This window comes from Podarcis melisellensis (genome assembly GCF_964234715.1).
Source record: "Podarcis melisellensis genome assembly, chromosome: 7".
Taxonomy (NCBI): Eukaryota; Metazoa; Chordata; class Lepidosauria; order Squamata; family Lacertidae; genus Podarcis; species Podarcis melisellensis.
This window is the reverse complement of record NC_138539.1, coordinates 56,490,515-56,705,910: the sequence shown is the minus strand read 5'-3', so window position 1 is coordinate 56,705,910 and position 215,396 is coordinate 56,490,515. Positions and strand designations below refer to the sequence as shown.

Sequence of the window (215,396 nt, the reverse complement as noted above, 5' to 3'; positions counted from 1 at the left end):
AGCTTTGCATCTCATTGCATGAGGAAACCACTGAAGCCTCTGAGGGAAAGTGTTTCACAAGGTTCACACTTTTCAACAGCATATACACCTTGACATGCAAAAAAATGAGGAATACTCTTTCCTCAAGGAGTATTCCTCAAAGAGCAGGAAGAAGGATAAACTAGATTGTCTATCATAACTTCATAATAAGATTGTTCATGAGCCTTAGGAACCATTGTGAAATGTTAATGAGGACCACTATATGATAGATGGAACCACCAACCAATAAATGCAACTAGAGCAGAACACAGACCAATCCTTGTGGAGCATCTCAGCCTAGTTCTTACTAGGCAATTTAATATTTTATATCTTTCTTGGTACTGGGTCTTTTAAGGTCTTGGGTTTTCCCAATGTAGAGCTCCAACTTTCCTTCTTAGCCTAATGTGCTGATCTGTTGAAGAATTGCTAATCTAAGTGACAGCAACAAAATAGGACTTTCATGATTCTGTCTACCCAATGTGCAGGAAAACTTTTTGGGGGGTGACTGTATAATACATATTTGAAATATGGTGTCAGTATTGTGATAATACAATGGCAAGAGGTAAGCAAGTTCCATTGTAATTAAACATATTATGGGGCTCTCCATGTGGTGTTGGGCTCCCATCAATCTCAGCCAAGGATGGTCATGGATGATGGTCAACAATATCACTTTGACTATACCTTGGCAATAGTACACTTGGTGCTGTTTGGAACATGGAACACTGAACTACCTGTATAGGTTACTTCCCAAGAAACTCCTGTTATTTCCCATTCATGTGCTATTGTTTACACACGTTGTTAAAGAGATGCAGGATCAGCCCATGCAGAAACAGATTCTACGCTTCAAAGAGATCATTTGGAACAGACTGAGACACTACCTGCCTGTGCAGTGTCTCGCCAGGGTGGTACATGCTCTGGTTATCTCCCACTTGACTTCTGCAATGTACTCAACGTGGGGCTACCTTTGAAAGTGACTTGGAAACTACAACTTATCCAGAATGTGGGAGCTAGACTGGTGACTGGGAGCAGCCACCAAGACCATATAGCACTGGTCCTAATGGATCTACACTGACTCCCAGTACATTTCCAAACACAATTCAAAGTGTTGGTGCTGACATTTACAGCCCTAAAAAGCCTCGGCCCAGTATACCTGAAGGAGCGTCTCCACCCACATCATACAGCCTAGACACTGAGGTCCAGCTCCAAGGGCTTTTTGACAGTTTATTCACTGCGAGAAGTGAAGTTACGGGGAACCAAGGCAGAAGGCCTTCTGAGTAGTGGCGTCTACCCTGTGGAATGCCCTCCCCTCAGATGTCAAAGAGATAAATAACTACAGTATACAACTTTTAGGAGACATATGAAGGCAGCCCTGTATAGGGATGTTTTATTATGCTTTTATATTTGTTGGAAGCCACAGAGAGTGGCTGGGGCAACCCAGTCAGATGGGCAGGGTATTACTACTACAATAACAACAACAACAATAATTTTATTATTTATACCCCGCCCATCTGGCTGGGTTTCCCCAGCCACTCTGGGCGGCTTCCAACAAAACACTAAAATATAATAACCTATTAAACATTAAAAGCTTCCCTAAACTACTACTACAGTCATACCTCAGGTTACAGACACTTCAGGTTGTGAGTTTTCGGGATACGGACATGCCGAAACCCGGAAGTACTGGAACAGGTTACTTCGGGTTTCGGCGCTTGTGCAGAAGCACTAAATCACACTTTGTGCATGCGCAGAAGTGCCAAATCGCAACCCGCGCATGCGCAGATGTGGCGCTGTGGGTTGCGAACATGCCTCCCGCACAGATCACGTTCGCAACCCGAGCATCAACTATACTACTACAATAATAATATAGACTGTAGTTGGGGATGAGAACTGGACAGCTTTAAATAAGGACTAAACACCTGAGCTTGATTCAGAGAGTGGAAAGAACCTTTTCAAACACTTGAAAACAAAACATGACGACAGTAGGAAAGGATTGTATTTCAGACTGAGATTGCCTTGCTTGTCTGGATTGATGACCTTTGTCAGCAGAAAAACAGGAGAATGACCCTACTAATTCTCCTGGACCTCTTAGATGGTTTTGATACCACTGATGATGGTATTCTTCTGTCTGACATGTTTTGGGCATTGGAGGGCACTATTTTGCAGTCATGCAGCTCCTACCTGATCAGAAGATTCCAGAAAACGATGATGGGAAGACATTCTTTCCCAATGAACCTTGTTCACGTTGTCCTACAGGGATCTACTCTGCCTCCCATGCTTATATGTTCATGAAACTACTAGCAGAGGCAATCTGGAGTGGGTTGTCCTTGTAATGCTAGCAACACCAAGCTCTTTCTCCTTTCCATCTGAACCAGATGTCTTCCTTGAACATCTGGTTGGTGTCAGAAGCAGACTAGACCAAAGTAAACACAGTGAAATGTACTCCAGAGAAGTTGCAGATGCTAACAATGGATGGCTCTAAAGTCAAAGAAGTGGTAGAATGGTCTGTCCTGTATGGAATCACACTCCCACTGAAAGAACAAGTTCACAGGTTGGAAGGAAGCCTTGAATACAGGGTTCCTGCTTTCTCAGGTGAAGGCTGTGGCTAAGCTTGCATCTATCAGTTCTATGCTTTTCTGGAAAAGAGAGACCTTGCAGCTGCATGCCCTGGTGACCTCTTGATTGGACTATGCTACTGTGCTCCACGGAGGACACCCCATGAAAGCACTTCTAAAAGTTCAGTTCGGCAAAAATGTGTCAACAAGTCTGGTGAAGAGTGGTACCACCAGGAGCATTAATACTGCACGTGTTCCACTGGTTTCCAATCTGTTTGGGGCTACTTTCACAGCACCAGTAGTTCTTACATTTGAAGAGTGTAATTTCTGTTTGCTTGATGGCATGCCTACTTCCATATGTATCTCCATGATCAAGGTCCAGTAATTAATCTCTGCTGAAGGTGCTGCTGCTTTGAGAAACTAGGTTGTCCTTGACAACTAAAAGAATGTTCTCTCTTGCTGCCCCATGTTTATGGAATTTGTTACGACTGAAGATTCATCAGATATGAGAACTTAGCCCATTCATATGGACAATTAAGGATAACTGAGCTGTAGTTCATTGTATTATTCTCCTTGCTGGTAACATAATAATGCCGATTTATTTTTGTATTTTTCTTTGGATGTTTTTTGCTTTGAGAATTCATCGGCGCAAAAAGTGCATTTTAAATACTTAACATAAATCATAGTATCATAGAATTGTAGAGTTGGAAGAGACCCCAGGGGTCATCTAGTCCAATACCCTGCAATGCAGTAATCTCAACTAGATCATACAAGGCAGATAGCCATCCAACCTCTGCTTAAAAACCTCCAAGGAAGGAGTCTGCCACCTCTCATGGGAGTCTGTTCCACTGTCGAACAGCTCTTACTCTCAGAAAGTTCTTGATGTTTAATCGGAATCTCCTTTCTTGTAACTTGAATCCATCAGTTCAGGTCCTACCCTCCAGAGCAGAAGAAAACAAGCTTGCTTTATCTTACATGGTAGCCCTTTAGATATTTGAAGATGGCTATCATCTCTCCTCTCAATCTCCTCTTTACCAGGCGAAACGTACCCAGTTCCCTCAACTGTTCCTCATATGGCTTGGTTTCCAGACCCTTGATCTTGGTCACCCTCCTCTGCACACATTCCAGCTTGTCAATATCCTTAAATTGTGGCACCCAGAACTGGACACAGTACTCCAGGTGAGGTAGGACTCCAGACTTATGTTGATGCTGCCTAGAATAGCATTCAATTTTTTTGCTCCTGCATCATACTGTAGATGCACGCTAAGCTTGTGGTCTACTAAGACCTCTCAATCAATCCTTTTCACATACCGTACGGTGGACGCTCGGGTTGCGAACGTGATCCATGCGGGAGGTACGTTCACAACCTGCAGCGACCGCAACCCGCAGCGCCGCGTCTGCGCATGCACGGGTTGTGATTCGGCACTTCTGCGCATGCGCGAGCACCAAAACCCAGAAGTAACTCGTTCCAGTACTTCCGGGTTTTGGCAGGTCCATATCCCGAAAACGTGCAACCTGAAGCGCCTGTAACCCGAGGTATGCCTATACTTTCAAAAGGTGGCACTTAATAGTCTCCCTTATACAGAGTCAGTCATCTAGCTACTTCTGTTGACTCGAAATACCTCTTCAGGGTTTCAGACAGGAGTCTGTCCATCCCTTCATGGAGATTTCAGGACTGGAACTTTGGTGTGCAAAGCAGTTGCTCTACCATTAAGCTTGAAAGAACATAAAAAGAAACTACTGGGCCAGGACAAAGACCCATATAGTCCAGCTCTCTGTTAGGCAGGTGCTCAAGGGAAGCTTGCAAGCAGAACCTGGGCACAGCAGAGCTCTCCTGCGATTCTCAACAGCTGGTATTCAGAGACCTACTGCATCCTGACAACAAAGACAGGGCATAAACATCATAGCTAGCAGCCCTTGATAGCTTTATGACTCTTTAGTAAATGAAGAGTTCACTATCTAAACTCGATATTGTAAAACGTTATAGGCAACCTGCTGGCCTTGGCCCAATGTTGTGTGGATGGAAGGAAGGAAAAAATGGGAGACAGCTGACTTCGGCATTTGGGTCAGTCTGCTGCCAGCAAACAGTCAGCGACAGTGTGATCCCCATTCCCTGGGTCAGGCAGCCCTTGACAGAAGGTTCCTCCTGCCCCCCCTTGGTAGAAGCACATCACACAGACTTTCACCACATCAAACGCGAAACCTGATGAGTCTGTCTTTGCACATTACAAGCGACAGCCAGCATAAAAATTCAACACCAAAATATCCATCACTGATAAAGCTCCCATCTCAGAGCGACGGCTAGATTAGGAATTACCTTTAGGGGGGGGGGGAGTATGGGCTGCTGCTCCTTTAATTGCACTCTGTGTCTCCCAGGAACAATGTTGCAGCAAGACCAGCCTGGCTTCATCCATTAGCCAGGGATACAGCAGTTGCAGAGAGCTTGCATCCTCAGTCCCTGCCAGAAAGAATCTTTACCACTGCCAGTTGTACTGGGGCTTCAGAGCTGAAGGGAAACATCCTCTAGTCTCCTCCATTAGCTAAGGCAGGGATCGGGGACCTGATCTGGCTGGTGGGGCCAGTTGCTCCTTAGCTCCTCTACCCCATGTGGACCAAGTTTGACACATGGGCAGTGCAACCAACCTGCCAATCACCTGAGACCACAGAGATGCTGGGACTTCAACGCACCACTGAAGGACTACGAACAGTCCTGCATGGTGCTTTGAAGCGCTGCTGATCCGTAGGCTTGGTCACTGCCCATCATCTGATAGGGGGGGTGACTTCAACCCTGCTTTTTTCAGGCAGGAACTGGCAGCACAAGCAATCAAGTTCCTCATGGGGGACTCGGCTGCACAGCTCATCGAGTGACATCTCTACCAGCCTCATATTCATCTTATTATATTGTTTCTTTATTAGATTCCCTCCCTTCATCTGAGGATCACAGGATGGTTCACAATATAAAAACACAAAAATACTTACCACAGTAACAAACAAAAACAATAAACCCCCCCATCTCAGTTTCAAAGGTAATAGACTATTTAATTTGTCAAAGGCCTGGGAGAAGAGGAATCTTTTTGCCTGCTGCCTAAAGATAGGTAATGAATGTGCCAGGAGCCTCCCTGGGAAGCCACCATAGAAAAGGCCTGTTCTCAGGTTACTGCCCTTTGGACCTCTTGTGATGATCACCTCATATGATGATCCAAGGGCCCAGTTTTGTTGATATGGGGAGAGGCAGTCACATATACCATCAGGAGTGGGGCAAGTGGGTGTGGTTGGAGGAAAAGAGCTTTGCGAATGAAGTTGGGACCTATGCCAGGTCAAATTTAGCCTGCAGACTGGAGGTTCCCTAACCACGAACTATTGGACCGTGTGTATATGTGTGTCTACTATTACAATCTATGGTGAGCTGCCTTGATCATGTGATTGAAAAGTGGGGTAGAAATTTTATACAAAAATCAAAATGAAAAGTGGCAAAACCTATCTTCTTCCCCCGGCACACTTTGCAGCATTCTATTGCTTTTAAGCTCTTTCTGCACGCGCTGGTTCCAATTCCACAAATAAACTGGACAGGGAACCAACTGCTTAAGTTTATGGAGTTGCGGCAAATAAGAGCAAAGTGTTGTCCTGAACATCTAGATTGGCCTGAAGAATTAGTGCAGGTATGTGTCTGCCAAGCTGAGAATCATGCCAGTGTTTCCAATTCATAATTGTCCATATGAATGGGCAAATTCTCATATCTGATAAATCTTTAGCCGTAACAAATTCCATAAACACGGGGCAGCACAATTGTACATACATGGGGCTAGTCTTGCCATGATAATGAATGGCTCCAGCCACCTCAGACTTCATGCAAACAATATATTCAAAATGCAAACTTAGCACTGCAAATTCATCCAGAGTTCATGCCAACATATCAACAAATAACATGAGGATATGAAATATGTAGTCATGTAGAAGAAATGCATTTAAGAAAAATGGCTATTCCCTCATGTCCACTAACAGGACTTCTTGTGGTTAGTTCAGAGCTAAATTTCAGAGCAATTTTAAAAGTGATCCTTTATGCAAGTTTCAACATGTTTAATGCAATTAAAATAGACAAGCAGAGCATTCTTACAGTACTTTATATACACAATGTTTTATGTGACAGATGTGCAGGAGCGAAGTACAGGTATATTAGAGGAAGTGATCATGCTAATGAGATTGCTTAACATTTAAAACAGAATATACATGTTCTTTCAATCACCAAGCAAAAGAATGAAGAAGAATACAAGCAATTTTAAAACCAATTTTTGTTTACAATCTTTTTTTTGAGATGAACTATCTCAAAGGCATGCTTGAGAACAGAGATTTCAAGCAAAGTTGTACAGAGCCAACCTAAATATGTCATTGGAACAGATCCATTTGTCGTTAATGTTCTTGAGAACAAACAACTGGTGAAATCCCATCACTGGATCATCATCCACCTACATTAAGAGAAGATGACATTTTAGATTCTGTATAAATATGGCCATCATGTAAACAGAAGCTCCATAGTAGTCTTAAACATAATAAAGCAAAATCCAACCAGATTTAAGCCCTTTTACGCCTCGCTGATTTCGGTGAAAAGATAAATCAGTGAAAACTTACAGTATGTCATTTTGATTACATTGTACCTTCTGTTTCATTTTCTGTGGCAGATGTATTGTATAGCATCTAACACACACACTTTCCATTTTTATTGCTCGGTTTATGATATTTTAAATAAATAAAATTCTGTTCGGACGCTTTGATGTTTCAGCTTTAACAATGAGGCAGCCAAAGATTTAAATGCTTTGCACATGCCAAAGATGCAATTAATTTTCAAACTTACCTTCAGCTGACCAACAACCATACTAAGGATACAGTTGTCAGGAGCTGGCTGGTGATCTTGGGATGTTATGTTGTGCTGAATTTTTTGGAAAGGGAGTCTCTAGTACCATAAAGAGAACAAGTGTTAGACCTGCCAAGCTTACTAGATAGAATACTAGCAACATGCAAAAACATGAGAAACAGAGCAAGTCAATCAGTGCTCTCCTTTCAGTTCCTCGGTTAAACTATTGGATTTAATTATTTTAAAACACACAACAGGCAGCAAGCTAGCCTTGCAGGGGGTTGGACTAGACGACCCTTGGATCCCTCCCAACTCTACGATTCTATGAACTACTGATTTTAAGTAGGAACATACCAGCAATTTTTCCATGATTGATGCTTTTCCTTGGTATTGCTGCCCTTCCCATGATAAACAAGAAGCATCTGTCTGCAAAAAGGTATACATTACTAAAACCTATACATTAAAAAGACCAAAGTAAAGCAAAGTACACAGGTTCAACCCCTTCAGGGAGCTCCACTCCTCATCCTACCCAGCTTCCCACAATTGTTTGCACACCCCCCCCCCCAAAGTTTGGCAAATCCTATGGCAGTATTTTCTGGGTCCTTGGCTCAAACTGCAAGCACTTCACATTGGAAGGGGGCAACACTGTGACCGATAAGAAAACACACTATTATGCCTAAAATATTTGGAAAACTTCAATCACAAGACTCTACCTTCAACTACCGATAGGCATAAAAGGAAGCTGCCTGGGATCTAAAATTTACAGTATTTTGTTATTAACAGACACAAACAACAGCATCAACAGACCCAAGTTTTGGTTAGGCAGCTCAACCACATCTTAACTTTTCCTGCTTTAGCAAAGATGCCAAGTCAATAACCCAGGACCAATGAGAAAACAGTCTAAACAAAGGTAAGTTGGTACATACATAAAGTGAAGCTAGTTGTTCCCTGTTGGTATCAAACTGCTGGTAATACAGTTGTATAAAACTTGTTCCAATTTGCTCCCAAATAGGTCTTTCTGCCATTTTGCACGCCTACAAAGGGAAAACGAACGTCAGGCATGTTTAATTAACAAAACCTAGACAGTCACAAGCCCACCCACAATGGAACTATGTCTGGAGGTATAAATGTACAACATAAGGTCACATTTAAGCTTAGTAGGAGTGAAAGAGTGAACATTAAAGTTGCACAATAACTCAGATATGAAATTTTACATTTATTATTTTCCTTTTGCTTATCATTTGGGTAAGACAGGACAGCAGGACCTACTGCTGATAAACATGTTTAGGCTTGCCCTTGATCTTCTGGACAAACTCAGAATTTACTTGGAAACTGGTTGAACTTACTTCTAAGTAAACACGTATAGGATTTGGCTACATAAGCCAATGAAACGTTTCTTGGAGTAAGCCCAGCTGAATTCAGTGGGACGCCCACGTAAACACGCCTAGGATCAAGAAGTAAAACTGCAGTCCATTGTGCTACGCAGGTAAAAGTAAATCCCATGGGATGCAGTGGGAACAGGCATGCATAGAACGGCACTCTGATGCTGCAGCCCTAAACAGGCTTACTTGGAGAATCTCACTGAACTGAAGAGGACTTGCTGCTCCGGCAAACGCTGGAAGAGCACTGGGGAAAGCGAGGATAAGGGAGCAAAAGCGAGAAACTCGTGTACATCTAGGGAAAGGATCGGTGCAGGAGAACAGCTCCTAACGTGCAGCGCCAGATCAGACCGCTCTCTTCTTTTAAAAGCAGTTATGCGTTCAAAAGCTGCACCCACTTCCAAACTACGCAGCGCCCAGCCATTCCAAACCAAGCTCCCCATCGCCAGGGCGTTGCACGCTCAACAAAGCCCGCCGTTTGCTCCCCAGGCTTGGATCTTGGCGCCCAAGCGGCCGACTCACCCGGCAGCTTGCCCGCCCGTTGTGGTTGCCTGCGCGCTACCTCCTTCCCAGCTCGACTCCAACCCTCTGCTTATCTCCAGCCTATCGCCAGCAGCCTCCAAAAGAAGTCGGTTGGAAACCGATTCGGATTTTAAGCGAAAGCATTCAGCCACCGCGCCGGATGCACGGGACCAGGGAGCAACCTGGAGGAGTGCTTCTGGAAGCCGAACACCTAGGGTTTGAAACGCACGTGGGGATGGCTCCCCCCACCGCGTCCCGGTTGGGAGAATGAATATCTGGAATCCGCCCGCATTTTGGGAATCACAACACACACACAGTAACTCTCTGGAAATTTGGCGCCATTAGAAGTCTTCCCGCCCCCACAAAATAAAGAAACTTTCCCGTATCCCCACCTCCTTAGCAGCCGCTTCTGTCCTAACAAACACGTGGGTCACCAATGCAAACTCGTTAGAACCATCAGATGGCGCGCCGACCCCGGCGATTTAGAATACGTCACACCCTCTTCGGCCAATGGCAGCCTGAGCGCCGCCACCTCAAAGGCATTTGGAATACTGGGCTGGCTTTGATGTTCGCTCCTAAAGCGGCATGTTAGAGACACTTCCTTGTTCTACTCGTCGCAGTGCTGCTCGGTTAGTGGGTAAAAAATTAGCCATGCAGAATCTTTGGCATGAGATAAAACTGGCAGAGCATGCATTAAAATCCGTAGGCGAAAACACGAATTTCTGGCTCAACTTCTGCTTTATACGTGTTCGCTCTTTCAAAGCTTTTGAGGGAGAAAGGTCATTGGATAAGAATTCACAGCACAACGAAAAGTATTTGCCTGTAAGGTGCCATGGACTCCTGACAGGAGGTCAGTAGGGCTAAAGCACAATCCTGTGGGTGCCTATTCAGAAATAAGTCAATTTAGTTCATTGGGACTTAATCCCAAGTAAGTGGTTGTAAGAGAACGCTGCTGTTCCTCTGGTTGCTGGCAACCAATGTTAATGCTAATGTTCCTAAGTGGGCTTTAAAAAAACCTAAAAACCATATATCTGAAGCACATTTCCCCCTCAAAAGAAGCCTAGGAACTGTATAGTTTTATCAAGAAAACTGGGAATTGTAGCTCTGATGGGGGAAGCTACCTTTCCCAGGATTCTTGGGGGCAGTGCTTTAAATGTACGATGTGTGCAGTGCCTACGAAATAAGAAAAGCCAAGCTAGATCAGACTAGTCCCATTCTAACTACGGTAGTTTCCTAGTGGCCAGCCACCAAGAAGCCTATGGAAAGCTTGCAGGCAGGGCATGAGCCCAAATATCCTCTCCCTACCCACCCTGGCATTCAATGGCATTACAGCCTCTGATACCTGAAGTGCTACACAGCTATCACCAACAGTAGTTATTGATAGCCTTATTAGCCATGATTTTTTCTAGTCCTCCTTTAAAGCCATTTAAGGTGGCAGCCGTCACATCTTGCAGTAACAAATTCCATAGTTTCAACTCTGGGAAAACAGCAGGCCGTTATTCAGAGCCAGTGGGGGACGATTAGAGCAGGTGTTGCCAATGGACACACGTGTGCCCAGAGATCTTACCTGATGCTCACAGGTTCCTTTCCCCCCTTCTAAAATTAGGCTTGGAAGATGCATTCTGCTGTAGTCGACATGTTATGGTGTGTGTGGTGCCCATGAGTTTCTCTGGTTTACAAATGGGGCCTCAAGGGGGCTGGCAATCTTTGTTGAGACTAGGGTCTGGGAGACCCGTGTTCAAACATTCACTTAAGCCATGAAACTTGGTGGGTGACCATGGGCCATTCACCATCTCACTCCCTCCCCTCACAAGGCCATGAGAAGGATAAAATGGGAAGAGAAAGAAGCTAGTATACCACCTTGAAGTCCTTGATGGCAAGGTGGAATAGAAGTAATAGTAGTAGTATTACTAGTAGTAGTAACTTTGCCAGCTCTATCCCTTCTCCTCCAGCCTAAACACAGCTGCATGGGTTACCTGCCAACTTGCTGGATAACAAGGTTACTGTCTTTATCTTGGGGCCACTTCTGATATGGCTGCTTTGGGGAAGAGAATTATGGAAGGAGCCACAGTTATTTAATCCATCAATCCATTGTCACAGTTATCCCGCAGACCACTTTCTTAGTAAAATTATTGGAGGCACTGTTCTGTCTCTCACTGGAGATACTGCCAGCATTGCAGAATCTCATGTCTCATGTCTACCGGTCGTAGTATTTGGACTTAGTATAGGAAAACAGTTAAGAGCATTAGCCACGTATTTATTTCCAATCTCAACACATCTCAGTGGGTGGCTGTAAGAAAACTACTAACATTAAGTGTCATCTTGTCTTATAATGGGGGGGTACTCTTACTAGCTGACCTCATAGTGCTGTTGTAAAGATTGCTGGAAAAAATGTGATAGAAGACTGACCCTGTCAATAGTAAACATGGTTATTACTCGGATACCAATTAAGTTCCAGTGATACAAGTTATAATGAAGATAGTTTGGTACTGTCACTGTTGTTCAAATGTAAGTTATTGTGTAGATTAAATTGAACAGCTGAGAAGAATTGTCCAATTGTTTAATAAAAACAGTTTGAAACAAGGTTTTTAAAAAATATTCTATGAAAACTTATGGTTTTCCTCCGCTATACAGTATACTGTTTTAATGGTGAAAAGCAAAATCCTTATTTTAAACACCTCGTGTATATACCTACTTAGAAATAAATTTGACTGAGGTTAATGGGGTTTGCTCCCAGGTAAGCCATAGTTTTGTTTTACAAGTTTACTTGTGCTCAGTGGTACTGTTATCTACTTCCAGTCTATCTTCCATTTCCTGCAATTCATCCTCCAGTTCATTTTCCAGTTCATGTGAGGACGCAGTGTCATTGTCCCAATCATCTTCACTGTATTTGTCCATTAGGTATTTCTGAGGTGTAATTCCATCATCAAAAGGTTTCTTGGCTTTCTTCCACCTCACTTTCTTGCGCTTTTGTATCTCAGCCAGCTGTTGCTTCTGCTGCTCTGACAATCCAACTCCTTCTATTTCCTTGTCCTTAGTCATTTTTTTGTATTCCATTATTTGCTTATTTAATGCATCATGATCAATTCCAAACAGATTATCACGCATGCAGGAAAGGGACGAGTCCGGGTATGTGGTGGCTTTGGTGTATCGTCGTTCACTGCAAGAAAGGGATAAAAAAGTAAGAACTGTAGCCCTAACTGTATGTGATACTTGTCCCTAATTTTTGCCAATTTCCCCCCTCCCACTGCAGCCCACAATGTTCTGGAGGGTCCCTCAATTAGAGAGACAAATACTGCATTTTAGGAAGGGAACACTGAGACTACAGTAGGAAGGAGGAGTGGAAAAGTCTTTCACCTACCACAGGCACACAACTCTTAACCAAACCAACAGTAGCTTAAAACACATCTTAAAATATTTTAACTAGTTTTTCCAAAGCGTTACATTTGCGTTTATAATTTTATACCTGAAATCATTTTGAACTGATTCCTTTCCTTCTTCTTCTTCAGGCCCAAAATCAGCAGTTGCCAATAACTTCTCAATCTGCAGGAAAATAAATTCACACGCATTTAAGATATCCAGAAATAGGGCCGTTTCTTTGCACAATCAAGAAGTTAAATAAGTTGAAAGCCCTCATTACCGTGCATCATGGTAAATCAATCTAGGGTTTACTGTATGGATCAGGCTTCCTCAACCTCAACCTGTTTTGAGACTACAATTCCCATCATCCCTGACCACTGGTCCTGCTAGCTAGGGATCATGAGAGTTGTAGGCCGAAAACATCTGGAGGGCCAAGGTTGAGGAAGCCTGGTGTGGATTCTGAAAAAGGAACAAACCTTGCCTACAGCTAGTGGTTAGTGAGACAGTTTAATCACAGGCCTGGGTCTGAATGACGGTATGGGAGCAAAAAAGGACCAAGGAGGAGCAAAATGGCTGCAAGCTCATCTCCAGGAGCTTGCATGTTTGTGGACTTCCAGTAAGCCATAGCTTGGTTTAATGTGTTGTGCAAACAATATGCCCCTGAAATGTGATAACGCTTTTCAGTTGCTTGGATGGATGGATGCATGTGTAGAAAATTCTGACATACACAATTGGAATGTAGCATATTGCACACAGGTAAGTGTCGTACCCATTGATTTTACCATTTTTGCCACTGGCCACAACCCTTCGCCCTGCTCACTGCTGGCATGTGACCCCTGTCCACCCAGCAAGTTGCTCATGAGGAATGTGGCCTTTGGACTGAAAAGTGGACCCCACCCTGGATCAGCCTAGTGCAATAGTATATTTCTGTTAACAAGTTGCTATGAATGCATCCCAAAATGGCTTTCCCTGGTTTTCTGTGGCAGTGGGATGGGGGAGGGGTGGGAGCAGTATCCCATCTCCATGCTGCAATTACCCTGACAATGCATATTAACAATACAGTTATACCATTTCTTCATTACCTCTCTTATAGCAGCATCTTCTTTGTCTCTGACAAACACTAATGAAGGAACGGTTCCTAGGACCTGATGTGAAATCAGAAGGTGTCTGTAAAAAAAAAAAAAGGAAGGAAGGAAGGAAGGAAGGAGAAACATCTAATATTAAAATCAGCTACAACATTTGTTAAGTGTTTGAAGAAAATCAGAATCAAAAAACAAAGATAGAATGAAAAAAATGAAGCACTGTAACAACTTCTAATTACTCTATCGGAAAATTATCCAGTTTTCAAAGAGTAAAGTAGGCCCACCCCACTTTTGTGGCAAACCCCATTCCACAGGGCCATGTCCGCTAACAGTACCCTTGCGGGGATTTCTTGCAAAGTGAGAGTGATGCACAGGAAACAAGCCACTCTTTCCTGTTTATTCAGCAGTGCAGCTTCCTCTTCTAGAGCAGATTCTTGCAGATCCCAGTCAAGTAGGTTCCAATGAACGGAAGCAGAAACGTATTTTGTATGTGTGTTTTTGAAAACTAACATGGACTGCTCTGTGTATACACAAAAATGCTATTTTGAACACTTGCATGGAAGTGTATTTGTTTGTGTGCACATGAGCAAGCATGCATATCTGCCTGTGCATGTTGCATAAGAATGTAACTGAAGGAAAACAGTACATACATGTTTCCACATGTGCTGAAGGTGCTTGCGAGCCTAACAGTGTAACATAAGCAAGCTAAACTTGGGCATTTGAGTAACAAAAACACCATTTGACCAGTTAGACCAGGAATGGCCAAACTTGGCCCTCCAACTGTTTTGGGACTACAACTCCCATCATCCCTAGCTAACAGGACCAGTGGTCAGGGATTATGAGAATTGTAGTCCCAAAGCAGATGGAGGGCCAAGTTTGGCCATGCCTGAGTTAGACAATCATATATTGGCAAACTATTTTTAATGTGTTAGTTAAAGAGATGCTTGAATTGTGAACAGGTTTAATATTTATGCTAATCACAGAAGCACTTTTTAAAGATGAATCACCATCTTTACAGTGTTAGACAAAGTTTTTATATCACCTACATAGTGGCATTTTAGACTTTGGAAATTTGACCACAGCCAAATAATAAACCAGTCAATTGACCACATATTCTTAAGTCCAGCACTCAACGTACCCTTTTAAAGTTGCCAATATGGCCTCTAGACAAGGACATTCACCCTCCTCTGGATACAACACTGTAGTACCTTATACGTGGACCACTCTTCTGTAGAACCTTCTCAATGTAGTCATCATGTTCCACACTGCCAGTAGTCTTCCAGTAGATACGACATACTGAAAAATCTGCTGTGAGGGACGCCTATGGAGTTCAAAATGCCAATTGTAAGGGCACATTTTACATGGTGAAGAACTCTAAGCTTGGAAGAGGGCAGTGACAATAATCCCATTACATACAAGAGGTTCAAGAAGAGGATTAGTATTACCTAAGCAAAGCAAATCCTGACAACAATACGTGTGTATCTAGCTGTTCACTTCCCATATCCAACTTTTTCTACTTATGCCCGACTTTTGACAGGGAGTGATGAATATCCTGCATTAACCAAGGGTTGGACTACAGGCCCTTTTCCAATTCTGTTACAGTTCTTGCAGTCAGACTGCAACAAACCATCGTGAAATATGTAGAACAGGTTTCATGACTGGGCTTTGACTGTCCTATTACATTTCTGATCTCACAACTTTATATTAGGGACTTTGCTGGATTGACTCCTTTTGTACTTGCCTTAGACAATTCCACGTTGAGGTCATAAACTTCTTGGCCAGCCTCAAAGGTACTCAGGACATCTCTCACAGCTTTGAACAGCGGAACATTTAGGGCTCTTTTACGTATGCTGTCTTCTGTCTTCACTTTTGGTGGACGAAGCTTTAAAATACTTGCCAAGTTGGATGGCTTGTGTGCCTTTAAAACAAACAAACAAAAAGATTGCTGAGAGGAATATCTTGTGCATCAACCATGACCTACTTTTCCATTGTAGTTGTATTTCCGATTTAAAAATCTGTCTGTGCTTACCAGGGAAGAGCCCAGTGCAGGACTATCATACCAAAACTTCTTCCTTTCAAAAAAAGAGAGAGAGACTATATGAGTTTTATGGATTTAACATGAGCGATAATGTATCAAACATATGTCAAAATACAGCAGCACTATTCTAGGGAGAGGCAGATGCAGAGCCGTCTTTCCCATATGGCTGAGTGGTTCGTTGCGCCAGGGCACCAGCCTCTCAGGAGCACCCCATTGAGTGGAGGAGCTGCGCGGCTTTGTCGGCGGCCTCCCCTTTCCCTGCACACCCGCCAGCTGCGCCTCGCCAACCATATGGCTGGCGCATGCGCAGCTTGCCTCCCAAGCCTCTGTGGGGATTGCTCTCCCACAGCGGCATGGGGGAGAGTTACGCACGCACACACCCCATGGCTGGCAGTGCGCAGCTTCGCCCCCCCCATCTGTGGTAATTTGGGGGCGGTGAGTGGATATTTGCACCCCAGCGCTGCATCTGCTAAAGACGGCCCTGGGCAGATGCACTTGTCATCTGAGGCCCTTCTCTAGACAGGTTCAGAGAGTGGCAATAAGAGAAAGGGCCTTTTCCGTGGTGGCTCCCCATTTGTGAAATGCTCTCCCCAGAGAGGTTCAATTGGCGACCTCATTACATGTCTTTAGACGCCAGGCAAAAACATTCCTCTTTACCCAAGCCTATGGCTTTTAAATAATCTATGGCCTGCCCTGGAAAAGTGTGGGGGAGAGGACGGTTATTATGATGATGATTTTACTATCAGGCTGTCTGTCAGCATGCTTTTTACTATGTTTTTGATGTTTTGTAATGTATTTCTAATGCTGTACACCACCCTGAGATCTTTTGATAAAGGGCACTATATAAATTGAAACAGGAACAACAATAACAGCAACAATAGCCTGGATCCTTACTGCATCCGGGGGTTAGAAGGATCTCCCATACGTTCTACTTCCCTGCCGCCCCCCACCAACTCATAATAATAATAATCAGTAGAAAGTGCTAAAGGAGGGGCCCAATCCCCTCCTTAAGGGGGCTGGGTGGGATCAGAAAAACAATTCATTGCCGTTTATGAGCTTCCTGGGCAGCAAGTGTCACTGATACTCTGCACAGGGCCTAGTGAACAGCAGTGAGAGCTCAGCTGGTTCAGCACCAGGCTCTTAATCTAAGGGTTGTGGGTTCCAGCCCCTATTGAGCAAAAGTATTCCTACATTGCAGGGGGGGAGTTGCACCCTCGCGGTCCCTCCTGACTCTACAATTCTATGACTTTATCCTTTCCCAAAAGAAGTCTGCCTTACTCAGAGAGGTAAGGAAAGTATTGCAAATCTATGGCTGTCATACCATAATAATAATAATAATAATAATAATAATAATATTCGGGGTGGGGGGTGCGTTACTCACTTCTTTTTAGAGAGGAACTTCTTGAGCTGGTTCCTGGAGCCGCAGAGGGCGGCGGAGCAGCGCAGAGCCCGGCAGCCGGGGCAGCCCAGCCGAGGCAAGCCGAGGCCGCCGTCCTGAGGCCGCCACCACCAGGCTGCAGTCCCGGGAGGCGGAGTCGCTCGGCTGCTGGCAAAGGCTGCAGCGGCCGCGCTTCGAACGCCCCACATGGCGAGCCAGGGACCCTTCGCCGCGCAGGAGACCTCCCCGTCGGCTGGAAGCAGCTCCGCGGCTCCTCGTCGCACCGCAAGGCCCTGGCAAGGGCAAGGTCTGTCGCAGGAAGCTGCTGCCGCAGCGCCCCCAGCGGCCATGAAGCACTCTTTTCGCCACAAAGCATCCGTACTCGCAAGCCGTGAACACCTGGCGGCGCCCGGCGCCTCTGAGTCGGTCAGCGCAGCCCTTCGGCAGTCATGCTTCGCATTCCCATGAATGCCCACGCGGGTTGGCTTTGCGATCGCTCCTGTCGCGAGGTGGCCGGGCACATGCAGGGAATATTGCTGCTTTGTTATTACTACAGTAAATTATATGCTGATGGTGACAATACAAATTATTTGTGGGGGAGGGGGAACCATGTATGGTGTAGACTTGACCTTATGACTGATATCTCTTTTTTGGTGATATTTTTTAATTTTATTACACATTTTAACATATGTAAATCTCTATGTATATATATTTTCCTTATTCCTACCCCTGTGACTTCCCTCCATCACTTTACAGCTTCTTTTGTTTTTGTTCCTTATTCTATTCTGTTGTGTATTTTATTTGAATTTTCCCCATAAAAGTCTGTCAATATCTTAGCTTTACAAAATTTAGTCAATGCATATCAATAAATTTGTTTTAGAACTATGTTTTGTCATATATTCTTCCACGCATTCCCATTCTTTCCTTAGTTTCTGATTTGATCGATATCCGATAGCTGCTGTCATTCTATAAATTCACAGTTTATTTTGCCAACCCATTATTGATGGGACAATGTCCGCTTTCCAATTTTTGGCTGTTAGTATTCTGGCAGCAGCTGTAGCATATAAAAACACGTTTTTCTTGTTGTTGGGGATGTCTCTTGATACAATGCCTAACAGGAGCACTTCTGGTTTTTCCTCAAATGATGTTTTAAACATCTTTTTCAGTTCCTCATGAATACTACTCCAGAATTTTTTGATTTTCCCACATCCTCACCATACGTGGTACATCGTTCCTTCTACCATATTGCATCTCCAACAAGTGTTAGTTTTTAATTTGTAGATGTCGCCAGTTTAGAGGGAGTCATATACCACCTGTACATCATCTTCATAAGATTTTCTCTTATTGTGTAACAAGCAATAAATCTTTTATCTTGCTTCCACAATTTTCTCCATTGCTGCATCTGGATGGTATGTCCGGTATCTTGGGTAACAATACAAATTATTATTACCGTAATAATAATAATAATAATGTTCGTTCCACCAAATTCCATGCAATTCATTGCCAATTAAGGTTGAAATGTGTACTCATTCATTATACATTTGAGTGCTTTCTTTTTTTCTCAGTAAGGCTACATATTTCAAACCCCAAATAGTGCAAGAGTGGGACTGTTTACAGCCGCTCCAAAATATGTATTTTTGAGGAAGAGATGAGCTGGCGATCAGTAACCTCTGTATCAATCTCATTTTAATGCTGGAGTGTGCTGTTCAGTGCTGACGTGTTTGGTGTGCGGAGACAGATAACCATTGTGGAGGAATGCTGTGCATATGTGGCTGTATGTTTTGTGCTTTGAAGATGTATGTAACCTCTATTGACTATTTTTATTTGGCTTTTAATGGTTGAGTATTTACTGAGGCTGAATTCTGTGCTCCTTTGCTAGGGAATAACAAAGCATACCTACGCGGAAGAAAATCCTGTTGAATTTATTCCCAGGCAAGTAGGATTAAGACGGCAGCCCAAATCCCATTAAATTTGGTGGTACTTACCGCTGAATTTATTTAGGATCATCTGGCAACATACCATTTTTTCTTCTGAACTTTTGTTTACTGTGCTCTTGTGATTCTCTTTCTTAAACTTGAACACCATTATTATAACCTTTCCTGCTTCCAAACCCTTGATGAGATGGAGATGTCAACTCTTGTTTTAGGGACGTACAACTATGGCTATCATATTTACAAAGAAAATATAGGCACCTAAATGTAATCCAATAAAATAAATCAACATCAATTGCTTCTCTTATGAGTGTATCTCATTTCATAATTCTCAAAACAGAAACTTTAATATATGAGAAACCACAGCATGTCACACAGATTGTACCCTGGATAATATAGCAGTGAACTGTAAGGGAAACACAGAGATCTAAACAGAGACTATGTAGTGCAACACCCTTCTCGCTTGTATTTATTTTTGATTCAGATTTGTCATGGCCAATGGCTAGTACAATAAAGTTATTTGGATTGGACTGATACAAATGTCATGGACATTTTAAAATAATTCTTGTGATGTTTTACAGCACACTCATTTAATATCCCAGTGCTAAAGATCTCATCCAGCAATATTTTTTTAAAAACAGAAAAAAGGACATACTACAACTTTTTATTTTTTTAATTTGCGTTTCCATTCCATTTAGCAAAGCCCTGTGAAACAAATTGAACAATACAATAAAGGAAACACATCAAATAGCATATTCATTCATTTTTCTCTTTCATATCTGAATATAAGTACAAACTTCTTTCCATACTGAAAATAAAAATTGAATACGCAATTTTCATACGAGAACATTGAGACAGATACAGTGAAATGTACACAGAATTAACATTTCATCTGTATCATATGGAGAATGTTATACATGCACTTCGTTAGGGACTGGGAGACCACTGACACCAGCCAAGATACTTTCAACCATGTTTTCCATCATCAGACGGCGAGCTTTTGAAGTTGCACTTCCAAGGTGAGGAGTTATAATGACATTCTTTAAATGTAATAAAGCATGATCTCTGAAGGAAGAAAGAAAATAAATCAGAAATTTAATTAAAATCTTAGTAAACTATGCCACTATTTTTACCACAAAAAGTTTGTGAAAATGAACAGATTATTAATTTAGGCTTGGTTCCTAACAAGGCAGTTGCTGGCAGAAACATTCCTACACAGAGTTCTGTTCACAGGATGCTTCTGCCAGGAGAAGGGGAAGACGTGACTGATTCCTTGTTCTCCCTGAAATGTCTCATGACCATGAAAATCTGCTCTGTACAGCATGAGGGATAGAGAGGGTGACTTCAAGGGAAATCAGTGAAAATTACCGTATTTTTTGCACCACAACACTCACTTTTTTCCTCCTAGAAAGTAAGGGGAAATGTCTGTGCGTGTTATGGAGGGAATGTCTACGGGTGGCATGCCTACGGATTTTCCTCCTCTAAAAACTATGTTTGTGTTATGGTCGGGTGCATGCTATAGAGCGAAAAATACGGTACCTCCCTTCATCTGCTGACAGAACCCTCCACTGCTCTCAGTCCTTTCTATAATTGGAAGGAAATTAACTAAAACATGCCATCACAGGCACAATCAAATCCCAGTCTTAAAATCAGTTCAGGGTCACAAAAGCAGTGGTTTTTTCTTTAAAAAAATGTTTAGAGCTACTGTCATTTTGACTCAAGAAAACCACCATTTTATAGTTCAAATTGGGGGAAATAAATACAGTAAATGGACAAAAGTACAAAGATTCACAAAATGTTTAGGGGTATGTGTCCCCCCAGAAAAAAGCACTGCAAAAAGGTATCTAAATGACAGGTATGTTCTGTGTGTCTGCTAGTCACACATCACATTTTAATCTATTTGTAAACATTTGTATCCTCTCCTTCATTTGAGGCATTCCAGATAGTGTACATAGAGATGGAACTGAATAAGAAACCTTCAGATTGTTTTCTGCATACACAAAATACAAGTAAGATTCACATCCGCATTATACAATGAAATAGTAAAAAATAGGTTGCTTGCGTCCATTAATTTGCCTGCTAACAGGTTCAAGGTTTAAGGGGTCTGAATGACTGATCTACTCTTATGCTGCCATGGCAGCCATTTGCATAGGTGCTGCAATTTCACAGTTCACTTAATTCAGGGGTCAGCAAACTTTTTCAGCAGGGGACCAGTCCACTGTCCCTCAGACCTTGTGGGGGACCAGACTATATTTTGAAGGGGAAAAAAGATGAACGAATTCCTATGCCCCACAAATAACCCAGAGATGCATTTTAAATAAAAGGACACATTCTATTCATGTAAAAAAACGCTGATTCCTGGGCCGGATTTAGAAGGTGATTGGGCCAGATCCGGCCCCTGGGCCTTAGTTTGCCTACCCATGACTTAAGGAGATTTGCACAGATGAGGTCAAAGGAGGCCTTGGAATCTGAATTCCAAGGTCCATGAGCAACTGTTATTAAACTGATTGCATAAGTATTGTCTGTGGATCATGGAGTTTAAAATTATACCACCTTGCCTATGCAAACCAGTTAACATTTCACAGCCATTACAATGTAAAGTTTGCATTAACACACCATGAGTGATACCCAACTAAGTCATATTCCAACTTAAATTTATTGAATTTAATGGATCCACCCTGATTAACACTAGATAACAACCCTATATCACATCTGCAGTAACCTGAAGAATTAACAATTGCCATGGTTTGGAGTAAACGTCTAGCTGCTTCATCTTAAATTGCCCTTAGTGATGGCGCCCTCCAAATGTTTCTTTTTTTTTTTAATGTATTAGATTTCTAACTGGCCCTTTAACATGAAGTGCCAGGGTGCGTTACAACAATGAAATATACAATTACAAAATACACATAAAAACAAACAGAAGAGTTGCAGCCATAAAGGGGGGGAAATGTAAAAAACAATTACAAACATTTTTAAATATAAAAATGTGGTTTTAAGGAGAAATTTGTACAAAAATGCTGGTGAATTTCCATGAAGATTTTTTCTTTAAATCAGCACATTTGCTGTGGAAATGTGGAGAAATGAATTTAAGATTAGAAAAATAAGAAACTTAGAAGACCAAAACTTATTCATCCATCCTTAGACAAATCAGAAATGAGTCAGAATAGATTTTGGGACATTGATTATGCCAATGATGTGGCAATCGATGGCAAACCAAATAGTTTATGGACAAACATTGGTTCTGATTTCTGCTTAAGCATTTTCATGTGAAACCATTCTTACCTTGGCAATGGCTCAGGATATGTCACATCCAAAGCTGCGGCCTTAATAACTCCATTTTTCAGTGCGTTCACCAATGCATCTTGATCAACCACTTGACCTAAATAAAAAATCGTACTGTTTTATTTGAACCAAAACATAGACTGCAATATAGACAGCAATATAGAAATGCCATCGGCTGAGATTTCTGCAGAACTATAGTGTGAGTCCAATATCTGTTCCAATCTAGCTCAGCATTTCCCAATTTGGTGCCCTCCAGGTTTGGGCTAGAACTCCCATAATCCCCTACCATGGACCATTCTATGCTGCCTGCTGGAATGGATGAGATTTGTGCTCCAAAACATTTTAAGGACACCGGGTTGGGAGAGGCTTATCTAGCTCAACAGTGCCTAAAAAGTAGGAGACTAATCTCCTGAAACAAGTTGCTGGAGATGACATGATTTCCCCCAACATTTCTCATTCTTGTGTGTTGACTCCACAAAGTAATGGAGCATCGTCAGTCTAGAGCCTCTCTCCAGGAAAATGCGGTTTACTGCCCAAACGTGATTCGGTATCCTACCTCTTGAGATGTTGATAAGAGTAGCAGTGGGTTTCATGAGCTCCAGCTCCTTTTTTCCAATCAGTTTTTGTGTTTGAGGTGTCAGGTTCACAGACAGTATGACAAAGTCAGAACGTTGGAGTAAGTCTTCCAACTTTGAGCAATAAACAGCACCAACAGCCCGTTCATCAGCCTCATTCCTGGAGGAAACAAACATTTAGCTGTAGTTAAGCATTTAACAAAAATAACATCCAGGTTGTCGTTAAACATTTTCATGAAACCACCAGGAGAGGTTGTCCTGTGTTTTAGTGTCAGCAATATACAGATGATACCTAGTTCTTTCTTTCCTTTCCCAACAAAATCCTGGACCTTTTGTCAAGGATCAGTGAAGGACTAATAATAAACTGAAACTTCTTCTTTTTTAAATGAAGATACAAACTAGGAGTGGAAGTACTAATCCAGGAACAAACTTTCAGGCTCTTCTGAATGGAACTGTACATTGTTTGGGCCTTCTCCTGGAACCAGCATTACCTGTGGATATACAGGTGACAAGAGTTGCCATACGTCTGGAATTTCCCGGACATAGCTGGGATTCAGCTACAGGAAACAGGTCCGGGAACATCCGGACATATGGCAACCCACATCGGAAGTGTAAATTTTGGTTAATTTCCTTTATAATAGCTCAAAACATCTTCTTCTTTTTTTGAGACTTGGGGGGGGGGCGGGGAGCTGGCCAAAAAAATTCCCAAAACCATCTCAACAACTTTGGGGAAAAAAAGCTGTCCGGATTTTCACTTTTTGAAAGATGGCAACCCTACCTAGAAGTGCTTTTGCCAAATTAAAGCTAGTGTACCAACTATATACATCCTTTTTGGGAGAAGGAAGGTCGCAAGACTGTCTCCGAGTCACAACCAGCATTCAGGGCTACAAAACAGAAATTTATGAGGAATGTGAAATCCATCAGAGCCGGGGGGGGCCAGGGGGGGGGTAAGTGCTATTTCTTCTTCCTCCTCCCAGCTAAGGTGTGTGTAAAAAGGCAGGAATTTGGAGGCAGGGGTGGGGAGACAGTAAAACAGCCGAGCTGCAAGTAAAAAAAGCATTTGGGAATACTTATTCCCTATGGAGGTTAGATGGGGCAGCAGTGGATTTTCTGCTTGTAGGAATCCTGTGCTATCTGCTTCCACCTACGATCACATTTTATATTTGTAAACAAACCCAGATATTACCAAAACACCTTAAGTCCCCAGTGACCTCTCCTTCCAAAAGAAATCAAACCTAAGTAAGACCAGCCCAGTGACTAGACAAGGAGATATTAGAAAGGATTGGTGAAATGAAAATGCAGCTATCCTTGGGAATTTGTACTTGTCTGAATTGTGCAATGCACAAACAATGTTAGCAAAACTGAATGTATTAGGAGAAAGTGTGAATAAAACTGAATGTATTAGTTAAACTAACATTAAAAATGCATTGTGTTAGGAAAAATTGCTTGCAAAAATGTGTACTTTAATCCAAAATGTCTTCACCTGGGAAAATTTGCATTATAATACTGATGAATTCTCATGAGGAAAATTAAAAAATAATAATTCCCCAATTGTTGCAGAGATATAGAGAACCAAATGTAAGATTGAAAAACTGAAAGAATGGAAATTGACAGATCTTTCTATTCCTACTCATGACCTTATCACTTCTCAGAGAAGTAGGCCTTGTTTAATAGGTACTCTATTAACATTCACAGTAAATGTTTAGGCAGTCCAGGGAAACTCAGTTAAAGCACAATGGATTTATACAGACAGTGACAAAATAAATGCTGAAATTATCAGGTGGGTAAAATCAGATTAAAACACCGAGATCAGGCAGAGGTTTACCTCCGGTTCCTATTATGATAAAGAATGTTCATTTCAAAAGCTCTGGCTCTCTGGGCCACTTTGTACCCAATAGCGCCCATTCCAATGATCCCCAGCGTTGCACCGTTGATTTCTTCTCCTAACCAGTCAGCCATAAAACATTTAGTGTCAGGAGAAACTGCAATCTGATGACCTAGAAATTCAGACAGACAAAGGAAAATGAGGGTTTGCAGTGTTTTAGGAGATCAGCTAACAAACATACGGTGTGATGCCCATCCCAACTTGGAAAATTGTTCTGGTTTTAAGAGCTCTGAGCTGTATTTGAACAACAACTGCTTTGATTTCTAAAATACTACATACCAGGTCCCAAATCTTCCTTGAAGGCACACACCTTTTTTGCCCAAATATACAGTTATACTCATCCGAGGAGTGATTGGTGGGGATGTTTGGGGTAGGGCCTTTTCATTGACAGAACCCCAATTATGGAAATCTCTCCCTAGGGCTGTTTATCTGTCCCCCTCCTCTTTTTGACAATTAAGACATTTTTATTATGTCATGATACCAGTGTGTTTTAATCTTGCTAGCTATTATTTTTGTTTTAAACATTTTACTTTGTCTTTCACTGCTCTCTGATTTTGCAAACTAAGACATGGACTGTTGTGAACTTGCCTGTGGGAGTTCTTAATCTGAGCTGGAACGTAGTATAAATATATAAAATTAACAGATATGAAGATATAGTTCTACCAACAGCAGGATGTCATCACATCCTTCAAAAGATACCTGTGCGAGTGGATCAAAATCAAACATCTGTGGGAGTGCAATTATCTGTGACCCACTTTCAGTATTCACCAGCTAGGCAATATATTTTATGTATATTGGAAATGATGTAGAACAGGTTTATCCATGTGTTTGCTAGTTCAACAAGGCATTCTCCAACCTATACAGACATTCTGCTGACTATATAGACATTTTACAGATAGACCTCTCTGCACATGCCTAATTCTGTTTATAGGCCTATATAATCAAGTGCTTGTAGAACATAAGAAAAAAACTTCCTCGTCCAAGAAATAGTTTGCAAAATCCAATAGACTGTAATTACAGGTCAGGTGTTTTGTAAGACCAAATATGTTTTCTAGGGTGAATTTGTTTGGAAATGTTTTTTATCAACAAACGACATTTAATAATTTCCTTTATCTGATCACTCTATGACTATTAAGCACAGAAACCTGCACACAATCAGTTGCATTCACACCATGTTTTAAAGCAAGTTAATTGGAAAGCTAAAATGTACCTTCCACAATCCTCCTGGCAGAAGCCAGCATCAAAGCCATCCCCAAGTCTGCTGTAGGATTGGAAACTGCGAATGGGGTGTTTGCTACTTTCACGCCAAAGCTGGAGATCAGTTTTAGGTCCAAGTGATCCACTCCTACTCCACAGTTTGCAATCACCTTTAAATTAGGCAAGCTTTGCAGGAGATCCCTGTCAACCACTGGTTTGTGAAACCACATAAAAATTGCTTTGATTTTATGACTAAGATCTTGCTTGTTTTCAGTAAATTCCTTCATGGTAATGAGCTTAAAATGTTTCTCCAGAAACTCCACATGGTCTTCATATACTCCATTTGGGCCTCCTATAACATTTATCAGTGTATATGGATGCTCGTTCTCTTCCATGGTCTGTATACAGTATAGAAAAAAGAATTTATATATCAAAACTCAATTTTTTAAACTAATGTGAAGACAGCGGTGTTTCTCTTCAGATTATTGTTTTTATCTAGTTCATTGTGATTATACATCCTTTATACAATAAGGGCGGGGATATCCAAGACTGCTAATTAGCATTCCAAAGCATTCAGTCCAAAATTGTGTAATCTATGCAGATTTAATTTGGGAGTAAACCCAACTGAATTTAGCAGGGCTTAATTCTGAGTAAACACGAATAAGATCAAGGTGGAAGTGCCCAACAAGGTTCAAGGCTTTCACCATTATTATTATTATTATTATTATTATTATTCCCTTCCTCCCAAGGGAGTCCAGGTAATCTATACAAGAATGGAGTGTTCTTAGTATAAATTCTGTTGAGAAACAGATTAGTGACTTACATAAAGGAGAAAAACTAAATAGCATCATGAAACATACTAGACGTTTTGTAATCTAATCCTCAAATCATCAAAAGATGACCATTTGGACCCTGCTGTAAATATTATTGCACACAATGCTTCTGAATGCTGTATTTCTCCTCCTCCGCCACTGCAGTGCACACAACTCTTTCCCCTAATTTAATAGATATCTGGATTTTAAGAAGAAATTCAACGAGCTAAATACAAAACCAACTTCATAAACAAGTGTTACAAGACGTGAGTCACTATCACCTCGTGAAATGACGTCTCCAGTTGCTATTCAGCGATAACAAATGCAAACGAAGGAACAAAAGGATTCACTTCGCCCAAGTGTATTTTTTCCGAAAAAGTGCGCCCCAATTTAAAACAAAATCTGACTATTACAACTCCTTCCCTCCCCCGGTGAGAATGGAATTGCCTACTGTCACAAAGCTTGAGCTGCAGAGACAACGTGATCCGTGCCCCCTCCCCGGAAAAAGCTCAGATAACGACACCCCCTATTAATTTGCATATACAGTACCTCTCTTATTGGCTGGAATTAAACAACACCCAAGCAAATGACAATTAGGGATGGGACATTTCTGGAGAGCCATAAGCCCCATGGAATTTAGGAACTTCCGCTTAGGGCAGGGGCTGGTTTGCTTGCTAGTTTTGTGAGAATGTTTGCCTTTAGCAAATTCCTACACAGACAAGCAGCCCCTTAGAAAATGCAAAAGGGGGGAAAGGCGTCAGTAAAAGGATAATAAAGATTTGTTGTTGTTTAGTCGTTTAGTCGTGTCCGACTCTTCGTGACTCCATAGACCAGAGCACGCCAGGCACTCCTGTCTTCAATAAAAATTAGCAACCTTGAGAGAGAGAGAGAGAGAGAGAGAGAGAGAGAGAGAGAGAGAGATGCTACCAAGTACTATGGCGCCTTCGCTTGCCTCCAAAAGAAATACAAATTACCTTGTGGAAAGAAACGTCTTTCAGCTCCTTCAGAAAAGTTGCTCTTGAATTGGTACCTGCTGATTCGGAGCAGAGCTGCGGGACGTGGAAATCACCCGGGAATAAACCCCGGAGTGTTGTGAGTCCCCAGCTAAGGAGTCGGCAAGGAAGGACTTTGTTCCCTGGGCTGGGAAACCGCGAAGCTGCAGTGGAGCCTAGTTCAGCTAGGAGGACTTGCAGGCGGAAATCTTCTGTACAGATAAAAGAGTAACTAGAGGTAATCACAGCCTTCTTGCTGTCGGTTATTTCACCCAAAGGGGGAAATATTGGCAGCCAGTAGCAATGGAAGAGAAATAAGTTTATCAGTTGAAGAAAAAGAGGTCAGAATAACAAGTATTTTACAATTTGGCATTATCTGGATACGCTGACATTTATTTACGTTTACTTCTCAAGATGCTCAGGATGGTGAACGGCAGTTCTCCCCATCTATTTTATCCTCCCATCAACCCTTTGATGTAGGTTGGGCTGAGGCTACCCAATGAGCTTGATAGGTATTGGAAATCTTAAATACAGGCTTCTCCACTCCTAGTCCAGCTACTAGCCTGCGCCAGCTCTCCCAAGTTCAGTACTTGCCTCCACACATAAACAGAACTTGCCACCTGTTCACTTTGAATGAATTGTTTGTATTTTGGGAGCCCAGTCCTTAATGAATAGTATCTGTGAGCAGTGCTGGATTTATGTATAATCTAAACAAGCTATAGCTTAGGACCCCACTCTCTTGCCCCCCCATATACTTCTTTTTAATTGTATTTCACTGTTAATATACTTCTTGTCTTTCGGTTCAACAATTACTTTGATAAAATACATATTTTGTTATGTGCAAATGGCTTTAGATGTCTATTAGGTCCATAAATTACCATATAGCATATATTCAACACACAAAAACAGTGATGGTTTGTTGTTGACAAAGGACAACTGGACATGTAAAGGGCCCCATTACCTTCAGTAGCTTAGGGCCTCATCAAACCTAAATCTGGCCCTGTCTGTGAAGGTATGCAAAGACTAAATGGGGTGTGCAAACATCAAACTGCTCCTTCTGGTTTTGAAATTGTGTGTTGAAGATGGGCATGTGAAAAAGGTTCAGGAGCAACATAGAGCAACACCAAACAATTCTTCCTACAGTTCTGAAACCACAACTGGGTCATTTGAAGACTTACTCATTTGCCCTCCACTGAAAAAATGAACATGGGACTAACCATAGTGTAACAAACTATGGAGTAACATGAGCAGAGCCCTGCTCAGTGCCTATGGGAAACAAACAGCAGAGCATGAATGTGTTGGTCTTCTCCTGTTTATGCACCCCAACCGTAATTCCATGAAAATGTCAACCTACAAACCCATTTTTTAATTTTCATATATCATTTTAAAGATAATTTCCCAAAGTTTCAGGTTCTGCCAACAGTTTTTCAAAATGCTATTTCACATGTGAGTAAAACAACCAGAAGCATGACATGCAACACAACTCAGAATATCTCTGTTTCTCTCTCTCTAAAGTTCATGGTTTCTTGGATAAGACTCATACAATAAAACAGACAATAGGTTGATTAGCCTTTATTGTATTGATAGTTTTAGTTTCTCATTGGTGAACTGGCAATAAATTTTATGTTAGGAACAAAATCACATGAGTTAAAGGCAATAAAACTTAGGTTGCTTGAGCATGTTGATGTTGGTCACAAAAACACCTACTCTTCCCTGCCCCCCAACAAATGAAAAGAAAAATCTATGTTTCAACTTTATTATTTTCTTTGGGGTTCTTAGCATTAAAAAAATGTTACCTGAAATGTGCTTTACATGCAGGGACTGAAGGCTGCCTATAGCCTATAGCAGCCATTGGTAAACCTATTCTCAACAGAGGTCACATGTTCAGTCTTTCAAATATTCCCTGTTTTGCATGGTTTGCTGCTCCCACTGGCTAGGGTAGAGAAATGAAGTGTGAACATTTCCAATTACCGTGTAGGAGGCTTAGTTAGGGTAGCATGGAACAAGCGAGTTGTGCCAAAGCCCTCACAGAAAACTTAGTTTTTGAGGGGCGATTTGACAAAATAAAAGGGCTGGAAGAACTGTCACCAAGATATTAAATTATCCAATTTATAACTTTTAAAGTCGTGGTGGTGGTACTTCATTTTAAACCTTTTAGAAGAAGTTTATTTTGAAATGGCAATCAGGCAGAGTTTCCAATTTTTTCATTGATTACCAGGTAGCAAAGCTCGGTTTGGCTACAAATTATTGTGAAAGTAGTAACTCACTTGCAAATTTCAAAGCACATTTATTATTTTTATTTCTTTGTTATAAATATTGTATATAATATTTAAAATGCAAGCATAGAAATTTTCACAACAGTTTTTCATATTAACGAGCAAGCACTGTTTGAAATTTAATTGTGTGAAATGGTAACAAAGGACATTATCTGCCATAACTATGATGAGGAGTTAACAAAATATGAAATCTCCTGTTGGCTTGTTTTGTGTCTTCAGTCCAGAACAAACACAGCTGCATGAGGCATGAGATTCAGATTGAATTTATACATCTGTCAATATGTTTCTTGCACTGGAGAAAAATGTAGAATAGTTCCATGTTGCTAAATTAGATGACAGCCCGCAAGTTTAGTCAGGAAACACTTCACTGGGCATTGGGAGACCATTAAGAGCTGCCAATACATTGCTTACTGCTTCCTTTGTTATCATAAAAATAGTTTTGTGTGTTTTAATACCAACATGTGGTGTTATGATAACATTTTTTAATTTTAGTAATGGATGATCTCTGAAAAGAAGAAGATAAAAAAGACTGGTTATGAATATAGGAAGTGGCATTCATTCAAACAAATGAAGGAAAAGTACTTAGAGCTATCCATCATTTGAAGGGTTTTAGTTATCTGACTTGGCAAGCATCCATATTCTAGCAATGTACCAAAGTCAAATGATTTGAAAATAAGCAAGTGTTCCCTTCAGTTTCAGCCCCTGTGGTTAATATTTACTCCCTCTGATTATAAAGGTGCTTTAGTAGAGTATAATAGTTAATGTGTAGTTATATATAAAGAAATCACTATAGATCTATGTAACTCATATTTCTAAACTAAAAGATTAACAGAGCAATCCTACCCACGACTTACACTCGCCGTTAGAGAGTGGGTCACCCCTGAGCCCACCTACATGTTAGAAGCTCAAAAGCATGCGAGTGTTGTAGATTACATCGGTGTTCGACCACTGTTGCATTGGTGCTGCTTAATGCATGTTTAACTGATTCAACAACATGAACTGAGGAAGTTTGGGCATTAGGTAGAAGGAGAGAGAACCTCAGGTGCTGGTAGCGTCCATGGCACCAGCACACAATTATAACTGCAGAACAGGTAATGCAAAATGAAAACACTCACATTGGAGTCAGTGGGGAGCCCCAGACGACGCAAAACCCCACCCTCTGTCTCCCATTGCGTTGCTCATTCTCACTTAACTTCTGGATATCTCCTTGTACATTAAGAACTCATGGCTGAAGTGCCTCCTCTTCTTGGACTATATGGCCCACTTTTTCACAAAATGCTCCAATCACAATGATGTCATACGTTCATGTGTGGAGTATTCTGTCAGCTATCTATGCGGTCAGACAACTGACCATAAGCCCATGTCTTTGGAAGGAAGTGGGTGTAGGTGAGCAATGTATGTTGCACTGAGAAATAGGGTTGGCTGTTTGTTATGAATGGAATAACGCTCCTCCCTTTCCTGTCTTATCTGCGTGATAAAAGGTGCATGGGATCTCAACTATAATGCACTGGCATAATGCTTGTATAACTGTGGTGCAGGGATAATCACTACAATTATAGGACTGCCTTCGAACTTCAGGGTGCCCAACTATTTTTGGTCTGGAGGAACATACGGAAATCTACAAACTCCCAGGAACAGCATAAAATTCCCATTTTATAGACAAAAAACTGGCCATGCTCAGAACTGCACGTCCAAAAATAGGCTCCACCCCAATCCCCAAATAAAACAAAGATTAAAAGCAGACTATACTCCCCTCCACAAAAAAGCAAGTAATCCTCCCAAACAAACAGTAACAAAAAAGCCAAAGACACTTTTTAAACAAATTGGGAGGGACAGGGGCCTTGGTGGGCGGCAAGGGATGTTTTAAGATGCAGTTAGGAATCCCAGCTGCAGAAGAAAGTTTCAGCACTAACTCAAACATTTACAATGGTACCTCGGGTTAAGTACTTAATTCGTTCCGGAGGTCCATTCTTAACCTGAAACTGTTCTTAACCTGAAGCACCACTTTAGCTAATGGGGCCTCCTGCTGCTGCTGCACCGCCGGAGCACGATTTCTGTTCTCATCCTGAAGCAAAATTCTTAACCCGAGGTACTATTTCTGGGTTAGCAGAGTCTGTAACCTGAAGCGTATGTAACCCGAGGTACCACTGTACTTAACACCTGCTCACACTGTCCTTCCATTGCCTCATGGCTTCAATTTGGAAAGGAAGCATGTTGTGTACTATATAGGTTCTCCTGCTACTTCCCAGAGTATACAGTGGAAGAAGGCAGAGATGTCAGTCTGAACTTTAGCACTGGTTACGCCTATGCTTCCCTGCAGTCTTTACAATGTGCTTATAGTCATTCATTTTTTAAAATAGATAAATACATAGTTGTTTACCTGGGCAGTGGTTCAGGATGAGTGACATCCATAGCGGCACTTTTAATAACACCAGTCTGAAGAGCTTCCACAAGCATATCTTGGTCTACAACTTGCCCTGTGTGGAAATCATGTTCTTATGATAACCGCTGGGTAGCGGCGCATTGCATGGTTTCATCGAATCATAGAGTTGGAAGGCACCCGAGGGTCCTCTAGTCTAATTCTCTTCAATGCAGGAATCCCAACTAAAGCATCCATGACAGACGGCCATCCAGCCTCTGTTAAAAAAGCTCCAATGAAGGAGAGACCACCACCTTCCGAGTTAAGGAGAACATAAGTACTGTACATGCTGCTGAACTGATCTCATTACACACCTCCATTCATCAAGCTGGGAGCAACAGACCATGAGCCTTGGTATAACACAATTTGTGAGCCAACACTCGTAGTTTGTTTCTCTCAAAACAAACTACGATGTTAAGCTGAGCACAGATTCACATGTTGTGATAAAGAATGCAGGGCTTCTTCAGAAAGCAACTGCTCAAAAGGGGAACACTGGGCTGTTTGAAAGCCTTTTTGCAAAGCAACTTTCAGACAGTGCTGTGCTTTGAAGTCCTAACACTCAATATTTTTCTTCAAGCAGCTCTTTATGACCTACCTCTAGAGATATTTATAAGACTAGCTGTGGGTTTCATCAGCTGCAACTCTTTTTCCCCAATCAGTTTGTACGTCCGAGGTGTCAGATTTACAACCAGCATCACAAAATCTGACTGCTGGAGCAAGTCTTCTATTGCCCCACAATAGCAGGCACCCACAGCCTGTTCTTCATCTTCTTTCCTGACAGAAAAAAAAACACCAAGGATGATCTGTTTAACAAGTGCTGGTTCTTGGGAGGGGGGGTGGAATTCACAAATGTGCAGATCCCTTGTAGAACAAGGGGTGCACCATACCACTAAGTTTAAGGCTACACAGTAGATCAGAATAATGTTCCAATCTCCCCTGTATATTATATTGATATTTATCTTTCTAGCAAAGAAATTAAGAAGGTTTAAATACTTTTTTTCAAAGCTGAAAAACCTATATATTGCAATCAAGCCACTGAGATTTAATAAAACCATCTAAATTAGCATAAAAATGAGCTGAGCTGTGTACTTTTTCCTAGCAAACTCTGACATTATTTAAACACACACCAAAAATGGCAACCGCATGTAGTAGAGCTTCTCCCTCCCTCCATCATGATGAGGTTAAGTTCTTTTAATATCCTGATTTGAAGTACAGGAGAACTACAGGTAAGTTCCACAATGAGTTACGGAAGGGAAGAAGAGAGCTTTGCCTCTGGCTCTTTTCAGCAGTCCTTGTGGTTTTTGTAGTATCTAGTTTCCTCCCTAGCAAAGCAACAGCTTCAAAAACCAGAGTGAGGATGAAACGGAACACAGCAAAAGCCAAATTCAGACATCACTCAGGATGAATATCAACCTTAAATCATGGCTCTCTTGTAGAAAAAAGTGGGAGGGTTGGAAGACTAGCAGGAAGACTTCACATATGGTCATAGGATTTGGGTGAATGCTGGAACAAGCTACTTAGCTAGTTTTCTCATTTACTAAGAATTGAAATTTTATTGTGTGAAATGGCCCTTATTTATCCTTATCTTTTTCTCACCGGATGGCTCACCTTTTCTAAGCACGATAGACTAGCCTCTCTTCATCACATTAAGCAGAAATATGGGTTGAAAAGTTCAGCTGTGTTTGTTCACGTCTGAAGACCAGCTGATCTTTCTCTATACCCATGCACAAAGATTTGGGGGTAAAACAGCTTTAGAGGTGAAGATACGTTCTATTTTGTATAGGATCAAACTGTGTATTTTTACCTTCTGTTCCTGTTATGATAAAGAATTTTCATCTCAAAAGCTCTGGCTCTCTGAGCAATTTTATACCCAATGCTTCCCATTCCAATGATACCAAGAGTTGCCCCAGTGACTTCCTCTCCTAACCAGTTATTAGAGAAATAGTCTGTGTCAGGGGAAACAGCAATCTGGCAACCTGCAAAATGACAAAATAAGGGGTGGCGGGTGGAGAAGAGGTGTTCATTAAAAACAGAATTCTAGGGGGGAAAGTGATTTTTGTAAGAAATCTGAGTTATTCAGTTGAGGCTGTAAATAGGTGATTTTTCATTATACATCAGTGTTAAATTATTTGTTTAGATTGTAACAAAAGTCATATTGCATACAAAATTTCATATACACAAACAGGTAGGATACAGGGCAACCTGACACAATACTAGGTAGAAAAGGGTTCAGGTTGAAGGCAGAGGCTCAGGCTGTACTCTTTGAACAGAAAGCTCCTACTGTATGTTGTTTCAGCAAAGAACAAAGCGAGCTTCTTTCCTGTATATCAGCAGCATTGATACCTCCCCATTGTGAGCCTCACCCATACTGCAAGGTGCTACTTTGGTTAAAGAGGCCTAGCTCTCAGCATTAATCTCTTCCTGCAACAGAACGTGGGAGACTCTGGTTGCACGTCACTTTCCATGGAGTCTTCCAAGTCAGAGGATGACAGCGCCACTTCCTCTGGCCAGGCTTATGTTGACTCCACGAGCTCACTGGGTAGCAGCACTTCTGGGTCTAGCCATACATGTCCTCTGTTTTGGAGTCCTCCGCTCCATCACCTGAATAATAATCTGACTCCTCATCCCTGACACCAGCCTCTATTTACCTCCTTCCAAAGGGAATCAAATCTGGATAAGTGCTCCGCCCTGGAACCTCTCACTGCTCGGGGAAATGAGACAAGGGTAACTGTAAAGAACCGTGTACAGTTTTGTCAGTGTTACCTTCTACGAGTCTTCGGGCAGCTGCCAGCAGCAGGGCCATGCCAATGTCTGCTGTAGTGCTGTGGACAGCATGAGGAGTGTTGGCGATTCTAACTCCAAACCCAGAGATCAGCTTCAAATCCAGGTGATCGGTACCCACTCCTGCACTTGAAATCACTTTTAAGTTAGGCAGACTTTTCAACAGCTCACTGTCGATGACTGGCTTATGCCACCACGAGTAAATAGCTTGGACTTGAGCACGATAGTATTCTTTGCTTTCGAGGAATTCCTTCATGGTGATAAGTTGAAAGTGTTTCTTCAGAAATGGCACGTGCGCTTCTAAGATTCCCAGGGTGCCACCTACTTCATTGATCAGTAAGAGAGGCAACTTGGAATCTTGCATGATCTTCGAGAGGATGGGAGACTAGTTTTCTGAAAAGCATAGAGAACAATCGAACCACGCCACAAAATACTGGATTATTTTCCTTCATTGTGATACAATATGCAAGACATACAATATACAAAGAATTGGTGGAAGACCAACATGGTCAGAAAGATGTAAACCTGTCTCTTCTGAATCTCTTAAAATCAAACTTCACAAAGCCTGATCCTTAAATTTCCAGACTTGTACGATAGCACTAATAAACTCATTCCTGTTTATTTTATTTATTTAACAAAATGTATATACCACTTGATTGCAAGAAAACCTCTGTGTGGTTGATTATCTGTGAAGCAATTATTTCAAGAGAAAAGGAAACTTCAAAAATTAACACAATACCGCTTGTGAAGCTGTGCTCATCGAAAGGATGTCTCGAAATAGTAGCATGCAAATCTCAGCACTGCTGAACTTTGAACACTGGAATTTATCAAGTTACTTTGTAAGCCATTTTGCTTGCCAAGAATGGGTATAATCCAAACTAATTTAAACATATTTAATTATCCAACAAAGTTCAATCCATGAGCATTAAAGATATGCATAATTCTCTACTAGTAAATCAACAGAGAGAACTTTGGCATATTGTTTCTTTAAAAAACCCCACTCCAAATACATTGTTTGCTAAATCTGACTCAACCACAATGCACTTCTTTATTTGATTATAACCTCAACATTGTCTTAATAATATAAAGAAATGTTTTCAAATGCAAACAACAGGTTGCATCCAGCACCACTGTTCCACTTGCACAGCAGACTTCCACTTGCACAAAACTTCCCACTCCTCTCCCCTGCGGCACCCCTAACTCAAAATCTGCTCCATAGCATTGAGGGACCCCCCAGAGCAGAGTCTGGGGACACATGAGGGGGCTGCAAGGGAGAGGTAGGGAATGTGGTGTTGCTCAAGTTGAAGTCTTCTTATATAGCATTGGGTACAATCCAATCACTTTGCTTTAGTATGTAAAAAAACCCCAACAACCACTTTTTTTGCACTCTTCTCAGTTATGCCATGAATGGATTCCACTTTTGCTTGACGCGAGACATTCAAAAGCAGGGGTAGCCAACAGTGGTCAGTAGTTCTCTTGGGAAACCAAAAATGCAAGGGGAAACAAGATGGCTACTGCAGCATATTGGGGAGTGTCATCTTCCTCATGCAAATGGCACGTGTAGGACAAGATATAACAGTGCTGTTTGGGACAGTTCACATTTTTAAGGGTACAGAAGCTGAACCTGTACATGGTATGTCCAACAGAACACCAAGCAGCCTCTTATTCAGTTACAGTTGTATTTGGTATTGCAACTCCACTGGGTATTATGTATTATTTTACTTTTGAAAGTGACTGAAGCTGCATGCACATCCCTATTTTCTATGGCTCCAGGATGCTCCCCACTGTTGGTTTTTGGAATACAGTACACATGACAGTCACAATTCGTATCTATTTTTGTAGGATTGGGAGGTTGGTTTGGATTACACCTTTGGGTCTCCACCAAGCCTGTAGTTTTGTATCTATAAGATGGGGCATGTAGTAGAAGAAACTGCTGGATTGTTCAAACCAGTTTCTTTGTTAAGCTGATGACCTAGCTGGCCCTCTTAAGCACCCTCCTTCTGCATGGTGGAAGTTTGTCATGTTGCCAGAGACAACTGGGTGTGGATACTCTTCCTAATGGGGAAGCAAGATGTGCTGGAATGTGAGCCCCTCCTTCTTATACTCAAGTTTTATATATGTGTAACTAAAACCTTATATCCTAAAGACACCGGTCTCCACTGGGTAAACAAATGGCACCTGTGAAATCTCTCACGTGACAGAGATGTTTTCAACACTATCCTAAAGCTACTTGAAGAATCCGAGTGCTTTCCCTCAAACCAGTTTCCATTTGATTTGAAAATGTAGGCTGCAGTGAATATCTGTTTGTACAAATAAAGGGCTGGAAGAATCAGAAAGCCAGCTGTTGTGCTCGAAAGCCTTGGAGCAACATTTATTAGTTCTTTTACTTAAGAATATAATTACAGAAAATAGTTACAGTATGGGAGGCCATAAATGAAAACTACGTGGCATGAGTTTTGATTTTCATTCTCCATTGTTACTTAGCGGTTAATGTCCTTTTGCTGACCAGCCATTGATTATTAATGTTCTCCATCAAACTATTGGGGGATCACTTCACTAGGAATGGGGAGGTCATTGAGAACAGCCTGTATATTTTCCAGTGCTTCTTCTGTCATCATAAGCAGAGCTTGCACAGTTGCAGTTCCAATGTGAGGAGTTATAATAACATTCTTCAGTTGCAATAATGGGTGATCCCTGCAAAGAAGCCATAACAGAAAAATCAGAAGTCATCTGGCACAGGCAGATCAAAGTAACTATATTGCTATATGACTGCACTGAAAAAGACTCCAAATGGGGGGAAATGGTAAGTTAGCTTCCACTGAGTTGTCTTCTATACACTGTGTAGGACACAATCATTAAGTGTGATCTACTAAATCATTATAGGAGTTAGCCCTATGAAGGTCTGCTTTTGAGTGACTGGCACTGTGTATCAAATTTCTCATCACCCATAAACTTGTTTGTATGGCAGTACTGTTAGATAGAAAGCTTAGAACGATGCAGCCTATGTTATAGGCTTAGAACAAGAACTCCCCCTTACAATTCTGCAAAATTTTTGCATTTCAAATGCACGGTATAGGTTTGAGTGAAAATTAATTAAAGCAGCAAAACAAATTTTGCCGTCTACTATACAATCTGAAGGTTGTTTTGTTTCAAAGTGTTAGATGGCAAAGGAAATGCATTTGGGACCTCGGGACAAGGGACAGATTGCTATCTCAGCCCTGAATGCAAGTGCTATTGTGTTGTTGCACTACAGAGCTTGGAATGGGTTATATTTAATACCTCTACCATCATGATTTCTTGTGTTACTTTAGTTTGTTTAAATCCCAATACTCTGAGACTCTGGTCAGTCAGAAGAAATGGCAAAATGACTTCAGAAGAAGGCATATTTATGACTATCCATGCACACAGGTTTCTGAACACATCAAGCATTAAGGAGGCGGCAACAGAGGCAAACCATGATCATCTATGCCTTAATGTTGAAGTTTTGGACCAATGAATAATAATTATTCCATGTCAGGACTAAAACAACAACAGCAAAGGTGTGTTTCTTTTTTGGTAATATTTTACCTTGGCAATGGTTCAGGGTGAGTCACATCTAAAGCTGCAGCCTTAATAACTCCATTTTTGAGCGCTTCTACCAAGGCATCTTGATCAACTACTGCACCTGATGCGGACAGAAAGTCATAAAGTAGTTCATGATAAAGACTGAAAGCTGGTTTCTTGCATTGTTCACTTGAAAAGCACAACCTTGTGTCCAGGGGAGTTAATGCCTAGGTAAGTGTGCTTAGGATTGCAGCCAAAGAACACATTTTAAGGTGCTAAGGGACTCTCCACATTATCTCCCCAAACACGTTTTGATTGACCCAAAATAGTAAAAAGGCTTATGAATCCAGTCCTTAATCCATTTCCTTTGCAGCAAACCTGTTAAAGTTCACCAATAAAGCCACTTCATGTGATATTGCTCTTCCATCCTTCCTTCCTTCTACATCTGGATTAGGGTGTAATGAAACCCACAGCTGTGCTAAATCCAATGTACCCAATGTATGTTTCTTTACCACTGAATTTTCCCCTTCTTTTTCTTGTATACCATACTCCTGATCCCACTCCCAATACTACTGGTTTCAAAATAATCCATATTGATTCTTGACACTGAAAATTGGTTGCTGGCCTCACCGTTTGTTAGTGCTGGTGAAATGTATCAGCTTTCACACAAAAGAATACAGAGAAAAGGATAGAATATATGCAAAAATAGGTATTTGAAGAATGTACATAGCTGAAGTTTACATTTAGGTAGTCACACATCCCCTACCTCTGCAGATGTTGATGAGAGTAGCCGTGGGTTTCATCAGCTGCAGCTCTCTTTTCCCAATGAGCTTGTGTGTCTCAGGTGTCAGATTCACAACCAGCATCACAAAGTCAGACTCTTGGAGCAAGTCTTCTATGTTTCTGCAATAAGTGGCACCAACTGCCTGTTCTTCTTCCTCTTTCCTGGAAGGAAATAAACATGACAATTGTCACTTATACAGTGGTACCTCAGATTAAGTACTTAATTCATTCTGGAGGTCCATACTTAACCTGAAACTGTTCTTAACCTGAAGCACCACTTTAGCTAACGGGGCCTCCCGCTGCTGTTGCGCCGCCGGAGCACGATTTCAGTTCTCATCCTGAAGCAAAGTTCTTAACCTGAAGCACTATTTCTGGGTTAGCGGAGTCTGTAACTTGAAGCGTATGTAACCTGAAGCGTATGTAACCTGAGGTACCATTGTATTAGTAACTCTCGTCCCTGGAGCTGCCCGGGAGGAACAAATACTTGACAGGGGCTGGGAGCTCATTGTGGATTCTTTCCTATGGGTAGCTAAATTTTAGGTCAAAAGGCAACATTTAAAGTCCACTGCATCCCTCCCTATTCAATGCAGCATCCGTGTGAACATCAGTTTTTGCTCCTTGCATGGTGCTACACGCTTGCCTTTCAAGGCAGCCCAAGGGCATTGCTAAAGGATGCTGGCTGATCATGAGAATCTGAAAACTTGAGGAACATGGGAGCCTGCATGTGTTTCTGGCTAGCAGTGGTTTTCTTAAAAAATGATTACTATCCTTTGAAAATATCTTCTAGTCTTCAAGTGCACCTCCTTGTGTGCCCTGCTTTAGGTGTTGATTGCCAATACTGGAGATAAGCAGAATTACCCTTATTTTGTATGTGTCGCGCTGTGCATGCTGCAAAAAGAGATTCAAGACAAAAATCTAATAAACCCTGATTTATATATTAATTCTGAACAGGCAGGTGTGGGTGTGGGTGTGTGGTCGTTTTATCATATTGTAAGTCTGAAAATCACCATGTCTTTAAAAATCACTTGCTTTCCACTTCAGTGTTCAAATATTAACAAGAAGAATCACCATACATGTAGGTTTACCATACGTCCAGAAATTCCCAGACATGTCCTCTTTTTAGATAAGATAAGATGATAAGATAAGATAAGATAAATTTATTGTCATTGTCCGTATATACACAGTATACACAACAACGAAAATCAAACACCCAAAGACCGGGTTCACATACACATTTGCACGTATCTCCAACACTCTCATCCTATTCAGACATAATCTATAAAATGGGGTCCTACATGCCCATTCGGGGGTTTGTGTGTGTGTGATTTTACATTTTAAAGCAAATGTCCTGGATTTTGGTAAAGGTTCTTTTGTGTGGGGGTGGCTCTGGCAACCTGGGCTCTGGTGTGGCCAGCTCAGGCTCAACAGTGGCAGAGGGGCTGTTGGGTGATTGCCCTAAGGAAGCCCAACAACTTTTTGTGCCCAGACTTCTACCTCTTGAAATATGGCAACCCCACCATACAGCGACTTTTTCACCTTAATGGTAGAGATGAAAATAGTCTCAAGTGATGGAGGAATTGTTTTTGTCTCTCTCAGCCCCTTAGCCTCCATGACTACACACAGACTGACACTGTAACATGGTGCAGAGATTGGTAGTTTCGAGCAACTGCTTCCAACAGACATAGAAACCTAGATTACCAATACACTGCAAGTTAAATAACTAAGGCTGAGGTCCTGTACATGTCTACTCAGGAGTAAGCCCCACTGAGATCCATGAGACTTACTCCCATGTTAATTTTGCATGGGCTGCACTGTACAACACCTTCATCAAAGATATACCTACGGTTCCTGTTGTGATAAAGGATGTTCATGTCAAAAGCTTTTGCTCTCTTGGCTACTTTATACCCAATGCTGCCCATCCCAATGATACCAAGAGTGGCCCGGGTAACTTCTACTCCCAGCCAGTCAACCGCAAAATGTGTGGTATCTGGAGATGTTGCAATATGACAACCTAAAAAACAAAAGCAGAAGCCATGCAGCAGCGAATGAGAAAGAGTGTTAGTACTTACAACAGCTTTATTTCAGAAATTAGAAAACGCACCTGCACCATTTACAATAGTTACTGAAAATCAGAAGACAGCTCTAAATGGGAGTCCCTGTAAGGCATATTTCTACTTAGAATTTGTATAATAAACAGCACATAAAAATATAGGTGGGAATAAATTTAAGGAAGAAGGTAGCAGAATCCATCACTGTTAAATCTAGTTAAGGGATCCTGTATGGAAGGATTAGAGAAACATCTGCTCAAGAGTTTGAAGAGCTTCAACCCATCAAGGTTTAAAATGTGGAGCTAAATGGATACTGGCTCTGACTCAATTTCAGTTACAAACTAGAAGCAAGCCAAAATTTGGAGTACAGTACTCCATAATTTTCAGTTTAAAAGTTAATTTCTACTTGGTACCTGAATAGCTGGGAAAGGGAGCAAATACCTGTATTATTATTTATCACTATATCATGGGCATTATCATATAACTATTGATCAGCTGATCTAAGGACTGATTGATGCTGGGAGTGGTAAACTCAAAATCTTAACATATTAGTGCAAGTTATGTCCCACAAAATCTGAAATGTGTCCACAGCAACTTACACAAACTGCAAAAGAAAATGACTTTACCTTCCACTAGTCTTCTTGCAGATGCCAGCATTAAGGCCATGCCTATGTCTGCTGTGGAGTCAGAAACAGCATGTGGGGTGTTGGTGACTTTTACTCCAAAGCTCGAAATCAGTTTCAAGTCCAAATGATTCACTCCTACCCCTGAGTTCGCTACCACCTTTAGGCTGGGCAAGCTTTCAAGAAGTTCCCGGTCAATGAGAGGTCTGCACTCAAATACAAAAATGGACTTGATCTTTTCACGAAGTTCGTCCTTGTTTCTGTGAAACTCTCTCAGGGTGATGAGATTGAAGTGTTTCTTAAGGAACTCCACATGGCTCTCCAGCACACCAAATGCACCTCCTATGTCACAGATCAAAACACCAGGCAGTTCTTTTTCTCCCATACCCTGAAAAAAAGGGATGATGAGAAATGTTAAACAGGAAACAGGAAAACTAGGCTTTCATAAAGCCACCGGGAAATATCCAAGGATGTAAACTGGAGTCTCAGTATTCTGCATTATTATTTATTAACAGTTAGATAGTCTCTGACAATAATTACATTTTGCTGGGTGCTCAAAACATCTATTTCTAAAAGCGTTCCCAGGAGGATGAGCTGACTCACAGGCAGTATCGGATTTCTCTTTAGAGATCTGATTTGTTTCTATTTCCTTTGTTTTAATTTTGTTGTATACTACTATGGCATTTTGTGGTGTTTAGGCATTTATAAAGATTTTATACATAAGAAAAAGAATATACCCAGGAGGATTTAATGTACAACAGGATTTAATTGCAACAGATGATGACTTTCTACATGCCTATTTTCTTGCCCAGTTGTGGCAATAAGACACTACAATGTAATGATAAAGCTATATTCAACATGTAAGATGCAGAGGAAATGCTTAGTTGCTGGAGCGGAATGGGATCCTCTCTAAAAATGTCTGAGAATGCTTCATGCTGATCAAATTAGCCTTTTATCAGTTATGATTCTGACTGTGTCAGCTTCTGTACAAAGACATGAACTGCAGCCAGTTATAGGACAAAAAAAACTTCACAAGATTTAGCTGCTTATCTTTTAATAGAAACACCAACATCAACTATTTTTGTTCATCCTAAGAGAAGGACAGCATACATTACTTTGGATGATTTATTAGGAAAAATACCTAGTAAATTGTTTCCTATACAGTATTTAAATATTGCTTAAATATTAAGGCAGTAACCTTGTGGTCTTGAAAATAATAACTACAATATGCATATAAAAGAAACAATGAATATGAAAAACTACAAAATGTAATATAATCGAACATAAAACAATAAAATCCTAAAGCCCTCAAAACATAGCAGCACATTAAAAAAAACTTCTTAAAGAGTCAAGGAACCCTTCAATCTTCAGCCTCCCTCTTGGCAAGGCACAACTTGGGTCACAATATACAACTCTCACCCCACTAAAACATACAGATCACACCCAAATTCTGCCCTATATGTATGCTTCAACCCACATAAGAAGGACCCCATTAGTTACTGCCTTCTATGATATGCTTACTAACTTCTGTCTGATATGAATAATACATTTAAGTGAAAAGGCATCATGTAACACTATGGACCCTTCCATATAATTATCAGCTGTGGTGTGTGAAGCAATGTGTTCAAATGGAAGGCTGTGGGCAGTGCTATTTTTCTAGAAAAAGAGGTGCCACAACTCACCATGAAGACTTCCCTCGTTCTCTTAGAATAGCAATGGAGCCCACCTGAGAGGTGGCGGAACAGCTGTCTTGCAGCACTGGAACAGTTTACATCTCTCTGTCCCCATATTTCACCACAGATTTTGTCAGCAGGGACTTTTGCCAAAAGGCCACTTTCATTGGCAGCAACCCCATTCTGTTCCCAGGATGCAATTAAATATAGGTGGCTATAAATTGGTCCAGGGGCTACTAATGGCCGCCTAGTACAAGTACCCTCAGCTGATTCCTGCTAAGGAATAAACACTCTCTTTTTCAGCAAGCTAGAGATAAGAATAGTAATTCCCTCACTCAAAGCCTTAACATGCAATATAGCCACATGGGTTTATATACATTATGTGATTAGCATAAATAATCACAATAAATATATATTATGTGATTAGCATAAAAAATCACAATAAGCACTTTAATCATCAACAGGAATATGTCTACAAGGCAATGTGCTTCCTCCTGGTACTAACCTTGGCCTGGTAAGCTGCTCCCCCAGTGCTGTTTTGCTCAGTTCTGTAGCTTTGCACACAGGTAATGTTTGTCTTTGCCCACTGAGACCAATGCGTGCTGGGGACTTTCACCCAGGCGGCAGCCAGCTCAACAGACTGTGCCAAGCAGAAGGCTTTAACTCTGAGCATAATCCTACATTAAATGCAGTGTTTTGGGAACACCTGTCCAAGAAACAACAATTTAAATCTAAGCTAGTGTTGTGAAAATTTAGCTGATACTAAAGCAAACATTTCTGAATTAAAAAAAAGTAACAGTGCAATTATATTCTAAAAACCCTTTGTGGAGACAGCAAAATAAATCACTCAAAATAAATGATGTTTAAAACTTTTAACAAAGATTACACCAAGATTAACAACAGTTTCTGCTGTAACTAACTTACCAGTTTTAGTAGGGGAATGGATTAAACAATGTCTGTATTTCTTGATTCCTACAGCACACACTGCGTTTAGCACCGAGTACAGTCAGTTCTTTAACTTTGCTTTTAAGGCCCCTTAGCTGGCTTGGTTCTGCCTGAATGTGAGCTATACACACAGCACATATGTTTCTTAGTACGTACACATTTCTAACAAGGATGTATCCCAGTCTTACACTTGGTTTCCAGACATTTATTAACAGCATTTACAAGCTTCTCAATTAAAAATAAATGCTCAATGTATTATCCGTTAGGAGCCAAGGAAAAATTCATTACAGTATCAAACCTGGATAAAATACGCTATGTTTATTTTGCCCTGTCTACAGAGCATAAATATGGCAGGAGCAAGCCATTATCAGCCCATGTTTTCATAGTTTACACATGGTGCTAAAATAAATGCATATTTTGTAAAAAAAACAATATGTATTACAGCTGTCTAGGAGAAATATACTTCCAAAAGGATCACGTGGTCTGAAGCTGGCAAGAGTCTTAATTGCAAGTCTCTGCCCGCAGGAGGGGGCAATGGCAAGTACTGCGGCCAGACCCGAGCAATCAATCCTAGCTCTCGATTCGCTTTTCCTTACGGGTTGGAAGAAACCATCAAAACCAAGAACTCCGCTAGACAAGCTTTCGGCGAGCAACCTTTCCCAAACGGTTGACGTCATCCCAAGGTCTATGGTAGCCGCCTACTCGGGCTTCATAGCTGTCAGAACCACTCTCTTCTACGCAACCGGTACCCGTTTTACCAGAACGGTCCCCCCTTACCTCTTTTTCTTTTTGCAATGGACTCGTCCCCATCGCTCAGGCGTCGATTGAAGAGCAGCCGTTCCACTTCCGTCGCGAAATGAACCTCTCCGGAAGTGGCGAAACAAAAGGCGGGCAAACGGCTTCATTTGCCCTCGCGGGGCTAAGCGTAGCGCTGCATTAGGCGGCGCTTACCCGCCCCCACCCCCCACCCCGCCCGGCCTCTGAGTTCGGCGGCCGCCGGGCGTCGCGAGCGCGCACGTGTCCTTCGAGGCGACTGGGGGGAGCCGTTGCAGCCGTTATTCCTTTGCGTTCGGTGAGTGGCTGTTATCTGGCGGGCTGGAGTCCGCGGGCGGGTGAACGGTCGGGAGACGGAGGAGTGCAGCAGCGTTAGGAGGGCCGCAAGCTCCCCATCCCTTGGGGTTTGCAGAATCCCACGGAACCTTAAACCGGCCTCGGCTTTCCTTACCCCACTCTTATCTCACAGCCCTTGCCATAGCCCTGGTCAAGACGACGCTACCCTATTTGGCCGCGTTTATATGTTGCTCTGCGGCTTGAAAACGTGCAGAACGGCTCTTGGAAGTGTCAGAACAATCATTGTATATATAACAAAACCTGAACAGACAGGAGAGCAGCTGGAACATGAGGGAAGAGGACTTGACTAAGAGGATGTAAGATAAAATGGTTTCAAAAGGCCTGGGCATATGATATTCACTTCACCTAGAAGGAGATCAGGCTCGATGTCAGGGGAAGGTGTTACAGATCCAGGGCGCAAAACACGAAAATGCCCTTATCCTAGGGTAAATGAAGGTTTAGCCTTCAATTTAAGGGACTCTTAAAAATGATATTGATATTTGGGGTGTATCATACAGTCCTGTCTATTTTTTTGGTTCCAGGTCATTTAGAGCAGGCACGTCCAACTCTCAAGAGACTGTGATCTACTGACAGTATTTAAAAAACAACAACAACACAACTGGCAGTGATCTACCCTTTTTTAAAAAATAGAGATCGCTAGGGGTCCAAAGATCGACTAGGATCAGGATTGACCAGGAACACCCAGTGATCAACCAGTAGATTGCATTCGACCTGTTGGACATGCCTGATTTAGAAATTCACATTAACCTTTAATGCCCTTTTGTTTTGGCTGATCCCAGCCAGACCCCAAAGACACCTGTAAGTTCTTCTGTTCCTTCCTTTTGGAGAGAACAATCTGAACTTATAACCAACTGTCATGGACCAGAATAATTGACCTCCCCCATCAACACATCCCTAATTATGTCGCACCACTGACTATGCAGTCTGCTATGGTAGCTTAACCTTGGCTGGAATAACAGGGTAAACTAAATATATAACAATTTGCTTGCCTTACACAAGAACTCACTTCATGAATTTACCAGTCAAAATCTAAGAAATTGCTTTGTGTTGAATCAAACCTTTTCCTGTAACTTTGAGCACAGTGAACCTGAACTGTAAATTATTGTCTTGTTCTGTTTTCTCCCACAGGTCTTACACATATTTTGAAAATGTCGTATATGCTTCCACATTTACACAATGGCTGGCAAGTAGACCAGGCCATTCTTTCAGAAGAAGACCGTGTGGTGGTCATTCGTTTTGGGCATGACTGGGATCCAACATGTATGAAAATGGATGAAGTTTTATATAGTATTGCTGAGAAGGTATTTCATTTTTATTAATAATGTATTGTATCCATTTAATTCATATTTATATATTAAACCAAGAACATAAGCTTATGAGAAAACATGCCAATTATTTCATTTACATTTTTATCTCAGAAGGAACAACTGTACTGCATGGTTTTTATGTAAAATATTTTTTTCAGTAAAGGTTGCAAACATCCAGAGTCATGTGAGTAGACTCTTGTATCACAAGACTTCCTCTCTGCCCTCTGTAGCACTCCTGAAACCTGTCTGAGGGTCTTCCAACCCCCTGGAGCACCATTTTGTGGGAGTGGCACAAGGGAGGGGAGCAAAGGAAAGTTTATATTATGCTACAATAAAAAATTATATTGGTTCTTGCCAGAATACAAAAGTTACTGATTTTCCTAAACTTGTAATCTTTCTGGTTGCAATGAATGAAATTGAATTGGAATCACAAAAGGAGGCAGAACAAGGCAAAGTTCTTGTATTTCTTCAATGTTATATTGCCATTCGTTTGATTGTTTTATGCAGCTGTGGTCCTTTAATTTTGTTTGTTAACTGTTTTTTACTGTGGAGTAATTGTTTCTAAATCAGCTTTTCTACTAAAAAACTCTTTACCAGGCTTCCTCAACCTCAGCCCTTCAGATGTTTTTTTGAGACTACAATTCCCATCATCCCTGACTACTGGTCCTGCTAACTAGGGATCATGGGAGTTGTAGGCCTAAAAAACATCTGGAGGGCCGAGTTTGAGGAAGCTTGCTCTTTACCTATCTGCTGCAGCACCTGCATTATTGAAGAAAGTTCTAGGGGTTTAACTACCTCATGTAAAGGCCTGGATTAGCCTTTCAGATCTGATTACTGCATCATGTTAATTGAAATTATATCATAGAATGGAACCCTAATTTTCCCACAGCTTTATATCAGAGAGGAAGATTGATAGGGATTTGCAAGCCATAGTTTAGGGTAGACCTAATGCTGATCTTGATATTCTGTTCTAACCTGTTTATCATTAAAAATGATTCCAGAATGGTTTACAATATACAAAATAAACACACCACTCACAATGAAATCATTTTCATAAAACAAATAAAATGCTAAAAATTCTTAATCACAACAGATTGATAAGTCACTGAGAGCAGGCTACACAACTGTATACCAGTTTAGCAAAAAACCTGGGCGAATAGGTATGTTTTTAACTGATGCTGAAAATCTATCAGTTTCAGCACCAGTTGGATCTGGGAAAGAAGGGCATTCCACAGTTTGGGTGCTGATATTAAGAATGCCTTCAAGCCCCCAATAAGCTTCCAGGAACCTCTGCATTATTGGAGCATAGTTTGAAAAACAGTGTTCTATACCATTGTAAAGAATTTACTGGTACTTGGATAGGTGGTAGATGAGGGAGGTTTGGCATATATTTTAAAGCAGCAAATATGCTAAAGGTAGTTGCAGAAGTTTTGGGGGCTGAATTAAAATAGGACTCTTTCTGTCACATGAAGGGCACCTTTGGATCTAACCTTATATAAAATTGCATTGCAGAAGTTTTTGCGAAAATGAAAATAATAAAATTTATACATATGCTATTAATAACAGCATAGAATTCAAACTGTTATGAAAACAACCCTAAAGGCAATCCAATTGCTTGTATTACTGCTTCTGAGCAATAAAAGACAAATTGACTTTAAACTTCAGGGCAAATATAGTAAGTTCATGTATCAAAATTGAGATAACTATTTAGTATTTTGACATTTTAAAGGAAAATATAGCTAGAAATATTAATAGGTGGGAGAAACATTGTCAGTGAAGGAAATGTCAAGGAAAAGGACATAATATTCTTTGGAATACTTTTATAGATAGTAATATAGTCCTACCTCGGGTTACAGACACTTCAGGTTGCATTTTTTCAGTTTGTGGACCGCTGAAACCCGGAAGTACTAGAACGGGTTACTTCTGGGTTTTTGCAGTCGGGCATGCGCAGAAGTGTTAAATCACGCTTTGCGCATGCACAGAAGTTCTGAACTTCTGCAGACACGCTGCTGCGGGTTGCAAATGTGCATCCCGCACGGATCACATTCGCAACCCGAGCGTCTACAGTAGTTGAAAAACTAGTAACTTGGCAAGCATATCGGCACTTAAATTTTACTTGGGGAAAAAGAACAATGTAACTTTGTATTTGAACATCTCCCTCTGCAGAAATAGCAGATTAAAGAGGGTGATCCTTCCTCATCTTCTTGCTTACAAGTCCTGTTCGGATATCACTGCTGTACAAAGAGTGAGTAATCAGTTGTACTGCATATTTAAACTAGAACCATCATGCAAACCTATTGTTATGCTACAGTAATATTCTGCACTGGGAGAAAATTTAGTTGACAGTGAGCACTGAAGTTTCCAGTTTCCATGCTGGTCACTATCTTAGATAGAATTTCCAGTAAGTGCAGCTTGTTCTTCCACTGTTTATGCTCCTTCTCTGATACACTATGCATAATTTCCAATATAACCATGCAGTTCTGGGTGTAAAAGTTAACATACGTGTTTTGGACAACAGTGACTTCCTGTCAGGTCCAGCAAAACAAAAAGTTTGCCAATATGTGCCGCTAAAGAAAAAGGCTTTTAAGAATATTTATCTACTTCCGTTCTTATGAGCTGCATATCTGACCCCATCATCACTAAACATTTAAAGCGGTGTCATGCCATTTTAAACAGTCATAGATCCCCCCAAAGGACCCTTAGAACTAGTTTGTCAAAGGAGCTGAGAGCTGCTAGACCCCTATTCCCTTACACAGCTACAATTCCCATAGTCCCTGGGAGATGGATTGATTGTAAAACCATTTTGGAAATTACTGTTTTGTAAGCGGAATGGGGTCTCTCTGTCTCTAGCATTCAAAATCAAATATGAACTCCTTGGCATAATGAGACTTTTTATTTCCTGGTCTTTGAGCATTGAGGGTTTGGCATCATGTTTTAGGGTTTTAATACTAACACAAGGGTCAAATATTTTTAATTCTCTAAGTCTTGCAGTAGGGTTCTAAGTGCCTTAAGAAACATATATTCCACTGTATTAAAAATAGATACTTATGCATAGGTTCTTACAGGTTTATGTGTATATTAGTGTGTTGCAAAGGTTGTCAACCATTTTGGGTCCACGGCTCCCTTTACCAACTACATTATTTCTGTGGCCCCCCGTGAGGCTCAGGAGCCCAGTTATGTCACCCATTTCCTGCAGAGCTGGCAGCCCCTCACCCTTTTTTGAACCTTTTTGTATCCAGTCCTGGCATCCAATGACAGGTGTTTACAGGTGCGTGTCTAATATAGGAGAGGTAAACAGGAACTGAGCAGAAAAAGCAAAAATTCTTGTATTATGAATTTTTGAAGGGATATTTACTGAGACTTTTTGGGGGTCTTATAGGAGATACTATTGGGTGCACTGTGGCCCACAGGCACCACACTGGCAACCCTGATCTTCCTGTTTTTCCTCCTTCCCAAAGCTCTTATATGCTAGTAAAATATATCTGAAGTGTTAAACTCATTGGCAATTGCAGAACAGTGTATTTTTTAAAATTAAGCTGTTTCAATCATCACTGCCACAGTATCAGTATGACCTATTGCATTGGGTGGGAGCTGTAAACTAATGAAGATTATGTGCAAAATTAATACTGAACAACTTGAGATTTCCTAAAGCTTGCAGAAGAACAAACGTTGAATTCTGGCCGCTACTGGGTATAGTGCAAATGAATCGGACCTGAACATATCTAAAATATAATACCGTATTCTGTGTTTCAGTTCTTGTTATGTGTGTCTTTCGTTTTGAAACAAAATTGGAAACACTTGTATCCTTTGGGAAGCAAATCCCAGTGAGCATGTTTCTCTGTAAACTTCAATACAGTGGAACCTCGGGTTGCGAACATGATCCGTGCGGGAGGCACATTCGCAACCCGCAGCGCCACTACTGCACACGCATGGGTTGTGATTTGGTGCTTCTGCACATGCACAAAGCGTGATTTAGCGCTTCGCATGCGCGACTGCCAAAACCCAGAAGTAACCCGTTCCAGGACTTCCGGGTCCGGCACGGTGCGCAACCCGAAATCACATAACCTGAAGCGTCTGTAACCCGAGGTAACACTGTATTGTGAAGCTATTTTGCTTACAATTAATGTTTTAGAACATAGTATGTTCTAAACACCCATTCCTCTCCCATAGGTGAAAAATTTTGCTGTTATTTATCTTGTGGATATCACTGAAGTGCCAGACTTCAACAAGATGTATGAACTGTACGATCCCTGTACGGTCATGTTTTTCTTCAGGTATACTATAACTTGTATATTTTCAGCTGATAAGTGTTTTCCAGGCTTTCTCTAATTTTTGACTGAATCTGTTTATTTGTGTCATGTAGTGCAACTAAATAAGCTGCAGAATAGAGTAACTTTATTGATGTCTGTAATACTACAAATTTCTGTTGAATACCACTGGTACAGCACTGGATACAACCCCATTAATCTAATCTAGTTTTAGTATAAAGGAAATATATATTAAAGTAAATCACTCCATCCTGCCCAAATGTAGATGGAGATAGGGAGGAGTATATTTTGCAGAACATGGGGGCTACATGAAATACTATGTAACTATAATATATTAATAATATCCTTCCCCATTTTTCTTTCCTTTCTTAAAGAAACAAGCATATAATGATTGATTTAGGCACTGGTAACAACAACAAAATTAACTGGGCAATGGAGGACAAACAAGAGATGATTGACATCATAGAAACAGTTTATAGAGGAGCGCGTAAAGGTAGAGGTCTTGTTGTATCACCCAAGGACTACTCAACCAAATACAGATATTGATCATTTGATCATTTTACTACAAGTCTACTTCTGGGGCTTCGTAAACTCAAAACTTTGTATAAAGTGTTCCTTCTTTCTTTCGTCTCCATTGTGAATATATATTTGAATTTATGTAAATATGTTACCTTATTTTTTATGCAAAAAAAAACCTTACTTGATTTTAGAAATAAAGTATGTCTTTTACACATAAAGTGTTTTGAATCTTACATTTTTCAGAATATTATTTTTATAAAACTATTATTTTCTATACAACAAATGCCTCTAGACAACATAAACCATATTTCATCAGAATATAAAAATACAAAAATACAGTACAGTGGTACCTTGGTACTTGAAGGGCTTGGCTCCCGAACGCCGCAAACCCAGAAATAAGTGTTCCGATTTGTGGAAGCCTAACATCCAACGTGGCTTCCGATTGAGTGCAGGAAGCTCCTGCAGCTAATTGGAAACCGCGCCTTGGTTTCTGAACCGTTTTGGGAGTCAAACAGACTCCCAGAACAAATTAAGTTCGAGAACCAAGGTACCACTGTATAAGTCCCACAAGGCACATTTTTTGTGATTGGCTTGGATCCAAATACTGTTCTCCTATCACCAGTTGGCTAGGGATGGTGGACAGGCTGTGTTGAGGTCTGTAGATAAGAGGGATAGGAATGAATTATCTGTCTTGTGTGAGCAAGTAGAAAGTGCCTTGCAGAGCAGGAATTTTGGATTCAAGCAATTGTTTAAGGCTCACCTTTAGAATCTGGGAATCTAAAGTGCCATGGATACCAGAAAACATACACAGCACCAACTGATACTAATCACTGTAATATTAAGTAATCGTTGTAATAAGGGAATTCAGTCAGTGTTTTATGTGTTCCACTTTCAGAGCCTAAAGCAGTTCCAGTATAGATTTTTCAAGAAAGTTGGAAGGCAGACAGTATCCATTGCTGGCCAAAAAGAAATACATGTCCCAGGATGTCTTTGAAGAAAAAAGGCAACTTTCCTCCCTTCTTTTATTTCCTCCCCTCTTAGCATAATTATGCTATGTTTTTTAAAAAGGTAAAGGGACGCGGGTGATGCTGTGGTCTAAACCACTGAGCCTCTTCGGCTTGCTTATTATGAAGTCGGCAGTGCGATGGGGTGAGCTCCCGTTGCTCTGTCCCAGCTTTACCAAACTAGCAGCTCGAAAGCATACCAGTGGAAATAAATAGGTACCGCTGTGACGGGAAACTAAACGACATTTGCATGCGCTCTGGCTTCCGTCAGTGTTCTGCTGCACCAGAGGTGGTTTAGTCATACTGGCCACATGACCCAGAAAGCTGTCTGGACAAACACCAGCTCTCTCGGCCTGAAGCGAGATGAGCACCACACCCCATAGTCAGGTTTGACTGGACTTAACTGTCCAGGAGTCCTTTACCTTTACTTACTACAGTTTTTACTGAAAGGAAATATATAGGAATTTCCTTCGAAAAGAAATATTTTGTTTGGCCTCTACACACAAATATCATTTTGTAGAAACAAAACTAAAACACTATAATTCATCAATGACAATTCCTTATTTGTTTCAAAAGTATCCTCTCAGTTAAAAAATTATATTAATAATTTTGGGGCTGCTCAGCCTCAGGGGGCCCTAATTCCGTGCGTATCTATAAACCTGCCACTGGTTCCTAGGTTTATTTGTGTAATTCACATAATTAATGGTGTTACAAGTTGACATGGGCTTGTGTGCTTCTGGGTTATGGTTCTTACATAATTAAGACACCTAATATCTTGAATTTATCCTGAGAATTAAAATCAATTTAGTTCTGGCTGGTCTGTGCTCCAGTGGCATGCAGTGGTCAGAGTTCAAAACATGCAACTCATACAGGTACTAGTCAGCCAATGAGGTGGGGGGAGGGAACATAGGAGAATGCAAACTTCTGAACTTTTTCCCAGTTGTGTTAGTCTTAGTATGGTCTCTTCTCATCTGGTGCTCGTAACATTTATCCCTGTATGATCTACCAAGAGGAAAAGTAGGGTTGTTGAGCTTTATTTAGTTTTGCCCAAAGTTGTTGAGCAACAAAACTGGCACAGCGGACAACCCTAGGGAAAGATAAGAACCCATGGGCAAAAATACAATGGAAACTTACATGAACATAATCTGTGTTTGTTTATATTATGCTGATAAAAATATGAATCACCATGGTCTTCACTGTTACAGTAAACTAGGTTTCAGTGTTCGTTGGGGTGATTCCAGTGTTAGACACACAGGTAAACTTAAGTAGTCCACCGATCTCAAGGATGAATAATGACTTTGACTCATGCAAAAGTGTTTAAAAGCAAATGATACCTTCATTAGAGAAATAATGAATGCAAGTGACTTTACATGTTCTGCTTGATTTTTCTTCCGCTATAGCCATACAGTTATTCAGTTCCAAGCGTAGGTTTTTTGTCGTTTTCATGTCTCCCTCTTCAGTGCTGCACAAAATTAATATTAGCACAAGGCTTGAGTTAAAATTAGGAAAATGAAACCATCAGGCCTGAATTTGGCCTCTAAATAGACTTTCATTATCACATTACACATTTACATATTCTTCTAATTTATAATGAGAAGAATGCCATTGAATGAGTAGACACATTTTTCTGGTGAATTTTTTTGTACTAAAACAATATAATGTCAGAATATTCTTCTATGCTAAAGCTATGCTATGTGTCAGGGAACTGCCATCTAAAGCGCCGGGGGCGCAAAGGCTCACTGAGGTTGAGAGAGGAGTAGCAGCGGAAGAGGGAACCAGTAGAGGGCGAGCAAGAACTCCAAGGGAAAGTGAGTCGGAGGGATGGCTCAGAGACGCTTCCAGCGAAAACAGTGGGGAGGTCTCAGGACCTCCTATAGGGACACCCACACCTCGCCGGAAACTGTCACGCCGAGAGGCCAGACGACGTGTTTCTGTTAAAGAGCTTTTATGTTGGAAACGATTCCGAAAGCAGCCACTTTCGGATTCTACTAGTGATTGACGCAGCCATGCTGGAGGGGCTCCGTCACAGGCAGAGGTTTGAAAACCTGATCAAACTCTGAGGGACTTGCATTTTACGCACAAGCAGCTCATCGTCCCATCACAGCAATCCGAAAGTCACCGAAAGCCAGCTTGTGCAGGGAGAAGCATCATGAGCAACCCAGCCGGAACCGGAGGAGCAGGAGCAGCTGGAGGGGGTCCAAGCCTGGAAGAAAGGTACAGGGCGTTGGAGATCCAGTTGGCGCTGCAAACGGCGAGGCTTGAGGAGAGGAGGGCTCAGGATGCAGAAAAGGGAAAGGAGAAAACCACCCCGCTCGCCAGAAAGGTGCCAGGATTGGTGCAGAAATTCGGGGGGGATCCCAGGAACTATCATGCCTTTAGAACAGAGATGCAATACGCTCTAAACTTGCAGTTTGATGACTTCCCCGACGAGGAATCGCGAGTGGCTTTTGTGATTGGCCATCTCGAATCCGGGACGAAAGATTGGGTTAGACCCCTGATGGCAGCGAATAATGAGATCCTAAAGGACACGAGGAAGTTTTTTCGTGCCATGGACCTGATGTTTTCCAGCGATATTGAGCAGGGGGTGGTGCGAAGGCAGTTAATGGCTTGCCAGCAAGGAAGCAGATCTGTCCGTGAGTACTGGACTGAGTTTACTATGCTGATTCATAAATTGGGGTGGGACCTATCGGCGGAGCCCATCCAAATGCTTTTCGAAGAGGGGCTTTCTTCAACCGTCAAAGATGAGCTTTCCCGGGGGCCCAGGGCGGAGTCTATGGATCAGTTAACCAAATCTGCGCTGTGCATAGGAGCGCGCCAGGAGGCGAGGGCTTTGGAAAAGCGGGAAGGGAAAGGAGACCGTTGGAGGGAGTTCCGCATTCCAGACATTCCAGAGCCACCTTTCCCGCCGGCAGAGCCGATGGAAGTTGGAACAGCGCGGGCGCGCGCAGTTTCAAATCCCAGTGAAGGGCGGAAGAAGGAGGGAAGGAGCGCCAAGAGATGTTATCTCTGCCAACAGCCAGGGCACTTTGCCAGAGTCTGCCCACAAAGAAAGGAATGGCAAGGGATGGCAGGAGCTGTTGGGGGAAAGGAAGAGGAAGGCAAGGAGCAAGTAAAAGCCAACGCCTGGCTGCCACCGTCGGGGCACAGCAGCCAGGCCAAAGAGCAGTGAAAGTGCCCATGCCGGAACCTCCCAGACCCGCTTTAGTGATAGAGGTGTTACTAGAACTGCCAAACGGACACCCACTAAAGATCAAGGCGCTTTTGGATTCAGGCAGCTCCTGTAATTTCATGAGTAAGGAGTTTGCAGCTGAGCACCAGATACAGACCATCCCTTTAAGTAACCCCTTGCAGGTGACTACGATTGACGGCAGAGAGCTGTTGGGGGGAGAAGTTAGCCAACAGACTGTCCCGATGATAATGAGGGTGGCAAGGCACACCGAACAGATAGCGTTTAATGTGGCCATCCTGGGAGGAGCGCCCATCATTTTGGGGATGAGCTGGCTGGCGCTACACGATCCGCTAGTGGGCTGGCATCAGAGGGTGGTCTCCTTTGGGTCAGCGCATTGCCTAGAACACTGCAAGGAGGGGAAGGTTTCGGGAGGAGACAGAGTCACCCTAGCCGGGATGGAAGTAATGGACAAAGGGAAGGTGCCCCCGCAATACGCAGATCTGAGCAACGTATTCAGCGAAAGGGAAGCAGACAAACTGCCACCGCATAGACCCTTTGACTGTCAAATCAACCTACTCCCTGGGGCCCAACTCCCAGTAGGCAAGCTGTACGCCATGTCAGACAGGGAGATGCAGGAGCTGAGGGAGTTCGTTGACAAAAACCTGAAGCGAGGTTTCATCAGAGAGTCCCGAGCGGTGGGGGGCAGCCCAGTGTTTTTTGTGGACAAAAAGAACACAGACAAACCGAGACTGGTGTGTGACTTTAGGGCCCTCAATGCAGTGTCGGAGCCCCTGGCTTTCCCTATGCCCCGAATTGATGACATTTTGACCAGAGTAAGGAAGGGAAAGATTTTTACAAAGCTGGACCTGCGGGGGGCGTACAATCTGATACGCATAAGGAAGGGAGATGAATGGAAGACCACCATGTTTACCCCTTTGGGAGCCTTTGAATACCTCGTTATGCCCTTCGGTCTACAAGGGGGCTCCGCGTGTTTTCAAGCTTTTATAAACCACGTTCTGGGACCTTTGCTCTACAAGAATTGTGTGGCCTTTTTAGACGACGTGTTGGTGTATTCGGAAGATGAGGAACAGCATGTGAGGGACGTTCGAGAAGTGTTGGGCAGGCTGCAAGCCAACCAGCTGTGGGTGAAACTGGAGAAGTGCCAGTTTCATACCAAGGAGGTGGAATTCCTGGGGTACCGCTTGTCAGACAAGGGATTGGCCATGGATCCAGGCAAGGTCCAAGCGGTACTGGAATGGAAGACACCGAAGACCAAGAAGGACGTGCAAAGATTCTTGGGGTTTGGGAACTTTTATCGGAAGTTCATCAAGAACTTTGCCCACTTGACGGCGCCCATCACCGACTGCCTCAGCAGCAAGAAGAAATTTGTTTGGACGGTAGAGGCGGATCGAGCCTTTGAAGAACTGAAAAGGGCTTTCGCCTCGGAAGAACAACTTCTGCATGTGGATTTACGAAAACCCATGAGAGTGGAAACCGATGCATCCGACCGGGCGGTAGGGGCGGTCCTTCTTCAACCGGGGAGGAGTGCGTCGGAGTGGAGACCGTGTGCCTTCTTCTCGCGGAAGCTGAATAAATCCGAGAGGAATTACACGGTGTATGACAGGGAACTACTTGCCATTCACGAAGCATTCCGGAGGTGGAGACATTTATTAATTGGGGCACAACACAAGGTGCAAGTGTGCACCGACCACAAGAATTTAGAGTATTGGAGAACAGCTCGAGTGCTCAACCAACGACAAGTGAGATGGGCACAGGAATTCTCCAAATTCAACTTTGAAATTTGTTATGTGCGAGGCCCAGAAGATTGGGACCCTTTGAGGTCATTCAGCAGGTCAACCCGGTAGCTTTCAAACTCCGATTACCCAACCACATGAAATTGCACCCAGTGTTCCACAGGTCGTTACTGTCACCATACAGGGGGGGACGTGAAGGGGAGTACGTCAGGGGACCAGCCTTGGAAGAGAGGGAACGCCGCAACCATGTAGCGGAAATCCTCAATTCCAGGTGGAAGGGAAATCAGGTGGAGTATTTGGTGGCGTGGGAAGGGGAACCGGAGTCAGAAAACACCTGGGTGAATGCAGAGGAAGTCAATGACGAGGTTTTAACAGAAACGTTCCACCAAAGGTTCCCGAGGAAACCTCAGCCGATAGCAAGGTTTAGGAGGGAGTATTTCGGCACCACCGATGAGGAAGAGGAAATGGAAGGGTTCGCGGAGTCGGAGTTGGAAGAGGGAGTGGACTCCGATGACGAAGATTACCGAGAGAGTAGGAACAGCAACAAGTGGAGGGAAGTGTTCGCGACGTCGGAAGACGAAGGAGGTTCTTTCAGGGGTTTTACCTCCTCACCGCCAGTAGGGGAGGAGACGGGAGGGGGTGAAGGGGGCCCTGGAGGGGAGGTGGATGTCAGGGAACTGCCATCTAAAGCGCCGGGGGCGCAAAGGCTCACTGAGGTTGAGAGAGGAGTAGCAGCGGAAGAGGGAACCAGTAGAGGGCGAGCAAGAACTCCAAGGGAAAGTGAGTCGGAGGGATGGCTCAGAGACGCTTCCAGCGAAAACAGTGGGGAGGTCTCAGGACCTCCTATAGGGACACCCACACCTCGCCGGAAACTGTCACGCCGAGAGGCCAGACGACGTGTTTCCGTTAAAGAGCTTTTATGTTGGAAACGATTCCGAAAGCAGCCACTTTCGGATTCTACTAGTGATTGACGCAGCCATGCTGGAGGGGCTCCGTCACAGGCAGAGGTTTGAAAACCTGATCAAACTCTGAGGGACTTGCATTTTACGCACAAGCAGCTCATCGTCCCATCACACTATGCTAAAGCTAAGCTATGCTAAACAGGCATCTGCTATACCATTCTTCTGCAACATGCTGCATCTACTAAATTTTAGTTTCCCTGAACTATCTGTAACTGCATGTCTTCCCTGCACTCAGTTGAGTGTTATCTGTCTTGCAGAAACTCACCTACATTTTCATTGTAATTAAACTACTATGCATTCATACCTTCTTTTCCACACCCAAGCACTTTTGAGTACTCAGTTGTTGAATACAATCTTAAAATAACTGCTTCTCTCATTGGCTTGAGTTAACTTCTACCACTATTAGCCTGTCCATGCTTTAATATTAGCAGAGGGGCATTTCCCTCACTTTCCATTGTTAGGAGATGCTAATTTGGTAATGACATGGAAGAGCCTTCTCTGTGAAGCGCAGTCCTACACTCAGGATTTTTGACATGTACGAGCTAAATAAAATGTATTAGTTTGCTCAGGTACTTTAAATTTTATTTGTAAAAAATGTATTCCTGACTTTAAATTTTTTTAATGAACCATTGATTTAGCCTTCTCTGTTGAGCTATTTGCTGGTCTTTTTAAGAAAGAAAAAGGTTTTGTTTTGAAAAGGATTTTATCAATAAATCTGTATCATTGAAGGGTGGCTATTAATCTTCAGCCAATCAGTCAGTCAGTCAGTCAGTCAATCAATCAATCAATCAATCAATCAATGTAATGCAGCCCAAACAAAAAGAACACTGAGAGTGTTTTCATCTGAACTGGTGTTTCAAAAATATTATACTCACAGATAGATGACTATCAATACCACCTTATTTAACAAAACCAGAATCTTACCGTTAGTTCTTCACTGGTGTTTTCTATCCCAGCTTGTGCCATTAGTCCAGTAACATGCTTCTCTAAATCATCTATGCGCTCGCCCATTTCATCTGGTAATAAAAGGTTAAAGAGCATTGTGGTTGTTTTCTTTGTCTTTAGTAATCAAGCAGTGGAAAGACAGATTGCCCTTTCACCAGGTATAGTCTAATGCTCAAAGTGACATGAAACTGAAGGACATGCCAGTCAAGAGTGGTTTTGAATGAGAAAACAGGCTGCAATCCTATATGCATGCTTGGTGAATTCAATGGAACTTACTTCTGTGTAGGCATAAGATTTTTGTTTTAAAGGCATTGGTCAGTATAAATGACTGGTATAACTTCTCTATGGCCCTTTAATGGCCCTTGGTGGACTGAAGTAATAAATGAGAGCTACTGGGCTCCCTTATGTATTTGCATAAGATTTATTGGATTCCCATCACTGATTACTGTTCCAGGCAATTTGTACAATTTCTTTTTAGCAATTCTTATTACAATATATTTGAATGTATTTTTATCCAACTTTTAGAATCATAAGCAGTATTTTGAAAAAAAATTGGTAATTATAAATCAAGCAGGTTACATAAAGGGCTTCAAAAGTGTGATCAATCGGCAGAATTTGTGAGTAGTTTTAGAAAATAAACTGAAAAGGATATTTCTTAGAAGTAATTTGTCCGTCAGTGCTTGAAAGTTTTCCTGTAACTGTTGTAGTAGATTTTCTGCCTGGAAAAAAAGATACGGTTAGCAAAATGTGTTTATGCTGTTGGAAAATGAGTCCATCAATTTGCTGTAATAAAATGGCATAAAAATAGTCGGCTTGGATTTGTACACTGGGATAGGAAATGCTAGCTACATATTAAGGCTGACTAAAGGAAGGTATTGTAAAATGCAAGGAAGAAACAAAGGAGAACAGCAATTTTGAACATTGGCAGAGGTTTGCGTAAAGTACCTTCATACAATGGAATATTTTAGGGCTCCACATCCTTTATCTCTCTCACATGAGTCAGATGAGGAATGGAAGAGGGAAAAGGTTGAGTACAGTGAGAAGGAAAGAATCCTGAAAGAAAAAATGGGTGTTTTAAACAAGTGCAGATATCTAGTAAAGTAGGAATGGAGGGACCCATGGGTGTAGCCAGGGGGAACAGCTGCCCCCCTAAATCAAGTAAATAAATAAAAATACTTAACTGACCAATTGCATCACAGATAACTCGGTTCTGCCCCCCAACATGCCTGCCCCCTCCCTAAATTAACCCTGGCTATGCCCATGGCTCAGGGACCAAGGAAAATTGTGGTTTAAAACAACAGTACAGTAGATGTCTAGATATAAGGATAGAGGGACCCAGAGGAAAAGTAAGATTATGAATGGAAGAGCACAGTCCTATGGTCACTGAGAAGCTTTCTTAAGGGCAAAGGATATTGTAGATGCCTCACTATGAATGTGGAGAGAGAATTTCATTCTTGGAGACCTCTTTGTTGTGGCCACAGAGGTTTCAGCTCTGCAGCACCAGTGCTCTGATGCAAGATGGTTCATTCTCTGGGGGAGGGCAGATTGAATGAGGCATTGAATCCAAAGTTTCCATTTCCTGGATAGACCATCCAAATTAGAAAAAAACTACAGCAGCCCTGGAGCTGGTGTAGGGAATTTGTCCCATGGGACTCAATAGGAGCAAAACTGAAAACCAAATAAACAAAAAAACAAGAACACTGGAAATGTTGGGAAAGAAAACTGAATGACAAGCCCAGTGGGACTCAGATACAGTGCTTCTTCCACCATTAAATCTGCCCACCCATCACAATGAGATTGCTCTGCCAATCTGTTTCAACAACATATTTTTTCTGTGTAACATTTCTGTTTATGTGTGAATGTTACTAATATGCTCAGGGGTGGGGGCAGAAATGATTGCATAAGTGCTTGGCACACCAAGAATTTATATTTGACATGGAAGCTGTAATTATCAATGTGTAATTAAAAAAGAACAATGAAGCTCAAGGATGAATCCATTATGTAACATGCTATTGGGAAATGAGAATTTTGTAAGCAGAGTGTGCAACAACCGTGTACTGTAAAGTTAGTATCTCTGTACTTCTTTTACAAGTATGATATTCTTGTAAAGAAGCTGGTAAAATGCGGTCTTGACTATGCTACCACTCAGTGGATTTGTAACTGGCTGACTGAACCCAAAGGGTCCTCATCAATGGTTCCTCTTCATCCTGGAGAAGAGTGACTAGTGGGGTGCCACAGGGTTCTGTCTTGGGCCCGGTCTTATTCAACATCTTTATCAACAACTTGGATGATGGACTCAAGGGCATCCTGATCAAATTTGCAGATGACACCAAACTGGGAGGGGTGGCTAACACCCAGAGGACAGGATCACACTTCAAAACGACCTTGACAGATTAGAGAACTGGGCCAAAACAAACAAGATGAATTTTAACAGGGAGAAATGTAAAGTATTGCACTTGGGCAAAAAAAATGAGAGGCACAAATACAAGATGGGTGACACCTGGCTTGAGAGCAGTACATGTGAAAAGGATCTAGGAGTCTTCGTTGACCACAAACTTGACATGAGCCAACAGTGTGACGCGGCAGCTAAAAAAGCCAATGCAATTCTGGGCTGCATCAATAGGAGTAGAGCATCTAGATCAAGGGAAGTAATAGTGCCACTGTATTCTGCTCTGGTCAGACCTCACCTGGAGTACTGTGTCCAGTTCTGGGCACCACAGTTCAAGAAGGACACTGACAAACTGGAACGTGTCCAGAGGAGGGCAACCAGAATGGTCAAAGGCCTGGAAACAATGCCTTATGAGGAACGGCTAAGGGAGCTGGGCATGTTTAGCCTGGAGAAGAGGAGGTTAAGGGGTGATATGATAGCCATGTTCAAATATATAAAAGGATGTCACATAGAGGAGGGAGAAAGGTTGTTTTCTGCTGCTCCACAGAAGCGGACACGAAGCAATGGATCCAAACTACAAGAAAGAAGATTCCACCTAAACATTAGGAAGAACTTCCTGACAGTAAGAGCTGTTCGACAGTGGAATTTGCTGCCAAGGAGTGTGGTGGAGTCTCCTTCTTTGGAGGTCTTTAAGCAGAGGCTTGACAACCATATGTCAGGAGTGCTCTGATGGTGTTTCCTGCTTGGCAGGGGGTTGGATTCGATGGCCCTTGTGGTCTCTTCCAACTCTATGATTCTATGACTCTACCTGTCAGCATCCTAAAAATAGAAAACATGCCCATATCCAGCTGAGAGAAGATGATTGTATTGTATATACTTTAAAAGTTACATTTACTCTACCAGTTGTGATTAAGATATATAGAATTCAAGTAGGAACACTTCCCCTTGCGGCTTTTGTTACCTATAACAAATATGAATTTCTGTGTATGAACAGTGAAACAATCGGTTGGTGGCTATTAGTACAACAACCTTTTGTTGATTAATTAGTTAATGCAATATAGCAATCTCATCAACTAAAAAGCTGCAATGATAAGATTATTGCACTGTTAATAATTTTGAAATGCAATACAAGTCCTCATTCCCTCTGCAGCTCATGTGTACATCATCTAAGTCTAAGATGAGAACAAACTGTTTCTCCCTTTAAAACCGCTTTGTCTTGTATGCTGACTTGGGCAGACAGACCGGAACCGATTTGACTAAAACTCATTATTAATCGGCTAATATTTCTTTGTGTGGCACAAACTATATGAGACGCCTGTGAAGTACGAAAATGAAACAGGGGCAAGGATTAATTACTAAAATGAAAGTATCGTTTTAAGACTCCTGCACTTATCTGCATACTTCATATTTATTATCTCCTGGTTAGGACTGTGATGCGAATTAGAAGTATATAGCCTCATTTCCTGGAGGAAAGGCAAAGTTGAAAGTGGTATTAACTACCAAAGTGGCAACATAGGACGTGAAATCTTCAGTTAAGAGGAATAACCGTGTCGTCGTTGTCCCTTTTAAAAGCCTTTCCGTATTTCTGCCCTCTCTGCCTTCAGCTACCTTTTTCTGAGAGGCAAAAACTCCCCCCCCCCCTTAATGGACCGCCTTCCCTGCGGCTCCAAGTTGGCGAAATCTTCGACGGCTGGATTTCTCCCTGACCCGCTAGAAGTAGTACCCCATTTTCCCCACGCCCCATTTATTGCCAGAGCAGCGACGAGACCCGCCCCCTGTCTCCACGCAGCGACACATTTCGTGAGGGAGGCGCAGCCTTCGAGCTAAAACCCACGCAGCCCCGAGAGGCGCTGCCAAATGCGAGGCAGCGTCCAGCACTCACGAACTGAGAGAGCTCCTTGGCGCTCTGAGGGTCGTTGTCCGCCATCCTGTCCTCCCTCGCTGTGGTGGCGCCGCCGCCGCCTCGTCCCTCGCCTTCCCGCTCTTCCCTCCTCAAACGGCAGGCCAGTTTGGCAGGCCAGTGGGAGAAGCGGGAGCCGGCGGCGCGCGCCCTCAGCCCCGCGCCTGCGCGGTGACGGGGTAGTGGTGGCCGTTGAGCCTGCTCGCCTCCGCCCCCGTAGCGACCCGCCCGCGTGCCTTGTCGCCAGGCGGCAGCCGTTGGAGGAAGGCCGCGCTTAGTTCCCCCGCCAACTGCCAACTTCCAACGTTCAAGGCACAGCTTGGATGTTTCAATGAATAGTACAAGTTGAGGGATGTATTCATGAAGTGTTTTTCCCCTCTCTTTAAAAATGTTTAGGGGTACTCTCATTTTTCTGCTCATATTGAAATACTGCCCCTCAATGAGGCCAAACTTCGATTCACACAATGTTTAGGGGTATGCGTCCCCCCAGAAAAAAATCACTGTATATAGTATATATATATAGCATTCCCTTTCTCATGTGGCTCTGAACATAAACCCCCTCCCCCCATCAAATATAGTAAAAACAACAAGAAGAGAGAACTTTCCTATAAAAAAGAGAAAATACTTTTTAATTAATAAGAAAGTGCATAACATCAGGAAAACAAGGGAGAGGAGACATAACCCTGGTAAGTATGGTCATTTCATCATTATTTAAGTGTTATGTCCCACTGTAGATGTGCACTACGCATGTCCCAGGCGAAACAAGGCTTTATTTCACCCTGGTCAAAGACCCAGTTGGCACCCATTTGCGCGCGCCCACACACAAAGGCTGGGAGCCTCAATGGCACCCCTCAGTTTCAATAGCTAGCTGTCATCTGGCAGGGAAAGGAGACTATGGTGCTAGAGAAAACAAGTCAAAAGCCCTGCTGGACTGGCAGAAGTGGTTTCACAGTTCTTGAGATCCTGACCATAATATTTGGAAGGAAACACAGGCCACATATCTCCGTGGAGTTGTCAATGAGGAATTCTTTAAAGAAGGAGTGTCTGGCAACCATAATTAAGGTTGAGACATACTCTCAAATGTTCCTGCTCACTCTTAAGTACACAGATGGCTTGCATTTGCTGAGAAAATATGTGTGAGAAACTGGCAGAACAAGTTATACTAGTACTGTAGATTGTGACTGCTTTTCTTTGAGCTTTCTGGGAGTCATCCAAAAAAACGATAAACGGATACCTGACCGAATATATCCGTATTTACAAAGACAACAAAGATTATTATTAAAAAGATTATTATTGATGATTACATGCGTATGTGTTGTTTAAACTTTATCATATTAATCTCAACTGCATTTCTAGATTCAGTATGAACTGTAAATGTTTCCATGTCATAAATGGCAACTGTGGGGAGGAAAAATTACTTGTCCAGTGCCACACAGAACACCATAGCTCAGCTAGGGAGTCCCATACATTGCTGAGCCGCAGACCAAAGACTGCCATTTTCTTCTTAATATGATTTGTGTTTTATTTTGGTCAGGAGTATGCTGGGCAGTATAATTATAAAGTCCCCTGTCCATGTTGGTTAGACATGACAAAAGATAAGGGGGAAAATTGAGGATTGGCAATTGAGATTTGAGAACTGAAGATGGCATCCAATAGTAATGGAAGGATAGGTGAGATGGGAATGTGATTGAAGATGGAATGGTATTTCTCTTCCCACAGTTTCTTCGTGGTGGGGCAGGGACTGCAGCTTTCCAAAAGCCTTTGGCCCCTTGGCTAGTGTCAGAGGCCACCGTGTGCTTCCTCCAGCACAGTGGCGTAGCGTGGGGGGTGCAGGGGGGCCCGGCCACACCGGGCGCAACATCTGGGGGTTAGGGTTAGGGGGCGCAAATCCACGGGTTAAAGGTAAAGGTAAAGGTACCCCTGCCCATACGGGCCAGTCTTGACAGACTCTGGGGTTGTGCACCCATCTCACTCAAGAGGCCGGGGGCCAGCGCTGTCCGAAGACACTTCCGGGTCACGTGGCCAGCGTGACATTGCTGCTCTGGCAAGCCAGAGCCGCACATGGAAACACCGTTTACCTTCCCGCTGGTAAGCGGTCCCTATTTATCTACTTGCACCCGGGGGTGCTTTCGAACTGCTAGGTTGGCAGGCGCTGGGACCGAACAATGGGAGCGCACCCCGCCACGGGGATTCAAACCGCCAACCTTTTGATCGGCAAGCCCTAGGCGCTGAGGCTTTTACCCACAGCGCCACCCGCGTCCCTCTAATCCACGGGTTGGGGGCGCAAATTACTTGCCTTGCCCCGGGTGCTGACAACCCATGCTACGCCACTGCTCCAGCTCTACAGATTGTATCAATCTGCAAAAATAATTGTATGTGAAAGGCTGGCAGGAATACTTGTGGTTAAATTAGGCTTGATGGGAAATGCTGGATGTGTGCCATTTGATAATGAAGAGGGTGGGATATCTTAGTAAAAAAGAAAAGAAAAGAAATTTAGGGATGAAGCCTGCTTGTTAGGCTGCTGCATTGCCAAAGGTTAATTTCTTCATAATAATAATAAGAAGAAGGATTTATTATTTATACCCCGCCCATCTGGCTGAGTTTCCTCAGCCACTCTAGGCGGCTCCCAATCGAGTGTTAAAAACAATACAACGTTAAATATTAAAAACTTCCCTAAACAAGGCTGCCTTCAGGTGTCTTTTAACAATAAGATAGCTGCTTATTTCCTTGATATCTGATGGGAGGGTGTTCCACAGGGCGGGCACCACTACCAAGAAGGCCCTCTGCCTGGCTCCCTGTAACCTCACTTCTCACAATGAGGGAACCGCCAGAAGGCCCTCGGTGCTGGATCTCAGTGGGGGTTCATCTCCTGCCTTCCTCTCCTGCAGATAATCAGTTCCAGCAGGACATTGTTTCCTTGTTCATGCACGGTTTGATAAAAGAAAATAAAGGGAGGTAGACGGTTCTGTGTGACTGGTTGAAGCTAGCTTCCATCATAGCCATTAAGAAGAACTGCATGGGATTCATTATAGTCAGGCTGTGATATGAGCAAGTGTGTGCTAGAACAAGATGCATGATGACTGCCACATGAGATGTGTGACCTCTAGCAACTGTGAAGTATATGCTGTTACTTAAGCTGACATAGAAAAGCTATTTATGGAACAAAGGTTTCTCTGACTCCTTGACGGTAATTTAGCTTATAACCGAGATGCATGAAATATCACAGATCACTTCAAAATAAAATACAAGGCACATTCTAGATCATTTTCAGGTGTCTGGTATTACTTTGCTATCAATATATCAGTAACCTATTTCTTATATATATTTACTGAGTTGCATGAGAGTCCCTCATGGTCTGTTCCAACTCTACAATTCAATTATGTTATGTTTTGCTGCACCGGCTCAAGGCTGATGTAGCAGAGGAGCTTGTCTCAAGCCTCTAATCTTTAAATGGAGCAGTTTAGGATTCAGCTGATCCATGGATGGTCCTGCTCCACTATCTGCAACACTCCAGTTTTGTGGTCTTACACTGGCTATCATTAGCAGGACTTCCACCACCAGTAACTTCCTAGCCATCCATACTTTTACTAAGTGCTTAAGGAGCCTCCACAGTAGCAAAGGTTTTTGGAGGAGTGCCTCTGCACAGCCATATTACTACTATTAACATAAAGGTTGTTATCCCGTTGACCTCGGTTCTTCTTCTGAATAAATGTACTTGGGATTGTACTGTAGCCTGGATTTTCTTTGGGAGCTGGAACCTCCTTTTTAGATATGATCATTTCAGCAACCATGTGAGAATAGAGTATACACGCACACAAAACAGTAACTGTGAAGTAATCTCTGAGGAATATCAGTAGCACTCCAGAGCTTTACATTTCCTACAAGGATTTAGAACAACACCTGGGGGACCACTAGTTTCCTAATCCCCAGCCCTGTTTTAGAGAGCTGGTTTTATTGATGTTTTGGCATTTATAACTCTGAATTCTGCTTTGGTTAAAAGCAACATTGAATATAAAGAAGGGAATAAATACTACTACTAATAACGGAAGTCAATTATCCATCGGTTCACTGCTTCAAAGGTCATCACAAGTCCTGTTCGAGGCAAGAATTTACATACAGTGCATAAAAAATTGATAATTAATTGGGGGAACGGACCAGCAATTACTTTTTACCAATAGTTAAAAATAGCAAGTTCTCTGCTGTTGCTTTGGCGAGGATGACGTCATTTGAAAAGCCTTTTAGAAACACCTTCCTTGATGCTGCTCTGCGAATAAACACTTTTTTCCTCTCCCCATATCTTGAGGAAAGCAATCCCACCAAGCACACTCCAGTACTCGCATGGCAGAGAGACTGGGGCAAAAAAAAAAAAAGTACCCGTTCTTAAAAAGACAAATAAACTGGGACGTCGCCAGTGGCGTAGCGTGGGTTGTCAGCACCCGGGGTAAGGCAAGTAATTTGCGCCCCCTAACCCGTGGATTTTAGCACTCGAGTGCGAGCGCGCCCCCACCTCCAGATGTTGCGCCCGGTGCGGCCGGGCCCGCCCATGCACCCCCCACGCTACGCCACTGGACGTCGCTTCCTATTGCCCGCTTCTCCAAATCGTCGCGGACGCGTCTCTCGCTAGGACCCAGGAGTCGCGGGGCCGGGAGCGCGGGGCGGTTCCTTCCATTGACGGAGGCGCCGCTGGCTGTCGTGACGTCACATAGGCAGGGCCGATTCCCTCGCTGCCGAGCGCTCCTGCTTATTGTCGCCAACCGCTCAGAAAGAGCAGCGGCAAAAAAGAAGCTGCACGGCGGAGGCGCGAGCTGCTGCATCTGGGGAGGCGTCGCGGGCCGGGGGCCGGAAGAGGGGCGCGGGGCGGGGGGAAGGAGGAAGGTCGGTCGCCGGCGGCGCTGCTCCCTCAGGCACCCGCAGGAAGAGGAGGAGATGCGCGGGTTTCGGTGTAAGGGGCCCTCGGTGGCGTAAATGTTCCTGATAAGGCGAGGTGAGATGGAGGCTGCGAGAGGTCACGTCCCAGAGCACTTTATGGCGGTTGGGCATTTTGCTTTTTGAGGCGGGGGCGGGGAGAGTTTGGTAGAGTTGCTAGGATGAGTATGAGGGAAGTCGAAGGTGGAACGGTTGCTTTGTGCTAGAGCAGGAGGCTGCCATTCAAAAGGCAGGCATCAGTCACTTCGGGATAAGCAAATTATGTCTCTCTCCAAAAAGTTCCCCTTCCTTTCCCGAACTGTTTGAAGGCTCTTCCTGGGAAGGCTGCGGCCAGTTCCCCCCAACCCTGCCTGTCCTTTGGAGGCTGAGATGGCTCAGCTGTGCGGGAGTCTCAGTCATTTAATTTCCCAGCAATTCACAGTTGATCATGTAGGCTCAGTAGGATGCGTATATGGGAAGTCTGCAAAGTTTCCTCAAAAAATAGAATGTAGAAGAGCTGCCACAGCTATTCCTGTGCAGTCTAGCCATACTCGGCAGCACTTGACATAACTTTTTCATTTCCTTCATCTGGTTTCTCTTTTTACTATAACTTCTTTGGGATCCCCTCTTCTCTCTCTCTTTTTGGGTTTTTTGTTAGAGCCGTCACTTCCCTTTCCTTTCTCTATAGTCTTTACACCATACAAGCAGTTAGTGGGGTAATAAGATTTCAAAGAGATATATTTCACTGATTAATTGGTTAGATATTTGATTTCATGTGACTTTTCAGAAAGTGCTCTCAGTTGATTGGGCAGCAGATTTTAATTGATTTAAAATAAAAAATTCAACTAGTTATAAAAGTGCAGCTGTCGAGTGTTGTCTTCTAACAGAAATACCCTCTTCTCACACACACAGGAGGAAATGCCTCTGCAAAGATTATAGCAGCAGTGATATGTATATATAGTCTAAAAACATTTTCCAATTAAGCTGATTTTACTCATGGTTGAATAGTGCCGGTCATAACAATAATTTATGGCAAAAATCCAGTGAAATGACCTGACAAGCATTCTCTTACAACCTGAAAACATATTGAGCCATTCACAAGATGCTTTCCACATAGGTTGTGTCATGTTATCTTCAGTTGGGGTGGGGAAAACATGTGCAGATATGTGTTTGGTAATACCAAAAGAGATGGAACGTGAAGGCACAGTCATTCTTAACCACAGAGAAGCAACTCATTGAAGAACTCTCTGCTTTGCGTATGGTTTCTGCAGTACAGTGGTACCTCGGGTTACGGACTCCGCTAACCCATAAATGGTACCTCGGGTTAAGAACTTTGCTTCAGGATGAGAACAGAAATCGCGCACTGGCGGTAGTGGGAGGCCCCATTAGCTAAAGTACCTCAGGTTAAGAACAGTTTCAGGTTAAGAACGGACCTCCAGAACAAATTAAGTAATAAACCCAAGGTACCACTCTAGTTATCTTAAACAGTTATCCTAGCCCCTGAAAGTGGCTACATGTTATTCCTGTAAATAATAATGGAGCATGCCAAGTAACTTGCACAGTCATCTTGCCTGCTCTACTGTTGTGGAGTAACCTGAAGACCCCATAACTACATTACTTTGCTACATTTTGAGAGATGTGTTGGAACCAGTAGCATAATGAATGAGCGGTCTTTATTTTCTGAAAAGCCTATAGTGACTGTGTGTGCACCTTTATATACGTTCTTTCTGAGAGGATTTCATTTCTAGGGATACTAGACTTCCATAGTCCTGGCACTCAACCAATCCATTGTTGAACATGGTAGAAAAGGCACTGGTTGGGACTGGATTCAAGAAGGGTGACTTTCTGTGGTGCTTTGTGATTTGCCCAACTTGCTGTAACAGGAGATCATTTTCTACACAAGTACAAGTTTGAGATTTTATCTTTGATTTTTGTTTGTTTGTTTGTTTGTTAGGGCTGCATAAAGAAGGACACGTGGAATGACAGATTGCTTAGATATGAATAAAAGCCAATAAAGCCCGAGGAAGAAGTAAAAGGGGGATCCCTTTGCAGCAGCTGCCCTGATGCTAAGGGACTTCATTTTGCCCATCATGGAGGCGGATGGCTGGGAGTGGCTAGTGGCTCCGATTCATCAGCTGATATCCTGGGGTGCATCTGCAGCCATGGTGTTTGGAGGTGTGGTGCCATACATCCCACAATACCGAGATATTAAAAGGACACAGAATGCAGAGGGCTTTTCAACCTACGTGTGTTTAGTGTTATTAGTTGCAAACATTTTAAGGATACTCTTCTGGTAAGTTGACTCTTATACCACTTTGAATGTTTTCTCTATTCTTGAGTTTCTGGATGTTGATGTGAGAGATGCTGTGAGATTAAGTGCCTTTTGGACATCACAAAGAAATCTTCACAGGAGGAACATAAAATCTGCTTGAAGATCACAATTCTTTTACTCAGTGGTTGATTGTGAACAGCTTTGTGAATTATCATTCATAAATTCTACATTGGTCATACAAAACTGAAGTAGAAGAAGGATTCATCCTACCTGACATTCAGAAGACATCTGAAGGCAGCCCTGTTTAGGGAAGTTTTTAATATGTGACATTTTAGTGTATCTTTCATCTTTGTTGGAAGCCGCTCAGAGTGGCTTGGGAAACCCAGCCAGATGGGCGGGGTACAAATAATAAATTATTATTATAAATTATTACTAGATTTGATTCTTGGTCCCAATCCCAATCCACTCTGAGCTGCAACACATTGGCTATCAGTAATACAACAGCAGAGAGAGTAAAATATTATGGAAAAGTCTATTTTGATTCTGAATCTGAAAAGTTTAATTTCACACACAAACAATATTTTTAAGAAAAACTTAAAATGGGAGAATAAAATAAACAGAATATTGAGTTAAAAATAGTTTCACAGATTTCTTGCTATCTATGTGAGTCACAGCATGCTTTGTTGCCCAGGTATACCCTCTTTTTGTTTTGTTATCCATTTGGCTGCAAACACATAGGGTTAGATCCAGACTTAATCATGCTTACTGATTTCAGTGGATTTACTGTAGGCATGGCTAAAAGCTCAACTATGTTTTAATATGAATTAAATAGGGCTTAGTCCAATTTACTCTAAGTATAGATTACAGCCCTGGTATGGATCTAACCCATAGGATTCTTTATGTAAGTGGTTGAGGGTCTGGAGCTGAAGAGATTTGTCTTCCTAATTTTTAGTTTTGTGTTGCTTTGCACTGTGTTCCCAAAAACAATCTCTTGCTTTGCTTTCTACTGTTCCAGTTATGGCTGGAGTCCACAGAATGTGAATTTTTTGGCACATCTATTAGAAGGTTATGCTTATAAGTAACTCAGTAAATCTTGAGGCTGTCCTCTAACAGTTGATCTGTGTAGTCATTTATTGTAGAAATCTTCTGGGCTACAATATTCCTGTGTGCAATCTGTGGCCCTCCTACTGTTCTTAAAATATTTCCCACTTTTCTGCTATTATTATACAGGTGTCAAAATGGGCTCCAGCATTAAAGCTAGCATAACCAATCCTTTATATGGTGAACTTTGCTTCATAATAAAATACAATTAACTTTGTACACTATCCCTAACCAACAACTCAATTTATGAGAAGTTCAGTCTGAGGAAGAGACAAAGGGTAGTGGACTGATGCCCCACCCACCAACCTCAAAGAAGATTGTTCCACATAGCTTTCTTGCATCAAGATCCTAAAACTTCCTAATTTCTAAATAATAGAGGTCAGTTGTGGAAGTCGGCCTTTCCCATCCCTATACCCTCCAGATATTTAGATTACAACTCCCATTGGCCCCAGCCAGCTCGACCCAGGAGTGAGGGTTGATGGGAGTTGTAGTCCAACAACACCTGGAGGGCAGCAAGTTGAAGAAGGCTAGCATAGTTAATTGGAGCAATGAGTGCAACTGGCAAATCTGGTGTTGTTGCTGCCTTTCCCCCCCAATGGTTATAGTTTACTAACTGAAGTGAAAAGTGCATAGGGTAGCTTGATTATCATCATTCAGCTTCATGGTTTTGTAACAGTATTTGATTATTTGTTTATATAAAATGTTTATCCTGCCCATGCACCACTTGGGATTAGGCACTTGAGATAGTTACAGTAACTTGTTGGATAGAGATAGAGAGATACACAAACAAACCCACCGTGTTTGATTGACTCTTTGCAAGACTCTTTTGGATTATTTCCTATGTCTGCAAACTTTTGCTTGAAAAGCCATAGCTAGCTAGATGTGTAGTGCATGTCACCCTGATATGTCTCAAATAGCTATTGCAAGTTAACCAATTTTACAGTATAGTGAAAGAGTATTTTGCCATTGCTTTGGCAATGTCCAACCATTGCTTTGACATGCTGCTTAGTTCTATTGTTACCCTTGTAGGGTAACACTATAACACATGCCATTATGTTTCTTTACTGCTTTGGTCTATTTGTATAGTTACGCTTTTATTTGGAACATTGATTCCTTTCCCTTCATAAAATGTGAACATCATAAACCAGGAAAGTTCCTACGACAAAGGAAACATAAGAAGAAGAATCTGAATACGTGGGCTTTAGTTCACAAAAGCTTGTGTCATTATAAATTTGGTAATCTTTAAGGCTTCACAAAATGTTTTTGTTTTTGCTACAGCAAATTAACACAGCCACCTCTCTTGGAAAATAATGTTATGATTTAATAGTTCTGTCACAAATCTAATATTTACAAATTACTTCTAACTCCAGTTTTTCTGGGATAGTAGTATGTGGTTCAGCTGTCTGCAAGAGATACAAAAACAAGTAGTTTTAACTTCCAGTCCTCTAAACATTTTTTCACAGACCTCTGAATTCCCATCATTATTTTTCTAGCAATGTGATTCCTAGCAGGTAACGTTCTATGTTAGAGATAGGTGCTTCAAGGTGACAGTCAGCAGTGTATTAAATAAATACTGTACAAGAAGCACATTCTGGGGACCTTTTTTTGAGCCCTTATACTGCTCTTGTCGCCCTCACACAAGGTCAGACAACTAATCATACTCTTCTGATGCAGTGTTGGAAAATGCATCTGTATTTTTTAAATGTCCCTGCTGCTCCCTGCCCTTGCCCCCTATCACAGGACAGCCATGGTGTTTGTTCTAAGTTCTGGGAAACATGAGAAAAGACACAGGAAATAAACAGGCCCATTTCATTTTGATAAGCCATACTTGTCTGTGGCAAACACAGTAAAGTGGATAGGCATTTGTGTGTAGAGTGGTAACAATTTAGTGCTGGGTTTGGTAACTGGGTTTGCCCTAGGATTATTGTAATGTACAATTTCAATACTTGATCTTAATGTCAAATGAACACTGGGCTTAGGGAGTTTGGGACTTTAAGTCAGTGAATGAATAACTCAGTTTTACCTTTATGCCAGTATTTCTCTACCGTCACTCTGGTCCTGTTCAGTGCACTCTCATCATCTTATTATTGATCTTAAGGGGTGTTTTCCCCATGTCGATGTCTTATTTTTATCACTGCAACCAAGCTATTTATTTATTGATCCATGAATCTTGGGGAAATAACCCATCCCCCGATTTTAATTTGTTTATGGATGGCCATTTAGGTCGGATTGCTATAGCTCTCATGGATGTAATGTGAAACCAGGAATTTGGACACAAGCCAAATCTTACTGAAGAGCATTCTTCTCTGTTGATTGCATTGGATTGCACTGTAAATCCTGCATCCGACCTTCAGAGGATTGGCCACTGTCCAAATTCATCTTGTGTCGCCTGAAGGAGAATAAGATGGGTGCTGTTAGCTTTTTAGTGGTGTGTGTTGTAGGTCAAAAATGTTAACTCATTAGTCACTTTTTAAACATGCGGAATTGTAACTGGATTTTCATTTATACCTTTCCCTGTTTAAAAGTTGTTGAGCGTTCAGTGACGACAGAGAAAGCTTTGCTACTTGAATCAGCATAAACTGGCTTTTAATCAGCACAATAGTCAGTTGTAATCCGTTATGTGCTTCTGCTTCTGCTATGCTTCTACTAATGGTCAAAATTTCATAGATGTATTTATTTCTGTTTCATAGAATCATAGAGTTGGAAGGGACCACAAGGGTAATCTAGTCCAACCTCCTGCAACGCAAGAATCTTTTGCCCGACGTGGGGCTTGAACCCATAAACCTGAGATTAAAAGTCTTGCACTCTGCTCTGTCTGAACCAAGTCTATGATGTTCATGCTTAAATTATAGAACTTCTGATGCTGATGGAAATTGCATCTTAATTGATTAGCAGTAATGCTATGAACCAGACTCTGTAAACTCAATCTAAAAACTGTTTCACGAAGTTTATTTGAAAGACTTGTGTCTCAGCTAAAAATTTGTCATACAGTATTGACCTAACTTTCCCTCCACAAATTAACTGGTTTGGCATAATGGTGGTAAGGGGAAACTTTGGGGAAGTCTAAAAAAGTCTCAAGCTGTAGAGAGGACAATGCAAACTTTGCTCCCCAGGAACTTGTTGGAGAGGCAAAAAAAGAGAAAAAGGTCTGGGATGCTTGCTGTAACGACAGCAGCATTTGTTGCTGCAGGACCTGAGGTGGATTAAGTTTTGATTGCAGAGATTTAATGAAACTAGGGCAGATAGGCTGGAAGGAAACAAACAGGACTGGGAAGAAATTTAGGGTGGAATTTATTCAGGAAAAGGCTTACAGGAAAAAGAAGGCAAAGAGCCATAATGAATTAAAAACACACCCACACACCCAAGTTTGGGGAAGTGAGGTTTGGTAAGACATGGAGGCAGACTTCAGGCTAGAGGTATTGTCTGGCCTGTCAGAAGCATCTTCCAGCATCCCTCTACAGCAGTGACTGGGAGACAGGCAATGCAATATGAGCAGCCATACTACACCCAGTTATGCTTATTTTAAAAGTCAGTGGGGCAAGGTTGATTTATGACAGGTCTTCAGGAAAAAATAATATGAGTGAGCAAAGAAGAAGCTAAGTAGAGTCAGTTTGGTAGTGGTAGGGAGCAGATATTACTCCAGGCATAGGCAAACTCGGTCCTACAGATGTTTTGAGACTACAGTTCCCACCATCACTGACCACCGGTCCTGTTAGCTAGGGATGATGGGAGTTGTAGTCCAACATCTGGGAGTGCCAAGTTTGCCTTTGCCTGTATTACTTATACCGTATATCCCATTTTTCTTGGGGAAAGAGACCTCTCAGTTTCACATTCCATATTTATAACTTATTCATGGGTGGGCAGGACAGATTTGCCAAAGGATGGAAAAACTCATGTTGCTTCTCAGCAGTATGTATGTGAGAGAGGTGGGGGGGGGAGAGAGAAAGAGAGAAAGATCTAGGTCACATACTGACATCTGGGAAATTGCAAAAAATTGACTGAGGCCACCCAAGGGTAATGAAATGTCTTGGTTATTAAGAATTGCTGGGTCAAAGTTAAAAATAATATTTTTTTTATTAATATAAATAATATTTTTATTAATAGTGAAATGTCTCAGCATTAGGTGCCCCAGTGTAAATTAGGCTTAAAAGAACAAAGCATAGAAATAGAAGCTTGCAATCTTTAAAGACATCTCAGGAATATTGAGTGGGATGGAAGGGACACAAGGAAGGGTTAGGAGAAGCAGCAGAGATCCAAGGTTAACTCTCTGCCACTTTTTTATTTTAACAGTATCCATCTGCTCTGGGGTTCACTGGACCGTCTAAATTATAGCTGGAAAGAAAGACCACAGTTGGCTTCAGGGTTTTTTTTTTAAAAACAGAAAAATATTGTTTAACAGCAAAACTGTTGAGATACATTTGACACCATAATTTTAACTGGGAAAGTGTTAAAACTCTTGTGTTGAAGAGAGCACCTAGCTCAATAAACTACTACTATAATGTTTCTGAAGTTTTGCAGCAGCATAAAAATTGAATTTATAATGGAGATAAAATTCTAAGGTTTTCCCACCATTCATTCATTTATTTATTTACGAAGTTTATACACTTGTAAACTGCTTAGTGGTTTTATAATCAAGCAGTATATAAACTTTGCTAAATAAATAAAATAGTATTTACTAGACTTCTAAGTGGTATAATTTTGAGAAAATTGGTGGAGATAAGAGTGGACTCCAGTTATACTCTGAAAGCCAACAGGGATCAGAACTGATGGCTTTCTAGATGATTTGGGACTCCACATCCAATCACTGTTGGCTATGCAGACATGGGCTGATGATACTTTTAGTCCACTATCCATAGGGCCAAAGTAGTGTCACTTTCCCTTCCATTTCAGTAGCATAATAAGTTAATAAAATGGATTTAAACTTCTTCTTTTTTTAAGGAATTAAGGAGGGGGGAAGCTGAAATACCATGGGAAAACTGATCCCAGAACTGTTGGAGAGATGTGGAAGAATTCAGTGTAATGCTAAGCAGATTGCTTCATCGCTGCAAACACTTCTGCTTTTCTGATAGAATGGTCTGCACTCTTCTCCCCCATGTGCTGTTCTGAGGGTTCTCCAAGCCAATTTGGGGAGAGTGAGGGGAGCTGGGGGCAAGCCTCTATGCTAGTGGAAGTCCTTGTTTGTGGCCGTGCTTATTATTTGAATGAATCCCATCCATGGAGTATGAAGTTGTTCAGGTTTGCTATTTTTAAAAATTGATATTTCAAACAGCTGCTGGGGTCCACAGCAATATCACTTGCTGTTTCTTAAAGGGAGGCTTACTATTCTGCCATGCTTTGTGAAAACTGGACCCATTTGTTTGTTAGGTTTTAATATGTGCTTCTTTATCTTTGCAAACGAGCAAATGACATTGCATGACAAACCTGTTGTAATTTATAGCTGTTTAGGAACCTCAGTGCTAGTTGAACTGGATTTAATGATATCCATGTCTGAGTGGAAGCAATTCTCCTCACACAGTTGTCCCACCCACTACAACACCACATAACACATTTCCCAGAATTTATTTGGTCACGGTTCCATAACATACCTTCAGAGACGCTGAGAGTGAATCGACTTACTTTATCTGTGCCTATAGTTTTTGCATCTTCTGGAGTGGATCTCAAGCTGCTGTCAGAATTGAAATGAGGGAATAAAATTTGGTTTACGTCTCAAGTCCAGATTTTCAGCAAACCTAACTAAACGGCAACACATTTTCTTACAGTTAGCATCTTACCTGCTTACAGTAGATAAGATAAGGGCAAGTGTTTGCATTAGATTTCAGTGTGTGGAAAGCTGCATACTACTTCCAGACTTCCTGGTGACTAAAGGATAACAAGACTCCCCCCCCCAAAGTTATGTAAAAGATTGACTGACCAATGTGACAGTAGTACTTCCTGGTTTTAAACAGTTCAAGAAATGACAAACCAACTTAGCAAGCACCAAATCGACATCTGTTGCCAATTTGATAAGAGCAATATACCTGGCAGTTTCTCTCCAGAAATTATATGATTGGTGTTGGAACTGAAAATAGGAAGTGGAGTACTAGATTAGTGTTCATTGTTTTAACCCTTCCTTGGAACACCAGTATTGTCTACTCAGAAAGAGGGGATACTGGTCTTGACGGACCATTGATCTACTCAGGGAGTTTGTACTATGCTAGTGGAGGAGTGGGGAATTGGCTTTAATCAGCAGGCTAGATTGTAGGCTCCTCTACCTTCAGGCCAGTTTGAGAGGTCAGAAGTACCTGCTCACCAGTCAAATCAGCTGACATCACTATGATGTCAGTTGACCCATTTTCCCTTTGTATTGCAACAAGCTGCACTATAGAAATGAGCACCTGAACCCAGCCAAGCAGGGCTTTAAGTGACTGCCAATTACCGTATTTTTTGCTCTATAAGACTCACTTTTTCCCTCCTAAAAAGTAATGGGAAATGTGTGTGTGTCTTATGTAGCGAATGCAGGCTGTGCAGCTATCCCAGAAGCCAGAACAGCAAGAGGGATTGCTGCTTTCACTGCGCAGTGATCCCTCTTGCTGTTCTGGCTTCTGAGATTCAGAATATTTTTTTTCTTGTTTTCCTCCTCCAAAAACTAGGTGCGTCTTGTGGTCTGGTGTGTCTTATAGCGCGAAAAATACAGTAGCTGTTTGATGCTGACTTCAAGCTCTACTTTTCTGTTGGGATCTGCTCACCACGGAGTTCCCCATGGAGACTTCAGGTAGCTCAGCCAACCTCAGCAGGCTTGAAGTCTGCATCTATCAGCTGATTTGTGATGGCAGCAAAGCTGCCTTGCTAGTTCACGATCAGGAGCAAGTGTGGTGTAGGAAACTGTCTGTTGGGTCAAATGGGGACCTGTGCTGTCTCTAATTAGGCCTGTGAACTGGAGGTTTCTCACCCCTGTGCTAGTGCCTGCTACATGTCTACATAATGGAGGGTGTGATAATGACAGAAAGTAAATGGAATTAGCATAGGATAACAGAGGCTTTTAATGGAAAAGGGTGATTGTTATGATTTAAGACTCCTTAAAAAAATTAAGTTGCAAGTGGGAGCCTCCAATTTTCAGGCATATGTTTCCTGCAGTTCATTTGCCTTTTGGCCATAGGCCATAACTGAATTTAGAATGATGAAATACATTAAACTGTCACTAACTGCAATATACGTAGAACTGCAAATATTGCAGATCCAATAGTCTTCGAAATAGTCAGCAAATGATACAGCTTTTTTTCCTTTATAACCCTTCAATTTTGCATGTGCTTACCCATGGGATTTATTAGGGGATTATGGAGGCTTCTATGCAATTCAGGAAGAAGAATTTGGATAGCAGCCAGTTCTTATTGAAGGTCATGCCCAGGTTTTATGATTAGGATTTAATGCAGTCATAAAAGGTAGACTATCCAGTAACATTTGGCTGATACCCAAATCCTGATCCACAGGAAACATAGCTAAAAGACAGTAGTAAATTAATTTCTTTTGGATGGCTTGTTTCTTAATTTCACTCTTAGTTGATTTCCTATGCTTCCTAAATTAATTTTTGCTTGGCCCTCAATAATACTTATTGAAGATATTCAGCTGCCTATTTTTAGCCTACTGTTGCTATGGTTCTTTTATCAGCCACCCTAACTCTGGACCCCGTCCCTTACCTTTTTTAAAAAAAACATCCTAGGCCTTCTTACCAGTCTTCAGCCTCCTCATCTGCCACACAACCAGTTGCTCCTCCTACCATCTTCTAAAATTGCTTACAGAAGCGACACTGTTCATAAACATATCATTTCTAGCAAGTCCTCTCAAAGTACTAGAAGATTTGTGAACATCATGTGCTATAACTGTGGGAAGCTTGTTTCAATTTGGAAAGGAGGAGGACAGAACTAAAAGAATCTGCTATTTATGGTGTAGTGTTTTCAGTGAGGTTTATTGGTTAGTTTTCTTTCCCTCCCCACTCCACTTGGGACCCAGTTTAGAATTGGATTAAACTAAAGCTCAGCTTTGGAATATGAGAATAATAAAGAGTGATAGGCATCATGCAGAAATCTTTCCTTCACCACTGTAGGCTTGCTGAAACTCTCTCCTAATACACATGTTGTACATCAGAAAACAGCCCCCCCCCATTTCCAGTATGGTACATAGCATGTGACACAGGTTATATGTGCATATAGCATTATCTCTGTAACCATTTTTAAGGTGAGAGGTTTGCAGAGATAAGTGCAGCGTATATGTGATTTTTAGCATGTTGACTTGTCCCTTGGTAACTCCAGCAAATCCCCATTTGTCTGAAATCAGGGAAAGGATTGCACATATTGGACACATACACATGGTTGGGTTGCTAGTGTGCATGCATGTGCAATATATATTTAAGATAATATTTTGGAAGTTAGTTGTTCCTGCGAGTGTGTCTTTCAATTATTATTTTTAAAGCTTAGGAAGTGAAGAGATCTCCCTCTAGTGGTTTTAACGAGAGAGACTGAATTCTATACATCAGTTTAAATTTAGGGGAAAGCATTCTTCTTGTTAAAAGCAGTTCTTGAGAAGATGAAGTACTATCCCAACATAACTTCATTTGTATCACGTGACCCAAGAAGCACAGAAGAAAGGCAGTCATGTCCACATAATCTCAACCATTTCACTGTAAATATCCTCAAAATTTTCACTGATTTCACCATTACTCCAATGAATCAGTGTTAGAAGCTGACATAGGAAAGCTAGGAGCTAAATAGCACCTTAAATCTAGGTTATGGGCGCAACAATGGAATGTCCAGGCACACTTTTTTATAACAAGAATACAAAGCCAAAAATGAATGAACTGCAGCTAAAATATTATGTTCATTTTTCACATGGTTTCTAGTCCTTCACTTGCTCACCTCCCCCTAATATTCTTAAGAGGGTCTCTTCTCCAGTCTTCAGAAAGTAGCTGGAAGTGAGTAGGCAGGAAAAAGGTCCTCCTTTCCTTCCACTCTGCAGTTTTAATCTGAAATCTTAGGGACACTACAGTGTCCAGAGCTCAGAAACTGCTCGCGCTAATGAAATTCCTGGTCGCAAAATCCGCCTAGAACAATGGGAGTTTCAAATACTGCATTGAATCCTTTAGTTAACGCAAACGATCACCACCCAGCTAAGCAACTTCTGTGGGATTGTTTCCTGGGATTCTTTTTATGGGGTTGTTTAAACAAAACTTATATCCTCAAAATCCTTTTCTACTTTTACTCACTGTATTTTGCAAATTGCTTGTAAAAGTAAATGTAGGGTAGAACTGAAAAAAAACCTTTACATCTCCCCTGGGGGGAACCTATGCCCCTAGAAATAAGTGCACATCCACATTTGAAAAGGCCTGCTTTGAGGGATTTTTTATTTTTGAAAAAGTTGGCCATTGCTGCAATCCAGCCTGCATTTACCAGGAAGTGACCCCATAGACTCAGTAGGACTGACTTCTGGTTAGCATTGTGCTGCAATGTTTTGCTCTTGTCTGGTGCTGCAATAGCCCTGTCTTGGCTGCAGGGACATAGGAAGCTGTCTTGTCCTGGGTCAGACTCTTGTTTACATTGAGTAGCATTAGCTCTCCAGGGTTTCAGAGAGGTGTTTCTCCAGCCCTACCCAGATATGCTTGGAATTGAAGCTGGGACCTTCTGCATGCAAAGCAGTTGTTCTACCACTGAGCTTCGGCCAGCAGCTTGCCAGATGCATCCTAGGGTTAGGGCTGTTGAATAACACTTGGACTAGTATGGAGTATAAATGTATTAACATAGTCCAAGTGGAATTCTTTGATCCACGTGTGTGTGTGTGTGTGTGTGTGTGTGTGACTATTTCTGTTGAAGTTGGTAGAATGAATGTTCATGATTTGATTTGACTTGTCATCTTTTCTTCCAGGTTTGGGAGGCACTTTGAATCCCCTCTACTGTTGCAGAGCATCATTATGATAATTACAATGTTACTAATGCTGAAACTGTGCACTGAAGTACGTGTGACAAATGAGCTGAACATAAAACGGCGCTCCTTTTCAGGTGAGTTGAAGCCCTTGGCCAGTGATCCTATGTACTGCCCTTCCCTTCTGCATTTGCAGTTGGGGTTTTTTTTTGTTACTGAACTGTAATTTGGCACATGTTATATAAATCTGTCTTTAAAATAATAATAATAATCCTGTACTAAAAGAACATTCAGCCTGACTTGTGGTAAGGGGCTGTTTTTTTAGAAATTTGTTATTTGTTTTAAAAATGCTTTGTTATGAATATGTCAAATCCTATTCAGTAGCTGGCATCATGTTTTGTTGCAAAAGTTAATTCAATTGAGCTCTGGGTTAATTGCAGAACAAAATGGTATTTTGCCTGTAGGAGAAGGGTGGTCTCACTTTTTGATCTCCAATCCTAAGAGCAACCTGATACTTTCCAGGTTGTAGTTTTAATTTGTTTTGATTACGTCTTTGTTGGTTATCAGTTTGTTTTGATTCTTCAATATATGGTTACTTAAAAAAGAAAATGCAAGATAGCTGCCTTAATTTATGAATTGCTTGGCCTAGGGCATTTACATTTTCTAATGAAATATGCTATGAGATAATGTGAGAGAATGAAGCATATTGTAGCACAAAACTCACTCTGTGTGCTTGTATTTGGGTCAGATGGGGGGGGGGGATCCTTTAGAGTTTTTCCTCTGAATGCTGGCACCATGGAAATGATCAGCACAAGGTATTCCTTGATTGTATTCATTCATTTGCATACAATGGAGAAATACCCTTTTCCCCAGGAGGAATAAGGAAAGGTGGTAGGAAGAGATGCTTTTCTGTTAATTCCAATTAAGTACCTTTTAAGAAGATAACTTTGGGAAGCTGGAAATAAATGTTGAAATTGCGAGCAACTTCTGCTCTGCTTTTGTATGGACTTTTGGGGGTCATGGCTGAAATTCGATAAATAAAAGTTTCCCCCTCACATTTTCTCCATCACATTGATATAGTTATCAGGCCAACAGTGCTGGACTAGAAGAGCCATTCCTCCTGCTGGGTTCCTTTTAGCTCTGAAAATAATTCTCTTTACAAGTCCAGCCTAACCCCAAAAAAATCATAGGGCTCATACAAGTGTAACTTCCAGCTGCTTTAGAGCTAAATTAGATGTGGTGTTAATTGTGTGAATGCAAATAATGTGCATGCCTTTTGTTATGTAAATAGGAGCCACAGGAAAGCCTGAGCCATTTTGGGATCATGAAGGGTGAGGAGGAGGAGTTTAACTCTTTATTTCCCAGCCACAGTCCTAGTAAAAAGGCCTCTGTTTAATGCTGTTTGCAATTAAAGGAAAGCTTCCATTGGATTCTCACACTTTACTGTGATTGCTGTTTACACAACAAGAACCTGCACATTTAATTGTGTTTGCACAATTAATATCATGTCCTGTTTCACCTTTGTGGTAATACTTTACTTTCTGGAGCAATGTGTACAGAGAGCTCCCATTTCAAAACCCTGTTGGCGTCTGTTTCCTCAAAATTCAAGACTTTGAATCTTGGAATGTATCACAGTTGATCTGTGAGTTTCTGATATGCCTGCTATGTTGAAAAAGAAGAAGAAGAAGAAGAAGAAGAAGAAGAAGAAGAAGAAGAAGAAGAAGAAGAAAGAAAATGAACACCTGAAACACCCCTGTAGCAAACACTAAGGCTACAGTGCATATATTATTACCTTAGTATAAGTCCCACTGAACTCAATGAGGCTTGCTTCTAAGTAGACATATATGTAATTGTGATCTGTCTGTTTTTGCACTTAATTGACTAGCCTGTACTAGCTAGGTCACTATGTTCCAGTGTCGAAAAGCTGTACAATTGCTCAGATTTGGTATCCTGAGTGTGTGTGTGTGTGTGTGTGTGTGTTTGTAGCCCAGGTATTAGAATGCAAAGTTAGGCTAGCCAGTGTGCAGGTAGAATCAAGGTTAATTCAGCCATGGAGCTGACTAGAACATTGATTTTGTTGTTGCCTTAGAAGAAGCAAAATAAAGTAACAGAGCCTCTGCAAGCATATTAAATTCCTTGATTTGCAAAACTTATACAGAATTCATAATTTACAGAACGCAGAATTGAGGTAGCTGCCCATAATTTAATTGTGTTAAGCACAGAATATACGCAATCATGGCTATAGAGTTTAAATTAAGTAATTGTTGGTTTTGTAGCACTCTGAGGAAGTGTGTGCAACTGTTTATCTCAAGTGGAGTGAAATAACAAAGAATCCAATATTCTGTAACTCACTGAAGTTTGAACATGGAACATGCAATGTACATGGTCACTGATTTACAATCAAGCCATCTATCCCTAAGTAATGTTTATGAAAATGCTGAGGGTAAACTATTTCATGCTGTTTTAACTTCCGTAAGCCTTATAGTGAAACATTCTGTTAAATTTTCTTTAAGAGTAGTGTAAAAAGACAACATAATTCATGTTTGGTATTGATGTATATACTGCATTAAATACTTGCTCAAGCTGTGGATTCTCTTATGTTTATGTAAGTATATATTTCAGATTATTTCTCAGATGTTTTTTAAGCAGTGCGTTGTGACTCAATTATTACTGTATCTAGCTTCAAAATCCAGGGAAGAATGTCTTGTAGACAGCACAGGAACTAAAATAACCAAATCCTTCCAGCATGACTACCAGCAAAATATACTAACTCTGAACTAATTTATAGCAAATTAAGAGGCTGGCTATTATATGGAGTCAACTAGTCTGTTTTGTCTTTGCTTTCTCTTCAATGTTTTAATGTAGCTGCAGATAGTAAGGATGAAGAAATCAAAACACCTCCCAAGAGATCCTTTCTGGGTATGTACTTTACAAACCCAAGCTGCATGAGGTTGCCATCTGAACACCATCTGTTCTTCACTGCTTTTTATTTTTACTTTTTGCCCTTTTAATATTTTTGTCATGTTAGAAATGAATGCATGGTTATCATTTCTACGAAGACGATGCCTGTGCTACATTTTTCATAATAATAAAATCCCACTTCAGTTTTAACACTGACTGAGGAAAAAGATGCATTCAGGTTTGCTCCTCAAGCAAGTTTTTACTCCTTTCCACACAAAATATTATTCTGGCCAATTTTTAGGTCCCTTGATGTGTTCTTAATTGATCTTTATTCCCCTTTATTTCCCTTTTTTATGCACTCAGTAATAATGTATTCTTCTCATGCCTGAAGTTCAAGAGTAAGAGTTCCATAGCCAGGTTGTTTCAACTTCCCTTGCCAGCATCTGGTAAACTGTAGGAGATGGAAAATAAAATCCAGGTGATTTATGAGATATGGCACCTGCAGATGTTGCCATTGCATTTTAGAGCTGAACAGATGGGTTTCTGTGTGACAACTCTGCCACAGAGATTAAATATAATCTCTATAATAGGTTTGAATCTGTTGCAAGACTTGAAGCAGCCAGAAGAGAATGGATTGCAATAGGAAGCACTTTTTTAAGAGGCTGCAAAGTATTTTACATTCCTTACATTTTGGAATTGGAGGAAATAACATTTTCTCAGTGTGCAAGTTTAATTATTCTGTTGTTCAGAACATTTTCTGCTGCATCTTTTTCCAAAAAGGATTTTTCTTTTTTGCAAAACCTTTGCTGCATCTTTTTTGTTCTTTGATTTCCATCATTAGCTTGTAGTGATCTTTACCAGTGTGCTGTGCAAAGATCTACTAACTCACAGGATGTAAACTTGCTTGAAACTCCCTGTTTACATTTCTGCTTCCTGTCTTATTTGTGGTGCATGGTTGAAAACAATAATATGTTGAAGTTTAGAAGGTTAGAAATATTATTCATCTGTCTTTTTTCCTGTAGCACAGAAAAAGCTTACTAAGGTTCTTTTATTAGCAAGTGTTTCAAGTTAAAAAAATAAATAATACAGCCTGAGAAAGTTAAGTGTTGCATTAATGCATATTTATTTATCAATATTCAAATAGCAGGCTTGCCAGCTAATTTCACTATCAATCAGGGCATGTGCTGGGAGTCACACAAACCTGGTTCAAGGTTTAAATGAAAATGTGCACTCTGTGAATGTGTGGAAAAGTAAGTGTTTTAGCAAAACTTGCAGATTGTGGGGGCAAAAGGCCAAATATTTTCCCTCAGTGGCTCAAGTGTGCTAACAGGCCTGGCTCCAGCTCATTAAAATGGGTGTGCGAGTTCTCAACATGCCTACTTGAAATGGATATGTAGCCTTCAAAGGTGAAGAAGAGCTTTGCCAGTTATGCTTTCATGCCAGAATCGGTGACTAAGCACACTCTGTATAGTCGCTTGCAGTAGCGGACAACTGATAATGAAGAGTGGTGGCTTGAAGGAGATGGGTACTTGCATCCTATAAAAATGAGAATGATGCAGCCTGTGCACCAGAGGGTAGGGAAATGACTCTTACCTTTATACAATAGGTGACATTTCAGCTGCACAAAAATCAGAGGGTGATGTATGTGTGCATATTAAAATGTGGCATTTTAGATATGTGTGATATCTGTGTTTGTGTGTGTTGAGGAGGCCATGGAGCAGGCCCAGTGAGGGGTGTGATCTGGGATGGGGCATGATCTGGGCAGAGTCCTGAAGGTCAGGTGGTACTTGGGACTCAACCTCATGGACCAGTCCCTTAGAATGCCACTGGTGGGCATGGTGTTGTGATGTTGCCTACTGATGATATTGCCTGGGGTGGATGCAAAGGGAAGGAACCAAGTAATGGCCAGTGAGGTGAATGATTTGCATATTGCGGCCATGCCATTCGGATCAATGTTATATATTCTCCCACACTGTGCATGTTGCCAACCAGTTGGCAAGGATCATGTGACATTCCTCACTTTGCTGGCTGAGAAGCTGCTGTGCATAGATTTTCCTGAGACAATAACTTTTCTATAATGGGATTCCTGAATACAAGGAAGGACAATTAAGTTAAAGAGAACTATTAATCATATTCTGGGGTGGTTTGTTTCCTCTTTCTGTGAGCAACAATTTGCTTTTTCTCATATTTAAAGAATTTTTTATATCTAAATTGTGTGTGCTTCGATTGAATTATGAGAGTGGTTTATGCCTGCATATTTCAGAATGCACTTTAAAATGTATGTGTTAGTAAAATAAATACTTTCCATTTTTTATTCTTGAAATTGGTTAAACCAGAGTTTTTAGGTGATCAAACAGTTTTGTAAAGTGCTATTAGCTCAAAGAAGGATGTGTTCCACTTTATCTGAGTATCTGTTGTCCTTGGAAACTGTCACTACTATTTCACGCTATAGTATATTAGAGTGACAATGTTACCTAGGAGGTTTAGATGAATAGAAGTTCAGTAAACCTGATATATGATATTGGAGTTGTCATTTGGTATTACCTTCCAGTCACAAACTGAGCTACTTCCTTATGCTCTCTGAGGTCCCTCTTGAGCATATTTGTCAGCAGTCTAGCAAACCACTTAGTGCCATTGATTCTTCTACACCCAAAAAGAAAAATTAGGAGAACGATTTTAACTAGTACTTTATTCTGAAAGTAGACTCTTTATTTTCTTAAGCATATGGATAGCTTTCTGTTTTCGAATAGAAACAACTTAGGAAACAAATGAAGAGCAGAGATAATGAATAAAACATTTCAAGCAAATTTTAATATTCAAATTAAGCCTTTGGTCCTCTTAATAAATTAACAGAGTATTTTTTTTATTTTTTAAAAAACTTGATCCCCCCCTATTACATTGTTTAACTCATTAATGCTAGTGATATTTTGAAGGTGATTAATGTTTTCCTTTAAACAACAAGTTACACACTTGTAACATGTTTGGATTATCATCTTGGAAGAATCATTCTCTGAATCAAGAGAATGCTAGCTGTTTACAGCAATGCTCTGAACAAATTAGTCATTTGTTAATGCTGTTGCGGATTTAGTGTCACAGGTGAGGTGAAAAGTTTGCTTGACTGCTAACATTATAGTTCTCGTAGGCCTCCTGCCATCCCCAGCCAGCTGATTTGGTAATTACCAAGGAAATTGGAGAGCTAGAGTCTCTAGATTTTGAGAAGCTAAGTTCCTTGTATTATATGGATCTAGTAATGATATCTCATGGCAGTTCATGGATACCCTGCTGCAGTATCTAGCCATTCTTGGTTGCCATCAAAATTCCTCAGTTGTGTTTGCAATCTGCACATAGAGGATAATGCTAGACCTCTTCTCCCCCGTTCCACTAGTCATAAAGTGTGTTCAAATTACCATGCTCAAGATTATTGGCATCTCTGTGGCGCAATGGTTCAGTGCGTCTGGCTGTTAACCAGAAGGTCGGTGGTTCAAGCCCACCCAAGGGACAGCTGCAGGCAAGATTCCTGCATTGTAGCAGGTTGGACTAGATGACCCTTGGGGTCCCTCCCAACTCAATAGTCTATGCTTCAATGATTCTGTCTACACTTCCATGAATATATGATACTAGTGTGCTAATACTGCATGCAGTTTGGTTTTGGGGGGCGGGTTCAAACACTATTGTCTACATAAGGATCAATATTGTTGGGAAGGGCAACCAAACCAACTACCTCCAAACCAGTCCTCATGCTTTTATCATCAGTGAACCTTCCACTCCCTCGAGGAAATACCTGCCATATGTAATTTTATTGCTGGGGTAGCCAATGTGGTACCTTCTAGATGTTGTGGGTTTAAGTTTCTATCACCTCCAGCCACTATGGTCAATGGTCAATAATGATGGGAGTTGTAGTGCACAATATCTGGAATGCCCCACATTGGCTATTCCTGTTTTTAAAGTGTGATGTAATTATGAACATTTGTAATGGGACCATTTTCCATCTCCAGGACTGGAGTATTAGGGCGCTTGTTCGTACTGGCTGCTGCCAACTCAGCATGGGAGTGCTATATCTTTTAATCATAAAATTTCATTTATATAGTGCTTTAAAATAGTGCCATGGCTAAATCCATTATTTTAATTTTGGTGCTGTATTTCCTCCCTTTTTTGCCTTAATCCGTCTTCCTTGGTTGTTTTGTTTTTTACACGATTGCTATATATGTGGGGAGAGAAAATTACTGCTGCATTTATATGTTCCAAGTTAGACACGCGTACAAATTTAAAATGATAGGATGTACTGAGGAGCTGGGGGGGGGGGAGAGAGCTGTGCTGATTTAAAAACAACCAGGTGGCACCACTCACCTCTTCCTGTGTTTTTAAAATGATCTGTCCTCACTTCCTCCACCAATTTCCTTTCCTTTCTCGTCTCCATCTGCTGAAATGATCAGCCAGCTTCCAGTTATGAATGTTAATTTAGTTACCATTTCATAGAGATTAATAAGGGTCATAGCGTTTGTGTTGTTTGAGAGCCACTGCTTCAGGCTCCCTCAAGAAGATGATCCTCACTTAGATATATGGAATTAAATATGTGACTGCCTTAATTGGTTGATACCAGAACACATGAATATTTCAACAATGGATTATCTTGCTTCTGCTGTGTATTACAAGGTCCTACTTTAAGCAGTTACAGTTTTGGAGCTCAGCCTGTTGTTCCTGACTGCTTTCTTCTGTTACTAGAAGCCAAAATAGCGAACCAATTAACATATTACCCATCAAAGCAAACAAGAGAGAGAGAGGTGAACTCACTATTTGAGTTCAGCTGAGGTCCTTCTCTTGCTAGAATTCCTTTCCTTTTCCATAGCCAATGATGAGACTAAGCTGAGCATCCAGTTGTTTTGGAATTCAGTCTGATTCTTAATTTCAGGAATCTTCCATCCTGAAACTGGTCAAAATAAGGAGATGGAAAAGGAAGATGACTATGATTAATTCCAGACACAGATCATATAAGTGCTGATGATGTAAAGTCTTGCACTTTGAAAGAGAACTTAGTTTTGATTTCAAAAAAGAGCATTTGTGGGTAACAGGAAACATTCCCCCCCACCCCCGGCAAGAGTGAAATGAGGTCTTATTAGAAAAGAAAAGAAAATCCCAATTAAACTTCTAGAAAAGATGCAACTGCTGTATTTAACCACATGAGGGTGCTCTTAGATCTTGAAACTACTGTTTTCAGTTTGTATAAGTTAAACTAAAAGAAGCAATTTCAGCTCTTAAGGGAAAACAAGAACCAATATTCTCTGGTATTCAGGGTTCTGATAGTGGATGTAATTGGTAGATGTAGCTCGTCTGCAGCATTCAAATTTTAGGATTACAGAATAGGGGAGGGATGATGAAAGGAGGGAATTGATTTTATTTTTTATATTTGGAAAAAATGTACAAATGCAGCCATTAAATATGGAAAGCATTTATGTAAGCACGGTGAGTATACATTTAGGATAAAATTTATTGGAGCCAAAATGCTGTGATTTTTGGAGTAAAAACCCCCCACCACAAATGGCTAGAGATTAAACCTAGAGATTAAACCCTGAATTTTCTTCACTTTGCATTGCTTCAGTGGGCACAATAGGAAGAACAGGCTGTACAGTGGTTGTATTTCCATGCCTTGGAGAAATTCTCACTACCCCTTCCCACTTTCCAAGATAAAATATTCTCTGGAGGCTCAGCAATGTCAAATAGCAGGTACAGTGGTATCTGCTTCAGGTTACAGATGCTTCAGGTTACAGACTCTGCTAACCCAGAAATAGTACCTTGGGTTAAGAACTTTGCTTCAGGATGAGAACAGAAATTGCATGGCGGTGGCAGCAGGAGGCCCCATTAGCTAAAGTGGTACCTCAGGTTAAGAACAGTTTCATGTTAAGAATGGACCTCCGGAACGAATTAAGTTCTTAACCCGAGGTACCACTGTATTTTAGATGGCAAACAGCTTTCTGTTTATAAGAACATACGTACGACCTAATTCAGGTGGTGGCATTGCAAGATTAGTCACATTTCAAAATCATAGGCATATGTAGCTTGTATGTTATTACATATATGTTAAATATGCTAATGCTTTTGAAATATATCACCTCCTGCAAGTACTGTCACTGCTACCACCTGTAATATTGTCACATGCAAAAAAGCACCCAGAAAAGATGTGGACCAGGATGTGATCAATTCCCAGAGGGTGTGCCCCTATAGTACTCTCCAGCTATTTTGCTGTATTGTTAGTATTATGCTACCACAGTTCTGGATCTTACATTATAGCCCTGATATTCGAAAACCATTGCAAGGAAACAATTTGCTCATGAAATCCCTTGGAAGTGGAGCATGTTATAGGCCAAGTATAGAACAGGGAGAAATTATTTGAACATTGACTTATTTGGATCTATCCTAAGAAAAGATCAAAACAACCTGGTAGAAAGCAAAAACTGGTCTTGCTGAGACCTGGAATGCAGAAGAAACTGCTGCCGTTTTCAAATGTCTAGTCTCAATGTGGCATATTAGAGATGTGGTGCATCTTACTACAGCATCTGGGCCTTATGTAATCTTCCCAGCAGAGCAGAAAATGCTCCCTTGCATGTGAAATGCTTCAGTGGCTGTATTTTAGAGGGTTTTCTCATTCTTCAGGTATTTGAAACACCCCACATTACATGATAGACAATAAATGACTTAGGCTGTAATTCTAAAAGCACTAGCAAGGGGGTAAGCTCCATTTGGTATTGTGGGATATAACTCTGAGTAAACGTGCATCAGTTTGCACTGTTAGTATTTTATCTTGCTTTCTGTCCTCCCTCGCTGTTCATAGTTGTCTTGGATGGACAAGCTTCATGTATTTTCACAGTTGTTCCTCTTTATGCCTGTCTCTAAAGGATCATGCAATGATGCTGCATGTTGCTCAGTATGCAGTGAATTGAGCAAATGATACTTAACATTGAAATTAAATAGTATTTGCCTACAATGATTAAATTAAATAGCTGTGCCATATGTATGCATCTTCCTATATTAATACATTGGTGATGATTCCTTCTCTCTAGTCAGAAGCAAAGGCAAAATACAGTGGTACCTCAGGTTACATACACTTCAGGTTACATACGCTTCAGGTTACAGACTCAGAAATAATGCTTCAGGTTAAGAACTTTGCTTCAGGATGAGAACAGAAATCGTGCTCCGGCGGTGCAGTGGCAGCAGGAGGCCCCATTAGCTAAAGTGGTGCTTCAGGTTAAGAACAGTTTCAGGTTAAGAACTGACCTCCAGAACGAATTAAGTACTTAACCCCAAGGTACCACTGTATAGAAGACGCATAACAAATTGGAGCATTCATTAAAAAGGCAAGTTCTTGTTGAGTATATTTCTTTTTCCTTTATCTTTAACAGATAAAGCATCAAACAGCACTTCAGACATTTTTTTTTCTGGATCCTGGTACGATCCAGTTCTGAGAACCACAGCCTGTTAAATTGCTAAAGAGATGCCAACAGATCCAGCAATGTTAGCAAAAAGGGATGTACACAACTGGGTGCACACGGTGGACCCATTAGCACCACGTGACCTCAATCTAGATGATAGTACTAGCATCACGTGGCTTCAGCAAATGAGGGTCTTTCTAATAGCCCACCTTCAAAGCACCAGAACTGCCACCTTGGAAACAGCATCATTTTAATCAGAGCAAGGGATGAAGCAGAAGCTGAAATGGTTTGCTGTTAGGATTTAAAATTTGTTTTGTTAGTCACTGTAATATGTGTGTGGGTGTATGTATTTATTTTCCATTTGCACTTTTTACACCTAGTTTCTCAGAATGTTTCACTGGATTTCATTTCCGTAGGCTTTGTCCCAACAAAGCCTCTGGGTGTTCAGGTGGTTGTTAAAATGGACTCAGTATACACTAGGTCATGGGTAGACAAACTAAGACCCAGGGGCCGGATCCAGCCCAATTGCCTTCTAAATCCGGCCCAGGAATCAGCATGTTTTTACATGAGTAGAATGTGTGCTTTTAAAAAAATTGCATCTCTGGGTTATTTATGGGGCATAGGAATTCGTTCATTCCCCCCCCCCAAAAAAAATATAGTCCGGCCCCCCACAAGGTCTGAGGGACAGTGGACCGGCCCCTTGCTGAAAATGTTTGCTGACCCCTGCACTAGGTTGTTTTACTCCACTCTCTTCCCCACTCTTCCTTTCTCTGCAGTGATCTTCTTGACTCATATTTCAGGATGCTAACAGAGTAAGCGTCTTAAAGGTAGGTTCAGAGTTAGCATCTTGAACAGGGGTCAGCAACCCTTTTCAGCCGTGGGCCGGTCCACCATCCCTTAGGCAATGTGGTGGGCCAGACTGTATTTTTTTTGGGGGGGTGAACAAATTTCTATGCCCCACAAATAACTCAGAGATGCATTTTAAATAAAAGGACACGTTCTACTCATGTGAAAACACGCTGATTCCCGGACCGTCCGTGGGCTGGATTGAGAAGGCGATTGGGCCGCATCTGGCCCCCGGGCCTTAGGTTGCCTACCCCTGATCTTGAAGGTATGTTCAAGGCACAATCTTGGATTTATCCATTTTTTTTGTTGGCAGTGTATGCTAAGACTCATCTCTGGTCAGTATAAAATAGATGTTGAAAGCTAACTGGAGGATCAGGGAGCCATTCAGGATCGAGGAGGCAAGTCTTAAGGAAATGGCTTGGGATCCAATGGATATCTGCTGAGCTGGGACATTCCCAGTACAACTAGGCTATGCTGGTGTAAACTCCTCCCCCCACCCCCTTGGCTCAGCTTGGCATACATTGGCATATTCCCCCCCCCCCCTCCATTCGACTGAGCCAAGCCCAGTGAGTTTAAAGCCTTTACCTCCACAGCTACCGGAGTTCTGCTCTGGGTACCTCTGAATCCGACTCAGTGCCTTTACTGGGTCCCACAACCAGCTCCCACAGAGCTTGGGAACAGGGGTCAGAATTTCTAGTACAGTGGTACCTCGGTTTACGAACTTAATCTGTTCTGGAAGTCCATTCTTAAACCGAAACCATTCTTAAACCGAGGCAGGCTTTCCCTAATGAGGCCTCCCGCTGCCAGTGCCCTTCCACTGTTCGGATTCCATTCTTAGACCGAGGTAAAGTTTGCAAACAGGGACACTACTTCCGGTTTTGCAGAGTTTGTAAATAGAATCGTTCGTAAACAGGACCGTTCTTAAACCGAGATACCACTGTATAGGAAACAGTAGGTCCAGCCATCTCTGCTTTTCAGAGTCAAACACTGCCTGCTAATGTTTAGAAATATTATGACCATAGAACTTTTATCTGTTTCTGTGTCAAGTGAATGGATGAAACAGTTGATAAGCTGAAGAAAAGCCCCTTTTAAACCTGCCTGGCTTCTCTTCTAAACTCCCCCCCCCCCTGTTTCAAGCAAGCAAATAGATCAATAAAAGGGATCCGACAAATCTCTCCTGAATAAAAATTCTTATTCATTATGAGAAAGCACTTGAAAACACATTAGTTGAGAATGCTATCCATACAATTTCGGAACTTAACTCTACTTTGTGTGGAAGTTTGTGGGGTATTTATTTCTATTTAAAATTTACTGAGAAACATTAACTTTTTCTTTTGACAGTTTTAATTGAGCTCTCAACGGTCTTCTGCCCTCTCCTGCTGCCGAATCCTGTATTTTTAACACACTCTTTCTGCTACCCAATTATTTTTCCGCTGACAGTGATGAGTATGCATCTTTCTTATTTTGCCAGGACTTCTTAACCTTGAAATCTCTTTTGATAGCACAAACCTTCTCCCTCTCCGCCAACTGTTAGAGAAAAGGGATAAACACAAGTTCAATCCTGCTGTGAAGGCTTTCTGAGCTTGCTGACTCGCTGAGGCTTAACCTCCTTATGTTTGCACAGGGTTTTTCCAACTTCCAACTTCCTTCCTTTTGTCTAACTCATTACAGTTCAGGAGTCAATATTTTCTTTTCTATGTAGATTTTGCATCTGCATTTAATAACAGACTACAATAAAATATTTTACTAAGCACCTGGTACCACGTCTTCTAACAGAAAACTCAGGTGGTAAGTGCTGACAGGACTGTAGCTAAAACTGGACTAATCAGAAAATGAGGTTCTAGTATGTTTGGGAAAACCCAAAGTAATACTTAAGGGAGGGCAGCTCCTCCCCTGACAGTCCAATGGAGATGGTACATACTTAGTGCTTGCAGAATGCAGTGTGTTTTGGAAATAAAATTAGAAAACTGCATTTGGAACAGGAGAGTTCCTGTCCATTTAGGTCCCCCGCCCCAATTTTTTGTACAGCGGTACCTCTGGTTGTGAACACCTCTGGTTGTGCACGCTCTGGGTTATGAGCTCCCCTAACCCGGAAGTAGCTGCTCCTGGTTGCGAACTGTGCCCCAGGATGCGAGCGAAAATCGCGTACCAGAGGCACCATTAGCGAAAGCGTGCCTCATGTTACGAGCGGTTTCCAGTTATGAACAGACCTCCGGAATGGATTCCGTTTGTAACCAGAGGTACCGCTGTATTTGAAACAATAGCATAGGAAGCAAAGTGTCATATCCCTCAGCTGGGATTTCGAATCTTTGTTGGTGGGCCTACCATGGCTGCAGGATCTCGCAAACAGTTTATTCTTGCATGTCTCTACAAGGCCACAAAAACATTTTGCAGGTAGTTGACCTTGGGAAGTAAGATCAGTTTCGCATTTGAGGTCATATAACTTAGTCCTGCAGGCTGAAGCCTCACTGCATTTCTGTATGGGCTGGACAGTTCACGTCTGTGCTGTCACCCATATGACGTCCTATATTCAATGTAGTAATTTAGAACAGATAATGCTATCAATAAACAAGCAGTCATCTTTGTGCAGTATCAACCAGCTGAAGTAAAGCGCTAACTGACAGGCTAGTTTGTAAGATTGTCTTCAGCTTAAAGATATAGTAATGCATGTCATCACAACATTTATGAATCCTGCCCCAGTGTCCTCAGCTACAGTAAAGCCTGAATCTTGGGGATCATCTGCTCTTGATTTGATTTAATTGCCAGCATAATCGTTTACAGATCAGATTTAGCAACACTCTGGTCTAATTTTTTTTGAGATACAACAGCCATTTTGTTCTCAAGTCCCCTTGCTGGGGTAGAGGGAGATTTTTATTATTTTTACGTGGATTGAGATAAAGTTTTAGTTTTTTCTTTTTCCCAGATTTGAGTCCTTTTCTTATTTTTGACTGCTTTTCTTACTGCCTGATCTACCAATAAAAGTATCCCAATGAAGTGCAAAAGCAAAGTTAGATGGCAAATTACAGCACTCACAGGGAAGAGCTCAAGTCTCAGACAACCAGCCCAAGAGCTGACGTCCTCTCTCCCCCCACCCCCATTTATTGATTTATATTTGGCTGTTGGTGCTGCTGTGCCTTGTTGATGTACTACAAATGTTAAATGGTACTAGGTTCAGAATATAAATACATCATTTTGTTTCTAACATTTTTTTGCTGGTGATTTAGAAACTTGGGTGTAAGTGCCTTAACAAAAATACCCATTAAGCCATTTTGTGAGTGTAACTGGCTTTCAATGCCATACTGCTTGTGAATTCATATTTTGTTGTTTCATGCATGCCTGAATTACAAAGATTGGATTATACAATAATCCGTTGAAGCTGTAAAGAGTTTCCATACAGACATGTAGAAAAAAGGTGTTAAAACAGAGCTTTACTAGGTACTCTCTATACATTTTTGGTTTCAGCATTAAAAAAATAATAATACAGCTATGTACAGAGTGATCCCTAAGATGCTAATGCTGCTGCCTCAGAATTTGAAGTCTCTATAGCCCTGGTTTTAATTATTTGTATTCACTATTCCTATCTTCATAACTCTCCACCTTTAAGGCTTTCTAAGGCATGAGAGCTGACACTAAGTGGAGCTCTCCATTAAAATTTAGGGAGCAATACTAAGCATTGGAAGCCAGTGTAATTTACAGCGACTTACATTAAGCTGGCATAAAGTACACCAGAGCCAAAATCTGTTTGGTAGTGGGGCTACTGCTGGCTGAGACAACCGAAGCCTACGGGGAGGAAACAAGCCTTTAAAATAGAGTTTGACCTACACCATCCTTTGTGCTAGTGCACCTTCCTCAGGATTGCTGGGTCATGTGACCAAGCTGATCAATGTTAAGATCTAGAGTCAGTCTGCCCTGTCTTGTCCTTGTCCCTCCCCTTGAACACCCAATATTCAGGGCTCACAGTCCCACAACTTCTGCTGGTTTTGCCCTGGCTAAATCAGGATGGGGGAGTTATGCTGGCATATTTAAAATAACTATTTTAAAATTCAAATTTTGGGGTAGATTAAAACATTTGCAGATTGACATAGAAATAGAATGAAATGCACTTATGAGTGGAAACATGCAAAGTAGAATGACATAGAAATTCCTTTTTATCCATCTATACTTAGAAAATAATCAAGGTTAAAAAAAATAGCTGTTGAGCATTGTTCTTGTATTTTTGCTTGTGTGCCGTTATATTTTCCAGCCATATTTGCCCCATTACTGTAGACTTGAGCTCTACAATCACTGAGAGGAATAGCGTGTTCTTTTGAGGTAGCAGTTATCAACTGAGCAATTTCTTCACCTCTTTTGTTGCTACAATCTACAGACTTCCGAAATCTTACTGGAATCTCATGCTGCGTTTCTTTTAAACGTACATACCTCAAAAGAAATGTTGTTCAATGTGGGAAGAACCTGGTGTGGAATCTACCATTACTGCAAAGTACTCTGCAGATAGCCTCTCAAGGAAAATGTGTTGTTTCTCAAGATTCAAACTTGATTGCCACTGTCTTTTGGGAATGTTTTAGGCAGAGGAATGTGACTATTTGTAATATATTCTTTTAATTTCCTCGTGATGAGATGGGATCTCAGTGGTGATACACCCAATGTCAAGGCCTACATTGTGATTACTCCTCTCATCTTCCAAATTTACTTCCATATGTGTCTGTATGTCTGTTTCTTTCTGTCTTCCATTTCCATTTCCTGCATTTGCCCCTTCATCAAAATCCTGTACATGATTAACCAAATCAACTGCTCCTCATATGGTGATGAGATTTCCAACAGTTTCCTCTTCCTTCAATTCTATAGGTGAGTTCATTGAAAAAATGTTTTGATGCCACACTTAATCCACATGGAAAGAGTGTTGACCCCCCTCCCCTTTTTCATCTTTCTTGTATTTTCTTTGCTGGCCTCCTAATTCATGAGAATACATTTTGAAGAGATGATTTATAAATTAAAATTTTTATATCTTTAAAAAAGAGGGAAAGATAAAAAGACAAATATTATATACTAATAATTTAGTAGTAGTAGAAGTAATGGTAGCAGATTAGTAGTAATATTTCTGTACTTTAGTATTCAAAATTCTACTATATCTGGTACATTAGTACCAAATGTGACAATGCTGTGTTAGACTCTGTCATAAAATAGTACTGAAGTGGTTGCCATGGTGATATAGAATCAGAAAGTAGTGGGGTAAATATGACCCCACTTATTCATTTAAGGGTTAAATCACACTGATAAAGTGATGCTATTTTGAAAGTAAGTGATATTATTCATTATACCACTACATTTTTCAACACTACATAATATTATGGATCATAATTTTTATGAACTATGACATAAAGCTCACACAAAACTAGCATCTAAGACCTTAAGGCAAAAATGCAAAAATGCAGATGTGGAGTGTTGTGAGGGATTTCCTATGTAAATTCAAATACATTTAATACTTTGATTTTTAGAGGAGCCAACTACCTACCTAATGATTTGCTCCTAAACAGGAGTGGAAAATTCTGAGAGTTGTTTTGCCCACTGTTTCCAGTTTATTTATACGAGACAAAATTAAGGGGGACTTGGCTGGGATGTGACTAAAGTTGCCGCCTTCCTCTGTAGTAAAATATTACATGCTATAACTGATCTCCCTTTAATAAAAAAATTTAAAAAATTGTCCAGTAGCACCTTAGAGACCAACTAAGTATGTTCTGGGTATAAGTTTTCGTGTACATGCACACTTCTTCGTGTGTATCTGAAGAAGTGTGCATGCACGCGAAAGCTTATACCCAGAACAAACTTAGTTGGTCCCTAAGTTGCTACTGGACAATTTTATTTTTTTATTTTTTTATTTCGATTGCATCAGACCAACACGGCTACCTACCTGAATCTGATCTCCCTTTGTTCAACTGTAAAACTGTTCTCCGGGCTTCACCATTCTTTCTGTCAGTCTCAGCTTTATTTGTAAACAAAAATTTAAATATAAGTAAAAATTGCAGCACCTAGCTGTGCTCACTTGACCAAAACAACAACAATGCTGCAAGAGCTCCCTTCAAACTTTGCAGCTTGTTGCAAGTTGGCCAAAATAACTTGAGTTGCGCAACACTGTTTCTCAAGTTAACCAATAATTCCAATTTAACAACACTTTTTGTCAGAAAATGTACAAATCAAAATACACAGAGATGAAGAATAATCCAGTAAGTATAAATATCTTTGGTGGGGTTTTCTTTTGGTAGAGTGGGGTTTTTTGTTTTTGCTTTTATCAAGACCTTTACAAATATAATTTGAATCAGTGCAAATATCAACTATCTCCTGATTCTTAGGAGAGTTGTTTGGAAAAAATAATTCTGCCAGATGTAGTCTGCTCTTCATCTGTTCATGATACTAGGGGCAATGAGTTGCTTTGCCCTCCTTTCCTTGAAGGCGGGCTGATGTCAGTGCTGACTGACACACGCTCTGCTTCGCCAGCAGATGGCAGTCCCTTCAGTAGGTGGAGCACGTCACCCGCATGAGAGGCTAGGCAAGCCCGCCTTCTCAAATCTTTCGCTGGAACTTTAGTATTGCCTCTCTTGATTGGCTGAAAGAAGTGGGGCACTTGGCAGAAGAGAAAGCGGGGGGCGGGCTGGACGACGTGTCATGGCATTTAATGTAGGATTGCACAAAATGTAAATGCTAGTCTTCACACTACAGTGGTACCTCGGGTTAAGTACTTAATTCGTTCCGGAGGTCCGTTCTTAACCTGAAACTGTTCTTAACCTGAAGCACCACTTTAGCTAATGGGGCCTCCTGCTGCTGCTGCGCTGCTGCTGCACGATTTCTGTTCTCATCCTGAAGCAAAGTTCTTAACCTGAGGTAATATTTCTGGGTTAGCAGAGTCTGTAACCTGAAGCATATGTAACCCGAGGTACCACTGTATATGCAAACATTTTCTCAGGTCCCAGGGAATTTTTTGCTATCGGGCCCCCTTTTAGACCCTGTGCAAGGGTACAATGTACCCGTTGCACCTCCCTCTCCTGGGCCCTGGGCACTCTGCTCCTCTGCCACTCATGCTTCCACACTGTCAGGAACTAACCCATAGCCTGGTTTCGTGTGATGTCTAAATCTAGGTTGATGGTTTCCTTCTATGCAGTCAAGGCCTGAGCTTGTAACCAAGATTTATTCTTGTCATACCACTCATGCTTTATTTGTGGGGAGCAAACCATGAGTCCAGGATTAGACGTAAGGTTGAGCCAGACCAGCTGCAGGAGTGGGGAGGAATACCCACGATTTCAGTAGCTTGCAGCACCACGTTTAGTTTAACGTGGCATATGAACCAGGCCAATACGTGTGCTTTCAGTTGCTGCTTTTTGCAAGAAGGAAAGAGTGCTGTGGCAATTCTGTGCACGTGGCTGTGCAAAAAACATCATGAATACACATTGGGGGGGCTTATTTAACTTCACTGCAAACCAGTGTCATCTTGACTTCACTTCCGTCTGTGTGTGGTTCTTGGGAGGGCTTGTTGCCAGGTCATTTTGCACCACTCCCCCCTACCCCCCCTCTTCTTGCTGTATTGGAGATGTGACCCTGGATGGAACAGACAGAGCAGTTTGCAGCTTTCTCATGTTATAAAGCTCTGTGTTTTGGTGTGTGCGTGTGGTTTTCGGTTGAAGTGCCTAAAGCTCAAGAGCTTGCATGCTCTTAGCAACTAAAATTGGTGCAAAGTCTCTTTTGCCTTTTTCATTGCACTTTTGAAAGGCCAGCTCGCTGGTGAATTATATCAAACTTTCAGTAACATCAAACCATTTTACCAATATGGGTTGTTGTTGTTGTTTTGTGTGTGTGTTGGGGGGGGGGAGAAATCAGGTGTTCCTTTTCCTATCAGTGGAGAAAAAATACTATGATTTAGATTATTAATTCACCACACCTATATTACAATGTATAGTGTGGCCAGGGAAAGCAGCTCTTGCCAGCTCATATTGTGAATTAGCCCATAGACTCTACTTCACATCACAAGGTGTTGGAGTAGAAGTGGCCCATAGAGGCAGGAGTGGGGTAACTGAGGAAGACTGAAGCAGGAAAAGTTAATGGTATTATGACTAACCTCAGAGAGGATGTTTGGTATTCAATATACATTAATTTAGGCCTGGCAATTGCCTATTTATTGATAGAGGAAGACAAGCCAAACGTCAAGGTATGTAGAAGATTTGTGACTGAATCTCTTGACACTTTTCCAATGAAACACAGCCAAGGGAGGCTGCCAAGTGGACTGGTGCCGATGTATAGCTCAGACGATGAGGTTGGGCAAACTTCATGGTGCTTAGAAGCTGTGAATAACGAGGAAGCAAGCTTGCGCTTTTTCACTTTACCCATTGGATGTGCTTGTCCCGTGCTCTTGTCCTCACCCCCATTTGGGGCTGACTTTGGGCTTGAGGGGGTCTAGGGCAGTGGCTTTCCCTGTCAATGGTCCTAGCAGCCTTGTTTGGCTGGAATGGCAGTGCTCCAAGCTAGGGTTGAGCAATATATCAATATATTGTCCAAAACTGGTTTGAAGTCCATATTATGATATTGGTTTCACAATTATTTACCTGGTGATATAGCATAACTCATGATTTGTGTGTGTGTGTGTGCGCGCGCGTGCACACACACTATGCAAAAATCACAGTGCAGGAAAAGCTGTGAAGCCAGCCAATGCCTCTACATCTTCCTCAACCTCTTCCTCAACCTCGGCCCTCCAGATTTTTTTGAGACTACAATTCCCATCATCCCTGACCACTGGTCCTGCTAGCTAGGGATCATGGGAGTTGTAGGCCAAAAACATCTGGGGAGCTGAGGTTGAGGAAGCCTGTTTTACATAGTTCCATCCTTATTTCAGACATTGCGATATATCGGTATAATCGTTATGTTTAGTTGGTGATATATCACAATGTTGAAAAACAGATATCGCCCAGCCCTACTCCAAGCAAGAGTTGTTGGTTTCTCACAGTGTCCCAGAATAATGCAAAGCTGCAGGTATTGCTGGGAGTTAAAACAGAGCTTAGATATGGCTGTTCAGGGTTAGGAGGGCCAAGAGCAGGCATAGAAGTAGGCTTTGACAGGTGCTATGGCCCTGGCACCTGCTCAAGAGTACCAGGTGCTGGCCCTGCTGCCCCCCCATAAGTGTACAGGCTTTGAGCTTTGAGGGCTCCCTCGCCAATCTTCTTCTCAACCTGCAGATGCCAGGAGATGTTGCAGCGTGTAGATTAGGAGTAGAGCTGGCCAACATGATTCTGCTGCTCCCTCCACACATTGGCTAATATATGGCGGAGGCTTTTGCTCAAGCTCCCCATTGTGTAGAAGGAGTGAAGTTTTAATCGGCTTTTAAACTATTGATCACAAGCACTAACCCATGGGATAGGATTTCAGTGCCACTCTGCCTTTTATTCCTTTTTAAAAATGTAAAGCGGATTGCCTCCCTTGCTTCTTTCGTTAGCGCAGCTTCCCTTTTTGGAAGCCGAAGTGCATGGCTTGCCTCCGTGTTTGATGAGCCCTGCTATCACAGACCACTTGGCAACAATTAAACTAGTACTCACCAGACCCCTCAAGCCTGCTTTTCTGTTACAAGCACATGGAATCTGGCACACTGCTTTCTGAAATATTGTTAGAGCAGATAGCCAGCTGGTAACTGGACTGTAATAGGGTAGGGAGTTTCATTATAGCTACCCTCTGAAAGTTAATGCTCATCTGTGTAGAACTTGGAGGGAGGAAGAAGAAACTCCTTCCATTTTTAATGTTCCGAGCAAATACTCCTTTCAGTATTGTCCTGTTGTCTTTTATTTCCTCTTGTTTGTCTGTTCTTCTTAGGAGATAGTGTACATTCAGACCCGCTTTGGGTTGTTCTTTTTGGTAGTGTGTACACAACTGCTGCTTTTAACCTGGTTTCTATAGAAGACAAGATCTTTTTGTTCTTGTTTATTTTTATAGTATGCTTCAACACTCTTAAAATACTATCCATCAAAATTAGTGAAATTAAATGTTTGGAGAACAATCAAGTTATGTGTTAAAAGTTGTAACAGTGCAATTTATGGTCTTTGTCTACATTTTCTATATCTATATCATTAAAAAGTTGTTAGCCATCATAGATGTAGAACGGAAGGGTTAAATAAACTGCTGCTAAACAATCATCCCAAATCTAGACTGATGCAGTCATTTAAAATATATTTTAAAGCCACAAAGGTATTGGGTGAATTTTGGAAGCAATGTTTCACAGGTGTGTCATTTGCTATATCATTTTATTTATATTTCCCCAAGGCATTTAGAAGTAATTATTTTGCCATGTAACGTGACTTATTTAGAACAGCTTTGCAGAATATTCAAACCCTATTGTTTGTGATGATTTAAAATACTAGTTTAGTTATCTGAGGAAAGATTAGCAACATTAGGGAGTGGTGAAGGAAATTCTGGAAAGCAACATGACATTATTTACTTCTTCTTGGAAGAAAGGGCTGGTGATATCCGAAACGGAGCAAAAAAATTATTATGCACCAAAATAGACTTGCATTTTTTAAAAAATACATCTGTTTAATTGCACCCTTAAGAATGCATTTGACTGCTTTTAGCATAACTTTGATAACTGATTTCTCTCCAGTAAAGCACCCAGTAATATCTCCCTCTCATTCCAGTGTAACATGTGCACAAGCCCATCAGTGTGCACTAACTTTAGATACAATTCTGGACCAAAGAAAATGAGGGAATGATTAGCATCCGCTTTCCATGTCTTAGTAGCATGCAAATGTAAAACTTGCTCATATTTCCCCATACAGCAGGGATAGGAGAATCATTTCTGACCGTTGGGTATTTGGGGTGGGAGTGATGAGAGCTGGAGTCCAAAAACACCTGGAGGGCCACAGGTTCCCCATTCCTGATAAAGAGAGTTGTATGAGCTGTACCTTGAAAGGGGACATATGCTTGTGAGCTGTACCATCATTGGGAGTGCATGCATCTCTTTGCAAAGGTCGTTTGTACAATGCCCCAAACCGTGGCTCTGGAGATATTCTAAACAAGCTCTAAGACCAGATAAACCATACTGACTGAAAAGGGAATTTGTAAGTGAGACAATGTATGTGTGAGATTCTCAGACTTCTCTGTTGGTGGCCATTCGTTCTGTGGCATGATCGTGGTACTCTGTGGTAATATCTCAGTGCTTTATCAGCATGGCTTTTGTTTCAATCTCTTGTTGTTTTTCTTAAATCAGGGATGGGTAACTTTTCCTCCAGAACTTTTCCTTCCAGGTCTGTATACCAGTGGTAGATGGAGCTGGGGGGGGGGGGGACTGGCTGTAGCATGGGATGCAGTAGGTTACATTCCAGGTATGCAAAAATCAGAGATTTCTATACTTACACCTCTCCACCCACCCATCCATACAAGTGAGCAAGTCAGTAAATAAGCAAGCAAGCAAGCAAGCAAGCAAGCAAGCAAGCAAGCAAGCAAGCAAGCAAGCAAGCATTATTATCGCCATACAAAAACAGACAAAAACACTTGAAGGGGGCATGGAGCAGGACCATTCATGGATGTGGCCTGGAAATAGAAGGGAGGGGTCCCAGGGCAAGGTAGAGAGGCCTGGAGGGCTGCATTCTAGGTAGATTCTGGAATTGGGCTGAAATACTTTTCACAAATAACACAAAGTGTGTTTTGGCACTATGATCACCCTTTTCTGTTCTCTCATGTATACAGATGCAACCTTCTCATGGTTAGTGGCAAATCATAGCAGCATGTGTCTGAACCCTGTGTCATCTAAATATCCCTCATTCTGCTGCCCTGCAGTGTACCATGAACATATTCTAAGTTTTATCCATCACCACATGCTTGGTTTTTACCGCCTTCACCCTTCTTATCACTGCTCGTTACTAATGATTTTTTGTTAGTGTGTGTGTCAAATTCTCAAGTTTATCTCCCAGTTTAGTGTTTGTGCTGGTTTCTTTACATTGCTTGAGTATTCTAATATTACTTCCCCACCCCCTTATGTCCAAAGACTATTGATTGAATTGGTTATTTTTGAGCTTTTGTTTATTATTTATAAATATGAACATTGTCTTTCAGATTTTGACTTGAACTATTTCTGGCACTGGAACAAGTTTACAGATTATGTGCAATGTGTTCTGGCTTTCACTGGAGTCACAGGATACATCACTTACCTTTCTCTTGACTCAACTATCTTTGTTGAAACTCTGGGCTTCCTTGCCGTGTTCACTGAAGCCATGCTGGGCATCCCTCAGCTCTATCGTAACTATCAGAATAGGTCAACAGAAGGAATGAGGTAAGATGGTATGCATGTCTCTTAAAATACTTCAGTCACGTTTCTGGCTCTGTTCACACACGTAATTATTTCTCATTGCTTCGGCAGCCTTCCCAGAACTACTTTGATTAAAACAGGAAAATAACACAACAACTCTCTGGGGAGGCGAGGGGGGAAAGCTGCTTGGAAGGGTAATTTCAAGCTGGAAATGGCAAACAGGGAAAAGGGCTGCAGAACTTTTCTGCCTCCACTTTTCTTTCTCTTATTGCCCCCTTTCTCTGAAGCAGCCTTTTCCTTTTTTAAAAGGGCCACTGGGTTATGGTAATTTACCTATACCATCACCCTTCTCTCCACCCTGGGGTTTCACATGCAGGACATCCATTTGAAAATCTGTGAGTCCATCAGTGTCCAGATTCAACATTGCAATCAAACTTGCATTTGATGGCCCCTTCAGAAAAGGAAAAAAGCTGCTTCCAGGAGGGGAGGGTTGATAAGGAGAAGCAAAGTGGAGGCACAGGATATGTGTAGCTTTTCTCTTGTTAGCCATTTCCAGCTTGTTTTCCCAAGCAGTTTTAACCCCACCACCACCCTGGGGTTTCAAGTGTGTCTATGTACCCATGCAAACACACACATTTGAAAATCTGAGTGCACCAGAGTCCAGTCCACCTAGCTGTTTTCTTCTCTACAGCTTCTGGAGTTTCTCTGAAATTCATGAGAAGGACAGGAAGGGAAATAAGCCCAAAGTTTAAAATGTGTGAAGTGTATGAGGAATAGTAATTGTCCTGGCCACTGATACTTGTACTGTAGGCCTGAGAAGCTTGCCAAGTGAGCTCAGATGGAGTATCTTCCAGTAATTTAATATACTTTTGGAATATATGCTAAGGAAAGCCTGCATCACTTATAAACCAATTCCCCCGCCCCCACTTAGATCTGCATTGCAGTTGCTATTTAATAAGACTCTGGAGCTCATTTTGGGTGTAGTGTGTGTTGCAGAGCAGAGAATTTAGGCAGAGAAGTTATAATTCTATTAATGACCATTCTAATCTTGACGTCCAAGTACTAGAGCTCCCAGAATAGCACATTAGTAACATCTATCAAGTAAAGAATTGCTTAATTTCTATTCATCTCAGGACTTCAGTAAGTCTCCAGTCATTTCTTGTTATAAATGAGTATTTTAATGGAAGTTAATTGTTTTCTAAGAGAGGATTCAATTTATCACTGGTGGTTAGATTATGTTTAATTTCTTTGACATCATCTGATTAAAAGAACTAGGAAATAAATGCAGCATTTCAGAGTTCCCGGATGTTAACATATCACAAGAATGTGATGTCTGAGAAAAGGAAAGATGATAGTTCATAAAATGGCATTGGTGTCCGAAATTGGGTATCTACCTCTAAAACTTCCTTTTCTTACCAAGTCTTCTTCATCTTTAACTTCTACCACACCCCCTTTAACCGTTCCTCACTCTTCCTTCATAACCATCATATCCTCACCTGATGCCTTAGCCATTACTCTTTACCATACTCTTTGCCAGCTCTTCAGTTTTTTACTCTGCTGCAGAGATGGGAAATCTGTGGCCCTCCAAGATGTTGTTGGGCTTCCCATCAGCCCCAGCCAGCATGGCCAGTGGTCAGAGATGCTGGGAGCTGGAGTTCAACAGCATATGGACTGCAATAGGTTCCCCATCCTTGCCTAACCATTTTACTCTATCTTCCAAAGTTGCTTTGTTTTGTGCGTGTGCTAATCAGCTCACTCGTGGCCATGTAGACTATTTTCCGAAACTCTGGAGATCCACTTCTTATTTACACTTTGGGCAACTCTCTTATGGCCATTTGTCCGGTAGTTTTTGTTTTGTTTTGCTTTGTCTTTTAAAAAAGCTGATTAAGATTTGAGCTCTACAAAGGTTAATGCAAGGCGAGGGCCTTTTCTTTCTTTTTTAATCACTTCAGGAATGTTCTTTCAAAGAAGAATTGCAAAGAACCAGCCTCATTTAATCACTAAATGCCACATTGGTGTTGATGAATGGATTGCAGTTATGAATGAGGTGCACCAGCAGAAGCCGATGACTCATGGGTCTGAGAGGTTTTTTAATGGTTGTTGGCAGCACATGCAGGGAAATTTGGTGGCTGAAACTGTCTGCTTTTGTCTTTTGTTGCTTTTTTATTTCGTTTTGTTACATCAGCATGAAACAGGAGAACAATTTTGAAATATGAACAGTTTTCAGAGTTAGGATGGTTTCTTTCAAGTAGCTGTTTATGTTCAAAGGAGTGGTGAATGCAGTAAGCAGGAACCCCTTTTTTGTTTTCTATTTTTTGGAAGGAGATGGTGTTACTTTGTAGTTCAGTGGAAGAGCAATGGCTTTGCCTGCAGAAGGTCCTATGTTCAATCCTCAACATTTTCAGTTACAAAAGGGTAGCGGGTGATGGTAAAGCCCTCTGCCTGAGAATTGGAGAGACACTGTCAGCCAGAACAGATAATATTTGACTAGAGAGGTCAATGGTTTGACTTTATTCAATGTTAGCAGGAAATGGTGCTTGCTGTGTGAAATTTGAAGAGCATGGTAGCTAATGTGCTGTCCTCCAGATGTTGGACTCTACAACTTCCATCAGCACCAGCCAGCATGGCCAGTGCTCAAGGATGATGGGAATTGTACTCCTGTAACATTTGTACGATAGCATGTTGGTCATTCCTGCTCTAGACAGTGACTCATTTCCCAGTTTTTTTCATTAGAATATCTTTGGTTTTTTGATACCACCTCCCTATTAGAGTTCCATGATTGGGAGAAAGGTGAGATATAAACGTAAGAAAATAAATATTATTGCTTATATTTATTTGTTTGACCACATACACTTGCAGAATGCCCACCAATTTGAGGGGGGGTGGTATGTGTAATGAGGCAGGGCTTGCCAACCCCTTCCCCCCCTCCGCAACATCTTCACCACCCCTCTCCAGTTCTCCTCAGAGGCCAGGTCTGGCCCTGCTCTTGCATTTTCTCAGTAGCTGCAATTTCACTAGTTGTTAGATGGTCTCACCAGATGAAAGACTGGGCAGTGTGGGAGAAGGGAGGAAGGAGAGGTTGCTGTGCAACTTCACAGAGTTTGAGCTTCCCTTTCCCCACAGTTTCATGTGATGCTTTGGAACAGTGCACTTGTAAGAGAGCTTGTATATGTTCCTGCATGCTCCATCCAGGTGCAATTGTGGCTCCAGGGGACATCTCCCTGTGATTGTTCCTCTGTGTGTGGGAAGGCCAGACCAGAACCAAGAAGCTGGAGCTGGTGCTGCTTGGATAAACGATCCAGGCTGTGCTTTCACTTGCTGGTCCTCTAGCTCTTCAGCCAGCCAGCCAGCCAGCCAGCCAGGCAGCAGCAGCAGCAGCAGCAGCTTCAGGGACTGGTCCTTTGGAGTTTCACCACCCCATGGCAACGCAAAGAAACTCTTAAAAGTGGCCCTGTTGTTCCTCTACCCTTCAGTCATGTTGAACAATTTTGGTGTCAGTCAGCACACATTACAGTCTCTAAACAAATTACTGCTTGCAGCTTATTACCTTGTTGGTAACATTAAGCGGGATTTAGCACTACAAGGAGATTGATGAATTCGAGTGCATTGTGGGAAGCTCCTTATGTCTGATGATGGCCATGGGAGAAGAGATAAACAGTAGAGGAGAACACCATTTATGGAGTTTTATATGTCCCTGGTGTTAAATGTACCAAAGCTTTCTCTTGCTGAAGGGTGTGATTAAGACACAAAAATTAACTAAGGATATTTTCACTAGCTCTCGTGTGGAACACTTGTATTTTAAGACCATTGATTTAGGCTATGGGGAGTATTAAAGTTATAATAGGAAAACTTTAATATATATTTATATTTACAAGAGAGAGAGAGAGAGAGAGAGAGAGACTTCATATTCTACTGTAATTGAAAACCTCCTAATATTTAAATAGCATGGACAGACCGTGGAGAGAATATAATAAGACAAAGATATGAATCATTGGCATGGTACCAGCTAAATTGAACTTGGGGTTTAAATATTTTATTACCACTATAAATTCATATCTTCTTGAGGGGATTGCAAGAAGAAGGATTAAATAAATTTATATTTAATAATAGTGGGTTCTGCTGTGACCCTCAGCCTGCAAGAATTGTTCCCCAAAGCAATAATAATCTCTCATTAAATTGTTTGTAGAATTCATATTAGAAATAAATAGAGCGCTATTGCACTTGGTGTTCTCAATTGTCTCTATGAATAAAAAGGTAAATAACCCGCGCTTGTTTATGTGCACCATGGCCTGGAGTTTAGGGTGCCCAACTCATCCATTTTCAGGGCTCCTGTTTCCAAATGACGTTGCTCTCCTGCAGTCATAGGGAGATATAACTTAAGTGACTGCATATAGATGTTAAATAGCATTGGATGCAGTGCAGCGCCTTGCAGCACCCCACGGTTTGCCAGGGGGCTGTGGCACAGTCACACAGTGCTGTCTTCATGACAGGTCTTGTGCCTGTGTCATTGTTTGGAGCTCTCTGACGTACCAGGAAGCTTCACAGCATTGGAAATGGGAACTTGGGTGCAATTGTGTTGATGGCTTCATGTCTTGTGCTATTCCATGGGCAAGATTGCTGACTCTGCTACCAGATACCCCCCCCCTCCAAAAAAAGAGAGCACTGGGGTATCCATTAGATTCAGCATGTATCTGCTTGGGAGAACTGGTTGCATGAGATCAAAATTCACAATATATTGTTCTGATCATAACAACAGGGTAATATATATGTGTGTACGCTCACACCCAGAGAGAAGATCTAGAAGCCATCTGTGTTCATGAAGCAGCTGTTGGCTGTACGTCTGCTTTATGCACTATCCTTGGAATAAGGCTGCTTCTGGAATATAACCCTGTGGGGTGAGCTGCTAATGTGAATTTAGCAACACCAAGGAAATCTAATGTGAATCTAGCAACACCAAGGAAACCCACCGCAAATGAGAAAATACCCTGGAATCCTTAGAATCTGCGTGCCGCACATGTGCTACTTGATGCCAGTGTTTAAGCACCCAGAGAGATGTTGACGTGGGTAGGTTCTTGCTGACTTCTGCTTCTCTGTGATTGGTAGATGAATTTGACCTTAATTCCCACCCACTCTGAGGCAAGTCCATCAATGGTAAACACATTCCAAGTTGATGTAGTTCTTTCATGAGCGGGACACAGATTTCACTCTGGATCATCTTTCTCTGCTGCGAAACTTCTATCATATGTTCTTACTGAAGGGCTGCATAACGCCCCCCCCCCAAAAAAAAGTATGCTGTAACAAACCACTGATATTATGTTATGCACTCACTCAGGGATATGGTTTCTGCTTCATGCCAGTGTTCTAAAAATAACTGCCAGAGCTCTTCCTTCCCAATTCCGGTCAACTGGTTTTTGTGATAGACGAGGGCTGGACATACTGCTTCCTCTTGAGATTGTCAGTGTTGCTGTAATGCCAGAGAGATTGCTGCAAAGTGACATAAGAAATTCCTTCCTGAGGTTGTGCACATCGGCATGCCGGAATGAGTTTCAAATTTAGAACTCCTAATGGTTGACCAACTTTTGCATCCCGTCAGCCTTTAAAGAGGGACGATTACCTGCTCATTCAGGAATTCCATATTTTTAGGGTGCAATCTGATGTGAAATTGTCATAAGCTGCCAGTTCTTTTTAAAATGTCCCCATTAATAAAAGCACACTGTTTGGAAGCTTGGGGCATGGATTGCATTATTATTACCAATCTGGAATTTTGATTGCCATTAAGTTCCCAACAGCTTCTTTGATTTCATGGCTTGCATTTTCCTTTAACTAGCTTCCTTGCTGTCTCTTTTTAATTCATGTTGTGAGCCACCTTGGGGCCCTGCATTGGGAGAAAGCTGGGAGATAAATAAATCAAGCAAGTAAATAAAATAAATAAATAAATTTATGATGGCACATGTCATAGACTTTCTGCAATAAAGCCATACTAAGAATGCAATCATGTGCATAGTTTACTTACAGGCTGCAAGAGCCTTTTAAGATTCTGGGCATCTTAATTGTCCAATGAATAACACTTGCACTGATGTTCATGGCATATATATAGTTAGGGATTCATTACATTGAGGAAGAGACATGTAGCATTTTAAAATTTGTGTACTGACTTGATCGGTGAAAGCACTCTAGAATTTTAGAGAGGAAACTTTATCATTCTTGACCCTCTTTGCTTCTATTTTCTGGGCAGTATTTGCATATGTGAAGAAATGGTTGCACCGTGAGCGAAAATGTCAATGTACCTTGTGGTGTAAAGGATCAATTGTGTAGGGTAAAACTGACAGTTCACTTCTGACTGAAGCCAGAAAAGATACTAAGGCCTAGTTCACACTAAGTGATAATCCTTGGTTAAGCATGAACAAATTGAGCTTGTGCGTACTTACTGCAAAAATTGCAGCTGCTTTGCTCCTTCCTGATGAAGCACTAACCAGAACTAAGCCATGATTTGTCCATATCCAAGCTTGTGGTTTTTGTCTCCCAGACAGACCATGGGCAGTAAGCAAAGAGCAATCTTTGGCTACAGCTTAAGTTTTGTCTGTAGTGAGACAAACCTTGAACGTGGGTTCTTGTGTAACACTAAAGCAATCCACAGCAGGGCTGTGGCTGGCATATGATAGTGGCATGATAGTAGCAGGAGCAAACCAGACATGTTTTTTTTGTACCCACATATAGACTTGTTCATGCTTAGCCATAATTCAGCTTAGTTTTAACATGCAAACCAGGCCAATGTACATGTGGTAGTCTGCTGAGAAACGACTTAGGCTGGAACATTTTGCAAATAGGTGTATTGTCAACATGCAAGATTTTCTGTTGTGGCAGTTAATAGCAAATTCTAGCTTTTCTGTGGGTCAAGAGAATTGACAAGGGTTAAATTGTGATTGGCCCTTTAGTGGCTATTCTGTTCAGAATTTGTCCTTAGGTGTACACGAGTGAGGAGTCAGAATTCCAGGAAGGACCTGATGATTGGTAAAATTGGTTCTGGCTGGAGGCAGTATAAGGGTGGTCAAAATATTGTTTGGTCTGTCAGTCATGAAAGCTGCAGTTGGTTGCTCAGAGGGTGAAGATACTGAAAAGACTAAAGATGCAGAAAGTGAGCTCAGAATCCCTGATGGCAGAAGCTTAGGGAAGCCACCCAGGAAAGCGAAACCCCGGAGTCAGTTCTCCAGCTTAACTTCTGACTAGTCAGTAGCTGGCCACAGGAAGACACCTGTTAAGACCTTTGTGGTTAAGTCCTTCAGCAGAAAGAAGACTTCAGAGGAAAACTGATGTATGTCTGTCAGGTGGACAGCAGCAGTCTCAAGAGTCAAAGAATCATAGAAGTTTAGAGTTGGGAGGAACCACAAGGCTCATCTAGTCGAAGCCCAAGTAACAGTAGCAGATTTAAAACAACAGCAACTTATTTTTAACAGCTATTATACCACATACTATTAAATAACCAATCTGCAAGCAAACCATTTATTATTATTTTATATTATCTTTAATAAACTTGGCATATTTTCCAGTTCTGTTTGACTCATGTCTGTACTCTGCTACTATGTGTAGTAAAAGGCGGTTGAAGAAACAAGTTGGAATTAAAATGCTGCATTGATGATTTAAGAGGTTTTATTTAAATTGTATGAGGCAGGGATCTTAACAGAGTGTATAAATAGAAAACGGGATATTGTACCTACAGATATTAAACACCTAGCAACTAGAAATTGCTAAGCACCCAGAGATATGCAAACCAAATTCCTCCCTGTCCCTAGTTAACAGTAGGATTCCTCTACATAATAGGGGCTAGAGCTGGTGGTTCTCCACAAAGTGGTGGCAGCTGATGGAAAGACAAAAGCCTCTAGACCCAGTCTTTCATAATGCATTTCAAGTAGCAAGCAGAAAAGTGTAAGTAATGGTTAAGTGAAAGTTCAAAGAATTGACAGTAAAAATACTTGCTCAGGGCAGATGCAAGCTAGCATAAGCAGTCAGACCAGATAGATGACACTAATAATGGTGAGATTTCTACTGGGAGTCTTATAACTGAGACTAGTAAAACAAACATTTTGCACAGTGAGATGTACCACAGTGTAGTAATGACCCACCTGAGGTCTTTACCCAGAGAGAGAGAGAGAGAGAGAGAGAGAGAGAGAGAGAGAGAGAGAGAGAGAAGTGCTGGAAAGTCATGTATATTTTAGAAATCTAATTCTGTGGCTTGGATTTAAGAAACAATTTGCCATTATCCTGGCAGCAAGCATGTAGCTGAAGCAAGACCATTTGTCTGTGTTCACAAACTTGATCCAGAATAACTCCTTTGCCATTTTAGTAGCTGTATGCAGATTCAGTTTCTCTCGCAGCACAGAGTCACAAAAAGCCCCACTTGCAAGATTTCTCTTTGGTACATGTACTTAAGAGCTACCAAGTTGCTTAAATGAAAATAGTCTTTGGCAAATTGGTTGAGTGTAAGTCTGGCTTTCCTGAATGTAGTCATCATACGTTACAAGATGCCCTCTATGCCTTGGGGGGGGGGGGAAGACTGTGGAAATGTCTGAATTGGTAATCCATAGGGAGTTTCACATGGTCTCCAGTAAAAGAGGTTTTCTTCCATCTAACATAGAATGTGTCCTCAACAATAAACCATGCCCTGTGCTAGTTTTCATTTGGCTAAGTGTCATCCAGGCCTAAGCCAGGATGACGTCTCAGATGAAAACCCCAGTGACATGAAGACTGAAGACCTTATGGTATCTCCTGACTCCAGTGCTACCCCAGACACCCCCAACATCTCTGGAGAAGGGTCGCCAGGCCCATCAGCAGTAGAGAACCCAGAAAGACCCATGGAAGACGTTCCCAATTGACCTGCTGCTGCTCTTTCGGCTGTTGAATACTGGCATCAGAAGATGCAGGCACTGACATCCACTGTTCAACTGAGTGTACAGCTCAAGTCCAAAAGAACTAGACTTCTCAAGAGAAAAGGACCTACTTAGAAGCAGACAACCTTGAAGGCTGGGCTAACAGATGTCGGTGGGGACTGGGTGACCAGTCTACATAACTCCCCAATGAAGACTGTCGGTTGCTGGTCGTTGGCTCTGTGCACCCAACTTCCTGTTCCTACTTCCTGCTACCCTCATTGACCCTGGGCCTTGGACCTTTGCTATTACAGTGGTACCTCGGGCTAAGAACTTAATTTGTTCTGGAGGTCCGTTCTTAACCTGAAACTGTTCTTAACCTGAGGTACCACTTTAGCTAATGGGGCCTCCCACTGCCGCTGCGTGATTTCTGTTCTCAACCTGAAGCAAAGTTCTTTACCCAAGGTACTATGTCTGGGTTAGCAGAGTCTGTAACCTGAAGCGTCTGTAACCCGAGGTACCACTGTACTTTGCTCTTGGAAACGTGAACACTTTTGTGTTTGATTTCTGCTTTACCTCTAAACCATGCTATCTGATGGCACCCACTTTGGAACTGCTTCATTTTGATTGACCTCTGCTTCTCCTTAATAATTTGTGTTTCTGGATTGCACTGAAATCCAGCTGCTATCTTAATGTTTCAGAGTTTAGCCAGCACTGTCTTCTGGGGTTCTAGCTTCTACTTCTGCTTTGGCTCAGGATCAGAACCCGAACACTTAGAGACCACTGCAAAGGAGAGAAGCTGCAATGGTTTCCCATTCTCGTTAGTAGAAAGACACAGACAAGGGATTAAATAGAAATGGTTTAGGACACATCTTCATCTATTTTTGAAAGACACTTGATGCTTTTCCAGAGCAATGAAGATACATGCACCTTCTTGGCAGTCCACATTACAGAAGAGCTTCACTGTGGTCCGATTTGGGCAGTCTGCATAACTGGCTCTTCAATGCTTGAAGCTCAAAAATGGGTTAATTCTGTATTCAAAGATTGTTTCATAAGTGCTTCCCGAGTTTCAGGTTAAGTGCTAACCTGACAGTGTGCAAAGTGGAATGTAGGGAAATATACATTAAAATCTCAAGGAAAGAGTAGCAGGGCAATGGACTGCATTGCCTGGGGTAGCTTATAGAATAACCTTTTCTTAAATATTTCAATATGAACCCTGAATCCATGATGTGTTGCTTAGGTCTAGAAAAAGCTGGAGATGACTAGGTTTGAGCATGCTTTTTTAAACATTGCAGGTGTAAATATCAATCATACTAGGTTTGACCCAAAGCAGTGCTGTCAAAGGAGATTTAAAAAAAAATATATTAGATGACTTGCAGAACTTTATAATAATGTGTAACGTTTGACTTTTTGCATTTCTGAATATTTTCTATGTTTAACTTTCTCTTGGACTGTCTTGTTTGTTTTTGTGTATGTTAATTTTGTAATGGCCACTTGCTACATACAGTAGAAATCTGACTGACTGAAGTTTCTACTTTTAATGTGGCACATGGTATGCAAAATATAAAATAAAATGTATCTTTCCCATGGATAGCAGGGTGCTCCTTGCCAGTGCACACAAAGTAGTATCTTGACTAAGAAAGTGAGAGGGGGGTGCTGGGTGGTTTTTTCTGAGAATAAATTGCAGTCGCATAAATATCAATTCTGTCATATATTTTAAATTACATGCCTGTACTGCTGGAAAAAGGCCGGTGTATGGTAAATGCAGTTTTATGCGTTGCATAACTGGATTGTTGCATTTGCATACCGTTCTTTAAAGTAGTAATTTTGAAGAGCTCAGCTATAAGAAAAGCGCTTGTACTGGGGAGGTGTGTTGTCACTGGATACCATTGGAGTGCATTACATCGCTGGGAAGTGCTATTTTTGTTGCTTGAGCCTCTGGCAATAACATCTCTTTCAGAGCAGCTCCTGCTTCCTTCGCTCCCTCTGGCATATGTGTTGTTGCAAGACCCGATGTTACTCGTGCACCTCTTGCTAGTTAACCAGCCATGTTGCGGCTCAGTTCACCACATGCTTGATCTCCACCTGGCCCTGCTGCTTTGTTTTCCTGACAGCCATGGAGCTGTTAACATTTCCCTAACTGATGGGTCCTTTAGTGACAAATCACAGTAACTTAGAAGAGCAGCCCACTGGAGATCTGCAACAAAGTGTGTTTAATTCTGCAGTTGGAAAAACTAAATTCTGCGAGGAGAGCCTCCTGTGAGCAATACACAGTAACGGAGTTGAAGCTGTAAATGTACAGTGGTACCTCAGGTTACAGACGCTTCAGGTTACAGACTCCACTAACCCAGAAATAGTACCTCGGGTTAAGAGCTTTGCTTCAGGATGAGAACAGAAATCGCACAGCAGCGGCAGCGGGAGGCCTCATTAGCTAAAGTGGTGCTTCAGGTTAAGAACAGTTTCAGGTTAAGAACGGACCTCCAGAACGAATCAAGTTCTTAACCTGAGGTACCACTGTATTAGCTTTGTGGGTTCTGGCATATACTGCTTGTTTTCTGTTTTTCGGGAAATTTGGAGGCTGCAGCAGGACTTGCATTTTGCAGAGCTGTATAGTGTGAATGTTGGTTTTGTAGGGCCATTGACCAGTTGAACATGGTGGCAAACTCCAGGAGCTGGGGATTGTCCTTGAGTTGACCATGCAGTACTATAGTGGAAGCATTCATTTTCTGTCTTAAATCTTATACTTCTGAGATTGCCAAATTCTGCAACAAGTTTTCTTGTTTGTTTTTTTGTTTGTTTGTTGCTGTCTGTTTGAAGCTTCAGAATCCTGGGTCTATATTTTATTTTATAGTCCAATATGGAAATGTTAGTGTATTAGTAAAAACAGCATTTGGGTCAGACTAAATTCTCCCCTGCTGGAATTTTACCGTTAACACAGCCTTGTTACATGTTTGATATACATGGATCGGCACATTACATGGTTGCTAGACACTTGGTAAATAAAATTCGAGTTCTACACATTCTGGACCTTTTATTTTGAAGTCGGTGGGATTTCAAAGTCTCCTTAGCTTATTCCCAGCTTGTTAAAATGCCTTCTTGTATCTTTCATTAAATGATTGCATTGTTGCATATCTCTTCCCCCTTCTACTAATGGAGAGGAAAATTGTTCCATAGAACAGCCGCTCAAAATGGGGGAAATAACCTTTGTGAAATGAAATCCTCCTTATCTGTCCATGCACTTGGCTTCTTTCTTGCTTCCAGGCAGATTGTGTGCTACTTCTAGCTTCCTGCCTATCTGGGGTTTCTTTCTCCCCCCACCCCATCCTAAAAAAAAGAAAAAAAGAATTCTGAGCGGCTGTTGGACTTCACAGAAGGCAACGCTTTATTCAGCTTACAAAAGTCTCTTTCTCCCATATGAAATTCTGAAATGACTGAATAGGAAAAAGTGGTGTGTCTGCAAAGCTAGCCTGGTTTTCTTAGATATATGCCAAAAAAAAAAAGTCATTCCCTTATTCATCAGGGAAGCTGAGTTTGTGCAGTGAAGAGACAATAATATCATAAATGGGGGCACACATGAAGCAGAAATTTCCAGTGTCACTAATTGTACCAGATGAGTTCCTGAGTGGGCATGGAGTGGGGGCCACTTTCCCTTTTTTTCTCCCTGGCCCTCTGGCCAAACACACTTTTACTAAACTGGAGGGGGTTGTAACTGTGTTGCTTTATCTTTTCTTCCCTCTTAAGTGGGCTTGAAATACAAAGCATTGATAAATGAGTGACTGCGGCATATTGAAAAAATACGTGGCATTAACTAAAACATCTGAAAATGTTTTTCTTTTGTATTTATGTGCAAAAACTCAGGGCTGTAGGGTTGGGTGCACAATATTTTTTAAAGCAGCATTTAAAAAGCAGTCAAATAAGACGGTGTGTGTGTGTGTGTGTGTGTGTGTGTGTTATAAATTGCCTAGGTTTATTATTGTTCAGGGTTAAAAAGAAGTTTAGGATGTCCATGTATCCATTTCTAAGTTTTGTCTTGCCTCCACAGCGCTTCCCATGGGTTGGGATTGAAGATGCATAGTGAATATTACTGAAACGCTGTGTAGAATCATTCCTGTTCTTAGACTGCCCACAATACAGCATCAAAGGCTACCATAAACACTGTTGTCTCAATACTTTAATGAGAACGTCAAAGCATACATAAGGTTTAATGTTGGAGCTTATGGGTTACTAAAATGTTGAGTAATGCTCTGTGCAAGTACAATGGCAGTCTTCCTTAAGGCAGAAAGCAACCCCCCCCCCCGCTGCACTTTTGATTGCTGTCCTTGGTATCGATTCATGCAAGAGAGCTGTATCTGCATCCAGGGCTTTCAACAGTTTCCCAGTGCATGCCCCATGTTGTTTGTGACCATGTAGCTTGTTTTCTGCTAGTCCTAGCATGAGCAGAACGGACTGCAGTTACATTTGCAACAGTCACCACCAATGACAGTAGCTCCGGATCCTATGATAAGTTGCCTCTTCTTCTATGAAGTCCTTCCTGTTTTGCTTTTGGGTTTTCAGGCACCATCCCCAGGAAACTGAGATCTTAGGGCATCTTAAGTAGCATGTGAGAGGATTGCAACTCTCGTAGCATGAAGACCCTTCCTTCAGGATTGATCATTTTAAAGCATTAATTTATCTCTTGCATAAGCTTATTTTGTGATCTCTATAACTGGGCTTGTATGAAGTGTATGCACAGCTGTGATAGTTTTGCTTTCTTCAAAACACAAGTTGACTTGTGTTTAGGCTGTAATTCTGAGCCTTCTTAATACAGATTAAATACCATTGAATGCAGTGGAGCTTATTTCTTAGTTGCCACGTTGGGGACTGTTCTACACATCTCATATTTTATTTTACTTATGACTTGTATTGAACCATAAACAAATAACCGTATCCCTAACATGGATCTTCCCTTCTTTTTCTGGACTGCTGTCAACTAGAGTATAAACTTGTCTCATTTCACTTTTCTCTTTGCTTCCATTTTCTCTCTCACTGGTTAGAGAAATGCTGGACGTTTTCCCTATTTTGTCACACACATGGTTGCGTCTGATTACTTGTAAATAAGAGCTGCAGTGCTCATCGCTTTCAATTATATTTCATACACATTGCATAATATATTTTAGGTTATTATAACAATGAACTCCAAAGCTTTTACTGGGCCCTGCTTATAATTCCATTAAAAATATGTCCATTTATAATGCATTAAGACTGTTACAGGCACTTAAAAACTGGCAGTGGTTTTGACTTTCACTACTGAGAGTGTGTTAATGAAAATTTATTTTTTTAAATTATAAAAGCTATCTCTGACTTCCTTCACTTCAATATTATACCTGAATAGAAAGAAAAGTTTCAATAATATTGTGCTTTAGGACTCACAAGGGTAGTTTATACGAAGTAATGAGTGATGATTAAGGTACTCCTTTTAATTATTTATATACTTGGAGACACTGTCTTATTTCTTGGTATGTGTGCATAATCTGATTGTCTAGTGAGTTGGGATAAGCTATAAACCAATATAAATAAATGGAAGGGGGAGTGAACCTGGAAAGCTCGAGTTAAAATTCTATCTTATGCTCATCCAAAGCAAGCCTTTATGACTATCTTGCTGCTAAAAGTAGAAAGATGACTTTTCTCTTCACATAAGCCTCACTTAAACCAGGAAGGCTCTATTTAACCAAAGTTTTCCATTCCACCCAAGCTAGGAAACTGTGTTTGCCAGTTTTGGAACCAGACACAATCTTTAAAACCGTGGTTTGAAGTTGGGTTAAGAGTCTGGCTTTTTTGAAAATGGTAACCATAGTTATCTGCTTTGGGTCAAACAGGAAACTGTGGTTAATTGGATACTTTCTAGATTAATTATGATTTGAGCTGCTTGTGTGGGTAAAAAGTTCATGCATTAAGCCAAAATATGAGGATCCAAACCAGCTCATTCTCAATAACCTTGGGTTAGTCATAACTGGTTTCAAAAGCTAAATATCACGGCTTCTAATATAGGAACCTGTTTATGCATTTGAAAAATTAATAAAAGTGTGTGTGTGTTTGAAAGAGACATTTTGCTTTCTCTATTTTATGTACTGTGACATTCTTTTGATTTTTAGTATGAACTATATGGCTTATGACTGGTTACTCTGCAAAAGAGTAGACAAAAGCTCTATCCACATTCATGTTACATTTGCCATGCATTATAGCAGAAGATAATAAAGTCTGCTGATGATTGTGCTTTGCTTATCCTAACTGTCACTCATATTTAATCAGTTACAGTTACTGTAGCTGTGCTACGGTCATAATTCTTTGTTTCAGTTTTCCATTTTTCCTCTTCTTAAAAGTGCTTTCCCTTTCTCTCCCTGTTAAGTGTCAAGATGGTGCTGATGTGGACCAGTGGTGACACCTTCAAGACCATGTACTTCCTTGTGAACCAGGCTCCCTTCCAGTTCTCTATCTGCGGACTTCTACAGGTCTTTGTGGATATGGCCATCCTGTTGCAGGTTTACTTCTACAGCTGCTACCCACAAAAGCCAGCTTCACACGCAACACACCCAGCCAGTACGAAGGCACTTTAAAGCACAAAGTGGAGGCAGCTATCAGTCAAAATATTTGGAACCAGCCTTGCAGCTTCACTTTCAGTTGTAAATACTGTGTTTCTGATGGGCTGCAAATAGAAGCGTCAAACATGGAAACCTAGCCAGGTATCAGGCCTGGCATTGTTTTTAATTATTTGCTTTCCTTGTGTTCCAAATCCATTGGAATGGATTTTTCTTTTTGGGGCTCACATGAGGGTGCTTTATATATATATATATATATATATATATATATATATATATATATATATATATATATATATATATATATATATACGGACATATCTATAAGTCTTATTCACTCATCACGCTTCGTATATATGTGCTTGTGTGAGTGTGTGTATGTGTACCTACTCAAGGGCTGGATGTTTTTCAGTGCTATTTAAAAAAAATTCAATCACAAGAATCGGAGTATTTTGTCTGAAGCTTTTACCTATTTATATAAAATGTATAAGGGTCATACTTTTGGAATGTCTGTTATATTTCAGTTAGGACTCATGAAGGCAATGCAGTTATCGGCAGAAATGTTTTTTTCCAAATGGTGACGGAGGCTGCAGCTAGGAAGAAAGGGGTAAATGAATGATGTAAAGAAAATGTATTTTATTCAGTTTAAATGTGTTAAGCACACACTGCTGGACCAGTGTGTCCAATTAATAGATCAAAGTGTGAGGTGTGGTTGTGGAGTGGTTGATGCTATGGCCAGATGAAAAAAATAATGAATTGGCATTCAACTTGTTGCTGTGAAGAAAGAAGGGAAGGAAGGCGTCTAACACAACTCAGCCTTCTTTCTGAAGTGGCTACAGTCATAAGAGACCTGAGGAAAAATGCCGAGCAGGTTGAGAAACCCTGTAGAGGCATTGCCAAAAGACCCAATGAAGGATTTATGACAGTAGCCGTTTGGAAGCCAGAAAGAACCCAAATGTGTAGCCTAGGCCTTAATCTGAACTCTCTGTGCCCATATATGTCTGGCGGTGAAGCCAGCAGTGTTACATAGCTGAGACTTTCCAGTATGGGCACAGTGAAATGCCTTCCAACATACAGTCTTAAGCTGCACTGACAATGGGAGCACTGTCTATATAACTGCATCTTAATCTAAAATAAACTACCTGGGTGTGTGGTCTGCTTCAATAAATGAAAGGTAGACCAGGCTAGGCAAGAGCCACTCAGAGGAAGAAGAGCAATTGCCTAGTGATGAATAACGCAGCAGGCCTCTTTTTCAAAAAGAAAGCTGAAACTTGACACTTTCCTTAGTATTATTTAATGCCAAATGTCTTCTTTGCATTAGCCAAATATTGAGGAGGAGGAAGAATCCTAACAGTATTTCTAGCCCTTTAAGATCATGAAGATTGCTTCCTTTTTGCAAGTTCTATGGCCAGTAATTGAGATAGTATATGAAATACAGGTGGGAATTTGTGTTATCCACATGCAACGTAGATGAAGATTGGGGAAAATCTGTACCTAAAATATGTTTGCCAGTTTCAGACTTGCATACTTCCTTTACTGAAGACTTGATCTAGAATTCAGCAACTGCACAGCTTGAACTGTTCCACTTTTCAAACCACTCCTCTTTGCCAGGAGGAACCTGCTTTGACCCGGTAAGGAATATGCAGTCATGCTGTGCTTCAGGAACTGTTTTCTCCTCTCCGCAAGCCATGGTTGTCCAGAAACATATATTCTCCAATGCTAGATGAAACTGCTACGTGGATGATATTTTGGGTCGGCAATAGACACGTGTTAAAGTGGTTGCTTTCCTCCACTAAAACGTTTTCAAAAAATGGATGAACTTGATGCACTTGCACGTCTGATCTACGAAAGCTGTTTTTAGCTGGACATCTTCCTCGTTTAATACATTTGGCTGTGCCAAATCTTCTCTGTACTGAAAAGGCAGAAAAGTTTCATAATTGTTATCAGGTTTTTTTTTTAAAAAAAAGGAAAGGAAAGGAATTATTTGCCTTCTGTACTTGCACATTTGCTTCTAATTTCTTCGTCTGTTGAGTACGGAACAACCTCAAAACTGGCTGGACTTCCTCTTCTAACCAATTAGACACTCCATGTCTGAGGAGCAAATTGTCCTGGAGATCAAGACTGTTTTTTTAAAAGAAGAAAGAGGAGAGGCTACTACCACCCTGCAGTAGCTGTATGGATCTTTCCCTCCCTGGCTGGCATATAAACAGAACCTCAGGAAAACTGTTTTATTGAGAGCTTAGTGTGAAGCGCTATGGTTGACCTCAGACTTTGTGCTATTGATTGGTTACCATGCTTGTTCCCTAATGCCTGAAGTGACCTTACCTAGCTGATGTTATGTGGCATGGCAGAATATGAATGTTTAATTGCTCTCCTTTTCACAAATGTTCTGGCTGTGTTAGAACTTCTGGGCATTTGTCTTTTAAATTATAAATTTCCACCACAGTTCTATTTCCCTTGTATGCTGCTGTAATGAGGATTGTATTTCTACTTGTACAACAGGATTTAATAACAGTAACTTGCAACGCTGTGCTTTATTTTTGTATGGGGCAGTCCTTCCCTCCGCCCAATTGTTCTTTGAAAAGGGGCTTAAGACTCAGCTAGTGTGTGTTAGCTTAGTCTGTGCATATCCCCCATGCCTCTTTGTTTAACAAGTATTATTGATGGTAAAATTGGTAATATTTCCCAGGACGCTGTGCACAGATTCACAGTTAGATCTGTTAAACTGATAACCATTTCTTGTCAATATCCAAACAATTTCCTTCCTGCCAGGATTGCCAATGCCAGAAGAAAAGCCAATAGAGTTGTGTCTAAAAATGCTACATTCATCTGTGGCATCTAAACAGGAGCTGGGGAACCCATGAATCCCAGATTTCAAGGTATTTAGGGAAAGGCACAAGGGCTGTTTTCAGGCATGCCAGTTAACAACAATTCTAGTGGGACCACAGCTATCTCAGGTGTCTTTTAGACATTCTCCCAGGTGTGTAGGAATGCTAGTCTGTGATCAGCTTCTATGTACCTGGGAGAATGTTTAAATGACCCAGTGCAAGTTCTGCAGAAAAGACCCCGTCACTCTTGCTCCATGGTTGGATCATTGAAACATTTTCCCAGCCACAGGTCAACTAACTGCTTGCATACAAACAGATCCCACATATTCAGGAGACCATCTAAAGGGCACCTCAGTGGTCAATGAATCACTGGCTTTAAAAAAATGCAGTTCTTTTTACAGGTAAAGAAATCTGTGTAACCACGATCGCATCAGGGTTCAGAGATTAAGTAAATCTTAAATCCATCTTTCTGCTGAATGTATGGAATATCTCAATGGCACTAATGTTGATTTATCAGTTGCAATTTTTAAAAATAAACCAATCAGTTGTGCACAGAATTTGTTGTTCCTTTCAAATGTAAGATAGAGAAGTGCCTTTTGGCGGGGGTTCAGCATGTCAGTAGAAATCAGTTTGTCTCACCATCCTATAAATTGATGGGGTGTGAATGAGCGCCAGACACCATAAATTGGTTTCCTAAAATAACAGATCAGAATTATTATTTTATCATTTGTATAGCCCTTTTTGGTGTACATTATGCTGATGAAGTGGAGTGTCTTGTCTAGTGCTTCAGCTATCTAGTGGAACGTAGCTGACCAAGGCTTTCCCCCAAGATTGAAAATCCAATACATTATTCACACAGGCTCATACTAGGCACTGATCCCCTCTCTTGGCGAGTGTATTAGATGGATATGGTTTACCAGGTCTTATGTTTATTCCTTAAGTTCTCGCATATCAGCTGCAGCAAATTATTTTGCAATTAAGTTTATGGAGTAAACAGGGTTACACATTCGTACAATTAAATATAGGGTTGTATTCAACTTCTGCTAAGAGTAGTACCATTGAAATCAATGGTCATTGCTAACTTGGGTCAATTAATGTCAGTGGCTCTACTCTGTATAGAAGTTAGTTGGATACAGCCCATACTTTATAACTATGTTCAACAGTACATAACCATTTTGATCCAGAAAAAGTAATGGGGCCAGATGTAATCAATGAGTATTAGGTATAAGTAACTTTCTTGAGACTGGGGCACATGGAAAAGAAATAGTTGTCAAATTATTTCCACCAGTCAGTTCTGCAGGGAAAGACAGAAAATGTTTTAATTTTATTTCTTACAAAATCTCCACCAGCTTCTCAGAACAAATGTGTGAAAATACAGCTCAATAAAAACAAGGCAAACAGCTTCTGCGACACTGCACGGGGCATATCTCCAGTAGTTCTAAGCCTGGTTTAATCTGTTTAATCTTTCTTTGCAGCCCAGAACACTAGAATCCCTTTATAGCCCCTGGCAAATTTACTTGATCCTAGGGTCTGAAGTGCGGGCCAAACCTGCATCCTATGGTATGCTCTCCAAAAAAGTTTGCAGTCTGAGAAGCCAAGTGGCTCAGCACAATATCTTGAAAAGCGAGGTGGCTTGCTGTTTATTTTCCCTCTACATTCAACAAACAAGTGTATAGCTTTTAATTCGGCCAACATTTTTTTGGATATAAAACAGGGAAATGACATTTCTTTTATCAAGAGCACTGAATGGAATGGAGACAGTGCTGTTTTGTGCCACTTGCTATTATCAAAGGCTCCCTTTGGCGTAGTACTGTGTGGATTAAAGCGGCAGCTGCTGCTATTATGCAGCAAAAAATAAGTATTTTATTAAATTCCTGCAACAGTGAGAGCCTTGTGGAAGCAGGAAAACACGATGCCCAACATTACCAGAACAAAGGAAAGTGGGAAGTTACTCCCTCAATGTCTAAAAGCAAGGAAAACATAATGATCTGAGCCATTAATTGTAGCCTAAATGAATTTCAAGAAGGGGTTTCATGTTTGCAAATTAAGAAAAGCGACAAGGAACAGTTGGGACTGGAATGGGGAAAGATGTTAAGGTTGGAGGCTGAATTCAGGGGTAAAGGGGGCTGGAATTGCCGTTTCCACCTTCTTTCTCCCTCCCACAAAAAAATTGTTCAGCGTGGCAATCAAATAGGGTTGAGAGAAGGCTCCCATTGGTGTCTATTTGCTCTGTATAGGAGAGGCTGAGGGGCGCTAATAGAAATGTCAATCATTTTTTGGGGGGGGCACCCTTCAGACAGGCCTTTCTCAGGGACCAGATGAGCCACCGGAGTGCCCAAAATGGAGGGTGGGGCTGGGACTTACTATTAACATTGAGTTTAACACCAGGTGCAGTGACACTGTTCCCTTTTGCCTATACTGCCAGACTCTGTGTAGGCTGCTGATCACTTAGTACTCTGATTCAGACCCACAGAAATCATGATGTCTGGAGGTATCCTTACTGTTGAACATGGAGATGAGACCAGCTGGAGCAAGACTCTCATCTTTTATTATTATAGACACCATGGTATTTAGTAGAGCCCGATTGCATGGAACAACTTAGGCTGCATATAGGTGCATTTCACAAGATGTGGGATTTTCTATTACAGGGTGAAGCCTGCACCTCTAGTGTTTGCCTTTCTGCTATATATACCTGGTTCCAGCTCCAGCACTGATTCTTGTCACTCCTACACCCTCCATGTTTTGTACAGGCTTTTGGTTGATTCCCTCCCAACCCAGCTTAAACGTCTTTGGTTTGTTTAGAATTAACATATAGATTTGAACATTGTGAAGTGGCCCTTAAAGAAAATATACAGGACAAGGGTTGTACCAAGGACTAAACTGGCCAGTTAACTGGTTGCCTCCTTCACCGACAGCTGCAACCTTATGGATGCTGTTCCTCACAACTACAGGATGTGTGTAAATACAGCAGCCACATGGGATGAGCTGCTTGCCTTGTCTCTCTGCCTATGTTAGCATTCTGGTTTAGTGGGATTAAAAAAAAAACCACCCACCCAAAATTGTGCTAATCTCAAAACGGCAAAAGAAGCACCATATTGTTTATAAAACCATACACCAAAGAGAATTCCCTAAAGATTGGCTTTCACCCAGTACTTAGGATATGCAGAACTGTCTTACACATTAAATAAAAGCATCTAAAGTTCAGGACAAGAAACTGGGAGTTTGGTTTATGGACGATATAGATTGGCTTTCGTAAGTAAAAGAAGAAAGCACAATTAGATGGAGGTGCTTCAAGAGAATTTTATTTTCAAATATCTTGGAACAAGTGGTAATGAGAAACAGGAAATATTAATTCAAAGCTATGTTTAAAATGATTATTATTTACTAAGGACAGAAGCATTTTGAAAAACAGTAGCTATTTTGTTAGTAAAAAACCCCTGAAATCAATAGACTTCCATGGTCCTGAATATGATCTGGAATGTCATTTTTCTCACAACCTTGCTGACCACAAATTAACTCATCTGAAGAGAAGCTGAACATCTGCCTTACTAGTTACTACTTTCCTCCACTAGAAACTAAAAAAAAACAAACCCAAGGCTGATGATGCTCTTATTTTTTTGCTCAGATCTGAAGCACTTGCTTTTGTAGGGTGATGGGGTGAGGCTCATGGCAACTAAGATGTGTGCCAAACTGCTGCTTGACTGTAGTAGGAAAATAGCAGAGTGCCGACTCCTGTTGCTACTGCTCACTCTGTGTAGGACAGCCATGAAGAAATTGTTTGCATGCTCTACATGTAACCAAGTCTGTGGTGAGAAAGGAGTATTCTGTTGTTTTTGTGGTTGAGGGGGGGTGTGTGAGAGAGAGAGAGAAAGAAAGAGAGAGATTTCTCAATCCTACTAGAGCATAACTTTTTTCAGTCTTTGTTCTACATCATAACAGCAGCCGTTGCATATCACCGATACAGGAAGCAAAAAGCCTTGTGCTTCTTCTCTGTGCATCTTCACAACATTGAAAGTTCAGCTTTTTCATATGCTGTCCTCCGCACCATGAGAACTGTGTGCCCTTTTCAGTAGTGGCTCCTCGCTTGTGGAATGCTCTCCCCAGGAAGGCTCACCTGGGACCATCATTACATGTCTTTAGGCACCAGGCAAAAACAATCCTTTTTCATTACGCCTTTGGCTTTTAATTACCTACAGCTTTTATCTACTTTTTTAAAAAAATCAATCAGAAAGGTTTTTTAGATTTCTTTTATTAATTTAATGTAGGCATGTGTTCAGTTTTTGCTTAAAATTGTTGCTTTGAGTTGCCATGGCAAGAAAGCTACTAATAAATTTAATAAATAATAATAATACTGCACCACTTGTCTTTACTGTTCCTATTACATCAGGGATGGGGAACCTTTATTTCCCCAAGGGCTGAGCAGGCAACAGGAGGGCTTGGCTTTTCCTTTTGCATCCCTTGCCCTATCCCTCTATTCACATCCACATACCTAATCTCTCTTCCCTCCTGCCTCATCCTTCTCACGTTCTTTCACCAGGTGCTTCCCATCCTGGTGGGGCAATTAGGCATTGGAAAAACGACTCTCATACACACAAATGCGAGTTTTTGGCATGCCTACTTACCCTTGGCGGGAGGGGGGATGATTACAAACCACCCTGGCTATAAAGTATGTAGTATCATATCCCTGTTCTTTTTCCTACCTCCTCACCTATGTTCACAAACTCTATGTACTGGGGGGGGGGGACACCCTGCCTTTTAGTTATTCGTGGATGATGGGAGGGAACTAAATGTCCTCCAACCAGACACTGACCTTTCTTAGATATGTTTTCTTCAGTTTTGAAAATCTTGGCACCAATGGGCGCCACCTCCTGAGAAGTGCAATAAGATACCAAACATTGGAAGTAAAAAGCATCATTTTAAAACAATATACATTCAAATCTGAGCAAAAAGGAACATATTGTATACGTCTGCCATCCAAGCTAGGATGCAAAAGCTTACTGTGGTAAATCTGCATGTTTTATTAAATAATGCATAAAGAGCTAAAGCACACGTCAGACCTGTCAGCAGGCAGCCAGAATTGTGGTTATTGATTTTCGTTCTATTGAAGAAAAAATTAAACAGAGAGGTAAGCTAGGGGTAGCTTTTGTCAGAAATGGCCCTTTGTCCCCATACTTTCAAATTTACCTTTAACCCTTTCTGTGCAATACTCCATGACTTTTTACAAAACCATGAAACCACCTGTGGTACAGGCTTTAGGAAAAAAATGTTATTGTGCAATCTATTTCTTGCTCCCAGTCCTATGGCACATGTACTTTACCCTGAATTTGGGGCACTTATTTAAAAACATACACACTACTGTTTTTGCAGTGTTATTCCCCCCTATGTGCACAGTGGAAACCTGTCTTTTAAACTGCTGTTCCTTCAAGATCACTCTTGAGTGCTGAAAAGTATCTTGTGTTCTAAGGATGTTGCAGATGAATTGTCTTCAGTATTATTTTAAGAAACAGGATTGGTCACTTAAGCAATGCTTAAAAGGGCAGTCTTTCTCCAACACTGTGTTTGGCTGAGTACCCTGATATGGGCAGTTCAGGGGCTGTTTCAGATACGACAAATATCTACTTGCCCTCGTTCCCATGGAGTTCCTACAATACTTCAGTTTCACTAGAGTCAGCAACTTTTAGTTCCCTGTTCAGTCTCTGCGTGAGCCACCTCTGCATCAACCTCTTGTGAACATGTGGCATCTCCTTCATGGGAACTGTCCTCATTCAGAGTTCTGGTGCTTTCTTCCACATGATGGTACTGTCTGCTAGCAGCTCTCTGCTGTTGCTCTTTAAGCTCGATGTACGAGCGGGAAAAAGTGTGGAATATGGACGTGACAGGGAAAGCCATTAGCAAAATGCCACTCAAGATGCTGCTCAGGGCGACCACCTGGCCGGGAATGCTACGAGGTACCATGTCGCCATAGCCAACAGTTGTCATGGATATGACAGCCCACCAGTAACTGCTGGGGACACTGGTGAATTCATGCTTGGCTCCCATTTCACTCTCCGCCAGGAAAACCAGTGGGGAGAAGAGTGCCATAGCGACACAAAGGAAGAGGACCAGGAGCCCAAATTCCCGCGTGCAACGGCGTACAGTAAGCCCCAGGGTCTGCAGCCCCAGTGAATGCCTGGCCAAGCGCATGACATACAGGATACGGAGGGCTCGCAAGGTGCGGAGGACAAGGCCCACTCTCTCCAAGTACTTGTTTCCACCACCGCTGCCACCGCCACTACCCCCAGGTTTGTCAGTGTTTTTGGTAGAGGCTGTATCTATAATCAAAGAGATGTAGAAAGGCAAGATGGCCAAGATGTCTATAATGTTGAGTGGAGTCTTCAAGAAGGCGCATTTGCTCTCGGCCTGGATGGAGCGCAAGACAAACTCAAAGGAAAACCAAGCCACGCAGACCGTCTCCAGAACAAAGATGTCATGGCACTTCTGGGAACATTCACCCTGTGGAGAAGACAGAAAATGAAAGAGTCACGTAGCACAGCAGCAACATTTCCAATTCTATTTTATTAAGTTTCAATGTTTTTAACATATACATAACATAAATGGCCTTGGTCCAGTATATCTGAAGGAGCGTCTCCACCCCCATAGTTCTGCCCGGACACTGAGGTCCAGCTCCGAGGACCTTCTGGCGGTTCCCTCATTGCGAGAGGCCAAGTTACAGGGAACCAGGCAGAGGGCCGTCTCGGTAGTGGCGCCCGCCCTGTGGAACGCCCTCCCATCAGATGTCAAAGCGATAAACAACTACCTAACATTCAGAAGACATCTGAAGGCAGCCCTGTTCAGGGAAGTTTTTAATATGTGACATTTTAGTGTATTTTTCATCTTTGTTGGAAGCCGCCCAGAGTGGCTGGGGAAACCCAGCCAGATGGGCGGGGTACAAATAATATATTATTATTATTATTATTATTATTATTATTATTATTATTATTATTATTATTCAGTCAAAACATGATTTTGTCATTTTTGTCGACATCCCACCCCCATTTCCCATGGAGTTATTGTTTTTCCCTTCTGTTGCAGCCTATCTTCTATCTATCAAATCATAGCCACAATAATATAATCAAATTACTTCTGTTACTCATAGCTCAAATCCTGCTCACAAGTACATCATACTATAGTATTTATTTAAACAGTCCAATAAAGGCATCCATTCTTCCATAAAACACTCATCATTAGAGTCTGTTAATTTTGCCAGTTCTGCATAGTCCATTATTTATCCATTCTTCTTTGGTTGGAACCACTTCTTCCTTCCATTTCTGTGCATATAGAATCCTAGCTAGCAACATTATTTGTTGTCGGTTGCTACATTCACAGAGAAGCCCATGCTATGCCAGTGCATATGCATGTTTTTCGAATGTCATACTTAAGTAATTTCCTGTAGAATTAAAACTGTTATTATCTTGAATATGCAATGACCTCGTCCCTAAAGAGATGCTCCGCCTTCTTTATTGCAAGCCCTTATTGCAAGCCCTACATTTTCAGGATTTAGTCTTGGTGGCAATGCTTTATTTTTTAGAAAAGTTCTACCTGCCCCCATGGGGGGGGGAGCAGGTGGCGTTCTAACCCTTAGTGTTGATAAGACCCCCTGCTGAATCCTTACATATCTTTATAGCAGCTATTTCCCCAAGTCAAAATCCCACAGATGAGTGTTAAAGCACTGTCAAAGTAGCACACAGAAATAGTGTGTTTCATGTTCAGGCAAGAGACTGAGCGCAGTTCATGCATGAGTCCTGACCCTCTGCAAAAAAAGCTGAGAACAACTATCCTGTACTAAAAAGTGCTGCTGTACTAAAGAGTGCTTCTCTATGAGAACAGAACTCTATTAGTTCTGTTTTACAGAACAATTTCCCCTCCAATATATAAATTAAAACTAATCACTGCTATTTTATTTTATCTCTGGGGCAAAACCTTGCTTGAATGAGTGATTATCAGTTCCTTACTAGAAGACGAACAATGCCCTCGTTTGAAACGCAACAAACAAACTCACCTTCACAGCACTTAAGCACCAATGAAGAATAATAACGATGATTTTTTTTCTGTGATTGCTCTTCCACTTCCAAATATAGCTGCAATTCACTGTTAGCTTTTTTGCTATTAACTTCCCTAGGAGTGTTAATTACCTCCAGAAAGTAAATAGATTGTATGGCAGATAGTTTATTAGGATAATAAGCATGAGTTGTTTTCACTTACAATTTTCACATAAGCACCACTTTAGCTAATGGGACCTCTTGCTGCCGCCGCACGATTTCTGTTCTCATCCTGAAGCAAAGTTCTTAACCCAAGGTACTATTTCTGGGTTAGCGGAGTCTGTAACCTGAAGCGTATGTAACCAAAGGTACCACTGTATCTGTCCCCTCTACTGGACAGCTATACAGGTTTTTCCACTTGAGGGTGGAGAATTTAATCAATCCAGCCATCAAGATCTATGTGTCAAAGATCATCGCACAAATGCTTTGTGGGGCTGAGATGTGGGGAAGCAGTATCAAATCAGTAAAACCACACTCCTGCAATATCTCTCCCGTTAAAATCAAGTTTCCAGTTTCAAGATGGCAAAGTGTCCTGGATATTTGTGGTACCCTCTGTAGTTTAATTTGTATCCAGGAATGTTTGCTGAAGCCAGAAGGATGAGGCTCTAAGCCATGCTTCCTGCCAGTGAACTAGAAGCCTAACACTTCCTCTTAGATACAGTCTGTTTCAAGTGAGTCATCTGGCTCATGAGTGACCTACTGCATGAAACTAAGCAGCAACCAATCATTTTGACTGAAAACATACAACTGGAGCGAGCTTTGGCTTTGGCTCGCTCTTCTGTGCCAATACTGGCAAAGGCATTCCCTCTTCTGTTAGTCCCAGCACTACCATTGAAAAGATACATATTGACAGGAGCTTTCTCAACAAAGGTTATAAAGCAACCACTTGCCTAAAATGTTAGGCTGTCATTTTCTTTGCAAGGTTGGTTTGACAGAGCTGCTTCCACACTGTGGCAACTCCTAAATCCATATTAGCCTGGGTGCAGTATTCTCACAAGTCCTTATAGCACTATGTCCCAGCTCTTAGTTGTGGTAATGGGTATTCTTTTATTTATTTTTTAAAGCGTTTATTAATTTTCCAATTAGAACATCTAATTAACATATCAAATCAAATCCAATGAAAATAAAAAACTAAAAAAAAAAGTCCAATTGTCTTCCAAATTGTAATAATTTTTGTTTTGGCTTCCGACGGTCTGAATTCTGAAGTGCTTTCAACATCATAGTCCTGCCTCTCATCATCATCAATGTTTTTCATAATTCCAGATCCGATTTTTCCCTCCATGTTTTGACTCTGGTTATGTGATCCTCATTCATGTCAGAAAACAGATACTTTTTTTTCTATGGAGTGCAGATTTGTCCGTATATTGTACTGGTAAAGGGTACTTTAGCACTTCCTATTATTTTTGTAGGTATGGTCTACCAAAACAGATGAAGACGGTAGGGATGCACAAATATGCCAACTTCAGTTTCTCATTTTTTGAACCCTAGGTTCGATTCTCCATGTTTCCACATCAGTCTGAGATTTTTTTAAAGTCCTCATGAAAATTAACCAGCATTTGCATGAGAATTTATCCCAACATACACTTTTGTATGCAATTTTCCCTAAAATAATGCCTTTTTGCATGTTATTTTCACTAATATACACATTCTTATGGACACTTCACCCCAGTATATGCAGTTCTGTATACACTGCGTGGCTAGAGAACTGCATTAGAGAGCTGAGTCCAGGTTTACTTAGTTAAAGGCAGTTCCACATATTTTTATGGCTTACCAGGGCACAGATTTCTGACTTCTTGGATCCTCAAATTATAGCCTAAACTGATTCACTTAGTTACAGTAGATTATATATCAAAATGATATATAAACAACAGAAACCATTTTAGTAAAATTGCCAGTTGGATGTGAAACAAGGTCTGTGCTTGTTTTATGAAGCAAAGCTTCTAGTTCCCAATTCTTAAAACAGATTACGTGTTTTCACATGCATCTACTACCATGGCTGCTGCACAAAACAGGAAAACAAGAAGTGTAATAAAGTATGTGTAGTATAATGCAAATAATAATAATAATAAAAATCCGACAGTATCAAGTTCTCTGTATGAGTTATAATGGTTAATACCTACAAATCTTCCTCCTCTAACACAGTGTCCAATTCAAGACTACTGAACCACATATTCCTATTAAAATTTCATTAATTGCAACAGTTTTTCACTTGTAAGTTGAGAAGAGAATCTAGCAGCGAGGCTCCTTTGCACAGATGTTACTTAAACAGCATTGTTCCCATTATAATAAACGTTGATATGGGCACACAGTACCTTTCTCTGCATAAGTAATAGGCCAGCTAGGCAGCTTCTTCTTTCTTTCCTTTTCGGCCTTAGTTTGGGGGAGGAATTGGTGAACGTTAAATGCAAAGTTTCTTTTGTTAACCAAATTTCTTCTTTCTCTCCGCTATTCAGAACCAGATGCAGAGGTCAGTATTTCTTGAAAAGCAACGGGTAATCAAAGCCAAATCATTTTGGTAAAAAAAAGATATCAGAACTTGCATATTGAAAAGATGTACTAAACTAGTAAAAAACAAAACAAAACAACAGACAGACAAATAAATATATTTATTTGCTTGTCAGCTGTGTAAAACAGTGGTCAGAAGACAGTTAAAAACAAGCCATTATTATTAATCAAGTGAAGCAGGCAGGAGGTTGCTTAGTTGGTTAAAAGTATTAAGAAGTGCCTATCTCTTCTATTAGTTTCCCAATACCACCTTAAGTATTAGATGGGGTTATAAGCCCCATAGAGCAAGTTGTCCTGCTAGGCTTAGCCAGGTCACATCCGCTCACATTGTGAGGAAGGGCTACCAAACTCTTTGTTCTCCCACTTTCCACCATCCTTCTGCCCTGTGAACCTTACCAGTAAGGAGGTCTAAGCAGAATGCTCCAAGCTTAGACCACTTGGAGCAAGCCATCTTTGTGTTTCTATACAAATAATTTAGAAACTCCTACCATTCTGGAAGGGACACAGGTGGCGCTGTGGGTTAAAGCCTCAGCGCCTAGGACTTGCTGATCGAAAGGTCGGCGGTTCGAATCCCTGCTGCGGGGTGCGCTCCCGCTGCTCGGTCCCAGCGCCTGCCAACCTAGCAGTTCGAAAGCACCCCCGGGTGCAAGTAGATAAATAGGGACCGCTTACCAGCGGGAAGGTAAACGGCGTTTCCGTGTGCGGCTCTGGCTCGCCAGAGCAGCGATGTCACGCTGGCCACGTGACCCGGAAGTGTCTCCGGACAGCGCTGGCCCCTGGCCTCTTAAGTGAGATGGGCGCACAACCCCAGAGTCTGTCAAGACTGGCCCGTACGGGCAGGGGTACCTTTACCTTTACCTTTTACCATTCTGGAACCTAAGTTATACTGCCTGTCTTTTCTTGCTGCTGTATAGGAAAGCCTATGAAATCTGCACTTTGAAGAGTTTGTAAGTAAACCGTTTTAAACTTACCAAATGTAGTGGTCTTTTTTGTGCTGAGGTAAGCGGCAAACTTTGTAAGCAATTTAGAAGGGGATATTTTAAAGGTCTAACAGCATATTAAATTTTGTAAGGTTTTAAGTAAGAATTCTGAAAAACAATTCACTTAAAACTTGTCAGAATTTTGTACACATGCAAGTACTCAGTCTCCACTGATTCTAGAATGAACTGTTGTGTGTATGCAGCCTGAGTAGACACACGTTGGATCAAGGAGCAAGTCTCGGTCAACTCTGCTTACATAGACAGCATTTCAATTTCTCAAAGCTCTTTCTGTCACTAGAAGAGAACCTTTTGATCCAACCAAAGATTGCAATACAACAGCAGCAGCTAGGCAACAGAACTTTGAGAGACATCTGCTCAAACTAATTTTTGAAATTTAGTATCTCCATAATAATGTACTAGGTTTCATCTACAGAAAACAGAAACTGATGCACCAAACATGGACTTATCGGGATGTATGCTGGGGATGAGGTGGAAACTTCACCAGCACTTTATGTTATTTTCAGCATCATTACTTTTTATAAAATGCATTTCTGTTCACTTACCCGGTCTTCTTCTTCTCTGAGATCTGGCATGGTGCTAATACAGAGACTAACTGCAGTGATGGCAACAAAGGAAACGGATATGCAAGCAAAGATCTTTCCAGGGATCCCCGAGTGAGGATTTTCCACCATATCCCTGAGCTTTCTCATGCAGAACTGCAAACGGCTACTGTCCTCGAAGGCACATTGTGGCTCTTCACTAGCTAGCATTTCCTCTTCAAACAGGGCAGCCTCCGCCATCTCTTCCTCTTTTTGTCGCAGCCTTTTTTTACAGCACCACTCCAGGTGTTCCTCTTCTATCCCCCAGTAAACCAGCTCATCTTGGAAAGAGAGGGCACACATTTCTCTCAGGAGCCTGAGCTTCCCAGCCGTCACAAAAGTCATGATGGTCCTGAAGGCACACGGGTTGCGGTCAAAGAAAAACTCGTTGCAATTGACATCATAGTCATCACAGATATCCATGATCTCTTCGTAGTTGTTACACGATTTTAACTTCCCAAGCCTGGTCAAGGGGCAATTCTCTAATGTGGTCCATGGGATTCTGTATTTGATGCCACCTACATTGATGATCACATACGCAGTTCGGTCCTCTCGGTGGGCAAAGCAACACAAGTCTTCCCCAGGACGCAGAAGTGTGGCCTTTTTGTAGAAGAATCCTTTCTTTGCCTGCACTTCGCAAAGTGTCTCCAAGTTGTTGTAAGAATATGAGGTGAATTCGGGATCTGTGGGCCCAGGGAGCAATGCCATTTCCTGATACATTTGTTACGTTCATGGGGGTGCCTAGCCTATTCAAAGAAATGGTAGTTTCTTGACTGGTGGGGACACAAAAGGCCAGTCTAAAAATAAAGCAAGAGTGGCAGAGTTAGCATTTTTATATGACAAAACAAATCTCATCTGCATTTCTTAAAACTTTGAGCACCTCTGCTGGGATCATTCTAACTTCCTATTGCCCTTAGAGAAAAGGAAAACAGGATTTTTGAACATCTGAATGTAGCACATAAAATAAGCAGTGACACATCATTTGCAAGAGAAGCTTGCGGGATCAGGAGCAAGAGACCTGCAGCCAGCAAGGTCCAAAGCATGGGATGATACAATAGACACACTGGACAAACATCTTGGGTTCAAATAGACCACAACTTTATTGATTACAAATGTAAGTAGGCTTTGACATAGGCAGTGGGTATGTACAGTGGGACCTCGGGTTACAAACACTTTGGGTTACAGACTCCACTAACCCAGAAGTAGTACCTCAGGTTAAGAACTTTACCTCAGGATAAGAACAGAAATCTCACGCTGGCAGCGGGAGGCCCCATTAGATAAAATGGTATCTCAGGTTAAGAATGGTTTCAGGTTAAGTTCATAACCAGAGGTACCACTATATCCTGAATCATTGAGCCCGACTGCTGGTTTAATATTTTGCAGGGTCTGTCCTGGGTTAAGAATCGCTATGTGACATACATCCAATACGGGTGATCCCTCTAAGACCGTCATTCAGCTGGGGGGTGGTGTTTCCATGGCCCATTGGCCTCCTTTGGACATCTGGAGAGCACCTGCACCTGGACCCCTTTAATGGGTTAACCCCAATTACCTGAAGCAGGAGGGGGTGGGCTCCCAGACCCCCCCTCCTAGATTAAGGCTCCAGCCCAAGAATACCCGCCATGAGGTAGGCAAAACTGCCTGACAGGCCCAATTTGTCTGCAGACAAATTTCTCCCTGGTTCTGAATATGCAACCAACTATAGAAAGGTCTTATGAAGGACCTGCCCTCTCACCTTCAGGCAGGACCATATGCTACATAGGATGGGAGGATAGGGAATCCAGGTCCAAGTGAGCTGGTGAGTCTGGGTGATGCTTCTTTATATGCCTCATGAGCAGACCCAAGTGAACACTAGGGGCTGAAGCCTTTAGTCAGTTCCACAATGCAAGCCACGCCCCTTTGCTTGCCCATGATAGCTCCATTTAAATGCATGCCCCAGCAACCCGCATGGCCAGAGAAGAAGGGAGTGTTGTTCCCCCCCCCCAAGGCCGTGTGAGACCAAAAGTTTGTCCCTGGCTCGGACTGTGATCATGCTGGGTTGCAGTCACCACTCATCATCAGTAAGTGGTCCATAAAGCTCATCCACAATGACAAAAGGTACTCTAACCATCCATTAACTAGTGAGATATATTGATGTACGTCTTTGGAGTATGATTTATTATACAGTGGTACCTTGGGTTACATATGCTTCAGGTTACATACGCTTCAGGTTACATACGCTTCAGGTTACAGACTCCGCTAACCCAGAAATAGTACCTCGGGTTAAGAACTTTGCTTCAGGATGAGAACAGAAATTGTGCTCTGATGGTGTGGCAGCAGCAGGAGGCCCCATTGGCTAAAGTGGTGCTTCAGGTTAAGAACAGTTTCAGGTTAAGAACGGACCTCCGGAACGAATTAAGTACTCAACCCGAGGTACCACTGTATTGTGCATCCTTTACTTTAAAAATATTATTTCTACATGTACTAAAAATATTTTAAGCATTTAAAGTAATTTAATCAAACCATCTAAACAAGAATGTTTACCTAAACTTGCTTAAACTACACAAGACAAAATAATGTTTAGTCACTGTGACAACATAAATGTATTAATGAAGAGACAAAAAGCTGCCCTAGACCAATTAAGCCACACAATGCGAAGCACAAGTGGAGTGGAAACAGCAAGTGTCATAACTGCAAAGTGCATGAAGAACAAACAAGTCCAGACAACTTACATTAGGAAAGGGCACTGTCAACACAATTGCATGCTTCGTCAAAGATAAAATATTCAGAGCTAAATATGTGGGTGCCATCTTTCCAATGTATTCCTTGCATTGTATCTCAAGAGTTGAGAAGACCAGAACATGATTTCTTTTTTCCATTTCAGCATACTTAGAACAAGTGTTCATGTATCTAAACACCTAAAAGAATATGGTAAACAATCTTGTTTTGGCATGAATGCTGATGTGTGTATATTTTACTTTACAGGTATGTCTGGCTTGCTACTTCCATTCCACAAACAGTGACGATTATAGTCTTTCATTTGTGTATATAAACTTAATGACAAAAATGCATTAGATCTACAGCTGTTTTACATCTTCACTCGACAACCTCAGGCACTTGATAATTTAATTCCCAATATTTTAAAAACACAGGCATGGAGGAAACGCTAAAAAGTTGCTGAAGCACTTGTTGCTGTTATGAATGGAATGTTTCCTGCTGCCAAATATGACTCAAAATATAAAGGTGTGAAGCAAAATTACATCCACTGACCTATGGCCCCAACCCTCAAGGCAGGGGTAGCCAAGGTAGAGTCCTCCAGATGTTAGTTTACAACTCCCATAATCTCTGACTAATGTAGCCAGTGGTCAGGGAAGATGGAAGTTGCAGTTCAAATCCATCTGGAGGGTACCGCATTGGTTCTAAAATACAGGAACTGCTATTTGCCTTTAGCCAGGGATAGCCAGAGAAGATGGGGACTCTCATGGAACTCTGGCCCTTTTTCTTCCTACCAAACAAGTTTCAGTCTTGGAGTACCTATATCTGAAAAAAAAAATAATAATCCATTGCATTGCTAACAGATAATTGACCAGTTAAACCAGAGAGCCTAGGACTTGCTGATCAGAAGGTCGGTGGTTCGAATCCCCACGATGGGGTGAGCTTCCATTGCTTGGTCCCTGCTCCTGCCAACCTAGCAGTTCGAAAGCACGTCAAAGTACAAGTAGATAAATAGGTACCGCTCCGGCGGGAAGGTAAATGGCGTTTCTGTGCGTTGCTCTAGTTTGCCAGAAGTGGCTTAGTTATGCTGGCCACATGACCTGGAAGTTGTACACCGGCTCCCTCGACCAATAAAGTGAGATGAGTGCCGCAATCCCAGAGTCGGTCATGACTGGACCTAATGGTCAGGGGTCCCTTTACCTTTACCTAACATGTTGATTGTACCTTGAAGTTAACTTCTTCATGTTACTTCCCCTTAATCTAGATCAAAAGGAGCATCCAAACAGTTCAGTTGGGCTCAGAGGAACTTTGCAATATGAATACTAATGCATAGCTATATTTATCAGCCACATACATGGAAGCCTGCATCCACATACAAATCTCTTTTGGTAGATCAAGGCAAATGTCTGTGAATAAGAGCCATTTTAATATGACACTAACCTAAAACAAGCTTGAAAGTAGATACATCAATTGCAGGTTAACATACAAATACAATTCTTTCTCTAACATCAGAATACAATATACCGTAAGCCTGTTCAAGCTTATGAGCAAGAGTCCCATGGAACAGAATGCATTTCAAAACACAGTTTATTTTGTTGTGATTTAAAGCCACAAACATGAAACATACATAAAAACCAGAATGTGAGGAGTTCTCTCCAGAGAAATAGGAGAGTTCATTCAGAGTATATGGTAGCCTGCAGTGATCAGTGTCATATAACAGCATCAGCTAGGAAACATCATTACTCACAATAAGCAATTTCTATATCACACTGTCATAACATTGATTGATTCATGCCCTAGCAGTAGCGAAACATCACAGAAGCTACCGTACTTTTCCGTCTATAAGACGATTTTTTTTACCTTAAAACAACGCTTAAAAATTGAGGTAGTCTTAAACATGGGTAGTGCAGAGGGAAATGATTTCTGTCTTGAGTAGTAGATTGTCACTGGTGTTATTGCTGTGAAAATGTCTGTTTGTGATTGGGCGTTGCTGCGACAATGTCCACTTGTGATTGGGCACTGCTGCGACAATGTCCGCTGGCAATTGGTCACTGCTGTGACAATGGCTGCTGGTGATTGGGCTCTGTGTGGGTGTGTGATTGGCAGCTGCCGGTGTCGATCGGAAATATGATAGGAGGCTTCTGCGTTGTGTTCGATTGCAAGTGTTTGGAATTTGGGTGAGCTTTTTTCGGCATTTCTCCCATTCTGGACAATCTCCCCCCGCCCCCCATTTTCTTAATATTGAGTCCCAAAAATTAGGGGGCGTCTTATCCATGGGGGGGTCCTATAGACAGAAAAGTATGGTGATTTAAGGACGAACCTTGGGTAGTACTGAAGTTGCATCACTAACTTAAAATGCAAAAGCTTCTAGGTGTATCATATAGGATGCTGCAAATGAAATGGATTACAAGTAGAGATACCTGTACTAATAACATGCCCAGATCTATGCTAGCAGGACTTATTTTATTTTCTGGCACTGCTCCCCAAGATACAATTGCATCACGGCACCAAATACTACCATACAATAATTCTATCATGCACCACATACAAGAAAAATAACTTTAGAGGTATTCCTACAGCAAATCTCTATCTAGTAATCTGAGCATTAGGGCATTAAATTATTTTATTATGGATTAGAGCAAGTCTCCACTTTTTGACTTCTCTCAGGGAAAACCTTACTGCTTAGTGAGTTGTCATCTGTATTGGGCCAATATAATTGGGCCATATTAACAACATGGAAACCCCAGGACTGGTTGACACTTGACGGCTGACAGCTGTGATCTCAGTGTGTCTGAGATGCAGACTAGGGTCGCCACCTTTTTAACAACCATCTTCTACCTTTTACTATATAGTGTGGCATACACAAATTAAGCAGGTGAAGCTTTTCCATTAAGTTTATCAATACGCCACGAAAAGCCTCACTTGCTTTATTTGTTAGAAGTGCAATATCACGGCCTCTGAGAAGTCACCAACCATAGTAAACATCTCCACATGCTCACCCACTAAACAACTGCCTAAGAGTGAGTCTTGTAGGCATGAACTACTTCGAAGAAGATGCCACATTAGAAAAATGTGAAGAAGAAGAGGAGGAGGAGGAAAGGAAAGTCTGTGAATGTGAGTTTGTAGAGTGGTTTTACAGCAGTCATTCTAAGAGCTTTGTGCCACTGCTATGTCCAGTGTAATCCCTTTCCAAAAGGCCACATTTCAACTGCCCTGCAACAGTTGCTGGAGTTGGAACCAGAGGCTAATTAATAATTTGTGGTTGTAACAAGTGAGAAGAGGTCATGGCTGTGTTTCTGAAGAACTCAACAGGTCAAAGGCCAAAAGAACATGCTTCAGGCAGACATAGCTAGGCAAATACCTCATTGTTGCAAATGGCGGTAGAACTTCATTCTAGCAACATCAGGGCATAAGTCGTCAGCATGTCATATTCTCCAGGGACCCTTGAAATAGGAAGGTTACCTTGTAACTGATGAGTTTAGAAACAAATCTTCTGGTTCAAGGAATAATCAGGGATTTTTCACAAAACACAAGCTGGTTATTCACATTTCAAGTATAATTTTCAAGGCTTCATTACTAAAGGGGCATGCCCTCTATACAAAGAGCATTCATCTGTTTGGAAATATGTCAAATTGCCTTCCACTTCCAACTTGGAATGCAATAGGATGGAAGAAAACATCATAATTTCTTCTTTAGAAATAACAAACTGAACCTGTTATAGAGGCCTTTTTTTTTTGTAAAAATCTCTGTGAGTGACAGGCTTTTGTTTCTGTGCATTTATTTTCAGCTGCAAAGGATATGTTGTTTCTCAAAAAGCATATATTGTTCTGCTACACATATTGAAATCACTCTGTGTCAGTTCAAAATGCCCCACTTCATGCTTGCCAAGGTTTTTATTCCTCTCACCCCATCAATGGTGTCATGTTTGAAAATCCTATTACAATTGGGGGAAAATAATCTGCGCTTTCAATTCCTTCAAACAAAAAAACCAGCCAAGCACCTTCTTTTGAACAGATGTTACTAAGAGATATGCTGTACCATAATGTGAGACCTAGTTCATGATATAAAAAAGAGATGCATTCAGAAGAATCTGTACCAAAGGCACACACACATCCATTCAGCAACCATGACCCGGAAAATCTAAGTACACAAACTCAAAAACTCTCATCTGTTCTTAGAGACAGTTCTTCTCCTTCCATGCATGCACATACATCTAGTGTGTTGTCTGAATCAAATGTCTGTAGATGGGAGAAATATAGATTGCCCCATCCAATCAATTTTTTGAGAAAGGTTTTAGAACACAACATAAATGTGTTCATCTGACCCCAGCAGCAAGACAGGCTCTCATGAACCTGAAACAGCCTGCAGGCAAATTAGGCTGCATGCACAATCCTATTTACAGTGGGACCACCAATTATGCAAGGGTTCTCTGTCTCCTGAGAAGAAGCAGTGATGCTACTGGCTAGAGGTAAAGTGAGTGGCAGTGCCCCACCATGCTTTTACTGGCTACATCACCACTTTCCCCTTTTTGGAAAGGAAAACTCAGAAAGCTCCTACTTCATACTCCTGATAAGCATCAGATATGAGCTCTTGAGTTGGAACTAGGGGTGGATAAATTGGTCAATTCTTGTTTCTCATTTTTCCAATCTGAAGATCAGTTCTTCCAAATGTGCACATCAGTATGCATTTTGTGGTGTTTTTTTTAAAGTTCTCATGAAAATTCATCAGCACTTTAGGGTGAATTACTCCTAATATATCCTTTCTGTGTTCAATTTTACCTAATGCACATATTTTTTCAAAGCAATTTCCCTTAATATAATGCATTTTAAATCTATTTTCACTATGCATTTTTATGCACACTTTAGCATAGTATGTGCATTTTTGTACACGTTTTTGCCCCTCCTTTCCTTTATCTAAAGAAAGCCTAGGCTGTCCATAAAGTAACTTAAACTACAAAAACAATTGAGCAGGTTGCCAACAGAGGTGCAGGTTTCCACCCCACCCTACCCCAGTATTTAGCACTGTCCGTCACATATACAGCTATCTCCTTGGTGGGCAGAAGTTCATTGGTGTGCCCAAGGTGTAAAGAGATCCTGGCTCCCTTGGTAACAAATTCGCATGGCATGGAGAAAGCGGATAGAGAAAATTCATAATACCAGAACTTGCGGACATCCAATGAAGTTTAATTCTGCAATATTCAGGATGAATTAAAGGAAGTATTTATTCATGCAGGGCATAGCTAAACTATTTGTTTTGTAATTGAGACTGCCATTGTGGTGCAGCGGTTAGGAAAGGTAGACTTGTAATCTGGTGAACCAGGATTGCGTCTCCACTCCTCCACATGCAGCTGCTGGGTGACCTTGGGCCAGTCACACTTCTCTGAAGTCTCTCAGCCTCACTCACCTCACAGAGTGTTTGTTGTGGGGGAGGAAGGGAAAGGAGATTGTTAACCGCTTTGAGACTCCTTGTTGTTTAGTCGTTTAGTCGTGTCCGACTCTTCGTGACCCCATGGACCAAAGCACGCCAGGCACTCCTATCTTCCACTGCCTCCCGCAGTTTGGTCAGACTCATGTTTGTAGCTTCGAGAACGCTGTCTAACCATCTTGTCCTCTGTCGTTCCCTTCTTCTTGTGCCCTCAATCTTTCCCAACATCAGGGGCTTTTCCAGGGAGTCTTCTCTTCTCATGAGGTGGCCAAAGTATTGGAATCTCAGCTTCATGATCTGTCCTTCCAGTGAGCACTCAGGGCTGATTTCCTTAAGAATGGATACGTTTGATCTTCTTGCAGTCCATGGGACTCTCAAGAGTCTCCTCCAGCACCACAGTTCAAAAGCGTCAATTCTTCGGCCTTCTTTATGGTCCAGCTCTCACTACCATACATCACTACTGGGAAAACCATGGCTTTTACTATACGGACCTTTGTTGGCAAGGTGATGTCTCTGCTTTTTAAGATGTTGTCTAGGTTTGCCATCGCCTTTCTCCCAAGGAGCAGGCGTCTTTTAATTTTGTGACTGCTGTCACCATCTGCAGTGATCATGGAGCCCAAGAAAGTAAAATCTCTCACTGCCTCCATTTCTTCCCCTTCTATTTGCCAGGAGGTGATGGGCCCAGTGGCCATGATCTTCGTTTTTTTTGATGTTGAGCTTCAGACCATATTTTGCGCTCTGGTCTTTCAACCTCATTAAAAGGTTCTTTAATTCCTCCTCACTTTCTGCCATCAAGGTTGTGTCATCTGCATACATGAGGTTGTTGGTATTTCTTCCGGCAATCTTAATCCCAGCTTGGGATTCATCCAGCCCAGCCTTTCGCATGATGAATTCTGCATATAAGTTAAATAAGCAGGGAGACAATATACAGCCTTGCCGTACTCCTTTCCCAATTTTGAACCAATCAGTTGTTCCATATCCAGTTCTAACTGTAGCTTCTTGTCCTACATAGAGATTTCTCAGGAGACAGATGAGGTGATCAGGCACTCCCATTTCTTTAAGAACTTGCCATAGTTTGCTGTGGTCGACACAGCCAAAGGCTTTTGCATAGTCAATGAAGCAGAAGTAGATGTCTTTCTGGAACTCTCTAGCTTTCTCCATAATCCAGTGCATGTTTGCAATTTGGTCTCTGGTTCCTCTGCCCCTTCGAAATCCAGCTTGCACTTCTGGGAGTTCTCGGTCCACATACTGCTTAAGCCTGCCTTGTAGAATTTTAAGCATAACCTGGCTAGCATGTGAAATTTGTGCAATTGTGCGGTAGTTGGAGCATTCTTTGGCACTTCCCTTCTTTGGGATTGGGATGTAGACTGATCTTCTCCAATCCTCTGGCCACTGCTGAGTTTTCCAAATTTGCTGGCATATTGAGTGTAGCACTTTAACAGCATCATCTTTTAAAATTTTAAATAGTTCAGCTGGAATACCATCACTTCCACTGGCCTTGTTATTAGCAGTGCTTTCTAAGGCCCATTTGACTTCACTCTCCAGGATGTCTGGCTCAAGGTCAGCAACCACACTACCTGGGGTATACGAGACATCCATTTCTTTCTGGTATAGTTCCTCTGTGTATTCTTGCCACCTCTTCTTGATGTCTTCTGCTTCTGTTAGGTCCTTTCCACTTTTGTCCTTTATTATGGAAATCTTTGTACGAAATGTTCCTTTCATATCTCCAATTTTCTTGAACAGATCTCTGGTTTTTCCCATTCTATTGTTTTCCTCTATTTCTTTGCATTGCTCGTTTAAGAAGGCCTTCTTGTCTATCCTTGCTATTTTTTGGAAATCTGCATTCAATTTCCTGTATCTTTCACTATCTCCCTCGCATTTTGCTTGCCTTCTCTCCCCTGCTATTTGTAAGGCCTCGTTGGACAGCCACTTTGCTTTCTTGCATTTCCTTTTCATTGGGATGGTTTTAGTTGCTGCCTCCTGTATAATGTTACGAGCCTCCATCCATAGTTCTTCAGACACTCTGTCCACCAAATCTAAATCCTTAAACCTGTCCCTCACTTCCACTGTGTATACATAAGGGATTTGACTTAGATTGTATCTTACCGGCCCAGTGGTTTTTCCTACTTTCTTCAGTTTAAGCTTGAATTTTGCTATAAGAAGCTGATGATCTGAGCCACAGTCAGCTCCAGGTCTTGTTTTTGCTGACTGTATAGAGCTTCTCCATCTTTGGCTGCAGAGAATATAATCAATCTGATTTTGATGCTGCCCATCTGGTGTTGTCCATGTGTAGAGTCGTCTCTTGTGTTGTTGTAAAAAAAAGTGTTTGTGATGACCAGCTTTTTCTCTTGGCAGAACTCTATTAGCCTTTGCCCTGCTTCGTTTTGAATTCCAAGGCCAAACTTGCCAGTTGTTCCTTTTATCTCTTGACTCCCTACTTTAGCATTCCAATCCCCTATAATGAGAAGAACATCCTATAATGAGAAGAGACTCCTTAGGGTAGTGATAAAACGGGATATCAAATCCAAACTCCTCTTCTTCTTCTTCTTCTTCTATGGAATTCGCTCTCACAAAATGGCAGTGATGGCCACCAACCTGGATGTTTTTAAAAGAGAAATAGGCAAATTCATGGAGGACAAGGCTACCTACAGTTACTAGCCACAGTGGCTATGTTCTACCTCCACTGTCAGAAGCATTATGCCTCTGAATATCAGTTTCTGGGAATTGCAAGTCTTCAGAGTACTGTTGTGCTCATGTCCTGCTTGCAGGCTTCCAAGCAGGCATCTGATTGGCCACTGTAAAAACAGGATGCTGGACTAGATGGGCCATTGGCTTAACTCAGCAGGTTCATTCTTTGGCAGGAGAAGTGCATTGCAAAATTCAGAGAAGCATGAATGTTGAAGGATGGCTATGTTTTAGAAAGTGTGAATTAGGTAGGTTCACCTTTATATGTGAACCGAATCAAAACATTTCCCCAACCCTAGTTATCTAAAAACCTAAACAGCACCTGCAGAAAACTTGCGGCTTTTGCCTAAGGGACGTAAATTATGACAGACTTTTAATCCCATTTTTAATAATGAATAATTTTAATTGTAAATTTTATCTTACTGATGTATAGGCTGATTTTTTTTGATTCGGATTGCCTCATATGTGTCAGCTCTAGTAGCTTAACCTAAAATCTAAGTCACCTTTATGGTGTTAATGAACTTTCCATATGCAAGGACAGAAGGAACAAAAGCAGTTAAATGTTGGGCACCCTAATCTTTCACTAAAAACACCAGAAAAGTACTTAGAGCCCTGTGTGCTGATTCTATATAGTTAGCAGTGCACATTATGAAGCTAGCTGACATTGTAAAAGCTGAAATGACTTCCTTTAAAAAAAACAACAGGGAGAGATGTGAATGCCTTCTCGTATTTTATGATTCATGAAACTCCTACAGTAAATTGCTAGCTCTGTGTAGTCCTTATGGGGGCATTTTTGTGGTGGTAAATGATAGCTGCAAGATCTACGAGGGAACCAAAGCGCGAGGAAAATAGTGGATAAAAGTGGATAAGCTTACAATTATTTCAAAAGGGAGTGGGAAGAAAGAGCATTCTGCTAAACCTCTGGTGGTCAACCAAAGAATGCAAACTGGAAGTCTGACATATTATAATAAGCCAAGATCATTTAGTGGTTAGCAGTGTACTTACAGAAGCTGTCACTACTAGTGGGAAGGGAAACAACAGGCAAGTAATCTCATGAAAAATTCTAGGAAGCATGCAGCAGTGAGGAAAGATGATATACATGAAGAATATGATGTTGGATAGGAAATCAGCAGAGCTTATTTCCTAGTAAAATATATTCATGATTGAGCCATAACAATTAAAGCCTACATCCTATATTGAAGTCAATTGTGAAACTCCAGGGACCGAACCATAACTCTACTAAGATATTTTACAAATTATAACCAACCAGCATTCTTGCGGTTGCCATTTGTCTAATAGGTGATATACTCTCCTTCCCAAGCCCACCTCTCAAAGACGGCTGCCGCAGAGGAAGAGCTAAGAAGCAGGACAATTCCACTGGCTCTGCTGAGACACTAACGACCTTTGACTCTTTGTTGTTGTTTAGTCGTTTAGTCGTGTCCGACTCTTCGTGACCCCATGGACCAGAGAACGCCAGGCACCTCTGTCCTCCACTGCCTCCCGCAGTTTGGTCAAACCTTTGACTCTACCTCTCGCTAAACCGTCACCTAGCAGCAGCCATTCCACCAGGTTACAGAAGAGGTGGACGGTAGGGTTATTTCCCCCTGGAAATGCACAAATCTTACGAATCTGCATTTCATAATGCACAAAGCCATATTTAATAAAGCACAACAGCTTGAATTAAAACCCATTTAACCATTCTAAATAAATCTGAATAGCTAGACATAAATGCTACACAGGACTGGCTATAAGAATGTTGGTCTCAATCTTAACAGTCCTATGTACTTTTTACATAGTTTAAGAGGCACACGTAACCTCTTAAAACTATGACTGCACTAGGCGTGAGAAATGCATTAAATTTTATCTTTTCCATTCCTGTTTTCTAAACCAAGCTGCAGGCTTGTAAATATCATTATTTATTCAGTAAATGTAAAACATAGAGAAGCAAATAAGCAAGCAGGCTCCCATTATGTCCAATAGAGAAGAATATCAGTTGCCAACCTTTGGGCCCATTTCCAAACTGGATAAACTCCCATGGACACTACATTCACCACAACCTATTCTGTCAGCCACAATCAAATGCTTCTTACAAGCCTTCTTTCCATTTTCAGCAGGGAGAGGGGGCACCAAGGGTGTAAGAGAAAGCCTCTACAGACACCCATAGGTACCATGTTGGCAATCCCTAGAGAAGAATATGAATTTGAGACACTTTGGATATCTGACACAAATACCTTTTAAATGCATGAAAATTGCACAGCATCAGACCTTGCAGGACTGAGACTTTTATCTATATACTTTTGGAGAAATTTAAAAGGGTTCCTGGGCTGGATATAGACATGACGAAGAAGTGATTCAGTTAAATGCATTGTAAACTCATACAGGGAAATCTGGTAGGGAAAGATGGGACTCCACAGCACCATCTGGTGTCACAGTGTTATATCACATATACAATGCATATAAAACACTTTTCTTTATCAATCTAGCTGAGTCCTTAGATCGGAAGTATCCCTCACTGGAACCCAAAATAAAGGGATGCATGTTCCAACTGAAAATATAGGCCTTGACTGAAAGACAAATGTGCATAGGTTCAGCCTCAAAAATAAGGAGGCGGTTGTGAAGCAATGTTTCTTATACACTCCCCAAATACACCTGTGATTTCTAATCACCAATCAAAGGATCACAGCAATCTTAACAGTTGCAACCCAATGTCACCATCCTAAAACTATCAAAACCATTTAACTCTTCAGAGGAGCCCTCATCATAATATCATCTCATCACATATACTCATTTTTCAGTATCTCTATTAAGATTTTGACTAATTTTCCTCTTCATTAAATATTTACCAATATCATCTTTCATCTGCCTACAAAACAATTCAGGATTAAGCACAATTGCCTTGCCCATACCGCTCAGAAGTCCTGATTTAAGTGGGACATCCTGAAATTACAGGAGCCAATCCCAGCTTCTAATTGGATTCTGGAATGTCCCTTGGTCTGGCACTCTGGAACATGTCAGCTGAATGCCAATCCAGAAAAAAAGCCCATTTTTCAGTCCAGCGTTCTGGAACAAGTCAGCTGCCTTGTGCCAGAGTGCCAGACTGAAATGTGCTCATTTTTTCCTCTTGATTTTTGGTCTCGCTCAGGATCTTCCTAATTTTGGTTCCCAGGCTATTGGAGGGTATGCATGCCTAGCTGATTTCCCCCCATGCTTTTAAGTGTTCCGGAACAAACCCCCGCTAAATGCAGTATCTGAAAGCAGCTAGTTCTATACTGTAAAAGGTAGGCAGGGGCCTTTCCAATTTAGCTAAGCCATAGGCTCAAAAGAAAATGGAATCATCACAACAATGCAGTTTTATGAAAGTAATATTTTATCCACCCATGCAAATAGATATACCTATAAAACATTACGGAATAGGGTTTTTGGGGGAGGAGGGGGGGTCCCTACCTACAGAACATTCATGTTATTTACTCAACAGATATTCACATTATTGGGCCCACTTAAAACACCGCATGCTTCCATTCCAATCCTAAATCGACACTGAAAATACCAAGGATCTTATCTCAAGTGTGAGAGATGAATGCAAAGATGGTGTGTCTACAATCAAGCTCCTAGCTTTCTGCATAGCAGATGCCTCCCATTGGGACACAGGTAGATCTAAAATGTATTAGGAGGATAGAACTTTTTAAGAAAATCAACTGAAGCACTCTTAATTTTCCAGCAGCAGCAGCAGCAGCAGCAGCAGCTGCACCACAATATGACATACTAGAAGAATCGAAGTCTTTCAGGCAAAAACTCCAGAAATTAAATCCTAGACAAAACCCCAGACTATACACTATTGATTTTTTAAAAGCAATGTAGTAGATAAAAAATAATATCAAAAGAATGCTTAACAAAGAGGTGGTTATACCTCTAGTGTATGATGATTGACCAAGAAGAGTAACATTGGCAAACATGCACCATGTTAGGTCAAATCATTACTCACCCATTTAACACAGTGCTCATTCACTTCTACATAAACTGTAATGGAGAGCACATTTTGCTGCAGGGTGAGCATTCAAGGGACTGATACTTTCTCTGTATCCTGAGTAAGTTGCAGACGTTTTCTTGTTGGAAGGACCATGAATAGGAAAAAAAAGTGTGTGTTTTGCTGGCATTCACTTAGACCTCATTCTACTTTTACACATGCCTGTTGCTCAGATACAGCAGAAATATGTTCTATTCAGGCATGCAGTTATTATTAAATCTAATGAAATACAGTTTATTTGAGAATTTCAGATAGGAATGGACACTGTGAAACAGTAGCAGCTGAAATTGTTGTTTAGTCGTGTCCGACTCTTCGTGACCCCATGGACCAGAGCATGCCAGGCACTCCTGTCTTCCACTGCCTCCCGCAGTTTGGTCAAACTCATGTTGGTAGCTTCGAGAACACTGTCCAACCATCTCATCCTCTGTCGTCCCCTTCTCCTTGTGCCCTCAATCTTTCCCAACATCAGGGTCTTTTCCAGGGAGTCTTCTCTTCTCATGAGGTGGCCAAAGTATTGGAACATCAGCTTCAGGATCTGTCCTTCCAGTGAGCACTCAGGGCTGATTTCCTTCAGAATGGATAGGTTTGATCTTCTTGCAGTCCATGGGACTCTCAAGAGTCTCCTCCAGCACCATAATTCAAAAGCATCAATTCTTCAACGATCAGCCTTCTTTATACAGCTTAGGTCTAAAATAGCATAAAATTAATTCCCAATTTTCTGATACTACTATCTCTTTGTTGTTACAAATAAAAAATGGAGATTAAAAGAAAATCCGGTGCTTTCTCTGCACTGCCATTCTTATTGTTTTAAACAGCACTGCTTATCATTTTGTGAAATTTCCTCTGCTAAGATCCAGTGCTACTATTTCCCCTTTTCTAACATCAAAGTCTTACTAATTCTCGTATTTGTGCCCCTGAGAACAAAAAGTATATAAACTGAATGTGGGCCCAGCGTGTATTATTATTTACCATCTTAACTTGCCATTAAATATATTTATCTCTCATATATATTAGCTGTACAAGTGAAAATGCAACCATTTACAATGAATTATTCCTTACAACAATGAGATGGCAAGGAAGCTACTGTCATATTCAAAGGATAAAGGACAATTGTTGCTTACTTAATATTATTAATTTCATACTATGTAAGCACTATAGTTAAAATTGTCCAAAACCGTAAGTTCACTGCTATTCATAAACTACTTCATTACATTTCTCATTTCCTAGCCTTGCTTTTTATTTCTATCAAATATCTGCAAAGCTGCCCCTATCATCATCTTCAGATTTTCTGATGAAGTAATGATTTATGATAAATCTGTGGCCCTCCAGATATCAATGAATTCCAGTTTCCATCAGCCCTATCCCAGCATGGCTGATAGGAATAATGCAAGTTGTAGTGCCACAGGTTCTCCAACATTGCCATAAAGCTATGTCCTACACATGCACATAACATTTTTATTATTATTGTGGAATAGTAAACAAATGTTTTCAAAAATACAGACACCCCCCCACCCTTTTGGAGCTAAAAGGCAGCTTATTTACTTGAGTTATTTATTGAAGATATTTAGGGCAAAAGCCCTCTCAAAGCAGCTTACCAGATAAAAGCAAACAATAAAACACAACAAATAGATAAAACCAGCAGTAAACCACGAAACAACAGCAGCTCAACAAGAGCATTTCAAGGCCAAGGAGAACAGTGTATCTTCAGAGGTTTCCTAACACTAGCATTAAATACCAAACACGTATTAAAGCAACAACTAAAACATAATAAAATACAAAACACTAAGTCAAGAGAATTGATCGAAAGCAGAGAGAACTCTGTACTCTGAACTCAAGTCACACCAAACATCCTCAAAAAACTAAAAAATTGGAGACAGTCTAATTTCCCTCACCCCACAAGAGGAATTCCTAAAGCCTTGGTTGAGAAGGTCCACCATCGGGGACCATAACTCCACCATCGGGGATAGGGGTGGGCGGCCCAAATAAGAGCTTCTCAAGGGATCTTCAAATTGAGTATATTCATGTGGGAGAAGACAGTCCTGGACGCAGAACATAGATGGCTACAAAAACCAATGCACAGAGCGGAGCTTTCAGGACAAAACTCTTGGAAAGAAATTAAGGGCCCATTCTGAGCAGAATGAGAAGGGGTGCCCCCCAATTTAGCAAGGATGTGAGGACCTACCAGACACGGTGGCCAGAGATGTGTAATGCAGAGGTACAGTGGGAAGGGGAATACAGTGGTACCTCAGGTTAAGTACTTAATTTGTTCCGGAGGTCCGTTCTTAACCTGAAACTGTTCTTAACCTGAAGCACCACTTTTGCTAATGGGGCCTCCTGCTGCTGCCGCTTCGCCGGAGCATGATTTCTGTTCTCATCCTGAAGCAAAGTTCTTAACCTGAAGCACTATTTCTGGGTTAGCAGAGTCTGTAACCTGAGGTGTATGTAACCTGAAGTGTATGTAACCTGAGGTACCACTGTAATCCCAAAATATTGTACCCCCTTATGCAAGATTCCCAATATCAGACTGCTAACTCCCTCTCACTGCAGCCACAAAAACTGCAAAGTTTGGTAGGGATTTTCAAAGGAGCATGGGGGCTACAAAGGGGAAGGGAAAAATCAGTAAAGCCAGCTACTTAGGAAGGGCAGACCCATTAAATCTAGTCCTTGCTGCCTCTCTTCTGCCCCCATTTTTTTCTCTAAAACTTTTGAAAATAGCTGCTCATACCCTGAGCAGCTAGCACAGAGGACTCCTTGCTGCCATTAACCTTGAATGAACACAGTGTAAGTCCACCTAGGAGCATCCCATCTCTCCCAAGGCCAGACTATATGGGGGGGGGGGGGAGAATAGCTTTCCCTATGTAAGCATAGGGGGTAGCCGTGCTTTTTTCTGCATAATTCTCTCCGGTAGTGACAGGATGACATCAAGCCTTCTTATTCCCAGGAGGACTTGCTCCATGTTCATTCAAGGCAGCTGGCAGTCTTGTAGGCTAGCCGCTCAGGCTGTTGATGACTGGTCACACGATTTTCAGAATTTTTAAAGGGAAAAAATCAGGGTCAGGTGGGGAGAGACAATGGATGCATGCAGCTTTATTTGAGAGATCGCCATAACTTTTTGGAAAGTAGCTTCATATAAACAGCATCCTGTTTTAGTTTGTATGTCTTGGAGATCTCTAGCAATCATTTTGTAAAGAAATCATTTTGTAAAGGCAATCATTTTGTAAAGAAGAGAAGCTTGTTTTTCTTCCCAGCTTTAATCTCTTGCAAATTCCCTGAAGGATCTTAAGGTCAAACTGGAATCATCAGCAGCAATAACCATCTGCAGGTCAAAAGCTGCCTCGCTATTCTCCATATACATCCTTCACAAGGCTTGTACAATCATTTTTTGAGTGGGGTTGCAAAGATATACCTAGGGGCATAATTTCACAAAATTGAACCACGCAGCTGGCCTTCCCATAATATACAAGCCATATAGTACCTCACTGCTCAGTGATAAAGTTTTCTAAGTTTAAAACGTCTGTTTAAGAAACTTTATATACAGCAAATTAGTCTATCATGTCTATTTTTGATTTGGAGCCCTCTCGAAGCATCTGAGTCCATCAGTTGTATCAACAAATAATTTTTAACAAGATAATTAAGCCAGCATGGATAACTGATAGGAAACTGAGATCTAACTATGATTGCTAAACAATATAAACCAAGGAAATACAGAATTGATTCAACAATCCAGATCTTCTTGTTCACCTTGCAGTAGGTTCACAGGTACTTTGGTTAATTTCCAGGGCTTTTTTTCCAGCCAGAACTCACCGGGATGCAGGTGGGCACCATTGCCATTATAAGAGAACTATAGCACTCTCTATATATATATTCCAACTAACTATTCAGTACAAGATCCATAAGGACTTATAAGCTACACTATCAGCAGAACAAGGTAACAAAGGTGTGATATCAGAGTGGACAGCAGGAGGTTGGGCATTTTTTAATGCTTCCTCATGTTAACAAAACAAAAAAACCCACCCAAATTCCTTCCTATATGAATTACATATAAAACACACTCTCTCTCTCTCTCTCTCTCTCTCTCTCTCTCTCTCTCTCTCTCTCTCTCTCTCTCTGTGTGTGTGTGTGTGTTATCAAGGCCTAGGACAAAAACTCCTGTCTGAGAGCCATCTTTGAGTGTGTGCCTTCTACACCATACATCATCCTGTTATTGTACAGTAATCTAGGAAAGCCATACTACTAATGGAAGGTAGACTCAATAAGGCATTTAAAACTACACTTTAAAAATGCCTTATTGAGCCCATTTTGTAAAAATGGCTTTATTAGCCATTGCTCCAAAGGACACTAGACGGCACACATAGATGGATCCCTGCCCATCCTCGTTGCCTTCACAAGAAAGATAAGATAAAGCTAAGAGAGAGTTAACTTGGCCCAGTTTGTTCTTGCTCACTTGGGAAATATCTAGAAACTTCTAGCATTCTCATGATTTTGCCAAAATGACAATGGAAACCTATTAACTATTCATGATTATGTTAACAGTAGACCATTTTATGAAGAGAATATAATATAAACACAAGCTTCAGCACATTGCAAGAAATCTGACATAGAACAAGTCTGAAAGGAAACAATAGTCACTCTTCTGAACAGCATATTTGGTAGTTACTATTTAAGAACCTCCACACTGGCCCAATCTTTCATTTTTTCCATGATTTATTCACAAATTATGGATTTTTCCTCGGGGTTTATCCCTGAAGCCTTTCTCATGCATGGGTATAAGCAGCAGAGGTTTAGGATCAGAGTTTTACTTCTTCCCAGGTTGACATCTGTCCCTCTTTTCCGTCTGCAGCCGTTAGACCCACTATTGGTCTCATCTGCTCAATCCAGCATTAGAGGAGAGTACACAATACTTCAGCATCTGTCAGGAATTGATTTACTTTAGAATTCTTTGTAATACAGAAGTCCTTATAAAAACTTTGTGGCAGATTAATGCATAGCAACAATCCTACAGGGCCCAAGTTTTATAAAGAATTTTATAAATACAGTATTAGCAGTTTTAAATTTATATCCCTTGTTACATAGATGCAAACTTGCAAAGTTTGCCATCTATGCAGTTTATTTATAAACAACCAAAAGCAACTAGCCATGTTTTTTTAAAAAAGGAACTCATTATACTCTTTCCTTTATTGTTTAAAGAATATTGCAACAGATGCTGTTTATTGGTAAAGCATACCTTAAGAGTTTGAAAACTGAAATACATGCAACTGTTAAGTAAAGAAGCTGTTGGCGCTTTCTTAAAACCTTTTCTTCTGAATTTCAGTTCACAGGCTGGGGCTGAATGTGTCTCTTCTTAGTCCCATTGCTCAGATGTTATGGTTTTGCACATCAGTGAAAGAACTAGGCCAAAACTCAGCTCCATATCAAGCCTGCTTGCTCTTCTGAGACAAGAAACTTTTGACATATGGAGGAAATCAAGACTACAGCTCTCCCGCATCTGTCCTGAAGAAATGTTCAGTGGACTGAATGGCCTTTATATACAAAATGTGAAACATTACCCACATTGCTGTCACATCCAAATAGTACATATAAAGGAATCTTATACCACTTATGCTACAGTTTCCCCAATACAAACCTGGGAACTGTAGTTTGTTAAGTGTCTCCCAACAGCTTTCAGTACCCTTAACAAACTAAAATTCCCAAGAGTCTTTGGGAGAAGCCAGGATTCTTCAAGTAGTATAAGAGTGCTTTAAATTTATATTGTGGTATGTGTGTGTATGTATGTAGCTCACTTCTAAACAGAGTACAGTATAAAGGACAATGTAAGAACATCAGACGCCACAATGCAAAGGAAGGTTTTAGCTAAGAACACACACGTTTACATGAAAGAAACCTATTAAAATCAACTATCAATTGTGAAAGCATGTTAGTAAAATAATTATCCCTATGACCAGGAGTGTCTGTTGTATAAGGAGCTGGGCACATCCTAGTGACTGGTGCTGGCAGCTGGTTAAGAAAAATTCCCAGAGGACAAGCCTTCTGAAAGTTCAGCCACCGAAGGCAAATACAGTGGGTAGTACCCACTAAGTTTCACTCAGAGTATACCCATTGAAATTAATAAATATGACTAAGTTAGTCTTAATTTCAACAGATCTACTCTGAGTTGAATGCCATTCAGTCAGTCACAGAACAATCGTAGAGAGCAAGGGAGCTAAAAGTTTACACAAATAAGTATATCTGCATATACAATAATTGCAACTGCATCATTTATTCTAAGAGCAGCCCTGTTTAGGGAAGTTTCTAATGTCTGACGTTTTCTTGTATTTTTAATGTTTTGTTGGAAGCAGCCCAGAGTGGCTGGGGAAACCCAGTCCGATGGGCGGGGTATAAATAATAAATTATTCTTATTTTATTCTTATTCTTATTATTTTCTTGTGGCACAGAATTTAGACTTCCTATTTTGCAGAACATAGTAATGAAGGAGGAACAGCAACAGCTGAGCCTTGTGTTTTTATATTGTAAATGGCCCTGTGATGATCCTCTGATGAAGAACAGTATAGAAATGTTAATAAAAAAATAATAATTCTTTACCATCCTTTTTATAGCACTTCTTGCCAAGGCACAGTATGATAACCTGAACTTCCGAAGGACTGTTAGTTGCATACAGGCCAGGCATTCAACAAAATGAAAAATCTATGTGAATACCCATTTCTGTCTCTCACTGTGAAGTCATCTTTGTGACTTCGCCTGGGTCTGCTGTCTCCTCTAAGCAGATTTGGTTTAGATTGATGTGGCTTAGCCAAGGAAGGCAGACAGGCAATAACCAGGTTACTGACAAAGGAAAGGAACAAATAGGAAGACTGTTATTAGTTTATTGTAGCTTTTATGGTGAAGTTAACTACAGTGACTAATGTGCAATGGCAGCTACTTTCAGAGACGACTAACAATATGACTGTGAGCTATCAGGAATGTCTTAGAAACAGATATTAAGTTCGCACTTGCCAAGCTATTAGCACATGAAAACAATCTATTATGGGTCACCACACTTCTGTGTTCTCCAGAGAGAACAGTGTGTGAACTTGAAAAGAAAAAAATCTGCAAAACTAACCAGGTTTAATGCTTTAATTTCATTTCAGGGTTTTATCAGCTGCTCTTCAATTTCCCTCTTGAGTAGGATTTGTTCCAAAAGCAATTATATTTTCAGAGTTAAATGTTAATATATATGGGGAGGCAGAAAGTGTAAATCCTGCCTCCAGCAGCAGAAGCAGCGAATGGCTGCCACTTGCTAACCAGCCAGTACAAAATGGGCTTGGAGCAAAGAATTCTGGACCAAAAAAGGCCGGTGAGGATTTACAGTATCACAAGGGGGCCGCTTGTTCTTGTGCAAGTAATTTTATATGCTTAAATGAAGGGCACACGTAACATTTTTAAATAACTGAAAACCACAGAGTCGTTCACATTTTATCATTATTCTAATTTATTTCTTGCAAATGACTTACAAGAAGGCAATGCGAATTCCTTGTAAATTTGCATCAGGCTGCAGGCCAATTAACACCATCTGTGTATAGATGACTACACAAATTAATCATTCCAATCTATCCATAATTATTTTTCCTGGACATCTTGTATGATTAACCAGAATAGAGGAATCTGCACAGGTGCCACAGACTGATGTGGGAAGAAAGGGAGGGCACAATAATCTCCAACATTTGGTCTTGCCTGGGAAAAGTCCTTCGGACTATTCTGTTGAAGACCCAGTGGCGTAGCGTGGGTTGTCAGCACCCGGGGCAAGGCAAGTAATTTGTGCCCCCTAACCCATGGATTTGCACCCCCTAACCTGTGGATTTGCACCCCCTAACCCCCAGATGTTGCGCCCGGTGCGGCCGGCCCCCCCTGCACCCCCCACGCTACGGCACTGTGAAGACCTAGAATGAATGATGGTAAAAGTTCAGCCAAGCCAATCTCTCTCACCAAAGAATGTTCAGGGGTTAAGTGACGGTTGTTAACTGGTCCCTGCCAATCCCCCATAACTAACGATTTAAAGCAGGCAATATGATAATTCTATATTTTCTCCCAGACCTTCTGTTTCCATGAGGTCTGTGCCCTAAGATCCTAAACGAAGTTGTATGTTCTGGCTCACTTTCTCTTTTATGTCTTTACATTATTGCTAAATTTGTTAAAATTTATACGTGGGAGCACAAAACATTCTGTCATTTGTTAACGGAGCCCAATGTTATTATTAACAATATTTTATCTACAAAGTTCCAATCAGCAAATATGAAGACAACCAATTTCCCTTGCAGATGGAAACACTGAGGCAAGATATACCCCGCAGCCAGTTTTTGGCATTCACTTTTGTTGTACCTTTAGGAAACAGCTTTTAAATGACTTCTCTTGAAATCTCTGTACATTTTCTATTAAAATATATAACACTTTTCGATCCAACTTGTTATTTTCTTATATTCAGGTAACAGGGAAAAAATGGTCTTTGTGAGAGAAGAAGATGAAGATCTAGTTACGTAATAGACTTTATTTATATTTTATTGACAGTTTGTATCAAATATGCGTGTTGTGGGATTTAAATAAGCATTCTACAGCAAACGCTGGATAAATACAATGCTTATTAAAATTATTGAATGGACTTATTGGGATAGGAAAGCTCAGGGGGTTTGAATAATTTACAGCTATGAGACTACAGTAGATAACTATTTTATTATTTCCGAAAATTCTTATTGGAGTTTAAAAAAAACCCATACCATTATGATTTGGTACAGAATGTTGTGGATGTGCTGACTGCAGAGAATTAGAGAAATAAAATGGGCAAAACAATGTATCTGCTGGTGCTCTATATAAGTTAGGGTGCAACCCTCCCTTTCCAAGGGCAGAGAGGGTGTTCTGCTGCTGGTATTTTCCCTTAACTGACAGTGGAAAGCTCTGCCACCATGGATGCTCCATTGGCAATGTTCCATAGAGAGGCAAGTTTCAGGAGCATGTCTGGAGCAGATTCAGGGACCCCCCAGGACAGGGAAGAAAAGGAGCACTGCCCTGAAGCTGGTGTGGTTATTTCCCTGCCCTTTGGAACCAATAATCTTTGCTATTGCATCTACAAAAATAATTAGATTTGAAGTCTGCATCATGTAATAGCAACATTAAAGGTAAACATCCTGAACTTTAAAATGCACATTTATATAAATTAGAGAGTAACTTTTAAATTTTTCAGTATGACTGCAGTGAGGCCTTCCTAAGTCCTGCTTGTCAACAAACCTGGTTTTGAGGTTCATATGAGGATATGTCAATACCACATAAAAAAAGCCAGTGTGGCAGGTGAGGAATGGAAGAGAGGGCAGATCAAGGTTGTCTATTGCAGAGGGTAAAGGGTATATCAGTAATAACACAGAAATATAACCAGGTATGTAGGTCTTCCTACATTTCACTGATAAAGTTATTTTTATTAATGTTCTTGTTAAACACTGGAAGCCTTTGGCCACTCTAAAAGAAAGCATATTAGATATCAAAATTAAAAGCTAAACAGACTTTAAAGTATTCCTCTAAGGACATCCTATCTATTTCCCAAGAGTTAACGTTTATAATATCATCAAAGGCATTTTGTGAAAAGAGACTAACCACTCTTGGGCAAAAGCCAAGTTTTCAGTGTACCTAATATGAAACAAGACAACAGAATCCAAGGCCAAAAAAATTAAAGTTGCACTACTATTCACAATTAACTGAAATGAAGTTAATTTCAGTTATCCACTATTGAACATAGTGGATACTCTTTTAAGTAAATATACAAAGGTTTGTGCACTTAATCTTAAAATAACCCCCCCCCCAAAGAAGACAAAAGAATTCTGCATTTGGATCCCCACTCCTGTTCTCATTTGCACAATTAACTGTCCCATCTCCACAAGAAATAGTCTCTCTCTCTCTCTCTCTCTCTCTCTCTCCCACACACACACACACACCATATACTTGTTCCAGAGGGATACTCTTACTATCACTTGTAGACTGAATTGGAGAAAAGCTAATTATGTTAATTAGCCTACCAGTGTCAAGATGTCTGGTTACAAACAACAATTATTTGTTTGTTTTAATGAATTATCACTGTGAATAACTTAATAATTTAATTATCACAATTCCATATACTGTCTGACCTGTGTTTTTTTTAATAAAAGAAACCTCCCTGAACTATATTGTGACTATATTCCTGTAAATCTGGCTGATGATGGGCTGTATTTCACCAATGTTTATTGCTGAAGCTTCTTAAGGTGCCGTCACTCTCTTTCAGCAACTGATGCTATCCTATGATCTAATGTAAGACATTACAAAGACATGATTAAGCTCCAGTGCTCTTTACCCATAGAACCTCTAACTGCGGAAGATGCAGAAAGCATGGGACAATACAAACTCTGAATCAATCAAGCATTTCTACTTCAGAATCTCATAGAATTACTGAAGAAACTCTTTGAAGTCCAATTAGACACTATATAGCTTTCCTGTACTCATTCTGCCAAACCCAAAGGGTGCAATCCTATACCCAGCAGTTATGAAGGGAGGAAGTCAAGTATAGCTTCTTTATTTCTGTCTCTGGTATACACCAGAGCTATTCAGGTCATGCTGCAATACAACCAGGTCATTAAGCCTCTGCCCTGCAATGGTTTTTTAACAGACTTCTGCAACTTGTGACCAAGCAGAATCCAACCCACAGGCCATGTATGCAAGTTAACAGAGGTGTCTGCCTGATATGGATAACAGAAGAGCTGTGAAGCCCCCAGGAAGCCACAATCCATTGTTAGTTAGCTATGCTTTGCGGACCTCAAAGTTGCAGTTTTTCTTGACAATCAAGTGGAATATAAATCTTATTGGGGGGGGGGGAGTGCAGGCTTCATGTAGTTTGCCAAGGGAACTGTGGACTCAAAAAGGTTGAAAACCTCTGTGTTAGACTATTACCTTTATCACAAAGTGAAACTGGAAAGGCAACACTACAAAAGTGATGGCCAATATTCTACTTTTCAGAGAGCATGTAATGGAGAAAGAGGGAAACTGAAAAGACAATGCTGAGATTAAAAAACTAGCTTTACAGGCAACCTTATGAAACACTCAAAGAACCTCTGCTCATCCACATGACTTGCCAACTAGAGACATTTGATGACTCAGAAGATGGTAAAAGTTATATAGATTTGGAATGGCAGTTTTCAGAAAACACACACATTATCTGTTCCTCTCACAAGGTCCCAAAGGAACACGCTCAAGTCTAGGCTGTGCTGAGTAGAGCCAATACTTTTTGATATGCTGTTCAGGGTGTGTGTGTAATATAACATACTTCAGTGGCAGAAGGAAGATACCATTATTATTCAAGACAGGATCTGCACTCCGTGTGTGGTTTATGGCTTGTCACAGAAGTAGGCATAAGGTACAAGAGCAATATGCTCCCTGTGGGCTGTGAGCCAGTTAAGAGAAGTCCCAGGGCAGCTTGTTAAGTATTACTGGGTTATCAGAGCACAAACAAATAATAGATCAGATGTCCTGTATTTGATTGAATATGATACTCTGATTGATTTGTGGAGATGAATTTGATACAAGAGTTCATGCCAGAGTAAATGTGTTAAGTGTGTAAGGTGCCACAAAAGTGTTGATTTTGCTACTGTAAACTAACTTGAACCCTCTTCTGCTTGGATTCTGGAATTCAAAAATGGTTCTCCATCAAGACAGTAACAGGCATCTCAGTGTCATAACCAGACTACTAAATCAAACTGGTACGGTTCTAGAAACCTGATGCAATTCAATAGCGTCTGCTTGTTCAATAGCCTGCTTCAAAAAGGAAAGGCTGGAGACAGGGCCACAGTTGGCAAGAGTAGTTTTTTGAGCCAGAGCTGAACTGCAAAGCTGGCCTTCTCCTAATGTTAATGAGGCATTAACAACCCCAAACAGCAAAGAACCCAGTCTCCATTAAGCTGCACATGTTGTTGTTGTTTAGTCATTTAGTCGTGTCCGACTCTTTGTGACCCCATGGACCAGAGCACGACAGGCACTCCTGTCCTCCACTGCCTCCCGCAGTTTGGTCAAACGCATGCTGGTTGCTTCGAGAACACTGTCCAACTATCTCATCCTCTGTCGTCCCAACCTTGCTGCCAAGGAGTGTGGTGGGGTCTCCTTCTTTGGAGGTCTTTAAGCAGAGGCTTGACAACCATATGTCAGGAGTGCTCTGATGGTGTTTCCTGCTTGGCAGGGGGTTGGACTCGATGGCCCTTGTGGTCTCTTCCAACTCTATGATTCTATGATCTCGTCCTCTGTTGTCCCCTTCTCCTTGTGCCCTCCATCTTTCCCAACATCAGGGTCTTTTCCAGGGAGTCTTCTCTTCTCATGAGGTGGCCAAAGTATTGGAGTCTCAGCTTCACGATCTGTCCTTCCAGTGAGCACCCAGGGCACATACTACCCCACAATCGAGTCTGCTTTAGGGAGAGGCAGACTGAAAATGATCCAAATGAACAGGACAAAACTGAGGTGAAGAACACTCAAACTCTGCACCCTAACTTGGGACCCCCAAGTTGAACTGAATTCAAAAGATTTTGCCTGCACCATCAACAGCAAATTCATTCCAGCAAACAGATGATGACTCAACGTTCAGATGAAGAGTGCTGGGTCATACCAGGTCATGCACCAACTGGAAAAAGCAAACACAATGACAAAACTTCAAGGTGGTACTGAAAAAAAATGTATAAAAATTTAGTGAAACAACAAGATGTCCAATGTTAAACGTCCTATTTTTCCATATTCTTCTGAGGTTTTGTCTTTTGCTGCTGCTGTTGTCTGCTCTGCTCTGTTTACATTTGGTCTGCTCTCTCTCTTTCATTTACCAACTAAAACAGCTCTACTGTACAAGACTTTGCAGACACATTGGCAGCCAAGAAGGGAAGTTACTTTGCTGCCACGACTGCCACAGCATAGTCTTTCAAAAATGATATATTTAGCAATTGGCCAGCTTCAGAGAAAGATGAGAACTACTTGTGCTCTAGTTGTCTTTCTTCCTGCTTCAGCTGTCTCCGTCAAGGGAGACATGTTCTGACAAAGTGTGAAAGGGCATCTCAGAATGATTGTGCCAGTGAACTAAGACAGCCTTTCCCAACCTGGTGCCCTCTAGATGTTTTGAAATACAGCTCCCACCAGGCCCAGCCGCCACAGCTGATGGGCACAACATCAAGGAAGGATGATCTATTTTACCAGTAAACTAATCTGTCAAGAAGTACTATCAAGGTCTCTACCAGAGAGTCCTGCAGATGTTGGATTCATGGCTATTCTAAGTCAGCTACCGCCCCAACATAAAAGATACTGTACCTTCTGAATGTGATATGGCAACAGTGCTCAATTACAACTGGAGAAGATTGCTCTTAATAAAATTAACAAAATAGAAGAGGAAGAACAGGTGTTAGAAAAGTTTTCAAATCCAAACAGAAAAAGAATGAAACTCTTTAAAACAATCCCCCCCCCCCATGTATTGCGTCATTTTAAAAAGAAACCATCCTGTAGTACAGCATAAAACATTTTCTTAAGGAACTTAAAAACCAAAAATGCAACAAATCTATAGTAGAGTAATTCTCAAGCTGGGTCTAGAAACCTCAAGAATTATGAGGAATGGTTGAGGGAACTGGGTATGTTTAGCCTGGTAAAGAAAAGACTGAGAGGTGATATGATAGCCATCTTCAAATATCTAAAGGGCTGTCAACACGGAGGATGGAGCAAGCTTGTTTTCAAGTTACAAGAAAGGAGATTCTGAGTAAACACCAGGAAGAACCTTCTGACAGTAAGAGCTCTTAAAATGCGCAACAGTCTCCTTCAGGAGGTTGTGGACTTGCCTTCATTAAAGCCAAGGTTGGATGGCCATCTGTCATGGGTGCTTTAGCTGAGATTCTTGCATTGCAGGGGGTTGGACTAGATGACCCTTGAGGTCCCTTCCAACTCTACAATTCTATGATTCAGCAATACTGATTACACTTTTGGTAAGAAATTATCAGATTACTTATTCTGGAACAGCCTCACAAAAGCCTCACAGTGCTGTTAATAAGGTGGGAGGGAAGGTAAAGGAGCCCTAGACGGTTTAGTCTAGTCAAAGGCAACTGGACTATGGGGTTGCGGCGCTCATCTCACTTTCAGGCCGAGGGAGTCTGAGTTTGTCCACAGACAGTTTTCCGGGTCATGTGGCCAGCATGATTAAACCACTACTGGCGCACGGAGGACCGTGACAGAAGCCAGAGCGCACGGAATTGCCATTTACATTGCTGTCGCAGCAGTCCCTATTTATTCACTTGCACAGGCATGCTTTCAAACTGCTAAGAAGCAGTAGTATTTGTCGGGGGGGTCATACTCTAAAATCTCTGGCTGATGCCAAGAATTGTAATGTCCATCAAATTCAAGAAGGGTCAACTTTGGGTATTCTTAACTTTTTGAGGAAATTGGTTGGTAATGACTGCAATGCTAGATAGTTTTGCAAACTACACTGGAAACATACTGCAATTTTTGGTCATCCTAAACAAAAGGATGAACTGTTACAACATAGTGACATGAATTTGTGATACATATGCCCCGTCTCAACATTTATTTTCTGGAGTTCTGTGTTTTAGCATTATTTTCCCATTGCTGATTAGCATCTTTCCTCAAAAGGTCAGCCTAGGACAAAGAAACATTTAAAGTCATCAGAGGCAATCATCTTGATTGCTATACTTTAAATAAAAATGTTCAACTGGGGAATGTCCATTGAATATCACTTCAATTTATGACCTCATTAAGTAAATAATCTTCTCAGTTCAGAGCCATGCTTCAGTCTGCAACATTGGCATTAGGCCTAAAAGGTCATGAGGGTTGCAGGACCTTGATGATGCAGAATTGAGCAATATATATATAGGAAATGACATCTACAGCAGGAATTGGGAAACTTTGACCCTCAAGATGTTTGTAGACTACAAATCTCTGATCAGTAGCTATGTTGGCTTGGGCCAATGAAATATGGAGTCTACCAACATCTCGAGGGTCACAGGTTCCCCTTCTCCAGTCCAGCGGTTCTCAAGCTTTTTTTCCTAGGCCACACTTTCAGAATAAAAATTTGCTCATGTCACCCCATTTTTTTATTGATAAGAAAGAAATACATTGGAAAACAAACAACTCATATAAGTGCTTGATTTATAACACAGAACACAACTACTTTATAATATGATCACGGGACACCCAGAAAGTATAAACCCAAACAGCTACAAAAGAACATGTATCATTCCCCAAATATAATTATAAACAAACCTCTTAGGTAAGTACTGTATATAAATCCCATGAGAGGTGTGAGCTTACTTTTGCCAGGTAATCTTATTTATATTAGGTCTAATTTGAGACAAAGAAACTTTCATCTCATCAATATAAAGAAGGCTTTCTCTTTTCTCATCTTTCACATTTGTCAGCGTTGAAAAACCCTGTTCACAATAATATGTCATGGAGAACTGTAGACTAGCTCACGCTCTTGAAGACAGGCATGGATACTGTTTCTGGTTGTATAGCCAAAAATATGAGTTTCTTTGATTGTCGTTGAATCTCCCTGCCACACTTGGCATCCTCTCCTGCCACACTTGGCAAATAGAATAGTCATTGTGGCTAGTGCTGTACAGGGTCCTGCAATCCCAGTGTAGGCAACACCCTCATGAGATAGGTCCTACTCTAAATTGTCTCCCTGGGGCCATCTGTTCAGCCTCAATGTGTTGCCTTTTATGTGTATTTTTTGTTCTCTTCTCTTTGCATAACAAGGGATTGGTAGCAGCCTGTGCAAGGCTATATAGTGTATCAGCACTTCTCTGAAGCAACTGCCTTGTTCTCCACCATCTGAGCTTTCCTCAGAAATAATTAAGTCTCTAGATGCTACGATGATGGAGAAAACTTCAGAAATGTAAACCAAACATAACTATATGCAGCAATTTATGTGTAAAACTTTATATAGCCTTAAACTATTAATACACTCAGTGTACCCCAGAGATATGTTATACCGTTTATACTGGAGAGAGGTTAACTTAAAAGCTAGAAGTATTTCTTAAAAAAAGAAGAAGAAAGAAACACACAAATAGAATACATGCAGAACTTTTTTTAGGTGGAATTTGGGAGATCATCTGTTCTCTTTCTCTTTGATGTAGATTCAAGTACTGTAGATACTGCTGGACAGGAAGAACATAAAAGATTCATACCTGCACCATAGTGGTTCACAGATTACTGGGGCAACTCTTGAGATACAAACGACAAAAATTAATAAATAAAGACGTCCTTTATAGGAACAGATCCACTGCTTATCCTGATTTACAGCAAGCTGTGTCTTTCTCCTCCACTAGCCAGGGTGAACAAAAATAAATCTTCAATGATAAATAAACAACAATTTAAAAACAAATAAATCTCTTTAAAACACGCTAGATCAGATTTTTTTTTTTACTTTTAAAATTCTATCAAGTTGCTACATGATGCAGATATAAATTCTGTAGTGCAAAAACATAAATTCTGCAGATATAAATATTCTGTAGTGGATAATATAACATCTCTATTTAGTTGCAAGCAGATATGTTTTACTTGTTATGGCAAGCAATATGTACACATTAGGATGCCCTACTCAGTACAGAAATATAAATCAGAAATCTGGAAACTTGATTTCAATCAGAACTTTAAACTGTCCCATTTTCTTTGGGATTTAAGTCAATAACTTAAACTCCCCTGATTTAAATCAATATAACTTGATACTAGTTTCCCATAAATCAACACTGAGAATGGCCACGATGACAGGGCAAGGACAGGCTCAATGACAAGAATAATACAGGAAATAAAACAAAAGCAAACAAAACTGTTTTTCAAAGTACCCGATTGTCCTCCCATTCAGCAAACAGTAAACTGAGAGCAGATCAAGCCTGCCATCTGGATATTACTCTTATTATTTCCATCAGGCAGCTCTCATTAATTTTCTAAACCCATTATGTCATACTCAAACATTAAAAAGTGGGTTCCTTTCTTTTTGGGGCTGTCACCTTTTTAACCTGCACTCGATTTTCCAGTAAGAAGCAGCACACTCTAGATGCAGCAGAATCCTGTGTAGTTCTACTCAGAAGTAAGCCCCACTTGAGTTCAATGGGACTTGCTGCTAGGTAAAGATGCACAGGACTATATTCTTAAGACTCCAGTCCTACACACACATATCTGGGACTCACCAATGAATAGACATGCCTAAAACTGCATTGGCAATTGCAAGCAATGATCTATTTTAAGACTGCATATATTTAAGCTAATTAATATTTAAGTTAATTAATGTGTGCAAAAAAAGCAGCAGACTGAGACTCTTGAAGAGATTGCAGTTGGCTTCCTGAGTTCAACACCCTTCTGGAGGAGCCAGAAGGACAGAGATACCACCTGACTGTTCAATCTTTTCTATTCTATATCTTGGTTAGGTTTGCAAATAACACTAATGTTAACAAATGCTAATGTTAATTAATGCAAGAATATTATTTTTCTCCTTTTTAATTTGCTGTGAGAGCTGTTGTAGCTGAAAAGCGACTATCCTCAACTGATGCTATAGGCACTAACCAATAATGTCCCCATTACTCCTACATTGCTCACTGAAGCAATGGGTGAGCCAACGAACAAAATTGCACCTTTGCAGGAGCTCAATAATGTGGGCTGGATGCTACGAAACTACAGACCTGCTACAGGACAATGCTATCTGGAACGCACCACAAAAACTGCCAATTATTACATCTACCCCCACTCCAGGGGCCTCAAGAAACTAGGCAATATAAGAAGACCCTGAGACAACAATCAAGGATGAACTGGGATTTTATGTCAGAACAATCCTACATCATCTAGTCAGAAGCAATCCTCGTTTTCAGTGAGCTTACTCCAAGATTATAGAATTACAGTCTAAATGCCCATCTTCAAATGTTATATGAGACACAAAGAAAAACTAATTCCTTGATCTTGCATGAAAGTAATTCTTTCCCTCTCATCATTCCACTTACCTTGTAAATAGGGGCAGGGAACCTGTGGCCCTCCAGATGTTATCAGACTACAACTCCCATCATCGCTGACCATTGGCCATGTTGGCTGGGACTGATGGGAATGGGAGTCTTGAGGACAACAAGTTATCCACCCCCATCGTAAAGTATTGCTAACTTTTTTGGGGGGAGGGACAATACCACTGTGTTCCCGTTGCTGTTATATTTTAAATTATATTACATGTTTGTTTATTTGATGCAGTCTTTCAATCTTATATTTTACTGCATTCCAATTTTACGCCATATTCAGTTCTGAAAAATGAAAGGTTTACCTTTTTTAAAAAAAGTAACGAAAAGCTCATTCTTGATACAAAACATATCAAGTGAGAATATTCTGTCTCAAGGTGTTGTGAGCTCCATGTTTTCTCATCTGAAATGTACTGGTATGAAAAAGAAAACTAATTGAAAAAAAGCGCAAAAACACCTGAATAAAATTGTTTTTCCATTCCACATGATTAGGCACAGTGTGTGTAAATTCTGATGCATGTTCTCTCATTTCTGCTGTCATTCGTTGGCATTTCCACCAAATAAAATGCATTAACAGTGCAAGGGTAGACTACCAAAGGTAGCTGAACCACTGCAATCCAATGGACTTATCATCCTTGCAGAATGGAAGTGAGGTCAGGGGACCATCCTTTTCTGTTTATTGTGTGGATGCTGGTGGTGGGACTGTTAACAATTTTCCTCCCACTGGGAACAAGAGGGAAATAAAATATGCCAGTTCCTGGGCTGGCATAGTTTCATCTCTTATTTGGTTCTGTGTTTTTCGATCCAAGCCTCCTCCTGGTGTGTCCTTAGAATACCCCAATGTAAGTAGAAAAAGACCCATGCATGTTTCCACAGCGGTAGGTAGAGAACATCTAATATCAGGTTTCTCTCTCCAAACTTGGAGAAGAAGAAGCTTTCTATGGATGCTGGATCATCATATCAGGGGCTACAGGACTGCAGGATCTGGCTAAAATCCTGTATCCACATTCTGGGAGGAAGGCTCATTGAACTTAACAGAGTTTCTTTTTGAGTAGACAGGATTGCTCTGTGAATTGTACTCAGGACTTTGTAGAATAATAATAAAATACATAAATGGAGAGCTAGTGTGGTGTCACCAGAAGTCTGAATGATCGCACATAAAGTGTTGGATCAGGCTGGGAACTGCTCAGCCATGAAGATCTCAGTGACACTTTGAGCAAGGCACCATCTTTCATCCTAACCTACAGTGGGAAAAGAAACATAAAATAAAATTATGCCCACTGGCCTGGGCTTCTTGGGAGAAAGAGGGAGATAACTGGGAATTAAAAAAATGAATAAATAAATTTTGAATAACTTTCCATAAAAGGAAAATGCCATTTGCCAATGGATCGACAACTGTGAAAATACATTGGCTGAGGTAATAAACAGATATTACCAAATGAAAGATGTTTTGTATCATAACATGGAAAACATTTTCCCCCATATACTACAGAAGGGGATATATCTCTTTGTGAGATCTGACATGCTCTACAAGCAAAGTCTGTGGAAACATCAAGGAGCGTGAAAATGGAGATGCAGGTACAAAGTCAAGATTGCTTGCTATAGAAGGGGGTCTTGCGGAGAGGGGGGGGCGGATATGCATGAAAAACACTTGGCGAAACTCTTAGTGTAAAATGGTCCATGAAGTCAGATGGAAGGCAATTGCTTTCTTGCAGCTAATTTTAATCTCATCTCCGAAACTGAGTCTAGACTCATTTCCAGTTACACCATTGTCAAATCAGAATATGTCATAAATGATTAAACAGGCAAACTTATGCCGCAGTCCTTTACACCCTTACTTAGCCCTAAGCACGTTACTTCTGAGTAGACCTGCATAGGACTGAGCAGCCAGAATCCTTTTTTTTATAATAGTGGTATGAGTTTGGGATGAGGGGAGTAGGCTGTATGCTGGCAACCCTTCTAATCTCTGGATCCAGCAAGAGTTACAAGTGTTAAAATATAAGCAAGGATTGAAATTCCTTGTGAGGGTATATAGCCTAGGAAATAGGCCATTAACAAAGGAAGTGGCTCAGCACCAGAGGGCAATTAGGTGAGCCCCCTCCCTCAACTTGTTGGTAGTTAGAAAGACATAAGGCCAGAGTGGAGAGTTGAGTGATAGGAGCTAGAAGCTAGAAGGGGGTGGGGACAACAAGCTGGGAAGCCAGAGAGATGTTTGATTTCTGTTTGAATCCAAGGCTGTGACTATGGGGGCAGCAAGGCCCTCTTGGGGTGTTAATGCTGTGATCCTCCCCATCACGGGTTGTATATAAAGTGGTACCTCACGTTAATAACTTAATTCGTTCTGGAGGTCCATTCTTAACCTGAAACTGTTCTTAACCTGAGGTACCACTTTAGCTAATGGGGCCTCCCACTGCCGCCACACAATTTCTGTTCTCATCCTGAAGTAAAGTTCTTAACCCGAGGTACTATTTCTGGGTTAGTGGAGTCTGTAACCTGAAGCGTCTGCAACCCGAAGTGTCTGCAATCCGAGGTACCACTGTATGTGTAAATAAACCATGTAACATAAAGAGACCATCTCCACTGACCCTCATTCTGAAGGAAACATGATCCCTGTGTAAGCACCTAGAACTTGGAATATTGCACCACTCAAGAGTTTGGGGTGGCGTGCAACTATATATATGTCATAATGACACTGCTTGCCTCTGCAGGTGGCAACCTCATGCAGGGAACAAATTCTAAGAAGCTGCTCTAAGACATAAACCAAGTTAAGGTCTCCCTTAACTTTACCTGGGCTTGACCAAGACAAAAAAAGGGCTGTGTCTCATGTACACATACACCAATGTACAGAATAACTGAAACAAGTTTATCCTGAATATAAATAAGCAGCTGACTTTATGCTTTCAGCTCTTGAAAGATTAGCTCTTACCATTTACAAGGCTTTCTCAAACAAAACAAGTCCAAGTCCTCTTTGTCACTTAAATTTCAAATGAGACCTTAAACAATGGACACAAGGGAGCTAAACTACAAGCATTAGATTCCCGACAGAGATGAAATCTTAAATTATATTGTTAAACACAGTACAGTGAACACAGTGCATGCAACCAGAAAGTATATTCTATAAATACTAAGCATAATATGCACAGTATTTTGGCATCTAGTTTTTAAGTGAAAACACCATAACCCCTTGTTGAAAAACATACTGAGCTCTTCCGTTCTAAGGATGACTGAATTTGATAAAAGTGAAGTTTTATTCTTAAGGGTCACTTGGTTCATCCATGTTCATCCTTACATTATAAAATGCAGAGGCAGATTCACTTTAGGAAAATAAAAAGGCACTATGATGACAACTAAGCCCAATTATCTGAAAGCCAAAACAGTGATGATCAATTATAGCTTACACACATAGCGTTCTCCTTCTAAAAACAAAATCCACTAATTTTTCATCATGCAACCTTTTTTAAAAAAACTAATCTTTGATGCATATCACACTTATAAATTATATTTAAATTTATTTACCTATCACAGTTCCAGGAAAACCTACTTTCATATGAGGGTAAAGTGGGTGCCATTTCCCATGTGGGCAGTTACTAGTACCAATAATTTATCTTATGGATGAAGGAGGTAATGAGAACCTGACAGCAGCTTGGCTCTGGGTCACAGAAACTACAAGTCACCACCCCGTCCCATACGAATTCAAGACCACCCTAAACATACCATGCAAGACACGATGATCTATTCTAAACCATACACACCTTGGTCCTGCCACTGAGCAGATTTTGAGCAAAGTGAGGTCTGGACTTTGGAGGAAAAAAAAGGGAAAGTAAGCAATCTCACTTTTTGGTTCTCTTTTGTTTTATGCCCTTGTTTATTAAGCCAGAATGCAAAATATCAACTATAGCAGCTCCTGAAGTTTGCTTTCTTCCTGCCTAACGAGGAACGGAGGCCAGGCATTGAGAAGAAAGAAAGGAGACTCACTCGACTTATTACACGTGATGAACCATTAGGCTGATAACAGGCGATGCACCACAGCATTCCATTTCAGCAGGAATCTGAGGAGTTCAAGAGGAAAAATAGCAGAGAAAGTCCCTGCCAACGGCTTTACAGACAATCTACGCCACCCAGTTCCTTGCATCCGGCAAGAAGGAAGGGAGCACTTGGGGTTTCCTTAGAATCTTGGTAACCTAAAAAAAGGAGGCGTTTAGATACTGGAACTGGTTCTCTCTTTGAAATCAAGTTGGACCGGATCTCATGCACATATCTAGCCCCTTTAGCTAAGCTACGGCGCTATCCTCGCGTTTTAAGGCTGCAATGCTACGAGGTCTTCGCCGGGAACAAGCGGGACTTGCACCCGAGGAATCACGCCGCAAAGCTCGGGCTGCGCGCGGAGCCCCTTTTTTAACGGATCTGGCCAATTCGCAGCTCCTACCCAAACTTCCCGCACGCCTCGGCGCCGGCTCCTTGGCTCGCTCACCTCCACTTTCCAGCAACTCTCCTGCTGAGCTCCTTCCCTCGCGCTGCGAAGCCGCTCGCCAAGCTCCGGCAGCAACCAAAAGCGGACTTTTCCCCTCTCTCTCCTTTTGCCCCGCGGATGGATAGGAAGGAAGGGACGAGGCTGCGCGCTCCCCAGCCCAGGCTCCTTGCGACGCTTCAAGCCCCGGCAAGCTGCACCCTCTCGGCGGCGCGCTGCAGGTGCTTCCCCAATCCCGTCCGGGCACTAAGAGCAGGAAGCCGCCCTGCCGGCTCGGAGGAGGCAGCCCAGAAACGGGGCGGGAGAGCAGGACGCCGCCCCGCGCCACCTCGCCTCAGGCGCCGCCTTCTGCGCGCACACTCGCTTGCCGCTAGAAGCCCCGCAGAAAAGGCCGTCGGGTGCAGGAGCGGCGCCTACGTCGCGCTTCCCGGAGGGGCGCCTCGCCCGGCATTGGCGCGCGTTTGGGCGGGCTGCGGAGGGCGCGAGCGCTGCGTGCGCCCCAGGAGGCCGGCGAGGGCGGGAAAGCGGGCGGCTCGCTCCTCCCGCGCGCCCCGAAGGGGCTTTTTTGGCGGTCCCCCCGCTGCTACGAAGTCCTAAGCAACGAGAAGGAAAGCGCCTCGTGGGCATAGCACTGGAGGGTCTCAACTTTTCTGGACGAGCACTCAACGTGTTGCAGATATTAAGCATAAGAAACGCTCCTCATTGTCCACACCCATAAAAATATTCAAACTTTTACTGGCAGAACTCATTGAAATAAAGCAGAAAACATCAAATGAAACGGGTCCCAAATATTCATACGATGTCCAGCCTAGGCTTAGCATCTTACAAAATATGAAAATGATCCAAGCTGATCTAAAAGCAAAGGTCTCTCTCTCTCTCTCCCCACAGCCTGCATACCAGCCTCCAGACTGTTTACTCTCCCTTCAGGCGAGTTTCTTTTACACATTCATTGAGTTTGGGAGAAAAGACACTTCAAAATGGGAGATTTTGCAACCCAGTACTTCTCACATGATCTCAGGTTACAACACTCACATGTTAGCTACCAGAGAAACAACCATCAGTTAGTTAATCATTAACCTAAGGAGATTTCAAAGTGCTCTCCTCGCTTTCAATATAGCCCCATGGGGGGGGGGGGGAAACATGTTGAACCTTTTCCCCAAAATACATTTAGTCATTTTTCATTTCTGGGTCAATTAAACCATTATACAGTACTTAACGTGTGCCCAAATAAAGAAAAGCAGCCACAACATGACCATATACCTTCGCCCTGCCACATCGAACAGGAAGCTATGACCAATTTCCTACAACCTCTTATTTCAACCTGACCGCGATCCTGTAGCTTTTTGGTTTAACACCTGAGCCTGACAGTCCCCACCCCATCCCCAATGCATCAAGTAGTTCTACAGGTCTGCAGATTTTAAATAGACTTTTCTTTCATAAGAGACTGAATAAAACAATTAATCTCACTTGATGCCGTTATGTTCTCACCTTCGTGTCACAAGCGCGGTGGCCCCAGGCTCTGCAGCTCTCTCACCTGCTTTCCCACCACTCTCAAAGTCAGCTTATACAACATACCTGGAGAGTTCGTGCTGCTGTGAGACACATTCCTCTGAGAGTTCAAGCGGTTGCAGGGCATTATCTAACATGCAAGAGATTGGGTCTGCGTGTTTTTCAATCGTTTATGAAATGCTAAGTAGGTGCCTATGACCTTTCGAGGTATTACAATTGGCATTCCAGTTCCAGCTAAAAGGAGTCAGCTTTTTGTACCATTCAACAGGAACAACTCCCCCCGTTGCTCTGGTGAACCATATCCATTAGCTCGTCCATTTGTGCGATTTCTAAAACCTTGAAAAGCCTTTCTATAATGTAGGGATGAATCACATTTCCTGCCAACACAATTTTTGCAGCCACGTTAGTAATAACTTGCAAAATTACTTACAAGTTATTACCTTCAACATACAGTAATTAAAATCAGTACGGAAACATCAAATTTCAGCAGTATTTATTCCCACTGTCTGGCTTTTAAAAATCTTCTCTTTCTCCTGTATCTCAGCCTGTTCTTGATGATACTATAAGGGCTGCTTATTGTTCTCAGGTTTGGAATCTTACCTCCTTTTGCCCATAGTCTTGTCAAGCAAGTCTTGCTGTTTTCAGTTGGTAAATATATTGAGAATTTCCTCTCTTTATTCTAGAGCCACTACTGCAAGTTTAGTTCAATTTCTTGTTATTTCCTTCACTGCTTATTAGAACATTCTACATTTGGGTCTTCCTGTTTCTACTCTTAAGCCACTGTCTTAAAATGCTCTTGCTTGGTTGATATTTTCTGCTGCTCATTCAAATATTTATACTCTCCTCTCCTCTGAACTCCCTTGGTAATTCATCTCCATTTTAAGCTCCATCTACCTACTGCCTACCATACTGCTCTATATCACAGGTGGGGAAGCTTCATTTTATGTGGCCTTATTCTTCCATCTCATCAGAGTTGATGAGAGTTTACTTTATCCCCAGTGTTATGGCTTGGGGAAAATAAGTTTCCTCTCCACACACATACCATCTGACTGAGAACAAATGGATAGCATTGCGTATGTGCTGTCTGTACTAAAGAAAGGAATTACTTTTACTGTATGCTTCCTAGAATAGTTGCTGTAATAAACTTTCGTACAGTGGTACCTCACGTTAAGTACTTAATTCGTTCCGGAGGTCCGTTCTTAACCTGAAACTGTTCTTAACCTGAAGCACCACTTTAGCTAATGGGGCCTCGTGCTGCGGCACGATTTCTGTTCTCATCCTGAAGCAAAGTTCTTAACCCGAGGTACTATTTCTGGGTTAGCGGAGTCTGTAACTGGAGGCGTATGTAACCTGAAGCGTATGTAACCCGAGGGACCACTGTACTTCCAAACCCCTTCTTGAGAGTAACCATCAAACTCCTTAGGACTTACTTCTAAGTAGACTGCAAAACCTGAGGTAGCCATGGTGAAATTTGAATCCTGTTGGTCTTTATTTTGAATTAGGTATATCCAAGTAGCCTCTGTCTGCCAGCATGCAGACCCTTGGCAGCAAAAATATTGCCCACTCCTGCTCTTTATCTTTAAGCCCAGACTCTTTACAGTATATGTAACAATCTTCTAGCTAAGTCTAAGATTACTGTATTTCCTCTCCTTTTATCCCTTTTCCCTTGCTGCTTTCTAGCCCTGGAATGTCCTTGCAGCCCTGAGAGGCATCAGATTCTATTCCTCTTTTTAATTTTTTTTACCTCTGCGTACCTCGGGAAACGTCCACCTCATGAGAAGGGAAGACTCCCTGGAAAAGACCCTGATGTTGGGAAAGATGGAGGGCACAAGGAGAAGGGGAAGACAGAGGACGAATGGTTGGATAGTGTTCTTGAAGCTACTAGCCTGAGTTTGACTAAACTGCGGGAGGCAGTGGAAGACAGAAGTGCCTGGCGTGCTCTGGTCCAGGGGTCATGAAGAGTCGGACACGACTAAACGACTAAACAACACCTCAGGAAACAGGGATATGGGTGGTGCTGTGGGTTAAACCACAGTGCCTAGGACTTGCCGATCAGAGGGTTGGCGGTTCGAATCCCCGCGACGGGGTGAGCTCCTCTTGCTCGGTTCCTGCTCCTGCCCACCTAGCAGTTCAAAAGCACGTCAAAGTACAAGTAGATAAATAGGCACCGCTCTGGCGGGAAGGTAAATGGCATTTCCGTGCGCTGCTCTGGTTCACCAGAAGTGGCTTAGTCATGCTGGCCACATGACCGGAAGCTGTACGCCGGCTCTCTTGGCCAATAAAGCGAGATGAGTGCCGCAACCCTAGAGTCGGTCACGACTGGACCTAATGGTCAGGGGTCCATTTACCTTTACCTCGGGAAACATCTGTTCATCCGGCCTTTCCCCAATTGACCTTCCTTTTTCCTCCTTAAAGTGTCTTACTCTTACTTTTAGACTGTAACCCTGCAGGTGGAGGCTTCTTTTTTTTAAAAAAAATGCAGCACAATTTTAGGTAATAAATACATAAATAGCAGTCACATTAACCACTTGAAACCATCATATTTGTATCAAAGAACACCTACACAAAACAGAATAAAAGCCTGCTTGTCAAGCATTACATTTCTAGCACATAAAAGTATCTAATCCAAATATTTGATTTAACTTTGCAGGTGTCATATATCATCTATAAGGTAATTTGAACTAAGTCGCCTTCAGAGAAGAGCGAAATGAGAAAGTTTAACTGATAGGACTTAAGTGAATATTGTCTCAGATCTTATCCAGAATAGTGGCACCTTAGTTGAGAAACTTGTGTATCACTGTAATAAAGAACATACGGAAAGTTAAATATGAGTGCCTTTTTGGTCCCATCTCCAAGATTATTTATTTCATTTATACCCCATTTTTCCTCCAACGAACCCAAGAAAGCATTCATGGTTCTCCTACCCCATTCTATGCTCAAAAAAACCATGTAAAGCAGATTCTCACCAGGCTGAGAACTGGTGAACGCTGAGCATTGCGGTTAGATGGCGATCTGAACTCAGGTCTTTCTGATTCTAGACTGACATTTCAACAACTGCACCACATTGACACCTTCTGATCAAGTGCCAATAAAAAAATAATGCAACCAGTGACGGCACCAAAAAAGCTGCAAAATAAGCAGCGGATAAAGATAGATAGATAAGATAGAACTCAAACCATGGCTTGAAATATTTTTTAAAAGTGGGAGAATAATAGACTCTTTGCCTGGCATTAAAATGACAGCAATGTAGTTACCAGGAAAACCCTGCTGGGGAGAGGATTACAAATTATGTGTGCCACCTCTGAAAATGCTCTCTTTCGGCTCAACAATCACCTTCAGAGGGTAAGGGGATCTGGAGGAAGGCCAGCACAAGCCATTTCGCTGTCTTAGGCAAAGGGCAAGCTATCGCCAGCGGATGAGCAAACAGAAGCCACATGCAACACCACCAGCAGGCACAGGCACTCATAGGTGCCACAACTCGGCTCCCACTGCAGACTAGGGAGCATAGAATCACAGTACAACAGAATCGTACAGGTGGAAGGGACTCCAAAGGGTCATCTACTCCAACTCCCTGCGATGCAGGAATCTCAACTTGTGGTTCCCCATCAAATTTAAAACCCAAGCTGGACTCTGCTTAATGTTGCAAATGTGCTAGTTGTTTTATTGCTGCGCCCGTCAGTGAGTCTGAGCAGCTTGCTACGCAAGCATATACTGGTTTGGATTTTGAAGGTAAAACGTTTGGCTAGCAATTTACCCATATTACAGCTGAACTACTTTTGCACTTTGAGGCATACATTTTTAACATATCTTCAGTTACTTACATTCCATTACACTTTATGAAGTAGTAGGCATACAAACACTTAAATCCAATGAACAAGTGAATCTTTCCCAAATGTTTATTGTGTCAGGGGTTTTTTAATTTATGATCTATACAATCAAAAACCCTAGCTATACTGCCATTTTTGCATTTCCACACTTTCTCATATTTGCATTTGGCCATGTGGAGGAAACTACATTTTAAGTTGGAACTGTACATTATGTAATTGCAGTTCCCACTGCTAAGGAAAGAAGCCACCATTTGGTTTTTTAAACACCTTGACTTTTAAGCCATGGGAACCACTGGAGAGATCTTGCTTATTGGAGATTAATAAAACTACAGCAAACATTATTCCATTTCACCAGACATCAGAACTGAGTCCTTCTCTTGCTACTGTGGCCATAAATGCAACCACAGGAAAGAGAGAGACTTGTCTTGAATCTTCCCATTTCTTTGCAACTGTGAAAGATATAGAAATCCAGGCTATTTTTACTCCAATCACAGTGGCATATTTTTTCTTACTGTCATACAGAGTAGATTTATATTTTCAGGAATCATTAAGAGACAGGTTGCCACACAGCAAATAACATATTCAAGCATGTTATAGCTATCACAATCATTTGTCCTTATCCGATAAACACGAGAATCAAATACTCAACAACCCAGAAATAAGAAGACAAATGTTCAGTTTGGTAAACTAAAACCATACCAAATATATTTTAGCCTGTGCTTCACTTAAAGTATTCAGTCATGGCAACATTCTGAGGCTTCTTTGTGCATTTGCTGTAGTTGAATTTTCATGTTGAATTGCTATGGGAGGAAAAGAACTATTGCTCAAAACTAAAAGTGCTGTTTAAACTCAGGTATTACATATTAATGAAAAAAACATTTGTCATAATTTAGAGACTAGCGGATGGCTCTTAACCAATTCCCCTCCTCTTAGGTTGCCCCACAACAGACTAAATCTACCATTCAATACAGATTAATTTTTCTGGTATGTGGCTGCAACTCTTAGACTGAGTTTACTAATAATACAGAGGTGTGAGAACCTTCCTTCAGATCCAAAACATGGAACAACAGTTGGCTGGTTTAGGATCTGACCTTTAACAATTTTTAAGTGAACAGTGTTAGGATAGAGAGCACAAGCATGTTCAGGTCGATGAAACATACTTTCCTACCTCACAGAGTTCTTGCATATTTGCTTCTGTAATGTTTATCCCCTATAATGTCCATACACATGCACTTTCCCTGTAATTCTTACTCAGAATTCAAGCAGTAAATGAGGAAGTGAAATCATTTATTTTATATTATTTGTGCATTTTCCAGTTTATTTTTTACATACATTCATCATCTTATCATAGTCTTGTATGGACTTCCCAACCTATCCATCATTGACATCCTATTTCACATTCTTTGTTTTGCTGAGGAAAACTGAATTTGGTAAGGGCCATAGCCAACTCTGTATTTGAGGGGACAGAACTAGGGCCTCAACTGAATCTTTCCATATTTTCTCTTTCATGTCACTTCCCTGATATGTTTAAACTACTGCTGGACTATCTGGTAGTATAGACATTGGCATCAACAAAAAATTATTATGAGAGAAATCAGACACTCTAGAGTGGCAGGAATACTTCCATGGACATTTCTAGAATGTAAAGTCTTTAAAGTTTAATATGAAAGTGACCAGAGGGAGGCATCATCTTCAATCTTGCTTCCAATGTCTTAACTAATTTATAACTTAGAATGTAATGTTTAGGACCTCCTGTCAGCATTATTCTGTTGCACACATCATTACTAAGCCTAGGGATTTTTAAGGGACTCCTTCAGATCAGGATACTCAAGGTCATCCTGTATTTCATGAAGCCTCACTCTGCTTCCAAAATTCCACCTGTTATTTATAATGAAGAGCTCTTTCTTGACTTTAAGCACATTTCACAGTACACAACAGACATCCAGAGACAGCAAAATTTTTGACTATGTTATTTGCTGCAAGCAAGGCAACTGACTTATTTATATTATTAATACACTGCAGGACACCAAACAATACAACATATTTCCTGCATTTGATCTTCATTTCAACATCAGATGCGATCACTCAGTTTATACTTATCTGAATAAACCTGGAATTTTTTATTTTTCTCCTTTGCAATGTCTGCTTCTGATTTCCACACATAAATACCTGTAGAGCAGCAGGTTGCCTTTATAATGATCATAAGAGAACATTCCAAAACTACCTTCAGAGCAGTGGCAACAGATTAGAGAAGGAGACATTTAAATCAGTAAACGAGAGAGATGAAATACAAGCCTTATGCATAACTCAGTTTGCTCAAAATAATTGTCCTGTTGGAAGACTCTCATTTCAGAGGTCTCTGAGAATATGTCTGACACTAGATGGCTGGGAGAACACTACAAAAACTATGTTTAACATTATCTTCAACCTACTAGCAAAATCTTTCTCAGTTAAGGTCTAATAACATTAATTAAAATCAAAATCACAGATGAAATAATATAATTTCATCAATACTGTACAGATGTTCATTATAATAACAAGGTTTACTTCTCTACTCTCCAAGCATAGCTAGTGATTGAACAAAATAGTCAGTTTCAGCACTTCTACTTTCAAACAGCACCTAGACCGTTTGTTTTTTTTACATTACTTGGAAATTAATATATTTCAGTGAATGCCTAGGAAATACCTGATCATGCAGCTACCTTGCTGAGAGTCACTGCATGATATCATATTATGTACCCTGTTGTGCCAGCACAAGCTATAATAACAAACATAACTAAATCCTCATCCAATTAAATCCGAACTCATTTTTAAAGCACTAAGAGTTGATTTCAGAATAAAAGATTATTTAGCAAATCCCATTCTCCATACTCACTTTGACTCTTTAACATGGAAAAAGTGCTTCTGGGCAAAACAAATTGGATAAATGAAAACAAAAGTTATTATTAAACCCATGTGAGTATTTTTGATCAAAATGGCAAAACAGGACACACAAAAATGCTTCACATTTTCACTCAGAATAGCAATTGCTCAGGTTTTGAAGGAGCTCTGATTTTCTGGAAGCCCCACTTTATCTGTGAATATATTCAAAAGCACATTCAGAAGTTGGATATCTGTGTAGCAAGCAATCAATCATTGTATGCCAGAGTCTCTGTGACTTGCATCAGATGCCAGTCAGCGCTATGCAGTCCACTTTCAAATGCTATGTTTGCTAGTGCCAGAAGTGTCCCTTATGGAATAAACAGATTAAAAGCATCATAGAAAAGAATGAACACTGGAAACAATCACACTCAAAATTACCGTAAGTTTAATCTTTAAGTGCAATAGACACACCTAAGGTTCTTAAACTCAGCTGTACATTTAGTGGGAAAGAATGTGTTTTCTAAAACTTGAGAATGAATAGCCCTTACCTGGACAAATGGAATAAAGTAGGTGGGATTCCAGCTTGCTTCTGGCAATTTTTTAAATCTCAAGCATCAGTGCCCTTTAAGTACAATTCATTGCATAAATTCAACATCTGCTCTAAAAATATTGCGTTTGCTTTTTTCTTCAAACCTCAAAGAAAACATTGGGCTATAAGGCTGAAAATAATAGCAATAAGAAGTATTGGGGACAGGTTGAACTCTTGTTTCCTAATAAATGCTAATGATGGAACTTGCCAACGGCTATAACTGCACCCTGTTGTTAAATTGGCTTTACAGAGATATTGTTGCAGCATATCAGGCAGATAATCTAGTACAAATGTTTAGAGATCAGGGAGTTTGATTTCATTAACCAGACATAAAAGGGCCACCTGGCGAAACAGATATAGAGCAGACACCCTGTATGGTGTAGACTAGGCACACCATCCCTTCTATAGCCCCATAGCTTCTCAAAGTGTGTGAAATTTTGTCCTCTCCAAAGACTGACTGGGATTTTTGTCTCTACAGCCCAACTTAGAAGCCACAATGAACGGAGTGGCAGATGAAATAATTCGAGTATACTGAATTGGCAAAAATGAGTTATAAAATTCGAGACCAAAAAGTGACAAAGTTTGAGGAGGAGTGGAATAAATTTGTTGTGTATATACAAAATAACTGTAGAAGTTTAAAAACTGTAGCAGGGCTAACATAAATCTTCTGATGTATATAGAATGTAATTAAGAATCTGCAGGAATGGATGTAAATTCAGAAAACTGAAGCAGGAAAGGAGGGAAATCTGGGTGCGAAATTGAGCAGGGTAAATAAGAAGATAAAAAGGTTGAATGTTAAAGTTTTATTTAATTTTGTTTTGTTTTTGAAAATCAATAAAAAGTAATAATAAAAAAGCCACAATGAACATACGTGACAATCTTCTATGCATTATTTGCACTTCTCACCCTACAAATTCTCTCTCTCCATCCCTCTATATGTCTTATTAGTTGTTCACAGTAAATAAAATCTCTAAGTGGCTTTCAAAAAATTAAGAGCCAAAGAAATAGCATGAAAATGAAAAGGCCACCTAACTATAAAACCAGTGCAATAAACATAAGCAGCAAAACAACAAAACTTCAGAAGTAGAAAATAGGTATCAATAAACAGCAGAAACAACACTACCTTGTGCCAAAAGGCTGTTAATGATAGCACCAGACAGACTTCACTGAAATGAGCATTCCACAATGAGAGAGTAAGATACAACAAAGATTTCTCCTTTGTTACCATCCTCTGAACCTCCCTCAAAGTGAACATTCTATCCTCATGCTAGTCTGGCCTGGTGTTACACTGAGTAAATGGGTGGGCACAGCTGAGCTAGACCAAACCCACCTAGACCTCAATGACACATGTCTCCTTCAGCGGTCAGATTATTGGTGGGCCTGGTCTTATTATTGACCCATCTGGCATTAAGCAATAGCACCACCAAACCAGAGAGCTCAGCAGAAACTTCTGGAGAAATTGGTGAGGGGGCCTAAGAAAGAGATGGTGCTAAGTATACAGACCTTCAGCTTTTCAGTGGTGGAAATAAGCATGGAGATACTCTGCTCAGATAAGAATGATCAGACCCATCTGTAAGACTAAATAACAGTCTTATTGTTTTTCATCAGTGTTTTGAATGCCATTTAAATAGTGTAAGTCATTTAATATTCATTAGCAGCTGTAAATGTGTCTAAAATGTTAGCGAGCTGAAATATTAACTGTTGTCCACTTCCTTGTATTTAATCTAGGTGAGGCTAACACTATTAGGAAAAAGATGACCAGAAAGGCTTGCACTAGATTAAGTGCTGCATGAGGTACAAAGCAGACTGCATAATTAATAGAGTATCTGCCTCCGTTCATCTCTGCTCAAGCTCAGGTTCTCTTAACGCTTCTGCCATAGTGTTTGGACTCAGCTGAGCCTGGACACCAAACCTAAGGAGGCCTCATCTGAAGAGAAAGAGCAGGGCCTTACTGCACCCCCCACCCAGACTTGAATTGTGTGGAATCAATACCCTTTGAGGGTGACTTCCCAGGTAACACCTTGCAAGAGAGGGGTGCAATAGGGAGGGACCAAACATTCCATGACAGGACTCCTCATCATCAGTGCCAGGAACCCCAAAGCAGATGCAGCAATAGATTTGTGCCAAATATCAGCATCAGAGACGCTTGGCAGCCTGAGGCTTCTCCATCCTTAGTCCTACCTGGGTGAAAGTGACAAGCACTAGTCTATGGCGCTGTGGTCTAAACCACGGAACCTCTTGGGCTTGCTGATCGGAAGGTTGGCGGTTCGAATCCCCACAACGGAGTGAGCTCCCATTGCTCTGTCCCAGCTCCTGCCAACCTAGCAGTTAGAAAGCATGCCGGTGCAAGTAGATAAATAGGTACCGCTGTGGTGGGAAGGTAAACGGTGTTACTGTGTGCTCTGGCTTCATTCATGGTGTTCCATTGCACCAGAAGTGGTTTGGTCATGCTGGCCACATGACCCGGAAAGCTGTCTGTGGACAAACACCGGCTCCCTAGGCCTGAAAGCGAGATGAGCGCCACAACCCCAGAATCGCCTTTGACTGGACTTAACCATCCCGGGGTCCTTTACCTTTTACCTATGTTCTGGATCAGGACTGGTTGAGCTCTAGGCAGCTGGTCCACTCTTCAGTTTATGCTTGTTGGTTGCTAGTGCAACAACTCCATGAGAACAGCTGCCTTGTCCAGCCCAGCAAACCCAGGTCCTGATGAACAGCTCCTCAGCAGGTCTGGTGTACACCTGTTTTTGTTCCTCAGTTCATGCTGGACAGCTCCCTGGCTAGTCCAGGTCTTTTTGCTTGATAAATACCTGACCTGTGTGCTTTTGTTTTCCTTCAACACTGGGAAAAGGCGGGTGTCTGACACAAGGCCTCTTCTCCATGCAAAGCCTGCACCAGAACACCTCAAACTACAAGGGGAACCTCATGTGATTAACGTTGCTCCGTATAAAAATGTTTTCTGCACACAGGTCTGAAAATTTATGGCTCCCCTTGTTAACAGTCCTGTGCGGCACCTTTAACAATAACCAACTCAGGCCGCAATCCTGTACATACTTATCAATGAGAAATCTCTATATAATTCAGCAGGGCTTACTTCTGAGTAATATACAGCTTCTTGGGCATAAACCCACCCTAGGTTCCCCAGGGACAACTTCTGAACAAAAGTAAGACACTCAGCTGTTAAGTTAGGTGCTATTTGTAAAATTGCAATGCTCAAATGTATACAAGTAGCTTTTCAGGGGAAGATGATGGGGAGAAAACCAGAACAACTTGGCCATACCCCATAACTTGTTAACAGCCTCACCAGGCCTAGTGGGCACCAAAAACCACTGAGTGTGGCCAATAATGATCAGCAACATCTGCAAATTAGTGGGGATGGGGGTGTAGTCCAGTTCATATGAGTATACCTTTTCCCCACCCAAAAAGCATCCTGCTTAGAATAGCAAAAATGTTTTGCACCAGTCCAAACTAGATTGCAAACATAAGGACATCAGGCTCAACTGTACTATAATCAGGTTTGGTATGTAACACTTAAAAAAAATAAAAAAATTAAGCCTGGCACTGAACATGCTGTTTGAAATTCACACTGGTTATTGTAATGATTAATTTTGAGTCGTTAAAGGTATCACTTCGCTTGCTCTGTTTTTCAAAGGAAAAAACCCCCACTGTGACAGTTTTGAGGGGCTTAATGATAACATTGACCTTGAATGCCAGATTGCTATACAGTTTGCAATCTGAGGAAAAAAGATGCAGCAGCTTGTTGAGTCTAAAGACAAGCTTTGTACTTATTTTATGCAGTGAACAACAGAATGTGGAACTGACTTCATCAGGAGCCCAATTAATATTGCAGCATTCATTTTTTTTAACAAAAGACAGCCATTAATAACAAGTTCTGCTTACATGCACAAGTGCAGATGTGACTGGACTGTACAAACCAAATTCCTCAACTTATATGTGTGTCCTGTGCCTTGCTTCTATAGAAATGTATCAACCTTTGCTTTTATGACTCTTGAGAGTCCCATGGACTGCAAGAAGATCAAACCTATCCATTCTGAAGGAAATCAGCCCTGAGTGCTCACTGGAAGGACAGATCATGAAGCTGAGACTCCAATACTTTGGCCACCTCATGAGAAGAGAAGACTCCCTGGAAAAGACCCTGATGTTGGGAAAGATGGAGGGCACAAGGAGAAGGGGACGACAGAGGATGAGATGGTTGGACAGTGTTCTCGAAGCTACCAGCATGAGTTTGACCAAACTGCGGGAGGCAGTGGAAGACAGGAGTGCCTGGCGTGCTCTGGTTCATGGGGTCACGAAGAGTCAGACACGACTAAACGACTAAACAACAACAACAACAACGAATGCTATATATTTGTTGTTAGAATTGTAATGCCATAGCTTCACAGAGTACTTGTCAGACATGACCTATCTTCACCCCAGAGGATCAGTAAATGGTGCAAATGGAAAGATTATTTATGAAGAGCTGTTGCTGTAGGGAAAATGTGCCATGAACAATCATCTCATCATTTAATCTTTGGCCTTATCAAGCGAAGTATACAAACAAATGTGTATGAAGAACACTCAGATTCACAGCAAGAATGGGGGAAATGGAAAAGAAATTGGCTAATGCTTTGTTCCTTACCTATTCCTAAAGCTGTAGTGACACTAAAGGGGTAGAAAGGGTGCAAAATCCTGGCTCCTTCACCTTGTCTTTTGAGAAAACCTCAATAACAGCAGTAACTACTGTATAGAATAAACAAATAAGTGTTCTGCACCCAACCCCCTCATACACACAAGTGTGTATGTATGTATGTATGTATGTGTATGTATGTGTGTATATATGTGTACACACACACACACACACACACACACACACACCAAAGTGGCCACTTTAGGATTCAGACCCTATTTTGCCTTTTAGTTTCCTTTCTCACCCCACTTTTTTTTTTAGGCTGCTTCTGGCCATTTCCATTTTCTGGAAATGATCCAGAGGTCTTCCTACAGAACAGGAATTAAGTGCAAATAATTAATTTAGGTCAAGACAATATGCATTGTTACCCACTGGCACTTTCGAAGTTAGTTTGCATAGGATGTGAGACTAAAGGAGACATTAAGTGTCTTTTGCTATCCTTGTTAGCCTAGCGGGTGATTGGAGTCCTTTCAGAAGTGTATGTGAGGATCAGTTTCCCTTCCAGCACACTGAAGACTCACCATCACTTGGGTTATGTCTGCAAAACTTTATTTGGTATCATCTTGGCTCATGTTACTCACGACACAGTTGCCTTCAGATCTGTTCTTCCCAATGCCAGCTAAGCTTTATGTGAAAACAAGGCTTTTAAGACATCCTTGCCAAGCTTCCTAGTTCATTCTGCTTAAACCATCAGTTTTTGATGTTGATAAATTCTTATTGGGTCTGAGATGTTCTGGAATTCAACTACTGACCTCATGATAAAAGGCACTTGCCCCTTACAATTTCTACTGAGCTGTATCAGATGCAGACATAGCATTAATCTAGCTAAGCAGTTCTGTTGAGACAAGTTTTATATTCTCTTTTGCTTCTTAAAAACCACATCCTTATATTCCACCAGGGGTTTATTTTTGCCTACTGCTGCAACATTGAGCAGACATCTTCACTGAACTGTTCACAGTTACAATTGAGAGCTTATGCTGAGAGGCACCAGCTAATTGAGAAACCAACCGTGTGTATGAAAAATGTAAATGAATTCTGCCAATGTGCTTTGACAAAGCTCTACACTGGTGCCTCACCACAACCATAGGGTAGACATAGGATAATGAGTTAAACCAGGAAAGAACATTGTTAATGTTGGCATGTCTATCTGATTTCCTCCTGTTTCCCCTTATAATACCCCCTCCCCCAGTAAATAATTGTGTGAGACAAATTAGCTTTCATGAGGAATGTTTTGTTGTTGCATTTAATGACAACTACGATGAAAATAAGACTCCTGTGCTCTGCATGGCTCCATGCTAGGAAGGGACTTGGTGAGCAGAACTTCTCTTGGTACAATATTGCAGAAGGAATCTTTCTCTGCCAAAATTCTCCCTGCCATGTGCTTCTGGGATAGGCGGCACAGCTTTTGACATTCACATTAATTTGTAGAATGATCAGTTTTACTGAAAGCACAATGTTCTTATATTTTTCTACCTGAAAATGATGAACAGTAATCATAATTAAAAAACAAAAACAGGGCAAAAGACAGATGCTGCTTAAAATCCAGAGCTACCACTGAAAAATAAATAAGTATTCTAAAAATACATTTGCCAGTAAGTTTGTTCCAAGTGGAATTATTAACTTCAACTTTAGTCTTTACCAAGTCCAACCCAGCATGTAGAAATTCTTGTTGCAAGTTTGGATACTTCCGCTTTACTATTATGGTTTTCCTGGTTACACTTCCCCAGGAATGTCTTCCAGATTAGATCTCACCTAATTGGAATCAATTTCTTATCTAGATTCCAGCTTTGGGGACACAGTCTCTTTGAATCTTCTTAGGCAATCTGATGGCAACATTATAATCTCCATTTGCTCTATAAGGAGATTGAAAGAGTCTGCAACACCAAACCAGTGGCCATGGGGCAAACACAACCCACCCACTTCTGAAGACCCCTGAACTGAAGGTGCCCCTACCAACTGTCTTCAGGACTTCACCCTCTTAAAAAAACACACCACCACCGCTTTGTAATTCAATGGCAATGCAATACTGAAGAATACTATCTTGCCCCAAAGATCCTTCCTGGGCACTTGGTATACTGTACTGGGAGTTTATTTACAATCTGAGGTTATGGGTGCTTTCCTGGTCTGCAAAGCAGTCCTGCCCTCGCACATCACAGAAGAGTTCCATCACCCTTTCAGGGGACCAGCAAAATGTTATGGAGACTTTTAAACCCTAATGCCATAGGTGGTGGTGGGTTCTGGCACTACCCTTCCCCTTTATTGTGTTGCTGCAACAGTCCATTTGCTTAGTCACCTTCTGCAACCTTTTGGCTGTGTACTACTAGCATTGGTGAGGAAGGAGAGAGGGCAGCTATATTGCAACAACTTTACAGCTGTGAAAGAAACAGAAGAATATCAGAGTGCTTGGGAAAGTACAGAAAAGGTCAGCCAAAGCAGTCTGGTACTTGGCACTCCCCCCCCCCTCTCCCTGCTAACACAGGTATAGTGTTTGGATATTTTTTTTCAGTTCAGAAGAAAGACATGATGGACCGAGGTTTGTAAAAGAACTAGCTGGAGGGAATGAACATAGAGAAAAATTGCTCTCCAGACCTAGAATTCAGGGCCGTCCAGTGTTAACTGCTCAGCAGGACAGGCAGAAGGAATACGTTATTCATATAGCACATGAATAACTTATGGAGTTCATTACTTCACGTTGTATGTTGACGGCCATTAGCTTAGCAGGCTTTAGGAAAGATTAGGGCAATATTAATGGAACAATCAATCATCGTTATTAGCCACAATAGCTAAGCAGAACCTTGATGTTCAACATAATACCATCCCCACTATTTCTAATGCTCATGTCTGAGTACTGCTGCTGTGGTCAAAATCTACCATCCACACCTAATACAAAGGTGGGGGAAAGCTAAATGAGGTGGACTGCTAAAATAGTCCAGTAAGTGGGAGGAGTACATATGCTCATTGGCCGCAGAATTCTGATTGACGGACTGGGGGAAGGAATGGAAAGCCAGGGGGCTGGAGTAGAGTATCGTGGAAAAGGGGCTGTCTGGTTGGTATTTTGAAAAGGAACATATTCCACACTGCGAATTTTGGTTGTACCTCAGATTATCTAATGTCGTGGGCAAAAAAAACTCAGGAAGGCTATCACCATTATTTCCTTGTGAGCTTTCTGGAAGAATACAGGTGGTCACTGCTGAAATGTTGGACTACATAATTCATATGTTCTTAGCAGACCCTTCAACTTGCTGCATAGTGCTTTGTCAACCTTAAAGCTCTGGCAATACGAAATTCTGAACAGGTAGACAAAGCTTGGGTTTTTTTTAAAAAAAAAGCTTAGCAAGAATTTGGCAGGGAGAAGTAGAGGCGTTAGTTACACTGGCAAGGTTAAGCTACGCCACGAAAAGTCTTGTTCTAATTTTTATTATAAAACTATTTGGGTTCCAGTCCAGTCTCTTTCTTACAGTGCCATTAGGGAGAAGCAGCTCACTCGCAAATGTTGCTCTCCACGCGTGAGCTGCTGATGAGAGAGAAGGGCCTGTACTTGGCAGTAAAGGATTCATATGCATGGGAGTTACAGGCATGGGGAGAGGATAAACTCTCGGATGTTTAAATTAAAAATGCATTATTTTTCAAGTTATATTTTGAAATGGTCCTTGGAGAGGGAAACTAGGAAACAAAAGTAGATTCGTTTTATGTAATGTGTATTTTTCTCAATCTACTTATGATTGCCCCGGGAGAGGAGAATTGTTGGCTATAATAAAAAATAATAATTAAACACCTGCTCATATCCTAGCTATCTATATCTATCTACAGTGGTACCTCGGGTTAAGAACCTAATTCGTTCCAGAGGTCCATTCTTAACCTGAAACTGTTCTTAACCTGAGGTACCACTTTAGCTAATAGGGCCTCCTGCAGCCGCAGCGCCGCCAGCACAAGATTTCTGTTCTCATCCTGAAGCAAAGTTCTTAACCCGAGGTAATATTTTTGGGTTAGCAGAGTCTGTAACCTAAAGCGTCTGTAACCTGAGGTACCACTCTATCTATCTATCTATCTATCTATCTATCTATCTATCTATCTATCTAATCTATCTATCATCTATCTATCATCTATCTATCTATCATCTATCTATCTATCATCTATCTATCATCTATCTATCTATCTATCTTTGTCAGCTTTCAGTTGTTAGTTTAGCTAACTGCGTAAGCCTCCTATACATGTCTAGTCACAAGTAAATCCCATGGACTTCAATGGGCTTCACTTCCAGGTAAGTAAATATAGGGTTTACAGTCTTAGACTTGACAGCCACTAATATAAACGAGAACATGGTTCCTAAACCCAGCCAGCTCCGAATTAGGCGTTCTTGTTAAACGCTGACAAATTATTTATAGAGAGAATTTTCTCATTATACATTCAGATGAAAGGCTTTGCAGTGCCCATTGAAATGTTTTCCTAGGAATAATGGCTGATCAGGTACTCATTAGTATCATGGAGAAAAAGGAAATGTTGAAAGGTGAGGGGGGGAGTGAGTAAATTGATGCTTCTTAAAAATGCTTTTCCTTCAGTTTAGAAACACTCATTGACTAAAAGCCTTTCTCTTTGTCCTTTGTATGGTATAATCAAAGCTATTTAAAACCGGAGCTTTACAATAAGAGCCATTTAACACAAGCAAACCATTTTAAATCTAATATTAGGACTGCATGGAAACATGTCAGAACATAATCATGTGGAGTTTGTGATACCTTTTTTGTGTGTGCAAAACTTTTCTGTAGCATTCAAATACCCATTTCCTGGTTTAAGCTGTGTGGTGGATGCCCTTGCTCTGAAAAGTGAGGTCAAAATTAAAGGGTTCAGGAACTCGGACCAGACCAACTTTCATAAAATCATACGCAGACTTTACTAAAACAAAACTCTACAAGAGAGAAAAACTCCAAATAATTACACAGATTAAAATAGCTCAGGAGGTTAGGAAACAACGAATGCTAACTTATCCAGCTAATTAACATAAACACTTACACTTAAATCTCAGTAGGCTAAGCAACGGAACACGATGCTGCCCAAAGCTCAAATAGACATGGACCTCAGCTTGGTTGGCTGCCAAGAGCTCCCAGCAATCCAGCTTTTATGGGAACTTAGACTATGGCTGTTTAACCTCTTCTACCCAGTTACCTTGTGACACCGACCTTGATGCCTAACAGGAGACAGATGTAAGCTTATTATTTCTGAGGTTCTAACTCATTCCCATAAACCACTTAAAGGGGTGATATCACCACAAGCTGTCAGATCACTGAGCTCATTCTTGTTGGGATTAATCCGAGCCAGAAAATTTGCTTCTTATGCCAAAGCACAGCTCTTTGCAACCATGAACATGTGCAGAGTGCTTCCCTCTTCCCTACTAACTAGCCACAGTCAGGCATTTGGGGGACATTTATCTAGGTCAGAAGGCAGAGATGGCTGAAGCCATTTAGCGCCTGGGATGGAAAGCTGAATTGGAGTCCTCATAAGAGTAAAAGTCTGTCACCTGAGGCAATCCACCTCATCTTGCTACCCTTCTCAGAAGATGTGTCTTCAGATATAGTTCTGCCCTGGTGCCCAGGCTAGGGTATGCAGATGGAAAGAGTTCCTGAACCTTTTTTTTTAAAAAAAAGCAAAAATTAAAATCATTACAAAAGAAAGAAAATATTTTCTTTCTATCTATACCATACTATCAAGTATTTATATACAAAAGTCAATTATGCTTTAAGAAACATTATATAACTTGTTGTGTGCCCTTAGCTACTGTTACATTTTAACTTGAATGTAAAATTATATGAGTGAAAACAACATACAAGGTTGAACATTGCCTAAGAATCTTACCTTCCAATACTTAAAAAACTCATTTTTTCAGTAACTTTGATGCAGCTTTAATAGTAATGTGGAAGGCAGAATTGCAAAACTAGCCACCATCAGAAATTGTTCCGGGTCGATCCTACCAAAGGAGAGGCACATTAGGCAGAGTCAAAATGGCTCCAGTTTTCAGCTCCCACATCCATGTAAACAAGAGAGCTCTGTAAACCAACCTGAGCTTGTTCAAAGAGGGTATCTGGCCTCAATTCCAAGTTCATTTGCTCAGTGCTCTGTGGAGATTTCCCTTGGTCTTTCAGGCCTGAGATTAGCAGGATCATCACAAGCAGCACTGACAAAAAGGGCGACTTGCACAAAATATATCCTCTTCTCCAGGTAGAGGGCAAGGTGTTGTTACCTCTTTATTGTAGCTGCTCCCACACGCTTACAACTTCTCATTTGTGCAGATAACGCTACAAGCAGCTGTGGGGAAGGTGTTGCACTCTGGCTATAGGAAGAGGTTTGGTATATGGCACATATGCACCAAGCGATAGCTGTCACTACTGAAAAAATAATAATCATGAAAGAACTGCATAAATATAATTGGATTGAATTGATGATGCTCACAGAGCATCCCTTCAGGATAAAAGGGAGGGGGCCTGGGCTGAGCCGCTGCACAGCATGGCAAGTTCATTAATATTGCAAAGCTACAGGCATACGAAGGATGCTAGTTTGAAGAGTCTCAATAGTAACATAATTAAAAGCACAAGCTTTTTTATGCTGTTTCAATATATTACTAACTATGATAGTTTTCACTTTGTTGTAGATTTAACATGGCCGTTCTGCTAAGCACATGGCAGCGGTTTTGCACGCCACTGAAAACATTATCATACCAGGTTAACCAGTGGCACAGGAAACCATGGTTTGTGCTCATATTGAAGTGAGCACATTTTGGGCCCTATATTTAGACATAAAATGGCAATGACAGGGATGAACGCTTTTGAAATTTCCCCTCACAATAAAATGTTGTTCAGCCTTGTGGAATAAATTCTTGTGGATGTGTTTTCTTAATCATTATTTATTAACTTGTGTTTTAAATAGAATAATTTTAAACGTCCCAAACTACTTTACACATTAAAATAACTGCAGAAACCAACTAAAAGCTAAAGCAAACGTATCACAGGTACACAATGAAAAATAATTTAACAAATTATCTACTGAAAACAGAATTGGATAGGGGCAGGGAGTGTTGACCTGCCTTTAAAAGGTTAGCTCAGCCATAAAGACCAGTGACACTTGATTGAAATGTTTCTGATTTTTAACAACATCTAAATAAACAAAAATAATAAAATACTATATACTCTGAGGTTATGACTGCATGTTTATACCGGATCAAATAAAAAGAGTTTGTGAGGAGTAAGAAGATGCAGTTACACTATGTCTTCCTCCTTAAAAAGTTGGCTTTCAAATATAAAGACTGTGGGATGTAATCCACTGAGAGCAGACAAGTACAACATTCCTTTCCCCCCCTAGAGTGGACATGCAAGGAATGTTTGGTCCAACCAGTCGAAAGTTCCTTTTCCTCCTGGCCTGGAGCATCCTTCCTTGCATATGACTAGTGTGTGGGTGTGACCTTTCCAGACCTGGTCGAAGGCCAAGGCATGCTGCCACCATCGCTCCTTTCCATCTTCCTTTTGTCCTGCGAACTTCCTGGAATGAACTGCTGGCTACCAGCCAAGCAGTGCCCCAGGTCATCTCCCATATGGGATAAACCTGTTAGTATAAGTTTGTCACTTTAAGCCTTAAACCTGCCTTCAGGGATCACACTGTACTCCGCCTGATCATGAGTAAACTTTCTTTTTGTTACTTATGAATAAGACTGTGGTGTATTATTCTTTTAGGAGGGATTCAAAGGGTCTTACCAGGAAAATATTAGAACACATTTCAATCTGGACAAGCCAGATTGAATTGCGTATTGTTTTAAGAAACTCACACAAGTTTGCAACAAGTTTTCTTCTGTGTAAAGGGGAATGCACTCTGCTAAGTAAAGGAACTTGCTAGCGCAAGTTAGGAAGGGTATTAATAAATATATCCTCTCCCGCCACCCTGAACATTTCCACAAAGACTGAATGCAGAAAGTGACAAGATAGTGTTTAATTGATTTTCACATTTTTTGGGAAAAAAGATACTGTTTAATTGGGATTGAACCAAGGATTCACTTCCTCGCATTAAAATAATCTCTCTCAGATGTAAGGAGGAAGGGAGGGAAGTTTGGGATCCAACCCACAACCCTTCAGAGACACAGAAGATGTTATTTTAACAGAGACATTCTGAATTGACTGATAAGGAGAGAAATGACAGGAGTCCAAGCAAGGAAGGAGAAAATTGCAGCAAAGCAGGAGATGGCCATTACATGACTAAGGTTTTATATTATGCCTGCCTCATGTGAGGAACAGAGTCCTTGAAGGGTACTTTTAATTCACTTCAGTGAGGGATAGAGTCAGGTGAACAATGAATTGCTGTGCAAATTCTGTACTGACAAGATAATAGAATTGGAAGCGAGAAGCACAGAGACTGAACTGGAAGTTAAGCCAGGAGAAGGCGCTCCTCTGAGCTTTTCCTGAAGTAAAAAAATTATGTTTGGGAATACCTCTGTGCTAAAATCTTTCCATTTTTCAAGTCAGGATGGCTGAGAAGAACATATAATCTCCATACTTTCAAACTGCATTGTACATTTAGTCCTCCAGAACACCATTTGATTTCACAGCTCATTTTTAATGCAGTCAAAGGTGGCAGGTTGCTGCTTTAGCTCCAAAACACCTTGAAGTTGAAGTGCGATTACAGCATCAGACTCAGGTTAACAACTTCCATTCACCAGCTTTAGAAGCCAAAGAATGTTAGGATAATTGTGCCGTGCGGCAATTACAACTAATTATTGTTGTTGTAGTTTTAACAAAGAAAATCTCCAACTTCATTTTAACTGTAGGCAGAAATAATACGTTTGAGTGGAATTAACTGAAGGTTGCTCTTTAAAAAGCTGAATGAGGCTTTATTTTAATGCAGTCAGACAGAGTACATTATGAACTGACAAAAGGAAGAAACTATATGAGAAAGTTGAGTAAGAAAAACAAAGTTCTTTAAAACAGCATCATCGTTGCTGTAAGCCACCCTGAAAACTCAGCTACAGGAAGGCCAGTAAATATTATTAACAAATAAATATTACTGGTTATGGCTGCCGGCTGCCCATTCTTTTGTTAGGCAGAATCCTGGTTACTAGCGGCAGCTAATGGTTAGGAATTGTTCTTCTGCTCCTTGGGAATGTCTCTCAATTTTTGAATGAGATACTCGTCAGAACTAGAGGAAGGGGAGAGGGCAACGTTGTTGGCTCCAGTGAAATGGGGGCCTTGCACGACCCTAATGTTTAATAAGCGCTTTAAAACATAATTTGGTCAGCGGTGAGACAGAGGGGTGGGAGAGGAGCCAATCAGACAGAAACTCTTGTCTGCATTGTCTACTTTATTCCCCTCACAACCACATGTTTAGTTAAGGTTTTACACTATAATTAAACTTACGATTGGCAATGGTGGAAGGAAACTGCTCCCTCTTTTGACAGCACCAGATCGTTCTGCATAGCCCTAACCTGGGGGTCCAGGCCTGCCTATGCAAATCTGGGATCAGCCCAACCTGACTCAATTTGGTTCAGAATCTGGGATTTGTTTGGACCAGATGCAGAGCTATACATTTCACCTCTTGTGGATATGAGAAATGTAAAGAAATACTGTATGGCTCCAGTCTTACTTGGGAGTAAGTCTCATTGAAGTGGCAAACATGTTTTAATCCTTTTTTTACTGTAATTTTGAAGAGATTTTTAATTGCTTTTTACTGATAATTTTAATATTCCATGTAAACCACTTAGAGGTTTCACTACCATCAAGCAGTATACAAATTTTGCTAAATAAAAATAAAATTGGACTCAGTTGCACTTACTTCTGAGTAGCCACGTTCGGGATTGCACTGGATAAATAATAACAATAGGCATCAACAGGGATTAGAGAGCTTCCTGTGATTTGACTTCCAAGGGTGGTTGAAATCCCTCCTCAAAGATGAACACAATAGACATGATCCAGCCAAAATTAAGCAGTTTTAAAATCCTGTTGATTTCAGTGGCAGAGAATTAAACTTAAAACATATGCATACCTCTCCCATTAAAACCAGTAAAACTAAATTGTGCTTCCCTTTAGCTGGTTTGTGCCCTTTATTGAAACAAATGCTGACTGAGAGGCACATTTAAGCTTCTCGCACTTATTTCAAGCCATAATAATCTAGCTTTCATATATCACTAATAATATTCATACATTATATTATTTAAAAGCTGGCTCTTCTCTGGTTGGCTTTCTTTATGAACAAGGAGCCTTTAACTAGGAAAGTGTTGGGGGTGGGGGTGGGAATCCCTTTGGAATTTTTTCAGAGAACCATCCTTGATCATTCTCCTGCTGATCACATTTGCAGGTGTCAGAAAGATTGATGAGATCATAAATAATAAGGGTGGACTTGCTTATAAAAGAGATCTGAACTGTCTTTCAAAATGGCTGCAGCCAAATATAGCCAAGGTCATACAACCAAAGAAAGTAACTCTGTCCAGAGTTCTTCCCTCTAACTTACCTGTGTAGTCGATGTCGCTGCTTTGCCAGCATTCTGAAGACCTTTGAGGTTAAGGAAGGAGATGTCAGAATCAGGCCACCTTTATAGGGCCAAAAGAACTTCCCATAGGTAGACTACATTGGAGTGTCTGGCAACAGTGGAGACAATTGTCCAGTTCCATTTTGCTTCTGTTCACCTGAATATGGTTGTGGCTTTAGTTACTTTCTGCTTGGGCACTTCTACACTATCACAATTTATTTATTTTTTTGCAGGGGGTGTTCCAATCCCATACTACATACCCTCCAATGTTTCTCCAATAGAAATAGGGACATCCTACTCCATAATAATAATTTTATTATTTATACCCCACTCATCGGACTGCGTGGCTTCCAACATATATAAAAACATAATAAAACTTTAACCTTTTTTTTAAAAAAAATCTTACCTTCTAAAGGTTATATAGTTACCGGTACTTACCTCACATAACTCCATACCCTCCAACATTTCATCGATCAAAATAAGAGTATTCTACAGAAAAGCAGGACATTCCAGGATCAAATCAGAAACCAGGAGGGCTTCTGTAAATCTGGGACTGCCCCTGGAAAATAGAGACATCTGGAGGGTCTGATATTAACAAATCCAGGTTGCACAATTATAGCTGACTGGGAGCAACAAACCCACTTCACCAAAAGATTGGACTTTTTACAATAAGGAAAGTGATGGCGAAATGCCCTGGAAAGGGTAGGCTAACACTTGCTTTGACACAACCTCATCTGAACTTCCCACCAACAAGTCAAGATGCATGCTCAATAAACAGGTCTTCTGGAAGCACCCCTTGTGTGCCATTGCAGCAGCAAAGGATCAAGCTACCTGGCCTGCTCACTTAAAAACAAAAACAACAAAGTCAGGCACCTGAATACTGAGGAAAGGGGGACAAGGATGTAGACTCAGGCCTTTGTCTGTTGTCCGAAGAACTAGACTGACCACAGTATTAGAAGTAAATGACCTTCATTAATTAACGAGAGTCACTTCCCAAACCTAAACAAGCAGGATGACAATCAAAACCTCACCTTAATATTCTGGCTCACAATAGCTTGAGGCAAAAGTATTTTGCTCATTTTCTTCGAATGTTAAGAACTTTCCCCTAAGCAGTCTCTCCCTGCTCTAATTGCTGTGAGGTGGATATCAATTTAGTTCCACACAAATGAATTCATCAAGGTGGGGCTTTCAACCTCCTGCCTGTCAAATGTTTAAAAGAACCTGTTCCCTCTGTGATAACTTTTTATTAGCACCACACGCTTCCCTCTGCACAGAGCTTTTAAAGAGCGGAATATTCTAGAAGTCCAGCTGACCAAAGGTATAATGAGATCTCTAAATGCACGGTGCTACAGGAACTCTAGTTAAATCCCGAATGAGAAACCATCATAATTAAGCCGTGATGCAGAAATGGCCCTGTTTGTTGTGTGCAGAACATAAGATTGCTACTTTGTTTAGGGGCTGAAAAAGAAAATTAAGGTAGTAAAAGTCATGGCACAGTGAGTGATTGGTATCGCTGAACTCTGACAATGCTCACTTAAGTCCTGAAATTAATGACCCAAATGGCACTTAAACCACAGAGGAGTCGTTGGTTGTTAGCTATAATGTTCGGCCTCAACCAGAAAGTTGCCCTTTCCCAGATTTTTATTACATTATGATTTCCACCCACCAGCATTACAAAGCTAAGAGCATTACATTAGATTGAACGGGTGAGGGGAAATATTACATATAAAGCAGGGCCATACTCTGATTTCCACCCCCCTCCCAGTAGAATTCTCTTTTTGTGTGTGTGATACCACTGGAAAGTATTTCATAGTTCATTAGGCATGTTATTAATATACTGCTGGCCAACTCTGCTTAACTGCTGCTACTGAGTTAATAACTATAACCATATTCTGTATAATGACATAAGTACTTTGGGAGATTATGTGTGGGATAAGAGCAGCAGGGTGATTGGCCGGATGTTTTAAATTATTAGCTAGGGTCCTGAATCCATTAGAGAGCCTGTAGCAGAGAGAACCGAAATAGAATTCTACAAAAAGTTAGTTTTCTGTAAGAATCTAGTGCAACAATAAAAATGGAAATGATTGAACACTTTAAAATACAAAAGCAAGAAGTGGATTGCTAAAGGAAGCCATTTGTCCTCTCTATGGGTTATTGTCAACTAGCCTTTGCTCAGAGCAGACCCCTTGAAATTAATGGACCTAAATTAGTCATTGTCATTGATTTCAGTGGGTCTACTCTGTGTACAAGTTTGCTGACTACAACCCAAAAACCTTAGCAGGGCAATGAAAGCAATCTGTGCAGAGCACGCACCAAATGTCACCCTCTTAAAAGGACCGGAACCACGACAAAGCTTGCCACCAACCCCTAACTGAGACACTCTCTCCTGAAGAATACTGTGGTCAATGGTATCAAAAGCCACAGAGAGGTTGAGGAGAATTAACGGGGACATATTTCCCCCGGCTCTTTCCTGACAGAGGTCATCATTCAGGGTGACCAAAGCAGTTTCTGTGCCAAACCCAGGCCTAAACCCTGATTGAAATGGATCTAGAAAATCAGTTTCCTCCTGGATCTGATCCACAACCACCCACTCAAGAAACCTGCCCAAGAAGGGGAGAGTGACAACTGGCCAGTAGTTACTTAGATTTTCTGAATCCAGGGAGTGGTTTTACCTCTGCTTCAGGGATCACCCCCTCTTCGAAGGAGGCATTAATCACCTCCCTGGCGCAGGCAGCTGTCCACTCCCTGCTAATTTTTATCAGCCAAGAGGGGCAAAGTCCAGAATGCCTGACTAATCCAAGCACCTTGTCCACATCCTCAAGCCTTACTAACTGAAACTCGTCCAACACAACAGAACTAGACAGTGCTCTGGACATTCCTTGAGATTCAAGGTCCTGATGGATGCAAATTATTTTGTCCTCAAAATACTTTGTGTCATGGAGACTTAGATCAGGAGACCTCAGCAAACCTGTGGAACACAGAGGGGTGCCAGAAGAGCTGCTGGATGAGGGGCCAATGGAAGAGCAGGAAGATAGCATGGAATACTAGGAACACAGGGAAGAAGGGATTGCACAGCCCTCTAGCAGAGAGTGGGCTAAGAACCTGGAAGAGCATGACTTCCCGCTCCTGCTGTCTCTAAGGGCCAGGAGGAGGATTAGGAGGGCAGAACAGCTGGGACTGCCAGTAGGCAGGAGTGCAAGATTGAGAGTGCATGACTCATCACCTGAAGGTAATTAAGATCCAGGCCAGAACTTAAAACCAATGGAGCCAAGACCCAGGTGGAGAGTCTCTGCCCAGCATCCAAAGGCTATATAAGAGGAGAGGCAGTAGGCACTCAGGGTCGCCACAACTTTCCGGGTTGGGCACTTGCTCTACACAACAGTTGGAAGGGGATGCTAGAGACCAACAGAGGCAGCTACAACAAAGGGAAGCAAGAAGAAAATTGCCTGAAAAGCGAAGGAGTGCATTGGGCCATGCCAGGGAGCTTCTGTGATGCCAGTTGGTGAGAAGAGACAAAGGCAAGAGGTACTTTGGGAGAACCATTGTTGCCAACATCTAGGAACCACCAGGAACAGAGAACTGCTGCATAGCTAGCCACTGCATAGAAGCCACCAAGCCTGGTTTGGAGAGCCAGTGTGGTGTAGTGGTTAAGAGTAGTAGTCTCGTAATCTGGGGAACCGGGTTCGAGTCTCTGCTCCTCCACATGCAGCTGCTGGGTGACCTTGGGCTAGTCACACTTCTCTGAAGTCTCTCAGCCCCACTCACCTCACAGAGTGTTTGCTGTGGGGGAGGAAGGGAAAGGAGAATGTTAGCCGCTTTGAGACTCCTTAAAAGGAGTGAAAGGCGGGATATCAAATCCAAACTCTTCTTCTTCTTCTTCTGCCTGGGTCAGCCAGCATGTCACCCACTGACCTCAGCTCTGGGACACTTTGCAAACAAGTCACAGTGAACTACCTGTCACCTCCTTCAGGCCAAGACCTGCATGAGTCTACATAACAGTGGAATTCATCAGAACAGAGCTCCATATTTGAAGGCATCCTTTGCATTAACTTTTGATAACTTTACTATTTAGGTAACCAGAAAGTGAGATACTTGCGGAGGAGGAACTCATTCCAGTTCTGATGCATTGTGATGCATAATAAAGGTATATGTCAGATAAGAAAAAAATATTTAAGGAGGCTGTGATGACTAAGAGAAAAAGATAATCTATTTCTTTTTTTTTAAAAAAAAGAAACAACCATACTACCAGGTTTCAAAGAAGATTATCAAAATAAGTCTCTGTTAAGCAAAAGAACTAGAATAAAATCTGGCAGATAAAATCAATTTGTTTAAGAACCAAGCTGTGGCTTAACTGGATTGTGAATTAGGGTCTTAGTAATAGGGATAAGCAGAAGTTGAGACCACCATCTGAAATGCTTCAGCATTTAACCTCTTACACAAAACTAAGACAAGCTGTCTGCATCTGCACAAGATAAGCCATTAATATAAGGGCCAAGACCCATTTCCAAGTTTTTGCTGAAGGTACTGTTTCCCCCCCAGATTTGTCCCAATATGGAGAAGGATGAATGAGGGATGAACCACCTGTTTTCAAATACATCAAAGAACCTAACAAAAACTTCTGTTCTAAAGGAATACACAAAGCATTTGGCAATAGGGATATGCATTGTCAGAAGAAGGTTTTCTGGTAGCCTGCAGCCACCAACAAATGATTGTGTCATGGAAGAGCAAGGGATGGATCACTCAGTCATTTAAGATCCCTTAGTCAGGGCTCTCTTCCTTTGCCACTGCCATCTGAGAGCCATTGAAAGCCAGTGTGGCGTAGTGCTTAGGGTGTTGGACTAAGACTTGGGAGACCAGCCATGAAGCTCACTGGGTGACCTCAAGTGACTAGGATGGAAACATGGGTGGAGGTAGCATGCTCATCCCCACTTTCTCTCCCTCACAGCATTCTAAACACAAACAAAAAGAAGTAACAACAATAATAATTTATTATTTATATCCCGCCCATCTGGCTGGGTTTTCCCAGCCACTCTGGGCGGCTTCCAACAGAATATTAAAATACAATGATCTATTAAATATTAAAAGCTTCCCTAAACAGGGCTGCCTTCAGATGTCTTCTAAAAGCGGGTGCCACTACCAAGAAGGCCCTCTGCCTGGTTCCCTGTAACTTGGCTTCTTGCAGCGAGGGAACTGCCAGAAGGCCCTTGGCACTGGACCTCAGTGTCCAGACTGAACGATGGGGGTGGAGACGCTCCTTCAGGTATACTGGACCGAGGCCGTTTAGGGCTCTAAAGGTCAGCACCAACACTTTGAATTGTGCTTGGAAATGTACTGGGAGCTAATGTAGGTCTTTCAAGACCGGTGTTATGTGGTCTCAGCGGCCACTCCCAGTCACCTGTCTAGCTGCCGCATTCTGGAGTATATATATATAGAGAGAGAGAGAAAGAGAGAGAGAGAGAATATATTTGAAATTGTTAGGGACTATAGCTATTGTTTGGAGATGAGGTGGGGGAGGCTGGCTTTAAAAGCTTCCATTTTGCCCAGTAATGTTGCCATTTGTCAAAATAGTACATGCTGTAATAATGCAATCCACAGAAGTGCTTATGGGGTTTCCAGCACTCAAGAATTACAGCACCCAGAATAGAAACAGCACTAGCAATCTTGTTACATCTTCACAGCCTGGAAGAGAAGTGCCCTGATTAATTTGTTGTTGCCTGTATGTGTGTAGAGCATACTGAGGGAACAAAATTGATGTACTAAGATGGCGTTCTGTTCAGAAAATGACAGTTCCCCTCAGGCCCCCAGTTCTACAGCCTAGGGTTGGAATAGCCAAGTGGTTCCTGCCAAAGGGTGGCCAACAACTCTCATGAGCCACAGCCAGCATGGCCAATGATCAGGCAAAATGGGAGTTGTAGTCCAACAAAACAGAGGGCACCCCTGGCCAAGGCCTAGCTCTGGTCAACACTCAGATATTTGAAGCAATATATATTGGAATGCCTCTCCCAGTAAGATCCTATCCAGATTCTTTGGTCTTCATCCATGCCATTATCTGGGTGCTCCTCTGAGGGCAGTTCAGAGGCTGGTGACAAGGAGAGGGCCTTTTCAGTTGTAGCTTCTTGTTTGCGGAACACTCTCCCCAGTGGGTTTCATCTGGCACCACCATTAACAACCTTTTGGCCCTTCTCTTCTCTTAAGCATTTGATGGATTGTAATAAATGCTCTGTTGCTTTTTGATAAAATGCTTTATGCTTCTGAAGTTTTTGCTATTTTGCTGGCTCTGTTTATAGGTCACTGTAATGGATTTATTGCAATGTATCATTTCTGACATTAAGTTATGCCTTTGGCTTGTAATCTTTCATAAATCACCAAGAGGTAGGTAGGTAGATGATAGATAGATAGATAGATAGATAGATAGATAGATAGATAGATAGACACACACACACACACAAATAAGACAACTAACTAATAATACAAATTTGCCAAATGAACTTGTAAAAACCGCCATTTCTCAGTCCTGGCTCTCCATATTTAAAACAGGGGTAATATATAGTAGTTTTAATTACTATGCAGAGTGGCTGATGGAAAGAATGAAGCAAACAATAAAGAAAAGTAATTTGCTTGATTAAATTCTATAAATGATTCATACAAATTAATGTAGAATTTAATGCCTCCCAATTAGCTCCTAAAATATTTGCTGTTGAAAATTAGCAGCATTTATGGCTGCTTTGTAAGTATGATTAACCAAAAAGTCAAGTGCCTGAATGCAGGATTTTTAATAAGACAAATCCACTGCAGAGCAATTCCTGGAAAATGGTTTGCCAAAGCAAATGTCAGGCGGCCTTGGCTCCTGTTGCTCTGGCAGACAGCATTCCTTCCTCATGTCTCTTGCAAATGTTCTGTATCACGCAATAAAGTAGTCCTTCTCTAACAAATGCAAGGGTACTCTGATAACCTTCATCTAGCAGCAAATCCTGTGCTTCTTCTACACCCATTCCTGCATCCAAATGAACAGAAATAGAAACAATTAGCCTTTTCTTTCAACTGCTTGGTCATCATTCCTTTATGCACTCTTTTTTTTTTTACGTCATAATCACTAGTTGTATCATGCATAAATCCTTTAGGTGGGCTGCATTGTCATTCATCGAATGACAGAATTACAGAATCATAGAGTTGGAAAGTACCCTAAGGGCCATGTAGTCCAACCCTCTGCAATGCAGGAATCTCAACTACATCATACATGACAGGTGGCCATCCAATCTCTGCTTAAAAATCTTCAAGGAAGGAGAGCTCACAATCTATTGTTGATGTCTGTTCCACTGCTTTTCCATGTGACAGCCCTTTAGATATTTGAAGATGGCTACTATACTGCCTCTCAGTGTCTTCTTTACCAAGCTGAACATACCCAGTTCCCTCAACAATTCCTCATAAGGCTTGGATCCAGACCCTTGATCATCTTGATCACCGTCCTCTGCACACCTTCCAGCTTGTCAATATCCTCCTTAAATTATGGTACCCAGAACTAAGCACAGTACTCCAAGTGAGGGCTGACCAAGGCAGGGCTGTTACTTTCCTTGATCTGGACATATTCTACAACATGCCCATAGAAGGATCGTGCCCATTTTGTATCCTCTGTAATCCTTCTGCCTCAACAACTGCTCTTGTTACCTGTAATGTTTTATTATAGCTACTGGGGAGAATAAAGGAGCACACAAAGACAAATAAAAAAAGGGAGGGTGTTAATAGGAATCAAAGTTACTTTAGGAAAGCCAAGGCTTTGCTGAGTTTTGAATTTTAAGTAAAATAAAACAACCACTTAAAAGGAATTCAAATTAATTATATAGTTCAAAGTCAAGGGCTGTTCAGACTAATCAGATTATGATGTAACTATCTCAGTACAAGGCCTGGAGGCTGAAAAACTATTGCAAAGCAATGGTTTGGTGAATGACTTCTAACAGATGACAGTATAATGAATTACTTCTGGTAAAACATACTATTATAAGTTAACAACAAAGAAACACACTACAAATCATTCTTGGAATGACATCCATAATAGTTCTTCAGCTCTAGTCCAAATTTTCTTTCGAGACCACAGAAACAATAGCAGTTAAATGTTGAATAAGCAGAGGTTTCTTTAGCATGTTCACATCATGCTGAGGAGGCAAGCCTTTTCCCCAGTTCAGATTATTACCCACACTAGGCCTCAGTAAGGAGAAAAGACTCGCTGTTCTTTAAAATGACATCTCAGTAAGCGTGCGGTGCTTAAATAAATCATTCCGTGATAATTTTCTAGAGCAGCCTGCCCACATGATTTCCTTCTCTGTCACACAGACTGCTGGAAAATAGATATATATATAATCTATTTTTACATTGCAAAATGTAAGTTCCAATCTGCTTGGTTCTTTTTTACATTCCATGCATTGAGACATATAGCCAGTTTTACAAAAGGAGCTCTAATTTCTGCTCCACCTCCCCAAAAAGAAGCAAATTATAACTCTTAGGTTAGGCCCTGATGTGCTTTGTGCTTTTCTTGCGATGTGTGCTTGTGCAAACTGAATTTTATCAGGTGTCCTCTCTCTATCAATGTCCTATTTTGGGGTATTTTACAGTGAACATAACAAGTTTATGTCTATTCAATCATTTAATAATATGTAGATAAATTTGCCTCCACATTCTCAGGTGAGTGAGGCCATGTACGCCAGCCTTGCCCTGATGTTCCCATCTCCATTGACTCTGCCCAGGGACTTCTGTGCTTTGAGAATCATAGAGGTGTAGAGCTGGAAGGGACCACAAGGGCCATCTGGTTCAACCCACCTGCAATGCAGGAATCTTTTTAACCTCAAACCCACAACCCTGAGATTAAGAGTCATATGCTCCACCGACTGTTTCCATTTGCGTGAAGGATTCTGAGAGTACTCAGCTGAAATAGTGTGGAGATTCCCTTAGTCTTCCCACTAAACATGTGGAAGGAGGAGTGGTGGTAAGGATCTTGGGGGCAGAGTTAGTATGGATGAACAAGCCTATAGATGTCCCTATTTTCCAGGGACGTCCCTGAATTAGAGAAGCCGTCCTGGTTTCTGATTTGATCCTAGAATGTCTCACTTTTCCTTAGGATGTCCCTATTTTCACTGGAGAAATGTTGGAGGGTATGGAGTTATCTGACCCATCTGAAGGCAATACTGTACAGGGAAGGTTTTTTTTTAATGTTTTATACATGTTGGAAGCTGCCCAGAGTGGCTGGGGCAACGCAGTAAGATGTGTGAGGTATAAATAGTAAAATTATCGTTATGGAATGGGACGTCCCTATTTTCATTGGAGAAATGTTGGAGGCTATGCATCCCTAGCCCCCCATTTATGCAAGTTAAGGTTAAAGTTATATCTTGTAGTTACTCTTACCCAGGGTCCCACTGTTTTCCTTTCATCTTCAGACTCTGTAATTTTGCTTCATTAAAAATCAATCAATCAATCAATCAATCAATCAATCAATCAGAGCATGCACTTTCTCACTGATTCACTTGTCCATACCAATAGATACCTCTTTCATTTGTTTTGTTTTCTACTTGTTTATCTATTGCACAACCCCAGGTCTCTTTCGTTTTTTGTTACGCCTTCCCCCTATGGCAGCCATTTTGTGACTGGTGTCTACAGCACTTCCTCAAAATTAAAAATGTTCTCACTGGCCAAAAAAGGCTGGTGACCCCTGGATTATCTGTTTAACTGCCCCATCACTGTGAGCGTCTCTACTGGTATAATTGAAATACTGCGACCCTTGATATTTAATTGCTAGCAAGAACAAGCATTCTATACAGATTATAGCTTTCTTTGCTTTGGCTCTGACAACAGAACTTTATTCAAAACCATGTGCTTGACTGCCACTTGGATTAACCTTGAGTTTGCTTTAATGGGAGTCAGCTTTGGGTTGTATTTTTATGAAAATGTCACTTTAAGGTTCCACGTTCTGCTACTGTTATTTCTGAAGCTGGGCCATCTGCCTTGAATTCAGAAGAAGCCAGAGTCTTCAGTACTTCGTGACCTCATCCTGTACTTATAGAAATCTTGTCTTTGTGCAAAACACTACAATGATTTCAGCTGTAAAAAAGAGAGCCTGCCAAGACCTCAGAAGTACTGAAGCCTTGTGGAAGTTTGAGAAACGGTATAATTACACATGAGGGGAGATTGCCAGGTAAATTAACTCTTTATGTCTCCTCCTTCCAAACCTGCTTATAAACTCCACCAAAGCATAGCAACGCAATCCTGCTTTTCTTTATACAAGGAGGCACAACTATATTTAGACAGATTCTAATGGGAAAAAAAGAATGTTAATGCAGAACGAAACATGAACGCAGAACCTAACTCTGCCTATTGTTATCTAGGAGATGTGGTAGACTGCTGAGGGTCTCCCCATGTTTTGCAATTTGTGGGGCTTGGTGGAGAGATAAGGGAAAGTTGCTTGTCTCCCCACAAGCTATAATGCAGAACATGGTCTCACTGTTTATATCCCATTTTTTCTCTAAGGAATTCAAGGAGACATACTGTACATGGGTTCCCCTCCAGATTTTATCCACCTGATGACCCTGTGAGGTAGGTTAGAGGATAGTCACTGGCCCAGAATCATTTCACAAGACTTATTGGCTGAGTGTCACTTTGAAACAATGGTCCCCCAGTCCTTTCTCACACTCTAGGGCATCTCCCTGCTTGCTCACTACTGATTTCCCTTGCTTACCAATTCCTATGGTTCCTTTATTTCATACCAGATTCCAGAAGAAAGGGGATGAGAGATAAATAAAAGAAGAGGGCAAGAAGATGGTTGCAGTTCAACCGCTTCACTCTAGCACTGAAGAACTGATCCCCCCCTTTGGCTTTCCCCTTTCATCTCTCACCTTTCTTTGTATATCTTGCCTTTTTAGTTTGTAAGCCCAGTGGCAAGGCCTGTCTCTTATTACCTCTAGTGCTGTGAGCAACTTTGGGAGACAATAATAGTTGGAAAAGCAGAATAGAATTTAGAGATATAAGAAGGCATTGTTCTCCAGGCCATCCTGTATTTGTCACATGCAACATAATTTCCATTCTGCTGCAGTTTGTCTTCTGCTAACAACTATGTTATTAATCTTAGTGTCTGCTGTGGCAAAATTACATAACTTGCACAATTAAGTACATAACTTACAATGCCATTATGACAATATTCCACTCCATTCATTTAAGCGCAAAAGACAAACAATGCAAATGAGAGGGCATGTAATCAATTACATATCGCTTGTAGATTGAAAGCAACAACAACAACAACAACAACAACAGTGAATACCAATTGTGTTCACTGGGTTGATTTCTGTTCTGGACACGAGATGAATAACTGAACATTGACAACTTCCACTCTTGTTTCCATTTTCACCAGAATTGTCTGACATCCCTAAGTAAAAAAAGTAAAAACAAAAAAAATTCCTTCCAGTAGCACCTTAAAGACCAACTAAGTTAGTTCTTGGTATGAGCTTTCGTGTGCATGCACACTTCTTCAGATACGTGTGCATGCACGTATCTACAAGCGATATGTAATTGATTACATGCCCTCTCATTTGCATTGTTTGTCTTTTGCGCTGAAATGAATGGAGTGGAATATTGTCATAATGGCATTGTAAGTTATGTACTTAATTGCGCAAGTTATGTAATTTTGCCACAGCAGACACTAAGATTAATAACATAGTTGTTAGCAGAAGACAAGTGTGCATGCACACGAAAGCTCATACCAAGAACTAACTTAGTTGGTCTTTAAGGTGCTACTGGAAGGAATTTTTTTTGTTTTGACTATGGCAGACCAACACGGCTACCTATCTGTAACTAAAAAAAGTAAGCAAATGAACAAAATTATAATGCTTAGGAAAGGATGTGATTAACTTCTTTTGGCTAACAAAATGAACTGGTTACCTAACTTCTCTGCAGTTTGGGTCACCAAATACCTGAAGGAAGGACAGACGGCAACAATGAAGCATTTTTGTTAGCTCTGCACCACAGGGTAGCTATTTCATCTCTCAGTATCTTTCCCAGTTGCAGTTTTTGAAAGCTCACTGCAGGAGACGTGTCTCATTCTTCCTAGCGTTGTAAATTCAGGCTTTCCGTCCAAGCTTTCCATCTTTTTGGGGTTTTTTGTTTTGTTTTGCTTGATTGTTCAAATCATGGGCACTTTCTTGCTTATCTTTTACTACAAACCATAACTGCAAACGTAGGAAAAAGAAAAGGCTGTGTTTGCCTTTTTCTTGCTTTCCTGAATTCACTCTCCTTGGTCTGATGATGTAGCGGGAAGTTTTTATTTCTTTAATATAAATATTTAAAGCATGAATACAGCTGAAGTCTACATAATGGCCAAGACACCAGCATGCCTAATGGGGAGGATACACTTTGCAGAGCCACACAAACAGAATATGAAACTTAGCACACACAACTATATGAAAAGAGTTTGTCTGAGATGGAGGGGAGTGGGGGAGAAGGCAGCTGGTGGTGCAGCTGAGGGCTGCTTGGTTGGAGCTCTTGTAAGTCGGATGCAGCAATGGCTGAGGAAGACCCACCCTCCGCCTAATCCCAAACACCACCTGCCCTGTGAGGAGGGTGAGGAAGGCAGGCACAGACGAAATCAGGGCCTGCTCCAGAAGGACAGGCAACTCCCTACCCTCACCATCTTTACATGTTATGTAATTTGTTTTAGTCCTTTAAAACTTGACTGGTTTGGGTGCCTTTACAGAAAGGCAGCATGTAAATGCAAAGAACAAACGAATAATCAGTTCAGTGCTGTTCTGCCAATTAAAAAAAAGAGAGAGAGGAGAGGTGATGAAAATGAAGGAACGGTTGCCTTCTTCCTCACCTGTCAGTATTTTTTCATTTATTGAATTTATTGAATTATAAATTTCATTTATAACCAGGGCAGTTCACAGAACAAAATCAGAATATAAAACCACAAAATATATAATCAAAATAAAAACAACAACCCTCCCCAACCCCCATAGGTACCCCTTATAGCAAAGGTTTCCTCTTTTTGGTTTTATGGCTGTTGTCATGGTGACTTGGGTCAAATCCACACCACACATTTGAAGCACATGGCTTCCCCTAAGGAATCCCGGGAACTGTGGTTTGTGAAGCGTGCTGGGGATGGTAGAGTTCCCAGGATTCCTTGGGAGAAACTCGTGTCTGTTGAAGTGGTGTAAATAGGCGCAAAAAGCCTAGGAACACAGGAAGCTCCCTTATATCGAGTCAGGCCATTGGTCCATCTAGATTAATACCTTATACGCTGTCAGGAAATGGCTCTCTTGGGTTCTCTGCCAGCCCTACCTGGGAGATGCCAGGAATTGAACCTGATACATGCAAAGCAGATGTTATGTCACGGAGCCACAGCCCTTCCCCCTGGTTCTTGGGTTCTCTTTGTTCCAACTGGTGCTGGGCATTGGGAGGGGGGGGACAGCCTGCTACAGAAACTGATGGCCAGCATCTGCTTTGAGGTTGGTGGCTGTGGGCCATCTGCTCTCTTCAAGCCATTCATCATCTGAAGTCACTGAGGGGTCAGGCTCGGCAGTTACATTGTCAGCAGATAGTCAGCCAGTGTTGCTGCGCTCATAAACACCAAATTTATGGATGCTGAAAGGAGCAACGTTGCAACCTGTTTAAACGCAATCATGCGTGTGGCTCTTACACTTTGTCTCTCTTCTCCTTCCCCACAGCTCCTTACGTCAGGGAAACTAGAGGAAACTTAAGAAAGAAGGAAATGTGACCGTGTTACTGTTGAAACAAATGTTTGTGGCAAATGGTAGCAGAACTGTATCTTGTTTCCTCAGAAAGATGCTGAAGGTGACTTAAATTGCTACTCAGGAGACAGTGATATTGGCAGACTTGCAATAACAACAGTGCTCTTAGTAGGTACCATCTTTTCTATACAGGATTTTGGAAGCCATTCAGTTATTTTGGTAATTAGCATTGATGGGGAAAAAATGTCAAGGAAGACAACAAGATAATTGACATTTCTTTTTTGGTATCCAGGCCAACTTTTTTATTCTTTTAAATCCAATTTATATATTGATGGATTCCTGGCCAAAAAAGAGAGAATGTCCAGGACATTTTATACTCTAGCTTTAGCCAACATGCTTGCTTTTGAGGCAGATACTGGCTGCAGTTTTATATACATTTACTAGGGGTTGGAGCAATTCCCCGGTGATGAAAGGTTGCAGCACTTGGGCCTTTTTAACATTTAGAGGAAAGGTAAGTTGGTAAGGGGCATGACTGCGGAGAATAAAATTATGCATAGTGTAGAGCAATGGATACAGAGCCCCCCCCCCGATAATACAGTGGTACCTCAGGTTAAGTACTTAATTCGTTCCAGAGGTCCATACTTAACCTGAAACTGTTCTTAACCTGAAGCACCACTTTAGCTAATGGGGGTCTCCTGCTGCTGCTGCTGCGCCGCTGGAGCAGAATTTCTGTTCTCATCCTGAAGCAAAGTTCTTAACCTGAAGCACTTTTTCTGGGTTAGCGGAGTCTGTAACCTGAAGAGTATGTACCCCGAGCTACCACTGTACTAGAATATAGGGATTTCCAATGGAGTTGAATGATGGAAGATTCTGAGCCGGGCTTCAGCTGGGGAGGGCGGGATATAAATAAAATTTATTATTATTATTATTATTATTATTATTATTATTATTATTATTATTATTATAATTATTATTATTCAGACTGCACCTAGTTAAAACTATGGACCTCACTCCTGCAAGAGGTGCTATTGGCCATCATCCTGGAAGTCTTCTAATGAGGATTAGAGGAATTTATGGAGGATATGGCTATGTTCTACATTCACCATGGGAAGCAATGTGCCTCTGAATCCCCATTGCTGGGAATCACAGGTAAGGAGAACGTTGTTGTGCTAAGGTTCTCCTTGAAGGCTTCCCGCAGGCATCTGATTGGCTACTGTGAGAGCAGGAAGCTGGACTGTAGACAGGCCCTTGGCCTGATCTAGCAGGGCTTTTCTTATGTTCTCGAAGTTAGGGTGAAAGCAACTACAGTTTAAGTATTTGTAAGTTAAAGTCTTGTACAAATGTGAACACAAATCACAGAAGCTACTTTGAAATTCATTCTGGTATACACTTCATGAACCTTTATTCATATGTCCACGTGGAAAAACTGTTTTAGAGTTCCTATTAAAAAAAAAGGAGGGGGGGGGGAGAGAACTGCAGACAGTACAATTTTTCAGCCTGAAAGAACAATTCAGCCACAACAGGGTGAATAAAAATGCTCCTTTGCTGAGGTAGTTGGTTTCATCTGCAAAAACACACACCAAGAGACACATTTTTAGCAGCTACGGCTCTGGCTGCAGTCTACCTAGTCCAACCCACCACTGTTTCCTAGGACAGCAACTCAAGTCACAGCCAAGGAGTATGTTAGTTGAACGACCTTATACTGTCAAGCTAGCATAAAGTTTCTGCACAAAGAGATGGCACAGTGGAGTTCCCTTGTGATCCGAGGCAATGTGCACCCAACTGCAAGGACAGGAATGGGAGATTAAACAAACAAGCTGAAGGTTTTCCTACTACTTTGCTATTTGACGCCCAGCACAAAGCAAGCCTTGCAGTGCCTTGCCGTGGTGAAGTTGGGAGAGAGCAAGGTTCAGTTTACACAAGAACACAGGCTTCCAAACTGCAGCCACTCAGTTAAAACGTGAGTCTCGACGTCGATAAAGATGCTTGAGTGGCACATTTAGTGCTTGCGTCCTGGTAGGAAGTTTTATTTCTTTTGCGGTCAATCTGAACTCAAAAGTATTTAATACTGATGTTACTGCTAATAAAGATGGCTCGGTCTTTTGCTGGCATCACCCATGAGGCAAGCTGAGGTGACTGCCTCAGGTGGCAGAAGCCACAGGGGCAGTAGATCTGGCAGGGGTGGGGAAATGCAATTTTGGTGGTTCGTCTCAGGTGCCAAAATGTCTTGGGCCAGCCCTGTTTCACACAATGCAGAAGCCTAGCCTAACTCTTATCTCTTTTAACATTCTTACATTTAGGAGTCCTGCTCCTTGAACTATGCACTGTGTGAATGAGTGCTTTTATTTGGTCTGTTCTTAACCTTCCAGCATTTAGCTGCATTGGGTGGCTGCAGGTTCTAGTATTATGAGACACACCTCAAAATTTCTCGCTATGCATGCATAATTTTATACATCCCTAACATGTATTTCTTCTAAGTCCAAAACCACCACAAATATGCACAAACAGATGCGTCTCCATAAAACAACAACAACAAGCTAACAGTCAAAGGCCTCTGTAAGCAATATCCTTCTTTTTTCTTTTTTTAAAGATTCCTTTAAGAGTAAAATTGCCAGCCTCAGTTAAGGAGGGAGGTCATGACTCTCGCTCCACAGAAATAAGCATCTGCATACAGGCTCATTGCTCAAGTCAATTCTTCAATGACAGCAAGATAAACTGGTCAGACAAACAGAGGAGAAATGTTTGCAGGGAAGAAAGTCTCCACCTGGGTCAAAGTCTCCTCCTCCTCTGTCTTCTTAATTGGAAATGTGCATTCAAGTGCAGGAACACAGATTGAGCAAACACTGAGCCAAAAAAGAGAACAGGATGCTTGGTTCTAAGATGGAGGGCAGGGGGTTCTGAGAGACTGCACTCAGGTTGCAAACAAAAGAAAGCAGAACAAATTCTTTAAAAGGCCATAAGCAAAATGGGGAGGGCAGAGCAGGCTTTGTTGATGCCTTGGGTCCTATCCAGCCAGGTGCCTGTGACAAGGCACACATACACAAAAAAATCCTGTGGCAATGAAGGAGATAGCTGGAGTTAAGGTAACTGAACTAAACTTCCGGTTTTGGCCTGGATGTTAGGAAAACCACAAAGGAAGATAGATACCTGTACAAGTCTGCAAGAAAAGGATTACTGGCTGCATTGCTCTGCCTTTCATCGTTTCCTTTTCCTGGTATCATAGTAGATGCCCCAGACACAAAAGATCTCTGTTTTATCAAAACAGCATTGGTGATGAATAAACAGCACGTTCCTAAATTGCGAAAATATTTCTTCTAAAAACAAATGTTTCTAACCGTGACAGACTTGAGATAATTAAATGATAAAATGAAACTATTTCTTTGGTAGTTCACAGTTTAAGGAATATCAGCCAAATATGTAGCCACCTGAAATGGAGACAATGGGTTGTATCAAATGGTGTCTCTTCTCTGATGGAAGGCCCTTCTTTGATCCAGTGAAGGTTTCCATCAGTGGAATAGAAAGTCTGTTTTTGTCCATTCCCTCTTCTTCCATAGCCCCTGCCCTGCCCATATCTACCCTTAAGATAATTTTTATTAGGTTTATAATATACAAAATTCAAATTCCAAATACATGTTTCCATAAATCTAATGGACTCCCCCCATCTTCCGGACACTGCATTCTCTGTAAAACCAAAACCTCAGCAATTTGTTGACTTATTTTAAACATAATAATATATCTTCCATTTTATCGTGATATCTGGTCTCTAAACATTTCAATCCAAATCCATTAATTTTTAGTTTCAACACAATAAAATTATTTCATTACACCACTTCTGTCTTGTTGTGCCTTATTTACCAATTCAAAGATTTACCGATACTGAAGCTATAATTTCCTAGAGAGAAGCATTTTTTAACATTCATACAACTTATAATGCTTTTTCAAATAGTCCTTAAATTTTTCCCAAACTTCCTCCGTTTCTTCTTCTCCCGAGTCTCGAATTCTGCCAGTCATTTCAGCCAGTTCCATATAATCCATCAGCTGCGTCTGCCATTCTTCCAATGTGGGTAGATTTTGTGTCTTCC

General features: G+C 41.3%; 9 protein-coding genes and 1 long non-coding RNA gene across 26 annotated transcripts; 2 read left to right on the top strand and 8 right to left on the bottom strand.

Annotated features, from left to right (window-relative positions):
* Window positions 1-6,623: 6,623 nt before the first annotated feature.
* LOC309374586 (nuclear transport factor 2-like) lies at window positions 6,624-9,860 on the bottom strand. 2 transcript variants are annotated; one of them, XM_081919646.1, is made up of 6 exons: window positions 9,710-9,823; window positions 9,318-9,412; window positions 8,343-8,450; window positions 7,771-7,842; window positions 7,417-7,515; window positions 6,624-7,030 (listed from the first exon to the last, which is right to left on the bottom strand). In XM_081919646.1, the coding sequence occupies exons 3-6, from the start codon at window positions 8,439-8,441 to the stop codon at window positions 6,917-6,919; spliced, it is 384 nt and encodes a 127-aa protein (XP_081775772.1). In that variant the 5' UTR covers window positions 8,442-8,450; window positions 9,318-9,412; window positions 9,710-9,823; the 3' UTR covers window positions 6,624-6,916. The 2 variants fall into 2 exon arrangements, with proteins under 2 accessions (XP_081775772.1, XP_081775773.1); XM_081919647.1 differs by lacking the exon at window positions 9,318-9,412 and having other exon boundaries at window positions 9,710-9,860.
* A 2,003-nt stretch (window positions 9,861-11,863) lies between these two features.
* RBFA (ribosome binding factor A) lies at window positions 11,864-17,566 on the bottom strand. Its single transcript, XM_081919512.1, is given in 8 exon segments — window positions 11,864-12,477; window positions 12,784-12,860; window positions 13,760-13,844; window positions 14,968-15,080; window positions 15,501-15,677; window positions 15,789-15,831; window positions 17,179-17,416; window positions 17,419-17,566. Coding segments are annotated over 8 exon segments (1,263 nt in total). The 5' UTR covers window positions 17,552-17,566; the 3' UTR covers window positions 11,864-12,080.
* Window positions 14,322-14,960, bottom strand: LOC309374529. Its single transcript, XR_014170617.1, has 2 exons — window positions 14,657-14,960; window positions 14,322-14,533 (listed from the first exon to the last, which is right to left on the bottom strand). It is a non-coding gene; the product is annotated as an uncharacterized lncRNA (long non-coding RNA).
* Window positions 17,567-19,761: 2,195 nt separating the features above from the next.
* LOC309374510 (putative 2-ketogluconate reductase) lies at window positions 19,762-28,051 on the bottom strand. Of its 4 annotated transcripts, none has more exons than XM_081919482.1 (6): window positions 27,832-28,051; window positions 26,059-26,443; window positions 24,789-24,960; window positions 22,945-23,123; window positions 22,389-22,485; window positions 19,762-20,171 (listed from the first exon to the last, which is right to left on the bottom strand). In XM_081919482.1, exons 2-6 carry the CDS (start codon window positions 26,438-26,440, stop codon window positions 20,018-20,020), a joined length of 984 nt encoding a protein of 327 aa, XP_081775608.1. In that variant the 5' UTR covers window positions 26,441-26,443; window positions 27,832-28,051; the 3' UTR covers window positions 19,762-20,017. The 4 variants fall into 4 exon arrangements, with proteins under 4 accessions (XP_081775608.1, XP_081775607.1, XP_081775605.1 ...); XM_081919481.1 differs by lacking the exon at window positions 27,832-28,051 and adding an exon at window positions 27,309-27,390; XM_081919479.1 differs by lacking the exon at window positions 27,832-28,051 and adding an exon at window positions 27,139-27,361.
* A 2,069-nt stretch (window positions 28,052-30,120) lies between these two features.
* On the bottom strand, window positions 30,121-37,537 carry LOC309374509 (putative 2-ketogluconate reductase). The gene is made up of 5 exons (XM_081919478.1): window positions 35,308-37,537; window positions 34,349-34,520; window positions 33,140-33,318; window positions 32,506-32,602; window positions 30,121-30,630 (listed from the first exon to the last, which is right to left on the bottom strand). Exons 1-5 carry the CDS (start codon window positions 35,687-35,689, stop codon window positions 30,474-30,476), a joined length of 987 nt encoding a protein of 328 aa, XP_081775604.1. The 5' UTR covers window positions 35,690-37,537; the 3' UTR covers window positions 30,121-30,473.
* A 132-nt stretch (window positions 37,538-37,669) lies between these two features.
* LOC309374506 (putative 2-ketogluconate reductase) lies at window positions 37,670-45,765 on the bottom strand. 3 transcript variants are annotated; one of them, XM_081919473.1, is made up of 7 exons: window positions 44,920-45,228; window positions 44,501-44,701; window positions 42,326-42,710; window positions 41,491-41,662; window positions 39,635-39,813; window positions 38,893-38,989; window positions 37,670-38,019 (listed from the first exon to the last, which is right to left on the bottom strand). In XM_081919473.1, the coding sequence occupies exons 2-7, from the start codon at window positions 44,666-44,668 to the stop codon at window positions 37,863-37,865; spliced, it is 1,158 nt and encodes a 385-aa protein (XP_081775599.1). In that variant the 5' UTR covers window positions 44,669-44,701; window positions 44,920-45,228; the 3' UTR covers window positions 37,670-37,862. The 3 variants fall into 3 exon arrangements, with proteins under 3 accessions (XP_081775599.1, XP_081775600.1, XP_081775601.1); XM_081919474.1 differs by lacking the exons at window positions 44,501-44,701; window positions 44,920-45,228 and adding an exon at window positions 45,718-45,765; XM_081919475.1 differs by lacking the exon at window positions 44,501-44,701 and having other exon boundaries at window positions 44,920-45,226.
* A 134-nt stretch (window positions 45,766-45,899) lies between these two features.
* On the top strand, window positions 45,900-52,383 carry TXNL4A (thioredoxin like 4A). 3 transcript variants are annotated; one of them, XM_081919507.1, is made up of 4 exons: window positions 45,900-46,012; window positions 47,200-47,372; window positions 51,549-51,652; window positions 52,021-52,383. In XM_081919507.1, the coding sequence occupies exons 2-4, from the start codon at window positions 47,220-47,222 to the stop codon at window positions 52,190-52,192; spliced, it is 429 nt and encodes a 142-aa protein (XP_081775633.1). In that variant the 5' UTR covers window positions 45,900-46,012; window positions 47,200-47,219; the 3' UTR covers window positions 52,193-52,383. The 3 variants fall into 3 exon arrangements, with proteins under 3 accessions (XP_081775633.1, XP_081775634.1, XP_081775635.1); XM_081919508.1 differs by lacking the exon at window positions 45,900-46,012 and adding an exon at window positions 46,025-46,367; XM_081919509.1 differs by lacking the exon at window positions 45,900-46,012 and adding an exon at window positions 49,545-49,623 and having other exon boundaries at window positions 47,209-47,372.
* A 656-nt stretch (window positions 52,384-53,039) lies between these two features.
* HSBP1L1 (heat shock factor binding protein 1 like 1) lies at window positions 53,040-64,723 on the bottom strand. Of its 2 annotated transcripts, XR_014170608.1 has the most exons (5): window positions 64,271-64,723; window positions 60,652-60,718; window positions 59,979-60,073; window positions 54,504-54,631; window positions 53,040-54,171 (listed from the first exon to the last, which is right to left on the bottom strand). XR_014170608.1 is itself a non-coding variant. In XM_081919505.1 (4 exons), exons 1-4 carry the CDS (start codon window positions 64,706-64,708, stop codon window positions 54,626-54,628), a joined length of 606 nt encoding a protein of 201 aa, XP_081775631.1. In that variant the 5' UTR covers window positions 64,709-64,723; the 3' UTR covers window positions 54,486-54,625. The 2 variants fall into 2 exon arrangements, 1 of the variants encoding a protein (XP_081775631.1); XM_081919505.1 differs by lacking the exon at window positions 53,040-54,171 and having other exon boundaries at window positions 54,486-54,631.
* Window positions 64,724-68,985: 4,262 nt separating this feature from the next.
* SLC66A2 (solute carrier family 66 member 2) lies at window positions 68,986-121,467 on the top strand. 4 transcript variants are annotated; one of them, XM_081919494.1, is made up of 7 exons: window positions 68,992-69,272; window positions 70,106-70,144; window positions 71,148-71,486; window positions 82,458-82,591; window positions 85,320-85,373; window positions 105,704-105,920; window positions 121,143-121,467. In XM_081919494.1, the coding sequence occupies exons 3-7, from the start codon at window positions 71,257-71,259 to the stop codon at window positions 121,348-121,350; spliced, it is 843 nt and encodes a 280-aa protein (XP_081775620.1). In that variant the 5' UTR covers window positions 68,992-69,272; window positions 70,106-70,144; window positions 71,148-71,256; the 3' UTR covers window positions 121,351-121,467. The 4 variants fall into 4 exon arrangements, with proteins under 4 accessions (XP_081775622.1, XP_081775620.1, XP_081775619.1 ...); XM_081919493.1 differs by lacking the exon at window positions 70,106-70,144; XM_081919495.1 differs by lacking the exons at window positions 70,106-70,144; window positions 85,320-85,373.
* A 5,979-nt stretch (window positions 121,468-127,446) lies between these two features.
* Window positions 127,447-174,018, bottom strand: KCNG2 (potassium voltage-gated channel modifier subfamily G member 2). Of its 5 annotated transcripts, none has more exons than XM_081919458.1 (4): window positions 173,626-174,018; window positions 173,130-173,335; window positions 136,287-137,119; window positions 127,447-130,652 (listed from the first exon to the last, which is right to left on the bottom strand). In XM_081919458.1, exons 3-4 carry the CDS (start codon window positions 137,040-137,042, stop codon window positions 129,828-129,830), a joined length of 1,581 nt encoding a protein of 526 aa, XP_081775584.1. In that variant the 5' UTR covers window positions 137,043-137,119; window positions 173,130-173,335; window positions 173,626-174,018; the 3' UTR covers window positions 127,447-129,827. The 5 variants fall into 5 exon arrangements, with proteins under 5 accessions (XP_081775584.1, XP_081775585.1, XP_081775583.1 ...); XM_081919459.1 differs by lacking the exon at window positions 173,130-173,335 and adding an exon at window positions 172,907-172,951; XM_081919457.1 differs by lacking the exon at window positions 173,130-173,335 and having other exon boundaries at window positions 173,626-174,016.
* Window positions 174,019-215,396: the final 41,378 nt, after the last annotated feature.

Excerpts from the sequence above, each read along its gene's own strand:
- LOC309374586 (XM_081919647.1), bottom strand. The coding sequence starts at position 8,441 with ATGGCAGAAAGACCTATTTGGGAGCAAATTGGAACAAGTTTTATACAA. Across the intron at positions 7,843-8,342 it reads AACAACTAGCTTCACTTTAT|ACAGATGCTTCTTGTTTATC; the intron begins GTATGTACCAAC and ends ACCTTTTTGCAG. Across the intron at positions 7,031-7,416 it reads TGGTTGTTGGTCAGCTGAAG|GTGGATGATGATCCAGTGAT; the intron begins GTAAGTTTGAAA and ends CTCTTAATGTAG.
- LOC309374510 (XM_081919482.1), bottom strand. The coding sequence starts at position 26,440 with ATGGAAGAGAACGAGCATCCATATACACTGATAAATGTTATAGGAGGC. Across the intron at positions 24,961-26,058 it reads TGCCAGGAGGATTGTGGAAG|GTCATCAGATTGCAGTTTCT; the intron begins GTACATTTTAGC and ends CTGAATTTCTAG. Across the intron at positions 22,486-22,944 it reads TCTTATCAACATCTCAAGAG|GTCAAGTGGTTGATCAAGAT; the intron begins GTAGGATACCGA and ends TTTTTTATTTAG.
- LOC309374509 (XM_081919478.1), bottom strand. The coding sequence starts at position 35,689 with ATGCAAGATTCCAAGTTGCCTCTCTTACTGATCAATGAAGTAGGTGGC. Across the intron at positions 32,603-33,139 it reads TCTTATAAATATCTCTAGAG|GGCAAGTTGTAGACCAAGAT; the intron begins GTAGGTCATAAA and ends ATTTCCACACAG. Across the intron at positions 30,631-32,505 it reads CATCCTGAACCACTGCCCAG|AGATCATCCATTACTAAAAT; the intron begins GTAAACAACTAT and ends TCTTCTTTTCAG.
- LOC309374506 (XM_081919473.1), bottom strand. The coding sequence starts at position 44,668 with ATGCTCAGAGTTAAAGCCTTCTGCTTGGCACAGTCTGTTGAGCTGGCT. Across the intron at positions 41,663-42,325 it reads TGCAAGAAGACTAGTGGAAG|GTTGTCATATTGCAACATCT; the intron begins GTAAAGTCATTT and ends TTTGTTTTTTAG. Across the intron at positions 39,814-41,490 it reads TATCACAACAGGAACCGTAG|GAAAGAGGAAGAAGAACAGG; the intron begins GTATATCTTTGA and ends ATTTCCTTCCAG.
- TXNL4A (XM_081919507.1), top strand. The coding sequence starts at position 47,220 with ATGTCGTATATGCTTCCACATTTACACAATGGCTGGCAAGTAGACCAG. Across the intron at positions 47,373-51,548 it reads TATATAGTATTGCTGAGAAG|GTGAAAAATTTTGCTGTTAT; the intron begins GTATTTCATTTT and ends CCTCTCCCATAG. Across the intron at positions 51,653-52,020 it reads ACGGTCATGTTTTTCTTCAG|AAACAAGCATATAATGATTG; the intron begins GTATACTATAAC and ends CCTTTCTTAAAG.
- HSBP1L1 (XM_081919505.1), bottom strand. The coding sequence starts at position 64,708 with ATGAGCAGAAAAATGAGAGTACCCCTAAACATTTTTAAAGAGAGGGGA. Across the intron at positions 60,719-64,270 it reads CCAAGGAGCTCTCTCAGTTC|GCAGAAAATCTACTACAACA; the intron begins GTGAGTGCTGGA and ends CTTTTTTTCCAG. Across the intron at positions 60,074-60,651 it reads GGACAAATTACTTCTAAGAA|CAGATGAAATGGGCGAGCGC; the intron begins ATATCCTTTTCA and ends ACCTTTTATTAC.
- SLC66A2 (XM_081919493.1), top strand. The coding sequence starts at position 71,257 with ATGCTAAGGGACTTCATTTTGCCCATCATGGAGGCGGATGGCTGGGAG. Across the intron at positions 71,487-82,457 it reads ATTTTAAGGATACTCTTCTG|GTTTGGGAGGCACTTTGAAT; the intron begins GTAAGTTGACTC and ends CTTTTCTTCCAG. Across the intron at positions 85,374-105,703 it reads TCCCAAGAGATCCTTTCTGG|ATTTTGACTTGAACTATTTC; the intron begins GTATGTACTTTA and ends ATTGTCTTTCAG.
- KCNG2 (XM_081919458.1), bottom strand. The coding sequence starts at position 137,042 with ATGTATCAGGAAATGGCATTGCTCCCTGGGCCCACAGATCCCGAATTC. Across the intron at positions 130,653-136,286 it reads TCAGAGAAGAAGAAGACCGG|GGTGAATGTTCCCAGAAGTG; the intron begins GTAAGTGAACAG and ends TCTTCTCCACAG.